Raw genomic sequence first — 211,753 nt, 5'->3', positions numbered from 1 at the left:
GTGTGCCAGAACCAGCCAAAATAGGTGCCAAAGACAGCCTGGCAGAGAGAGGAGACCATAACCCATTAACTTCCAAATGAACTCTTGTCTCTCTTACTCCAAAAGGTTCAAATGTAAATAGCTTCCATAATCACACCTAATAAAAGCAACATTCACAGCCAAATATTTGAACTCCAAGCCTCAGGATACTCCTCAGTAGCCATAGCAGTAGTATAACCAAACACCACCAACATACCCCCCAAATAAATTAAAAACACCATTAATCCTATATATGAACTACCATAAATTATCATTAACCCACACCCCACTCCACCACTTACGATTAACCCTAAACCAGCATAAAAAAAAAAAAATCAATGGAATAGAATTGTACATGGAATAGAATTATTAGTGTAAAATGGAACAAAATTATATAAACAGTATAAAAGAAACAGGATCACGACAAACACCTCATTTATTCCACTAAAAGATAAGAAATATTAAACTGGCTTTTAGCTGCAATTTATGACCTGTTAAAATACATTTCCAAGTATTTTCTATTTTTTCCCAAGTATTTTCTTTCCAAGCTTCTTTTTTTTTGGCATTGTCTTTCTCTAAAATTGATTTGTTCTAGGTGCCAGTGGCTCCCACCTGTAACCCTAGCTACTCAGGAAGCTAAGATCTGCGGATCGTGGTTCAAAGCCAGCCCAGTCTGTGAGACTCCTATCTCCAATTAACTTAGCTTGAAGTGGTAAGAGTGCTAGCCTTGAGCACAGTGCCCAGGCCCTGAGTTCAAGCCGGAGGGACAGCACATACACACAAACTCAGAATACATGACAAACTTTCAGAAGTGTCTTGAAAATCAGAGTGACAGCAAATGTTTCAAGAAGCTGACGTCTCTGCAGGACGGGCGGCTCTGAGGTAAGTAAGCCCCGTGCGCTGATGCCTATTTATCCAGACCCAACCAGCACGTGCTTCGTCCTGCCACCGGCTCGCGTCCGTTAGTTAAAAAAATAAGTCCGATTTCTTCTTCCAGCTTCATGAGCCCATTATGGCAAGCTCAAAAAGTCAATCTTTTGACCTCACCATCTGCCGGGATTGGCTCATCAAGCTGCAGACAATGCAACTCCCCCAGATGGCCTCAAAATGCAAGTCCTGTGCCAGGCCACGCACAGTGCAGGGGCTCTGGCCACAAAGCCCCTTAGAAGGGTATGCTAATAAAAGCCGAGAAGAAAGTAAAACTAATTACAGATAAACTTGCCAAATTAAGCAGCAGTATCACTTGAATCGGGTTTGTAGACTTTCCAATACTGCCAAGAAAAGATGCTACTGAAATTAAAATTTCAGTGAAGATAGCAGACATTACTAATTCTAAATGCATGCTCAGCATTCAAAGTTTGTAACACACACAAAACAAGAGCTGGGCATGTAGCTCGGTGGGGGAGCACTTCCCTCCAATGTGGGGACATGCGGAGGACAGAAAGTTCAGTCCCCAGCAGCCCCAGCAGCCCCCCCCCACCCACACACACAGCACGAAACAAATAAAAGCCATTCTGTGAGCACAGCTCAATGCCAGAGTGAGTGTTCACATGTATAAGGCCCCAGGGTGCCCCTAACACCAACGTCAAACTCCCCCAAAACAAAAAACAACCCAAGTATCAGCCAGTACACCCCAGCTGTCAGAGCTAAGCAAAAGAACAGTATTTTCTTTTTTTTGGGTCCGGTCATGGGGCCTGAACTCTGGGCCTGGGCGCTGTCCCTCAGCTCTTCAGCTCAAGGCTAGCGCTCTGCCACTTGAGCCACAGCGCCACTTCCGGCTTTTTTCTTTTTGCTTATGTGGTGCTGAGGAATCGAACCCAGGGCCTCAGGCATGCAAGGCAAGCGCTCTACCACTGAGCCACCTTCCCAGCTCGTCCCCGAGCTGTTTTGCTCAAGGCTAGTGCTCTACCACTTGAGCCATAGCTCTCCTTCCAGCTTTTTTGGTGGTTAGTTGAAGGTAAGCGTTTCACAGACTTTCTTGCCCCAGCTGGCTTCAAACCATGATCCTCAGAATCTCTGCCTCCTGACTAAGTAGGATTACAGCATGAATCACCAATGCCCGGTTCATCTGTACTTTTTCTGTAAGGTATTTTCATGTTCATATGGGATTGTAGTGGCAGGGCTGAGGTGCTGTTTCTCACCAGTGTATAGCTCAGTAGCCAAGTACTCACCCATGAGCTCAGGTCACTGGGCAGAGAGAAAGGTGGATGAAGTCCCTTTTAGAAGGTTCAGTTGTCAGTTTCTGAGCTGGTTTGCTTTGAAGCTAACCTCCTTGTATATCTGCAGCCATTGCCGGCTGTAGAGAGCTAATGCACCTTCGGCTCACTGCTGGTTCACTCTCATGGCACTAGCTCCCTTCTCACTTGTAACCACAGGGGCAGCCAGTGTCCATGCCTAGAGGATCCCTCAAATGCACTAGTGGGCAGGGCAAAGACAGCACTAAGTCCTGCACGGGCAGGGAGGACAGAGACGCCGAGGCACTCTCCCTGCCGCTCTTGGTGCTCTCAGTACCCGCCAAGCAGTGCACCTGCCTGTTAGGAAGTGGTGGCTATGGAAGCCAAGTGGTTCAGTGTGGAAATCACGCAGCTCAGCAGTTTCCTGAGCTTAAAGCCTCAGTCCCCCCTGGCAGCACAGTCTCTGGGATCTGGTTCCAAGGTGGGGGGCAGGGGTTCAATGCGTTCAGGCTCCATCCAGCAGTTCACCTTCCTTGAGAGGCTCTCAAGTACCAGATGAGCAAACATAAGGCTCTGAGTTCAAATCCCAGTAGCACCAAAAAAGGGCAGTATTCCCTTGTAGGAGACATGATCCTAAAAACTAGATAAATAGGCTATTTACCATCAATGTTATCAGTAAACTATTTCCAAAGTAAAAGTATCACGTGACTAAAATTAAAACTACCTAGCATGTCTGTGAAGCTTTTCCATTTAGTCATTTTATCTATGTAATTTTTTTCCCCTTTCCAAGCTATTTACTCTCAGCTGAAAAGGGGTGGAGGTGGGGAGCCTGGTGGAGGAGCAGCTGGGACAAGACAAGAGCTAACCACGGCAGCAGCATGTCCAAGGGGTTTCTGCTACTTCACCCAGGCAGCTGCAGGGACGGGAACACCTGCTGGTTATTTGTCAGGATGCCATTCATTCACTGTGCAGACAAACCATTTTGGCGCCAGAATTCTAAGACTTCAATGGCTGCTTTACTAGCGGCTCTGGAGCTAAGAGTAGACGAATTTCCCTGAACTCAACAGACAAAGCTACAAGCAGCCAGTGGGGGCTTAATGAAAGAGGCAGCTAAACACAGGGAGGGCAGTAGTATGATGAGACAGAACAGAAGGAGACATGTGTGTGCCAGCTTTAAGCCATGGATATGTAGCAGGGAGATTTGGGGGAGAATCACTCCAGTGAAAAAAGTCACAACTGTCAATGAGCAGCTGTTGGCAGTGAGTGACAAGAGGGTAAGGCTCATTTACTTAATCAACAAATATTTATTCAGTGCCTATCATTGCTTTACTAAACAAATATAACCCGGGTGCAGTGGCTCATGTCTACATTCGCAGCTACTCAGGAGACAGAGTAGGAGGACTGTGGTTTGATGCCACATGAAAGAAGTTGGGGAGATCCTATCTCAATCATTACGTTTAAAATGGTGGTCAGACCTGTAATTTCTGCTATCAAGAGGCAGAAGTGGGAGGATCATGGTCCTTGGCTGACCCTGAGCAAAAATCCAAGTATCTACCTGAAAAAATATGCAGCCTGGGGCCCCTGCCTAGAAATTATGAAGCCCGAGTTCAAGCTCTATTTTACTACAAAAGAAAAAAGAAAAAGTTTGCTAGCCTTTAATATAAAAGAAGACAAATAGATAGAGGATAACATGCTGTAATACTGCAATCCTGGGTAGAGATGCAAGGACACTATAGAAGCCCCAGTCAGAGGGCAGGAAACCAAGCTGCCCCTTGAGAAAAATTATTCTGTCTTTTTGAGATGGAGGTCACTGCTATTCTTTCTGCTCCACAGTGAGAGACAGGGGTTTACCTTCAGAAGACTTTCAGTGAGACGGGAGGCAGACAGGAGTTAGGACCATGTAGCTAACACACAGACATGAGATGAAAATTTATTAACGTACTCAACATCAAATCGGCACCCCGAACAGTGCGATCAGGCGAAATATGGGCAGAGCCCTCTCTAGGGAGCCAACAGACTAGAAAAAGATCTGCATGCATCACCCAGGACAAAGACACAGCTAACAGCTCCCTATGGACCTCTGCAGTCGGCTTTTTATTGCCTTGCTTTTTAACCTCCACAGATGGCCAGCATTTACTGAACAATTGAAGAAAAACGGTAACATGAAATTAAGAGGCCAAATTAACAAAACAACAGACACCAAAACTAATGAATACTGTACAAAACAACAGGGAGATACAGAGAAAGACAGAAGGGGAGAGGGATGGAGGAGGAAGAAGGGAGGAAAAGAGTGACAGAGGAATGAAGTCAAGGAAGGAAAACAGAACCACAGGACTGAGGGGGAAGCAAAAGAAGGTAAGACATCTTCCACAACATAGAAGAGAAAGTTAAACTAAAAGTTATTCTAACTAATTCTAGAAAGAAAAAAAGTAGCCAATGCCTATAATCCTAACTGCTAAGGAGGCTGAGATCTAAGGATCTAGATATGAGACTACTTATCTTCACTAAATTACAGGGAGGAAAAAAGTGGGAAGCTGTGTGTCTGCAATCCTGCCACTCAGGAGGCTGAGATCTTGAAGATCTTGGTTCAAAGCCAGCCTGGGCAGGAAAGTCTTTGAGACTCTTGTATCCAATTAACTGCCCCCCCAAATTCAGAAGTGCTGGTGGCTCACACTTGTAATCCTAGTCAGGAGGCTGAGATCTGAAGATTGTGGTTCAAAGTCAGCCCTAAGCAGAAAAGCCAGTGAGACTCTTATCTCCAATATACTAAAAAAAAAAAAAAAACAAAAAAAAAACTGAAGTGGTGCTGTGACTCAAACAGTAGAGTGCTAGCCTTGAGCACAAAGAAGCTCAGCTTGACCTTGAGTTCAAGCCCCAGGACTGGTTAAAAAAAAAATTAAAAAGCTAGAAGCAGAGTTAGGGCTCAAGTGGTAGAGCATTATAGCCTTGAGCAAAAGAAGCTCAGACAGTGCCCAGGCCCAGAGTTGAAGCCCTAGGAGTGGCCAAAAAAAAAAGCAAAAGCAGGGAGTAGAGCTGTGGCTCAAGTGGTAGAGTGTTAGCCTTGAGCAGAAAAAACCAGGGACAGTATCCAGGCCCTGAGTTCAAGCTCCCATGACTGGCAAAAAAGGAAAAAGAAAAAAGAAGAAATGAAAAAAAAAAAAAAAAAAAGAAAAAAAATGTGCACTGGTTCAAGCCTGTAATTCTGGCTAACTTGGAAGGTGGAGATCAAAGATTAAAGTTCCTGGATGGCCAAGGATGGATGTGCCTGCTACCAGGGAAGCATAATGGCTAGTTATATTGGCCTAAGCCTACCATCGCCAGGGACATGGGAAAGCACAAGTAGGAAGAAAGAAAAGTCAGACACCAGTGACTCATACCTGTAATCCTAGCCACTCGGAAGGCTGAGGTCTGAGGAGCCTAGTTCAAAGTCAGCCTGAGCAGGAAAATTCATGTTTCCTATTACCAATTCACCACCAAAATGCCACAAGTGGAGCTGTGGCTTAAGTGGTAGAGTACTAGCCTTAAGCAAAACAGCTAATGTTACAGTGGCCATCCCAGGTGGACAAATCTGAAACTCATCTCCGCTTAGTGGAACACTACTCTTGGGCCAAAAAAGCTAAGCAAGATTTCAAGGTTCTGAGTTCAAACCTCAGTACAGGCAACACACACACACACACACACACACACACACACACACACACACACACACACACACCAGTCACACATACACACACACACACCAGTATGTGAAATTAACCACACACACACACACACACACACACACACACACACACACACACACACACACACACACACACACACACACACACACACACACCAGTATGTGAAATTAACCAGTTACAAAAGACAAAAGACTGTATGATTCAACTTCCATATGGCAACAAGAGCAGTTTGAGGGACACAAAGTAGCAGGGTGGCCTCTAGGGCTGGGGAGGAGGAATGGGGAACAGTTGTGTAATGGGAACTAAGAGTTTAAGTCTTGCAAAATGAAAAGTGTTCTGGAGATGGATAGGGGCTGATGGTTGCACAATAGTGGGGATGCACTTCATAACACTAAACTTTGTACCTAAAGATAGTTAAAAGCAACTTTATGTTTCATGAATTTTATTATACTCAAAAAACTCTACAACATCTACAGAAGGCTGGGTATATATATAGCTCAGGGGTAGGGCACTTGCTGAACAGGCAGGAAGCACTGGGTTCCATCCCATGCACTTCAAAACAAAACTTGAGGGGCTGGGAAGGTTGCTCAGTGGTAGAGTGCTTGCCTTGCATGCATGAGGCCCTGGGTTCAATTCCTCAGCACCACATAAGCAAAAAGAAAAAAGCCGGAAGTGGCGCTGTGGCTCAAGTGGTAGAATGCTAACCTTGAGCTGAAGAGCTGAGGGACAGCGCCCAGGCCCAGAGTTCAAGCCCCATGACTGGACCCAAAAAAAAATAATAAAATAAAATAAAAAATAAAAATAAAATAAAAACAAACTTGAGGGGAGAGAAAAGCAGGCAGAAAGAACCGATTATCTGCAAAGGAATGACAATACCTTGCACAAGATTTCTCAGCACCAGTAAAAACAAAGTAAAGTCATAGCCTCAGGTGCTAAGGGAAACAGTACCAATGGAGAATACCAAACTGTCTTTCAAATATAAGGGTGAGGAAGTGGAGTGTGGCTCACAGGGGAGAGCGCTTGCTTGCGCGCTTGCTTACCAAGAACAGGCCTTGAGTCAAGAAGCCAAGCAAGAGCACAAGGTCTTGAGTTCAAGTGCCAGGATCAAGACCAAAACAACAACAACAACAACAAAATCTTGTCCTGGTGAACAAACCCAAATGGAGGGACTGTCTGAAAATAACTCATCAGTATTCGTCACAAGCAGCAAGGCCATGAACGACAGGTACAACTCAGGCTATTGGACCACAGAAAAGACGAAGAAGCAATGACTATCAAATACATGTGAGGTCTTCCCCACTGAGGGGAAAATCTGACAAAATCCAAACAAGACCTGCAGCTTATTTAACAATTCTGTACTGGCGTTCACAGAGCAGACTGATGCTGTCACTCCATGCCTGAGAGAATTCAATGGAAGGGAAGATCTGCTGGCTCCCACTGCAGAGGTGCTGGTCCATGCTTGGCAGCACACGGTGGTATAGCGGCTTGGGAGGATGGCTGCTCAGCTCGGGGCAGGCTGGCAGGAGCAGAGGGTGAGTGGGAGGCGCCTGCACTAGCTGCCTCTCTCCTTATTCCATCCAGGCCCCACCTAGGGGACGGTGTTGCCCACTGTCAGAGCTAGCCTCCTCCTTTGTGAGTCCTCTTTTGCACACATAGAACAGATATCCCAGACAGGAAGTCTGCTATTCTGGATGCTTCTCAATCCAACCAAGTGGACAATCAAGGTTAACCATCACCTCATTGTCATGTACAGGTGAGCTGCAGGAATGTCTCAGAAATTGGGGCAAGGGACTCTGTTGTTAAGCTAACATCACAGAAGGGACTTAACCCAAAAGCAAGGCTCAAGGATGCATGTGGAACAGCCTGCCACTCCTAGGGCCAGGATGAACAAAACTGAGATTAAATCAAACACTAGAGAAGTTGACTCAAGCCAGATGGTGGTAGCTCAAGCTTGTAATCCTAGCAACTCAGAAGGCTGAGATCTGAGGATTGAGGTTTGAAGCCAGCCAGGGCAGTAAGTCCAGGAGACTCTTTATCTTTAATTAATCATCAAAAAGGCCAGATGTGGGGCTGTAGCTCAAGTGATAGAGCACAATCCTTGAGCTCAAAAGCTCAGCGACAGCACCCATACCCTGAGTTCAAGCCCCAAGACCAGCAACACGCCCCCCCCCCAAAAAAAAGTCATGACCACACAGACCTGCTAAACATCACATAAATGAGGTTGCTGCCAACATCACAAGGTATGCTGTTTTTATAGTAGTTTATTTATTTATTTTGCTAATCCTGGGGCTTGAACTCAGGGCCTGGGCTTCTTTTGCTCAAGGCTAGTACTCTACCACTTGAGCCACAGCTCCACTTCTGGCTTTTTCTGTGTATGTGGTACTGAGGAATCGAACCCAGGGCTTCATGCATGCTAGGCAAACACTCTACTACTAAGCCACACTCACAGCCCTACAGTAATTTTGTTTTTTAAGTAAAAGAAATGCACGCTAAAATAATGATTGAAAGTGTAATACAGTAAATATGTAAACCAGTAACACAGTTGTTAATTATTACTATGGCATATTACACTATATACAGGACATATGTCTGTGTTATATTTGTAGATAACTAGCAGTACAGTAGTGTTTGCGTTAGTCTCACACACACACACACACACACACACACACACTACCACCACCACCACCACCACCACCCTGCAACAACAGAAACAATGCACTGGGACAGGAACTGTTCAGCTCCCTTACAATCTACAGAAGCACGGTCAGAGATGAACTGATGAACCAGGGTGCATCAGCTGTAACCCTCTATGTGCTCTGTGGAGGCACTATTGGTACTGGGGAAATGGAATAAGAGACAGTACCCAGCTCTTTATACTACTTTTGTAACATTCCTCCAAGTCTAAAAATTGCTCAAAATACACAGCAACTATGTTGAAAATGAACTGTACAACCTGTAGGTGGAGATAGGAGGGAAAAACTGGGAGGGGGGAAAGGGTTGACATTGTCTAAAAAGAAATATAAGCTGGCGGGCTGGGAAGGTGGCTCAGTGGTAGAGCGCTTGCCTTGCATGCCTGAGGCCCTGGGTTCGATTCCTCAGCACCATATAAGCAAAAAGAAAAAAGCCGGAAGTGGCGCTGTGGCTCAAGTGGTAGAGCGCTAGCTTTGAGTTCTGGCCCCACGACCGGACCCAAAAAAAAAAAAAAAAGAGATATAAGCTGGGAAGGTGGCTTAGTGGTAGAGTGACTACCTAGCATGCATGAAGCCCTGGATTCGATTCCTCAGTACCACATACACAGAAAAAAGCCTGAAGTGGTGCTGTGGCTGAAGTGGTAGAATGCCAGCTTTGAGCACAAACAGGCTGAAGGATAGAGCCCAGGCCTTAAGTTCAAGCCCCAGAACTGGATAAATACATACATACATACATGTACTCTTTATCTCACTTATATAACTGAAACTCCTCTGTACATCACCTTTTAATAACAATTAAAAATTTTTAGGGGCTGGGAAGTTGGCTTAGTGGTAGAGTACTTGCCTAGCATGTATGAAGCCCTGCGTTCAAATTCTCAGTACCACATCAACAGAACAAAAGCTGACATGGGAAATTCTCATATATGATTTGTGTCAATAAAAATCTGTACAGTTTTTCTAAGGGGGAAAAAAAAAGCCAAAAGTGGGGCTGTGGCTCAAGCGGTAGTGTGCTAGCCTTGAGCAAGGAAGCTCAGGGATGTGCCCAGGGCCTGAGTTCAAGCCCCAGGACTGACTGGCAAAAAGAAAAAAAATTTAAACAGCAATAAAGACCCTGGATTTGATCATTATAAAATTTTGAATTGTGCTGGTGCTGGTAGCTTAAGCCTATAATCCTACCTACTCAAGAGGCTGAGATCTGAGGATCATGGTTTAAAGCCAGCCCAGGCAGGAAAGTCTGTAAAACTCTTCAATTAAACTAATCAGAAAAAACCTGAAGTGGCACTGTGGCTCAAGTGGTAGAGCATTAGCCTTAAGCACAAAGAGGCTCAGGGATAGCGCCCAGGCCTACAGGTCAAGCCTCCGGACTGGCAAAAAAAATAAAATAAAATAAAACTGAGTTGTAACTAAAGAACTCCAAGTATAAGGCTAAAAATGGTTTTACCAGTCCATGCTCTCAGAAGTTGGTACAACAAGCCCAGGGTGCAGGGGTGGGATGGGGAACAGCTCAAGGCCAGGAATGGACAGGATCCTGGTACCGCTAGACAGGTACAATTCATCTGGAAATTTTCAGGTGCTGGAGGCATGGCTCAAGTGGTAGAGTGTTTGCTATCAAGCAAGAGGTTGTTTATCCTGGCTTGACAATTTGACATTGGTCAAATTGTATAATTGTTGCTAGAACTCAGAGCTTCCTACTCTGCCTTCCCTTGTCCACTCAGAGCTGTCTCTCTACCACCTGAGCCACACCTCCAGTTCCTTGTTTTTTGAAACAAGGTTTCACTGTGTAGCCAGGCTTCATGAACACAAATCTCCATAAAAAACAAACTTGATATTAAATTAAGCATCAGAGAAAAGGATGGGATTAACAGACCTGCTAAATATCAGGTTGTAAGAAGCTGAGAGCCAGCCTCAAAGGGTATATAGTTTTACAGTCTTTTTTTTTTTTTTTTTTGTCGGTCGTGGGGCTTGAACTCTGGGCCTGGGCGCTGTCCCTCAGCTCTTCAGCTCAAGGCGAGCGCTCTACCACTTGAGCTACAGTGCCACTTCCGGTTTTCTGATGGTTTATTGGAGATAGGAGTCTCACGGTCTCTCTTGCCCAGGCTGGCTTTGAACCGCGATCCTCAGATCTCAGCCTCCTGAGTAGCTAGGATTACAGGCGTGAGCCACCAGCGCCTGGCTCAGTCTCTTTTTTTTTTTTAACATATATATAAAAGGAATACATTCTAAATGATTCAAAGTACAGTAAATATATAAGCCAGAAACACAAAACAATGTAGATCTCTACACACATACATACCAAGATGGTGTAGAAGGCGTCATTCAGCAGCTAGTCAGATGCTTCTACAGAGACCTAGAGTTAAAAGCAGAGAGAAAAAGTCCTTTAGTGCTGTGCTTTCCACACTACTGCTCTTATTTCTGAATGCAGTAAATTCTGATTACTCAACATCGTGTCCCCTGCTCCCAGGGGCATCATTAGCCACAGTATTATTCCCTCAAGTGCAATGGTGTCTCTAGACAAGGAATCTGTGCTATGTGACAAACAACACACTCCACTATTATTGCTATTGTTTGTCGATGGATGGATGTACTGGAGCTTATCAAGGCCTGTCACTATCCCTTAGCTTTTTTGGTCAAGGCTGGTGTTCTACCACTTGAGCCACAGCTCCATTCCCAGTTTTTTTTCTGGTTAATTGGAGATAAGAATCTCACCCCACTTTCCTGCTTGGGCTGACTTCAAACCTCGATCCTATGATTTCATCCTGAGTAGCTGGGATTACAAGTGAGTCACTGCAGCCCAGTTATTATTATTTTTTTGGTCTTGAGGTTTGAACTCAGGGCCCGGGGTGCTGTCCCTAAGCTCTTCTGCTCAAGGCTCATGCATGGACTTTCTTGCCTGGGTGGCCTTTGAGCTTCTATCCTTAGATCTCAGCCTCCTGAGTAGCTAGGGTTACAGCCACCAGTGCCCAGCTTGCTACTGAATTTTTATTCTTCCTATTACTGAAACTGTTCTTTCTTCAGTTTTAAGAATTCATATCAGGGGCTGGGAAGGTGGCTCAGTGGTACAGCGCTTGCCTTGCATGCCTGAGGCCCTGGGTTCGATTCCTCAGCACCACATAAGCAAAAAGAAAAAAGCCGGAAGTGGCGCTGTGGCTCAAGTGGTAGAACGCCAGCCTGGAGCTGAAGAGCTGAGGGACAGCACCCAGGCCCAGAGTTCAGGCACCATAACCAGACCCAAAAAGAAAAAAAAAAAAAAGAGTTCATATCAAACTAGGAGAGAGCAAGGGAAGGGATGACACTGTTCAAAAGGAAATGTACTTATTACCTGACTTATATAACTACAACCCCTTTGTATATCACCTTTATAATAACAATTGAAATTAAAAAAGAATTCACATTACTTCATGATATTCATATCTCATTTTAGCCTTGATAAAATTTGAAAGTAGTAGCGGGGTGCTGGTGGCTCATGCCTGTAATCCTAGCTACTCAGGAGGCTGAGATCTGAGGCTTGAAGTTCAAAGCCAGCCCAAGCAGGAAAGTCCGTGAAACTCTTATTTCCAATAAACCACCAGGAAACTGAAAGTGGCGCTGTGGCCCAAGTGGTAGAGCGCTCACCTTAAGCTGAAGAGCTGAAGGACAGCACTCAGGCCCAGAGGTCAAGCCCCACGACCGACAAAAAATAAAAATAAAGTTGAAAAATAAATAAAAATAAAAAATACATGTCTGTAATCCTAGCTTCTCAGGAGGCTGAGATTTGAGGATGACAGTTCAAAGCCAGTCCAGGCAGGAAAGTCTGTGAGACTCTTATCTCCAATTAACCACCAGAAAGTGGCGCTGTGGCACAAGCAGGAGAATGCTCGCCTTGAGATGAAGAGCTGAGGGACAGTACCTAGGCCCAGAGTTCAAGTCCCATGACTACCACCAAGAGCAAAGTTATGTGTCAATGCTAGGTCTACCCAGGAAAAATGGTCCCTTCTCCAAGCCCCCACCCAGCATTCCCAACCCAGGTAACTAGTCCACCTGGGGACAGGGGAGAGTCCCTCAGGCTCAGAGGTCTTGGATGACCAGCTCCTCCCTTCCTCCCTCCAATATGCCAGCTTTTGCCTGGAGCAAAAGCCTTTCCTTGTACCTAGCCCCTTTCCCCCTTAACCTTCCTTTTCCCTCTCCTTGCAGCCCTTGCACCCCCAGCATGCCTCCATCTTGCCCAGGGAGGCAGTATGCTCTCCCCACAATAAATTCTTTTCTGCCTTTACTATATGGTGGTCTCCTTTCAGCTGAACCGCGCAATCAACATATACCACTATAAAGGAAGGAAGGTCAATAGGAAGCGATTATCGTGGTGCTATTAAAAAAAAAAAAAAAAAAGGCCAGCGGAGGCAGTATATACCTACAATTCCAGCAGGGGAGAGACAGAAGCAGGAAGATCAAGTGATCCTGGTCAGACAAGCGCTGGTAGCTCATCCCTGTAATCCTAGCTAGAACTAGGATTAAAACTGATCCTCAGTTACTAAACTGACAAGGTTAAAAAAAAAAGACTAGCCAGGCACTGGTGGCTCACGCTGTCATCCTAGCTACTCAGGAGGCTGAGATCTGAGAATCCCGGTTCAAAGCCAGCCCAGGCAGTAAAGTTGGTGAGACTCTTACCCCCAATAACCCACCAGAAAACTAGAAATGGTGCTGTGGTAGAGCGCTAGCCTTGAGCTGAAGAGCTCAGAGACAGCATCCAAGGCCAAGAGTTCAAGTCCCACAACTGGCCAAAAAACAACAACAACAAAACCACCTAGATTTTTAAAAAGTAAATTAAATAAATTATATATTCCTTGTGAACTTAGAAATATAAATAAAATTAAATTAGACAAATTTCTAATTGGCAAGCCAATTAGCATAATTTTATTTTTTTAAACCAGCTGAAAGATGCTTTCTAGCTCTGCCTACTCAGGGTAGAAAACAAATGGCCCAGAAAAAAAAAAACTAGGCTGTGGAAGTCACATGAAAAATCACAATCTGGGATGTGGGGGGTAGGGAAAGCATGAACTACTGACTTAGTAGAGGAAAGCAGGTAATAGACGAGAGGCCTGGGCCCTAAGACAGTACAGATTTTTCCAAGTATTCAGATCCAGATGCACAAGAGGCTGAGTTTTAAGATCCTGGTTTGAAGCCAGCCCAAGAAAGAAAATCCATGAGGCCCTCATCTCAAATTCACCGCCAAAAAGCCCGAAGTGGAACTGTGGCTCAAGCAGTGGAGCACCAGTATTGGGGGGGGGGGGGGGGGAAGCTAACCGGCAGTTTCCGGGCCCTGAGTTCAAGTCCCACCTAAAAGGAAATTGGAATGGTGAATATTGGCAGGAAGGGGCCAGTTAACTGACTCAACAGAAAAGTGGAAAAACATCCGGCCCCGTGGAGAGCCCATCCATAGTAGTCAGTAATCAAATGAGGAATTCCTGCAGGGCACTTAATGGGCGGGGAGCAATTACTCCCAGGTGCATTCCACAGACCTGGACTAACGCCCTTCCCAACCCCGAAGGTGGCGACCCCGTTCCAGAAGTCCAACTGAACCCGCACACCGCCTGGAGTCATCCCGGTTGATCTTCGGGCAGACTGCGGGCCAGATCCTAGCGAAACCCTCCTCCAGCTCGGGGCCGGTTCGTTATTAGCCCCTGGGTGCCAACTGCGGAACTTCCGAAGAAGGGCTCAGGAGAAGCGGTGGGCAGGCGTGGGGGCTCCCGCCTGGACCCTGGCTGCTCCTGAGGCACAGTTCGAAGCCAGCTTGAGTAGGAGAGTCCACGAGACTCTCGCCTCCCATTGGCCACCAAGAAGCCGGAAGTGGAGCCACGGTCAAGGCGGTGGAGCGCCAGCCTTGAGAAAAAACAAAAGCTAAAGAACTCGGAGCCCGAGCCCCAGCTCCAGACCAGCACCCAACAAATCCTAACAGGAAGGCGCGGGAAGCGTCCCTTTTGGGGTGCACTCAAGGTTATGAGGTTCCACCAGGGACTCGAACTCTAGGAAACACCTGGCGAGACAAACGTGGTCGCTCGCGGGTCGGAGAGGAGGAACCGGTCGGGGACTCAGGCCGCCACCTACAGCGGGCCTCGGGGGACCCCCGTCAGGACGCGGGGTGTCAGGGGTGACCCCCCCGTCAGGACGCGGGGACTCAGGGGTGTCCCCCCCTGTCAGGACGCGGGGACTCAGGGGTGTCCCCCCCCGTCAGGACGCGGGGTCTCAGGGGTGTCCCACCCTCTCCGTCAGGACGCGGGGTCTCAGGGATGACCCCCCCTCTCCGTCAGGACGCGGGGTGTCAGGGATGACCCCCCCCCCGTCAGGACGCGGGGTGTCAGGGGTGTCCCCCCCGGTCAGGACGCGGGGTCTCAGGGGTGTCCCCCCCCGGCAGGACGCGGGATCTCAGGGGTGTACCCCCCCCGTCAGGACGCGGGGTCTCAGGGGTGACCCCCCCCGTCAGGACGCGGGGTCTCAGGGGTGACCCCCCCTCCCCGTCAGGACGCGGGGACTCAAGGGTGACCACCCCGGTCAGGACGCGGGGTCTCAGGGGTGTCCCCCCCGGTCAGGACGCGGGGTGTCAGGGGTGACCCCCCCCCCCGTCAGGACGCGTGGTCTCAGGGGTGTCCCCCTCGGTCAGGACGCGGGGTCTCAGGGCGACCCCCCACCGGTCAGGACGCGGGGTCTCAGGGGTGACCCCCCCTCCCCGTCAGGACGCGGGGTCTCAGGGGTGACCCCCCACCGGTCAGGACGCGGGGTCTCAGGGGTGACCCCCTCCCCGTCAGGACGCGGGGTCTCAGGGGTGTCCCACCCTCTCCGTCAGGACGCGGGGTCTCAGGGATGACCCCCCCTCTCCGTCAGGACGCGGGGTGTCAGGGATGACCCCCCCCCCCGTCAGGACGCGGGGTGTCAGGGGTGTCCCCCCCGGTCAGGACGCGGGGTCTCAGGGGTGTCCCCCCCCGGCAGGACGCGGGGTCTCAGGGGTGTCCCCCCCCGGCAGGACGCGGGGTCTCAGGGGTGTCCCCCCCCGTCAGGACGCGGGGTCTCAGGGGTGTCCCCCCCGGTCAGGACGCGGGGTCTCAGGGGTGTCCCCCCCGGTCAGGACGCGGGGTCTCAGGGCGACCCCCGGACGCTCGGCCAGGAGCCCGCGGGTTTCTCGGGCCTGGGCCGACGCGCCTCGCGGCGCCGGGCCTGGCTCGCCCGGACGCCCGCCCCGGGTGCTCAGGCCCCGGCCCCGGCCCCGGCCCGCCGCGCGCCCCCTCCCGGACTTACCGCGCTCCGACCGGCGGCCTCGCGCCGCGGCCCGGCCGCTTCCCCGGCGCCCGCGCTCGGCCGCAGGCTGGGACGGTGACCCGCGGAGGGCTGTGTGGGAGACCCGGGAGTCCGGCCGGGCGCCCCCAGCCGCTCCTCAGACTCCCGGGCGCGACGCCGCACCGCCCGCACCGCCCACACCGCAGCCGGTTCGGTCCGCTTTCACCACACGCGCGGCCGCCCCGCTTCCCTCGCGCAAGCTTTGGCGGCGGGGCAGCACGGTGCGCACTGATTGGTCCTCGCTGTGCGTGACGCCGGGAGACGCTGCCCACCGATTGGTTGGGGCGGCGGTGCGTGCAGGAGTAAACAAACCCCGCCCCCAAGGCTCCCAATGAGGGGAGGGCGCCGCGGAAGGAAAGGCGGGACCTCAGGCCCTCGGCCCCGCCTCCTTGACCCCGCCCCCCAGCCCAGCCAGTGTCTTCCGGGCGGCGGGCGAGCCGGGCGGCAGCCCTGTCCGTCCTGCGCCTCGCCCTTCCCCCTCCGCCCTCCGCCCCTCGAGGCCCCTGGCTCCTGGGCGCAAAAATCGCGGTTCGAAGCCACGCCCGGCAGCAGCGTCTGTGAGACTCGGATCTCCAGTTATCCGGCCCGGAAAGTCTTAAGTGGAGCTGTGGCTCAAGCGGTCGAGCGCCAGCCTGGAGTAGACCACTTAGGGGGACAAGATCCAGGCTCCGAGTTCAAGTCCCAGGCTGGGGGTGAGCACCTGCCCAGGATGCACGGCCCTCCGTGCCCGTTGGGGGTGCGGGCTTCAGCCTTAGCCGGGGTGGCTAGATGGCTGGGGACCAGCCGGGGGTGACATCGGTGAGGAGCTGCTTCCTGTCCCCCAGGCATCTTGTCAGGGTATTACATTCCATTTATTAAAGCCTGCTTGCCGTGGAAAAAAAACCCACAACCACACCCCTCCTCAAGCCAGCCAGATGATTTTTAAATCCCCACAATAACCCCAACAGAAGTAGGTACGTGAAACCCTTTAAGTAAGTGTGGACAAAGTGGTGTAGAGGAGCTCCGACTAGCCCAGTGTCTTCTGTTGTTGTCAGGTGTCAGCACTGGGACTTGAACTCAGGACCTGGGCGCTGTCCCTAAGCCTTTTGGCTCAAGGCTAGCGCTCCCCCAACGTGAGCCACAGCTTTACTTCTTAGCTGTATGATGGCTAATTGGAGGAGCGAGAGCCTCATGGACTTTCTTGCCTGGGTTGGCTCTGAACCTCAGTCCTTGGATGTAAGCCTCCTGAGAAGCTAGGATGACAGACATGAGCCACCAACACCTGGCTCAGGTTCTCTTTATATAGAAAGATGATTTTGGAATAAAGTTAAGGCCATTAGAAATGCATGTATCTTGACACTGCTAGGATTTGAACTTGGGGTCCCTGTGCTTGCCCACAGCTTGACTTCCCTAATCTCTTAAGGTGAGAACTTGAAGAGAATATTAACTTGAACCACATGAAACTATTAGCAATGTTTGCATGACTTAGCTTAACTTGTAGGCGGTCACATGAGACTTTTGCTAGGCATATAGTAAATGTTCAATAAGTGATATCATTATTCTATAATACCACTTTGGAAAAAAAATAATCCTAGCTACTCAGGAGGCTGAGATCTGAGGATCACAGTCAGAAGCCAACCCCAGGCAGAAAAGTCTGTGAGACTCATCTCCAATAAACTCAGAAGAAAAACAACAAAAAACCAGAACTGGGTGCTGTGGCTTGAGCGGTAGTCTTGAGCACAAATTGGTGCAGGCACTGAGTTCAAGCCCCAGAACCAGAAAACAAAAACAAAACCAGAAACATAACTTAAAAGTACCTTGTAACACCTTCCAATCTCACAGAGGAAAATAGGCAGTCCAGCTTTCAAATTTTCCATATACTAGGTTGATCTAGCTGTGAATTTCCATGACCTAATCAGGCCAAACTGGCAACAAAACAGTAAACGCTAATTTCATGGCAGGCCAAGAAATCCAGAATAAGGAGAACAGCTTGATGTTGAAGCCAAAACCAGAAACGTCTCCAAAACAGAATAAACCCTTTCATTTTGCCACAAGGGAAGAGAATTTATGTGGATCAATTTTTCATTTTTCCCACTCAAAGCAATTCAGTTTGACAACTTGTACAAATAGTCGGATTTGTCTTCCTTCTCACTCCCCATGAAAAGAGTTATGTCCTTTGAGATGGAAAATAACCCTTCCATTCTCTTCCATGCTAGAGAATAGATGCCTGAAATGTGTTGCACACACATTGATTCAGCACTTATTTAGTGCTTACTGTGGGCCAAGAACTGGGTAAAACATTGCAAATGTAAACAGAAAAGAGCCCCAGAGCTCTGTTCAAGTGTTTGTTTTGTTATACTTGGAGCAATCCCCCCACTATTACCACAACTAACCTACTACTGTTCCTTCTCATCTAAGCTTAAACGGTCTCAGAAAAACTTCCCTTGGCCTTCCCAGCTCCATACCTTTTCCTGTTCACCTGCGACATTCATTAGCCCTGTGAATACTCCCTTGGTCTCTGCATCCTGGGAGACTGAGCCATGTCCTAAGGTGTACAGCCCTGCTGAAGATCATACCAGCACTGGGTGCTTGTGCCTCAATACCTGCTATCCAGGAAGCTGAGATATGAGGATCATGGTTCAAAGCTAGCCCAGACATTATCTCCAATTAGCCAGCAAAAAGCCAAAAAGTGCAGCTGTGGCTCAAGTGGTAGAACACCACCTTTGCAAAAAAAGGCTAAGGGAAGATAAGTGTCTGTGGCTCATGCCTGTCATCCTAGCAACTTAGGAGGCTGATATCTGAGGATCTCGGTTTGAAGCCAGCCAGGGCTGGAAAGTGTGTGAGACACTTATCTCCAATTAAGTAATAAAAAGCCAAAAATGGTGCTGCAGTTCAAGTGGTAGAGCACTCATCTTGAGCACAAATGCTCAGGGATAATGCCCAAACTGAGTTTAAGCCCCAGAAGCAGCGTGTACGTGCACACATATGCGCGCGTGTGCACGCACGCACACACACACACACACACACACACAAGTTGAGGGACAGTTTCCAAGCCCTGAGTTCAATGCCCAGGAATGGCACACTTGAAAAATAAAATTATTGCTATAGTCAAGCCAGCTGTTTCCACAATGCTAAATTGTGATTAGATTAATACTGAATTAAAAAAAAACCCACAGCAATAACAAAATCCCTTCCATCAACTATCTCAATGTTTATCATTTTTCAAATTTCCTATTACAAACATTTATACCATAGGCAACCAACAGAATCAGGTGTGGCACAGGGATCTGACCAGATTATCTGACTGGATCTCCACCGTTAAGTCACTGAATGTGCACAAACTCAAAGCAACAAATGAGACTCACAAAATTAAAATGGCTTTAATTGACCAACATACACAGACCATCATTCATTAATTCATTTGAGTTTCCCAAGTCATTTTAGATTGTAATTTTCAGAGGGACTTTGAAGAGTTTTTTAGGCTAATTTCATCATATTAGCATACCAAATTACCTCTGATTATTTATAATCTAAGTATTTTAAAGACAGTATAGTTCACAATGAGTTTTTCCCATCACAAAAAATACGCCCCACCCTTTTTTGTAATTTCCTTTGAGTAAGACTGTAGAATATAAAAACCCACATTTACCTTGTGGTACAGCTATAATTGACATATGCTTATTTCTCTGGGAGTGTGTGTGTGTGTGTGTGTGTGTGTGTGTGTGTGTGTGTGTGTGTGTGTGTGTGTGTGTGTGTGTGTGTGTGTGTGTGTGTGTGTGTGTGTGTACAGGGGCTGGAACTCAGTGCCTGGACACTGACTCTTATCTTTTTGTCTCAAGGCTGGTGCTCTACCACTTAAGTCACAGCTCTACTTCTGGCCTTTTGGTAATTAAATGGAGATAACAGTCTCATGGACCTTCCTGCCTAGGCCTGCTTTAATTGTGATCCTCAAATCTCAACCTCCTGAGTAGCTAAGATTACATGTGTGAGCCACTAGCACCAGGCTCTCTGGGACTTCCCCCCACCCCACCCCTTTTGTGAGATGATGGAGATGGAACTGGGGATTTCATACACGCTAGCTCTCTGCCACTGGCTGACCTTTCTAGTATACAGAAACCTAAGCAAGAAGTAGCACTGAATAAAAATGCCCAGGTAAGCCAGGTGAAGAGGACACACCTATTATAAACCCAATACAGGGAGGTTGAGGCAGGAGGACCTTGTTTTTTTTTTTTTTTTTTAAAAAAAAACTAGGTAAAATTTAAAAACAAATGTAAACATTAAACAGGCAAAGGGGGAAAATTCACGTGCATATTAAAATATTTCCTTTGCTGTATATCCACAGATTTTTTTAAAAAAGATATTGACCAGGTTTTCACTGACGACTAATGGCACTGAGGATCAGAGAGACGAGATTACTTCTGATATAGAATATCAGATGCGTACAAATTAGGATCTAAATTTAACACTTGCACAAATAGGAGAATATCTACTGTTCCAAGAAAATCGTTCTAAAACTTTACACATATGGGCTTATTTTACCCAAAGTAGCCTAGGAAGAGGATGACTATTCACAAGGTATCTGTACCCACATGATCTTCCATGAAACAGGACCTTTGAAATGTTTTGTTGTTAGTACCACACTATGGACCAGCCCAGGTACAAGAGAACTCTGCTCCGTACATTAGAAAATCCTGCTCACAACACTATATTTTGTCTCAAAGGATCTGACAATTCCTACCTAATGACTTTTTTTTTTTTTGCCAGTCCTGGGGCTTGAAGTTGGAGCCTGGGCACTGCTCCTGAGCGTTGGCTCAAGGCTAGCTAGCACTCTATCACTTGAGCCACTGCACAACTTCTGGCTTTTTCTGTTTATGTGGTACTGAGAAATCGAACCCAGGGCTTCGTGCCTGTTAGGCAAGCACTCTACTACTAAGCCACCTTCCCAGCCTGCTACCTAATGACTTCTCAAGTCTGAGCTGCATTTTGTGGGCATGTGAACTCAGGCCCTCAGTGTTCATCCCTTAGCCTTTCCCCTCAAGGCACCTCATACTCTACCACTTGAGCCATAGTTCCACTTCTGGCTTTTCAAATGGTTGGTTGGCATGTGTCACAGATTTTCCTGCCTGGGCTGGTTATGAACCATGATTTTTCAGATTTCAGCCTCCTAAGTAGCTAGGATTACAGGCCACGGGTGCCCGGGCTTCGCAGATTAAAAAAATAATAATAATATTTTAATGATGGCTCAGTTAGCAAACATTCCAACCAGCGGATGGACATGGACAGAAATGTCACTGAGGATGAGAGAGAGCAAAAGGCCTGTGTAAAGATAAGGCACGGTGTCACACATTAGGGCAATACAAACCAAAGGCTCTGACTAGACCCACTGAGAGCACACAGGCTAGTGGGGTTGGAGAGGAACCAGTTCCATCACAGTGCTGGGAGTATAAAATGGTGTGGCCACCCTGGAAAAGCGTTTGGGAGTGGTGTGTGTGTGTGTGTGTGTGTGTGTGTGTGTGTGTGTGTGTGTGTGTGTGTGTGTGTGTGTGTGTGTGTGTGTGCGTGCAACAGCAGCACTAAGGCGTGAACTCTCAGGCCTGAACTTTAACACACACTGGCACTCTACCACGTGCACCACAAGCTTCACGTAGAGCCTGTTTGCTGGTGAATTAGATAAGAATCGCACAAACTTTTCTACCCAGGCTGGTTGTGAATCAGGAGCCTCAAAAATCAGCCTCCTGAGTCGTTAGGATTATGGGTGCAAGCCACCAGGCACCCAGCCAGGCGGACACAAATACACTTGCAAATATAAACACTTTAAAAATCAAAGATGGGAGAATTCTAGCTCAAAACAATGTAGTCCTTCTCAAAAGGAAACAAAAATGGTTGTCCTTCCCAGAGATAAGGTGTTGCCTGTCAACAAATGCGGTTGAGCAGCTTCTACAAGTCCAGTGTGTGGCAGTGGATGGAGTTTCTGCTTTCAGTAGCTTCCACTCTTCTTTGCTCAAAGATAAGGGAACCAACAAAGCAGCTAAGCGAGGGAGGGGAATGGGGGGAGGACGAAGACATGATCCAAGGCGTACAGTACCACACTAGCCTGCAAAGGACCAGAGTTCAAAACCATGTGACCTCGAAAAATAAACAAAGCAGCAAATCACAGAAGATCTGCAGAATATGCTAGCTCTACACGGAAGCCAGGTATCCACTAATTAAGATTACATAGATTGCAGGGGTGGGGCTAGAGCAGGTGGATAAAAAAAAAAATCTGAGGCAATTAATGGCTTGTAGCTGTGTAGAGCACTTGCCCAGCAAGCTCAAAACTTTGGCTTTGATCCCCAGCATGGTCTGTCTGTATGTCTGTCTGTCTGTCTGTCTGTCTGTCTGTCTCTCTCTCTCTCTCTCTCTCTCTCACACACACACACACACACACTTGTGATTTTCTCTTCTTGTCTTCATTAACCGGCACAGTAGAAACCCTGTTTAAGCAACCAGACTCAGAATGCATGGCATGGTGAGTCACAAAAAGATTTGAAGAACGAAAAGCTGGGTGCCGGTGGCTCACACCTGTCATCCTAGCTACTCAGGAGGCTGAGATCTGAGGATCACCGTTCAAAGCCAGCGTGGGCAGAAAGTCCGTGAGACTCTTATCTCCAATAAACCACTAGAAAACTGGAAGTAGCATTGTGGCTCAAGTGGTAGAGTACTGGCCTTGAGCTGACGAGCACAGGGACAGCATCAAGGCCAGAGTTCAAGCCCCACAACTGACTAAAAAAAAAAAAAAAGATTTGAAGAATGAGTGAGAGACAATCGGTACCATTTTAAGATGGACTGTAAAGCACACTCTCCTCACTAAGATTTCTCCAGAAAACACACCGGGTAGACCTCTAATGGGAAAACAAAACTTGAAGAGAAGGATTAGCATGTTATCTAAATGTTGTAAATGCTGGCATGTGTCATAAACAACTACCAACTCTACTACAACCAGAAGAACAAATGTCATTCACTATATTTCTGATTCGGGTTAAAGCTGAGAAAAGATTTACTATATTATGCTGCTAAAAATGATCAGCTTCTAAATTCATAGAGAAAAAAAAGCCACTGGATTATTGTTTTGGAAGAGGGCAGCACTGGGGGTGGAACCCAGGACTGCCGGGATTGCAGGCTCTGGTCTTTAATGAGACTATAAGAATATTAAAATAGAGTAGCTTCTATGAGAACTTTGATAGAAAAGATTTAGTTGACTAGAGCTTGGTAGAATTTGAAAAGGAATGAAAAAATCCTGACTTATAGCAAACACAGCAAACACAACTACCTTTGTTTAACGAGGTATTTCCAAATCTTAAAGGAGTTAATGATACACTGCTACAAGGCCTCCCTAAATAACGTGTGTGTGTGTGTGTGTGTGTGTGTGTGTGTGTGTGTACACCCTGGGGCTTTCTGCAAAAGGTTAGTGCTCTATTACTTGACCCACAGCTCCATTTTTTTTTGGTAATTGGAGTCTCACAGACTTTCCTGATTGGCTGACTTTGAAGCATGATCCTCAGATCTCAGCCTCCCTGGTAGCTAGGAAGACAGGTGTGGGAAACCCATACCTGTCTCAAAAACATTTTTAACTACTGAAGAAGACCCTAAAATAGAATTTTTGACTAAGATAGAATTTGCAAAGATGTAACTTAACCTTCAGTCCTCTCCTGTGTGATTCTGGAGGACAGGGGTAGCAGTGCCGCAGACTTCAAATGTGCGTTTATTATATTTTAATCAGAACAGCCCTGTCTGATAATAGCTAGTTAGGACTTGCAGTAATTAATCTTTTTTTTTTTTTTGCCAGTCCTGGGGCTTGAACTCAGGGCCTGGGCACTGTCCCTGATCTTCTTTTGCTCTCGGCTATCACTCTACCACTTGAGCCACAGCACCACTTCCAGCCTTTTCTATTAACGTAGTTCTGAGGAATCAAACCAAGGGCTTCATGCATGCTAGGCGAGCATTCTACCACTGAGCCACATTTCCAGCTGCGGTGATCAATCTTGACCAATAGTGAAATGAATTCATTCATTCACCCATTCTTTCATTCATGAAACTGCAAACCCAGTGTAGGAAGACGAGAGCGAGACCTTGAGAACCGGGGCTGGAGCAAGGTGAGCAGCTTGAGGAAAGGTCGCAGCTGGCCAGGAAGCTGCTCTACTACCCACACCACACCTCTGGCTAAACAGAACACACATTTCAAAGACAGAGACTGGCAAACCTCCTACTCACACCCAAGAGAGACACACCTCCAACCATGGCAGCTCTTAAGTCAACTACTAAATCAGGCCACTTTCTTCCAATGAAGCTGTTATCAACTAGGCACTTGAAAAAAAAAGAGACATTCATGTAAGTATCTCCACAACTGAGCAAGATAAAGAACAGGGAAAGAAAGGCAGGATTTATATCCATGACCTGCATTTTGTAAAAAAGAAAGAAAGAAAAAGAATGCTGTACTTGAGATGGAGGTTTTTTGTTTCTTCTTTTTTTGCCAGTCTTGGGGTTTGAACTCAGGGCCTGGGCACTGTCCCTGAGCTTCTTTTTTTTTCACTCAAGGCTAGCGCTCTACCACATGAGCCACAGCAACACTTCCTGGCTTTTTCTGTATGTGGTACTGAGGAATTGAACCCAGGGTTTCATGCATGCTAGGCGAGCATTCTACCACAGAGCCACATTGCCAGCCCCCTGAACTAGAAGTTTTTTTTTTTTTGGTTACGGTCATGGGGCCTGAACTCTGGCCTGGGCGCTGTCCCTCAGCTCTTCAATGTTTTGGGTTGTTTTTTTTTTGATTCAGTAAGAATCTGTCACAAGGTTCAGCACTCTGGCTCATGGCAGAAATTCCAGCACTTGAGAGACTGAGGTGAGACAATGAAGAGTTCAAGGATAGCTTGAGCTCCAGAGCAAGAACCTTGTCACACACACACACACACACACACTAAAAACAAGGATAAACATCCTCTGTTACAGGCCCTCTGCGGCCCAGGTTGGCCTACAACTCTTAATCTTCCTGGAGTACTGCGATATTACAGGAGTGCGTGATCACAGCAACCCTTAACATCCTGTGTAGTAACAAAACTACAATGAACTACAATTAGGTTCTCAGTGTTTTTCAACATATAACAAATGCTTAGATTTGAGCTGCAAGAGTCAGAATTAAGGCAGTATCTTTATGCTCACGAAAAGCAAGCACTGGCTATCAAATAAGCTTATCTGGCATCTACTGGATCATTTTTGGATGGGACATAGAAACATGGCTTTACACATACTAATAATTTAAAATTATACATTTTTCTCACTTATCTTGTCTTTTTAGTTATATGGATTTCCAATAGCCCACTTAAAGAATTCAAGGAATACTTTTTGCATCATTTCAGAACAAAATGTAACCAGTGCTTGACCCAGAACACTTATGCTCTCAGAGGGATTAGCCTACACAAAACCAGAGGAGGACTCACACTGTGAAAATACAGTTGGAAATGGCTGATGGTCCTTTGGGGTAGGCTAGAAAACAGAAGACAAAATCTTGAGGTATTCTGCCTTATAATTTCATCAAGATTTGGGTTTAAAAAGAGATGGGTTTTTGTTGTTGGTAACTGTTTAAGAGTAGGCTGTGAAGCCCATTTTAAATGTGGTCCTCCATTGGTGGGGTGGGAATCCCTGAGCGGTGGTGGCTCATTGGCTTATCAGCCCGTCCATCATCCATCCTTATCCCTCCTGGGGCACTGAGCACTACATGTTGGTATACCAGTTCATGGAGCGCTTCACGGCCTTCACCCAGTTTTCCATGTGCAGTGCATACTCTTGACATTTCTTCTGTGGCCTGAAAACCATCTCACTTTTTCTCAGCTTTTGCAGTTCCTCCTTGTCATTCCAAAACCCTGAGTACAAAAAGATGAGTCTCAGGTCTTGAAGGCAAAGAGTCCGTAAAATTTATTCAAAAACCTCCATGAGCTGTGCCAAGAACAAATCCTGTTCTGAGACACAAACCGCAGAGATTGTGTTGCTTCTGAATTGTGCTGGGTTGGAATAAACACCAGGATTCTAAAATTTGGTTTCTAACTTTTAGTTTTTGTGGATTTATTTTATGTGTGTCAGTACCACAGCCTGAGCTCAGGGCTCTTCCCACTTGCTTGGCCCTTAATCATATGAGTCATGCCTCCAGCCTGGCTTTTTGTTGGTTATTTGGAAATGGGGTCTTGCAGAATTTTTTGCCTGACTTCAAATCAAACTTTTCCACATCTCAGCCTCCCAAGTAGCTAGGATTACAGGCGTGAGCCACCAGTCCCTGGAACCAGCTGTGCTTTCTGCTAGTCATTTGGAGATGGGTCTTACACGGTTTTCTGCTTGGGCTGGCTTGAAACTCCATCTTCCAGGTTTCAGCCTACTGAGTAGCTAGGATAATGACATGAGTCACTGGTGCCTGGCTTTACTTTTATACTAGAGGGAAATGGCGCCATCTTTTTTTTTTTTTGGTCAGTCATGGGAGTTGAACTCTGGGCCTGGGCACCAACCCTGAGCTCTTCAGCTCAAAGCTAGCACTCTACCGCTTGAGCCACAGTGCCACTTCTGGGTTTTTTTTGAGTGGTTAATGGAGATAAGAGTCTCACGGGGACTTTCCTGCCCAATCTGGCCTTGAACCTCGATCTTCAGATCTCAGCCTCCCGAGTAGCTAGGATTACAGGCGTGAGCCACTGGCACCTAGCTGGCACATCATAAAGCAATTACATCTGCCATTTAATTTCATGACTTGCTATTTAAGAAAATTCAGGAACCAGGAAGTAGCATTTTTTTTCTTATTTATCTTTGTGCCAGTATCAGGCTTGAAATCAGGGCCTAGATACTGTTCTATAGATTTTTACCTCAAGGAAGGCACTCTACCACTTGAGCCAGGGCTCCACTATTGACTTTTTGGTAGTTAACTGGAGATAAAGAGTCTCACACACCTTTCTTCCCAGGCTGGCTTTATACTAGTATCCTCTCAGTATCTTGAGTAGCGAGGATGCATTTTCGTATTTGTGGTACTGGGGATCTGCATGTATTAGGCAGGCATCCTACCACAGAGCCACATCCCCAGGTACATTTTCTTTTTTCTGGTTGGTCGTGGGGCTTGAACTCTGGGCCTTTGTACTGTCCCTCGGCTCTTCAGCTCAAGGCGAGTGCTCTACCATTTGAGCCACACCTGAGAGGCTCTAGGTTTTGCTGGTTAATTGGAGATGGCTGACTTCAAACTGCAATCCTCAGATCTCAGCCTCTGAGCAGCTAAAATCAGGGAACCAGTCAACCATGCCTAGCTTGAAAATTAATTTTTTTTAATCTTAACTCCTGGAATTTATTTATGATTCACCTTACTAAATGTGTATAGGAACCAGTTTCAAAGCAAATTTAGGAAATCCAGAAGAAATACACAGTGCCCTTTTCTCTCAGGTCTATTATCCCTTTCACTACTGGACAACTGCTGTCTCTCTTAAGAAACCTCTAGCATTTCTTCAGTACCACTGTATTCCCAGGTTTATCATGCAAATCTATCCTTTTACATGTCTAATCCCACTCAGGTGAGGAAAAACAGCTTTTAACTGTTCATTCCAGCAGTGACTGTCGCATAATAGCTGCTCAACAAATGTGGATAAACAAATGAGCGTTTTCCAAAGCCAACAATGAGCCTACTGACCATTTTCTCTTCTTTACCACACAGCTCCACTCCTCTGAGCGACTGATCCTTCCACCAGACGTTTCAACTTCAGCGCCTCCATGTCTGCTTCATTTCTACACCGCCTCATTTTAGCAAGAATTCCAACTCCCAAGTCCATGTAACCAGAAACCCCATTCCTCAATATCTGATTACCCATCAACCCTCAGGAGATACTGGAAGACAGGAGCTGCCTTCAGCAAAAATCCTGTTAGGTTGCTCCTGAGTTACTAGGATTGCAGGCATTTTCAACGTATTATTAAATAATTCCTTTCTTCCACAGTGTGTACCCAGCAATTGGACCAACCACACTGTTGCTAGAATGGAATGCTCTCAGGTCCAGCTTCTTGCTGAAGGCAGGAAGTAGAGCTGGGAAAGGTATCCCTAGCTCTACCGGCAGCAGAGGCCAGAGGGGACCTGGCAATCAACACACCGCCAAGTATGGACCTTGGTGGCTCTGACCCTCTCCGTAATTTTCTGAGTGGAGAGGACAGACGCAATCATGCAGTTTGCAAGAGTTCTCACTTATATGAAATCGCCCACACCTACCCACAGCGAGGCCAGCCAAAGAAGCTGCACCTAGGCAGGACATATCGAAGTCAGTGGGTCTGTCGATATTCTCATTGATCAGGTCTGATGTCATCTGCATGACAAATCCGTTCTTACAAACGCCTCCATCCGCCCTGTGGGGAGCAGGTGTGTGGGTAAGTGACTACCGCTGAAGTACCGCTTTCCCCTGCTGCTGCTTGGTCTTTGGTAGATTTAATTCCTTTCCATGCTGAGGACTGAGCCCAAGGCTTGCAGCGTGCCAAGCACAAGGGCCTACCCACTGGGCCATCCCTCCCCTCAATCCAACTGAATTTTTTGTTTTTGTACCAAACTGGGGGTTGAACTCAGAGCCTGGGCACAGTCCCTGAGCTTTTGGGCTCAAGGCTAGTGCTCTACCACTTGAGCCACTTCCAGATTTTTGGCGGTTAACTGGAGCTTAGAGTTGCATAAACTTTCCTGCCTGGGATGGCTTTGAACCATGACCCTCAGATCGCAACCTCATGAGTAGCTGGGGTTACAGGTGAGAGCCCAGCCCAGCCTTTTTAATCTCCCAAACCATATCCTTTAGCACTGACCTGGGGGCCAGGTGCTATTGGGTGATAACCAAACATGTTTTTCCCTTGTTTTGGCCATCACTTTTCCCAAATGATCTATCTTACTGGGGACTAGTTCATATTCTATTTGCGGTGGGGGTGGGGGGTTGCAGTAGGGCAAGTGTTTGCATGCGCGTGGTTGAGATGTACCCTCTGCAGTGAAGGGGGTACGTGAACACGCGTGATCACATGCACGCGTCTGGAGGGCACGAGTGCACGAGGCGGTATGCCTGTGAGGGAGGCATGCACACGTGGGGGGAGACGCGTGCACGTGGGGGAGGGGCATGCCCGCGCAGTGACAGGGGCACACATACAGTACCGGATGGTGGTGACCGGGATGTCGATCTCCTTCTGCATCAGCTCGTACAGCTGCTTGTTTCTGGTTAGGAACCGGGTAGGAGAGAGCGAGGCGGAGGTTGAGGTGCGGGATTATCATGAGCCAGTGAACCCCCCCTCCCCCAAGCAGAGAGCACACACTGAAGGTATAAAACCAGCATGCTGGGGGGGTGGGGGAGGCTGGGGCGCTGCAGGGGGGACCAGGGAGAATCTGTGACAGACCTTCACCTGCACGCATGGAAATACAAAACTAAAATCTGAACTGGGAAGGTGGCTCAGTGGTAGAGCGCTTGCCTGGCATGCATGAGGCCCTGGGTTTGATACTTCAGCACCACATAAGCAGAAAAAAAGCCGGAAGTGGCACTGTGGCTCAAGTGTAGAGCGCTAGCCTTGAGCTGAAGAGCTCCCAGGCCCAGAGTTCAAGTCCCACGATCAACCAAAAAAAAATTAAAAAATAAAATCTACATTGTTTTGTATGCGCCTTGAACTCAGGGCCTGGGTGATATCCCTGAGCTTTTCTGCTCAGCACTAGCATTCTACAGCTTGAGCCATAGAACCAATCCTGGCCTTCTCTGAGTGGCTTATTGGAAATAAGCATCTCATGGACTTTCCTGCCTGGGGTGACTTCCAACAGCGATCCTCAGATCTCAGCCTCCTCAACAGCTGAGATTACAGGTATGAGCCACCAGTGCCAGCCAGAGTTTGGTTTGCTCTCTGCAATCTGGGGACAGAAATGGAGTATCTCTAGTGTGCCAAGCACAAGCTCTCTCCTTGAACTATGGCCCTGAATATTTTCACAAATCACTCAATATTCAGACAACCAAATCTAAGTGACACAGTCCTGTGAAATAGGACAGCAATGCAAAATGCCTTAGCATGTGTGTGTGTACTGATGTGCTGTGTGTACTGAACTGAATGTATAAATAATTTAGTTGCTACTAAGACATTTTCGATGTGGAAGCAAGTGGACAGCAGCATGGGCAGGGGGTGTGTTCAGGCAGGAACTGCTTACCTGTATGCTATGGACTCCAGAATGGCACGGACAAGATGGTACTTGCTGGTAGAAGGCTTCAGGCCCATGAAGGCTGCACATGCACAGGGGTCGTTTAAGGGAGCCTAGAGGAGAGGCGAAAGCAGCTCATTAAAGCTCCGTGACAGCAGCAGAGGAGGACTGAAGAATACAACAATGGGCTCAGAAGCTGACCCATAGTAAAACAATCTTAAAACAAGATTGCAGACTACAGATTTTGCTAAGCAGGAGGTGGTGACTCTCGGTTGGCTCTCCAATCATAGATCCCAGGTTTTGCTCTGCAAACCACAGACGCTGCTGGAGCAAAGCACTGTTGTCACGGCAGGATGGCCTGGCCCAGGCCCAGCCTCCAGTGCTGCTCTCACTGGCCCTGGAGCTCGGCCAGTGTACTTTGTCAGTGGGTTTCCTTGAGAAGTTAAGGCTACTAGACTTCACGGTGCTACCCCACATTAGTATTACTCAAGGCTGTCACAGTACCTTGAAAGGCATTATTCAATACTGGGACCAGGGCCAGGAATGTGGCTCAGTGGTAGAGTGCTTGCCTAGCATGCATGAAGCCCTCGGTTCGATTCCTCAATACCACATAAACAGAAAAAGCCGGAAATGGGACTGTAGTTCAAGTGGTAGAGTGCTAGCCTTGAGCAAAAGAAGCTCAGGGACAGTGTTCAGGCCCTGAGTTCAGTCCCTAGGACTGGCAAAAAAAAGAAAAAAGAAAAACAAAACCTGGGACCATCAACTTTTTTTTCCCTTGGTTCTGGAGCTTGAATTCAGGGCCTAGGCACTGTCCCTAGGCTTCTTTTGCTCAAAGCTGTTGTACCACTTGAGCCCCAGATCCACTTCTGGCTTTTTTAATAGTGAAGATTAAGAATCACAGAGACTTTTCTGTTCCAGGCTGGCTTTGAACTGTGATCCTCAGCTCTCAGCTTCCTGAGCAGCTAGGATGACAGGCGTGAGCCACCAGCGCCCAGCCACCAACCAACCTTAAAAACAACAACAACAAAAAATACCTGTAATCCACTAAAGGAAGGGACAAAATAAACTCCTTCTGAATCTTCCAAACTTTTGGCCATTTTTTCCGTTTCAGCAGCATCTGTGAAAAGATCTGCAAAAACAAACACACAAACCACCACAAAACCCTAAAACAAAACCAAGGGTTGGGAGGGACAAAGGGAATGAACGTTACAGCTAGTATGTACTGCACGTGTGCCTTATGCACTGGCTGTCACCGCTCTAAGGGACCACACGGGGTCACTGGCCTGCTCGGAGATCTCACACTGGCAGGGACAGTGAAGGCCCGGTACATGCGCACCTCATGCAGCGGGCTTTCCTTGTGTGTTCAGTCAAGTCTGGACTACTTAAAGAATCAGTTCCAAGCCAGGTGCTGGTGGCTCACCCCTGTCATCCCAGCTACTCAGGAGGCTGAGATCTGAGGATAGAGGTTCAAAGCCAGCCCAGGCAGAAAAGTTCCCGTGAGACTCCTATCTCCAATGAAACCACTAAAAAAATTTAGAAGTGGAGTTGTGGCTCAAGTGGTAGAACACCAACCTTGAGCAAAAGAGTTCAGGGACAGTGCCCAGGCCCTGAGTTCAAGCCCCACAACTGACCAGGAAAAAAAAAAAAAAAAAGAATTGATTCTAGCTGGGTCCTGGTATTTCTATAATTGTTGCTACTCAGTCAGGAGGCTGAGATCTGAGGTTTGAGGTTCAAGGTCAGCAGGACAAGGAAAGCTTGTGAGACTCCTATCTCTGATTAGCTACCAAAAAGCTGCAAGGAGAGCTGTGGCTTAAGTGGTAGAGTGCCAGCTTTGAGTGGAAATGCTAAGGGACAGTGCTTGGGACCTGAGTTCAAGCTCTCCTACTGGCACCAAACTGACAAATAAACAAATCCTTTCCTCTGATAAGGGAACCTTTGTCTCTAGGGAGGGTACCTAGAGAAAACATCAACAGGAATTATGGGTAACTCCAAGTGTGTACTCACACACAAGTCTCTGAGGACTGGGTGGAGCTGGAGAGGTGACGTGTAGCAGTTAAAACTGGTGCTGCTGGGGCTGGGAAGTTGGCTCAGTGGTAGAGCGCTTGCCTTGCATGCCTGAGGCCCTGGGTTCGATTCCTCAGCACCACATAAGCAAAAAGAAAAAACCCGGAAGTGGCGCTGTGGCTCAAGTGGTAGAGCGCTAGCCTTGAGCTGAAGAGCTGTGGGACAGCGCCCAGGCCCAGAGTTCAGGCCCCACGACCGGACCCAAAAAAAAAAAAAAAACTGGTGCTGCTAAGGAGATGATGTGTGAGATTTGGCAGCTGGACGATAGCAGAGGTGAGATCCTTCCAAGTCCCTCAGCCAGGTCCTGCTGCTTCCTGTTCCGGCCTCTGCCCCTCTACCAGCTGCCTCCATCTCCCCCGAACCTTCTCTCTTGCCCCCCCACCCCACCTCTCTCCTTTCCTCAGGGTTCAGCTGACATGACACTCAAGACTAAACCTCATCCTTCCTTTGTAAGTCAGTTAGGAATTCTGCTGGTTACCTCCTCTACTTCCTCCTCCTCCTCCTCCTCCTCCTCCTCCTCCACTTCCTCCTCCTCCTCCTGTACTTCTCCTCCTCCTGTACTTCCTCCTCCTCTTCTTCGTCTCCCCCCATCAGTTGTAGGGCTTGGACTTGGGGCTGGGCGCTGTCCCTGAGCTCTTTCACTCAAGGCAAGAGCTCTATCACTTTGATCCACAGCACTACTCCCAGTTTCCTAGTTTACTGGAGACAAGAGAATCACAGACTTTCCTGCCTGGGCTGGCTTTGAACCGTGATCCTCAGATCTCAGCCTCCTGAGTAGCTAGGATGACAGGCACAAGCTATCAGGGCTGGCCTCCATTTCTTTTTCTAAGAGGAGGTATTGCTGTTTGCCAAGATGACAGTCAGTCGTGAGTGGCTCAAACCTTTTATACTTTGTTTTATTACATGCTTTTTAAAAAAAATTCTCATCTTTTATTTGAAGAATCCATTCAATGTATACTGATGTACAATAATGTGACATATGAGTTCTTTTTGTTTTGTTTTTGTTTGGTTTGGGTAGCACCTAGGTTTGAACTCAGGGTCTTGAGACCCATCCCTACAGATAACCCTGAACCAGTTACAAGACCCGCCCTATTGGGGGCCCCTGCTCCTAATGAGCAGCTCCGCCCTTACCGATGGGCCCGCCTCCAGCCCCTCCAGTTGAATGCTTAAGTGTGGCCTGTGAAAGTCACTTAAGGGAGGACTTACCTAACTTCTGAGCCCACAGTATGGCGGTGCCCGTGTCCCCCGCATTGCCTTCGGCTAAGCACACAACTTCTTGTCCAATCTTCCACCCAACCAATGGATAAAAGCCTTAGAATGCAAGCAAACAGTGTTCGTCAGAAATACATGTCTCACAATTGTGTATGACACAATTACTTGATCATATACAAAAAATAAATCGCAAAGTACCTATGAGATCAGAATACCGGAGTTCGAATCCTAGACCTCTTAACATTATAAGCAATGATCTTTTCTTTTTGGTAGCAATGGAATTTGAATTTAGTCTCTCCAATACTTAGTCCTTGTTGCTTTAGGTATTTGTGTTTATGTGCCAGTCCTGGGGCTTGAACTTGGGGACTGGGGGCTGTCCCTGAGCTTCTGTGCTCTAGGCTAGCACTCTACCACTTGAGCCACAGCTCTAATTTTGGCTATTTTTTTTTTGTCGGTCATGAGGCTTGAACTCTGGGCCTGGGCGCCATCCCTCAGCTCTTCAGCTCAAGGCTAGTGCTCTACCATTTGAGCCACAGCACCACTTCCCGTTTTCTGGGTGGTTTATTGGAGATCAAGTCTCACAGACTTTCCTACCGGGGCTGGCTTTGAACCACTATCCTCAGATCTCAGCCTCCAAAGTAGCTAGAATTATAGGTATGAGCCACCAGGACCGGCACCCGGCTAATTTCGGCTCTTTTAGGTATTTTTTGGATAAAGTACTGGGGGTTTTTGCTCAGGATTACAATTGGATTACCATGCTCCCAGGCAGTTGGGATTAGCAGCATGTAATATCATCTCAGGCTTATTGAGTGGGGCCTGGCTAGCTTTTTTCCTGGGCTGGCCTCCATCCTGATCCTCCCAAGTAGTTGAGATTACAGGTGAGAGCCATCATGCCCAGCCACCAGCTCTGACTCCTAAGCTCTTAGCTTCCATTTCCTCCTCTAGGAAACAGCCTACCAAGAGCAGCTGTGGGAACAGGCTGAGGCAGCACAGGAAGAGAACTCCGCACAGGGCCCAGCTTAAAAAGAAGCAATAAATATCACTTAGTGAGCTGCTCAGTGGTACGGAGGCTCAAGCCCAGGGCCTCCACACATTAGGCCAATGGTCTGCTACTGAGCTCCATCCCCGCCCTGAACATCAGTATAAGTAGGACGCATCAAGGTCTCTATAGACTCGTGGCAGCAGGTATTCTGAAGAACTGAGGTTACCCTGACATTGGCTCCCTAGAGAACTGTGTCATCTTGTTTATCTTGCTTCCAAACTCCTCAGCAGAAATGCCCATAAAACAGTGAGCAGTGTGTTCTAACTTCCATTTTCCCAACAACTGGAAGAAAGGAAAAAACAACAAAACAAAAAACTTAAAACCGGCTGGACACAGCGGCTTGTACCTAGCTACTAGGGAGGCAGGAGGCGGACGACGGGGAAGGTCACGGTTTGAGGCCAGTCTGGACAGAAAAGCCCCTAAGACTTCCTTCTCCGAGGAGGAAGCTGGGTGTGGTGGTGCATGCCTGTAATCCCAGGGAGCTTGGGAAGTGTAAAGTAGGTGGGTTGTGGCTTGAGCATCCACCCAGGTAGGAAGTTAGACGACATCTCAAATATAACCAGCGAAAAACAAGGTTGGAGGCTCAACAGTATCATGTCTGCCAAGCAAGGGCCCTGTCCTGAGGTCAAAACATCAGTCAGGCTGTAAAAACAAAAATAATAGAAAGAATTTAAAACACTAGGACCCATCATGTTCCCACGACTCAGTTCCACAAGGGGGTCTCCAATAGAGACAGTAAATCTTAGCAGTTGTCATTAAGACCCTAAAAACGATTCGGCTTACTAGTTGACTATCCTAGCTACTGGAGAGGTTGAGTGAGAGCTGAAGATTATGCTGCAAATTCAGCCTAGATAGACAACTCTAAGAGACTTATCTCCAATTAATGGGCAAAATACACAACGGGAGGTGTGTCTCAAGTGGTAGAGTGTCAGTCATGAGTAAGAAAGCCAGGCGAGAGCAAGAGGCTCTGAGTTCAGCCCTAGTACTAGCATAAAAAAACAAAGGGAAAAGAGAAAGAGAAAGGCGGAGGGGGGGGAGGGGACTTTACTTCCTAGTTTAAATTGCTCTGTGGCTACCTATGGCTACAGGTCATGTCTACTTTTTGTGTCTCAGTGCCAGATAGACGAAAGAAAAAGAAAAAATAAAGGAAATGAAAAGGGTTAGGAAAGGGGAAAAATTAAGGCTTGAACACGTCTCAGTGATAAAGTATTTGTCTATTATGTGCAAGGCCCTGGATTCCATCCCTAGCACTACAAAAACAAACAAAAAAACCCAACATGTTATACAGATAAATATCTGGGAAGCTAATAAAAATACCCTAATCCTTCTGATTTTTTTCTATCTTTGTTTCCTCTGTGTGTGTGTGTGTGTGTGTGTGTGTGTGTGTGTGTGTGTGTGTGTGTGTGTGTGCGTGGGCGCGCGCGCGCATGTGCCTGTGCATACCAGTTTTGGGGCTTGAACTCAGGGCTTGGGCGCTATCTCTGACCATTTCAGCTCAAAGCTAGCACTCTACCACTTGAGCCACAGTTCCACTTCAGCTTTTTTGGTGGTTCATTGGTGGCAACAGTCTCACAGACTTTCCTGCCTGGGCTGGCTGGCTTTGAACTGAGAGCCTCAGATCTCAGCCTTCTGAGTGGTTAGGATGACAGGAATGAGCCACTGGCACATGGCTTCCTTTCAGTGCTGTTAATCTGACCCTTTTAATGTAAAGGAAGAAAGTGGAAAACGTCTCTAAGAATAGGATGAGAACATGAAATGGGGACATGTCGTCAGGAAATGGCGCGCAGAGGCAGACAGGGAAGAGCGGCATTTTACGTAGCAACAAGTCACCGCCTCACCTCCCAGCGTGTGCTGCGGGCGGTTTCCAGTGTTGATGTCCAAGAACGTCCCCGTGCCCATGGTGAGCTTCACGTCCCCTCGGTGGAAACAGCACTCCCCGAACATGGCCGCCTGCTGGTCGCCCACCTGCAGAGTGCTCTCGTGAAGCCAGCACCCAGACAGTCCCTCCCTCCCTGCCCACCCGTTCCCTGGCCTGTGGCTTCCCTTTGTTTGGGGCTTTGGAGACTGGGTCTCAGGATGGAGTCTGGGTTGACCTCAAGAACATCATCCTCCTGCCTCAGTCTTCCAAGAGCTGGGATTACAGGCATTTGCTACCATGCCAAGCCTTGCATAGAGTGTGTGTGTGCGTGTGCGTGTATGTGTGTGCGTGTGTGTGTGTGTGTGTGTGTGTGTGTGTGTAGGTTGAAATGGTTCTGAAGAGTTGTGGTAGAAGATTGGCCAGATGGTATTTCTGGTTATGTCCAGGATCCCTAAATAAGGGAGGGAAAATGCTATGGGATTCAATTTCTTTCCTTTAACAAATGCCGGGGATTGTGCCCAGACCAGCGCCTACCATGTAGCTATACTCTTCAATTCTGGTCTGCCGAGTACTTCTTGCTCCTCTGAAAGCTAGTCCCTATTGTTCAGTGTTTGTGATGCCCAAGGAGACCCTCAAGCCTTCTACGTACCAAGGCAGTTATTGGGATGGGAACACCAAAGATCTCTTCATCCACGGATCCAAATTGGTAGCTTCAAGGAAGATGGACTGAAGAGTTAGTGTATAGCTCTGGAGGATTCAATCCAAACCTCAGCCCTCCCACTTTCTCAGATGAAGCACACGCAAGCACCCGCCCACCCTCACCCCACTGCTCGAGGAAGGGCGGGGCATGTTTTCTGGGCTGTGTAATATTCCTTTTTACCTGGTGTCCTTCACGGGGGGCAGGACAGAGAGCGGGATGGAGGTCATGAAGGTGATGAGCCCGCTCCAACACATCTGAGCAAGAAAACACAGCACGAGGCCGCTCAGGCCCACCACCCACACCTCGACGCGCCTCCACACGTCGCCGGGAGCAGCCGACGCCCGCGAGGCTGGGCAACTAGAAAACGACCAATGCCAAGCACAGAACCCGAGCTGAGCTATAGGAAAAAGCAATCTTTACCTTAAATGGGTCAAAACATCCCGTGGTGCTAGCATTGGAGACATCTGTGGCATAGACCGAACCTGAATTTACAGGGAAACGGTGCCTTTGTCATTATAAATACGCACTTATTATCATAACGCATTTGTTGTTATAAATTGATAGACCCTCAGTTTTTTTCTTTTGCTAGTACGTACCAGGTTTGAACGCATTCAGTATGTCCACTCCTGGTGGATGCTCTGCTCCCTGAGCCGTGCCTCTACCAGCCAGCCAAGCTTTTTGGTAGTTATTTTAATTTTTTAATTTTTTTTTTTTTGGGTCCGGTCGTGGGGCCTGAACTCTGGGCCTGGGCACAGTCCCTCAGCTCTTCAGCTCAAGGCTAGCGCTCTACCACTTGAGCCACAGCGCCACTTCCGGCTTTTTTCTTTTTTTGCTTATGTGGTACTGAGGAATCGAACCCAGGGCCTCGAGCATGCAAGACAAGCGCTCTACCACTGAGCCACCTTCCCAGCCCCGGTAGTTATTTTAATGATGGAGTCCAGCACACTTTACTGCTTGGGCTGACCTTGAACCTCAATCCTCCAGATCTCAGCCTCCTGAGTAGCTTAGGATCACAAGTATGAGCCACCAGAGACTAGCTTTATCCTCCAAATCATTCTGTACGCTATCTCTAGGGAAATTTCCCACTTAATCTTTTTTTTTTTTTTTTTTTGGTCTGTCATGGGGCTTGAACTCTGGGCCTGGGCACTGTCCCTCAGCTCTTCAGCTCAAGGCTAGCGCTCTACCACTTGAGCCACAGCACCACTTTCGGTTTTCTAATGGCTTATTGGAGATAAGAGTCTCACGACTTTCCTGCCCGGGCTGGTTTTGAACCGTGATCCTCAGATATCAGCCCTCTGAGTAGCTAGGATTACAGGTGTGAGCCACTGGCACCCGGCCCACTTAATCTTTATGAACGGTTATACTGTACAAAAAGCATTTTCAATACAGTAGGTATATATCACTAATCTTGGATCTGTTCCTGAATTCAAATAGCAAGAATTTCCCTTTGTTGGGGCTGGGAAGGTGGCTCAGTGGTAGAGCGCTTGCCTTGCATGCCTGAGGCCCTGGGTTCGATTCCTCAGCACCACATAAGCAAAAAGAAAAAAGCCGGAAGTGGTGCCGTGGCTCAAGTGGTAGAGCGCTAGCCTTGAGCTGAAGAACTGAGGGACAGCGCCCAGGCCCAGAGTTCAGGCCCCACAACCGGACCCAAAAAAAAAAAAGAATTTCCCTTTGTTTACAAAAAAAGAGATTTCAGAAGTGGTGCTGTAGCTCAAGTGGTAGAGCACTTGCCTTGAGCTGAAGAGCTGAGGGACAGCGCCCAGGCCCAGAGTTCAAGCCCCACGACCAACAAAAAATAAATAAATAAACAAAAAAAGAGATTTCAGTAGTTCATAAAGAACATTATATTCTCCTCCCCACCCCACCTGTCAAAAAAAAAAAAGCATCTTCATAGATGTGAGTTCGGAGCCCCAGTTTAAAATGAAGAAAGAGGCCATTGCTGAGTTAACTCCACGCACAGTGAGAACCAGTCTCTGTGCAGATGCTCTACCACTCAGATCACACACTAGCCCTTTCCGCTTTATTTTTGCAGTAAGGTCTTAGGCTTTTTACCCTGGACTGGCCTTGGACCACAATCCTCCTATTTACATTCTCATGTAGCCGGGAAAAGAGCTGAGCATCACCACACCTGGCTTGTTGGATGAGATGGGTTCTCCCCTAGCTTTTTTCCCAGGCTGGCCTTGAACACTGATCCATCCGCTCTCTGCCTCCCAGGCAGCTAGGATTACAACACTGTTGGCTGGTCTTAGATTTCTGAGCTTCCATCATAATTTTAAGACCATCCTCCGCTCAGCACAAACTGAAATCCTTCTCCCCTTACTGACGCATGCGGTTACTAGGTCCCAAAGGGCAGTGTGACCCGGGGAACAGGAAAGAAAAAGGGGCTGATCGGAAACCTCTTGAGTCGTCTCTTCCAGTCGTTTCATTAGAGATCCGTGGAGAAGACCACCGTGAAGGTCACCTCACCTTTTGTGAGCTTGTGCAACAACCAGGTGTCGATGGTCCCGAAGCAACAGTTGTCTTCCTCCACCGCCTTCTGCACCTTCAGAACAGGACAGCACGACGGGAGCTCGCGGCCACCTCAGAACTGAAGTGCCAGAGCCTGTGCCCGCCACAGCCTTGCTTGTAAGAGTACAGAGTATAGTCTAAAAGAGGTTAAGCATGGGGCTGGGAGGGTGGCTCAGTGGTAGAGCGCTTGCCTTGCATGCCTGAAGCCCTGGGTTCAATTCCTTAGTACCACATAAGCAGAAAAATCTAGAAGTAGTGCTGTGGCTTAAGTGGTAGAGCGCTACCCTTGAGTTGAAAAGCTGAGGGACAGCGCCCAGGCCCTGAGTTCAGGCCCCATAACAGGCAAAAAAAAACAGCATAAGAGATGAGATTTAGGGGTATGGCTTTGCCTCTGTGGTCCTTCTAAAAACCTTAATTTTACACTAAGCATGTTTAATTTTGGTTTTTGTTTTGTGCCGGTCTTGGGGCTTAAACTCAGGGCCTGGGTCCTGTCCTAAGCTTTTTTGCTCAAGGCTAGCGCTCTACCACTTAAGCCATAGATCCAATTCTGGCTTTTTTTTTTGGAGGGGGGGGAGTGGCTTAATTGGAAATAATCTCATGGACTTTCCTGGCTGGTGTGGCTTTGAACTGTGATCCTCGTATGTCAGCCTCCTGAGTGGCTAGGATTACAGGTGTGAGATACCAGCAGCGCCCAGCTATCTTACATGCATGTTTTACTATGTGATTAAAAAAAATAGGAGGCTGGAGTCCGCTGGTGGCTCACCTCCCTGTAATCCTAGCTACTAAGGAGGCTGACATCTGAGGATTGAGGTTCAAAGCCAGTCCAGGCAGGAAAAGTCCATGAGACTCTTATTTCTAATTAACCAACCAGAAAAGCAGAAGTGGTGCTGTGGCTCAAGTGGTAGAGCGCTCCCTTGAGCTGAAGAGCTGAAGGACAGAGCTCAGGTCAGTCCCACAATTGACAAAAAAAAAAAAAAGAAAGGTTTGTTATTTTGCTTTTTGTACTACTGTAAATAAATGTTTGAACACTGGCAAAAGCAAACTTTTTGGATGTTTTGAAAAAAAGTCTCACTATGTAACCCAGGCTGGACCTGAACTCTTGACCCTCCTCTTTGAGCCTTCAAAGACTTGGATTATAGACATGAGCTACCACACAAGTGCATTTATCAGACACTTATAGACAAGTGTACCCAACTGCAGGAGAGACAATTCTTCTCTATTACATGTGGCAGCCCCAGTGTGAGACCACAATGGAAACGATCAAAACCATACAACGTTTGTTCTCTGACTATAAAGAAATGAGACTGAAAGTAAGCAATAGCAAGGCACTAGCGCTCACACCTATAATCCCGGCTACTCAGGAGGCTGAGTTCTAAGGGTTGAAGTTCAAAGCCAGGCCGGGTAAGAAAGAAAGTCCACGGGACTCTTATCTCTTAATTAACCAGCAAAAAAAGTTGGAAATGAAGCTGCGGCTTAAGTGGCAGAGCGCCGGCCACAAACGAGAGCTTAATGAGTTTTCTTAGAGCTTCCTTTCTCTCTTCAAAGTAGGAGCACCAGGTCCTGAGTTCAAGTCCTGGTATCGGCACAAAAAGCAGAAAGGTTTAATTAAAAAGCATGCAAGCAAGGAAGATCCTGGACTTCCACTCCACCCATGCAGGGCACATCCCTTTCCTCACGAGTTGAGTTCTGAGTTTCTCTCCACCTCCAGCCCTGAGCTGCCTCTAACTCTACCACCCGCTGCTCACCTCTGGTACATTTTGCAAAACCCACATCAGTCGTGGACAGGCTTGCTGGGTGGTAAAGACAAAGCGGCTCATGGTTAACATTCGCTGACTTCTGCTGACCAAGTGAAGCAGTCGGCAGGAGTTTTGCAATAGCTGTGAGACACATGGACAGAGGGACACACATACAACCAATTGTAAGGAAAAGGCGTTTGCTGGTATTGGGTATCTCTTGACTTATTCCTCAAAGCGAAGCCAGTGAGGGACAGGTCATTTCGTGGTTTAGTGCTGTTGTCAACACGATCCCCACACTTCAGAACATCAAAAACAGCAGTGCCATTCCAGATAGACAGTCTATTCTAACAACAAACGTAACCCGTCAATTGTGAACTCCTTTGTGAGTACCCAAGGCTTAGTGCTATGAATTAAAAAAAAAAAAAAACTCTTTTTCAACTGGGTATGGTAACATATGTTTGTAGTACCAACTCCTCAGGAGGCTGAGGGAGGAAGATCATCTGAGCCCAAGAGTTCAGGCCAGCTTGGGCAACACAGCCTGTCTCAAATATAAAATAAGCAGGCCAGATATCGGTGGCTCACATCTGTCATCCTTGCTACTCAGGAGGCTGAGATCTGAGGATGGCAGTTCGATACCAGCCCAGACAGGAAAGTCCTTGAGACTCTTATCTCTAATTCACCAACAGAAAACCAGAAATGGTGTTGTGGCTCAAAAGTGGGAGAGTGCTAAGCCTTGAGCAAAAGAGCTAAGGGGAGGGACTAGGAAGGTGGCTCAGTGGTAGAGCTCTTGCCTTGCATGCATGAGGCCCTGGGTTCGATTCCTCAGCACCACATAAGCAAAAAGAAAAAAGCCGGAAGTGGCGCTGTGGCTCAAGTGGTAGAGCGCTAGCCTTGAGCTGAAGAGCTGAGGGACAGCGCCCAGCCCCAGAGTTCAGGCCCCATGACTGGTGGACCCAAAAGAAAAAGAGCTAAGGGACAGTACCCAGTTCAAGCCCCATGACTGATATCAAAGAAACAAATAAATAATAGAGCCACAGACATGGTAGAACATGCCTGCCAGGAGGTGATGTCAGGATGATCACAAATTCCATAAGAAAATAAATAAAAAGAGAACACTTAAAACTGTATTATTCTCTTCTACCTACTTTTCTTTGGTGAGTGCCAGAACTGGGGCTGGAACTCAGAGCCTGGGCACTGTCCCTGAGCCTCTCTGCTCAAAGCTAGCGCTCTACTGCTTCTGGTTTTTTGCTGGTTAATTGGTGATTATCGTCTCATGGACTTTCCTGCCCGGGCTGGTTTTGAATCACGATCTTCAGATCTCAGCCTCCTGAGTAGCTAGGATTATAGGCGTGAGCCACCGTCGTGGTGTGGATCTGGGAAACTGTCTCACTGGTGTGCAGTGACACCTCACTCAGAAGTGACACAGGGCTGCTGTCCCTGTGCTCCTATTATGCTCATCGTCTGATAGCCTACTATGAGCCGGGTGTAAGGTGATGTGCATGTGGCATGCCAGTGGCAGTGGTGGTGTCTTCCCCATAGAAGATGGGGCCCCTCTCCCTCCTCTAGGGAAGACAATGGTGGTCACCCACACCTCTTCCACACCTCCTGAGGTTCGGGGCTAAGTACTGAGCTGCCACACATATTTTTGAGTGGCTCGTACTATATTTCACCATTTGGAGATTTTGTGCTTGCGTGTTCTAGCCTTAAGTGTCCTAAAACTAGGGAATCATTCCATTAAGATAAAGTCGGGGTTACCTTCATTAGAAGAGAATTATTCAAAGATTTGACGGACTCAGATGCTCTGGTGTCTTGCCAACTGATGAAGTTGTGAAAGGGAACCCCCGTTTTCCTAGAGAAGATGACCCAGAAGCACATTAGGAGAGGTGGCGCACTGGGCACGTGCCCCGAGGAATACAAAGCTGGAACATCGCGCATGACCTCATCACGTGGGCCTTCCAGAAGGACCTGTCTTGTGGTTCGGTAAGCTGAACCCTCGTGACAACTACCTGATGTATTCTGGGAGGTTTCATGTCAGATTCTATCCAGGCGGCTATTCCACTCGAAACACGACAACCTGCACACTTTCAAAACCAAAACAAAATTACTGGAAAGGTGCCAGGCGTGGTGCTGCCTGCCTGGAATCCCGCACTCAGGAGGCTGAGGCAGGAGGATCACAAGTGCAAGGCCAGCTAGACCTTATCACCCAACAACAAAACAACACTTAAAAAGCCAGTGCTCCTATTGTTATATGCATCCTGCTTGACACAAATAGAATAGACCTGGGACCTCATCTGTCATCTTCATGCTGGCTTAGTCTAGAGAAACTTCTCTAGGAAAGATCTAAGCCAAAACCACAATAAATATAAAGAGTCAAGAAATGCAGGAAAAAAAAATATTTTTTTTTTTTTTGTCAGTCACAAGGCCTGAACTCGGCCTGGGCACTGTCTCTGAGCTCTTCAGCTCAAGGCAAGTACGCTACCACTTGAGCCACAGCACCACTTCTGGCTTTTTCTGCTTATGTGATGTTGAGGAATCGAACCCAGGGTCTCACTCTACCACTGAGCCACATTCCCAGCCCAAAAAATAAAATCTTTTTTTAACGTATCTTGCCCATTAACCAGTGGTATGCACTAATCCTTTTCTCCTCCCTCTCTCCTTGTCTGCAGTTTGGGGAAATGCTGGCAGCCTTCTGATCAGCCTTCAGATCTTATTGTTCTGACTCTAGAAGTAAGGGATGGTTCCAGAGTCAAAGAACAGTAGGAGGGTGGCTCTCGCCTATAATCCTGGCTACTCACAAGGCTAAGATCTGAGAAGAGGAGTTCAAAGCCAGCCTGCCCAGGAAAAGTCTGTGAGACTCTTTAATTAACCACCAAAAAGTGGGAAATGGAGCTGTACCTCAAAGGGTAGAATGCTAGGTTTGAGTAAAAAAGCTCAAGGAAACTGGGTGCCAGTGCTCACATCTGTAATCCTAGCCACTCAGGAGGCTGAGATCTGAAGATCGCAGCTCAAAAGCCAGCCCAGACAGGGAAGGCTATGAGACTCCCATCTCCAATAAACCACCAGAAAACCAGAAGTGACGCTATGGCTCAAGTGGTAGAGGGCTTGCTTCAAGCTGAAGAGCTGAGAGACAGTGCCCAGGCCCAGAGTTCAGGCCCCAGGACAAACGCAGACTTCACATCTATAAAGCTGGCCAAGGGTTTTCTATGAGGAAATGCCTTCCCACCAAGGACTCACTTATTCCACGTGATAAACGTGGCTCTCTGCGTGGATATGCCAAGACCAGCGATGTCACTCATCTGGGCTCCAGCAGCTATGAGAAGAAAGAGAAAGAACACTTCAAAGCTGAGCTAGTGAACAACGCATTACTCAGATGATTTCTGGCAGGTTTTCATTTTTGCTTTCAGTCATGGGGCTTGAACTCTGGGCCTGGGCTCTGTCCCTCAGCTCTACCAGCTCAAGGCCAGCGCTCTACCACTTGAGCCACAACAGTGCCACTTCCATTTTTTTCTACTTGTGTGGTGTCAAGGAATCGAACCCAGGGCTTCATGCATGCTAGGTAAGCGCTCTACCACTAAGCCACCTGCCCAGCCCTCTGCTTACCTTTGACAGCATCTTTAATCACAGCCACAAACTGAGCCCAGAGAACTTCAGGGTTAATCTCCACCCAGCCAGGCTTAGGATAAAGAGTCTCCACCTATTTAGCAAACAAGAATGAGTAAAAAGACCACAGCTCGGTCACATCTGCGGCTTAACACTACTGGTGAAAATCATCCACAGAGTGATTCTGCTCTCTGATTTTTACTGTTAACATTGAGAGGGCTGGAAAGCACATCAGCCCCTGGAGTCAACCCCAGACCCTTCCACACCAGGGGAAAAAAAAAAATTAGATATAGATCACAAAGGGCCGCACGTCAACCCCAACAGAGCAGGGCTTGGAACTTTTCTACCTTTATTTTTCAGGTTCTCTACAATGAAAATGTTTGTAGGGAGGAGAGAGACTTTGAGAAATTAAAACTAGACTAGGAAAGGGAGTCCCTTGCTTGCAAGTGTGAACTGCGGACAAAAGACAAGGGGGCAGGGCTGGGAAGGTGGCTCAGTGGTAGAGCGCACCTCGCATGCATGAGGGCCTGGGTTCGATTCCTCAGCACCACAGAAGCAGAAAAAGCTGGAAGTGGAGCTGTGGCTCAAGTGGTAGAGTGCTTGCCTTGAGCTGAAGAGCTGAGGGACAGCGCCCAGGCCCAGAGTTCAAGCCCCACAACTGACCAAAAAAAAAAAGGACAGTCTGTCTGGTGGACTCCTCAAAGTACATGGGTGCGGGGACACCGAGGAAGATGTCATCTCCAGTACACCACACCACGCATGCCTGCCTCACGCACCGCTCACATTCAGAACAGCAGTTCCAGTCTACCGGATTCTGACTTTGTTCCTCTTTGTTCCCGTGCCTTTAAGAGGGATTTCGTTTTTGGTTGTTATTTTTTCTTAAATGTGTTTCTTTTAATGATATCTTGGAATGTGTATCATTTAAGCCATTATAAAAGTAAGGGGCCACACATCATGGTGGTGCACAAGTAATCCCAGTTACCTGGGAGGCAGAGAGAGAAGGATATTGGTTGGAGGCCAGTCCAGAAAAAAATAGTGAGAGCTTATCTCAAAAAGCAAGTTTGCCTGTAATCCTAGCTTGTTGGGAGGCAGAGGTTGGTGGACTGTCACCTAAAGCCAAGTCCTGCACAAAAACATGAAATTACATCTGCAAAAGAAAAAAGCAAGCGGGGCTGGGAATGTGGCTCAGTGTGGAGTGCTTGCCTAGCACACACAAAGCCCTGGGTTCAATTCCTCAGTACCTCATAAACAGAAAAAGCTGGAAGTGGTGCTGTGGCTCAAGTGGTAGAGCGCTAGCTTTTGAGCACAGAGAGGCTCAAGGACAGAGCCCAGGCCCTAAGTTCAAGCCCCGGGACCAGCAAAAGAAAAAGAAAAAAAAAGAACTGACTCAAGTGGCAGAGCTTGTTTAACAAGCTTTGAGTTCAAAACCCCAATATTGCAAAGCAAACAAACACCCAAGAAACCAGACTCACCATAAAGTTAAAGGGAGCTCGGGTTTTGGTGTGTAGTTTCTGTGAGTTTTAGCACAAGTGTGGGAGTAACTCAAAACTTCCCTCGAGCCACGCTTGTAGTTGCACCTTCCACTAACCCAGCTCCCAGTAACCACGCATCTGTTCCCCAGGTGGTACTCTCTCTTCTCTTCCATATCACCTAAGAGCTGGGCGGGGCAGCACACCCCTGTAATCCCAGCACTGGGGAGGCTGAGACAGAACTGTCTAGCCCTCCTCAGCCATAGAGAGCCTGTCTCAAGAACACAAAAGCGGTTACGTCAGTGTGGTGATTCAGCCGACAGCCTGTGGACTGGTTCTACCTGTGCCAAGGTCCCATTCATCTCACTTCTGTGTGGGAGTCTACGGACACTGCACGGTACTGATTTAATGGGAAGGCAGTGCAAACACGGGGACAGTGAAGTCAGTGTTGATTTCACAAGAAGGGTATGGCCCAACTGTGTGTGTGTGCGCGCACACACACACACACACCAACACTGCAGCTTGAACTCTACATCCGGGTCTATCCTGTCACAAGCCAAATGACTTCAAGAGTCCCTATCCTGAGATTCTCTTTCCCACTTTTTTTTTTTCCCCCAAGTGATTTATTTGGCAATATAAATTGAATCCTATTCTGTGAACCTGGGATTTGTTTTCATTTTGAGACAAAACAAAACAAATCTTACTATATACATTAGGATGGCCTTGAACTCCATTCTTGCAGCAGCGGAGTTCTGGGATTACAGGAATACACCCCTGTGCTCAGCTAGGTTTGTCTTCCATCGTAGCTCGAGTCTATGACAGAACCTCTCAGGTGCTAAGCTAAATTCCTAACTCTTTTAATCAACTGCAAATCATTTATTTGTAATTTGCTAAAACCAAAGGAGACCAACCCGAGAAACTCAAGCCATCTTTATTGTTTTCCTGTTGGCACTGCCAGGGATGGAACCCAGGGCTTCACACACGGCTAGGCAAGTACTTGACCACTGAGCTACACAGCCAGCCCCAATGAGAAATCAGAGAAACAAAATTTTTTTAAAGTCTTTTTGTTTTGTTTTGTGTCATGGGCCTGAACTCTGGGCTTCAGTGCTGTCCCTCAGCTCTTCAGCTCAAGCCTAGCGCTCTACACAAGCCACAGCACCACTTCCGGCTTTTTCTGCTTAGGTGGTGCTTAGGAATTGAACCCAGGGCCTCATGCATGGGAGGTAAGAACTCTACCACTCAGCCACTTTCCCAGACAGCCCCAAAATTTTAAAAATCTATAATTAAAGTACATTTCGGGGAGAGGGGAATGATACAGAATAATAAAACGCTTTATTTTATGAGACAATATATTAAAATTACTCTAGGGAACTGCTACAAAAGTTTCTAAATATGTAGTTTTATTTATCTCCACCCAGCACTGCAGAGCCACATTCTGAAGCACTAGATCCTTATTCTATCAGACACTTCACCCTAGGAAAATGGAGTTTTTGTATTTTTCATTTATTCACATTATTTTCCAAATGTCTCCACATTTACTTTTTTAAAAATTTATTTTATTTTTTTGGTGCCAGTCCTGGGGTTTGAACTCAGGGCCTGTGTACTGTCCCTGAGTTTCTTTACTCAAGGCTAGTGCTCTACTACTTGAGCCACAGTTCCACTTCTGGCTTTTTGGTGGTTAAATGGAAATGAGTCTCACAAATTTTGCTGCCTGGGCTGGCAATCCTCAGATGTCAGCCTCCTGAGTAGCTAGGATGACATGTGCCAGCCACTGTGCCCAGCTACCTTAGAGGCATGTTACTTTTATGATTTAAAAAGAAAGCTTGGGGCTGGTAGCTCACACCCATAATCCTAGCTACTCAGCATGAGATTTGAGGATCATGGTTCTAAGTATCTACAATTAATCGCAGAAAAAACTGGAAGTGGGGCTCTGGCTCAAGTGGCAGAGTGCTAGCCTTGAACAAAAGAAGCTCAAGGATAGTGCCTGGCCCTGAGTTCAAGCCCCAGGACTGGTGAAAAATAAATAAAGGCATACAGCAGGGGTGGTGATGTTTAAAGGTCTTAGCAATCAATCACTTGTTCAACATAAGCCAGACACACACGCTTCTCCTTGGCTACCTGTACCCAGACCCTGTATGCTCCTTGAACGATGTTATTAATATTCACATGGCACCAACTAGAGCATGACTAGACCATCTTGGCTTCCTGCCCCGCACCACAATCTTGATTCACCTTTGAGATTTTTTTTTTTTTTCCAGCCCTGGTCATGGGGTTTGAACTCTGGGCCTGGGCACTGTCCCTGAGCTCTTCAGCTCAAAGCAAGTGCTCTACCATTTGAGCCACAGTGCCACTTCCATCTTTCTGGTAGTTCACTGGAGATAAGAGTCTCAAGGACTATCCTGCCTGGGCTGGCTTTGAACCATAATCCTCAGATCTCAGCCTCCTGAGTAGCTAGGCCTTTAAAAACAAAACAAAACACAAAATACTGGGGTTTGAATTTAGAGGTCTTTTTGCTCCCTAAATAGGTACTATACCAACTTGAGCCTCATCCCATCCATTCTGCCTTCTTAAAATTAGTATGTCAAAATAAAACAAAGCGTTTTCATTCTGACATTGACATACATCCATACTTTAAAGGTACTTTAATCATGGGCTGGGAAGGTGGCTCAGTGGTAGAGCGCTTGCCTTGCATGCCTGAGGCCCTGGGTTCGATTCCTCAGCACCACATAAGCAAAAAGAAAAAAGCTGGAAGTGGCACTGTGGCTCAAGTGGTAGAGTGCTAGCTTTGAGCTGAAGACCTGAGGGACAGTGCCCAGGCCCAGAGTTCAGGCCAGACGACCGGACCAAAAGAAAAAATAAATAAATAAAGGTACTTTAATCAAAAATCTTCCTTGAGAGTGTGGCTTTGTAATAGAGCTTGCATGAAGCCCTGGGTTTGATTTCTCAGTAGCACATACACAGAAAAAGTCAGTAGTGCTGTGGCTCAAGTGGTAGGGTGCTAGCCTTGGGCAAAAGAGGTTTAAGGACTGGGCAAAAAAAAACAAAAACAAAAAACAAAAAAACCTTTGTTCTGACTACTATCTTTGAGATAGGTCTGCTGTTTGTGCCTAAGCTGGCCTGGCTCAAGACTGGTATGACAGGTATGTGGCACTATGTCCAGCTTTTAGAGGTTGAGATGGTGCCTCATAAACTATTAAACTGTGATCCTCTGGATCTCAGTCTCCCAAGTAGCTAAAAGGCCAAACCACTGTGTAGCAGCACTTAACATTTCTAAAGAAACAAAAATATAACAACTAATGATTTGCCCCAAATGACACAGCAACTATACAAATGTATTTTCTAACCATTTCTTGTTTTGGCTCCAAATATCCGTTCTGGTTTTTTTTTTTTTTTTAAAGTGACTGCTTCAACAAAAGTGCTCTGTGTCTACAATCACAAAGGAGACTGGCAAAAGTACCCTGTGCTTGTAACAGACGAGGCAGAAGACAAGGGGTCACTGAGGACAGTATCTGTCTCTTTTCAGGTGGTCGTTAGCCGTGTTTCCCACACACCGCCACCAGGAAAGGAAGCCTGAGCCCCCGTGGGGGCTCACCCCGTATCCTCTCCTGAATCAAAGTCTGCCTTATCCTCAAAACAAAGGCTGGGCCAGCCCCTGGGCAATTACAGAGACAAACTCACGGAGTGGGAAGAAGGGTGGAAGAAGGGTGGATCTCCCGTGGCAGGTGGCCACTGTTGTAAGGAGCAGTGTAGACTTAGGGAACCAACGGTTCCTGTGCTTAACACAGACAGTACAGAAAGATGCCGGTGTCCGGGGCTGGGAGGTGGCTCAGTGTAGAGCGCTCGCCTAGCATGCATGAAGCCCTGGGTTCCATTCCTCAGTACCACAGACACAGAAAAAGGCAGAAGTGGCACTGTGGCTCAAGTGGTGGAGTGCTAGCCTTTGCAGCTCAGGGACAGTGCCCAGGCCCTGAGTTCAAGCCCCAGGACAGGCAAAAACAAAGAAAAGAAAAGAAATATGCCGGCGTTGCAACAGTAAATAAGGAGGTATAGCTGAGGAGCCAGGGTGCACAGGGATCTGGGTTTGAGGGCCACACCATAAAACCAAAACAAATATAAAAGAGGCAAACAAAGAAAAAGAGCTGGGCAAGATGACTCACACCTGTAACTCCAGCTACTCAGGAAACAGAGATTAGGACAACTGAAGTTCAAATTTAGCTCACCCCCCCCCCCCCCTAAATATTAGTGAGAGCCTATCTCAAAAAGAAGCTGACATGTAAAATCAAGCAAGAGGCTTAGGAAGAAGGCTGGAAGTATAAGGAAAGCACAAGAGTAAGGAACCCTATGAGAAAAATACCTAAGGCCAAAAGGACTCCGGTGTGGCTCAGGAGTAGAGCACCTGACTAGGCCCTGAGTCAATTCTTCCTCCAGTAAAAGTAGTCACTAAAGGCGTCACAGCTCATCAACATTCTTTCTTTCCTTCTTCCCACCCCCCCTCCACCCCCCGGCCAGTTCTAGACCTTGAATTCAAGGCCTGGGCACTCTCCCTGAGCTTCTTTTGTGCAGTTAGTGCTCTCCCACTTGAGTCACAGCACCACTTCTTGCTTTTGTGCTGGTTAATTGGAGATAAGAGTCTCATGGGTATTAGTAGCTCACAACTATAAGCCTAGCTTCCCAGGAGGCTAAGATCTGAGGATTGCAATTTGAAGCCAGACCAGGCAGGAAAGTCTGTGAGACTCTTACCTCCAATTAATCAAGAAAAAGCCAGGAGTGGTGCTGAGGCTCAAATGGCAGTGCTGGCCTTGAGCAAAAAGGAGTTCGAGGACAGTGCCCAGGTCCTGAGTTCAAGTCTCAGGACTGGCAATACACACATGCATATACACATACAGACGTACATATACTGTCTATGGACTTTCCTGCCTGGGCTGGCTCTGAACCTTGATCCTCAGGCCTCAGCTAGGATGACAGGTGTGAACCTGGCAAGCCCCTCACCCATACCATCAACAATTCAAGGCTTTGCTAACCACCACCACCCAATGACTTGGGAGGTTTCTCAAACCATGGAAGAATAATTTCATGAAATCTCAAAGACAGAAAGAAAAGAAACGAACTTTCCAAACTTATCTACCACCTCCCACAGCCAGGGCAACCAAGTGCTCACGCAGGGGCAGCGCTTGCGGGGGAAAGCGGAGACAGAGACCACAGATCTCTACTCTGCCCAGTTCTCAAAGAGGGAAGGGTCAGGGGTCGACCGAGGAGGGGCAGGAAAAAGGAAGCAAATCTCAAGGCTCGGACCCCTACAGCCCACCCAGGCCCCTGCACCCCCTGACCCCTGCAGCCCACCCGGGCCCCTGCACCCCCTGACCCCTGCACCCCCTGACCCCTGTACCGCACCCAGGCCCCTGCATCCCCTGACCCCTGCACCCCCTGACCTCTGCACCCCCTGACCCCTGCACCCCACCCAGGCCCCTGCACCCCCTGACCCCTGCAGCCCACCCGGGCCCCTGCACCCTCTGACCCCTGCACCCCACCAGGGCCCCTGCACCCCCTGACCCCTGCACCCCCTGACCCCTGCAGCCCACCCGGGCCCCTGCACCCCCTGACCCCTGCACCCCTCCCCGACCCCCGCGCCCGGGGCCCGCGTGCTGCAGGCGGCCGCGCGTCCGGGCCGGGCGGGGCCGATCCCCCCTCGCGCCCCGCGCCCGCCGCCGCTTCCCGGTCACCTTCCCCGCGCTGGAGCCGCGAACCCGCGCCGTCCGGTCGTAGACGTGGCAGCGGATCACGGTGCTGCCCACGTCCAGCCCCAGCACGAAGCGGGCGTCCGCCGGCTCCGCGCGCCGCTGCCCCGGGCCGCACGGCTGCGTCGACATCGTGACCCCGAACGCGCGCCAACAGCAGCAGCGCCGCCGCCGCCGCCGCCGCCGCCGCCGCCGCCTCAGCCTCTCCGCTACCGCCACGGCCGCCGCCGCCGCCGCCGCCGCCGCCCGAGCGCTAAAAACGCCGGCGCCGCCGCGCACCCCCGCCCACCCGGCCCCGCCCACCCCGTGACGCCAGCGCGCGCCCGCGTGAGGGGGCGTGGCGCGCCCGCGGGTCCGCGCCCGACGGCGCAGGCGCGCCCCCAATGACGCAGGCTGCGCCTGGAGGCCGCCGATTGGCCCTGCAGACGGGGAGGGGCCGGGGCTCGGCTTTGCCTTGGGGAAAGTTAGCCCGGCTCGGGGCCCCACGCAGCGAGTGGGCTGCCATCCGAGGATCTCGGTGCGAAGCCAACCGGGGCAGGAAAGTCTGTGAGATTTATCTGCACAAGTGGGGCTGTGTGTGGCTCAGTGGGCAGAGCGCCTCCACCCTCTGCACCTGGAGATGGCACGCCTCTGGGAGCTGCTACAGCCATAGGAGGCAGGCAGCAAGATCCCCTCAGAGTGACCTTTAAGTCTAGGCAGCTGCAAGACCCCCTTCTCTAATAATGCGTCTCGGGCAGCAGCCATACATCCTACCCAGCCATGAGGACCTGGCCCACACATTCACCCCTACGTCTCCTCTTGGGCAGCAGCCACAGATCCTACCCAGCCATGAGAACCTGGCCTACACATTCACCCGTAGGTCTCCGCCTCCTATCCCCTGTAAGTTATATAGGTCACCTCAGACAATAGCCATTACATCTCTCACGTGGGAAGGTCCCTTTGTAGGCAGTACACTTTTCCTTGTACTTTGTGTCGTCGTGTCTGCATGTCTGGGTAGTTTTTCTGCTATAGCCTAATAATAAAGTCTCAGAGAAACTTGAGAGGAGGCTTTCTCGAGTTTCTCAATGATAGTTCTAGCGAGTCTTTTGAAGCCTAGGTCTTGTTGTGTAGCTCAAGCTAGCCTCAAACTCACACTCCTCATGCCTCAGCCTCCGTAGTGCTGGGATTACTGGCCTGAGCCACAACACCAGTTTTCTGAGGGCTTGAAGCCAGGATCCTTCCTTCGTGAACCTTTTTGTTCACTCAACTTTATTATCTTAAGTATTATCAATCACCAGATGTGAAAACTGGCACCTCCAGAACCACTCACTCTAGTGTTCATAAACTATTTCCAGATCACACACACACACACAAAAGACAAATATTGTCATTCAAAGATTCCCTGCAAACCTCCCGCCGTCGCTTGTTCTGGGCCTTATACTCTCACCATGCTTTTTTGCTCCTTGCTGGCGGTCTATCATCTCAGTACCAACTCCAGTCTGGCTTTTTGCTGGTTAAATGGAGATAATGAAACCAGGTTTTTAGGACTCAGGCTACACTCCAGGAGTTCTAAGTTAGGTCTGGCCATTCAACCCCCCATATGCCAAATAAAGAGACATGGTAAGGACTGGGAGTGTGGCTTAGTGGTAGAGTGCTTGCCTAGCATGCATGAAGCCCTGGGTTCAAGTCCTCAGTACCACATATACAGAGGGAAAAAAAAGCCTGAAGTACAGATATTGGTTTTAAGTTAAGGAGGGAGAATTGGGTCAGAGAGTAAGAAAAGTATACAGAGTTCAAATGGTGCCTGGTTGACAGGAATTAGTGTTTGTCCATTATCAGTGTTTTGTCCTGGAGGAGTTCTAGAGAATTATCACTTAACCTCGCGACAAGTTGCTTTGTGGGTGATCTGACTTTCTTGCTGTTTCCTTTAAGATGACCAGAAAGAACACACTGCAGCCTTCCACATAGAATACTTAGGAGTAAATTTTCTCAAGGCAGATACAAATCATAGGGCCTGGCAAAAGCATCTTCCAGGTTGTATCTTAGGATAGAAATCTCAGGTCTCAGATTGTCTGCCAGGGCTGGCTTCAAACCTAATTCCTGAAATCTCAAGCTCTTGAGTAGCCAAGATTATAGGTATGAGCCACTGGTGCCCTACTAATTCCTCCTCCTTACATTTTCCTTTTATTCCTTTTTTTTTTTTTTTTTTTGGTTGTGGGGCTTGAACTCTGGGCCTGGGCGCTGTCCCTCAGTTCTTCAGCTTAATGTTAGCACTCTACCACTTGAGCCACAGCGCCACTTCCAGCCTTTTCTGTTTATGTGGTGCTAAGAAGTTGAACCCAGGGCCTCATGCATGCAAGGCAAGCACTCTACCACCTTCCCAGCCCTTCTTCTTTGTCTTTATCTTCCACTTCACTTCCTCCTCTTCCTTCTTTTTTGCTGGTACTGTTATAGTTTAAATTCAGGGCCTCTCACTTGCTTCTATAGCTCGTACTCTTAACTCATGATCCATGCCTCCAAGCCCTGCTTTTTCTGCTTCCAATTCTGTTGGAGATGGAGTCTCTTATGGACTTTTCTGCCTGGGTTGGCCTTGAACTGTGATCCTCTGAATTTCATTAGCTAGGGTTACAAGTGTGAGCTACTCTGCTCCTTATAAAGTCGAAATTTTTCCTGTAATTCAGGTGTTGGATGTGGGGTAAACACAAAGATCTAAGTAAACATCCTGACCTGATTTCTTGTAGATGGATAGATGATTGCCTAGAAGTGACCTAGAGAAACAGAGACATTGTTTTCAAACTAACTGTTCCCAGCTACACCTGTCCTACCCTTAGGAAAAGGAGGATGTGGGCCACAGGGCTCAGAGGCTGCCAAAGCCTTCGCTGATGGGGCAGCTCACATGATTCTTCCTGATTTTGAGGCCACTGTGCTTTTGTCACAGGATTAGGAAGAATACTAGGCAAGCTGATGGCTGAGAAAAATGGCTTGATGTTGCTTAAAAAAAAGAAAAAACCAGGTGCCGGTGGCTCACACCTGTAATCCTAGCTGCTCAGGAGGATGAGATCTGAGGATCATGAGTCAAAGCCAGCCTGGGCACGAAAATCCATGAGATTCTTATCTCCAATAAACCACTCAGAAAACCAGAAGTGGCGCTGTGGCTCAAGTGGTAGAGCGCTTGCCTTGAGCTGAAGAGCGCAGGGATGGTGCCCAGGCCCAGAATTCAAGCCCCACAACTGACAAAAAAAAAAAAAAAAGAGGGGCTGGGAAGGTGGCTCAGTGGTAGAGCGCTTGCCTTGCAAGCATGAGGCCCTGGGTTCGATTCCTCAGCACCACATAAACAAAAAAAGCCAGAAGTGGCGCTTTGGCTCCAGTGGTAGAGCACTAGCCTTGAGCTGAAGAGCTGAGGGACAGTGCCCAGATCCAGAGTTCAGGCCTCATGACCGGCAAAAAAAAAAAAAGAAAGAAAGAAAAAGGAAAACAAAAGTGGGCTGGGAAGGTGGCTCAGTGGTAGAGTGCTTGCCTAGCATGCATGAAGCTCTGGGTTCGGTTCCTCAGTACCACATAACCAGAAAAAGCCAGAAGTGGTGCTGTGGTTCAGGGACAGTGCTCAGGCCCTGAGTTCAAGCCCCAGGACTGGTTTAAAAAAAAAAAAAAAAAGGACTCCAGGTCTGGGGTCCCCCTCTCTGTGGAGAGTCTTTCCTTGACTCCCTTTTGATTTCAAATAAACATGTTCTGTCTGCCTTAAGAGTCAAACAAAAATAATAAAGACAAAGGAAAAGAAACAAAGTACATCCTGACTAGGATAATGTTAACTGAATGATCAGTGACTGACAGCAGGGGCGTGGCCAGTGGCAGCCCAGGAAGCCTGCAGAAAATGACAGAGCAGGTAGCGGGGAAGGAAACCTCCCTTCCCAGACTCGTGGGAAGTGGTCCTGGCATGTGACTCAGGATGACCACCTCCCCAGCCGACAACCCCCAATAGAAGCTTAAGACGTGAAGACTCAAGCCAGGGGTGGTGGCTCATGCCTGTAATCCTAGCTACTCAGGAGGCTAAGATCTGAGGATTGTGATATGAAAGCAGCCTGGACAGAAATGTCTGTGAGACTCTTAACTCCAATTAACCATCAAAAAACCAAAACTGGAGCTATGGCTAAAGTAGTAGAGCACTAGCCTTTTGGGGAAAAGCTCAGGATCAGTGCTCAGGTTCCTGAGTTCTGGTCACAGTACCAACATACCTATCAGCCTGCCTCTGTTGTTTGCTGTGTCCATCTTGGAATTCTGGTCCTATACGAACGTCCATCAGCTGGTGGCCCCAGCTAGATGGGATGTGGCTACTTCTCTTCAGATTGAGGCTTGGCTGTTCTCCCAGCTCCTTCTCCACCATCAGGATGATTTATGCTTGCTCCTCTGGATGTCAGACCTGAGGTGACGTCTCAGGGAACTACCTCCCTTTTGTTCTGGAAACTTGGATGCCACAGTTAGAGCTGGACGAGAAAGGAGACTGAGCCCTGAGATCAGGTGGCGGCTCCATCTTCTAGAGCCACTGGCTGCCCCTCTTTTTCCATGACCCAGGGGGTTCCTGGAACACAGGGGCCAATACCAAGAAAGAAGCAACTGGGACACCGGTCACTGTAATGGCTCAGAAGCTGCAACAACCACATGGACTTCCATACATGTCCAGGGGTCCACGCCAGCGTCTCGAGATGCTTGTGGCCTGTGGACTGTCATGTCTGAGTGCTGATTAAAGATTAATCTCACAGTACATGCAGGTGTGAAATGCCTGTGTGTATTGTGCTAGGTCCCGGGGCTTGAACTCTGGGCCTAGGCACTGTCCCTCAGCTCTTCAGCTCAAGGCAAATGCTCTACCAATTGAGCCACAGCGCTACTTCTGGTTTTCTGGTGGTTCATTGGAAATGAGTCCCACAGACTTTCCTGCCCGGGCTGGCTTTGAACTGTGATCCTCAGGTTTTAGCTTCCTGAGTAGTTAGGATGACAGATGTGAGCCACCAGTGCCCAGCTAGACATCCCTTCTTAACTACGAACTGAACTCCCTTTTCTAGACCACCCAAATAGGGCTCACTCTGAGTAGCAGTACCCCTCTCCTCACCATCCAAAACCCTTAAGTCTGACCCCAGCGGAGACCGCACCTGTCCTCTATGGACAGTTGTGACTCTTACTGTGTTCATACTAAGCCGGCCTTTCCAGCCCTCAGCACGCCCCACTGTCCCGGCCTGCCTCGCCTCCTCAGAAGAAATAACCACAACTTCACATCCACAGGCAGTGCATCCTTCATGATCTGCAAATGAGAGAGGACTTTGAGTCAGACCAACATTAAAGAGAGGCTGGAGAGTAAGTTGGAAGAACACCAGCAAGCCAGGCTAGAGAACATTACTTCCCTTAAGTCAAACAATTAAGTACTTTGTTCCCTGTTTCCAGCACACAAGCACGAAAGTGGTATGTGTGTGTGGGAGTTCACCTGCTCTGCATGGGGCAAAGAATGCAATGGCCTACTGCCCTCAGGGCCTACTGCCCTCAGGGCCTCAGTCATGGGTCATTCCCTTCTTTTGTGACCTCTATCTTGTAATTTTTTTTTTTTTTGGTCGGTTCTGGGATTTGAACTCTGGGCCTGGGCCTGTCCCTCAGCTCTTCAGTCCAAGGCCAACATTCTACTGCTTGAGCCCACAGCACCACTTCTGGTTTTCTGGTAGTTCATTGGAGATAAAGAGTCTCACAGAGGCCGGGCGCTGGTGGCTCACGCCTGTAATCCTAGCTACTCAGGAGGCTGAGATCTGAGGATCGCGGTTCAAACCCAGCCCGGGCAGGAGAGACCATGAGACTCCTATCTCCAATAAACCACCGGAAAACCAGAAGTGGCGCTGTAGCTCAAGTGGTAGAGTGCTCGCCTTGAGCTGAAGAGCTGAGGGACAGCGCCCAGGCCCAGAGTTCAAGCCCCACGACCGACAAAAAAAAAAAAAAAAGAGTCTCACAGACTTTCCTGCCCCGGCTGGCTTTGAATTGTGATCCTCAGATCTCAGCCTCCTAAGTAGCTAGGATGACAGGTATGAGCTGCCAGCACCCAGCCTCTCTTATGATCTTAACCTTAATCAGGCTTGGATGCTGCTCCTCACAGCCTGGGGTCTTGGCTGGACTTTCAGGCCGTGTACCCACAGGGCCATTCTTACACACCCTTGACAGCATGCCCAGGATTATAGCATGATTTTCTAACCTCCCACTCCCTAAGGACTCGGAGGCAGGAGCCAACAGGAGCTAGTGCCCGAGAAGAGAAGTCAAGAAGTCATGCTAGTGGAGCTGTCTCAATCACTGTCGTACTTGTGACACCTCTCTAGAACCCAGTACCGGATTGCTGTGCTGCCAAGTGGGGAATCTCTCTCCTATGTACTGTGTGTGTATGTGGAGGGGGGGAAGGGGGGAACCCTGTCCCTGAGCTTTTTTGCTTAAGGCTGAGCTACAGGAGAGCACATGACCCTGAGTTCAAATTCCAGTACAAGAATAAAAAATAAGGGGGGTGGGGGAAGGAGAAGGATTGGGATTGGGGGGGAGGGGGGAGGCTGGGAAGGGATGTGAAGGGCAAACAAAGGAGGAGGCTGCAATGCTTGGTAAGAAATGTACGCATTATCCTGCCCATGTAACTGTAACTCCTCTGTACAGTATGTTCACAAATTAAATTAAATTAAATTTAAAAAAAAAAAAAGAATAAAAAATAAAGTTGGAAAAAAAAAAGTTCTCAGCAAGCATTGGTGGCGTATGCCTGTCATCCTGGCTACTCAGGAGGCTGAGCCCTGAGCTTTTCTGCTCAACACTAGTGCTCTACAACTTGAGCCATAGCTTCACTTCAGGTTTTCTGGTGGTCAATTGGAAATAAAAGTCTCGGGGCTGGGAAGGTGGCTCAGTGGTAGAGTGCTTGCCTTGCATGCCTGAGGCCCTGGGTTCGATTCCTCAGCACCACATAAGAAAAAAGCCGGAAGTGGCGCTGTGGCTCAAGTGGTAGAGCGCTAGCCTTGAGCTGAAGAGCTGAGGGACAGCGCCCAGGCCCAGAGTTCAGGCCCCACAACTGGACCCAAAAAAAAAAAGTCTCATTGGGTGGGGGGGAGGGGGGAGGCTGGGAAGGGAGGTGAAGGGTAAACAAAGGAGGAGGCTGCAATGCTTGGTAAGAAATGTATGCATTATCCTGCCCATGTAATTGTAACCCCTCTGTACACTATGTTCTCAAATAAAATTAAATTAAATTAAAAAAAAAAAAAAAGTCTCACTGACTTTCTAGCCCAGGCTGGGTATGAACTGGGATCCTTAGATATCAGCCTCCTGAGTAGATAGGATGACAAGCATGAGCTACTGGCACCCAGTTATATTTCATCTTTATAATACATTTTTTTTAAATTAAAAAGTCAGCTGGGCCGGGCACTGGTGGCTCATGCCTGTCTCATCCTAGCTACTCAGGAGGCTGAGATCTGAGGATCGCGGTTCAAAGCCAGCCCAGGCATGAAAGTCCGTGAATCTCTTATCTCCAATAAACCACCAGGGAACCCAAAGTAGCATTGTGGCTCAAGTGGTAAAAAGTACGAGTGGTAGAGTGCTAGCTTTGAGCTGAAGAGCTGAGGGACAGTGCTCAGGTCCAGAGTTCAAACCCCACGACTGACCAAAAAAAAAAAAAAAGACAAAGGAAAAAAAAAGAAAAAAAAATCATCTGGATACCAGTGGCTCACACCTGTCATCCTAGCTACTCAGGAGGCTGAGATCTGAGGATCATGGCTCAAAACAAGTCTGGGCAGGCAAATCTCATGAGACTCTGATCTCCAATGAACCACCAAAAAACCAGAAGTGATGCTGTGGCTCAACAGGTAGGGCGCTTGCCTTGAGCTGAAAAGCTTGGGGACAGCGTCCAGGCCCAGAGTTCAAGCCCTACAACCAACAAAAATAAAATAAAACAATCAAGTAGACAACTATTTAAGAAAAAAAAAATCTATGAACATGTAGTTTCAAAAGCACAATCTGGAGCAGACCTCTCCTTCCTCCTTTTTTTTTCTTTCTTCCAGTAGATTTAACAATATACAAGCTGCACAGCAGACCCCAAATCCCAGGGTTCTTGTTCCTCAGTTCCCACACAGAGGGATTTCTGCTCAGGCCCAGGACAGTGCCAGCGCTTACCACCCTGTCTCCACCTACCTGTTGGGGAAGGTAAGTTACAGATGAATGAGGTCAGTTGAGGGGAAGGTACTCCCTTGTGCCCAGCTCCGTTCTCTGCCAAGCACACACCATCCGATGGTCCGTGTACCTGCTCATGGACGCTGTTCTGCTACAGGAGAGGCAAGGACAGGCAAGATGAGATACTACAGGAGAAGCCCCCCTACAGCATGTCGCCCCCAGTGTCAGGGACACTGCCCACTCCAGGGGCCATGGGAAAAAGGAACTTGGAAGACTGCGAGATGAACAAGTAAAGGTCAGCCTGTTTGCAGGAGCCAACTAGAGAAAGAGAAGGCAGCAGGGCAAAACCATTTAGGACTGGATTTTCTGTAGATCAATTTATAGGTCCCTAAGCCTTCTTGGAGAACAACAGGGCAACTACCAAGCAATCTAAAGTGTTTACCTGCAAGCATGGGGCCAGGGAGAGAGGAGATATTTCTAAACTCCCGGCCACAGCTGGGGGAACTGGATACACCCAAGCCAGAGAGGAAGAGTTCACCACATTGGTCTAGTCATCAACTTGTACTCAGACAAACAAGAAAGAACAAGCTGTATGGAGGGTGCTCTACAATGTTTTCTTTTCTTTCCTTTTGTTGGTCTGAGGCCTAAACTCTGGGTCTGGGCCTGGGCACTGTCCCTCTCTTTCGCTCAAGGCTAGCACTCTACCACTTGTACTTTTTCTGCTCATGTGGTGCTGAGGAATCGAACCCAGGGCCTCATGCATGCAAGTCAAGCGCTCTATCACTGAGCTACCTTCCCAGCCCCTCTACAATGTTTTCTAAAATGTCCACTTTCCAACAAAAATCACAGGCACCATGATGAAATCGGTGGGAAAAAAAGTCACAGAAAGTCTGAGGGCTGCCAAAGGTCAAGAAGTCAAAGTAGCCATCTTAGCCAGGTGCCAATGGCTTACGCCTATAATCCTAGCTATTCAGGAGGCTGAGATCTGAGGACAGCTATGAAAGCCAGGTCTGTGAGACTCTTATCTCTAATTAACTGCCAAAAAAGCTGCAAGTGAGCCATTAGAAATGACAAAATAATGGCATTTGCAGGGAAATGGATGGAGCTAGAAGGAATCATGTTGAGCGAGGTAAGCCAAGAACGAAGAGACAAACGGTACATGGTCTCCCTCATAAGTGGATGCTAAATCCAAAAGGTTAGTGATACGACAAAACTAACAGGACTTAAGAAACAAAGAACTCCCGCTCATCTGGTTGAACCACTACTAAATATCCTCATGCTGCTGATCACAAATATGGTATATAACATGTGAACACTGTTATATATTACAGACTGTGGTAGACAATTTGCTCCAGGGAAGTTAGAATGAACTTGTGACTTTGAAATTATGTAATCATTTAATCACAATCAAAAAAAAAAAAAAAAAAAAAAAAGAACCTCGGGGAAGGGAGGGAGGGAGGGGATGGTAGGGGGAAAACAATGGAGGGGGTAACAATGTTCAAGAGGAAGTGTACTCATAACCTCACTCATGTAACTGTGACCCTCTGTATAGTAGCTTTACAATAAAAAAATAAATAAATAAAAAAAAAAAAAAAAAAAAAAAGCTGCAAGTGGAGCTATGACTCATGGTAGAGCATTAGCTTTAAGCAACAAAGCTCAGGTGCTGTTCAAGCCTCAGGATCGGCAACAAATATACATCAATAAAGTAATTAAAATATATCCAGGGGCTGGGAAGTTGGCTCAGTGGTAGAGTGCTTGCCTTGCATGCCTGAGGCCCTGGGTTCGATTCCTCAGCACCACATAAGCAAAAAGAAAAAAGCCGGAAGTGGTGCTGTGGCTCAAGTGGTAGAGCGCTAGCTTTGAGATGAAGAGCTGAGGGACAGCGCTCAGGCCCAGAGTTCAGGCCCCACGACCAGACCCCCCCCCCCCAAAAAAAAATATATATCCATTAAAAATATGTTCAAAGCTAGGTGCTGCTGGCTTATGCCTGTAATCCTATTTACTCAGGAGGCTGAGATCTGAGGATCACAGTTCAAAAGCCAGTCCAGAAGAACAATCTGGAAATCCACCAAAAGCTGGAAGTAATGATGTGACTCAGCCTTGAGCAAAAAACCAAAGGGACCCTCCAGTTCTCTCTCTCTCTCTCTCTCTCTCTCCCCTTCCCTCCCTACCTCCCCCCCCTTTCTTTCTTTTTGCTGCTTCTAGGGCTTTACCTCAGGGCCTGGGCTTTACCACTTGAGCCACAGCACTGTTTCTGGATTTTTCTAGAAATAAGAGTCTTATGGACTTTCCTGCCTGGGCTGGCTTTAAACTTCGATCCTCAGATGTCAGCCTCCTGAGTAGCTAGGATTACAGGCGTGAGCCACCAGAGCCTGACTCTATTTTTTTTTTTTTAAATCGGTCGTGGGGCTTAAACTCTGGGCCTGGGCGCTGTCCCTCAGCTCTTCAGCTCAAGGCTAGCACTCTACCACTTGAGCCACAGCACCACTTCTGGTTTTTCTGGTGGCTAATTGGAGATGAGTCTCTTGGACTCTCTGCCTGGGCTGGCTTTCAACTGAGATTCTAAGATCTCAGCCTCCTGAGCAGCTAGGATTACTGGTGTGAGCCACTGGAGCCCAGCTCTGAGTTCTTTATAGATTTATTTTCTGAGTTCTTTAATAAAATAATAGATTTATTTTCAATGTCCCAATGGTTTCTTTGGCTATTTCTTTTGCACTACTCCTTTCTTAGATTTTAGTAAAATTTCCATTTCAATTGTTCTAACTTGAGAATTTCCAGGTAATTTTTTTGGGGGGGGGCCTGGGCGCTGTCCCTGAATTCTTCAGTTCAAGACTAGCGTTCTACTACTTGAGCCACAGCGCCACTTCTGGCTTTTTCTGCTTATGTGGTGCTGAGGAATCAAACATAGGGCCTCATGCATGTGAGGCAAGCACTCTACCACGGAGCCACCTTCCCAGCTCATATGGTTCTTTTTATAATTTCCTCTTCTGTGTGTGTGTGTGTGTGTGTGTGTGTGTGTGTGTGTGTGTGTGTGTGTGTGTGTATGGGCGTGCACACACAGTGGGACTGGAATTCAGGGTCTCCAATCTCAGGTTCCTGAAGAGCTAGGATTATTGGCTGAGAATCACAGATGTCATTCTGTCAAATCTGTGCTCCAGCTCCTCCAACATGTACTAGAAGACATTTTGTGCCCTGTAACAAGTAGCTCTTTCTACACCTTCCTGTATTTCTCTTCCTTCTCCTAGAGCTTCCTTTATCTATCATCTGTTTTTTTTGTGGATGGGATTTATGAATGCTTGACCTATGCCCTCAGTACTTTGGTTTGGCATTTTGTGTTGAGATAAGGTCTTAGACCCAAACTGTAAGATACTCCTGTTTACACCTTTGGAGAAGTTGGATTACAGGAAGGATCCAGCCAGTCTGGGGCTTGAACTTGGGAACTGGGTGCTGTCCCTGAGCATTCTGATCAAGGTTGGCATTCCACCTGAACCACTCGCAGCTTTAACTGCAGGTAAGAATCTCATGGACTGTTTTGTCCAGGCTGCCACTGGCTTTATCTATCCATTTTGAAGACTACAGTTTAAACTGAGTGGCTGATTCACGCCTGGTCACACTCGCAGTTCCCTTCTCTGCCAATGAGAAGATCTTCCTCCTGTCATTCTTCTATTTACTAATTCAATTGATTCCAGAGTGCAAATATATCCCTTCCAAACTGTTAGCACACGCTCCCACGAAGGAGAGCCCACTATCTAGAGTCAATATTTGCCTAGCCTGAGGAGAGACCAGAAAATGGTCATTTGAGTCTTTTTTTTCCTTCAGTGAATTGCTTTGTCCACTGGAAGTGGATCTTTCTAGACTTGTTGTCTTTCTTTTTTTAAAATTGTGTGTATGCCAGTACTGGGACTTGAACTCAGGGCCTAGGCACTGTCCCTGACATCTTTTTTTTGCTCAGGGCTAGTGCTGTACAGGGCTAGTGCTCTACCACTTGACCCACAGTTACACTTCTAGCTTTATGGTAGTCAATGGGAGATAAGAATCTCAAGGACTTTTCTTGCCTGGGTTGGCTTTGAGCCTCAATCCTCAGATCTCAGCCTCCTGAGTGGCTAGAATGACAGGTGTGAACCACGGACTCGACTATGTACTCTTTTTTTTTTTTTTTGGGTCCGGTCGTGGGGCCTGAACTCTGGACCTGGGCTCTGTCCCTCAGCTCTTCAGCTCAAGGCTAGCGCTCTACCACTTGAGCCACAGCGCCACTTCCAGCTTTTTTCTTTTTGCTTATGTGGTGCTGAGGAATCGAACCCAGGGTCTCAGGCTTGCAAGGCAAGCGCTCTACCACTGAGCCACCTTCCCAGCCTCATATGTACTCTTTCTCTTCAGGAAAATTCTGTGCTGGGGTTATGCAATGATCCATGCCGGGTTGTGGAGAGTTCCTGGGTGTTTCTCAGTCTAGGAGAGGGTTGTGAATTCAGATCTTGTGCTTGCTGGGTCACACCCGGCCTCTCAGTACAGCTGTCCCTAATCATCAGTGACAACGGTCAGTGCTTGTTCCATTCCCAGGGGATTGAGCTCCATCTCACTTTTCCTCTGTCCTCAAGGCCCAGGTATGGCTGTGTGTACACAGCGGTGTGTGTGTGTGTGTGTGTGTGTGTGTGTACACAGCGGGTACACAGCGGTGTGTGTGTGTGTGTGTGTGTGTGTACACAGCGGGTCCACGTCAGAACCACAAATGTCGAGTTTAGGAAACCTTGACTCTTCTAGGTTTTTATTTTTGGAGACAAGAGCTCCCTATGTTGCCCTAAACTTGTGGCCTCGAGTAATCCTCCAGCCTCAGCCTCCTGAGTGCTGGGACTCCAGGTATGCCGGGCAACCGCCCCCCCCCCCACCTCTTTTGTTTTTTTGTTGGTCGTGGTGCCTGAACTCTGGGCCTGGGTGCTGTCCCTCAGCTCTTCAGCTCAAGGCGAGCGCTCTACCACTTGAGCCACAGCACCACTTCCGGCTTTTTTCTTTTTGCTTACGTGGTGCTGAGGAATCGAACCCAGGGCCTCAAGCATGTGAAGCAAGCGCTCTACCACTGAGCCACCTTCCCAGGCCTCTCCCTACCCCCACGCCCACCCAACCTCATAAAGAAGCCATTGAGGAAAATCTTCGTTGTCTGCCTGTCACTCACATGGAAGCTCCATCTCCTCTTCTGAGGTAGTCTACTGTACAGTTAATGCCTCAAAAGAGGGCAGGATAAAAGGATGTTGCAAGGAACCGCACCAGGGAATGGTCCTTGGCTCCTGTCATGTAGGTTTTGTGGTAAGCTGAGTTGGGAAGACTGGAGTTCCAGACCAGCCTGGGCAGAAAAGTCCACAGCTCAATGGAAGAAGCTGGCTGTAGTAGGCTGTGCCTGTTATCCTGGTCATTATGAAAAGTCAAAAAAGAAGATGGATCGTGGAGCAGGCATATGCTTTGGCAGGAAGTGAGACTCTATCTCAAAAACAACCGGTGCAAATAAGTGATGGAGGTGTGTATCAGCAGTAGAGCACCTACTTGGTACATTCAAGGCCCTGAGCTCAAATCCTAATACCATCAAGGAGGTATCCCAGAGCTGGTGGCTCACGCCTATCCTCCTAGCTACTCAGGAGGCTGAGATCTGAGGTCCTTGGGCTGGGGGCTGAGTGTGACCTGAGAGGGCTGGGTGTGTCAGTGTGAAAGTCTCCAGGGTGGATGAGGAGGTGGCCAGTGAGGCAGCATGGAGGGCCTGGGTGGGGCAGGCTGCCGCCCTCGGCAGGGGAGAGCTCCCTCAAGCCTGTCCTCTCCAGCTCCCTGTCCTTACTTCCTCAGTCTTTTCTTTTTGGTGCTGGTTCTGGGGTGTGAACCCCGGTTGGGCCTGACTGTTGTCCCTGAACTTTTGTGCTCAAGGCTAGCTCTCTTATCACTTGAGCTATAGCTCCACTTCTGGCTTTTTGCTGGTTAACTGGGGATAAGAGTCCCATAGGTTTTCCCCATCCAGGCTGGCTTTGAACTGCAATCTTCGTATCACAGCCTCTCAAGTAGCTAGGATGACAGGCATGGGCTGCCAGTGTTCAACATGAGGACCTCCTTTAAAGTTAACTTTTTCAATGATATCCCAATTTAGCTTTTTCCTTGCTATAGTTGGACTGATTTCTGCCTACATTCAACGGATTATTTTGGAGGATTAATGCAGCCTAGCTGAAGTGGCCCACCAGTTTTCTATTGTATTTCACATCTTGAATGGTAAGAAGTGTGTTTTTGCCAAGGGTTCTGCTAACAGGATTTTAAGATTTACATTTTAGTTTAATGCCTTTGAATCAGGGTATCAAGTTCTCTCCTGAAAGCTAGAATAGCTCATCTGCAAAGCTGATCTGTTTACGTAAATGATGCAGTTTGGCTAACCATGCTTTAACAAAACCACATTTGGCAGGGCATGGTGATGTACACCTGTAATCTCAACAGGTAGGAGAGGAGGTAGGAGGACGGCAGGTTGAGGTCAGCTTATGCTATACAGTGAGACTCTATGTCAAACAAATAAGCAATCAACCGAATATACAAATCACATGTTTAAATCAGGAAATCCTAAATTTTCTCTTAAGTTAAAATTACAGTTGCTAGGGAAAACAGTCTTGCAGTTCTTTCATAAGTGTGGCTTTGGGGGCTGGGAAGGTGGCTCAGTGGCAGATGCTTGCCTCACATGCATGAGGACCTAGGTTCGATTCCTCAGTACCACATACACAGAAAAATAATAATAACATTATAGTAAAAAAATAAGTGTGGTTTTTGTCACCAACCAGTCCATCCCTAGACATATATGTGAAATAATGGAAAACAGATGCTTAAATAGTAACTTGTGCACAGATGCCTATAGGAGCACTAGTTACAGTAGTCCAAAGGTGGAAACACCTGTCCACTAAGCGGGTGATTAAACAAAATGTAGTATTTATGTAATGGAGTATTATTTAATCATTAAGACGGAGGAAACGCTGACACTTGATACAGTGTATAAGATGTGAACATAGATGTATTAAATAAAAGGAGATTAATACATAGACCACTATAGTACAAATGTTTCCCAGGCGATGTCTTGATCTAGTTTTCAGGTTATTGTGAAACCTCAATTCTCCTCTATCTCTCCTTGGGCAATCTGGGAAGTGTCTACTCCTCTAATTAGTTTTGGCAGGGCTCTAAATGCCTCCGAGATTAAGTTGTACTAAGAGAACTCTACTGTCTTTGGCTCCTTGTCTTGCCAAATAATCTTTCCCAAGCTGCCAGCTAAATAACCATTTTTATTTAAAACATTCAACCTTGGGCATTTCACTAAAACAGAAGAAAATGGAATCATAAACATATACTTTAAACCATCCTAATTTCCTTGAGTGCAAGGAAATGTAGTTCAATCAACATCTGTAAGTACACATGGCCTATCTTCCTAAAAAGAAACTATATTTTGTGAAATAGAAAAACAAGAACTTTGGCTGTATTAATGCACGTACACAGGAGGTGGGGTTCCCAAGTCTCAGCACTTTGTGGTGGGATGGCCGATGGGAACAAGCAGCTTTGGAAAAGAACTCGGTAGAGTCTCAGGCCGCATTAACACCTGCATCTCCTGCCATGGATAATCCTTAGATTTACTCAAGATGGTAGGGACAGAAGACTGTGTGCATACATTCACGGCGGTTTTGCTCATAGAGGCCCAGCTGCCTGCCTTCCCACAGGAAGGCAGACAAGGGAACTACCCACATACCCACGAACAGGAAAGCCAAAAGCCTTTATGTAGCCTAGGCACTGGACTGGTTCTATTGGCAAGAAGCTTTGGACCTGGGGAAAAGATTTATGGTGAGAAAGTTCCAGAACATTGATTGTCTGCACGGGCTTGGGGTAGATTGACTGGAAGAGATGAGGGGGCTGTGGGCGAGTGACAGTTGCGGCGTGGCCATGCTGGGTCTGTATCTCAAGGATGGTGGACTTCAGTAAGATCTGTGCACTTGAGTTTGTGTAAATTCTACCTCAAAAGGCACAGAAGTGATGCCAGAAGACATTGGTCTCTGCTGACAATGGACAGCAAGCTGCTGCCAACAACTGCGATGCTTGCAAGGAGTCGCAAGTCTGAGGCGCGGCTGCGGCTCAGTGGCAGAGTACCCACCAGACATGGAAGGCTGTGCCTCCAGGCTCAGGCCTCCACATAGCCAGACACTCAAGAAGGACTGTCCACATCTTACCACACTCCCTGTCCCTCCCAAGGCCCCTCATCTGCGCCAGAGCACCTGAGTGGGCGGCAAATGTGGGGCACTCACCCCTCAACACGGCAATCGTCTCAGCCCCACACCAGCTCCCGAGAAGCAGACAGCTCCTGTGTCTGCACTGTAGTCCTTCCGTACCACAGGCTTCTTCGCAGACCTTCGTTTACGGTGACCACATACAGCATCAGAATGTGACCCCCTCCTCTGTCTTGAGCAACATTTCAAGGTCTTGGGGCGGTGCTGGAAGCAGAGGGGACAGAGAGATATTCTTCCCTCCAGTTTCTTCCTATTCTCTTTACAGGTTTTGGTAAAGATAAAGCATCAGAGATACACAGTGAGGCTTGGTCCATATTTGCAATGAGTTTCTGCAGATTCCCCGGTACTGCGGCTTTGAAGGCAGGGTCTTATGCTTGCTAAGCTGGCCCTTTTACACTGGAGCCATGCACCCCCCCATATCTCCAGTTTTTTGCAGGCTATTTTGGAGATGGTAGTTTCCAGGATTCTCTGCTGCGGCTGACCTCAAACCATGATTCTCTGCATCTTACTCTCCCTTACCCTCCTGAAGTGTGAGTCACTGGTGCCTGGCTGAATTGCTCAACATTCCGAATAGATAGTAAAGTCTCTTGCTATATGGCTCTGTAAGTTTTCCTCTGCTTAAGAGAAAATGGGAGGGGATCATGCTTCAGAAAAACAGAAGTCTTCCAGAGGCCTGAGTGAGGCAGAGAGGTCCTTCTCCAAATGGTTCTGCAGTCACCGAAAGGTGACTCCAATGGCACAGAGGTATGTGGCCCCTGACAACCAGGTATTTGGGACAGTTAAGAGATCAAGTAGGGGCTGGGAAGGTGACTCAGTGGTAGAGTGCTTGCTTTGCATGCATGAGGCCCTCAGTTCGATCCTCAGCACCACAAAAGCAGAAAAAGCTGGAAGTGGCACTGAGGCTCAAGTAGTAGAGTGCTAGTCTGCAGCTGAAGAGCTGAGGGACAGTGCCCAGGCCTAGAGTTCAGGCCCCACGACCACCACCACCACCACCACCACCACCACCACCAACAAAGAGATCAAGAAGACAGGTGTTAAGTCCTTACTGCTACAAAGGCAAGTAGAGCACCTAGAACCTGTGCTTTTTTTTGTTGTTGTTGGTTGTGGGGCTTGAACTCTGGTCCTGGGCCCTGTCCCTCAGCTCTTCAACTCAAGGCTAGCACTCTATCACTTGAGCTAAAGTGCCACTTCCAGCTGGCTTTGAACTGCCATCCTCAGATCTCAGCCTCCTGAGTAGCTAGGATGACAGGTGTGAGCCACTGACGCCTGGCTTTTTTTTTTTTTGTCAGTCATGGGGCTTGAACTCTGGGCCTGGGAACTGTCTCTCAGCTCTTCAGCTCAAGGTAAGTGCTCTACCACTTGAGCCACAGCGCCACTTCTGGTTTTTCTGGTGGTTTATTGGAGATCAAAGTCTTACAGGGTCCTTCCTGCCTGGGCTGGCTTTGAACCTGGATCCTCAGATCTCAGCCTCCTGAGTAGCTAGGATGACAGGTGTGAGCCACCAGCGCCCAGCTAAGAACCCGTGCTTTCCACGACTAACATTGTTTTCTTCCTTTAGGAGGTGAAGAACAGAAGCTTCTTATATAACTTAACAATGGTGTTACGATGACAACTTATTAAGATAAAGAGCAAAATGCACGTTATCTACCTACTATCACATGAAGGTCCTTGGAGAACAATGCAACATCAAGATAAAGACCCAAAAGGGTAGGTGCACATCTGTAACTGCAGCATTCCGGAGGCCCAGGCCACAGGATCATGAGTCTGACTCCACTCTGGCAACCACCCTAACACAAAACAAAACAGCAACAAAAGGATTATGTGTGGGGTTTAAGTGGAAATGATGATATTTCTACTTTTGATATTAATGCAATGATGAGAGGACAATCAGCTTATAAAATCATCATTTGTCTTTAATTAAAGTCCATAGAGCACTGAACATATTTAAACTCTCACGGTGACTCTTTAGATTTTAAAATCCCTCTGCACAGCATTGTGGGCTAACTTCATGCTAGAAATTTACAAATGTACAACACAAAATTCCATTGGAGTCCATCCCAATACAAGTTTAAAACACTTAATTGGCAGACAATGTAAAGGTATTAAAAAAAAACTACAAAATAAGCACATAAAACGTCTTCCCTTTCAAATTTTTAATAAAATACCACCTATGTAAGATCTAATGAAAATTTCATTACTTATAAAACAGTTATGCAAGAAATGAATTGGTATATATGTATATGTGTATGAAATTAAAGTTAATTGTGTAAATGACTAGAACTAAGCCTTATGATGATGCAGCACGTATCTATTACTCAAGTATTAAAATAAATGGAAACATTCAACAAGGCAACTGGATGGAGGCAAAAGGAAATACAAAATATTTCAGGCCAAAGAAAGAAAAAAACAAGACCCCACAAACATAAAATCCCCTTAATTACACAGGATAAGAGAGCTTAACGTGCTAGGTGTGGTGGTCCAAGCATATAATACCAGTACTCCAGAGGGAAAAGCAATAGGATTGCAAGTTTGAGACTAGCTTGGGCCTTAAAAGAAGGTCTTGAATCATAAGACAAAACAAAATAACCAAAAGAGCTTAAAGCAAATTATGGGCCACATTCTCATTCTATTTTTTTTTGGGGGGGGGGGGGTCAGCTGTGGGACTTGAACTCAGGGCTTGGGTGCTATCCCAGAGCCTCTTTGTGGTCAAGGAGAGCACTCTATCAATTGAGCCATAGCTCCACTGTGGTTAATTCGAGATAAGGGTCTCATGGGGACTTTTCTCCCCAGGCTGGCTTTAAATTGCAATCCTCAGATCTCAGCCTCCTGAGTAGCTAAGATTACAGGTGTGAGCCACTAGTGAACAGCTTCATTCTATTCTTCCATGAGAAACAATATAAAATTTCCCTTCCATTTATTAAAGCAGCTGCATAAACTTACAGTTTAATAGTAGATACCAACTGCTAAAATCATCTTTAGCAATGGAAGAAAATTTTTACTACTATTTGGGAAAAAAGCACTAGTGCTTTTTTCACTAGGTAAAAGCACGATCTGCTCTAAAACTGTATTTGAGACGGTTTAGTTGTGCCTGGTGTTGGCAGCACATGCCACGGGTACCCACACACTGATACACTGATACATGCACACACACATACACACATACACACACACCCTATGGACTGACCATTCAAGCTATTTCAAATCCTTTCTGTAAGGATCTGATATCTGAAGCTAAGTTAGCACACCGCAGTGCCTGAAGCTAAGTTAGCACACCAGCAGCGCCTCGTGGGGCCTGTCTGCTTTGCCCAGGTGCTAGAGGTCAGGGACGCTAACAGCTCCAACTTTCTCTCACAGCTCCTTAGCACAGTCTGAGAAATGCTCATTTCTAGGATTTTAAGCTTTATTCTGACCAGCAAAGAAATGCCTGCAGAAGAGCCTGCTTCGCTGACCAAGCTTATAAAATATATCAGAAACATTGCCAATTTGGGCATTAGCACTTGCTCTAGAAAAATGATAATAAATCGTGAGTTATCAATGATAGAGAATGACTTTTTTCATAGTAATTTTGAACAGATTTTCTTCTAAGCAGGAAAACACATCTTAGGGGCAAGATGGAAATGCCCATATGGCAATTCTTAAGTGGGGAGACTATACCCAGATACTTTTAAAGATGTCTGACTGATAGAAGTAATGGAATGGAGAACTTACTTTCTATAGATCGCATATAGGGTACGAATCATATAACCAGTATGAGAATATGTGATGAATATATAATTTGTGAGTACAAATACTGCAAATGATTAGAAAGCCAGTAAATAAAAAAGACCCCATAGCTTATCCATTTCAGGTTACAATCTGAAAATAGGATCAAATGTTTTCCAACTATCTCCTTTCTCTGCATCCTCCACCCTAAAACTAGGAGTCTAGATTAGTGCAAAACCACAAGTGAACATGATCATAGAAAAGTCAGTAACTTCCTTTTCAAGTGGTCTCACTATTTAGTTCAGACTGGCCAGGACTCCCACCCCTGTGTCAGCTCTCCAGTTGCTGTGGTGTGTTACTACATTTGGCAAAGGAAAACCTTTTTTTTTTGTCCGTTGTGGGTCTTGAACTCTGGACTTGGGTGCTGTCCCTGAGCTCTTCAGCTCAAGGCAAGCACTCTACCACATGAGCTACAGTGCCACTTGTGGTTTTCTGGTGGTTAACTGGAGATAGAGTTTCACAGCAGTTCCCGCTTGGGCTGGCTTTGAACCGCGATTCTCAGAGCTCAGCCTCCTGAGTTGTTAGGATGACAGGTGTGAGCCACCAGCGCCCAGTTAAGGAAAATGTCAAATTGAAACTACAGCTCACTAGAGGTTAACTGTTTGTCATGAAATTGGATCTCAGATGTTTAAGACTTTAGTGTACATGATTAGTTTAAACTAATTCACACTTTGGTCAAAAACTGAGATGATGGTCAGGTAATGCAGAATATTGCAAAACGGAACATGGCCAGAGAAACAATCTTCAAAATTCGCTCACTTAATTTGCTAGAAGAGAAAGGGAAAACAAAAAAACAAAACTTGTTGAGCAAGAGTATTTACAGATGTTTCATGTGAGGAGACTCAAGTTCTCAAGGAAACATGAAGTAATTGTTCTGGCTGGGCCTGTGGCCCATCATTTCCACAGAAAGTTTTCAGACTCAATAGCTGAATGGGTACGTCATCTGAAACTGGGTGATGGTTATCAGTTTACCCTGGATACAAGGGGAGAACTGTTCCCAAGTCTAAGTGTTGTTCAGAGACACCCTAGACCCCACCCACAGGCATGGCTATAATGAGTATCTGGTCTCCTCAAGACTAGCCTGTGGTAAAAGCTGCAGTGGCCTCCCACAGCCTCTGTAGAGGCTGGCCACAGGCTTCAGTGAATAGATAATACCTGACTGCCAATTATTCAGCCAGTATGGTGTGTGCTCCCGTTTTAAACTCCGCCCCCCCCCCCCCCCCCCCAATTCTGACCTGTAGAATGATAGGAAAAGCATTCTTTTTGGCTCTCCGCACAGAACTCTGGCTCCCATCCTGAAGTAGCCTCCAGGGTCCCCTGGCACTGTGCTCACTGCAGCTCCTCCTGGAGTTGTTGGGGGATGGCACGTGCTCTGCCTTGCGCTCTAGAGCCCAAGTGGCAGTCCTGCCTGCCAGAGTGTGCACGTCTAAGTGAGGTGGATGGGGTCAGGGTGCTGTGACTGCCACAATCCCACTTCTTCCTTGCATCCTATAATACATGTTTCCTTTCAACGAGACTTAAGTGAGCCAACAAAGAGTGTGTGTGTGTGGGGGGGGGGACAGAGAGAGAGAGAGAGAGAGAGAGAGAGAGACTGACCTTTACTTGAGCCTCATTACTTAGTATCTCATTAAGGAAATGTCAAAAACTGACAAAAGTTTAAACCTAGACAATTAATAGAACATGTAATCACAGACACTCACATGATCATAGTAAGCAAAGATACAGACCATTCATCTCTTATACTAAAGGCACAACTATTATTCAGATATTCTGCTAACATTTAGAGAAATTCAGAAATCAACAGAGAGGAAATTCATATAGCTCAATACCAGCATTTTATAAAACATGACTTTAAGACTCATAGTAGTGTTCAATGAGCTCAATGGAATCAGATAGAGTAATAAGTAGCTCTACATATAGACTGCAGCTCCTACTTTAAAAAAGTATGGTAATTTTCTTCCTGAAAAATATAAGCATATCACAAAAGCATACACACGCACACACACACACATACAAACTTAAGCCCTGGTACCATAAGAAAAATTTTAAATTGTAACTCACTTCAATAGTTTGAACAACACATCCACATGCAAAGATTAAACAGCATTCCTGACTCGTCTAGCCTGAAGATAAAATACAGACTAGATCAAGACAGACAGGTATATTACTAAGTCATGACTATGGCTGGACTATAGCACAGCCTGGAATTCAAAGCAGAACATTGATACCAAGGAGGAGCTCTCATTTATGGCTAAGTAGGCAGATAAAAAGCCATACAAAAGATTAACAAAATTTATTTTAATTGGCATGATGAACATTTTATACTTTATCCAACTGAAGATTAATTTGTCATTACTGTACCCTGTAGATTTTTTGAAACCTGATTTTACTAAAGGTTACTAATGCTGGTTTTTGAATAATCCAAAAAATGGTACTGACTCAAGTCTAGATTACTCTTTCTAGTTCTAAGCAGCTAGATGACTACTCTGACTGGTACTCTAAAGTTGCTTTGGTAGGAGATTTAGAGTAAAGCAAGGGTACCACACCACCATCAGAGTGAGCCAGTCCGAAACCAGTGTGAGCCGGTCCCAGCAGGTCTGAGAGACGCTCAGCCACTGAGAGTACAGCACGAGAGCGAGGCTCATTCTCCTCATAATTCTGTTCCATTATTAAAAAGAAAAGTAAAATGCATTTTCAGTAGACTTGAGGCCTAGTTTTCATGCTCTCATTTTCCCTCAACGACAATGTAAAAACAGTTTTTTATTATTGCTAATAGGATGTCTGAGTCATAGTTCAAGAATGATGCTGCTGAGGCGGCCAATGGGTAATGGTACATTTTCAGACTGAGTCCACTGATACGTAAGGTTTAATTTAGTCTCTCTCTCTCTCTTTTACAGCTTTATTGAGGTATAAACGACGTACAACAAATTGCACATTCTTAAAGTGCACAATTTGATCTATAGTCTTTAAAATAGCATGAAAAGTGCCTGGCAACTGAAAAATAAAAACTATTCCATTTAAACATCATTTTAAAAGAGTACATTTATGAAACAGATATGGATTTATCAAAAGGTGGATGGAAAGGAATTAACTTGATTCCAAGGTACCAAATTTATTCAGAAGGTTTAGAAATGCCAAAATTGACAGCCAGTTTCCGTGACTTCCTTCGTGCAGAAGAGCTTGACTTTTGGTGAGCCATGCTGGGGCCTTGGGCGGCAGTTTCCACTTGAGAAGACACAGGCTGTGCAGCCTCAGAGGGCTTCAGAGAGGCGGGTGACCTTTCCTGCAGAGTCGCTTTGGTGACCTCCGAGGAGCCTGGCTTGCTAGGTGGAAGGGAGGCGGCTTGAGAAGAGCTCTGGGCCTCCTTATTCTCAAGGTTCTTTTTGTTTGCTACTCTTTTTTTAGTGACCTTTAAGAAATAAAAGCATTGTTAATTAGCTAGTTAGGTTAAAGAAAGCTAATGAGAAAAATGCCACAAATCACGCTGGACTATCTGCTGGCCATAGCTGATATGAAACTTCCACTTCCACTCTACAATTAAGACTTCAACATTCACAGAAACCTGGCAACACAATATTTAAGATTCTTTACAAATGAAATAGTAAAATGTTTTTTTTGTTGTTGTGGTTGTGGGGCCTGGGCGCTGCCCCCCAGCTCTTCAGCTCAAGGCTAGCGCTCTACCACTTGAGCGACAGCGCCACTTCCAGCCTTTTCTGCTTATGTGGTGCTTAGGAATCGAACCCAGGGCCTCATGCATGCAAGGTAAGCACTCTGCCACTGAGCTATCTTTCCAGCCCTAGTAAAATGCTTGCTTGCTTGCCTGCTTTTTCCCTTCCTTCCTTCCTTTCTTTTTTCTTTCTTTCTTATTGTCAGTCGTAGGGCTTGAACTCTGGGCTTGGGCGCTGTCCCTCAGCTCTTCAGGTCAAGACAAGGGCGCTACTGCTTGAGCCACAGCACCACTTCCAGTTTTCTAGTGGTTTACTGGAGATAAAAGTCTCATGGACTTTCCTGCCCGGGCTGGCTTTGGACTGTGATCCTCAGATCTCAGCCTCCTGAGTAGCTAGGATGACAGGCGTGTGCCACCTGCGCCCGGCAGTAAAATGTTTTATAATTTTGACTTTCAGATACTTTCTGTTCGTATAGTGTATTATTACTGGCTATAATTACTATTATTAGTGCACAAACAGCAGAGGCCAGACCAGATATGTCACCATGACATTCCACATTTTTAACTGCCATTGAAAGAGAAAACTGAGACTCATTTTAAAAAGTTTACAATGAAGAGTTTTGCTCAAGTTCCTCTCCAAATCTCACCTGCAGAGGTATGAACTGGTTGTGTATGCCGCCTGGTACTCCTCCAGCCCCGGGCACCGTCCCGGAGTGTGATGTGGGGTGGAAGGGCCTCCCAGGAACTGGCACTGGCGGTCTCCATGGAACTGAGCCAAGAAGATGAGAGGATGAGGGCATCATGTTACCTGCTAAGAGCCACACAATATTTCTTTCTTAGTAAAATCAAAGCCCAGAAATCAGACCTCTTCCTGCTAGCCTTTCTTGGCTTTTCCCACTTTAGCAAAAAGTCCACTCTTGTAATCACTCAGGCTTAGCATCCTTTCTTGGGCCTCTGAACTAGTCACAGAAATGCATTTATCATTATCCTCGCCTAAACAGAGCAAGATTATCAAATACTGATAGGAGACTGAAATATTTGCAATTACATTGAACAGAAATGAAAGGGTCTTAAAAACTATTCCTTGGGAGGGAAAAGCCTGGGCACATAGAGAGAAATCTTAGGGATCTCACCTGCCCCAAATGCTAAGTTGCTTCCATAGTGATCCCAGCCTACAAAAGAACCAAAGAAGCTCAAGTCCTGAGATCCGATCATGCTCACACGACATGTAGAACCTTTGTATTTGTCTATTCCAGTATTTGCAAGTTTAAGACATTTTTTTCAGTTATTAATAATTACTTTGTTTTCGATGGTACTGGGGTTTGAAGTCAGGGCCTCACACGTGCTAGCAGGCACTCTACTACCCGAAAGCTGAGCCCTTCAGGTTGCCCTTTGGCTGCTACCTTGTCTTCTTTTGGGACAGCTGATCACTCCTTTTTTTGTGTGTGGATACAGGGGCTTGAACTCAAGACCTGTAGCTCACACTGAGCTGTCGCCCACCAGCCCTCCCCGCCCCAGGTCTACTCAGCAGTATGATCTTTGCTACTCCACAGAGGCTGCGAGGGTGAAGGGTGTGTCTGTGTGGCTGTGCTGGCCCTCGCTCCAGGCTCACCACCATTTCTTCTTCTATTACTAGTTGTTTGAATATGTAATTTTGATTTTTGAAAAACTGCATCTTAAAAGAACTCAACAAAAATAACACATGAAAATTTTATGGCAAAAAAGGCGTAAAAGCAAAATGTCTTACCAGTAGGTTGGGGAAAAACTGGAGGAATGGTTCCTGGTGGAACAGCAGGAGGATAATTTGGAAATATTGGTGGAGGAAAAGGAAAATTCACTCCTAGGGAGCCCTATGGAAGTATTTAATAGTTATAAGATAATACAATAAAAAGTTCCCTTAAAGACTAGTCAAAATGTGAACAGAGAAGTCATGGAGAGGTCATACCAGCTGTTGTAAGGCAAAGAGTGCAGCTTTCTCCTTGGCTTCATTTTCAGAGTGGCACTGTGGCCCAAGGACCAGTAAGCCGTTAGATAATTTTACTTGGCAAACTGTCATTGTCTGAGAACAGAGAACATAGATCATCTATTAAGTTATCTGTTTAGCAACTCAACTTCCTCTCCCACATCGTGGCATATACCAATGGGATAATTTCATCTGAATCCAAACAAAAGACTATTTGGGTTTTTGAGGTTAAAAAAAAATCATCTCTTTCTCTTTCATCCTTACCTACCTGTAATTATAGAGTTGTGAAGTTGTGATGTGGCTTACAGTCTTGAAATGTTTTCTATCCTACCCTTTACAGAAATAATTTATTGGCTATTTAAAATGCTCTTCCCTTTCTCAACTCTGTATTTGATTTCATTTTTGTTTTTTTTTCCTTGAGTTTGAACCCAGAACCCCGCATTTCCTAGGCAGACCCTCTAGCACTTGAGTCATGCCAAGCCCAAGAAGAAAAAGACTTCAAAACATAGTACGATATCGTTTTTCTCAATTAAAAGAATACATTTATTTACTTTTAATTTATTTTGGTGCCAGTCCTGGAGGTTGAACTCAGAGACAGGGGACTGTCTCTGAGCTTTTGTGCTCAAGGCTAATGCGCTACCACTTTGTGCCATAGCACCTTTTCTAGCTTTTTAGTAGTTAATTGGAGAAGAGTGTATCATGGACCTTCCTGACTGGGCTGGACTGGAACTATGACCCTCACATCTCAGCCTTCTGAGCAGCAAGGATTTCAAGTTTGAGCCACCAGCGTCCAGCTTATTTTCTTGAAACCTTGGCATTGAACTCCAGAGTATTATGTATATTAGGTTAAAATATTTGTTCTACTATTTAGAATACCTGCAGCCCTAGAAAACTTAAGTTTTTAGTAAGCTCTTCCAAACTTCTTTTCTGACAGCCTCTTTGAGCTCTAGTTACATATAAATGAAATAGCCACAGTGAGAAGCATAAATCTATGCTTTTCATTAATTTTTTTTTTTTGGGTCCGATTGTGGGGCCTGAACTCTGGGCCTGGGCGCTGTCCCTCAGCTCTTCAGCTCAAGGCTAGCGTTCTACCACTTGAGCCACAGCGCCACTTCCGGCTTTTTTCTTTTTGCTTATGTGGTGCTGAGGAATCGAACCCAGGGCCTCAGGCATTCAAGGCAAGCGCTCTACCACTGAGCCACCTTCCCAGCCCAACTTTTCATTAAATTTAAAAAGTCCTATTGGGGCTGGGAAGGTGGCTCAGTGGTAGAGTGCTTGACTTGCATGCATGAGGCCCTGGGTAGCACCACATAAGCAGAAAAAAATCAGAAGTGGTGCTGTGGCTCACATGGTATGGCGCTAGCCTTGGGCTGAAGAGCTGAGGGACAGTGCCTAGGCTCAGAGTTCAGCCCCCATGATGAACCAAAAACAACAAAAAAAGCCTTATTGTATGTTTTCTAGGTAAAGACTTTCAGTTAATTTAAGCTCAGTTAAATAACTTTTTTTTTTTTTGTTGGTTATGGGGCTTGAACTCTGGGCTTGGATGCTGTCCCTCAGCTCTTCAGCTCAAGGCAAGCACTCTACCACTTGAGCCACAAAGCCACTTCTGGTTTTCTAGTGGTTTACTGGAGATAGGAGTCTCACAGTCTTTCCTGCCCGGGCTGGCTATGAACCTCGATCCTCAGATCTCAGCCTCCTGAGTAGCTAGGATTACAGGCATGAGCCACCGGTGCCCGGCAAGAGCTTATATAAATGGAACAGTTAGGACACTTTACCTGAGGTGTTCTCAGAAAGGAGAAATCTGGTTGTGGCATTCCCACAAGGGAACAAATTCGAGAAAGTTCAGTTACTGGTGTGGACACAGGAGGGATCTGGCCAGACCAACACATACTGTCCACAGATGGAACACTTTGGTACTCACTAGTGCTGTGAGGCTTGTTTGTGTAGGATGCTACCAGAAAAAAGAAAAGGATATGGATATATATGTGTTAATGAAATGATACTTCAAATTAGTTAATCATTGTAGGGCTTTATAATACAGCTAGCAGGAAGTTGCTAAAAAGCTTGAAAAATTAGGCTTCTAAAGCAAATAGCAGTACTTAGTATTAAATGATTTATTAAACTTTCAAATGTGGTTTTAGAAAATTATGGTTGATTAACAAATTAGTATATTAAAGATTTGAAATAAGTCCAGGCGCTTGCTACTCAGGAGGCTGAGATTCTGAGGTGCTCTGTTCAGAGCCATCCTCCAGCAAAAAGCAGGGATGATGTGTGACTCATATAGAGTGCCTGCTGAGTAAGCAAGCCACAGGAATCCAAAGCCCTTAGTTAAAACCCCAGAACCATCAAAAAAAAAAAAAAAAGTTTGCTAAAATTAAGCTTTTAGTGTTGTTTCTATAGATTAGAAAGTTCTGAATATTCACACTTTATGATCGACAAAATCACTAGTAAAACCAAAGCGTACCTCAGTGAAGAATTAATCCAAAGTTCTGTTAAGTAGCTTACTCAAAGTGACTCAGTTCTGCAACATGGGCTAAATTCTAAGTCAGCATCTATGTTTTTTAGATTTTCTTTGCTATACTGAAATTAAGTACAACTTACAGGATTATGTTTATTCCACTATCATTTTAAATAATTATTTTGTTCTATATTATGAGCATGTCTTTCACTATGAGAAGTAACTGGTTTCTTTTTTTTTTTTTGGTCCGGTCGTGGGGCCTGAACTCTGGGCCTGGGCACTGTCCCTCAGCTCCTCAGCTCAAGGCTAGCGCTCTACCATTTGAGCCACAGCGCCACTTCCGGCTTTTTTCTTATGTGGTGCTGATGAATCGAACCCAGGGCCTCAGGCATGCAAGGCAAGCACTCTACCACTGAGCTACCTTCCCAGCCCAAGAAGTAACTGGTTTCTAATTGGATTTTTTTATTTTGGTGTCAGTATTGGGGCTTAAGCTCTAGTCCAGGACATTCCTCTTTAGCTTTTTCTTTGAAAAAGTGGCACTCATCCACTTGAGCCAGACCTACAGCCTTTTTTTCTTAGTTATTTTAAGGTATTTTTTGCCTGACTGGCCTGGCCTGCAATCCTCCGATGCATGCTCTGCTGCACAGCTGGGTTGACAGGCATTCTGCTTGCGTGCCTAGCTCTGGCTGAGATGGAGGTCTCACTAACTTTATGTTTAGATTGCCTTCAACCATTATCATCCATCCCCATCTCGGTCTCTTGAGTAGTTTGAATGTGAGCCACTATGACCAGCTAAAACTATGAGTTTGAGAAGCACGATAAAAAGGACAAAATGAACCTAGATTTTTGAAATGTTATTATTAATAATAGTACTTACCCAATTTCTTATTTTGTTTAGCCTGAGAAGATAGTCCATATTCATCTTTTCTATTAGAGGAAATAGCAACCTCGTGACCAAACTGTTTTGGCTCATTTTTACGGTCCACACTGTCTGAGCCATCAATTTTCAAAATTTCTTTGAGCATCCGTGTTCCCTTCTGTTTTGGAAATGGTCCACATGGAGATGGAAGGTTTGGGAAAGAAAAGTTACCTTACGATTTACACAGCTTACTGAATTTTTTTTTTTTTTGGGTTGTTCGTGGGGCCTGAACTCTGGACCTGGACGCTGTCCCTGAGCTCTTCAGCACAAGGCTAGCTCTCTACCACTTGAGCCACAGTGCCACTTCTGGCTTTTTCTGCTTATGTGGTGCTGAGGAATCGAACCCAGGGTCTCATGCATGCGAGGCAAGCACTCTACCACTAAGCTACCCTCCCAGCTCTGATCTTCTTCTTCTTCTTTTTTTTTAAGGTGTTGAGATGGAACCCAGGACCCTGCATGTGGTAGGCAAACATTCTACCACTGTGCTTTTTTATTTGAAAGAGCTCCACTGTTAAAATTCAGATTTAACAACATTCATATAGAGAAAGGCAAATCAAGATCAAATTAAATACCGAGATCAGATTTTTTTTTTTTGCCAGTCCTGGGGCTTGAACTCAGGGCCTCGACATTGTCCCTGAGCTTCTTTTGCACAAGGCTAGTGCTCTACCACTTGAGTCACAGCGCCTCTTCCAGCCTTTTTTGCTTATGTGGTACTGAGGATCCATCCCAGGGCTTCATGCATGAGAGGCAAGCACTTTGCCACTAAGCCACATTCCCAGCCCCCCCAGATTTTTTTTTTTAAAAAGATCCACATTTCCAGATATAGAAAGAATACCTTTGTGTTTAACTTTTGGCCTGGTCACCTAGTAACAATACTTGAAAAGCAGGGGGTTATGGTGTAACAAGAGAAAAGATGGCTAAACTTCCTGTAGTCTGGCCTTCCTCACAGAATGGTGGCCAGCCTAGTACCCGCCAGCATCTCTGAACAGCTGCACAGGGTGCGCATGTATGAGCAACAGCCCCTATAGCATACACACCATAGCAAAGGACTGTGGTGATAAGTGCTCTTCGTTCGGAGGCTCTCCATGCTGAGATGACTGCACATCATTTTCTTTAGAGATACTCAAAGATGCTAAAAAGGTCTCCATTCCAGAGCTCGGCTAAAATAACAAATATTCACATATGAAGAGGAAAACAGGATACAAAAAAAAAGCTAAGAGTTTTATGCTAAAAAATCATCACCCAATTACCTTCTCAGGTATTAAAGCTTGGGAAGAGAAACTGAATGAAGATCTTTTACCTTATCAATAGTATTTCAGTTATCAGCCACCAACCTTTTGGGTTTCTGTGACTCCTGGACTTTCATTTCTCTTCAATAGCTTGATATTATTACATTTAGCAGGGCCTCCAAAAGTCTATAAAAAAGTAAGAATGAACTTTCCATGCAAATAATTTTTTTTTTTTTTTGGGTCTGGTCGTGGGGCCTGTACTCTGGGCCTGAGCACAGTCCCTCAGCTCTTCAGTTCAAGGCTAGCACTCTACCACTTGAGCCACAGTGCCACTTCTGGCTTTTTTCTTTTTGCTTATGTGGTGCTGAGGAATCGAACCTAGGGCCTCAGGCATGCAAGGCAAGCGCTCTACCACTGAGCCAACTTCCCAGCCCCCATGCAAATAAATTTATAGTTACTACTTAACAATACTTTACATTAATTGCCGCACAATTTTCTTATGCATTGTTTCTCTTCTACATCGTTAAGAAAAAGGGAAACTTCAAAAATAAATGAGATTAAATATCAATTTATTAAGTGTAAATGAGTGAGCATTTCTTTCAATTATGAACATAGGCACTAAACCACTATCACATGGACTGGATGTCTGTGCATCCCCTGAGATTCCTATGTTAGAACTCTAGCCGCAGTGGGAAGGGATTAGAAGACACAACCTTTAAAAGGTAATTAGATTTAGATAATCAGTAGAATGGAGCCCTCATAATGGTATTAGTGCTTTAAAAGAAGGGAGAGAGACTGATGCCTGGGCCTCATACCTGTAATCCTAGCTACTCAGTAGTCTGAGACCTAAAGGAAAAGTCTGAGAGATTTTTATTTCCAATTAATGAAAAAATGCCAGACTAGAAGTATGGCTCAAGTGGTAGAGTGATTAGTGAAAACGCTCAAGGAGTAAAGTGGAATGTCAGGGTTGTTTTTATTTGCATTTCCTAAATGGCCAGGGATGGTGAACATTTCCTCATGTGTTTCTTTGCCATTTTTACCTCTTCTTCTGAGAAGTCTCTCTTTAGCTCTCTTGCCCATTTAGTGATTCTTTTGTTAGATTTGGGAGGGGTTAGTTTCTTGAGTTCCTTGTATATAACGGATATTAGGCCCTTGTCCGATATATTGCTGGTAAATACTTTGTCCCATTAGTTGGGTGTCTTTCTAGTTTCTCTCTCTTTTTTTTTTTTAGGTTCGGTCATGGGCCTGAACTCTGGGCCTGGGCGCTGTCCCTCAGCTCTTCAGCTCAAGAGCCACAGGGCCACTTCCGGTTTTTTTTTCCTGTTTATGTGAACCAGAGCCTCATGCATGCAAGGCAAACGCTCTACCACTGAGCCACCTTCCCAGCCCTCTTTAGCTGTGTAGAAATTTTTAATTTTAAGGTAGACCCATTTGTCGAGTCTCTCTCCAATCTGTTGTGCCCTTGGGACTCTGTTCAGGAAGTTCCTGCCTGTGCCTATAAGTTTTAATGTCTTTCCCACTCTGTCCTGCAGTAGTTTCAGAGTTTCAGGTGTGATGTTAAGGTCTTTAATCCATTTTGAGTTGATGTTAGGGCATGGTGACAGGCTGGATGAATCCACTTTTAGTTTTCTGCATATGGCTGCCGAGTTTTCCCAGCACCAGTAGCTGAAGAGGCTATGTTTTTTTCCACTGTATGTCTCTGGCTCCTTTGTCGATTATCAGATGACTCTAAGTATGTGGTTTTATTTCTGGATCTTCTATTCTATTGGTATTGGGTCTATTTTTGTGCTGATGCCAAGCTATCTTTGTTATTATGATTCTATAGTAGAGCTTGAAATCTGGTATTGTAATACCTCTTGCATTGCTTCTTTTGCCTAGAATTACTTTGGCTACTCTAGGTCTTGTTCCATATAAACTTCTGGATTGTGTTCTCTATTTTATTTTATTTATTTATTTATTTTTGGGTCCGGTCATGGGGCCTGAACTCTGGGCCTGGGCGCTGTCCCTCAGCTCTTCAGCTCAAGACTAGCGCTCTACCACTTGAGCCACAGCGCCACTTCCGGCTTTTTTCTTTTTGCTTATGTGGTGCTGAGGAATTGAACCCAGGGCCTCATGCATGCAAGGCAAGCGCTCTGCCACTGAGCTACTTTCCCAGCTCCGTTTTCTCTATTTTAGTAAAGAACATCATTGGAATTTTGATGGGAATTACGTTGAATTTGCATACCATTTTTGGCAGTATGGCCGTTTTCACAATATTGATTCTACCTAACCTGAACATGGAACGTCTTTCCATTTCCTGGTGTCCTCTTTGATTTCTTTCTTTAGATTTTTATAGTTTTCACTATATAAGTCCTTTACATCTTTAGTTAGGTTATTCCTAGATATTTTAATCTTTCAGGGGTTATGGCAAAAGGGTTTGTTTTCCTGATTTCCTTTTCTGCTTGTATACTGTTGGTGTACAGAAAGGAAATTGATTCTAGTTCCACAGAATTTATACCTTAAGATACTAACATATACATATAAATTCATATGACTGAATATTACATACGTATATGTAGACTATATATGTATTGAGAGAAACTAAAAATAATCTTTTATGGTTTTTTTGTTTGGTTTATTTTTTGGCAATACTGGGGTTTGAACTCAGGGCTCTACTTTTGTCTCCATTTCAAAGATGAAGAAACAGGCTGTGAGAGGTAAAGAATTGCTCAGGGTTATCTACCTATTAAATGGCCAAATCAAGATTTCAGATGCCTTTGGTTTCAAATCCTCTGTTGCAGCTGTGTAACTTGCTCTCTGAATGACTCAGCCTGTACTTCACTGGCCTTCCTACCACACACCTTGCCAATTGTTGAAAAATTGGCAAAATTCAGTCTGATCTCACTGAGTGCACCAATTGCATAAAAAAAGTAGCTACTGGGGCTGGAAAGGTGGCTCAGTGGTAGAGTGCTTGGCTTGCATGCATTAGGCCCTGGGTTCGATTCCTCAGCACCACATGAGCAGAAAAAGTCAGAAGTGGCACTGTGGCTCAAGTGGTAGAGTGCTAGCCTTGAGTTGAAGAGCTCAGGGACAGCGCCCAGGCCCAGAGTTCAGATCCCACGACCAACAACAACAACAACAAAAAAGTAGCTACTAAAATTTGCTTTTAAGAAAGCTTACCTGTTTACTGGACATTTTTTGTGACCGACATTCAGCTTTAGGACTCTTACACTCTTCTTTAACTAGAGATAAGAAAAATTGACGTTTTGGTAAATGAATAACTTCTTACTGCAACAACAATTAAATAGACAAAAAACTTAGCATAGCAAAGTACTGTGTTAAAAAACTCAGCTCTAAGACTGGCACTAGAGACTATGCCTATAATCTTAGCTACTCAGGAGGCTGAGATCTGAGGATTGCAGTTTGAAGCCAGCCAGGGCAGGAAAGTCCCTGAGGCACTTGTCTCTAACTGCCAAAAAGAGGTGGTAGTGGAGCTGTGGCTCAAGCAGTAGAGTACTAGCCTTGAGCACAAAAGCTCAGGGACAACACCCAGTTTCTGAGTTCAAGCTCCAGGTCTAGCACAAAAACCAAACCAAAACAAAATCTTCAGCTCTAGCCCCACATTCTACTCCCCAGCATCATGTAGCAACCATTTGTGGAGAGAACCAGTAACCGCACAACACCTCTTTCAAAGCAGTAGTCAAAGAATTGCAACTTGATCTTTGTGTTAGTTCCTGGTATACCCATGGGCAAAGTGTCTGAATTTGGTTGGTTTTAACCAATGTTGGAAAAGCATTTCTCAATGAAGCTGTATTTGAAAATATTGAAAGGCAGTTAACTTGGCTACTATGTAAGGGGTGGAGATATTTGGGCAAAAAGTAACTAAAAAGATTAGAAAGCTGGAGAATGAGATATCCAGAGGAGCATGGAAAAGATCAATTAAGGATCTAGAAACAATGAGCCTGCCCAAGGCTGTGGAAATAGTTCCACTGGGTGGGGTGCCAGAGGCTCACCACTGTAATCCTAGCTACTCAAGAGGCTGAGATTTGAGGACTGTGGTTCAAAGCCAGCCCAGGCAGGAAAGTCTGTGAGACTCTTATCTCCAGTAAACAACCAGAAAACGCCTAAGTGGCGCTGTGGCTCAAGTGGTAGAGTGCTTACTTGCCTTGAGCTGAAGAGCTGAGGGACAGTGCCCAGGCCCAGAGTTCAGCCCCAAGACCAACAAAAAATAAATAAATAAAAAAGGAATACCTACTGATACATGCAGTAACTTGAGACCAGATACCATGATACATGCTTAATATCATCATGATACATGATTAAAGACATCATATCTACTGAAAGAAGCACTAACACAACATTACACATTTTCTGATTCTATTTACGAAATTTCCAGAATAGGTAACTTGCTAATGGGGATGGTACTTCTTTTTGGGTGATAACAATCATTCCTAATTTAGTGTTGATTATGCAATTTTATGAAAATACAAAAAAAAAAGACCCACCAAAACCAATAAACTGTATATTTGAAAAGGATGAATGGGGCTAGGAATATGGCTTAGTGGTAAAGTGCTTGTGTAGCATGCATAAAGCCCTGGGTTTGATTCCTCAGTACCATATAAACAGAAAAGGCCAGAAGTGGTGCTGTGGCTCAAGTGTTAAGTGTGTTAACCTTGAGCAAATGAAGCTCAGGGACAGTGCCCAGGCCCTGAGTTCAAGCTGCAAGACTGGCAAAAAAAAAAAGAAAAAAAAAAAAAGATGTGTTTATGATAGTGAATAGTGAATTGTATTTCAATAAGGCTGTCTGTTTATTTTTGTAACGAAAGAAATAGCATACAAATGTACTAACTTAAAACTTACGTTTGCGGTGAGGGTCATGTTTTCTCTGCTGATATTTGACACTGTTGTCATTAAAGCTAGATTTATGCTGTGGAGTTACTTGACTTATTTCGTGAGGTAGAACTGTACCCTAAAGGTTAAAAGTTTTACAAATTAGTTGAGCATAATCTTCTCATTATAATTACTTTTTATTCTCAACTTTTAATCAAGTTATGATTATTATTTTTTTTCCCGTCGTGGGGCCTGAACTCTGGGCCTGGGCGCTGTCCCTCAGCTCTTCAGCTCAAGGCTAGCGCTCTACCACTTGAGCCACCTTCCCAGCCCTCAAGTTATTATTTTTGAAAAAATTATGTAGGCCTGGCGCAGGTGGCTCACGCCCGTCATCCTAGCTACTCAGGAGGCTGAGGTCTGAGGATCGTGGTTCAAAGCCAGCCCAGGCCAGAAAGTCTGTGAGACTCTTTATCTCCAATAAACCACCAGAAAACCAGAAGTGGTGCTGTGGCTCAAGTGATAGATCTCAGGCCTTGAACTGAAGAGCTGAGGGACAGTGCCCAGGCCCAGAATTCAAGCTCCACAACTGATGGGGGGAAAAAATTATGTAGGGTCATTAGAAAAAAAACTTCAGAGAAAAAAATAAACAGAATTAAAAAAACTACCCCAAATCCACCAACATAAATAATAACCAATCATGTAATGACAATCACACATGTATTATTTGTTTGTTTTATGGTGCCAGTTCCAGTGCTTGAACTCAGGGCCTGGGCACTGTACCTGGGCTTCTTTTGCTCAAAGCTAGTGCTCTACTACTTGGAGCCACAGCGCCACTTCTGGCTTTTTTGATAGTTTAGTGAAGAGCTTCAGAGACTTTCCTATCTGAGCTGGCTTTGAACTGCGATCCTCAGATCTTAGCCTGAGTATCTAAGACTACAGGTGTAAGGTACTGATGACTGCCCTAGGTTCGCTTTTGCTCTGAGTCTGTACTCTTAGAGAAGTTCTTTCTTCTTGGTTTGCTTTTGCAGTGATGGGAAGTCTAGGGAAGCACTGTCATAAGCTATAGCCCAGTCCTCTGTGCACTTCTTAATAGCTAGAGTTGTATGTAAATTTGCTCATTCATATTTAAGAAAACCAAGTGCTAATATACGATGTATTCCAGTGGAAAAAGATTAAGTTAATGAGCATCCCTAAGACATGTGTTCAACTTAAAATATGATTAAAGTGACTGTAAAAATCTAAACTATCCAAAGCTAATTTAAAAGAAAAATATATTTTCATTCATTGGCCCAAAGTTTTATATACGTCTGAAGAGAACTGTGAAAAACTAGTGATCAAAATTGGTGTTTTCTATTTTCATGAGATTTCAGGGGATAAATACTCATTGAAGAAATAAAGAAACTGGGCGTTGGGATCTCATGCCTGTAATCTAAGCTACTTAGTTGGCTGAGATCTGAGGATCATGGTTTGAAGCCAGCCTGGGTAACAAAGTTCATGAAACTATTATTTCCAGTTAAACACTAGAAAACCAGATGTGGAGCTATAGCTTAAAGTTGTTAGAGTGTTAGACTTGGGGGGGAAAAAAAAAGTTCAGGGACAGTACCCATGCCCTGAGTTTAAGCCCACAACTGTCAAAGAAAAAAAATGTCTTTAATTGTCCATCAAAAAGTACTAACCTTCTCTTGAAGAGCTGGCTGGAAGTGCTGAATTTTTCCCGATCCTTGTAAGGACTGCCAAATGTTAGAAAATTCATCATCATCTTTAGCAGGTACCTAATAGACCACAAATAATTTCTTAATGGAACATGACAAAATAGTTACATTAAAAATAAGAAAAAAAAAAAAAAGGGCTGAGAATGTGGCTTAGTGGAAGAGTATTTGCCTAGCATGCATGAAGCCCTGGGTTCGATTCCTTAGCACCACATAAACAGAAAAAGGTGGAAATGGTGCTGTGGCTCAAGTGGTAGAGAGCTAGCCTTGAGCTAAAGAAGCTCAAGGACAGTGGCCAGGAAGCCAAATTAGGTTTCCACTTAGAAAGTCCTCAATGATTTATGATTTGTAAAGACAGTAAGGAGAAAGTAAGACTGAGAGACTTACTTGAGTAGGAACAAAAAGTGATTGAGGAGAATGGTTGAGGCCCCCCAAATGCCCCGATGAAACTGATGAATTTGAGCTGCACTGAGTCACAGCTGGCTGTGGTTTCACGATAGCAGTCAACTTCTGGTTTCCAGTTTCAGAGCGATTCCCATGAGAAAGGTTCACCAAGGCACTTGTTGGCAGCCGGTAACCTCTACCAGGTGAGCACCTAAAAATTAGAGTCAGAAGGAAATAATACTAAATGTGCTAGAAGGTAAGTAATTCTGGGATGGAACACCATCATCAGAACTAATAAATACTTGAGCCTCAATCTCAAAAAACCCCCAACCAACCACCACCACCAACACATATGGAAATTAAAGCGTAAAAGTTACTGCTAATCAAACATTCTGATGAAAAATAAAAGCAGGGAAGGTCTGGATTCTTTGGTTGCATTTGAAGTGCACAGGCAGAAGGACTTTGGGTAATGTATTCCAGGCACAGAACAGTCATAGCACCCTGAGGACCACGTGGTATAATGACTGAAAGCAGTGATTTCAAGCAAGGAGGCTAAAATGTATGTATGTATGTATGTCATGGGGCTTGAAGTTAGGGCCTGGGTGCTATTTTTGAGCTATTTTACTTCAAGGCTGGAGCACTCTACCACTTCCAGCCACAGTATCACTTCTGGTTTTCTGGTGGTTAATTAGAGATAGGAGTCTCATGGACTTTCCTGCCCACGCTGGCTTTGAACTGTGGTCTTCAGATCTCATCCTCCTGGGTTGCTAGGATTATAGACATGAGCCACCAGAACCTGGCTATTTTTTGCTTTTGTTTTTGCCAGTCCTGGGGCTTGAACCCAGGGCCTGGGCATTATCCCTGAGCTTTTCTTGGTCAAGGCTAGCACTCTACCACTTGAGCCACATTGCCACTTCCACCTTTCTCTGCTTATGTGGTACTAAGGAATCAAACTCATGGCTTCATGCATGCTGGACAAGCACTCTACCACTAAGCCACATCCCCAGCCCCTAAAAGAATAATTTTTACTTGTAATTGCCTAGCAACAAAAAGAGAGGAGAAAAAGAAACCGAGTAAGTTTACTTCAGGTTTCCAGATAACTTTTAGAAGGGAGGATGGAAACAGGAAAAGATTTTATTTTCTCTTGACAAAAATTTAGGGAAAGCTGGACGCTGGTGGCTCATGCCTGTCATCCTAGCTACTCAGGAGGGTGAGATCTGAGGATTGCGGTTCAAAGCCAGACTGGGCAGGAAAGTCTGTGAGATTCTCCTTAATCTGCGATAAAGAATGGTTGCTCCCCTACGGTATAACCCCTGTTTTCACTGTATTTGATGTTAGTATAATTTGTGGAGGGGAAGGGAAAAAACAAATTGTTTAAGTAGGGATACAGGCGGACCCATTGTAACAATGAGAGGTACAAGATGTTATGTTGAAAAATGAACTTTACAACTTTGGCGCAAGGAGGGGGAGGAGGAATGGGGGCAGGGATGGGAAGGGGAAACATAGGAGGAGGTAACAATGCTTGGTAAGAAATGTACTCATTGCCTTGCCCATGTAATTGTAACCCCTCTATACAGTATTTTCACAATTAAAAAAAAAAAAGAATGGTTGTTATCTGGAAATACAAACCTTACCTTATTGTTAGGCCTCCATGAAATTCTTCATCAAATAATACTTCAAACAGTATATCAGCTTCTCTACTGGCTGTGAGAGAGATAGAGATGGGGAGAGGGAGGGAGTGGGAGAGACAGAGAGACTGATCAAAAATCAGTAGTAAGGTATTGGAGTACATATTAGGGTACTTATTTCTCTTAAAAATCCATTAAAAAAGGGGCTGGGAATGTGGCTTAGTGGTAGTGCTTGTGTAGCATGCATGAAGCCCTGAGTTCGATTCTTCAATACCACATAAACAGAAAAAGCCAGAAGTAGCACTGTGACTCAAGTGGTATAGCACCAGCCTTAAGCATAGAAAAGTTCAAGGACAGTGCCAGGCCCTGACTTCAAGCTCCAGGACCAGCAAAAACAAACTAACAAACAAAAAACATAAATATTCTGGATATTACCCAGTGTGTAGTGAATGCCTATAATCCCAGGACTTGGGAAACTAAAGAAGGAGGATCAGTAATTCAAGTCAATCTGCGATAAAGCAAGACCCTGTTTCAAACCCTCATCACCAAAAACTTGGTGGACATGAAGAATGACAATAAACCAATCAGTATCGTGTAAGTTAAGAAACAGAAATGCCTTAGGAGATAAACTCCCCAGGAAAGATAATCACAACCTTCCATTTAATTTGGCAGTTATGATTTCTTACTTACTACAGCTTGAACTGCGATCTTCCCATTCTCATATATAGACTTGCAATATAAACGTGGCTGAAGACAGTAAGTATTGAGATATTACCCCCTTTGATTCCTATGATAGTCCCACGAAGGCCAACTGGCACTGAAAAATTCTCTCTCACGTTTACAACACGGTCAAAGAGACGGAATTCTGCATCTCGATCAGGAATGACTCCATGTTGCTGTTCTAAAGGCTGAAAAGGAGAGATTAACTGCAATGAAAACGTTTCCTGTACCTTGAAAATGTTTTTTTTGTTTTGCAACAGTGTCTTGCTAAATAGCTTAGCTAGGCCTTGCTCTCACTAGGCTGCCCGTGCTGGCTTGGAACTCTTGATTTTCATGCCTCAGACTTCCTAGTGCTGTAATTATAGGTATGCAGTACCATGGCCAGCTTAAATTTTTTTTTCTTTTGGTCATGGGACTTGAACTCTGGGCCTGGGTGCTGTCCTTCAGCTCTTCAGCTCAAGGCTAGCACTCTACCACTTGAACCAAAGCACCACTTCCGGCCTTTTCTGCTTATATGGTGCTGAGGAATCAAACCCAGGGCCTCATGCATGCAAGGCAAGCACTCTACTACAGAGCCACCTTCCTAGCCTTATTTTTGTTCTTTTTATCCTTTCCATGTCACAGCAACTACTTTGAATCCTCCCACAGGAACTTACTCTGTACAGCAAGTGGGGCTTCACTGTCACCCGCACCTTCTTATTACTCTTTCTTTGCTGAGGAAAGAAGAAAAAATTCAAAACATTAAAATTATAGCCAGGCGCCGGTGGCTCATGCCTGTAATCTTAGCTACTAAGGAGGCTGAGATCTAAGGATCAGCGTTCAAAATCAGCCTACGCAGGAACATCCATTCGACTCATCTCCAATTAACCACGAGAAGATTGGAAGTGGCGCTGTGGCGCTAGCCTTGAGCTAAGAGCTCAGGAACAGTGCCGAGGGCCAGAATTCAAGCCCCATGACCAACAAAAAGAAAACAAAAGTTATAAAACTCAAATATTAATTTAAAAAACACTTGAGAGTTTGCAGTTGCAGTAAGGAGGAATAAACACTTATAAAATGCCTGTAGCTGAAATTATTACAAAGGAAATTTCTGATGTACTAAGACATAGAAAATTGCTATGTTTTAATACAGATTATGGTTTTCTTTTTGTTGGTTGTAGGGCTTGAACTCAGCACCACTTCTGGTTTTCTGGTGGATAACTGGAACAAACAGTCTCACAGAGTTTTCTACATGGGCAGGCTTTGAACCATGACCCTCAGATCTCACCCTCCTGAGTAGGGAGGGTTACAGGTGGGAGCCACCACCACCCAGCACAGATTAATCTTTATACCATGTCTAAGAAAAGGTCCCCGAGTGTGATAGGGATCCAAGTGAGAGTGCTTGTGCATGTCCACCAAGCATTCTACACTCACCTACTCCGCAGCTCCTCTGCCAGTGTGTTTATGTATACCAATGTAGAACATAGCACCAAAAACAATGTGAAACACCCTTCCCCTGAAAGGCCAGCCTCTAACACAAGGGACAACACAAGTCTGTTCTAAAGTCTGTATTAACGCTGTTCTGTTAGAATGAGATACTGTTTTCTCTCCGAAGGATTTTACAAAATGGTCAACAAAAGGTTATATTAAAGAGAAAGAAGTATGAAGGAATGATATTAGAGGTTTTGTGACTACCGGCAAAAATTTAGCTGGCCTTCATCTTTGCCTTTTTTTGTTTTTTTTTTTTTGGTCGGTCGTGGGGCTTGAACTCTGGGCCTGGGCGCTGTCCCTCAGCTCTTCAGCTCAAGGCTCTACCACTGAAGCGCTCTACCACTTGAGCTACAGTGCCACTTCCGATCTTTGCCTTTTTTTGATGTTCAAATGTATTGGCTCTCTAAGAAATGCTGCGAGAGCACTCTCCTGTTTTCCCTATTTGTTAGTTCTATGAATTCTTCCTTTAAGCAGTAGCTTCCTTCCATCTGTGATATAAGAATTCCATTCTATTTAATATGAACATGCAAATAATTTACATGCGCTTCAATCTATCAAATATGTTTTTTATTGTTTTTTTTTGTCGGTCGTGGGGCTTGAACTCTGGGCTTGGGTGCTATCCCTCAGCTCTTCAGCTCAAGGCTAGCACTCTACCACTTGAGTCACAGCGCCACTTCAGGTTTTCTAGTGGTTTATTGGAGATAAGAGTCTCATGGGCTTTCCTGCCAAAGCTGGCTTTGAACCATTATCCTCAGATCTCAGCCTCCTGAGTAGCTAGGATTACAGGTGTGAGCCACCGGCACCCGGCTGTTTTTAAGTGAATTCTTACCTAATAGAAAAAAGGTAAAAATTTAACCATGCAGCAACTATTTTTCTTTGGAACACAGCTGTTAAACCTGGGCAGTGGTTCATGCCTGCAATGCTATCTACTCAGCAGGCGAAATTAGAAAAATCAGACTGGGCAATAAGTTTGCAGGACTCTCAACCAATAAAAAGCCATGCATGGTGGTAGGCACCTTGTCATTCTAGCTATGTGGGGGAGGTCCTGGATCACAATCCAGGCTGGCCAGGACATAAATGCAAGATTTTAATTAAAAAAAAAATTAAAGCCGGGCGCTGGTGGCTCACGCCTGTAATCCTAGCTACTCAGGAGGCTGAGATCTGAGGATCGCGGTTCAAAGCCAGCCCGGGCAGAAGAGACCGTGAGACTCCTATCTCCAATAAACCACCAGAAAACCGGAAGTGGCGCTGTAGCTCAAGTGGTAGAGCGCTCGCCTTGAGCTGAAGAGCTGAGGGACAGCGCCCAGGCCCAGAGTTCAAGCCCCACGACCAACAAAAAAAAAAAAAAAAAAAAAATTAAAGCAAAAAGGGTTGGGGTTGTAGTTCAAGTGGTAGAGGTCAAAGCCCAGTTGCCAACAAACCCTTTAAAATATAGCTTTTGGAAATAAGGACAAAGGACAATACAATAATTTTGAATAAAGAGTCCATCAACTATATATATATTTTTGCTTATTCACTATAAAATGTTCAAGTCTAAACATAAATGAGGCCAGACCATTCACTTATTCTTTCAACAGATAATGGCTGTTACACCTATGGTACTATGTACTGCTGGATATATACTGATAAATTGTTCCATTAGTCTAGTTGAGGGAGACAAATGGTCACAAAGTAGGGGCTTAGTGTAGCTTAGTGGTAGAGTGCATGCTTATCATGTATTAGAAGCTGGGTTTAATCACCACCACGAAACACTCCAAAAAAAAAAAAAAAAATCAAGGGGCTGGGAAGGTGGCTCAGTGGTAGAGTGCTTGTCTTGCATGCATGAGGCCCTGGGTTCGATTTCTCAGCACCACATAAGCAAAAAAAAAAAAAGCTGGAAGTGGTGCTGTGGCTCAAGTGGTAGAGCACTAGCCTTGAGCTGAAGAGCTAAGGGACAGCGCCCAGGCCCAGAGTTCAGGCCCCACGACTGTACCCCCCCAAAAAAAAAAGGGGGTGGGGGTCTGGGAAGGTGGTTCAGCGGTAGAGCCAAAAAAAAAAAAAAAAATCAAATTAAGAAAGTCTACATGTGATTGAATATGAAAACATTAAAAAAGGAAATTAGAACAAGGAGGAGGGCTGGGCACGGGGAGATACTTTAGTTTTTGTAGAGTGAAGGTGAATGTTTACATCCCAGTCCACACTGGACTAGATTAATAGAAGACACTGTATCCACTCATGATAGCAAGAGGTTAGAATGAAAACTGATTGAAAGGAACTTTTAAAAACAGACTTAAGCCGGGTACTGGTGGCTCACACCTGTAATCCTAGCTACTCAGGAGGATGAGACCTGAGGATGTAGGCTTGAAGCCATCTCTGTCAGTGAAGTCCGTGAGACACTTATTTCCAACTAATCACAGAAAAAGCTGCAAGTGGTACTGTGGCTCAAGTGGTAGAGTATTAGCATTGAGCACAAAAGTTCAGCGATGGAGCCCAGGCCCAGAGTCCCAGGCCTGGTACAAAGAAAAAGAAAAAAGCAGACACAAGGCTGTGTCAAGTGTACTGCACACACAAAATCAGGCATTATCACACTACAGCATGGTTAAGAGGACATGGCCATCGAATCTGACTTATTAGGTAAATGAGTCAACTGGGTAATCTGTACAACAGGCCCCAACCCAGAGCTAATGAACGAGGAATTTGAGGATTGGATACTCAGTCTATTGACTACTCAGTGACCTGGCTGCTCAAGTTAAAACCAAGACAATGTTTACTGCATTAAAACTTCAGAATATTAAAAAAAAAAACAACAGGAAAAATTAAGTGGGATATTAAAATAATTGTAACAACTGACTTTATGAATGATAAAGGTATGTTTTAGAAGTAATTGTATAAGCCAATATAAATAAACAAACACTGCGTCTTTTTTTTTTTTTTTGGGTCCAGTCATGGGGCCTGAACTCTGGGCCTGGGCGCTGTCCCTCAGCTCTTCAGCTCAGGATTAGCGCTCTATCACTTGAGTCACAGCGCCACTTCCGGCTTTTCCGGCTTTTTTCTTTTTTCTTATGTGGTGCTGAGGAATCGAATCCAGGGCCTCAGGCATGCAAGGCAAGCGCTCTACCACTGAGCCACCTTCCCAGCCCCTAAACATTAATTCTTAAAATAGGACATGCTACAAAGAAATAAAATAAGTGTTGTAGCTTTTATATGATAAAATGTATTTATAGATATTCAGATATACTTATTAATGGCCACTGAAAAGAATTAGAATGTTTTTCAAAATTATAGATTTAATTAGAATCATTTAGTAAAAAACGTTAGAGGGTTGAAATATAAGTGGATTATCTGTAAATAATAAAAGTCCATTTAATGTCAGAGCTCATCAATAATCTTGGTTACTGAAAGTGAGAGTTAATACCTTGCACTTTTCAATTTCCTCCTCAATTTTCTCAACAATAGCGGCATCCAGAATTTGTAAATCACAAGAAGAACGAGACAAAGTACTGACAGGATGTCCTTTTAGCCAAGTAATAATTTCTTGAACTTTCTCAGCACTATAGCAAAAACAATAATAATTGTTAAAATTTTTAAATCAAAACTGTCTGAGTGCTTAAAATCCTAATACAAACTTTCTGAGAACTATGAATTATAATTCATAAAGCAAAAACAAGAAAAGGAACAACAAAATAAAACAAAGAAGATTACATGAGAAATTCTTGATGAATTAGCTCCATCTTCAATTGACCCCTCAGTTGAACTTACCCATTCTCTTCTTCTCCAGGCCAAATATCATCCTCATAGAATACGTCTTCTTGGCTATTTTTGGCTATATAACTAAATAGTTCTGGAGCTCTAGACAAATAAAAATATTGCTTTATACATATATAGCTAACTTACAAAAAATTCTTATAAATTTGAAACTTACGGGGATATTAATGCATTTTGACAATGTTACTATAGTATTATTGAGGGATGTGACTAATAAGGAATAGAGATTGTAAACCATACTATTCTTGTACCCTCAAAAACCTCCCACTAGCCGGGTGCCGTGGCTCATGTCTGTAATCCTAGCTACTCAGGAGGCTGAGATATAAGGATCAGGGTTCAAAGCCAGCCCAGGTAGGAAAGTCTCTGAGACTTTTATCTCCAATAAACAACTCAGAAAACCGGAAGTGGCACTGTGGCTTAAGTGGTAAAGCACTAGTCTTGAGCTTAAGAGCTGAGGGATAGCACCCAGACTCAGAGTTCAAGTCCCACGACCAATAAAACAAAACAAACAAACAAAAAATATCCCACTAGATAAGGGGAGAATAGTTTCATTCATATATTTATAAAAATCTTTTACCATGATACATGATAATAAATGGACAAATACATACAAATTCATTTTCTAATTTAAAAACTAAGAGAAGAAAGAAAATAACTTCCAATCTAGGATTCTACATTCAAGCAAGCTACAATCAAGTACAGAAGAACAAAGCTAGTTCCACTGCAACTGAAGCAGGAAGACAGAGGCTTTGGGAAGAAGTCTCCAAGAAGAAACAGAATGAAGAGGTCCCCTGATAGGTTTGGCAGAACTGAGTTTTAAAGCTACAGGAGGGAGTTGAGATCTAGACTAGTCATATGAACATAAATAAATAAATGGTTAGGAATGTGTAAGAAAGGAAATGTAATCATAATACTTCTACGAAGTCTAGGTATAAACACTCTACCATAATGAAGTAGCCAACAAACACGCGATACAACTTTAGTGAGGAATGTGTATGTGCCTGTGGCAATTTTTATTTATTCTTTGTAATGCTAGTCATCTAGTCTAGGGTATCACACATGCTAGACCAGTGCTCTGTCACTGAGCTACCTCCTTAACCCAAGGAAAAAACAACAGTTTAAATGTGGCATGTTAAAGAAATATGGAGATGAGTAAGAGAGGAAATCCAAACTTGCAGATAATAAGTATGGATTTCTTCTTCCAATCTTGCTAAAAAAATGTAAGGATGTGACCTTATTCCAAATGAGGCTGTTTACGGGGGTAATCAACTCCAAGTAGAATTCATCAGGATGAACTCTAATTTGGTGGGTAGGCACCCTTCTCAACAGAAGGAGGGACGTGAAACTGTGAATCAGAAGTGAACATTGTTCCTGTAAGAAACTCCGAAATATTTCCCTGTAAAACTTTTAGCAAGCCAAGCCAACCCACTCCTAGTGACCTCTGTGAGGCCCTCGCCTCTCTAAGTGCTCACAGAATGCCTCCCCCCCTTAAGCTCTTTGCAGAGCCCCTCCCCCATTGCTCTTAAGTTGTGGGCAGACCTCCCGCCCCCCCATTCTGAGTGGAGACCATCCCTTACCTCTCTAAGTACTCCGCAAGAAGCTGCTCGGCTGCAGATGAATACATCCACTCACTCCCAACTTTCTTGGTATAGCCAGGCACCTCTTCATTTTTTTTGTTGAATTTGAGATTTAAACCCACATTTGCTTTATGGTCTCCATGAGGGCTAAAGTGAAACCACACAGACACACACACACACACACACACACACACACACACACGTTTTAAAATCTGGGGTAGGCTAGAAAAAGTTTTGCTTTCAAAAATTCTTAGAAAAGCTTGCTTTTGACTGTTCTACATTTTTGTTTATGGTTATTTCCAATTAGCAGTAAATAAGAAAATAGAGGAAAAGCTTTAAAACCCAAGTTTAAAAAGCATATAAATTGTGTAATTCTGAAAAACAAAGGGTATCAAAATGCAAGGAAATACATTATTGAGGCTCACACACACTCTGATACCTTTTTTCAAGGTTCAATTTGTTAGCTGCTAAAAAAAGTCTTTCCAAGGATCTACAACATATGCCATTCAGATAAAAGGTTACCACCAGAGGAATTTATGCACAATTTTAAAAGAAAATTCACAGCAGTTATAAAGAGAAAAATACTTAAAGACTATGTGTTCAAACTTTTTTTTTCTTTTGTCACTTTAAGTAAATTTCTCTAACATAAACTTACTTTCTCCTAGATCCTCTTCCAATAAAAATACTTCCTGTAAACCTTGAAACAAGGTATCCACTCACTCCAAGGCGACTGGCCAACACATATCCTGGGTTGTACTTTATAGAATATTTCTTTAAATATAAAAAACAAAAAGGGTCAATTATGGAAACGTAAGTTTACATTAAAAATTTGGAGATATTTAAGACAACACTAACCATTGGATTGTGGTAATGTAAGGGTTCTCATTCGGATGCTGTGAACTTAAACATGGTTTCCCAATATTCTCCAGGCTGAACATATCCAGTTTTAACTGAATTAAGTAACCTACACAGAAAGGCCATTTGCCCCTTGTAACTAAAAATGGAGACTCTGAATTAGTATGCAAAGCTTTATACAGTATTGTATCATACCTGTAGGAACAGGGTATGATAATCAAAGTGCCTCTTATAACTTTGAAAACAATAATTCAAAACAAACACTATGGATTAATAATAGCATTTCAGTGAATGCATTTTCCCCTCTAAAGATTTTCATCCCCCCCCCCCCCCTTTGGTTTTTGTAGTGCTGGGACTGAATCCATACACTTACCTATGCTAGGGTAGATTTACATAAAATTTTTAAAATTTTATTACTAAGTAACTGTACAAAGAGTATATAATTCCATAAGTCAGGTTATAAGAACAAGAAATATTGGTCAATGACACCCTCTCCCATCATTCCCCCCCTTTTTACCCCTTGTCACTATCCTCAAGTTACATAGTTGAATTTTATTTTTTTTTTTGTCGGTCATGGGGCTTGGGCGCTGTCTCTCAGCTCTTCAGCTCAAGGAGAGAGCACTCTACCACTTGAACCACAGCACCACTTCTGGTTTTCTAGTGGTTTAATGGAGAGAAGAGTCTCACAGACTTTCCTGCCGGGGCTGGCTTTGAACCATGATCCTCAGATCTCAGCCTCCTGAATAGCTAGGATTACAAGCGTGAGGCACCTGCGCCCGGCTACATAGCTGAATTTTTACACAATGTACATTGAAAATAATGACTTCCTCCTTCCATTCCTGTGCCCCTATTCATTGCTCATCCCCCCAAACAGGTGTCCATTTCCTGGTATTCAGTTTGATAAACAGTTCATTTCTCCTCCTCCTCATCTGTTAGTTTCTGTGTAAATGAATAGAGCCCTGTATATGTTATCATGTATGTTTGTATTTTAGATCTAGCTTCCACATATGAGAGGAAGCATGTAACTTGTCTCACAGAACCTGGCTCACCTCACTTAACATGATTTTTTTCTAGGTCATCTATTTTCCTGCAAATGACATATATTATTCTAACAGATGAGTAAAACTGTATATATGTACCACATTTTCTTGATTCACTCAGGCATCTGGGCTGTTTCTATAACTTAGCTATCGTGTATAGTGTGGCAATGAACATGGATGTGATTTATATAAATTTCTGAGAGCAAGGATTCTAGGATTTTCTTCACAGAAAACATTTGAAATAGGCTTTAAGGATGAGGCAAAAATATGCTAACGTCTTAGACGTTTATTGACTGCAAATGAAACAGTTCAGGCTGTGGTACTCACATGCTGGTTCTGTATTAGAGCATCAAGATTGGGCTCACACGGGATGCTGAAGACCACTCGAATTCTACCTTCGGAAATCACATCACCTGAGTCCTGGACCTTGGAATAGAATAAGCAAAGTCACAGTACGTTTTACCCTCTTTACAAGCATTTTGTTTTTTTTATTTATTTCAATGGTTTCATTTCTAAAATAGAGCACAACAATAAAATCAGGTAGTCAAAATTCTCTTGGATTTTTTTTTGTGTGTGTGTCAGTTGTAGGGCTTGAACTCTGGGCCTGAGAGCTGTCCCTCAGCTATTCAGCTAAAAGCGAGCGCTCTACCACTTGAGCCAGAGCACCACTTCTGGTTTTCTAGTGGTTTATTGGAAATAAGAGTCTCACAAACTTTCCTGCCCGGGCTGGCTTTGAACCGCGATCCTCAGATCTCAGCCTCCTAAGTAACTAGGATTATGGTTCTCTTGGAATTTTTAATTAGATCTAATAATATAAAATGTAAGTCATTCTTTTAAAAAACTAACATGGCTAATAATTTTCAAATTTCCAAAAGGTTATAAAAATAGTGCAAAGGAGACTGGAAACCATTTACCTAGATTTACCTACTGTTAACATTAGAAAATTGGCTTTGATATTTTTGTTCTGTGTGTTTATTTTGTACCATCTTCATATACAATTGTGAACATCTTTTGGAGAAAAGTCCTGAAAAACGATACTGTGAACTTAGTAGTTCCCAACATTTTCTAAAGTTAAGACTGTCCATTTTGTCCAATACAGACCTGAGGGTAAGATTTTTAGGGACATTTCTGCCTTCCATAAAGTTTCCTCATAGGTGTGCTGATATTTAACTGAATTAAGATAACCTATACAGAAAGACCATTTAAAATGCTATTATTTTTCTGAACCATTGGAGGATATATAACATACACTATGTACCTTCTAAATATTTCAGTATTAATAAATGGTAATTTAATTAGTATTAAGTTTCCTAAGAATACTTTATAATAAAAGTTTAGTATAGTCACTATGTATATAAATTTAGACTGATAAAATATTTTTATCTAAGCTACTATCCGTATTCCAATTTTGTCAGTTAGTCTAATGTCTTACATGAGATTCTTTTCTTCCTCTCCAGGCTAGCACCGCAGATTATATTTAGTTGTCTCTTTTTTGTTTGTTTTCTTGTTTTTGAGACAGTGTCTCACTAGGTAGCCCAGGCTGGCCTCGAACTCATGATCCTCCTGCCTCAGACTCTCAAGTGCTGGGATTACAAGTGTATGCTGCCAAACCAGGCAAAAAAATCAGCAATTTTTTTGTCCTCCGTGTTGGGCATTGAACCTAGGACCTTGTATGTACTAGACAAGTGCTCTACCGTGAGCATATCCCTAGCCCTATTTTTACTTTTGATATGTTGCTATAAACCAAAGCCTTCTCTTCCCTTTGATTTTAATCATCTCCATGGAATCATTAATTCCTATTTTCCCTCAGTATTTATTCAATAATGATTCCAGTACTCAGACCATCTCAGATATGACCAGTCAGTGGGAGACCTCAACCTCTTCCTGTGTTATCTGACATTCTCCCGTCATACTGCTGAGCACTGATTTCTAGGATAACACAAATAGCCAGGCTCTCCTTGTCCCAGGCCTATGAGCAGCCAATTGAGATAACTTTTTTTTTTTTAGTGAGGTATGGTATTAGCAGTCAAAAGCTGGGCGTTACAGATGTTCACTGCTACTGGGGTGGTGGTGTCTTTGCTTCTTTTATTTTTTTCAGTAAATGGATCTGGAAAAATATGCACGTACAGCTATACACACATACACACTACACATATGTATGTAAATCTACAAACGTATTTTAGAAATAACAAATTCACACCAATACCTCCAAGTCTGTTCCCACAGAAATTTTCTTTTTTCTCCCATTCCATAGTTGCACACACCTTTTATTTGATAGAACTGGAATTCTTCAAAGCATCTACAAATTTTAAATTCATTTGACTCTAAGATATCTGAAATAGTTTTAAAATTGCTTTATCCTTAAAACCATAATAAACACATTTATTAGAATAGAGGTCAGGATTTGAATTCTGTTGCCTATCTCCTGACCTAACCTGCTCACAAGTGATTACACAGTGTTCAAATAAATACAAATAAATATTGTGTCTATAAGTTACATGAGTGAATTTTCTGATGTTTCCCTTTTGAGGTTCTATTTCATTTTCACCTAAATCAAGATAGGCTAAATAAATTTATTAACATGGAAACAGAAAGGAATTTAATTAGTAACAGAGCCAAAACTCACTTCCCCAGTGCAGCCATAGTAGGGAGTTCCTAGCATAAAGACTGTACTTCTCATAGGAAACAAATCATCCAAGGTTTTGATACTAGAGAAACGAGAGTCGAAAGCTCGAATATCCTATATAAAACAAAACATAAGCATTAATCTCCATGGCCACAGTTCTATAGATTGTATATCATGTCTATGCCACCTGAAATGAGCAAACCTCAACAATTTGAACATTATAGGAACAGAATAAAAGATTATCTACTTCTTATATGCCAGGCACTCTTCAACATGCTTCGCTCATTTATTTCACTGAATTCTCAAGATATCCCATATAGCAGAGACTCTTTTATTACTAACTGCACTGTTTAGAGGAAGAAAGGATAGCACAGAGGGGGATACGTTTCATCCATGGCCACACAGCAAAGCAGCCAACCCAGAAAAATCTATGCTTTATACTAGACTACCCTCTCAATAAAGTTATAGCATTCATGGGAAGAAGTAAATTCCAAGGGCACCCCATCCTGGGGATGTCTGAAACTACAGATAAACCCTAGAGATACTTTGGTTTTTTTCCTCCCAATAAGTACATGCATACCATGGAGTTTAATTTGCAAATCAGGCATAGTGACAGATTATCAATAACTAATAAAAGACAAACATTTTTACAATATAAATTATGTGACTATGATCTTTCTCTGTCACTCAGATACACCTTGTTTTGTTCTGGTATGCTGAATGATAGGCACTCACTGTAAACCATGCCATAACTTCAGCAGTATGAAGTGCAATACTGACATTTTAGCAGCATCGTCATGCTATTATATATATATTTTTTGTGTGTGAGCCACAATATATATATTATATATATATTTTTTGTGTTGAGCACTGTCCCTGAGCTTCTTTTTGCTCAAGTGGTACAGCACTAGCCTTGCTGTGCTCTACCACTTGAGCCACAGCGGCATTTCCAGCTTTTTCTATTTATATGGTACTGAGGAATGGAACCCAGGGCTTCATGCATGCAAGGTAAGCACTCTACCACTGAGCCGCCTTCCCAGCCCCTCTAGCTTTTTCTATTTATATGGTACTGAGGAATGGAACCCAGGGCTTCATGCATGCTAGGCCAGCACTCTACCAATAAGCTACATTCCCAGCCCTCCAGGTTTTTTATACTGGTTGTTTTGAGATACAGTCTTATATTTTGCCTAGACTGGTGTGTGGACAATGATCCTACTACTTTTCTTTCTTTTTTCTTGGTTGCTCATGGGGCATGGGCCTGGGTTCTTTTTGCTGAAGGCGAGCACTCTACCACTTTGAGCCACAGTGCCACTTCCGGTTTTCTGGTGGTTCATTGGAGATAAGTCTCATGGACTTTCCTGGTTTTGAACAGCATTTCTCAGATTTCAGTCTCCTGAGTTGCTAGGATTACAGGCGTGAACTACCAATACCCAGTGATCCTCCTATTTCATGTTTACTTCTATATTTGGGGTGACAAGTACATACCATCAAATCTAGCTTCTTAAGTTCTGTGAACTGATTTTCTCTGGGCTTACTTCAAACCCCAAATTCAGCTTCCAAGTAGATAGGATTACAAGATTGAGCAACCAAGCTCTTCTAGAAAATTTTGTTGTAGATTAGGTCCTTAAAGCTCAACTGTACGCACAGTATTGCCCGACCCACCACCAAACATGCCTCACAGTGATTAGTGTATCTCACAAATTAAGTAACTGCTCACACACTGCTGCAATGTGTTCTACTCATAAATAGAAATGCGACAGTCTCTCATAAAATGCATACTCAGACAGAGCCAAGACTCACCTTAACAAGAGTTTGGTAAACAAAAGGAAGAACTTGCTTTGACCACTGTTTTTCCAGACGAACTTCACCATTTTGATTTACTTGATATTTACGACCTGTAAGTAACTGAGCATACACAAGGGCAGATGTTTCATTTATTATTATTCCTTTTCTTCTTAGGTATCTAAGAGAAACAATGAAGTGAAAAAATTTATGTATGAGTGCATATATAGGCTAGAATACTAGTCATTATCCAAACTGCCAACACCTAATTAAACACTTGAGTAAATTTTAAATAAATATACAAGCAGTTCTGTATCTCTAATTAAGACTTTTAGGGCTGGGAAGGTGGCTCAATGGTAGAGCGCTTGCCTTGCATGCTTGAGGCCCTGGGTTCGATTACTCAGCACCACATAAGCAGGAAAAAAAAAAAAAGCCAGAAGTGGCGCTGTGGCTCAAGTGGTAGAGTGCTAGTCTTGAGCTAAAGAGCTGAGGGACAGCGACCAGGCCCAGAGTTCAGGCCCCACGACCGGACCCCCTCCCCACCCCCCCCCAAAAAAGACTTTTATACTATTTATTTTAGTCTGCAGATACTTCTACTGTCTATGTGGTTAAATGAAAAATCACAGCTATAAAAACTCCTGTGGGGCTGGAGGTGTTGCTCAAATAGTAGAGCATTTGCTCAAGAAGTTTCAAGTTCAAATCCCAGTACCATCATCAACATTCCAACAAAACTCCTATGTCTCCCATCCCCCAGAACGGCTGTAATCATGACAGGGAAAACAAGTATTGGTGGCGATGTGGAGAAATGCTAACAACTGTGTACTTATGAAGGACATACAGAATGGTAGACTGTTGTGGGAAAAGCTCTGGCAGTTCCCCAAACAAAATGACCCTCAGCAATTCCCTCAGCAAAATGACCCAGCAATTCTATGCCTAACTATATACTCCTCAAACAAATACTGACAAATCAATGTTCATCACAGCACTATTCCTAATAATCAAAAAGTAGAACCCACTTAAATGTAACAAAATGTGGTGCATCTATACAGGGGAATGTAAGTCTAGCCTTAAGAAGGAATAGAGTCTGATGCATGTTATATTGTGCATTAACTTCAAAAACATGCTGAGTGAGAGAAACGAGACAAAGAAGGTCAGACTCATGCAATCATATTTATATGAAGCATCCAGAATAGGTCCTTCCACAGACAGAAAACAGACTACATCCATTCAACTTGGCCTTTTCAGTCTAAACAGGTGTCTGCCAACCATAGCCACTGGTCAAATCCAGGCTGACTCTTGTTCTTTTAAACAAGTTTTCTTGGAACATACTCATTACTTACTGTCCATGTTTTTATGTTACCATGGTAGAACTGAGTACTAGTATCAGACACTGGAAAGTATATAGAGCCTAACAATTTATAATCTGGTCTTTATAGGATTGTGCTGATGAGGCGTTTCAGTAACAACCTGAACAAGGCTAATACTGCTCTTCTCCAAGTGTCACATTTATTGTTTTTGCTAGTCCTGGGGCTTGAACACAGGGTCTGGACACTGTCCCTGAGCTTCTTTTACTCAAGGCTAGCACTCTACCATTTGAGCCACAGTGCCACTTCAGGCTTTTTCTGTGTACGTGGTGCTGAGGAATCAAACCCAAGGCTTCATGCATGCTAGGCAAGCACTCTTACCACTAAGCCACCTTCCCAGCCCTGCAAGTTATTATTTTAAACTAGAACACAATACCTTAGAACCATGATGAAGATGCAATCAGTATTCAGAGTTAACTACTGTGTCCAGTGGAAAGTAAGTTAGAGAACGAGGACATTAATGAATGCTAGTGCTGGGATATTTATTTTTGTGTTCTTGTTTTTTGCTATGTAGTGCAGATATTACAGTATGTATTGCTACACCAGGCTCAGTTCTTTATATAACACTCACTGGTCTGAAATGCCTTGTACTTCTTTAGTCCAGTTAGACTGTTCTTTATCTCCAAGATGAACAACTTTAGATGGTGGAGGAGTTCTTCCCAAATAAACTTTCTGTGTTCCTGGAGGTTCTTCCAAGTAAAACCTTAATTAAAATATCAATTATATAATCCTATTTTTTGCTTTAATTAGAGTTCTTCAAAGTTAAAAAAATTATCAGAAACAAATACATTCGCTAAACATTAAATTTGGATGTAGAATTTCCAAGCTATTAAGCAAATAAAAATTGAAAGAATATATGCATCTAAACTATCCTGAGGAGCATACATTAAACTGACAATAGTGGTTTAACCTCAAGTACTGTGATTACGGAACTTTCATTTTATATGAAGTACAAATATTCAAAGAGTTCAAATATTCTTTCTCCCTGCTTCTCCCTCCCACCCCCCTTAGGTCACGGTGCTTGAACTTGGGGCCTGGCTGCTGTCTCTGGGCTCTTTTGCTTAAGGCTAGCACTCTACTACTTTGAGCCACAGCACCACTTCTAGTTTTCTGGTGGTTAACTGGAAATCAGAGTCTCATGAGCATTCTTGCCTGGGCTGGCTTCTGAGATCCTTAGATCTCAGCCTCTTGAATAGCTAAGATTACAGTCAAGAGCCATCAGAGCCCAGCTACAAATATTCCTACAACAATTTCATTAGTTAAAAAAAAAAATTAATCAAGCTGGATGCCGGAGGCTCATGCCTATAATCCTAGCTACTCAGGACACTAAGATCTGAGATCGTGGTTCAAAGCCAGCCTGGGCAGATAAGTGCACAGACTCTTGTCTCCAATGAACCACCAGAAAACTGGAAGTGGTACTGTGGCTCAAGTGGTAGAGTGCTTGCCCTGAGCTTAAAGAGCTCAGGGACAGCAGCGAGGCCCCGAGTTCAAGCCACACAACAGACCAAAAAACAAAACAAAAAAAAAGATTCAGTAAGTCATCAAATAGCAAAGCAAATTTAGAGAAGTTAGAAATCGAAAGTCTTACTTAGTTTCACCATCTGATACAGCCACAACTCTAGCTTCTTCGAGGTGAGGCCAATTAACAAAGACAGACTTTCCAAGCACTGACGAAGCTACATTTTCTATACTCTTAAAAGTAAAAGCAGAGAAGTCATTCATGTTTTAAGTCCAGGCAAAATTTCCCAATCTGTACTTAAGTTCCTAAATTTATAAACTGGATGAGTTGAATTAATTATATTACAAAACTCAACTTACATGCAACATCTGAGACAGTCCTAGTTAAGAGTGACATTATCTTGCTTATTTTTCTTCAGATAAGTAAGGAAAGTGATAAGATCAGAGGAGATGTATAGAAAAGGATTTTGTTTCATATAATTAGAACCTAAGAGAAAGGATGTATTTCTTTTTTTTTTTTTGGGTCCGGTCCTGGAGCCTGAACTCTGGGCCTGGGTGCGGACTCTCAGCTCTTCAGCTCAAGGCTAGCGCTCTACTACTTGAGCTACAGCACCACTTCTGACTTTTTTCTTTTTCTTATGTGGTGCTGAGGAATCGAACCCAGGGCCTCAGGCATGCAAGGCAAGCACTCTACCACTGAGCCACCTTCCCAGCCCCGAGAAAGGATGTATTTCACTCTGTGGCAAGTATAAAAAAAAACATTTATCTAATGAGGGGACACAGGTCCAAGTTTGTGCTTGCTTTGTAGCCATGGAATGTGGAAAATAAAATCACTCAGTTCCTCAAAGACTGTTTCTTTTACAAGTAAATGTCTCCCTTGTAATGTTCAGGATAAAAAAATTACATACATGAAAGCTTTGCAAACTGTCAACTGCTGGTTAAGAAAAGAGTATCTTCAATAAAAAATTCAAATTTTAAAAAGAAGCTATTGCTTAATTCAATTTGTACATATAGTTAGGGAACAACCTGGAGGTAGAAAATCAAGTATACATTTTCATTCACCTTTTTCTTTTACTTCATTATTATTATTATTATTATTATTTTGGGTCCGGTTGTGGGGCCTGAACTCTGGGCCTGGGCATTGTCCCTCAGCTCTTCAGCTCAAGGCTAGCACTCTACCACTTGAGCCACAGCGCCACTTCCGGCTTTTTTCTTTTTGCTTATGTGGTGCTGGGGAATCGAACCCAGGGCCTCAGGCATGCAAGGCAAGCGCTCTACCACTGAGCCACCTTCCCAGCCACTTTTACTTCATTATTAACAAACATTTCTTCGGTAGAGATAACTATTCTTAGGTTTTTCCGAAGTAATTTTTAAATACTGGTATTTATACATTTCTATTTTTATATTGATATTTAGATTTTTTTCTCAGTTATTCTCAGGATGGTACATACTAGTATCTTATTGTTTTTTGTGTTTTTTTTGGGTCGGTTCGTGGGGCCTGAACTCTGGGCCGGGGTACTGTCCCTCAGCTCTTCAGCTCAAGGCTAGCACTCTACCACTTGAGCCACAATGCCACTTCTGGCTTTTTTTTTTTTTTTTTTGCTTATGTGGTGCTGAGGAATCAAACCCAGGGCCTCATGCATGCAAGGCAAGTGCTCTACCACCGAGCCACCTTCCCAGCCCTACTATCTTATTCTTTTTTTTTTTGTCTGAGACTGGGACTTGAACTTGGTACCTGACACTTTCACACACTGGCTGGTGCTTTACCATCTGAGCCATGCCTTTAATTCCTAAAACTAGTGCTAGGTACATAGAAGTTCAATGATTATATAAACAAATGACTCAGAGCACAAGGTTTGTACCTCTGTGGAACACAATGCTAGCAGGGAGGTCCTAATTAAATACCCAGCCCCAGCCCCAGCTTAAGAGTCCATCACTATTTATCATCATTCCTCCTAAACCAGCAACTCTCCTATTTTAACTTTTCTGGCCCAGTAAACTCCAACTGTTTTTTTTTTCCAGTCGTGGGGCCTGAACTCTGGGCCTGGGCTCTTCAACTCAAGGCTAGTGCTCTACCACTTGAACCACAGCACCACTTCTGGCTTTTTCTGCATATGTGGTGCTGAGGAATTGAACCCAGGGCCTCATGCATGCAAGGCAAGCACTCTGCCACTAAGCCACATTCCCAGCTGTGCAATTGTTTTTAAGTTGGCTTAGATAGCACAGAACAACATTTCCTAGTTTCTTCTTTTTAATCTCTACTTTGGAATCAGTAATAAAACGTCAATTTTATTCCATCTTTCTTTTAAATCTGTGGCCACTCACATAGTTTGTACCCTTATCACCTAAGGGCGCAAGCTCTGAGCCTGCATTTCTCTTTTGTGTAGTTTTCTCTGTAATTCTTCCACCAAACTAATCTTCTTGAAAAATACTGATTTCAATAACAGTCATAGCCTGGTACTCAAAGTCCTCCATAATCAGAGCTCAATTTGTTTTTTTCAGTATTATTTTCCAATACAAGTCCCCTGCTTCAATCAGGGCTACCTTCTCCAATACATCACAGTTATTCTAAAATATGAAAAAAAATATTTCAGACACATAAAAGTTTAACCAGAATAGACCACATCCTGCATCTTTTTTTTTTTTTGTCGATCATGGGGCTTAAGCTCTGGGCCTGGGCGCTGTCCCTCAGCATTTCAGCTCAAGGCTGGCATTCTACCACTGAAGCTACAGCAACACTGCTGATTATTTGGCAGTTTATTGGAGGTAAGAATCTCACAGACTTTCCCTGCCTGGGCTAGCTTTGAACTGCGATCCTCAGATGTCAGTGTTCTGGGTAGCTAGGATTACAGGTGTGAGCCAGTGGTGCCTGGCTCCTGTATCTTTTTGACTCAAGTTTTCAATACCACCATAAGCCCAGCTCTTGGCTTCAAGTCTCTATTTAACCTTTGCCCTGAAAGGTTCATCTCTTTTTCAAAAAGTTATGCTTATTGTGCTTCAGTTACAAAGGTTCTTAAATTGTTATCTAATTTGTGTAAATTTTTCTCCGCTCTGAATCCTTAGGCTGTGAATTCAAGTTAAAGCAGTTATACATTCATACATTCGTTAAACACATTTGTAGACACAAACTATTTTACACACACTAAACACAATAAATGAAGAACAAAATACTCACAGGTTCATCTGATTCTGCATTCACTAAGATTTCCAACATCATGTTTTCTCCACGACTGCTTTGCTGGAATACCTGAACACCACTTTTCTTCAAGAAAAACTTCAGAAAGAATTGAAAGAATTTAATTTTAATTATTTCTCCATAATCACAGTTAATAAAGTGAAAAAATTCTGATTTAAATAGCCACTGACTTTATGTTTGATGTGTTTCAGAGTAGGGAATCCACAGAAATATAACGCCTTCTGGTCAACATTGGTTAATTTGCTCTTGTTTATGTCTATATGCCAAGCATCTAAAGATATGATTTCATACCTGGAAAATAAATCAAAATGTTTAATTCAATATTTCAGACTATTTTTTGGTCTGGTGTGGGGCTTGAACTTAGGGCGTGGGTGCTTCCCTGAGCTTTATCACTCAAGACTAGCACTCTATCACTTTGAGCCACAGTGCCACTTCTGGAGGTGAGAGTCTCACGGACTTTCCTGCCAAGGCTGGCTTTGAACTGTGATACTGAGATCTTAGCTTCCCAAGTAGCTAGGATTACAGGTGTAATCCACCAGCACCTGGCCAAAATTTCAGACTTTTTAGCAATTAGTCTTTCAATTTTCCCTAAAAATTATCCCTGTTTTTGTTCCTTTTTTTGGTGCTGTCCTGTGACTTGAACTCAGGACCTGAGCACTGTCCTTGAGTTTTTGTGTTCAAGATTGGCAAGGCCAGCACTTTACCACTTAAGCTACAGATTTAGATCAAAAATTCAAAGTGACCCTGGACTACATAGAGAGTTCTAGGCCAGCCAGAGAAGCATTTGTCTTTTTTTGGTCAGTTGTGACAGCCTGAGCGCTGTCCCTGAGCTCTTCAGCTCAAGGCTAGCTACTCTACCACCACTTAAGCCACTTCTGGCTTTTTTCTGCTTATGTGGTGCTGAGGATTCGAACCCAAGGCCTCATGCATGCAAGGCAAGCACTGTACCAGTGAGCCACCTTCCCAGCCCCGAAGCATTTGTCTTAAACAAGCAAAATCCCTAAACAGCCAGGTACCAGTGGCTCACGTCTGTAATCCTAGCTACTCAGGAGGCTGCCATTTGAGAATCCCAGTTTGAAGCCAGCTTTGGCAGGAAAGTCCGTGAGGCTTTTATCTACAATAACCTATTCAGAAAAAGCCAGAGATAGTGCTGTGGTTCAAGTGGTAGAATGCTAGCCTTGAGCACAAAGAGGCTCAGGGACAAGCCCCAGGATTGGAGAGGGAGGGGAAGAGAAAGAAAAGAATGAGCAATCCACCTTTGTTATCCCTCCAGAAACAATCATGCCTGTGCATTAATAGGACTTTTTCACTATTAATTTAAAATAAAGATAGATATAACTAAAAGAAAATAGACCTTATAGTGGCTCACACTTATTAACCGTAGCTACTTAAGAGGTAGGGATTGGGAGGGCTGTGCTTTGATGCCAGCCCAGTAGAAGAAAAGCAAGTGAAACTCAATCTCAACAAAAATAATGTTGGGCACAGTGGTGAGAGCCAGTTACACTAGCTGTACAGGAAACACAAATTGGGTCGTGAATTAGGCTTTAGGAAAAAATATGAGATCCTATCACAAAATTAACCAATGGAAAAAAGGGATGAATGAGTGGCGCTAAGTGGTAGCGTTCCTGCCTAAATTCAAACTGCAAAAAATAAAAAATAAAAAAAGGCCGGGACGGGGTGCCGGTGGCTCATGCCTGTAATCGTAGCTACTCAGGAGGCTGAGATCTGAGTATCACGGTTCAAAGTCAGCCCAGGCAGGAAAGACTGTGAGACTCCTATCTCCAATAAACCACTAGAAAACCAGAAGTAGCACTGTAGCTCAAGTGGTAGAGCGCTCGCCTTGAGCTGAAGAGCTGAGGGACAGCGCCCAGGCCCAGAGTTCAAGCCCCATGACAAAAAAAAAAAAGGCTGGGCACTGTTGTCTCACGCCTGTAATTCTAGCTACTCAGGAGGCTGAGATCTGAGAGTCACGGTTCAAAGCTAGCCATGGCAGGAAAGTCCATGAGACTCTTATCTCCAATAAACCACCAGAAAACCGGAAGTGGCACTGTGGCTCATGTGGTAGAGCGCTCGCCTTGAGCTGAAGAGTGCAAGGACAGTGTCCAAGTCCAGAGTTCAAGCTTCTCGACCGACAAAAAATAAATAAATAAAAATAAATTAAAAGAGCCGGGCGCTGGCGGCTCACGCCTGTCATCCTAGCTACTCAGGAGGCTGAGATCGCGGTTCAAAGCCAGCCCGGGCAGGAGAGACCGTGAGACTCCTATCTCCAATAAACCACCAGAAAACCGGAAGTGGCGCTGCAGCTCAAGTGGTAGAGCGCTCGCTTTGAGCTGAAGAGCTGAGGGACAGCGCCCAGGCCCAGAGTTCAAGCCCCACGACCGACAAAAAAAAAAAAAAAAAAAATTAAAAGAGGAAATAAAGAAGAAAAACTACAGAACAGAAATCTGTTCATGTTCTAAACCCCAAGATGATAAATAACATTTACAGTCTATTTTGCCTTTCTCTTTGCTTTATTTATTTTTTTTGCCAGTCATGGGGCCTGAACTCGGGGCCTGAGCGCTGTCCCCCAGCTCTTCAGCTGTAGACCAGCGCTCTACCACTTGAGCCTCAGCCCCACTTCCAGCTTTTTCTGCTTATGTGGTGCTGGGGAATCGAACCCAGGGCCTCATGCATGCAAGGCAAGCACTCTACCACTGAGCCACCTTCCCAGCCCTCTCTTTGCTTTAATAAAAGGAAATATCAAGACTGAAAGATGTTAATGCAACTATCACCTGGACAGAGTGCTTGCAGAGAAGACGAGAGAAGAGAAAACACAAGGAACACAGCCTACTGGGGAGAAAGAAAAGCTAGATGTGAAGGGAAACTCAGAGGGGCTCTTTTATTTTTTTGTCTTTCCAGGTGGGTAGCTGTAGTATAAGCGTCGGATTTACAGCATTTCAACTTAATGCTGAGGGCTGGGAAGGTGGCTCAGTGGTAGAGCGCTTGCCTTGCATACATGAGGCCTTGGGTTTGATTCCTCAGCACCACATAAGCAGAAGAAGTCAGAAGGGGCGCTGTGGCTCAAGTGGAAGAGCGCTAGCCTTAAGCTGAAGAGCTGAGGGACAGTGCCCAGGCCCAGATTTCAGGCCCCACAACTGACAAAACAAATTAATGCTCAGAATACAGACATTAGCAATGAACATAAATATTACAAACAAACCCTGTTTAGCATGACAGAAAAGTATAGATATATACATTACTGAGAAGAAGGAAAAAGAACACTATAACTCAGGAAAGAGGATTACAAGAACCAATACAGGCCCAATAGTAAGATGCTATGATCTTAGCAAACTATACATTATCAACTTTATTTATTTTTATTTGTGCCACTACTTGGGCTTGGACTCCAGACCTGGGCTCTATCTCTTAGTTTTTCTGCTCGAGGCTGGCACTCAATCACTTGAGCCACAGCTTCCAGTTTCTTGGTGGTAAACAGGAGGTAAATCTCATGGACTTTTCTGCCTGGGTTGCCTTCAAATCATGATCCTCAGATCTTGGCCTCCTCAGTAACTAGGATTACAGAAGTGAGCTACTGGTGCCCAGCTTCAATTTTTTTTTTCTTTTTTTTTTTGAGGCCAGTCTGAGCTATATTGCCCAGACTGGTCTTGAACAAATGGGTTCAGGTGATCTTACCCCCTCAGGCTCTTGTACAGCTAGGTAAAAGCTCAAGTCACCTCATCTAGCTCATTATGTCCATTGATTCCACCATAAACTATGTGAATCCTCCTAAGAGATATGAAAAACTTGAGGAGGTTCTTTTGTTGTTGAAAATTACCTCGTACAACATCGTTCTATGTCAGGGAACTTTTCTGGCCATGGAGAGAAATAGGTGAATTCTGTGTCTTTATCATACCAACACATTAGACATTCACTATGTTGGTTTCTTTTTCTCTCTTCCTTCTTGAGGGAGTGGTTACATGCTTCCATAGCTTCCAATAACCGCTTCTGAATATGAATGAAGAATTAAAAGTACAAAAATTCTGTAATCTCAACATATAGAATAACTACATTCCTTTCACATACACATTCTCTACTTCTGTAGAGATTCTTAAGAAATCTTAACTACTAAACCTCTTTCATTTGATCCCATGAAAAAGTGGTATGTTCTTTTCTGTTTCTAAAGTTCTTGGAGTACTGCTGCCTGTGCACATTCGTCTGAAGCAATTATTCCAGCAGCAGCCACGACTGTGCAGATACACAGCAGAGATAAAACTTTAAAAGGAAGCCAAACCCTGGCGGCTCACGCCTGTCATCCTAGCTAGTCAGGAGGCTAAGATCTGAGAGGATCATGGCTCAAAGCCATGAGCAGGAAAAGTACGTGACACTCATCTCCAATTAATGACAAAAAGCCAGATGTGGAGCTGTGGTTCAGTGATAGAGCCCTAGCCTTGAGCACTAAAGTTCAGGGACAGCACCCAGTCCCAGAGTTCAAGCTCTGGGACTGGCAAAAACAAAAACAAAAACAAATTTATAACAAATCCATCATAATTATAATTAGCATTAATCACTTATAAATTCTGCAGTAGTAGAGCAATGTCTATCTTTTCAAATCTACTTATACATTTAACATAATTACAATCAGAATCTCAATTATATATGTATACATAATTTATTAAAAAATATTTTTGCCAGTCATGGAGCCTGAACTCTAGGCCTGGGCACTATCCCTCAGCTCTTCAGCTCAAGGTTAGTGCTCTACCACTTGAACCACAGCATCACTTCTGGCTTTTTCTGCTTATGTGGTGCTGAGGAATCGAACCCAGGGCCTCATGCATGCTAGGCAAGCACTCTACCACTGAGCTATCTTCCCAGCCCTTTATAAGATATATTAAGTGTTAAATACATTAAATACATATATACATTTAAAGAGAACAAAATAATGTCAGTGTTCATATGGAATAATGTGTGGAGTAAAATGGAAATTTGGGACTATCAAATTTGATAGTCTATACTACTATAGTCTATCCTATTGTTTTTTTTTTCCCCCTGTAGAGACACCAGGGCTTGATTCTTGCACTGAGACTCTCCCTTTTTTTTTTTTTCTGCTCAAGGCTGGCACTCTACCACTTGAGCCAGAGCTCTACTTCTGGCTTTTTGGTGGTTAGAGAAAAGAGCCTCAGGAGGCTGAGATTTGGAAGTTTGCAATTTGATGCCAATATAGGTAAAAAGTTTATAAAAACTCCTCTTTAACCATTCCACGTATGTGGGATGCTGAGATCAGAAGGAACATGGTTTCAGGTTAGCCAGGGCAAAGTAGTTCATAAGATTCCATTTCAAATGAAGAAGATGGGTACTGTAGCACATGCCTATCATCTCAGCTATATCAGGAAGCAATAAAATGGAGGATTGAGGTCTAGATGCAGGTCCAGGCCAAAAAGAGACTCTTACCTCAAAATAACCAATGCAGAAAGGGCTAGAAGTGGTGTTCAGTGGTAGTGCACTAGCAAGCATAGGCCTCAAGTTCAAATTCCAGAACCAAGCTAGCAAGCAAGCAAGCAAATAAGCAAGCACTGACCTCATCAATAAAAGGTATTAAAACCACAGCTTCCCATTCCTGTTGTTTTCCATTTAGATCAGTTTTAAAATCAGGTGGGTAATATTCTATAATTGGTGAGTCTTCGCTGGTCATCAAGTGCTGTGAAAACAAACAGAATTGAAATATAAGAATATTAACATAGTATTTTTATTAATTTGTAATTATGTTTTTCTCATTTAAAATTCTAAGAAAACTAAATTTTTCTATGTTAGATATATTGTAATATACTTGTTACAGTTAGATTTCCAACTAAAAGAATATTTTTTCCCTTTGTTTTCTTGAGACAGGGTCCTTTCTATGTAGCTCAGGTTAACCTCAAACTCAAGATTTTCAATCTTTAAATGTGTAGACAGAGATGGCTTCTGACTTGACCTATTTAGCTGACTTTCTTCCACGTACAGACAGGTTAAAGATATGCTTACAACTAGGTGCTGGTGGCTTACACTTGTAATCCTAGCTACTCAGGAGGCTGAGATGAGGATCCTGGTTCAAAGTCAGCCCGGGCAGGAAGGTCTGTGAGACTTTTATCTCTAATAAACCACCAGAAAACAGGAAGTGGTGCTGTGGCTCATGCGGAAGAGTGCCAGCCTTGAGCTAAAGAGCTCAGAGAAAGAACCCAGGCCCAGAGTTCTAGCCCCATGACTGACCAGAAACAAAAGCATATGCTTAAAGGTGCTAAAAAATGAACATGAGAGGCTCTCAATGGTTTATGGAGTTTATTTGCCAACTAAAAAAAAAAACCAAAAAACCAAAAAAACAGGAAACTACTTTTCAAGGGACTTGTTAAAGAAGTCCCGAATCTGGGTACTACTGTTTGTAGGTTTGGACAGGAACTCTTCATATCAAAAGGAGCATGAAAATTCAATTGTAAAACCCACCTGGTAGCATGTAGGAAGTAGACTTTTGCTGGCTGCTGGAAGTACAGCAAGCAGCTGCTCAAATGGCTTGAATGGTTTTCCCAGTTCAAAGTGGATTTTGAGAGCACTGATGTTGCGGATATCGGATAGAAAAGGTGCGTAATGGTATGGATAAAACCTATAAAACAAAAGGAGCACTAAACAACTAGAGACCCCATTCTCGAACAATACATAAAATTAATTTTAAAGAAAAATCAATTATTTCCCATAATTGTACCTTTTGAATGTAAGGTATTAGAAGTGCAGGAAGATTTAGGTACTGTGATGGCAACTAGTACTCCTCAATTGTTTTTGGTGGGCTTGTAGTAGGTTAGATGGGATCTTGCTGGCTATGGCCACAGCCCAGACCAGCCTCCAAATCATGACCCTCCAGCCTCTGGCTCTGGCTCTGGCGCAAGAGGCTGGAGGCGTACACCAACATGTCTGGGTAGGCGTGCACCAACATGTCTGGCTTTGTAATGGTTCTTTAAATTCCCAAAATGTTGGGATTTAAGAGACTTAGCTGAAGTGGTAGGATACTTGCCTAATACTCGCAAAGCCCAGAGTTCAAAATTTCATTACCCCCCCCAAAACAAACAAACATCCCCAAATGTTGACTGTGGCTCTTCCAATCAATGGAGTGGATAGTGATGAGCAGTCAGGAGAGCTTCTACCTGTCCTCTGGACCAGAAGCTCTAAGAAGGGGCTGGGAGCAGCTGAGTCTTGTGGTATAAGCTCTAATTAGCTCACAAGGACAGCTTTGAAGAAAGAACCCCAGCACCAGGCACCCATTACCAGTCTGCTTTTACTTAAGACCCTTTACCATTGACTTACTGTGCATGTTATTATAGTTACATTAAATGTTAGATCATGCTAAATTTTCTTTAGTATACTATCATCTTTATAGGCATTAATATTTTTTTACAAACATTTGAATCCACAATTCATATACTTTAATAGGGCTCTAGGTATCTGAACAGAGGATACCAAAAAATTAAACCAAACAAACAAAAACCCTGATTTATATTATGTAACTATGGCATTCGTCTCAAGTTGTATTTAGAGTGCTAGCCATGAGCTAAAGCAGCTTAGGGACAGGGATAGCACCTAGGCCCTGAGTTCAGGCCCCAGGACCAGCACAGAAAAAAGAAAAAAAAAATTACAAGAAGCAATTACTTGGATTTCTGGTATCACTTGGATGAGAGGGAACAAAAGGAAGAGACACCTAAATGAGCTTCTAGCAGAGGATATCACTATAAACAGAGCTGCCCTTACCAGCTCCATGACTGAACTCCGTGGTAGTAGTAGTGCAAAATCCACTGGATTGCCTGAACATAACATGCAGCTTGGGCAGCCAGAAAGTCACTAAAAAGAAAGAAAGGAGCATTTGATTAGGCCAATGTCTTCAGAACATCTGCCGACACCACATTTTACCTTTATATACGTTTAGTTAACCAATGAAAAAGCCACTTAAAATTATGACACTTAAAAATCCTAACAAAACAATTACTAAATGGGCAAGGGAACTAAAGAGGGACTTCTCAAATGAAGAAATAAAAATGGCAAAGAAACACATGAGGAAATGTTCATCATCCCTGGTGGTGAAGGAAATGCAAATAAAGACAACCCTGAGATACCACCTTACCCCAGTCAGAATGTCCCACATCCACAAATCAGCCAACGACAAATGCTGGAGGGGATGTGGAGAAAGAGGAACCCTATTACACTGCTGGTGGGAATGTACACTTATACAACCACTTTGGAAAGCAGTCTGGAGGGTCCTTAGAAACCTAAAGATTGACCTCCCTTACGACCCAGTCATACCACTTCTAGGCATCTACCCTGAACAACAGGAACCAATATACAAGGACACGTGCACCTCCATGTTTATTGCAGCACTGTTCGCAATAGCTAGGATATGGAAACAACCTAGGTGCCCCACCACAGATGAATGGATCCAAAAATTGTGGTATCTATACACAATGGAATATTATGCAGCCATTAGAAATGACAAAATAATGGCATTTGCAGGGAAATGGATGGAGCTAGAAGGAATCATGTTGAGCGAGGTAAGCCAAGAACGAAGAGACAAACGGTACATGGTCTCCCTCATAAGTGGATGCTAAATCCAAAAGGTTAGGTGATACGACAAAACTAACAGGACTTAAGAAACAAAGACCTCCCGCTCATCTGGTTGAACCACTACTAAATATCCTCATGCTGCTGATCACAAATATGGTATATAACATGTGAACACTGTTATATATTACAGACTGTGGTAGACAATTTGCTCCAGGGAAGTTAGAATGAACTTGTGACTTTGAAATTATGTAATCATTTAATCACAATCAAAAAAAAAAAAAAAAAAAAGAACCTCGGGGAAGGGAGGGAGGGAGGGGATGGTAGGGGGAAAACAATGGAGGGGGTAACAATGTTCAAGAGGAAGTGTACTCATAACCTCACTCATGTAACTGTAACCCTCTGTATAGTAGCTTTACAATAAAAAAAAAAAAAAATCCTAACAAAAAAATTCCAAAATATTGAAAAATTATGTATCATCAAATGACAGGTTGGCATTCGAATTTTTCTAAGAGTCAAATCTAGGCTTAGGATGGTGGCTAGTGTCCTGCAATTCCAGCTACTTGGGAGGCAGAGCTTAGGAGAGCCACAGCACAAAGGAAGCCCTAGTACAAAGCTATGGAGACCTCAGCTCAAGTAACAAGCCAGTATGGTGTCACATGCAGATAACTCCACCTCTGTGAGAGGAACAGGTACAAGGACTATGCTTCAAAAGAACAGTCCCAGGCAAAAATGTAACACGCTACCTAAAATGACTAAAATCCAAAAGGGATGGGTTGGCTCAAGAGTAAGTGCTTGTCTTATAAGTGCAAGGCCTTGAGTTCAAACTCCAATACCAAACAAACTCTAGAAACCAGACCAAACCAACTTACAACCCACTATGTATATTTAACCAATGTATTATACTTTTTAAATTAAAGATATAGCTCAGGGCTGGGAAGGTGGCTCCGTGGTAGAGCGCTTGCCTTGCATGCCTGAGGCCCTGGGTTCGATTCCTCAGCACCACATAAACAAAAAGAAAAAAGCCAGAAGTGGCGCTGTGGCTCAAGTGGTAGCTCAAGCGCTAGCCTTGAGCTGAGGGACAGCACCCAGGCCCAGAGTTCAGGCCCCACGACCGGACCCCAAAAAAAAATAAAGTAAAGATATAGCTCAATGAAATTTTCTATAAAATGGACTGCTTGCTTGATTAAACAGTGAAGATGGGTCCAGTCAGGGTAGTTCAAACTCTTAATCCTAGCTACGTAGGAAGTGATCAAGAATCTTGGTTCAAGCCCAGTCAGGGCATGAAAGTTCTTGAAACTCCATCTTGACCAATGGCTGGTAGGATGACATGCGCCTTGTAACCCCAGCTGTGTGAGAGGCCGGGGTAGGAGGATTGCTTTAGCCCAAAAGTCAATAAGAGCCTGGGCAAAACAAGACCTCATCACAAAAAAAAAAAAAAAAAAGGCACCAGTGGCTCACCAGTGGTTGCCGGCACAGCTTAAGTGTTAAAGAGTGCCAGCTGTGAGCAAGTAAGCAGATCAAGTGAAGCTCCTGTAAAACTAACTGATGGTAATAAAAATATGGGGGAAAGAAATTATGAAACAAAAAACTTTTTCTCTTATTGCTTCCTCAAAATTATGTTTTCTTTTCTGAAGAACTGCAATAATCTAATTTTTTTTCCTATTTTAAAGTAAAAGGACGGCAAATACATACTCAGATACTACATCAACTCCCATCTTTGTCATGTAATATGTTCTTTTATATTGTCTAAATTCAGTTTCAAATAGATCATCATCTTCAGTTTCATCTTCTAAATTATCTGTGAAAAAAGCCAGAAACAGTGACTGACAATTATGAATCTTATTTTTCATCAAATGCTCTGAAATACGTGCCTATCAAAGTAGATGCTTATAAGCTATTAGAGAAATCTGTCCAATCAATGCTATTGAATTAGTATAATAAAGAGAAGGTAAAACAATTCTGTCAACATAATAACATATTAAAATACATAGTTTGCACTCACCCTTAGAAGCTACCACTTCACCTTCATTTTTGTCTAAAGCAGCCCAACACAGAGAATTTTCCTGGCCCTATAAGAATTATCATCACAAAATGAATAGTAATAGAGAAAAGAATCTTAGGGGTTTCCTGCTCAGGCTGGCTTTCAACTGCAATCCTCAGAACTCAACCTCCTGAGTAACTAGGATTACTCCTGTGAGCAACTGGTGCGGCTCTTGAGAGCTTCTTAAGAAATGTTCTGCAGAGCACTAATAACTTCTAATCAACCTATCATTAAGCAAATAATATTTACTAAATATTACTGTGTATAATTTTATATATAAATTATCTCTAGAGAAAAAGAATACTGGAGTAATGTCTCAAAATATTAAAAGATATAACTATCTGAATTTAAAAAACCCTTTAATGTATTGGTTTTCAAAATTACGTATTTGAAAATAACTGACTTCTTCAGGGGCTGTAATTCTAGCTACTCAGGAATCTGATATCTGAGGAATAGGGTTCAAAGCCAGCCAAGGCAGACTCTCATTTCCAATTAACCAGCTAGAGTCAGAAATGGAGGGATGGCGTAAGTGGTAGAGCACCAGTGTTGAGCAAGAGTAGGAGGTCCTGAGCTCAAGCCCAAGTATTGGCATGTGTGCATACACTAAGGAATAAAATGAAGCAATTTCAAAAACCATAAAAGATAATTGAAACAAGGAATATCATTGCACCTTAAGAGCTAAAAAATTGAAAGGACATCTAAAAAAAAATAGATACCTTTAATTTTTTCTTTTCCTTGTAGTTTTTGGCTTCTTCTGCTGCAATGCCTGCTGCTTCATTGAGGTACTTGTTACCAACTTTGCTTTCGAACCACTTCAGGTCCACAAAAACTTCACTGAAGTGTTCTCGATCAAACTGTAGAAAAATATTTAAAGTCATTTTAAAACGATTCGTGTATGTATAGAGGACTCTAAGCCAAGCTCTTAACACTGGTTATTTTATGAGGCACAGGAAACTGAACAATGTTACTTTTTTATAGACATGGTAATTTCATGTTTTACTCTGAAAATTTATGCTGAAAGCAAATAAAAAGGAAATCAATTTAGAGGAACTGATTGATACACAATGGGCAATTGGAATACAGTTAAAAAACACTTTTCTTCTGGTATTATATAATTGTTTACTAACCATTTGTAGCTGTTCTGGGACAGGAAAACAACTTACAGTTACTTACGTCTGATAGTTTCACTAAGTATTTCTCAAACCGAGGTAAGTTGAGATGCCCATTTTCATTAATGTAACCTAAAAGAAATGAAATCTACATTTGTACACAAACTGACGTTAGTTTTTTGTTAAGTAATTCCACAAGATTCTTTCCATAAATAGTGGAACATTAACATTCTACTAATGAAGACCCACTTGGGGCTGGGCTATAATTCTACAGCCCAGCTATAGAGCTTTATGTTTCTGTACTAAATGATAAACAAGGACTGAAGAAGAATATAGAAAACCCAACATTCACATCATAATCCCACCACATTTCCAACATTTGGTAACAATTACTAAGTAGGGCCTGGCATCCATCCAGATTACTCCATTTCATTTGTTAACTTAAGGAAAGGAGGAGTTGGGTGTGGGTGTGCAGCTCTTGATGGCAGAGGTAAGATGAGTAAGAACTCCAGGCAAGTCAGGGCTACACAGGCAAATCCCATTTCAAACAAAACAAAACGGTAAAGTCTTGCTACTTCAGTTGTCTGTGTTACTCAGTGCCACTATTGCTGTCAATTTTCCATTTTAACTGAGAACATTTTTCTTCCTAATAAATGCTCTGATGTATATTCGTTCAGAACAACTGAATTTCTACTATTAAATATGAAGGGAGTGCAGTGAAACCAGGAGTTCTGCTGGCCTACTTAGGGAATTAAAGACAGATTAAGGGTCAGTTAGTAAGGTTGCTTAACTGCAGTCACTGTCTTTCTTGGGTCAGCACTGAATAACAACTTCTGTGCTTAGCACCTTAGACTAAAAGAAACCCCAGTGTTCTAGCAGTGTAGGCAAAAATCTAATGAAGGGACATTTCTAGGGTAAGTTGGTATTAAACTAAAGGAGGCTCAAGTGTATATAAAATTTTCTTACCTCCAAGTTCTGGCAGAATGGTGATGTATGTTCCATAAAGAAGAGGGAGTGCATCATGATTAATATGTAAATGAGGTAGATGAGGGATAAAATCATTGCCAACCAGAAATCCCATCAAAATCCAATCATCTATAATTCTTTCAATATCATATTTAAATGTGATCTTTTCCTGTGGGCAAATGAAGAGTGAAATAAAATTCAGTGGAAATTTGTGCACACAAAGCTTTGGCCCATGGCTATGTTAATACTTACTTTTAATACTGAAAACTCATAGTCAATATATTCTCTCATCAAAGACAAGTGTAGGAGGTGAAATGTGGTTTCTTCTGGTGCACATACCCTGTAATGAGTAAGATGATCAAAAAGCAGACAGTATTTGGAAAGCCCACTTTTTAAAATGTAGTAGAGCTTAAATTAAAATGATCATTATTAGATACTTAAATCTTACAATTGAATTATGTAATTTATGAGTTGCAGGATAATACAAGGATAAAACGCAATCACAGCAGATGAAATACAGTGAAAGTTGAAAACAACTGGTTTCCATTATGCCATTTTGTGGAAGGACTGTCAGAATTCAGAAGTCTTCAATAACAAAAAATACATGTAAGGCAGTGTGAGTCAGGGCTCACTTAAGGCAACTCAGAATGCACACAGAATGGAAATACATTTATTTTGGTTGGTTGGTTGGTTACTCAGGGCCTGGGCACTGTACTTTACCTTTTGTGCTTATTAAGACTAGTACTCTACCACTTTTGATTCACAGCATCCCTTCCAGTTTTCTGGTAGCTAATTGAATTTAAGAGTTTTATAGACTTTCCTGCCTGGGCTGGCTTTGAACTGCAATCCTCAGATTTCAGCCTCCTGAGTAGTTAGGATTATAGGCAAGAGCCATCAGCACACAGCTGGGATTATATATTTTTATTTCTATAGCAATACAGTCCAGGGCCATAACATGAGGCAATTATACTTTTCTCTTAACTGGGTTGGTATATGCGATTGGCCTATCCTCCAAGGTTAATTATAACAAGTAATATCAAGGGAGAAAGGTGGAGGAAAATTTCCACGTACCAATTTGCAGAAAAAGTATTTGATTATATTCATACTCTCATGATATACATCCATCAAATAAGAATAGAAGGTAATTTCCTTAGTATGTTAACAGGCATTTTGAAAACCCTTACTTAATACCGTGAATTGAAAGTCAGGGCTTCAGTTCAGTTCTTTCTTTCCACCTGTGTGCTGTAATATTTACCTTTGTGTTTTCTTGCCACCAAATCGAACCTCTTCTCGTAAGAGAGAGAAGTGTGCTTCATGACTTGTTAATCCAAGCATGATCTGTTGAAAAAGGATTAGAAAATATTTTTGTTCTGCTGTTTTTGTTTTGTTGTTTTTGTCAGTCGTGGGGCTTCAACTCTGGGCCTGGGCGCTGTCCCTCAGCTCTTCAGCTCAGGGCAAGCACTCTACCACTTGAGCTACAGCACCACTTCCAGTTTTCTGGTGGTTTATTGGAGATAAGAGTCTCATGGACTTTCCTGCCCAGGCTGGCTTTGAACCCTGATCCTCAGATCTCAGCCTCCAGAGTAGCTAGGATTATAGGCATGAGCCACTGGTGCCCGGCCTACTGGTTTTTTTTTAAGAGTATTAGTCCACCAAAGCAATTTACTAAAAAATATTCCTACATAAGGGGGAAAACAATGGAGGGGGTAACAATGTTCAAGAGGAAGTGTACTCATAACCTCACTCATGTAACTGTAACCCTCTGTATAGTAGCTTTACAATAAAAAAAAAAATATTCCTACATAGAGAATAAAGACAAAAATAGATATATAAAATTAAATATACAAATACCAAACTATAAACATTTTTAGAGTATGAATGGAATAAATACTTTTCCAGGAAAAATGTTTATTTTAGAATCCTATGACATTTATAACTGACACTATGTACTTTCCTACTATATGCTGTAAACTCCCAAAACTTTTCTCTTGATTTTCACGAAGTTCTACTTGCCATAAAGGCATAAGCAAGGAGGTAGAGGCAGCGGCTTTTCTAGGGTAAGAGAAAATAGCCTAATAACAGAAGACAGCATGATAAAAAAAAGACAGGGTCCTGCTGCAGGCTAGGACACTTCTAGAGTATCAACTTGGAAAACGCTGCTTTCAGTTGTTCTTCTAATATTCTAATTCTCCAAGTAGGTAAAAAAAATTTAATAAAACATATTAGCCAAACACAATGCATATTCTTTATTTCAATCCTGACCCAATTCAAACAACAAAACAAAATGAAATTTCACGAAGCAGTTAGGGAATACCAAGCCCTTATTTATATAGTAAGCACTGGCATTATAGTTAATTATTAGAAAAAAACTTCCTTAGAGAAACATTATGAAACCTTGTGCACATTAAATGACTTAAAGTCTGGAATTTCCTTCAATAACCCAGCATGGCATGAGAATGAGGGACAATTGAGTCGTAGGGCTTGAACTCGGGCTGGGCGCTGTCCCTCAGCTCTTCAGCTCAAGGCTAGTGGTCTACCACTTGAGCTACAGCGCCACTTCTGGTTTTCTGGTGGTTTATTGGAGATAAGAGTTTCATGGACTTTCCTTCCCGGGCTGGCTTTGAACCAAGATTCTCAGATCTCAGCCTCCTGAGTAGCTAGGATTATAGGCATGAGCCACTGGCGCCTATAACAGATGAAGGTAGAGGACGGGGACATTATACTACCATACCTGTTTTTATTTAGCTTAAAAACTTCCACAAGAGAAGTCAAAGGAATTTGGGGCATAGAGTTGTCAGATCAGAGAGCTTTAAAATTCAGGGGCCTTAGGATAAAGAAAGGCCTCTTCCAAGGACCTTGGCAAGTAACTCCTCCCCCTCCACACACAGTGTAGACACAGCACTAGGACAGTCAGGACTGTACACTAAGTAGAGACCAGTTCATCATAAACGGTGACCAAAAGAAAGTTAAATCTCCCCAATTGTTCCAGAACTTTAGTAACAGCGAGTGGCTCCACGTGATCTCCAGGGGTCTGCGGCTGATCGGCTGGAGGGCCTCAGGTGAGGGCGGGTGGGCAGCAGGTTAAGCTGTTGCTCAAGCGGAGCAGATAGTCTTCCCATTGTGCAGACCATGGGCGCTCAACTGAGCGGAGGCCAGGGCACCACCAGGCAGGCGGGGCCCCCGCCCTCTCCCCCAGCCTGAGCCTGGCCGGTGGGGTCTGCTAGAGGACATGCGCTTCCTCATGGGCTGCACCTCCTCGCCCTGGAGGACGTGAGCTGCCTGCCTACCCACCCTCGCAATCCTCCAGCCTGGCAGGGTCCTGGTCTCCTCCCTGTCAATGCTGGCGCCGCCGGGAGACAGACAATTCGGAGAGGTCTTGGGGACTGGAAGTTGCCACAGAGCTGCCTCAGGTTTACCATCTCCATCCAAACTGGACCAACCCTGAACTTCACTGCTACAGGCAGCTCTCTGCACATCCTATACAGAGCCAGATCCAGGCCAGGCTTTCTGGGAAGACCCTCACTGCTAGAACTGAGCTCCTGCCTGCCGCCCAGGTCCTGATGCCACGGGCACTGACTTAGAGACGTCTTTACTTAACTCAGCAGATGATGCATCTGGGGCAACTCCAAGGTACCCCGAAGTCCCCTCTTCCCGCGGAATTAAACCTACGCTTAGAACCCGTTCTGGGAAACGACACACTGTGTACTTTTGTTTTATTTAGAAATAATTTTAAAAATTTATACAAAGGTTGATCAGTTTAAAATGTGACCAACACAGAAATGTGCTGTTCCCCAGGCCGAGGGGGCCTGGCTCTAGAGCCCTCCAGTGCTCTGCCCCTCTCTGACTGCTCTGACCTGGGGCGATGGACAAATGGATGACGACAGGTAGGAGAGTCCATGATTGGAAGCCGCTAGGCTGAGCCCGCTCTGGGCCTGCCCCTGCATCCCTCACATCTGCAGCTTGGGCTACCTGCCTCATCTCCTGCTTTTTCTCAGCTGGCCTTGTACCGGGAAGCCAATGGGGGAGCCTGGGGAGCCTAGAGCTTTCAAAAAGTACCAACTTGAGGAGTGGAGAGGGACCAGGAAGGGGCAGGGAGAGAGATCAGGAAGAGATGGATAGAGGAGACACTGATCTAGAGAGGCCACAGATGGGACGTAAGACCTAGCCAGCCCACTGGATGGTTCAAGCAGGTAATAACCTCTCTGTGGTTCATCTCAGAGCATGATAAAAGTTACCCTTGGCTTCCAAGGGGCTACATGACTTCCATGTGAGTGGACAGGTGTGAGCTAATAAAGTGCTTTGCAAAGAAAAAAAACAAAGAAAGAACTTTAGTAACAGCAAAAAAAAAAGTAGCAATCAATATTTCTTTGTTAGTATAGCCAGTTAGCTTACTGCATAAAAACTAGGTCTCTCAGATATTTACTTACAATGGTACAACTATAATAACTATAAAAATTACACTTACCAAGTCAGCATCTAAACCATAAAGACAGTGTCTGGTGTTTGGATCATGATCTGGTTTTGCTTTCTCGGATCTGATAAATTCCATGATTTTATGCTCTCCTTCTCCTGGAGTCTAAATTCAATGTTTAAAAATGTTGTAATATGCTATGCTTCAGGATATTAAATAAAGTTTTTAACATTTTTTTAAGAAAAAAAAGATAATAACCTCATGGCCTGAGAAATAGATGGTAACTCCTTGCCATGACTTGTCTGTGGAAATTTTCATATTTACAAAATACTTCAGATGTTCATGCAACCTGGCCATGAATTCAGTCCCTATAAATAAAGTTTCAAAGGTTAATCTGATAAAAACATAAAAACAGTTCCTAGAGACAACACAGGAAATAACTAGATATAGTATCTTCTAAGACGGTCAAAAGCTCTTGTTTATCCTTGAAAGCAAGTTTTTTACGCAGTATGATGTCCTAGCAAATATAACTATTTTAGATGTCAGTAGTCATCTTAAATGAAGTTCGATGACAAAGGGAGTTTTACCACAATCTAAGGACTGAGTTTCAAGTACTTTTCTTTTTGGTGGACATGGGGCTTGAACTGGGAACCTGGGCGTTATTCTCTGAGCTCTTCTGCTCGAGTAGCACTCTACCACTTGAGCCAGAGTGCTACTTCCCTCAAGTAGTTTTATAGAAGGGCAGAGTTTGAAATTTAATAACCTCAACTTTCTACTTCTTTTGCTGGACCTGGGAGTATTTTTGTAAGGCATGGAGTTTTAAGTAGATCACCAATAATAGCTATTATTATTGATCTGTAATTGGTATTGACCTGGAAACTTAACCTACAATGATGTTTAGAAAAACCCAGATGAAGCTGGGTGCCAGTGGCAAACGCCTATAATCATAGCTACTCAGGAGGCTGAGATCTGAGGATCATATTTCAAAGATAGCCCGGGCAAGAATGAGACTCTTATCTGCAATGAATCACCAGAAAACTGGAAGTGGTGTTGTGGCTCCAGTGGTAAAGTGCTCGCCTAGAGCTGAAGAGCTGAGGGATAACACCCAGGTCCACACAAGTGACAAAAAACAAACCAAAACCCAAAACCCAAAACCAAACCAAAAAACCCAGATGAATATTAGTCAGACAATAATATAATATTATACTTTAATCAGAATAAAAGTAGTTATTCAATTGAGCAATATGTTGAGTATAAGATACTCAAAGAAGAAAATCACTAACCCTAGTAAAGAGGAAGTTAGATTTTTTTTTCCCCAAAGTAAAGAACTATAGTCATCTTTCAGAAGCTCAAAAGAGTATAGAACATATTCCTGTATATGAAACTACGGGCTGGGAAGGTGGCTCAGTGGTAGAGTGCTTGCCTTGCATGCATGAGGCCCTGGGTTCGATTCCTCAGCACCACATAAGCAGAAAAAGCTGGAAGTGGCGCTGTGGCTCAAATGGTAGAGCGCTAGCCTTGAGCTGAAGAGCTGAGGGACAGTGCCCAGGCCCAGAGTTCAGGCCCCACAACCGGACCCAAAAAAAAAAAAAGAAACTAAGTTAAACATATTATTGATAAACCTTTACATTCACAGAAATCTTAGCTGCCTTTGAGTACCAAGGTCTGTGGAGAGTGGGTTTCTTTGTTTTTTTTTTTTTGTTGGTCATTGGACTGAACTCAGGGATTGGGAGCTGTCCCTGAGCTCCTTTTGCTGAAGGCTAGCACTCTACCAGTTTTCTGATGGTTAGTTGGAGATAAGACTTTTACTGCTTTTCCTGCCCAGGCTGGCTTGGAACTGAGATCCTCAGATCTCAGCCTCCAGAGCTAGGATTATAGGCATGAACCACTGGTGCATGGCTTTGGTTTGTAATCTTGAAGCCATGGGCGGCTACATGAACTTGGTAATTCACAAACTAAGGCTGCTTTATTTCAATAGCTGGAGGTACTGGAAGTGGAAGCCCTGTTGACTCCTTCTAGGCCCAGGATTCCGTGTACCTGGGAGAGTCCTAGCTACATGTGGGCATCCTGCAGGACCACTTCCGACCAATGTGACCACAACATTTCATGAGCAGACAGAGTAGGGAAAATAACAAATGAGACCCTACACTTTTTGAAAAAAGAGAAGTTTTAACGGGTATTTTAATGGCTAGAATTTCCCCCCAGTCAATTTACCTGGTGTAATGCAGTTGGAATCAAACCTGGCCTCCGTAGGAAGAGTTTCTCCCTTTTCGATGGCCTTTTTTATTTTGTCTTCTGCCTCCTTGGCTGACCTTAAAAGAGAAAAAAATTCTTAAACCTTCTGAAAAAAAAAAAGGAATAATTTTTACTTAAACTAGTTAATAACCAGCATCTACACAGATGCTTTTGTAACTAATAATTCATCAACTTTAAAACTATAGACGTATGAAGTAATTAGAATTGATAAAGACTGAATTTAAGAATTCTTTGCTTTTATCTAAATAATTGAGTTTTTCCTACAAGGACTATAGAAGTTAGACATTAAAAAGTAAAAACCACACAGAACATTATAAACATTTCTGAAATACCTATTATCACACATGCTCAGCAATTTTTCTAGAAACAAGGTAAAACACACTGTATAGTTTTATATGCTCATTACATATGCTATATTTAACAAAATTTATTAATCTTAAATAGTAGTTTTATCATCTTCAATGTCAGTGGTCTATCTATAAGATTATATATACTAATAATTGTAAAATTGTTACAATTTCTCTGCTTCTTTTTTTCTGCCAGTCCTGGGGCTTGAACTCAGGGCCTGGGCACTGTCTCTGAGCTTCTTTTGCTCAAGGCTAGCACTCTATCACTTGAGCCACAGTGCCACTTCGGCTTTTTCTGCTTATGTGGTACTGAGGAATGGAACCCAGGGCTTCATGCATGCTAGGCATGTACTCTACTACTAAGCCACATTCCCATCCCTGTGTGCTTCTTCTTAAAAACATTTAAATGAAAGTCTAGGTATTGGTGGCTCATGAGTAGAGTTCTAGCTACTCAGGAAGCTGAGATCTAAGGATCATGGTTCAAAGCCATCCTGGGCAGGAAAGTCCATGAGACACTTAACTCTAATTAACTGCCAGAAAACTGGAAGTGGCGCTGTGGATAGAAGTGTTAGAACACTAGTGTTGAATGAAAAAGCTAAGAGATAGTACCCAGTTACTGAGTTCAAGCCCCATGACTGAAAGAAAAAAAAAAGCTTAATAATATAAATAACAACCGTTGCCAAAACAATCGTATTTTTAAGGCACAGGATTTACTAGATAGAACATGGGTTTCGGAGTCTCAGAGGATGGACAGAAATGCAATTTGTGCCTGACTCCTGAAACCACATCAGAATGTCAGGTCAAGAAGCTCAACTTTGCGGTTTCTACTGTCTTGCTACTAGCTTATTCTACTAGGCCTGAATCTATTTTTGCAATGAACAAACTCTTCTTTGTGTTTAACCTCTTGAAATCTCTGCAATCAATACCACAGACTTGGATGATATCAACTCACTGGGAATCTCCATTATTATGTATTCATCCATCTTTTTTTCCCCTTGACTGAACAACTATATGACAAAGTTTGGGAATATAACCATGCAAATTATCAAAGAGAAGTTTGAAAAAGCTGAACAGAGTAACTTTATACAAAATCTAATGTAAGCTTTGGGAAATGATACCTCATTTGAATTTCTAACTAGTTAAAAGATAGATTGGGCTGGCAATGTGGCTTAGTAGTAGAGTGCTTGCCTAGGATGCATGAAACCTTGGGCTTGATTCCTCAATACCACATAAACAGAAAATGCTCAAAGTGGCACTGTGGCTCAAGTGGTAGAGTGCTAGCCTTGACAGTGCCCAGGCCCTGGGTTCAAGTCTTAGGACTAGCCAAAAAAAAAAAAAAAAAAGATATATTGTATTATGCCAATTTCTTTTAAATGTTTTACCTGAAACGCCTCCCACGCTGCTGATTCATTTTTGCTCGTGGAGCCACACCATCAACAGCCATAAAAAATATTTTTCTAGGTTTAATAATTCGAAACAACACTTCCAAGTAGTGGAAAATATCAGTAAAGATTTTATCATCTGAAATCCTGAAGTGAACATCATCATCATTAGGATGGGAGCACTGATGTATAATTCCGTTCATATCCAGGTACAAGTTGTCAAATTCTGGAATCTTTAAAAACAAAGAAACACACTCAGATCACATACTATAAGACCATAGCATTTGGGAAAGTGATTGTTAAAAGACAAGAATATGGGGTGTATGGATTCTTATTATACAAAAACTTGAGTAACTACAGTTGAGTAAAGAGTGTAGAGAGAAAGCCAGGCGCCAGTGATTCACACCTGTAATCCTAGCTACTCAGGAAGCTGAGATCGGAGGATCATGTTTGAAGCCAGCCCAGGCAGGAAAGTCAGTGAGACTCTCATCTACAATAAACTACTCAGAAAAAGCTAACAGAGTGGCTCAAGTGCCCTGAGTTTAAGCCCCACGACTATCTAAAACAAAACAAAAAAAAAGATTGTAGATAAAAACAAATAGGAGGAACTAGTACATGTGGAGACCTATTATAAAGTGCATCAATGGGTATGTTTTGGTCCATATCCAATTATCTGCCCCATTCTTTCAGGGTCAATTTTCCTCAATGATTTAAGAGAAATGGAAGAACAAATAGTTTGTTTGTTTTTTTTTTGGGTCCGGTCGTGGGGCCTGAACTCTGGGCCTGGGCGCTGTCCCTCAGCTCTTCAGCTCAAGGCTAGCACTCTACCACTTGAGCCACACCGCCACTTCTGGCTTTTTTCTTTTTTGGTTATGTGGTGCTGAGGAATTGAACCCAGGGCCTCAGGCATGCAAGGCAAGCGCTCTACCACTTAGCCATCTTCCCAGCCCCGAACAAATAGTTTTATATAGTCAAATACGTATGGAAATTAAGTACAGAAGACAATCAGTGAAAGAAGAGGATGAAGTACCTACTTATCAGAAAACAAAATTGCAAGGGGCTGGCTGGCCATGGTGGTGCATACGGCCAAGGTATGTGGGAAGCTGAGGTAGGAGGACTGGCTTGAGTCCAGGAGCTCGAGGGCAGCTCAGGCAATACAGAGAGGCCCTGTCTTGAAACAAAACAAATAGGAAGGGCTGGGAAGGGGACTTAGTGGTAGAGTGCTTGCCTAGCATGTATGAAGCATATATAAAAAGCCAGAAGTGGTACTGTGGCTCAAGTGGTAGAGTGCTAGCCTTGAACACAGAGAGGCTGAGGGACAGTGCTCAGGCCCTGAATTCAAGCTCCAGGATTGGCAAAAAGAAAAGAAAAGAAAAATAATCTCCAACTAACCATCAAAAAGCTGGAACTGAAGGTATAACTCAAATGGTAGAGGGAAAATCACTTCCAGCTGTAAGTGGAAAAGCAGAATTAGAGTACAAGGCCCTAAATTTGAGCCCCCAGTACTGGAAAAAAGAAAAGTATCATAGATAATTGAATTGAAAATTCACTGGACTAAATATTTATGTTTATTCTTTCAATTATAATAGCCTTAGAGATAAATATTTAGCACTCCAATTTTAAAGAAGAGAGTCACAGATCTAGAAAAGATTGATACTCAGTAGTTTGAGATGAGAATATAGCTATAATTAACCTGAATATATCGATATTTGAAACATGTATGTTCTTGACTCAGGAACATGTATGTTCTCAGGAATTAATCCTGAGAAACCACCAGAAACAATATGAATGAATAAAGATTAGTATAATAATATCCATGCCAGTCCCGTACAGGACAAAAAAACAGTAATAATCCAAATGCCTAGTAACAGAAAACTGATAGTGCTATTCTTTTTTTTTTGTTGGTCGTGGGGCTTGAACTCTGGGCTTGGGCGCTGTCCCTGAGCTAACTTCAGCTCAACGTGAGCGCTCTACCATTTGAGCCACAATGCCACTTCCGGTTTTCTAGTGATTTATTGGAGAAGAATCTCACGGACTTTCTTGCCTGGGCTGGCTTTGAACCGCAATCCTCAGATCCCAGCCTTCTGAGTAGCTAGGATTATAGGCATGAGCCACTGGCTTGCTAGTGCTATTCTTATACAGTGTAATACGATTCAGCAGTTAGAAATTATAATGTAGGTTCACAATTGGTATGAAAATGTGAATACATATGATCAGTGACAAAAGCAGGGTACAAAACAGCAAGTTTATGATCCTATTTTCAAAGGTACTTATTAATATGTCTATTTATACAGAAAATATCTTATGTATACAGAAGCAAGGTATTATTAGTAGTCAACTCTGGATGATTAAATTTCAGATTTTACTTTTCTCTAGACTATATAATTGCATTTATAATCTGAAAAATCCCATTATAATTTTGTTTTAGAAAAGACCAAGCCAGACTTGGGTCCCTCATGCTTATAGTTCCAGCTACTTGGTGGTGGAGACTAAGGGAATTACAGTTTGATGCTGGCCTAGGAAAAATAATGATTGACTCTTCACAACAAATTAAGTCAGGTATAGTGGTATATACTATGCTCTAGAAAAATAACCTAAAGCAAAGAAAAAGCCTGGAAACATGGTTCAAGTGGCAGTAGCAAGCACTAAGCTTTGAGTTCAATCTGCAATTCAAGCAAATATAAAATTAAAAACAGCTCTCCTAGCTAGGGGTTGGAGACTATACTGATAAAAACAACACAGATGCTGGATGCTGGTGGCTCATGCCTATAATCCTAGCTACTCAGGAGGTTGAGATCTGAGGATCATGGCTCAAAGCAAGACCATGAGACTCTTACCTCCAATAAAATACTCAGAAAAAAGCTGGAAGAGGCTCAAGTGGTAGAGCACTAGCCTTAAGCAAAAAAAAACTCAGAGACAGTGCCCAGGTCCTGAGTTCAAGCCCCAGGACTGGCAACAGCAACAACAACAACAATAAACGTGATGCAGGTAAAGCATGGCTCAAGTGTTAAAGCACTAGCCTTGATGGAAAAATGAAGGGAGCACCCTTCATTTGAGCTCCCCACAAAACACCAAATACTTTAAAATGGACATTTGAACCTGTATTCCCTGAATTTTGAAAATTCTGGTGTGCCTTATCTAAGATGCATTTTAAAGCAAACATGGTTAAGATAGCAAATCCGCTATGTCATTTTATCCTAACTTCTTTAAAAGTCCAACAGTACAATATTGCCCCATAAGGCCAAAACTGCTATCTATAGAACAGTGTCATAGCATAAGAACAGATACATAGTCCACCTAGGATGTTGATATTAGCATTCCATGCAGCGCGGCTATGACTAGGAAAAACTCCAAGGAAGAGCTTCTTACAGCATCCTGGGCGATGAAGGAAAAGAACAGATAGTCCACACTTAACAACTGTAGGTAACAATCTTTTTGTGACCATTTTTTCAGCTACAAAATCAAAATGCTATGACTACTAATTTTATTCTGACCCTACAGTAAGTATCATAGAAATACTATGTCACGTTTTTCCCTTGGTCGGTGCGGGGCTTGAACTTGGCCTGGGCGCTGTCCCTCAGCTCTTCAGCCCAAGGTGAGCGCTCTACCCCTTGAGCCATGGCACCACTTCCGGTTTCAGTGGTTAATTGGAGATAAGAGTCTCACAAACTTTTCTGCCCAGGCTGGCTTTGAACCGTGATCCTGAGATCTCAGCCTCCTGAGTAGCGATTATAGGCTAGCGACAGGGCTATTTTTCTTATAACTGTTTTTGGATTCTAATTTCCTTGGAGGATTAAGAAACTGAATAAGTGTGGTGGTGCCACCATTACCATCACTGTCTCCAAACCCATTCCTTTCCCCCTAGGGAATACCTTGTAAACCACTCAGACTGATTTAGGTACTGCCATCTTTACTGCCTCAGAGATTTGCTGTGGCCCTTTGTTTCATTTTCATCAAACACTTGTGGAAGACATTACTTTGATAAAACAAGCTTTTTAAAAAAAACTTTTATTACCCTACAGCAATAGTACAAGGGGGTTTCATTCTGATAATTCATTAGATGCATATGAAATACACCAAATTTTAAGGCTTATAGTGGAGGGCTTTTTTTGTTTGTTTGTTTTTTGCTTTGTTTTGTTGGTCATAGGGCCTGAACTCTGGGTCTGGGCACTGTCCCTCAGCTCTTCAGCTCACAGATAGCACCCTACCACTTGAGCCACATTGCCACTCAAGATTAGTCCTCTACACTTTGCGCCACAGTCCCACTTCGTCTCGTTCTGGTAGTCAAGGGAGATAAGAATCTCACGGATTTTTCCTGCCTGGGCTGACTTTGAACCTCCATCCTCAGATCTCAGCCTCCTAAATAGCTAGGATTACAGGTGTGAGATTACGTGTTACCAAGTCATTACAAACAGCGATCACGTTTTGTTTCACTCTATAAAGATTGATATTCAAGTATTTGTTGATTGAAAGACCCAGACAAAGTCAAAATTAGTTGTGCTTATTTCTGCAATGTGTATCTTTTTCTTTAATCCTCTGTAGGATTAAGTGCCCCTTACATCTAGCTCAGCCTATATTTCAAGTGATAAAAGTTGAGTTCGTATTCTGCACTTTCCTTCTGACTGGCATGGGGCTTGAACTCGGGGTCTGGGCTCTGTCCAGGGCCGGCGGAATGGGGCGGGGAGGTGGCTGTGGTCGGTCGGTATTCTGGGCCCCGCGTGGGGGGCTTGGGGTGCGGGGCCCGCGGAGGGGAGGTGGCCGGGCCCCGCGCCCGCGCCCCGCAGCCCCGCCGGGGGAAGCCACTTGTGGCGCCCAGCGAAGCGGGGGAAGGAGAGACGTGAGGAGCCCGGGCGGCGGCCGCGGAGGAGGCCCCGAGGCCCGGAGGGGGGCGCTGGCCGTGGGCCCGGGCCCCCGACCCCGGGAGCCGCCGCCCGCCCCGCCCCGCGCCCCACGTCGGGCCGGCGTCGCGTCGCGCAGGCCCGGGGCCCCCAGAGGCCGCGGGGCCGAGCCCGCCCGCCCGCCTTCGCTCACGCACCTGGTGCTCTTTCACCACCTCGCTGAGGCAAGGGTACCGCTCCGAGATCCAGCGGTAGAACTTGGGGACCCCCATGTCCACCGTCAGCCCCAATTCCAGTCAGGACTAAACCGAAACTGAACGCCCGGGCCGTCGCCCCGCCGATGACAACACGCCGCCCGGCGGACCATAGAGAGCGGGCGTCCCGCGCGCCTAGAGCGGCCGCGCTGGAGGCGTGTCCGGGGCGGGGCGTACGCGCGCCCCGCCCCCGCAGAGCCCCGCCCCCGCCCCGCCGGGCCTATGGGAGCCTCCCCTCGGCTGGGAAGTGAAGGTGGCCGGGACACCGACGCCTGGGGTTGCTAACCCGTTTGCCAAGGCGATTTGCGAAAAGCTCTGGTGCTGTTTGAGAGGCCTCTCAGAATGACGTGAACGTACGGTTTTTTTCCCCCCAGTGTTCTTTTCCTTTGTGTCTCTGATCATATAGAATAATAATGATCGGAATGACACTTCAGGAAATGTTTTTTCCCCTTTGCTTGTTTTCGTTTTGTCTTGGAGGGCCAGGGGTCACACAGGCAGCAGGGGCACGCACTACACACCATGTTGAAAAATGAGCTGTGAAACCTGTGGGCCAAGGCGGGAGGGAAGGGGTGCCACTGTCCATAAAGAAATGTACTCTTGAGCTGGGGATGTGGCTCAGGTGGTGGAGCGCTAGCCTTGAGCAAAAGAGCTCAGGGAAGCGCCCAGGCCTGAGTTCAAGCTTTATATATATACATATAAATGAAGTCAGGCTGGCTTCCTTTTCACATTTTTTTTTTTTTAAATCTCAAGAACACACCATGTTCCATTTCTTCAGGTAGAACATACGGTTGAACCTGGAGTCTGTGGCTCACACCTGTAATTCTGGCAACTCAGGAAGCTGAGCCCTGCAGAATCATGGTTCAAAGCCAGCTTTGAGACTCCCATTTGCAATTAACCAGTAGAAAGCTAGACTGGAGGTGTGGCTCAAGTGGTAGAATGCCAGCCAGGAACAAGCTAAGCAAGCTCAAGGCCTGGAGTTCAAACTCTAGCACCAAGAAGAAAAATACACAGTACATGCTAAGAAAAAAGTTTTAATGACTGAACACACACCATCATTATAAATATAGTAAGCAGACAAATAAAACCAATTCTTCTGAGAACAAAAACCTATGTTGTGCTTTAGAACTGAATAGATATAACTTATTGGTGCATTTAATTTTAGATTATTAAAATATTCTTTGAAAGAATTTCATTTCACATATATGGGGTCCAACCAAGGTACATTTGGCAGAGTAAATTTTTATCAGTAGCTTCTTGAATGAGGTAATGCACATGTCCTTCGATAGACAGAGGCAGGCCTGTCACTCTGTTTCGGTTCTTGATGATACCTTGTAGTCGCTGCTCAATGTCAAGAACATGGGTCTTGGCCTGAAAATTAATACAGTATTTTAGGGCTATGGAGCCAATAAAATGCGGTATTCATAATTTAGAATCTTTTCTTGATATTTGTGTTAACGTCATTTTACTGACCAGTACCCTTTTACAGGAACAAAAATAAAGAAAATGAAACAAATCTAGTACCTTGATATAGTACCTCAGGTATTGTGAGACTGCCAGCCTCAATCTTTTCACTCAGGTTTGCTTTGTCATTTGAGGTCTTTTGTGCTTCTATACGAATTCTAAGACTGGTCTTTCTATTTCTGGGAAGAATGCATTTGGAACTTGGATGTGCATTATTCTGAATCTGGAGGTTACTTTTGGTAATATAGCCATTTTTGCAAGGTTAATTCTGCCTATCTATGAACACAGAGGCCTTCCTATTTTGTAGTGTCTTCTGTATCTTTCTTCAGTGTTTGCTAGTTTACATTTTCTGATGGAAAATGACCTAAACTGAAAGCACTCACCTTCCCTTGTGATAGCATGTTAGAACGATTCCTGCTGCCTACCCTGCTGACTCCCCTTGCCCCTGAACAAACACACCCAGAGGTTTTGGCAAGAGCCTGACACAAAGGCCACATCTGGCACTGACGGCCCAGCACTGTTGGGACCTTGAAATTCCTCAAAGAAAACAACATTGCTCTCCTATCTGACCGCCTCACCCCTCCCACTTCCATCCGCCCTGCCTGACCTCACTTTTTCAGCCTAATAAAAAGAAACCTTAGATGTAAGGGAAGCGTGCCATGTTTTCTTCAGCCAGGTTGAAGTAGACTTGGTCCTTCTCAGGTTTTGGCTTATTGGCTCTTTATTCATACTCCCAGACTTGAAAGAGTTCCTTAACTTTCACCTCTCTGGATTTATTTCTAGGTATTTTATTTTTTGAGGCTATTTTGAATGGGATAGTTTTCTTGTTTTTGTTTTTTTTTTTGGATCTGGTCGTGGGGCCTCTGGGCCTGGGCACTGTCCCTCAGCTCTTCAGCTCAAGGATAGCGCTCTACCACTTGAGCCACAGTGCCACTTCCGGCTTTCTTCTTTTTGCTTATGTGGTGCTGAGGAATCGAACCCAGGACCTCATGCATGCAAGGCAAGCACTCTACCACTGAGCCACCTTCCCAGCCCCAGTTTTCTTGATTTTTTATATAAGCTTTTATTTAGGTGGGAGGCCCACCGGTGACTGCATCACTGAGGCAGAAGGGTAACCTGGGATTCACAGTGAGTTTCAGGTCAGCCTGGACTTACATAGTGAGACCTTCTGCCCAATCACACACACATACACAAAACCCACAGTAATTCTGTATGTTGATAATGTATTCTGCTACTTTCCTGAAAGTGTTTATTGGATCTAGGAGTTTTCTAGTGGAATCTAGGCTCTTGTAAGTGTGGAATCTAATCATTTTCATATAGGGCTAATTTTGACTTCTCCCTTCCTATTTGTATCCCCACCTCCCTTTTTGTTCCTCTTGCCTTTTAAGAATTCATGTACTTCACAAGAACAAATAGAATTGAACCCTGATACTAATGTTGTATGCTGTGAATTCCTCCTCCTCAGCTTTCATCTTATTCATTTGGGTCTTTTCTTTCTTTTGGCTTAGCTAAGAAATTTTCTATCTCTTATCTTTTGGAAGAACCAACTCTGTTTCATTTTTCTGTTGTAGTATGCTCTTGGTTTCCATCTTAGTAATTTTTGCGTTTTCATTTTATTGTAGAAACTTTTTTTTTCTTTGTCAGTCCTGGGGCTTGAACTCAGGGGCTAACCAGGGCATTCTAACACTTGAGCCACAGCACCACTCTGGCTTTTTCTGTTTATGTGATACTGAGGAATCGAACTCAGGGCTTCAGGTATGCTAGGTAAGCAATCTACCACTAAGCCACATTCCCAGCCCTATTACAGAAACTTCTGAATCCCCCCCTGACCCAATGATAATTTGAAAGTATACTGTTCAATCTCCACACATTTGTACAGGTCTGTTGCTACTAATTTCTAACATTATTTCATGATGATCTGATAAGATACAAGATTTTTTTTTGGGGGGGGGGGTATATGTTAAGGATTTGCTTCATAGCCCAAACTGTTATTTATTCTGGAAAAAGTTCATAGGCTGCTGAGAAGAGTTATATATGGGCATGGGCTGGGAGGGTGGCTCAGTGGTCAAGTGCTTGCCAGCATGCATGAAGTCCTGGGTTCGATTCCTCAGTACTACATAAAGAGAAAAAAACAGAAGTGGTGCTGAGGTTCAAATGGTAGAGTGAAAGAGCAAAAGGAACTCAGGGACAGTGCCCAGACCCCGAGTTCAAGCCTCAGGACTGGCAAAAAAAAAAAAAAAAAAAGATTTATATATGCCACAGCCATTGGATAGATCATCATGTCTCCAAGTATAATTTGTACTAATTATTTGCCTGCAGGAGGAGAACCCTGAGAATCTTGCGTCCTGTCTGCCAGTCTCAGAGCTTTCTGACCCTGTCCTTCAGTAAGTTACATTTCAGGAGGGAGCAGAATGGGAAAACTGAGACATCAGCCAGATGGTGCTTGCTGCTCTCAGTCCAGCCCAGCAGCAAAGCATGTGTCTAGCGGAGGCAGCTCCAAAGGTCTTGCAATCGCTGGCTAGAGGACCAGAGCTCTCAATGTCTGCATGGCAGGCAGCGGGGTTCATGCCTCACCAGCAGACAGAGCCACCAGCCACTGTCCCCTTCACAGCTGAACTCTGACCTCATGGTGGAGCATTCTAGGGCACATGGAACAAGGTCATCCATGTCCTCCTCGATCGTGTTCTTCTTCATCCTCGCCTGACATGCACACTCCATCCCTCACTTGAATTTAAACTTGCAGGAACCGCCCACCAGCTGACCCTGCGGCGGGGGTGGCCGGCTGCCTGCGCTCACCCTGGAAGGCTCAGCTAATTTTGATAAGGAATTAATACATTAATCAAGACAGATGGTGACCCACTTGTTTCACTACATTAAGGTTCAGACATGGAGTTCTCTAAGGGCAGACAATCTGTGCTCAAATTTTCTCCACTATTATCTCATAAGTACACCTTCTGTCTAAGGCTAAAGAAGTGTGTCTTAAACTGTTTTACTTGATGAGTGCTAATAATGCTAACATTTGTAATGACAAGAAGATGTAGAATTTACAACAATCAATAGTCAAGGGCAGAATTTAAAATCATTTGTCATTTTAGAAAATGCAGTACTGGATTAGAGCAAACGCGCCTTTCACTAACCTTTTCATTCACTAACCTTTCCACTTACTAACCTTTTCATTGACCACTTCCCCGGTCTCATTCAAGGATCCTTTCGAAAGTCCCTTTGGTGGTTTACTCCACTCCACTAGAGGGTCATGTATAAAAGTCTTTAAGACACTACAGTGGAAACAAATGTGATGAACGTAAGACAATGTTATTTTTGCAAAAAAAAAAAATCCTGCTAAAAATAACAAGTGTACATGAAAGAAAGATAATGGTAATGCTCTCAATCTCTTTTGGGGACTTTTTTTTTTTTTTGTGAAAGAAGGGTAGGGATCAGGGAAAGGTGGAGAAGAAAGAGGCAAGATAGAACAAGATAGAAGAGAGTGAGCGAGAAAAAGTGCTGCAAGCCATCTCTCCATAAAGAAAAGCGAGCAAGAGACCATTGCACTCACAGGCACTGCTAAGGTACGTAGAAATTACAGACCATTACCTCATTAAAGGCTCCCTCTGATCTCGTATCAGCCGCAGTGTAACTTCACAGGCTCTTCGAAAAAGACCCTCTGTGCCCATAGGACCCATTGCATAAACCATATTATGAGTGAGGCGAAATGGTACAGTCTCTGGAAATTCAAAGGTTTCTCCCTTAAAAAAAAACAAAACAATCAATTTTATAGCAAAGTAATGGTATCAAAAATTTTAAAGTTTACTCTTCAGCAAAGAACAAAAATATCCTCTATGTTTGTAATCACATTAGAGGTTTATCAAAGAAGAGTCACGTGGCTGCTTTTGCTTTTGTGGACCTGATCCCACAACCTGATCTTGAGTAAGATCTAGAAGATGAGTGATTTCACCATTCACTGATTTAATGTATTTAATTTTATGCATTCAATATTAAGTCCAGAAGTTAGATGCTCACCGGAAATGAAACATGTCATACATGTCCAGCTGTCATTCTGTAACTTGTCTTTCCTAGGATTCTTTTATCCTTGCAATCTGTTATCCTACATTTCCCTTTTGTTTGACTTGATCTATGCCAGTTGTTTATCTAACTTGTCCACATTGAGCCTGACTTTTCAGATTCCTGTGCCAGCACAAGGCAACCCATCGAAGACCCGCATGGAGAAAATGGTGGACTGAACCCCTTTGCTTTCCAGGACTGTTATGCTAGAGAGCCAGAGAGGACCTTAGAGTTGAGTCTGATTCCTTCATTTATTTCTAAGATTCCACATTGGACCTACAGAATCCAAATCTCTTGGGATCTCTAGGTATCCAGTTTTATAATTATTACTATTCTTGGTGGGATTGAATCAAAGGCTTCATGCATGCTAGGCAAGTAATCTACCACTGAGCTACATCCCCACCCCTGAATACTGCCAGATTTGGAAACCACCATATTAAATCACTCTATCTGTCTAAAACTAAGTCTCAATAAAACGAACTGATTCTCCCAGGTTCACATAACTACTGAGTTACCGTCCTAGATGCATTTGAACTTCAAGTTCAGTACTACTGAATTTCCTCTATCACTCCACTAAAATTTCTCCATCTTAAATTGCTTTACTATGGGATCTACAGAGGAAAACCAGGCAGGAAATTCCCATTGTGATTCAGTTCTAAGAGTTGCCAATAGATATCTCAAGGAGGAACAGTTGTTGAAGGAAGGAAGCTAGGACATACCTTATTAAAAAGACAGTTGAAATCCACATGTACACATTCCCCAGTCAAAGAATCAAAAAGAATGTTTTCACCATGCCTGTCTCCAAGCCCCAGGAGATAACCAACAATAGACATCACAGCGGTTGAACGGCAGTATGCGGATCTGCTACTATACCTAAACAAATGATTGCATCTATCAGATGAGACAATAAAAAACGTCAAATCTACAGATCAACATTCCATCCTAATGAGGTATACAGTCTTCATAATTTACCATGATGTAGGATCTGGAAATGTTCTCAGAAACCACTCATGAAAAATAGGAAAGTGCTTGGGCAGGAGAAATTCTTGGTATATTTTCAGTTTCTCACACAATGATGCTGACTTGGGTAGCATACACTGGCGAAGTTCCTTTCCGGTCATATACACACCTGCAAAGCAGAGTGATTTCCATTCATCACACCCACGTGAAAAAAAAGACAAACAATATTCCTATTAAAATATATCAAGATATGTCTGCTGTCACTCAAATTGTTAAGAACAAAATTATGTGTATCCCACTATTAAAAAGAGCTGGCCATGTGTACAATTACTTATTTATATCACTCCTGTTAGTGTATATCTCTTTATTTTGTCATTGATTATAATCACTGACTATTAGTATTAAGCCTGATTTTCTTTTTTTTTTTTGGTTGGTCGTGGGGCTTGAACTTTGGGCGCTGTCCCTACGCTCTTCAGCTGAAGGTGAGCGCTCTACTGCTTGAGCCACAGCGCGACTTCCAGTTTTCTAGTGGTTTATTGGAGATAAGAGTCTCACGGACTTTCCTGCCCGAGCTGGCTTTGAACTGCGATCCTCAGATCTCAGCCTCCTGAGTAGCTAGAATTACAGATGTGAGCCACCTGCGCCCAGCACAAGCCTGATATTCTAACATAACCATTTCTGTTTCTTCTGAGAGTCGCTCTCATTATTCACAATGTATTTACTTCTTCCCCCGGCTCCTCCCCCCCCCCCCCCCCCAATTGGGAGTCTTTATTACAAAGCCAGTGCTGCAAGTGGACTCAGGTCCCAATAGAACTCGCAGCCTACTTAGTTATTTTCAAAAGGCTGATAAAAAAGGAAGACGTTTGTTTCACAATAGCCCTGCAATATCTTGGAAGAACAAGTTCTAAAGTTCCTTAACATTTTTACAATGAGAGCAAGTTTCAAAACCCAAGGGAGACAGGAAAGGAAGATGGGAATCTTACAGAATCGTCACTTAATGGAGATTTTACCTTGGCTTGTATTAAACATATATACTGACATCCATATTTGATATGTTCTTAGCACTGTATGATACATTTATTAGAACTAACTGAATACCCTTTTCCTTATAGAGTTTGGTCAGAATAGGCCTCAAGCCGGCAGTGTTGTTCACCCATTCAATAATGCCACTCTCGTCATTCAGTGGAATAACCGCATAGGTTCGGATATGAAGTTCTCTTCGGCGAGACTCTGCATCTTTTCTTAAGCTCTGTTTAAGAAATGCACAAAAATTTAAAAAGAGAATGAACAATTCTAAATCCGACATCAAGTGTATCTAAATATTGTTCATTTCATAGGAAGAGAATATCAATGAAGGCTCACAATGTACTGTGGGTAACTCCTCTGTAAGGTAAAAACTACTGCATAGCGTCCTCCATCTGTTTCTAAGCCTTAAGAATCCCCCAAAAAGGGGTTGGGAAGATGGCTCAGTGGCAGAGCGCTTGCCTTGCATGCATGAGGCCCTGGGTTCGATTCCTCAGCACCACGTAAGCAAAAAGCAAAAAAAAAGCCGGAAGTGGCACTGTGGCTCAACTGGTAGAGCACTAGCCTTGAGCTGAAGAGCTGAGGGACAGTGCCCAGGCCCAGAGTTCAGGCCCCACGACTGGACCTCCCCCCCCCCAAAAAAAAAAGAATGCCCAAAAAAGTCTGATAAGGGATATGTATATGTGTATATGTATATATATGTATATATCCTTTAACTATCATAGCTATCTGTATATAACCTGATACTAACTAGAAAAATATCTGTAAGACCTGATACTAAAAATATTTCCCATCATATCTTTCATTTTGCTCTATAAACATCTTATTTGTTAAAAATTGAGTAAAACAGGCAACATTATTATGTAAGATTGAAAACAGAAAATTGGTGATCAAAAAAGGGACTATAATATCTTTCTGCTCATGTTCAGAGCATGATCAGTCACCAAAATATGTGAGCAAGTGAAGGGTTCGTCAGTGGATAAATGCATAAAATAAATGTCACATTTTCTTTCTCATTTTGTCAGTCCTGGGGCTTGAACTCAGGGCCTGAGCTTCTTTTGCTCAAGGATAACACTCTACCACTTGAACCATAGTGCCACATCCAGTATTTTCTGTGTATGTGGTACTGAGGAATCGAACCCAGGGCTTCCCACATGCTAGGCAAGAGCTCTACCACTAAGCCACATTCCCAGCCACACGTCTTTTTTTTTTCTTCATATTTAAAAATTTTTTTTTATGGTGTCCACATCTTCTTTATTTGGAATATTATTCAATTTCAAAAGGAAGGAAGTGCTAAGCCTTTAAGACTAATGCCAACTAAAGAAAACCAGTCACAGAAGGGCAAATACTACATATGATTCCATTTCTATGAGGTACCCAAGATGGGTGAAATAACAGAGACAGCAAGTAGAACTGTGGTTGCTGGGGACTGGAAAAAGAAATGGGGCACATTACTGTGTAATACATGGTTTCAATCTGGGAATATCACAAAAGTTCTGGAAGGGCCAATGGTGATAGCTGCACAATACCGTGAATACACTTAATACACAGAAACACATTTAGAAATGGTAAATTTTATGGGTTTTATTTTTTGTTTGTTTTTTGTTAGTCGTGGGGCTTGAACTCTGGGCCTGGACACAGTCCTTGCATTCTTCAGCTCAAGGTAAGCACTCTACTGCTTGAGCCACAGCGCCACTTCCAGTTTTCTAGTGGTTTATTGGAGATAAGAGTCTCACGGACTTTCCTGCCCAGGCTGGCTTTGAACTGCGATCCTCAGATCTCAGCCTCCTGAGTAGCTAGGATTACAGGTGTGAGCCACCAGCACCTGGCTAATTTTATGTTATATATAAATTTTACTACAAGAAAAAAAAATTGTGAAAAAAAGGCCAGTATACTTCTTTCCTTTCTGAGAAAGTAGTATGACTGCATACTGAGAAGACTGATCATATGATGGTAATTCTGCTAGTTCCCACATAGAAGCAAACCATCTCCAAACCTTGTTAATCAAAGAGTTGAATTCCATTAGTCTACAGTCCTTTCTCAGGTCATCTTTTGGCTTGCACATCATGATGTACAACTTTCCATCTGAACCTTTTATAGAGATTTTCTTTGGTTTCTGAAGAGAAGGAAGAATTTCCACCTAAAAGATGACATCATATTAGTTAAAACCAAAACTGCTTAAATATCTGCACACTGAGTTATGTAAAATAAAAATGAAGATAATAGTAAATTTCAAAGGCATTGCTCTCATCATATAAGTGAAGTTTACCGTATCATCGAAGCCTGTGATATAGACCCAATGCCCGGGAAATGCATCATGGTTGGCATGGGCACCCAGAATGGAAGGAAGTGTAGGTATCATGACTGACTGCAAAGGAATGAGGATCTCACTGAATGTCATATCTTCCACCAACTTCTTCAGCATTTTAAAGTGAGTATTCATGCTAAATGTGGAAACACTCATATCAAACTGGAAAACAAAAGTAATACATTCTTACTTCTATGTTTATCTTTGAATTATACAATGCTTAATTAACTTCCACCACAATAAACATTTCATTTTTATGCTACGTTAATTACAAGAGTTTAGCAGTGTGCAGTTTCCTAAGTAGTTATAGTCATCTTGCTTTAACCTAGTAGCATTAATGAAACTAACACCACAGGATTGTTTAATGATGAGAGCTGTGGTCAGACATTAGAAAATCCAAAAAGATTTGTAAAGTCAATTCATTTGGCAGCAAAATGATACTCAAACATGTATTTTTAAATACATGATTTTATGGTTTAATTTTATATATCTTCTACTTAATATTCCTTCTAAGAAACTTAGGTAATAGCCAGGCGCCAATGGCTCACACATGTAATCCTAGCTATTCAGGAGTCTGAGATCTGAAGATTGTGGTTCAAAGCTAGCCAGGGAAGGAAAGTCTGTGAAACTTTATTTTTTCTTTTATTTATTTATTTTGTCGGTCATGGGGCCTGAACTCTGGGCCTGGCTGTCCTTCAGCTCTTCAGCTCAAGGTGAGTGCTCTACCACTTGAGCCACAGCACCACTTCCGGCTTTTTCTGCTTATGTGGTGCTGAGGAATCAAACCCAGGGCGCCTCATGCATGCAAGGCAAGCACTCTACCACTGAGCCACCTTCCCAGACTGTGAGACTCTTATCTCCAATAAACCACCAGAATACTGGAAATGGTACTGTGGTTCAAGTGGTAGAGCGCTAGCCTTGAGCTGAAGAGCTGAGGGATGGTACCCAAGACCAGAGTTCAAGCCCCACAACTGAAAAAAAAAAAAAGTTTAGGAATAAAATATAGTTTTCTATTATTCAAAATTCACACTAACAATTTTCAGAAAATTTTATGTTATAAATTTTATTTTATTATTTTCTTTTTGGCAGTCCTGGGGCTTGAATTCAGGGCCTAGGCACTGTCCCTGAGCTTATTTTGCTCAAGGCTAGCACTCTACCACTTGAGCCACAGTGCCACTTCCAGCCTTTCTGCTTAAATGGTACTGAGGAATCAAACCCAGGACTTCATGCATGCTAGGCAAGCACTCTACCACTAAGCCACTTCCCAGCACTGTTATAAATTTTAAAAACAGCTTTGTTAACAGTGGATGGAGAGTATGTTCACTGGTAGAGCACTTGCCTAGCTTTCTCAAGTCTGGTTCAATTTCAATACTACCAAAACAAAAAGATAAATCCACACATATTCAAAGTACAAATTTGTGCTGGGTATGCTAGTAGTTCATACCTGTAATCCTAACCAGCTCAGTAGGCAGAGATGTGAGGATCCTGCCTGGGCAGGATCTAATTAACCATAAAAAGCTGGAAGTTGTGGCTCAAAGGGTAGAGCACTAGCCTTCAGCAAAAAAACTCAGGGACAATGCCCAGGTTCCAAGTTCAAGCCCCAATACTGGAACAACAACGACAACAACAAAAGTACACACTTGATACATTTTTTGTTTGTTTTTTTTGGGTCCGGTCGTGGGGCCTGAACTCTGGGCCTGGGCGCTGTCCTTCAGCTCTTCAGCTCAAGGCTAGTGCTCTACCACTTGAGCCACAGTGCCACTTCCAGCTTTTTTCTTTTTGCTTACGTGGTGCTGAGGAATTGAACCCAGGGCCTCAGGCATGCAAGGCAAGGGCTCTACACTGAGCCACCTTCCCAGCCCCACACTTGATACATTTTTGACATGTATATATGATTGAGTATGTGTGCGTGTGCACGTATGCTAGTACTAGTGTTTGAACTCAGGGCCTAGGCACTGTCTTTAGCTTTTTCACTCAAAGCTACTCGAGTCACATTTGAGCCACACCTCCATCTCTGGATTTTTGCTACTTAATTGGAGATAAGAGTCTCAGGGACTTTCCTGACCTCCATCCTCAGATCTCAGCCTTCTGAGTAGTAAGGATGATAAGCGTGAGCCATCAGTGCCCAGCTCACATATCTGTATATGTTAGAAACTTATTTAGTCAAGTGGAAGAAGATCAGCTCAAATCACATTTGTATTCTATATAAATGATTGAACAGCTATCTGTAAATAATAAGATAGGAGAAAGTACCGGTCTGTTGCACAATTCCAGAAGCTTGTCTGTCAGGCGAGTTGAATCTCCAACAAACTTTTCTAATGACTTTTTCATATTGATAGCTTTGTTTAAAATTTCCTTGCATCTGTTCACACGCATGGGATAAGAAGACTGCCATAAAAAAAGAGTTAAATAAAATCATATATTAGATTTTAAATAGGTAAGAAAACTTGTGACTGACAAAAAACAACTTAAAAAATACTAGTGGTTCACGCCTATAATCCTAGGTGGCTGAGATCTGAGGACTGCAGTTCAAAGCCAGCCCAGGCAGGAAAGTCTATGAGACCCATCTCCAACTCATTTCCAAAAGCCAGAAGTTGAGCTATGACTCAAGTGGTAGAATGCTGGCTTTGAGGCAGTGCCCAGGCCCTGAGTTCAAGCCCTAGGACCAGCACACACACACACACACACACACAAAAAGCTCATGATGTGAATTTATACTGATAGAAATACAATGTGGCAATGCCATCAAAAGCCATAAAAATGTTTTTTACCTCATAACCCGGTAAAAGCTCTTCTTGGGAACTATATGAAAAGAAAGCAAGTATAGAAATATCTAGAAGTAATCCAACAACAAAGAAAAGAAATAATTTTTTTTTTTTTTGTTCTTGGCTGTAGGGCTTGAACTCAGGGACAGACCCTATCCCTGAGCTTTTCTGCTCATTTTTCTTATCATTTCATTTTTCTTATTATTTTTGAGCCAGAGTTCTACTTCTGGTTTTCTAGTGGTTAATTAGAGATAAGAGTCTCACAAGACTTCCCTGCCTAGGTAGCTTTGAACTCAACCCTCAGATCTGAGCTTCCTGAGTAGCTAGGATTATAGGTATAAGCCACCAGCACCTGGCTAAAATCATCTTAATGATAAGCTATTTATCTAAAGTATAGAAAGCCATTTAAAACTTCTATTCAGTTACAGAAATATGTTTTAGGGGCTGGGAAGGTGGCTCAGTGGTAGAGCGCTTGCCTTGCAATGCATGAGGCCCTGGGTTCGATTCCCCAGCACCACATAAACAAAAAGAAAAAAGCCGGAAGTGGCACTATGGCTCAAGTGGTAGAGTGCTAGCCTTGAGCTGAAGAGCTGAGGGACAGCACTCTGGCCCAGAGTTCAGGCCCCACAACCGGACCCAAAAAAAAAAAAAAAGAAATATGTTTTAAAAGAATATGTAAAGATACCAATATATTCAATTCTTAACTATTTATTTAAGTGAAAAATAAGAAATTATGCCATGTAAGTTCTAATGTTAAAATATGCTTAGAAATATACATACAAAATTACAACAAAATATTAATCAATGGCATCATTCATTTTCATTTTTACCTCTATGCAAATTCTAAATCCTCTAAACTATTTTTTTATTAAAATTTTCATCACCTTAAACATGCCCATTTAAAATACCTCAATGAAGTATTGTTTTTAGTATATAGTCCAAGCACTTTGGATTAAAGTACTTGAATAAAAAAGGGTTACCATTATAGTTTATTAGACTTCATAAAGAAAATATACTGAATTCTTTGATTTTAAGCATGTAGTTTCATATGGTAAATATCTCCAAATGTCTTAGTGAAGCAGATTATGCATAGGCTAATTACAGTATGCCATAACTTCTCTTTTTAGGCAGTATTTAAAACAACAAACCTAATATTCAGTCCAGAACCCTATTAGCCACAGAAAATAGAAGACACTGAGGTGACTGAGATTACCTTTGACACAGCTGTTATCAGCCACATTGCTTGCTGAGGATAGGACAAGAAAACTTTGGCTATTATTTCCATCAAGACAACAAAGACTTCATTTGAAGAATGACAGATTCGAGAGATCAATTGTGAAAACGCAGTCAAAAATTGATAGGGAGGTAGCTGATTCTTGTGTTCTGTGATAACCTTATTCATTTTAGTCAAGTCATTTTTCATTTGTATGCGATCAGCTCGGCCACCTAGGAAAAAAATTCAGTTGAAAAGACCAGAAAGAAAAAGAAGTGTTATCCGTTTACTTCACATTAAAAAATTATTTCAAAAACCCTTTAAAAACACATTTTATTTCCAACCTGTGAAATGGTTAACTCTGACTGAGTAGGAAAAACATGTAGGGCCAAGAGCTATTAGTTTTTACTACTCATGGTAATTTCTGAGTAAATTATTCATTTGAAATGTGATGTATTTTCTTATGTGTTGAGTTTATCAAGAAATGGTTAGAATTTCATAGGTAAGCCATAAATTGCAGCTAGTTTAAAAGTCTATAATGTATCTTTCCCTTCCTTCTCCCAATTATTGCACTTTAACAATACTTAAATGATCACATTAGTTCTTAACTTTTCGTAAATTAGATGGTCAAGGCAAATGTAACTTTGTACGAAAGTTATAATTTTTTTTTAAGTTATAATTCTTTATACCAAAGTTAAAATTCTGGTTCCTTGGGAAGTAATACCTTTTTCATACTCGTATGCTTTAGCACCAAAATCAAGCCATAGTGATAACATTCGGGGCATTGACTGATAAATGAATTGATTTCCATACTGTAAAGATCTGAAATTATATAGATAAGGAAGATTATTAACACAGGGCTCTTTTTTAGGTTATGTGAACTAAAAGGACTTAAAGTACCACTCACATTACATACAGCCTTCTGACAAATTGGGCTTTCTTCCTAATAGAGGTTATTTTTGACTCCTGCCTCCTTTTTTTCTTACTAATTCACCACTTAGCTTTGTACTGTGTGAGTCAAAAATGATACAAGTTCTGAGTTAATGGGGCTTCTGCCAATACTTCTTTTAACTTGTCCTTACAATCTGTACCTTTGTTTGCATTCTACAGCCTATAAGTCTTGGTCAGGCCCAATCATTCCATTTTCTGGAAAATCACAACCCCACACTTCTTCCCTTCAATAAATTCTGGACTGATTCCAGAAATTCTGGTTTTATCATGCTCTGCTTAATTAAAAAATATGAATTAATAGCCTATAGATTAAGAATATATGACTGGGTGCTGGTGGCTCATGCCTGTAATCCTAGCTACTCAAGTGGCTGTGATTTGAAGATCATGGTTTGAAGCCAGCCCAAGCAGGGAAATTCTCATCTTCAATTAACCACCAAAAAAGTCATTAGTGAAGGTGTGGCTCAAGTGGTATAGTGCCAGCCTTAAGGGAAAAAAGCTAAGGGACAATGCCTAGGCTCTGAGTTCAATCCTCAATATGGTATCACCCATCCTCAACTTGGCCCCCCCCACAAAAAAAAATCCCACAAGATTATATGAATGGTGAATGACAGTTCTTGGGATTCAAATATTCATAATCCCTTATCTCTGGAATTTTCCAGCCTTATTATATTCGTCAGTTTAGGTTGTTCATCAGGTCTAGTTTCTAACCATCCTATGAACAAACCCCTCAATGCTGGTTACTGGCAAACCTGCAAAAACAATAAAGTTGTCTCCTTACTGAAAAAGAAAGGTTTTGAAGTATGGTGATCACCTTATTTAAGAAAAAAATTTTGGGTCTGGGAAGGTGGCTCAGTGGTAGAGTGCTTGCCTTGCATGCATGAGGCCCTGAGTTCAATTCCTCAGCACCACATAAGCAGAAAAGAAAAAAAAAGCTGTAAGTGGCACTGTGGTTCAAGTGGTAGAGCGCTAGCCTTGAGCTGAAGAGCTGTGGGACAACGCCCAGGCCCACCCAGAGTTCAGGCCCCACAACCAGACCACCCCCCCCCCCAATTTTTTTTTTGGTGCCAATCTTAAGGCTTGAACTTAGGGACTGGGCACTATTCTTGAGCTTTTTTGCTCAAGACTAGTGCTCTACCGCTTGAGCCACAGCTCTACGTCTGGCTTTTTGATGGTTAGAGATCAGTCTTACAGACTTTCCTGCCCAGGGACTGACTTTGAACCACTATCTCCAGATCATAGCCCTCTGAGTAGTTAGGATTAGAAGGATAAGCCACCAGTGCCCAGATTTTATTCAAAATTTTTATTGTGGTAAAATATATAACATAAAATATCCCCCCTTACCACGTTTAAGCAGAAACCTGGCTGTATATTCACACTGCTATCCATGCACACCACCATGCCAGCATCACCACCATCCATCCACCTTCGGAATTCTACACCATCCCATCTAGAAGCTCAACATCCACCGACTCTCCATCCCCATACCATGCCCCTCTGCGCTAACGATTATTATTCCACCTCAGATCTGTCCAAAGCTCATAACTTCTGGATTTGTCTGTTTCACTTCTGCTGCCTTGATTATATCAGGAAGATCTTTCTGATATTTATATGTGCTTTCACATTCTGTTATAAACTATTATTGAAATGTTTTATGTATATACAGATGCTGTATAGCTCCTTGAGGGAAAACACTGATACTTAATCAGTAATAATATAGTTAGTCAAGATAACTTCAGTCATTTAAATACATGTTAAAAGCTAATATCTACTTCTTTAAGCATGCAAACATTTTACTATAACTACTATAGATAGAAATAGATTCTGACGAGGCTGAGTATGGTGTTGTATATTTGTAATGCCAGCACTTACAAGGTTAAGGCAGAAGGACTGAGGCCAGCCTGGCTAACATAGCAAGACTCTGACTCAAAAGAAAGAAAAAGGAAAAAGAAAATACTTAAAAAAAAAAAAAAAAGAAGAAATAGGTTCCAAAATGGCCTTACTCCCTTGAAGAGGATTCAAAAAATTTTTCCTACAACTAAGAGTTTTAATGCATATAAGGACTTTAGTTACTTTAAGTAGTTTAAATAGGGTTTTAAATAAGAAGAAACATTAAATACATTCCATATCAAGGCATAGGATACATACTAAGACTAAAGAGCAAATGACAAGGGCTGGGAAGGTGGCTCAGTGGTAGAGTGCTTGCCTTGCATGCAGGAGGCCCTGGGTTTGATTCTTCAGCACCACATAAGCAAACAGAATAAAGCCAGAAGTGGCGCTGTGGCTCAAGTGGTAGAGTGCTAGCCTTGAGCTGAAGAGCTGAGGGACAGCGCCCAGGCTCAGAGTTCAAGCAGTACAACCGGACCCCCCCCCCCCCCCAAAAAAAAAGAGCAAATGACAAGATCAGCTGTTGGGTGTGTACTCTGAAAGCATGTAGTGTTACAGTGTTGTGTCTAGCATGTGTGATCTACAACACCACAGAAAAACAAAAACAAAAACAACCCACAGCCCCAGAAACCATCTTGTCTATGTGAATAAAGCGGCACCAATGCACTGTTATACTCACTTTCCAAAGTGAATGACTATGTAACGGATGAGGTCGCCTTGCTTCTCCATTTTGTTGTCTGTTACCATGGGCATCAGTTTGTCGTAGTACTTGGCAAGGTAGAAATGCCCAACTTCCCACTCTGGGAGGAACAAGGTCACATCCTATGGGAGAGAACACTGGTCATTCATTCACGAGGAGAACCTCACACTAAAAACTAACATTGAATTTTCATTTCCTTCCAATATGTGCATGTGAAAATGTCAACTCCCTTTGGAACGACCTCAGCTATACCCACAGGTTTTGATATGACATAATTACCATTTGGCTCAAAGTATTTTAAAATTTCCACTGTAGTTTTTCATTGATCCAGGAGTCAGGGGCTTATTTTATTTATTTCGTGGTGCTGGCATTGGCACTTCAACACAGGGTCTAAGTACTGTTCCTGAGCTTTTGTGCTCAAAACTAGCACTCTCCCACTTGACCTACAACTCCACTGCCAGCATTTTGTGGTTAACTGGAGATTAAAAACTTAACCAACTTCCCTGGCTTTGAACCATGATCCTGAGATCTCAGCCTCCTGATTATTTAGAATTACAGGTGTGACCCTCTGGTACCTGGCTGTCCATAGGTTTATTTTTATTTTTTTGGTTGTGGGGCTTGCACTCGGGGCCTGGGTGCCGACCCTCAGCTTTTGTGCTCAAGGATAGAGCTACCACCTTGAGCCATGGTTCCACTTCTGGTTTTCTGGTAAGGGTTAACTGGAGGTAAGAGTCTCATAAGGCTTTGCTGCCCAGGTTGGCTAACCTTGATTCCAGTTATCAGCTTCCTGAGTAACTAGCATTATAGGTGTGAGACACTAGCAACTGGCTTGAGAGGTTTATTTTTTTATTTTTATTTTTGTTGGTTGTGGGACTCGAACTCTGGGCCTGGGCACTGTCCCTCAGCTCTTCAGCTCAAGGCAAGTGCTATACCAATTGAGCCGCAGCACCACTTCCAGTTTTCTGGTGGTTTATTGGAGATAAGAGTCTCACAGACTTTCCTGCCCAGGCTAGCTTTGAACCGCAATCCTCAGATCTCAGCCTCCTGAATAGCTAGGATGACAGGCGTGAGCCACTGGCGCCCAGTTCTTCATTATTTTTGAACTACATTATAGCTGTCTTGGCACCCTGTGCCCTCTCCCAACTACACTCCCCCTTGACAAAGTCCCAGCATGAGAGGTTTACTTTTTATGACACCATCTTATAAAATTACATATCTACTAAGGAAGTTACATAAGTTTAACTTTGGAGTAGGTGGGGAGGAGCAGGGGCTGCACCCTATTTCAGGATGGTAAGTGGTCTCACTACAGTTTACCTTGTGGTGATTCCTTATAGTTAGAGTCTAATCTCACTGAAGAGCCAGTTTCCTATTATACATGTACTTTTTTTTAATATACTTGCCTTGTATTTTTTCATAACTGCATTGCTCTCAAAGTTAGCTGTTTCTTCCATAAATCGGCCCACAAGTAGGGTAGCTCGACCAAGAATCAACATGTCCTTACTCTCGGTTTGGGATTTATCTTCAGGAAAACATAAATCAACACCTTTTTGAAGAACAATAAGTGCCTGATGAACATCACCCTAAGAGAAAAAAGACAGCAAGCCTTTTAAGTGAAGAATATATTTGTTTTCTGAAAAACAAAATTATTCAAAGTTCATTAAATGTTTAAGTACAAATCCACCAGTAATTTCATATTTATTTCTCATTTCCCTCCTAATAAAAAAAATTCTAAAAGGGAAGTACTAATTTGTTTCAGGTAGAAATCTTTTATTTACTCATTCATTCATTTACTCATCTGAAGTTTTATGTAGATGGCATGGAGTCACAATCACAGGTAAACTGAAATCTCTAGCGTGAAACACTCATAACCAGCTGGGTGTGGTTGGTATACGCCCCAGGAGTTGGAGATAGAAGGATTGAAAGTTCCAAGACAGCCTGGACTACACAGTGAGAGTGTCAAGAAGAAAGAGAAAGAGAGAAAGGAAGGAAGGAAGGAAGAAAGAGAGGGAAAGAGAGGGAGAGAGAGGGAAGGAAGGAGAGAAAAGAAATGGAAAAAATAAAGGAAGAAAGAAAAGGAAAAAAGAGGAAGAAAGATGGAGAATAGAAAGGAAAAAGGAAAAGAAAAAGAAAGAAAAAAAAAGGAAAAAGAAAAGAGGGCTGGGAAGGTGGCTCAGTGGTAGAGTGCTTGCCTAGCATGAATGAACCCCTGGGTTCAAATTCTCAGTACCACAAACACAAAAAAAGTCAGAAATGGAGTTGTTGCTCAAGGGTAGAGTGCCAGCCAGCCTTGAGCAAAAGAAGCAAAAAAAAAAAAAAAAAAGTGCCCAGGTCCTGAGTTCAAGCCCAGGACTGCCAAAAAAAAGAAAGAAAGAAAGAGAGAGAGAGAGAAAGAAAGAAACAAACAAAGATAGAGAAGAAAGAAAGAAAGAAAGAGAGAAAGAAGGAAAGGAAGGAAGAGAGAGAGAAAGAAAGAGAAAAGGGAGAGAAAGAAAGAAAGAGGAAAGGAAGGAGGGAGGAAGAAAAAGAAAGAAAGAAAAGAAAGAAAGAGAGAGAGAGGGAGGGAGGGAGGGAGGGAGGGAGGGAGGGAGGGAGGGAGGGAGGGAGGGAGGAAGGAAGAAAGGAAGAAAGAAAGAAAGAAAGAAAAAAAGAAAGAAAGAAAGAAAGAAAGAAAGAAAGTGGGCTGGGAAGGTGGCTCAGTGGTAGAGCGCTTGACTTGCATGCATGAGGCCCTGGGTTCGATTCCTCAGCACCACATAAGCAAAAAGAAAAAAGCCGGAAGTGGTGCTGTGGCTCAAGTGGTAGAGCACTAGCCTTGAGTTGAAGAGCTGAGGGACAGCGCCCAGGCCCAGAGTTCAGGCCCCATGACTGGCAAAAAAAAAGGAAGAAAGAGAAAGAAAGGAAGGTTTACAGTCAAGCAAGGAGACACTAGTTAATCAGTCTGTGATGAGTACTATTCCAGAGGACTACATGTAGGCATTAGGGAATCCTGGACAGCTATCTATTATTAGAGGCTTAAAATAATAAAGATATGGGTTTAAATAGTAGGAACTAGAGAAGATTCAAGAAGTATTTCCAAAGTTAAGGAACTACTAACTAGGCACTGGTGGCTCACACCTGTATTCCTAGCTACTCAGGAGGCTGAGATCTGAGTATTGTGGTTCAAAGCCAGCCTGGGCAGGAAAGTCCGTGAGACTCTTATCTCCAATGAAACACCAGAAATCTGGAAGTGGTGCTGTGGCTCAAGTGGTAGAGCCCTAGCCTTAAGCTGAGGAGCTAAGGGACAGCACCCAGGTCCAGAGTTCAAGCCCCATGAGTGACAAAATAAATAAATAAAAAGGTTCTGAATTTGGACCGGGTGTTTTCCCTCAGCTGGCCCTTTTCAGGAAGCACAGAGTCTACAACAGAATATAGAGAGGATAGTATTTCTGTAGCTATTACCTTGGACCAGAGCCACTTAGCCTTTTCCATGTAGAGTTCAGCGAGTCTGGACTCCCCGGCATTGAGGAGAGCGTTGTAGGCTGTCTGGTGGTGACCAGCCTTTCGAGCCACTCTGGCACTCTGTAGCCAGCATTCTCCAATCATCTCATTGTAATCTGGTCTAACGGCATGTGGCAGGACATGAAGAAAAAGAGCATTTGTAAGTGTGCTCAGGAACCCAACTAAAATACCTCTTTCCAAAAAAAGTTAAGGGGAGATGGGAAGGGATGGGAAGGGGAAACAAAGGAGGAGACAACAATGCTTGATAAGAAATGTACTCATTATCTTGTCCATGTAATTATAACCCCTCTGTACAGTATTTTCACAATTAAAAAAAAAAAGAGTTAAGCTTCTTAATGTACTATTTAAAAAGAATCAACAAATACTTGGTTAAAAAAGAAAAAAAAAAACACAAAAAACCCTGATTTCAATTTTCTTACAATGTTCCATTTTTATCTGTTATAAATTAGGGAGATTAGCTGGGTGCCTGTGACTCATGCCTGTAATCCTAGCTACTCAGGACGCTGAGATCTGAGGATCGGGGTTCAAAGTCAGCCCAGGCAGGAAAGTCCGTGACACTTTCATCTCCAATAAACCACTAAGAAATGGGAAGTGGCACTGTGGCTCAAATGGTAGAGCACTCGGCTTGAGCTGAAGAGCACAGGGACAGTGCCCAGGCCCAGAGTTCAAGCCCCACAACCCACAAAGAAAAATAATAATAAAAAAAAATTAGGAGCCAGGCACCGGTGGCTCAAACCTGTAATCCTAGCTACTCAGGAGGCTGAGATCTGAGGATCACCATTGAAAGCCAGCCCAGTCAGGAAAGTCTGTGAGACTCTTATCTCCTATAAACCACTAGAAGACCGGAAGTGGCACTGTGGCTCAAGTGGTAGAGTGCTTGCTTTGAGCTGAAGAGTGCAGGGACATCACCCAGGCCCAGAGTTCAAGTCTCATGACGGACAAAATCAATCAATCAATTAGGGAGATTTTATTTTATTTTGTGGTTCCATCAAATTCATGGCAAAGAACATGCTAGTCAAAGCTAGGAGCTGGTGGCTCAGGACTGTCATCTTAGCTACTCAGGAGGCTGAAAACTGAGGATCACGGTTCAAAGCCAGCCTGGGCATGAAAGTTCGTGGGTTTCTTCTCTAATGAACCACCAGACAACTAAAAGTGGTGCTGTGGCTCAAAGTGGTAGAGTGCTATCCTTGAGCAAAAGAGCTCAGGGACTGTGCTCAGGTCCCAAGTTCAAGCCCCATGACAGGAAGAAAAACAAAACAAAACAAAAAACAAGCTAGTCAAATGTTCTACCACTGAGTTTTATCCCCAGTCCAGGACTTTGTATTGACTTATACTGGCTTATTACCTTTCAAAGAAGGGTGGGGGGGGGGGGGGGGGCTAGGAATGTGGCTTAGTGGTAGAGCGCTATCTTTGAGCAAAAGAAGCTCAAGGACAGTGCCCAGGCCCTGAGGTTCAAGGCCCAAGACTGGCAAAAAAAAAAAAAAAAAGGTAAATGGCATATAAAATTGATTCTCATGTAGGCCTATTTCAATTATACAATGTATTCTTGAGAATAACAGAAAAATGCAAATGAGGAAATAAAATACTCCCTAGCACCATCCAAACATCATACTAAATTCAAGATTAACTGGCATTAAGAAAAAAAAAAGTAATGTTGAAACCTTTTGTTGAGACTCAGCAAAGCCCTCCGGAGGGCCAGGATGGGCTCCTTGGCTCTGTAGGAATTCTGGGTCATCTCTAGACGAGCCACCCAGTTGAGAGAGTCCTCGTGACACCCGTCACCTGGAAACTGGTGAAACAGAGGTCTGACGCCATGCTCTAACTCACACAACATGTGCAACCTGCCAACAGACACAGCACGTGAATCACCCTCTGAGCCTCTGAGTAGGTCATGCATAAAGCATGGGCATTCCATCAGCATGGAGAATCAATGATGAGTAGTTTTTCTTTAGTAGAATCTGAATATATATATTCTTATTATGTAATCAGCAACAGTTATATGTTTGATTTCAAATTGAGCATAAGCAACGATTTATGCTAGTTACAATACTGAATGTTTTGCTGTGATTCCCCCAATTTCTTATGAACTAAATGGAAATACTTAACAACCAAACTTTTCCACCTGCATTAAAATAAAATACGGATTCACTATAAATCAACATGACTCTGTATATTACTGGTGCTACTATAAGAAGGCCTGTGCAATGAATGGAAGTTTGATTTTCTTTTCTAAGAGGGTACAAATATAGCCCAAGGGTATTCTGAGTAGCTACAGAATGGAAATTATGGCAAGTGCCAATGTGCCAGACTCAGGAGATGTCTCAGTTACTAAGGTTAGTTATACAGGAAGTCAGCTATGACATTACAAGAGAAAAAGAACTACTTATGGTTTTTTAAAAATTAGTTTCCCAAGCCAGGCGCTGGTGGCTCATGCCTGTAATCCTAGCTACTTAGGAGGCTGAGATCTGAGGATCGCGGTTCAAAGCCATCCCAGGCAAGAAAGTCCGTGAAACTCTTATCTCCAATAAACACTCAGAAAAACAGAAGTGGCGCTGTAGCTCAAGTGGTAGAGTGCTCGCCTTGAGCTGAAGAGCTGAGGGACAGTGCTCAGGCCCACAGTTCAAGCCCCATAACAGACAAAAAAAAATTAGTTTTCCAATAAAAAGGATGGATGTTAGAAGATTTAAAAAACAAAAATCTATAGGGTGACTGTAAGGTAAAAGAATGAAAGAACCATTTTCAGTAGCTAGGCAATCAGCCAAACACACAATCAAAATTATTTAGTGATGAAAAATTCCAATCCTGAGCCAGGTACTGTTGGCTTATGCTTGTAATGCTACTGCCCAGGAGGCTATGATCTGAGGACTATAGTTCAAAGCCAGCCTGGGCAGGAACGTATGTGAAAGTCTTACTTACAATTGGCCAGGAAAAATTTGGAAAAAGAAAGGTTCAGGTGTTCTAGCACCAGTCTTGAGTAAAAAAGCTAAGGGACAGCAGCCAGGCCCTGAGTTCAAGACTCCGGATCAGCACCATAAAAAATGTATAAAACTGCATAAAAAGGTGGAGTCCCAAGATACCTCACAATGTACTCATATCCTCGCTGGTAGGAGCCGCTTTCAAAGCTTGCAGCCGACAGTGGCACAATCTGCTCTGCCCTCACCAGTTTCAATGTGTCATAAAAAGCTGTGGCATCATTTTTCTTGGCTGATAGTAGTAGCTGCCCTAGTCTGACACTCCATGTTGTAGACTTTCTATCTGAAAGACAAATGCAGAGTTAAGGAATGCCAAGGCAGATGGGCTCAAAGGCCAGTTTGGTTTCATCTGATGAAATGGTCAGCAGAAATAACATAGTTTTCTTTTGTTTTATTTTGTGCTGGTCCTGGGGCTTGGACTTAGAGCCTGGGCACTGTTCTTGAAGTCTTTTTGCTCAAGGCTAGTGCTCTACCACTTAAGCCACAGCTCCACTTCCAGCTTTTTGTTAGTTAATTGGAGACGAGAGTTTCATGGACTTTCCTGCCTGAGCTGGCTTCAAACGGTAATTCTCAGCTTTCAGTCTCCTGAGTTGCTAAGATTACAGGCGCCAGCCACCAGTGCCCAGGTAATTGTTTTTACATCAAAAGCCCCAACAGGAGTTCATAAAATAGAATCAATATTAATAGCAAATTAAAACTGCTTCTACTTCAGCAATCTGTTTACCTGCCGCAAGATAGTTCTCCACCAAGTCCCACTGTGACAGCTTCCACGCTGCTTCCACCCTGTACGTGTTTAATTCCTCAATCCATTCAGACCTAGTACAACAAACTCAATTCAATTCTAGTTTACTTAAAGAAGCACTTAGAAATATTTCATAGGTTTAGAGATTCTATTTGCTGTAGTTACTTATTACATTGGTATTATGCTGAATTTTGTATTCATTTATAAAATAATTATCTCTATCCAGCAACACCCAGAAAAATGGAATCTTTTCATTCCATTGTTATGATGATGAAAGTTTTCATTATTTGGGCTTTTTTGAGGGAGAGTCTCATGATTTATCACATTAACTATATCTGATAGAGCCATTTAAGAATGAGATTCCTTGACAAATTAAACTGTGCCACATATTGAAAGAGAACTTATTCTATCACAGACTGTTATAAAATGATCTGCTTCACTTTAAGAACCTGAAGAAACAGCCAGGGCTGGGAAGGTGGCTCAGTGGTAGAGCACTTGCCTTGCATGCAGGAGGCCCTGGGTTCGATTCCTCAGCACCACATAAGCAAAAAGAAAAAAGCCGGAAGTGGCGCTGTGGCTCAAGTGGTAGAGTGCTAGCCTTGAGCTGAAGAGCTGAGGGACAGCACCCAGGCCCAGAGTTCAGGCCCCATGACCGGACCCCCCAAAAAACAAAAAATCAAAAAAAAAAGAAAAAAAAGAAAAAAAAAAAAGCAACAGAGCCAGTGAACACACAAATTGAGAGAAAAGTAATGCTAATAATTTCGGAATTGGGTATATGTGTCAAAGGCAGCTGTGAGCTGCCTTTAAGATATAAAGAAAGAAAAAAGTGCAAGAAAAAAAGATGCTTCTTCAGCAGTCATTTTGATTTCCTTTCTTCTTTTTTTTTTTTGGTCAGTCCTGGGGCTTGAACTCAGGGCCTGGGCACTGTCCCTCAGCTCTTCTGCTCAAGGCTAGCACTCTACCACTTGAGCCACTGCACCACTTCTGGCTTTTTCTGCTTATGTGGTGCTGAGGAGTCAAACCCAGGGCCTCATGCATGCAAGGCAAGCGCTCTACCACTGAACCACCTTCCCAGTCCCCATAGAAAATCTTGATTTTCTATGGCACAGTTCTCTTTCATTGAACACAGCAAACACTGGGATGTGTGTGTCCCAGACCCAAAGGGAAGACAGGGAGAGCCTATTTGTTCAGTGTTATCATAAGGAAACATGACAACCCCACGTTGAGCGTGACAAAATCCCTGTCCTTCCACCTGCCTCACACCTGAGGGTGGGTATTTTTTTTTTTTTTTTTGCCTAATGAATTATTCTTTTCTTAAAAACAAAAACAAACAAGAACCCCTAACAATCACAACAACTACTACCTCCGAGTGGCCTGTGTGTTCTAAGATCCCATTCTTGGTTGACCAAAGCTCCCTGTCCACTGCAGCCGGTTGGGGGCTGGCGTACATTAAAGAATAAGGTTTCTGGTTACAAGAGGAAAACAGTTGCAAGGGCAGATACACTTCCTTCTGAGACTGCCTATCAATATTTTGTTCTTATGCTCATCGCCATGAAAATACATAAGACATTTAATTACTTGAGTAAATATTAAGCTCCCTAAGTCACAAATCAGAAGGTTCCCGTTTCGACAGAATAGTGGGAAGAAATCACTCTCTTATGAACCATACCTGCTGGCGTGTACTCCATTTACTTGAGTGATTACAGAAGAAAGCTGACCAAGACCCAGCATGGACTTCACCACCCCATGGTAGTGAATGATCTGCAAAGGTAAAAAGAGGTAAGATCTTGCGTCTCACTTCACACTTACTTAGGGATCCCAGAACAGTTCAAATGACATTTATTAAAAACACTATTTGCCTCAGTGCCTACTTTCCTTAGTTTAGTAACTGACTTGCTTGGCTGATAACAAAACCCACTATCCTGTGTACATTTCAAAGTAACAGAAAAAAAAATCCAGATAACCTAAAAAAAAACCTGATTGAACTTATGGAATGCAAAAGTACCCAACACCTTTAACATTTGTTTGTTCTATTTCTCATGTAGGAGTTAAAATTGAAAGGTTATGTATATGTCTATTAATATAGATTTGGGGATTTATAACTAAAAAGTTACATACGAATACATAATAGTCTTTAAAACTGAAGATTGTGAAAAATAAGGACCTTGTGTATTGAACTTCTGAGAAAATAACATGTCAAATATGACAAAAGCAAAACCTCAAGGTGAGAAAAAATTAAAGTCTAAGTTATAAATCCATGATTTTGAACCCCTTTCCTGTCCCAGTAAACAGGTGATCCAATGAGCTCAAATTCCAATGGACTATTTCTGAGGTCTGCAGTGGACAAGAACTGTGTGTGTGTGTGTATGCGTGCTGTTTAGCTGTTTATACATATATTTATGTATTCATTTATTTTTTATAACTATAATAATTGTTTTAACAGTACTGAGGCTGGGGCCCAGGATTGAGTACTATCTCTTATCTTCACTCAAAGCTAGCACTCCATCACTTTGAGCCACAGCTCCAATTTACTGGTGGTAAACTGGAGATAAGAGTCTCATGAACCTTCCTGCGTTGGCTAGCTTTGTGTGATCCTCAGATCTCAGCCTCCTGGATAGCTAGGATGACAGGCGTGAGCCACCAGTACCTGGCTTACATGTATATTTTAATGTACATATATTCCATAATAATTTTTGCAGTGATCTGAGGGATTTCTAAGGACATAGAAATGATTTTTGAGATTGGCTAGAACAAGTCTCTAATAGTATCTATTAGTCAGGAAATCAAACTTTTGCAAGCACACGCCAACCCTGGTAGAAGCAGCACCAAAGCCCAGGTTTGCTGAATTCCTATGTGTGCTCTGTTAACTTATCTTACCTGATCTGGTTCTAGCTGAATAGCTCGGTCATAGCAAGCCGTGGCATCCCTCAGCAAGCCGGTGCTTTCATGTTCAAGGATCTGTTCTTTCAAAGATGGCTCTGCCTTTCGAATCGCACTCACGCCGGCCACTCCATCTGCTTCATGCATAGCAGCGTACAATTTCTTTTTCAACCATTGTAAAAGAACCAAAAGAGAGGAAACCAATAAGGCTATGACCACCAGACTGCATACAAAGAGTATATGAGAAACTTTTTCAAAGTACTACTAAGAATTTATTTCAAGGCAGATGCACAATAGTTTTTAGCTATTTCTGGAAATTCTACTATTTCAACACTATTATTCCACAAATCTATATTAGTAACTACTATTAATCATGAGGGTTGCAAAGAACTCCAAGGCTCTGAAACTTCCTTTGAATTCAACTGATAACAAATTCTGTTGAATAGAATCCACACTTTTTTTTTTTTTTGGTTGTAGGGCTTAAACTCAGGGCCTAGACACTGTCGTTGAGTTCTTTTTGCTCAAGGTGAGTGCTCTACCACTTTGAGCCACAGTGCTACTTCCAGTTTTCTGGTGGTTCATTGGAGATAAGAGTCTCACGAACTTTCCTGCTTGGGCTGGCTTTATACCATGACCTTCTGATCTCAGCCTCCTCCACAGCTAATACTACAAGTATGAGCCACTTGTGCCCAGCCAAATTTTGAATTTTTCAATAAGTTTTCATTTTATTTTCTAATTTTCTGACAGTAGCAAAAATATAGTTTATTGAGCCTCGCAAAGTTTATTAGTATAGAAAGATACTTTCACCAGGGAAAAGTGGGTCATCTCAGAAAGAGACATCAGAATGACATATATAAACATTTTAATATATTGGTATTGAGATACTTTCAGCAAATCTAAGACATCAACAGTTAGGTCAGCTATGGTGGCCCATGGTTGTAAAATCAACTACACAGAAGACATTGTTAAGAGGATCACAGTCCAAGGCCAGCTCCGTCAAATAAGTACAAGACTCTATCTAAAAAATACTAATGAAGAAAGCAGGGGAGGCATAGCTCAAGTGATAAAGTACCTGCCTAATAAGCATGAGGCACTGAGTTCAAATCCCTGTAGTGCAAAAGAAAAAGAAAAAGAAAAAAAGAAAAAGAGAAAGAAAGTTGGAAAGGAGGAAGGAACAAATGAATGGAGGGGAAGGAATGGATGAATGATACTGCTATCAGTTTCTTTTGACGTACTGGGGTTTGAACTCAGGGATTCATACTTGCTAAGCAAGTGCTCTATTGCTTCAGCCCAGTCCAACTAGCACTCATTTTTAGGACATTATCTCCAAGAAGCTATTCTTTTTTTTTTTTTTGTCAGTCGTGGGGCTTGAACTCTGGGCTTAGGTACTATCTGTGTGCTCTTCAGCTCAAGGCGAGTGCTCTACCGCTTGAGCCACAGTACCACTTCTGGTTTTCTAGTTGTTTATTAGATATAAGAGTCTCACGAAGTTTCTTGCCCAGGCTGGCTTTGAACTGCAATCCTCAGATCTCAGCCTCCTGAGTAGCTAGGATTACAGGCATAAGCCACAGGCACCCGGCTTCAAAGAAGCTATTCTTGAACCTTAATTTCCCTACTCCTCTCTCCTGACTCTAGAGGAAGAGGTGTGTGCTTCTCTACAGAAAATCTATATCACTTTACCTAAGACATTATACCAAACCACCACAGGCATCTAATGCATCCATACACGCCACAAAATGAACATCACTGTTAAGACTGCCAGTGTGAATTCTCATCACTAAATTCAGTGTAATTTCAAACCTGTAAAAATCCAAGATGCTCCCGAATATTTTGCTTTTTTTCTGTAATGAATGATTCAAAGTGCATTACAGCTCGTGTGTATGCTTTGGAGCGAAAGGAAGCTACTGCCAGAGTATCCTGAGGAATGAGGTCCAGAAAACGAGTCACGCTCTGATAGCCACCCTCTTGTGGGCTTGATACTGCATTGTAAAAGCAAAACAAGACAGTAATCAGACTGCAGAAAATTTGAAAGCATCAGTTTAAGTATGTAACTCCAATTCATTTAGTTAAATAAATGAATCCAGATTAGGGCATAATATTTAAGATGTTTACTACCAACAGGAATTGAGGGCAAACAATGGACGTGATGGCCTTGATCAACGTACTGCTAAACCGCCATGCTGAACTGAAACTCCTTTGTACAACTATTGAGAGATAATTAAAAACAAAAACAAAACAACTACCAGGAGGAATGACTGCTCAGAGGTTTTGCTCCAATTGTACCACTAGTACTTACTTTACTTTGCATGGTTACTTGATCTCTGGAGTCTTTCCTTCTCATTTATAAAAGAAACATGTCAGTCCCTGTCAGACCTCCCTTACCTATGTTTGAAAAGGATAGTTTCAGATGTAAACTATTCTTAAATGTTAAAAAGACAAAAAAAGGATACGAAAGATACAAAACTAGTTATTATTTATGACTGTAAAATACTGAAAGAATGCCACTTGAAGTACAAAATTAATGAAGTAGCCTTCTTTTCTATTTTACAGAGTTTACACTTCTTTTGTTTCTGTGTAGTACTAGGACTTGAACTAAGGACTTGGCACATGCTAGGAACATGGTATACTTCTTCCTCACAAATGTTATTCTTTTTTTTTTTTTTTGCCAGTCCTGGAGCTTGAACTCAAGGTCTAGGCACTACCCTGACCTTCTTTTACTCAAGGCTATCACTCTACCACTTGAGCCACAGCACCACTTCCAGCTTTTTCTGTGTATGTGGTACTGAGGAATCAAACCCAGGGCTTCATAAATGGTAGGCAAGCACTCTACCACTGAGCCACATTCTCAGTCCCCAAGCATTATTCTTTCTTTTTTTTTTTTTTTTTTTGGTTGGTTGTGAGGCTTGAACTCTGGGCCTGGGCGCTGTCCCTCAGCTCTTCAGCTCAGGGCAAATGCTGTACCACTTAAGCCACGGTGCCACTTCCAGTCTTCTGGTAGTTAATTGTAGATAAGAGTCTTATGGACTTTTCTGCCTGGGCTGGTTTTGAACCGTAATCCTCAGATCTCAGCCTCCTGAGTAGCTAGGATTACAGGTGTGAGCCACTGGCACCGGCCCAAGTATTTTTTTTTCATATATGTATTTTTTATTGTAAAAATACTGTACAGAGGGGTTACAGTTATATGAGTAAGGTAATGAGTACGTTTCCTCTTGAGCATTGTTACCTCCTCCTTCGTTTTCCCCTACCATCCGTTCCCTCCCTACCTCCTCAACTCCTCCCTCCCCACCTGAAATTGTACTACGTATTATTCTTAAAAGATAGAAATTTATTTGCAATATTAGCAAAAATGGTGATAAGAGTTAGTACTTCATTTTCTAGTACCATTGTCACATTCAGAAATAGGAACTAATATTAACGGAAAATACAGTAACAGCCACATTCCAGGGAGAAGCAGTTTTCCCCAATACAAAATTATTTGCAAGTACACAAAATTTTAGAAAAATAAAAAATTACTGTGTTTAACAGGTATATGATAAGAATTTTTCAGGTAAAACCTCTTTCCTGATTATTAATTAGTATAAATTCTTAGGGTCATGAAATAAATGAAATGAAAATCTCCTTTCAAGCTTAAAACTGAAATGTGAAAAAGATATACACATATGTAAACAGTATGTATGAAAAGGAGTAAATTACTTAATGGTGAAGGCTAGACTAATAAAAATATCAGTATTCTTTATAATTACATAAATGTAAATGCATGTATTATACATTAAACCTCATCTAGCCCTAACAATCTACTAAGAGAGACAATCTTAGAAAAATTAGATGTTTCTTGTCCAAGGAATTGAGAAGCAGAAGTTACGGAGGTCCTTTCCCCCACCCCAAGCAGCACTGTAGATCAAAGCCTGGGCTTTGTGAATGCTAGGCAAGTGCTCTACCACTGAGCTGAACTTCACTCCCAGTCCTAAGAAGCAGTCTTAGCATTAGAAGAAGCATTCACTACTTCTTCTCAATGAAAACAACACCTTCTTACCCATTTGAGAAATGCACAAAAACAAGTCTTTTTAAAAGCTGATGCTTAAACTGCAGAACTGGCTAGAAAGAGCCAATGGGAGTAACTGAAAGAAGAAAATCACAGTCTGAACTCACCCACTGGTTTGGCCTTCTCTTTGCTCGATTTGCTCTGTGGAGCATCCTCAGCGTTCATTTCCTGAAACCTGTGCCTGGCCCACTGGGCGAGGTGGTCCAGCATGGAGAACACGGTCTGTATGCTCAGCTGACATAGGTCGGATGCATGGTCTTGGGCACTGGCACTCTGCTGATCATCATGCTTCAAAACTGCCATGATTTCTGCATAGACCTAAGAGAATTTGTTTTATGCTTAGTGATGGCCATGTAATATTTTATTATTATTATAAAGAATAACCATGTATGGCGATGATTTTCACAGAACAAAAGATGACCGATTAATAATCTTTCCTATCTAATTAAACCAACTGAATGAGAAAAACTAAACTGAATGAAGGTAAAAATATTAAAACTTTTTCTATTATTCAAACTATGACAGGAAGTCTATTAGTAGTTAAAAAAAAAACAACAAACCTTAGAATAATTTTCCCACACCAACTATAAAATTAATTTCAGAGTAATTAAAGGACTACTGTCTGGGAGACAGTGAGGGAAAAAAGAACACTGTCCAAAAATGTACTTGTTACCCTGTTGTAACTGTACCTCAGTATATCGCCTTTATAATAATAGTAAATTTTTTTTAAAGATAATTTTACAGATAATGATAATTTAATGTGTATTTAAAAAATAAAATATCGGGCTGGGAAGGTGGCTCAGTGGTAGAGTGTGTATGAGGCCGTGGGTTCGATTCCTCAGCACCACATAAGCAAAAAAGAAAAAACCAGAAGTGGCGCTGTGGCTCAAGTGGTAGAGCGCTAGCCTTGAGCTGAAGAGCTGAGGGACAGTGCCCAGGCCCAGAGTTCAGGCCCCATGACTGAACAAAAAACAACAACAACAAAACAAAAAATAAAATCTGGAATTAAAGGTTTTTAATGCCGGGCGCTGGTGGCTCATGCCTGTAATCCTAGCTACTCAGGAGACTGAGATCTGAGGATCTTGGTTCAAAGCCAGCCTAGGCAGCAAAGTGCATGAGACTCTTATTTCCAATAAACCACCAGGAAATCAGAAGTGGTGCTGTGGCTCAAGCGGTAGAGCACTTGCCCTGAGCTGAAGAGCTGAGGGACAGTGCCCAGGCCCAGAGTTTAAACCCCACGACCAACAGCAACATAAAGAAATGACAAATGAGAGCTGGAAAGGTGGCTCAGTGGTAGAGTGCTTGCCTTGCACGCAGAAGGCCGTGGGTTCCATTCCTTAGTGCCACATAAACAGAAAAAACCAGAAGTGGTGCTGTGGCTCAAGTGGTAGAGTGCTAGTCTTGAGATGAAGAGCTGAGGGACAGTGCCTAGGCCCAGAGTTCAGGCCTCACAACCAGAAAAAAAAAAAAAAAGACAAATGCTTAACATCTGTGACAGTACAGAATGTATACATGTCACTATATTGAGTAAAAGGCATCACATAAAAGGCTTATATTTCAAAATGTATAAATGATGCATACAATTGGCATGTACACTTAAAAGTTCTGCACAGTAAAATACAAAAACAAGTTTTAAAAAAAACCCTAGTAATTGGGTGAGGTTTTTCAAAATACGACAGGCAGCAAAACTGTTATCCAAAATATACAGAGACTTTCTACCAATAAGCTAAAAGGACACATAGGAATGCATCTATAATGCTACTATGACAACAAAAGGATTATGTTATGCAGTATTTTTTAAAAGGATGGCTCTCTATATATTGGTAACTTAAAAAAATAAAATAAGCAAGTTGTGGAACAGTACTTTCAAAAGCATCCTATGAAATGAGAAAAATAAAAACATAAACAAAACCCCAACAATCAAAGGTGATCAAGACACACAGACGGGGTGAATTTGATCTAAGTGGTGGCCAGGATATAAGAGCAGAAATTTAAGCAAAAGGTCTAGTTTGACTTACTTGTATAATTTGTGTTTTTAATTAAAGTATACTACAATCTGTTCCTAGGTCATTAAGGAGAGTGGCTGGGTGCTGGTGTGTCACACCTGTAATCGCAGGATGCTGAAATCTGGGGGTGCTGGTTCAAAGCCAGCCCAGGGAGGAACTGTGGCTCAAAGTGACAGAGAGCTAGTCTTGAGCTGAAGAGCTCAGACACAGATAGTGCCCAGGCCCCAAGTTTAAGCCCCACAACTGAAAAAAAAAAAAAAAAGAAAAAAAGGACAGTGTAAAATGGGCTCTGGTGGCTCATGATACTCAGGAGGCTGAGATCTGTGGATCATGGTTCAAAGTCAGGCCAGGCAGAAAAGTCCATGAGACTCTTATTTCCAATTAACTACCGAAAGAAAAGTTGGAAGTGGAGCTTTGACTCAAGTGGCAGAGCACTAGCCTTGAGCAAAATAGCTCAGGCTCTGTGTTAAGTCCAGTGTAAGTACAAAAAAAATTAACTGTGTTAAATGTATGTAGTTTAAAAATCCAACTCTAATAACATTATAAATGACAAGTAGAATATTTCCCTTTTCCTATATTAAACCAAAATAATAGTCAAGTTAATTGACAAGTTTAAAGCCAAGTGCCAGGTGTTCAGAAACCAAACCAACTGTGAACTCGCACCTCTTGTTGGTCTTCTTGATCACAGCCCAATAGGACATACACGAGGATGTGAGGCAGAAGGTAGATGGTCACTTTGAAGTCGTGCTTCATCATTATGCTACAGCACGTGAAGATTTTACTGGCAAGTTCATGCCGAACCTGTAAACGCAAATGGTTTAGGAAGAATAAATGGTTTCACACACTTATTTGATTGATTGAATATTAGCACATTGCTATCTCCAAATTCTTGAACTGCTGAGGCTCTTACAGGCAACCCCTAGAGCTGCCTAAGCTACCTACCACCAGTGCAAATGGTCTCACTTGCTTTACACTCCGTCTACAATGCATCAATGAAGTAGACGAACTTTCCTAATTCTAACATATTTTACTTATGCAACATTAAATTCAGTTTTTAGTTTTGAAGTGACTAAAAACTGTGCTCTGGGATAGTATACAAAGTATGAGATCTGCATTTTAAATAATAAATACTTCAAAAATGTTGTATACCTTAAATACACATATAATTTGTATCACTTTAAAGTTAAATTTTATTGTTTGACCTATCTAACTTTCAGTTCAACACTACTCAATTCTTAAAAAAAAATTAAAGGTTTTTTTTTTTTCCTTCCAATATAAAACATTAACTTAAAACAAAAAAACATTAAATGAGTTTGTTAAGTTTATAAAACTAAGTTTTTGTTAAGCTGGTATTAAATAATATTCTACATTGTTATAATAATTCTGTGTGTTCATTTTTAGTGTGTTGATTTAAAAAAGACAGAAAATACCTTCAAAGTGCCATTTATACTTCATATAATGGTATTGCACAACACTAATGAACAGAATTTGACACAAAAGTTGTGCTGGGTGCTGGTGGCTCACACCTGTAATCCCAGTTACTCAGGAGGCTGAGATCTGAGGATCATGATTCAAAGCCAGCCTGGGCAGAAAAGTCTATGAGACTCTTGTCTCCAGTTAACCACCAGAAAACTGGAAGTGGCACTGTGGCTCAAAGTGGTAGAGCACTAGCTTTGAGCAAAAGGGCTCAGGGATAGTACCCAAGCCCTGAGAGTTCAAGCCCCATGACCAATTTAAAAACAAAAACAAAAAAAAACCCAGAAAAAACATTGTGAATGTGCCTGAAACATTTTCTGAGAACACAGACAAGTACGCTTAATTTTGCTTTAGAAAAACATCACAAGGGAAAAAACAAATCGTTTAAATAGGAATACAGGTGGACCCATTACAACAATGAGACGTACAAGTCGTTATATTGAAAACGAACTTTACAACTTTGGTGGGGGGGTAGGGGGGAGGAGGATTGGGTGGGGGGTAGGGGGGAGGATGGGAAGGGATGGGAAGGGGAAACAAAGGAGGAGGTTACAATGCTTGCCCATGTAATTGTAACCTCTCCGTACACTATTTTTAAAAAAGAAGAAAAACATCAGAAATATACCTTTATTTTACCATGAAATTCTCTTTCAAAAGTATGGTTAAAGGACATCCTCTATTATTGCCTAATAACTTTATATTAAGAAATAGTCTCTGACATAGCATCCACATACTTTTAAACAGTATTATTTCCAATGTAAATGTACAGACATACTGTACTAGACCTTTTACAATTAATTAATTCTATGATAATTTACATGATAAATAATTCTCTTTCCACCTAGAAGTTTACTATCATTAGTAACAACAAACTATTTTTCTCCACTGGTAAACATTTACTTCCAATCTCTGCCATTACCAGCTGAATTTTTGTGTGTGTGTGTGCCTGTACTCAGGCTTGAAGTCAGGACCTGGCTGATGTCCTTTAGCTTATCCCTCAAGCCTAGTACTCAACCACTTGAGCCAAAGCTCCACTTCTGAAAAGCTTTTTGGTGGTTAATTGGAGATGAGAGTCTCACACTTTCCCACCTGGGTTGGCTTCAAACCATGATACTCAAATCTCAGCCTCCTGAGTAGCTAGCATTACAGGAGTGAGCCACCAGCATCTGGTTAATTGGTAGAAATATTTTAATTCCTATGCATTCAGATAGATGCTCTTGTTTCCTTTCAAGTTTCTGTTCGGTTAACACATTCTGAAGAGGTGTCTCTTACCTTTGTGATAAGATAACCTGCCCAAGACGCCGACCAGTCTGCAAAGTTATTACCTAATTTACTTAAGTAAATTGGCTTCTTTACTTCAGACCAATCTGTTGACTTCTGAGAACTCTTATACCTGTAATTTTGAAAATTTGTTTATTAAGTAGTACATATATATGGTTCCATTTAAAAATCTGTAAAGAAAGCAGAAGAAATTGTATTAATTTCTTCATTGTACCCTAGTATTGCATTTATTGCAACCTAATTCTAGACAACATTTTTCCATGTTCTCTTTTTCCCTTAATGCTGGTAGTGGGGCTTGAACTTAGGACCTAGCTTTTCCCCCAAGGCTAGTTCTCTTCCACTTGGGTCACAGCTCTACTTCTGGCTTTTTGGTGGTTAATTAGAGGTTAGAGTCTCATGGGCTTTCCTGTCCAGGCTGGCTTGGATCATAGCCTTCTGAATAGTTAGAATTATGTTATGAGCCATTGGCAACTTTAAAAAAAAGAAAATCATCGGGTGCTGGTGGCTCACGCCTGTCATCCTAGCTACTCAGGAGGCTGAGATCTGAGGATCTCGGTTCAAAGCCAGCTGGAGCAGGAAAGTCCATGAAACTCTTATCTCCAATAAACCACCAGAAAACTGGAAGTGGTTCTGTAGCTCAAGTAGTAGAGCGCTATCCTTGAGCTGAAGAGCTAAGGGACAGCGCCCAGGCCCAGAGTTCAAGCCCCATGACCGACCAAAAAAAAAAAAAAAAGAAAGCTAAAGACCCTTTTGTGAACAGTTGAAAATGAGATCCATACCGGGTATTGAGATGAGGTTCTAGTATTTCCCGAACATGCTCAGGAAACATCTTCCATAATTGGTTGCCTCGGCTGTGGTTCTGCATCTCTCTGCAGTCATAAATAGAAAGTAGTTCCTACAAACACACATTTTACATTTGTTAGTGAGGCTGATAACATTTTACATCAATCAACACTCTATGTATTATAGTTATGAAAATACACAGAAAAAGAAACAATTTAAAAACTTCAAAAGGCTTTGAGCTTCTTTAGGACCTTGTTTCAATGCCTTAAATCTTTAGACTAACTTACTTGGGGCTTACAAAGTATTTGAATGTGACATCAGCTTATACATAATATATATTCAAATATAAGATTATGAATAATTCGGTGCTGGGTGCCAGTGGCCAGTAATCCTAGCTAGTTAGGAGGCTACGATCTGAGGTTAGCAATTCTAGGACAGCCCAGGAAGGAGTCTTTGAGACTCTTCAGTTAACCCTCAAAAAGCCAAAGTACCAGCCAACAGTGAAAAAAACGAATGATGGTATCTAGGTCACGGTACTGGCACACCAAACAAAAGATCATTTTAAAGTAATTATAATAATATAATAATGCCAGGTGCCAGTGGCTCATGCCTGTAATCTTAGCTATTCAGGAGGCTGAGAGCTAAGGATCACGGGCCAAAGTCAGCCTGAATAGGAAAGTCTATGAGAGTTACCTCCAATGAACTAGAAAAGCAGAAGTGGAGCTGTGGCTCAAAGTGGTAGAGTACTACTAGCCTTGAACACAAAAGCTCAGGGACAGTGCCCAGGGTCTAAGTTCAAGCCCCATGACTGACCAAAATACCAAAAACAAAATAATAATATGTACTCCTTAAAATTTTTAACATGAATTTGAATAACTTTGAAGTATTTCACAAGTACAGAACTTACCACTTTCTTCCAGAGTTCTACTACATCTAAGCACCCTTACCTGAATAGCATAAGCTGCTGAATCTTGAACTCGGCTGTTATCTGCATATGCAAGGTAAGCTCTTGTCAGTTCCATCAATAATCCATAGGCAAAGTTTAAATCTTCTACTCCAGTCTTAATGAAAATAAGAAAAAAGTTCAATGATAATTGGCATATATATTTTGTTGTTGTTGGTGGTAGTGGTGGTGGTGGTGGTGTGTGCGTGTGCGTGTACATGCGCATGCCAGTTCTGGAGCTTGAGTTCAGGGCCTTCAAACTATCCCTGAGCTTTTTTGCTCAAGGCTAGGTAAGAGTCTTTCAGACTTTCTTGCCTGGGCTCACTTTGAACCATGATCCTCAGATCTCAGCCTCCGAGCAGCAAGGATGAATCACCAGTGTGAATCACCAGCACCTGGCAAAGTTTTTAAGGGACACTATGTTTGCATAGTGAATTGAACCCAGAAAAAGGAAAGGAAAGGGGTGAGGCTGAAACTAAGTGGATAATGGTTAAAAGATAACCCACTGCCTAGCAGCCAAAATCAAAATCTTCAAAGGCTCTTTTTAAAGTATAGTAAAGCTGCTCAACCTTTTGAGTAGTGAGGACAATAGGCACTGTTTGCTTTGTAACTGTAAAAGAACAAGTTGTATACATGCATGCATTTTCTGGAGACCAAGAGTCACATGAGAGATGAATGATTCCAACATACCCTCCACTTGGAGACTGAAAATGTATACTGACTAAAGTTCTACTGGAAGGGGTAAGGAAGTAGCAAGGTGGTACAGCACTTGCTTAGCATGGGTAAGAAAGGTCCTGCATTTCAGGGCCTTGGTTTGATCATAGCAGAAAAAAAAAAAAAAAGAAAAAAGAAAAATCTTATTTAATTTCACTTTACATGGAATTCTCAAAGTTACTTGACCATAAAACCTTTTTAATACTCATAATACCCTGAAAATCCAGTTTCCCATGGAAACATTAGCAGTAGTTTTTCAACAGTTTTGTTTAGATTATTAATTAGGCTTTGGATATTATCTTATTAGATTATGCCAGGTGCCAGTGGCTCATGCCTAAAATACTGGCTGTGAGCTGAGAATTGTGGTGCAAAGCCAGCCTGGAAAGACAAATCCTTGAGACTCTTACCTATAATTTATCAGCAAAAAGCTAAAAGTGGTGGTTCATGTAGTAGAGTGCCAGCCTTTAGTGGAAAGACAAAGTTGAGCAAGAGCACAAAGCCCAGAGCTCATGTTTCAATACTAGCATCCCCTCCCACTCCCACCCCCCAAAAAAGATTAGAAAGCTTATTTGCAATGATACAGTACCCTAGATTGGGCTCAACCTTTACTGCTTTTGGCTAAAGGAGTCCATAAGAGTACGAAAAAATAAACTGAGAAGTTACCTAAACTTTCTGACTTAGATCAAGTAGTCACTAAAAATAAGTTGAATAATAATTATTTTTCATCCTAGTACTAGAGACTGAACTCGTAACTGTTAGTCAAGCATTTTCCCACTGGAGCCAGTCTACTTGAACTTAACTTGTTTTTCAGCTGGGACCAGGACAGCATGCCTCCTATTTCCACCTCTGAACTGGCTAGGACTATTGGCATGCACCACCACCTCCAGCTCTTGAATAGTTCTTTATAAGTGGAATATATAAATCTCTGTGGACTGAGAAACCTTCTTGTCATCCCAAATGACCATACTTACCACAAATGTAAAATCTTTTCCTTGGGTTTCAGTTGTTGAAAAATCTAATCGACCTGGATCTATTGCCCCCAATTCCCCTAGACATTCACCACAGAGCAAGCGAGCTTGAGAGTTTGCATCCTGACAACCTTTCAAAAGCACAGTCACCAGCTGGGAGATAACAGGCTCGACTGTTTCACTATTAGTCGCATATTTGATCAGTTTTTCCTAAAATATAAATAGGAAGAAAATTAATATGTAACCAGTACAAACGAATACATTTTTCTAAAGAAGAAAGCTTAAAAATATTAAGGAATAGTGACCGAATTTCCTCTATCTGCAATCTTTTCCATTAGCTTTTGATTCATTTACACAAGATAGCTTACAGTAAGTTCTGCTAAACAGTTAATATTACATCAGTATATAAAAATGAGTCTGAGTTTCGTGAGTTTAGGCAGCGGGATAGCACACGTATAAACAAATAATTAAAATAACATATGATAAGTATAATAACATGCATTGACATAGCAAAGAAGCAATAAAGATGAGAAAGAACTAACTAGATTTATGGTGATTGAATATTTTAATTATTTTTAATTTATTTTTTTGTTGGTCGTAGGGCTTAAACTCTGTGTATGGATGCTGTCCCTGAGCTCTTCAGCTCAAAGTAAGTGGTCTACCACTTGAGCCACAGTGCCACTTCCAATTCTCTGGTGGTTAATTAGAGATAAGAGTCTCACAAACTTTCCTGCCCAGACTGGCTTTGAACCTTGATCCTCAGATCTCAGCCTCCTGAGAAGGTAGGATGACAGGTGTGAGCCACCAGCACCTAGCTGTGATAGAATATTTTAAATACATGCCCATGTAATTGTAACCCCTCTGTACAGTATTTTCACAATAAAAATTAAAAAAAGAATATTTTAAATACAAATTTTCACACCAGAAAGATAAGGATTATCTATATTGCCAAGAAGAATTATAAATTTCACTGGTCCTTTGAGAGAATAATTTAAAAATTCAACTCCAAGCCAGGCATCGGTTGGTCGCACCTGTAATCCTAGCTACTCAGCAGGCTGGAATCTGAGGATCATGGTCCAAAGCCAGTCTGGGCAGAAAAGTCCCTCTAAAACTCTTATCTCCAATTAACCACTCAAAAACTAGAAATAGCACTGTGGCTCAGGGACAGTATCCAGGCCCTAAGTTCAAGCCCCAAAACAGACCAAAAAAAAAAAAAAAAAAAAGATTCAATTCCATTAAAACTAAAAGTTTGTTCTACATGAGAAATGGCAAAATTGTTGATGTTTTATATGAGAGAGATAAACTGCTGATATACAAACATATAAATCTCTATTTAGGAAAATGCAGTGACCTGAAAAATAACCACAAAATCATAACCTTTCAAAACAACAAAAATCATGCAAATCTCTGGGGTTCAGGCTAAAAGGCAATTCATAGATTACTAATTTTTGGTCAGATCTGATAATCTAGGTAAAACAAAGATTACTCCTTTTATTGAATATGTTGAGTCTCAAACAAAAATGCCTGTCACTTTTCTTGAACCCTTCACCCTTCCTTTGCTTTTAGTTATGTTATCATAGCATTCCTGATTTTTTTCCCCAGTCCTGGGGCTTGAATTCAGGGCCTGGGCACTGTCCCTGACCTTCTTTTGCGCAAGGCTAACACTTTACAATTTGAGCCACAGTGCCACTTCTGGCTTTTTTGTTTATGCAGTATTGAGGAATGGAACCCAGGGCTTCATGCATGCTAGGCAAGCACTCTACCACTGAGCCACATTCCCTGCCCAGCATACCTGATTCTTATACAAGGTTTCTTTCAAGCTTGTAAGAGCGTGAATGCGAACATCTACATTTTCGTGTTGAACTGCTTTCATGGACAGCTGGAGTGATGTTTGAAGATCAGTACTCTCAGAGGTCTCCTGCAGAATAAGCACAGAAAGACATGCCTTATCCATTTTCCTACTCACATCTCAAGGCCTAAGTAGTGAGCACTTTCTCCTTTAATAAAATTACATTAAAAAAAAAGTAACAGTTCCATCTCTTCCAAAGTATATGCCATTATAATTTTCAGGGAAAACAATTCTGTTCTAGAATATTTCTACTTCAAGAAAGATTTTAAATTGGGTACTAGTGGCCCATGCTTATAATCCTAGCTGCTCAGGAGACAGATCTGAGGATCACAATTCAAAGCCAGCCTGGGCATGAAAGCATATGAGATTCTTATTCTCTAATTAATTACCAAAAAGCCAGAAGTGGAGCTGTGGCTTGAGTGTAAACACCAGCCTTGTGCTAAAAAAGCTAAGGGATAGTGTCCAGTGCCTGAGTTCAAGCCCCAGTACCTGCACACACACATACACACACACACACACACACACACACACACAAAGATTTTATTCCAACTAAATAAAAATTTACTTATATAAAACAAATGCTTCCTCATAAGAAATAGAAGCTTCTCCTTAACAGAGGACTTGAACCAGATCTATGAACTATGTAAATAATTACAGTCTTTTCTTTTACTCCTTAATATATCTCATTTGATGCCCAGAAACCACCATTGGTATTTTCCTAATTTCATAGCACTCACTAGATTTCAAGATGTCTGAGCTATGTATTATTTTCCTTCTAAAACTCAGAAACATTTAGAGCAGACATGTATGACCCCATGATTTGTGGCACAAAACTAGAATCTTTCTTCTTTCAGGGCATATAGCTTGAGTAGTTTCTACTTCGGAGAACTCTTAAGTACAATTTGCTGAGGTGGGTAGTAAAAGCTCTAATGCTAATATATATTTCATCAGATAATCAAGTTTTCCTCTCAAGACATGGATTCTTATAGCATTATCTAGTCACCAGAAACTTGCCATAAGAAGGATTATGTGAATCCTGGATATAATTCTAAAGGATCTTTATTCAATGTATTAGGAATCAGAAAATTCTAGACCTAAGATCTTCTAAACCTTAAATAAAAAATGTAATACCTTTCTGTATTCCTGGAGAACTGCTTTTATCTTCTGTAATTCAGGATGATCAGGTAAAAAGTATATTTCATGAAGAAAATCTTGCACAGCATCCCTAATAAATAGTTGAAAGGGAATGTAGTCAAGAAGACAATTATATATTTTAAAAAAAAGGTAGGGGTTGGGAAGGTGGCTCAGTGGTAGAGTGCTTGCATCTCATGCATGAGGCCCTGGGTTCGATTCCTCAGCACCACATAAGCAAGAAAAAAAAAGCCGGAAGTGGCACTGTGGCTTAAGTAGAGGGCGCTCGCCTTGAGCTGAAGAGCTGAGGGACAGTGCCCAGGCCCAGAGTTCAGCCCCCACGACCAACAACAACAACAACAACAACAAAAAAGGTTGAAACTAAGCTCAATTTAAACACAACTCAAAGTGCTAAGTAATACTTTTATCAATATGCAAAGTATTCTTCCTCACCACAACTAAGATCTTCAGTGAACTAATACTTGCAAATAACTAGCTACAGCCGGGCGCTGGTGGCTTATGCCTGTAAGCCTAGCTACTCAGGAGGTTGAGATCTGAGGATCTCAGTTCAAAGCAATTTCCAAGTAGAAAAGTCTGTGAGACTTATTTTGAATAAACTTCTCAGAAAAAAGCCAGAAGTGGCACTGTGGCTCAAGTTATAGAGTGCTATCCTTGAGCAGAAAGAAGCTCATAGACAGTACCCAGGGCCTCAGTGGAAGCACCAGGACTGGCACACACACAAAAAAGGTCTACCAGCTTTCACTTTTGTACTCTGGAGAGCATGGAGTCACTATGCCAGAAGTCTGGCCACTAATAAGCTCAGGACACATAGAGAGAGAGAGGCTCTGGCACTAAATGGACAAAGGAAGAAGCCCACCAGAGCATACCTGTCAGCAGAATGTGGCTAGACCAGTGACCTTTTTTTGTTGTTGTTGGTCGTGGGGCTTGAACTCTAGCCCTGGGCACTGTCACCTGAAGTCTTCAGCTCAAGGGGAGTGCCACAGTGACACTTCCAGTTTTCTGGTGGTTCACTGTACGTGAGAATCTCACAGACTTTCCTGCCTGGGCTGGCTGTGAACTGCGATCCTCGGATCTCAGCCTCCTGAGTAGCTAGGCCTGAGCCACTGGCACTCAGCAATAAGTGACTTTTGAGACAACCAACAGATGAAAGGATCAGCTGAGCTCAGATCACACGGGCAAATTCTGAGCAAATAAAAATAGTCACTATTTTGGAGTGATTTATAATACAGCAACAGATGACCGAAGTCAACTCCCAAACAGAAATTTTTGTCTAACAACACAACAAAAGTTCATAGAGCAAATAAGCCTCGTTGAGGCTACAATATATAAGTTGCTTACAATAATATTATAAATAGTCTTTCTGGCCAAAATGTAAGAATTTAGAATTCTAGATTTCATTAACACATGCAACAGTCTCATACACTTTCCTTCCTGGACTGAATTCAAATTGTGATCCTCAAATCTCAGCCTTCTGAGTAGCCAGTAAAAGCATGAACTACCAGTGCCCAGCTAGGAGATGATTTTATTTTTTTTTATTATTATTATTTTTTGGGTCTGTGGTAGGGCCTGAATTCTGGGCCTGGGCACTGTCCTTCAGCTCTTCAGCTCAAGGCTAGCGCTCTACCACTTGAGCCACAGCGCCACTTCCGGCTTTTTTCTTTTTGCTTATGTGGTGCTGAGGAATCAAACCCAGGGTCTCGGGCATGCAAGGCAAGCACTCTACCACTGAGCCACCTTCCCAGCCCAGGAGATGATTTTAAAAGGCCATTCTAGCAAGAAAATGAAGCCTATAGAAGCTCACAATTGGTGACTAGTTTGAAGGTAAACACAATGACGAAGCAAAGGTTTCCCAGTAAGGTATGGCAGAAAAGCAAGTGAATATCTCATGCTGATCTCCCATCTGTCTTTTATTTTGAGAAGAAAGGTAAATTTAGCTTCAACTTTTAAAATTGGCAAACTATAATTTTTCACTGCCCTTCTACTAGTTAATGATTTTAAACCAATGGAAGCAATACTACAAAAGAAGAGCATCCACTCAACATGTAATTGTGTGCCAGTCACTTCAGCTTATGGATAGATGATAAAGCTGAAAAAAAAAGTGAATGGTTCCACATGACAAACAATTACAGTACTTTGTGACATAAAATGATAGTAGAAAAAGATGCTGTTTTTATTGCTATTACAATACCTGTTGTCAATGATAAGATAGTGAAAGATAGCTGCAGTTTCCTTAGGCTGGATGTGGATGAGAGGTAACAGAGCTACTATCACATGACTGAGAAGGGAGCCCAGGTAGGCGTGGTCTAGGCACCGAACAAAGCAGTCCCACGCTCTGTGTGGAAAATGAAAATAAAGTCCATTATTTGTAAAGGTGCAACAATCAGTTATTAGTCGAAGAAATGATGATATATACATACAACAGATTACAAATTGAAAATATGAACTAAAGATCAAAAGTGTATATACTCAAAATGATATGTAAATTATAGAGTCAAAAAAGCAAAGTAGGTAGCAATCTTTTGCAGCAGGATAAAACAAAACGCGTGAGTGACTGTGTAAGCATTTGCTTATACAGATGATGTTTGATTAATGGGTTCAATTTAAAAAATATTTAATTTTCTGAAGGTACAAATGTGATAAATATTCATTACGAATTGCATTCTGAATCTTGATCTTTCCCCGGTCTAAGTAAATATTACCACTCTTTCTTGTGACCCTGGGTAGTGGCAGGAGGCCAGTTTTCAGTCAGTCATACAATCATGAAGATAAACTGACATGATACTTAATAGTCATCCACTGGATTGAGTAAGACACCCTGTCATGCTAGAAAACAGAATCTGTAAAAGATTAATTGGGTCATATCAAAAGTTGCAGTACTAGCCGGGTGCTGGTAGCTCACACCTGTAATCCTAGCTTCTCTGGAAGTTGAGATCTGAGGATTGTGGTTCAAAGTCAACCCAGGCAGGAAAGTCCCTGACACTCTTATCTCCAATGAACCACCAGAAAACCGGAAGTGGTGCTGTGGCTTAAGCGGTAGAACACTTGCCCGACCACTGACAAAAAAAAAAAAAGTTTCAGGGCTGGGAAGGTGGCTCAGTGGTAGAGTGCTTGCCTTGCATGCATGAGGCCCTGGGTTCGATTCCTCAGCACCACATAAGTAGAAAAAGCTGGAAGTGGCACTGTGGCTCAAGTGGTAGAGTGCTCGCCTTGAGCTGAAGAGCTGAAGGACAGCGCCCAGGCCCAGAGTCCAAGCCCCACGACCAACAAAAAAAAAAAAAATTTTAGTGCCAAATTAAAGGGACCCCTACTGGCTAGAGGAACAATAATATTGATAATAGTGATTAAAATTAATCAAATTTGTAAAACTTTGTGACTGAAATACTACCAAAAAAAGAAAATTTTAACTAGACATTACTACAGTAAAACTGCTATTTTCTGAAAATTGTTAAGTATAGTCACATATTTATCTTACCCATCTGGTATGAATAATGTTTCAGAATAACTCAAGTTTTTGTTTTGTTTGTTTTAAGAAGAATCCTACCTAACCAGGTGTTAGGACATACTTTCGTAATCCTAACACCAGAGAGGCTGAGGCAGGATGATGGAAAGTTCCAGGCCAGCTTAGGCTACATAGCAAGATCCTGTCTCAAAAAACTAAAAAGATAAAAGAAGAATCCCACCTAATAAACATAAAAGAAATAATGAAAATTAGAAATCACTATTTTATCACGTATAATGAGATTATAAATTCAGGCAATAACGTTATCAAAATATTAATTGTAAGCTAATATTTTAAATATTTAAACATTAATAAATAATGTTAAAACATTGAAATGAGTCTGGGAAGGTGGCTCAGTGGTAGAGCGCTTGCCTCGCATGCATGAGGCCCTGGGTTCGATTCCTCAGCACCACATAAGCAAAAAGAAAAAAGCCGGAAGTGGCGCTGTGGTTCAAGTGGTAGAGTGCTAGCCTTGAGCTGAAGAGCTGAGGGACAGTGCCCAGGCCCAGAGTTCAGGCCCCATGACTGGACCACCCCCCCCCCCAAAAAAAAAAAAGAAAAAAAAACATTGAAATGAAAGATTAGTAACATCATTGTAATAAAGGGATTCAGGCTACTAATTAGTCTTAGCATTACTAAATGTGGGCAATCAGTTATTATCTGTCTTTAATGCTTTGAAACAACAGAAACATCAAATCACAACTGTAAAAAAAATTTAATTTTTTTTTTTTTTGCCGGTCCTGGGGCCTGAACTCTGGGCCTGGGCGCTGTCCCTCAGCTCTTCAGCTCAAGGCTAGAGCTCTACCACTGGAGCCACAGCACCATTTCCGGCTTTTTCTGTTTATGTGGTGCTGAGGAATCAAACCCAGGGCCTCATGCTTGCAAGGCATGAACTCTACCGCTGAGCCACCTTCCCAGCCCCAACTGTAAAAAATTTTGTCATTAAAAATAAAAACACATGGGCTGAGCAATGCTTGGTAAGAAATGTACGCATTATCCTGCCCATGTAACTGTAACTCCTCTGTACAGTATGTTCACAAATAAAATTAAATTAAATTTAAAAAACAAACAAACACATGGGCTGGGAAGGTGGCTCAGTGGTAGAGCACTTGCCTTGCATTCATGAGGTCCTGGGTTCTATTCCTCAGTACCCCATAAGCAGAAAAAGCCGGAACTGGCACTGTGGCTCAAGTGGTAGAGCACTAGCCTTGGGCAGAAGAGCTGAGGGACAGTGCCCAGGCCAAGTTCAGGCTGCCCAACCGCCAAAAAAAAAAAAAGGCCAGGTGTTGGTGGCTCTCACCTCTAATCCTAGCTACTCAGGAGGCTAAGATCTGAGGATCGAGGTTCAAAGCCAGCCCAGGGCAGGAAAGTCCATGAGACCCTTATCTCCAGTGTGGCACCATTTTCCCTCCTATGGCTAGGAACTCAAGGTTGTACTACTAGAAAATACATAAAAACAAACTTGATCAGTCACTTACCTGCAACACAGTTCAGGAAAATTGTCCTTGAATCGAAGGCCAGTTCTCAGTGTGGTCATCATTTTCACCCTTACAGAACTGACATGTTTGGGTCCCATCAACTTCATCAGAGACATCAAACTGCTCAGGGCCTACAAAGTAACAGTGCTTTCAGGTAAAGCTTATAAACCAGCTGCCTAGTGAGACAGCTCCACGGACAAGTGCTTCCCATCCAAACCTAAGGGTATAAGCTATCTACTAGCAGTATACAAAGTCTAGCTAAAATGTCCAGCTTATGAAGAACTTAAGTCTTGAATCATGATCCTCCTAATGTTGGCCTCCCAAGTACAGTTCCTATTTTTAAGACTCCTAAAAAGCTTATGCAAATTGGCCTCAGCAATATATAGGCATTATATTGGATTACTTATCTTCTGTGGATGCAGCTAGAAGCTACATTCTTGTAGCAGTCTCCTGCAGGTGCTGTATGAATTCTCTTCTAGTGCTCTCCAACTCAAGTCTTGCTTACTTACCATTTTCTTATCTTCAATGCCAACACTAGAGCTCAGTAACTGCATATTAAAAAACGCCAAAATGCCTAGCAGCTTTGGTTGTAAATAATCAGCCTATGGGAAAACAAAACATAACCATAAAGTTTTATACACATAATTTTTTTTGTTTTTTTTTTGGTGGTGGTGGGGCCTGGGTGCTTTCCCTGAGCTTTTACATTCAAGGCTAGTGCTCTATCATTTTGAGTGTTTCACTTCCTGCCTGGGGTGGCTTTGAACAGCAAGCCCCAGATCTCAGCCTCTTCAGTAGCTACGATTATAGGTGTAAGCCACTGGCACTGGGCCAAATTTGTTTGCTTTCCATTACTACAGATTTAACCCAGGTCCTTACTTGCTAGACATGCGCTCTTACAATAAGCTTGGATTTCAGCCCATGATTTTTTTTTTGTTTTTGTTTTTGCTGGTCTTGGGCCTTGAACTCAAGGCCTGGGCACTGTCCCTGAGCGTCTTTTGCTCAAGGCTATAGCAGTCTACAACGAGCCACAGTGCCACTTCTGTTTTTTTTCTGTTCACGTGGTACTGAGGAATCGAACCCAGGGCTTCATACATGCTAGGCCAGCACTCTATCACTAAGCCGCATTCCCAGGCTAAGTCCATTTCTTTTTTTTTTTTTTTTGTCGGTCGTGGGGCTTGAACTCTTGGCCTGGGCGCTGTCCCCCAGCTCTTCAGCTCAAGGCAAGCACTCTACCACTTGAGCTACAATGCCATTTCTGGTTTTCTAGTAGTTTTTATTGGAGATAAGAGTCTCACAGACTTTCATGCCCAGGCTGGCTTTGAACCGTGATCCTCAGATCTCAGCCTCCTGAGTAACTAGGATTACAGGTGTGAGCCACCAGTGCCTGGCTAGTCCATGATTTCTTAAATTCACAATTATTTAATTGACATCATCTGTATTTCTACCTAAATTACATTAGACTATTAGAACTGTACACATGATAAACTGTTTCTCCAAAAGTCTTAAGTTTTCATAGTGACTACTTTAAGAAATTAATCCCTCATCACCACAAAACAGAGGTAAACAAGCACTGCAATGAGTACAATGAGAAAACCCTAAGCTTTCAGCCCATGGAATGAGTTAGTAGGGCCCTGAGGATCTGATTCTCACCAGAATCCAGAGTAGAGACAAGAGGACTAGAGAGACAAGCTACTGTCCTCTAGAGCATCCAGCGCTACAGAGCACCTCATTAAGGAAAGGTGCTACCACAGCAGTGCTCTGCTATTAAGGCCAATATCCAAGGTAGCGATGGTGAAAGGGCCAAGGATTGCAGGCATCATCAGTTACAGGCTAGACCTCCCTGGCCATGCAACTGTGTTCTCCTTACAGGAACACTGCTCACTTTCTTCTAGTTGAAGAGGGAATGGGCTTTGGGTCAGTCAGACCCGGTTTGAGTCTCAGTTTTTTGGGTTTTTGGTGGTAGTGGTCAAGGACCTTGAACTCAGGGCCTGGATGCTGTCCCTGAGCTCTTTGGCTCTACCACTTTGAGCCACAACTCTACTTCTGGTTTTCTGGTGGTTCAGCGGATATAAAACTCTCACAGACTTTCCTGCCTGGGCTGGCTTTGAACTATGATCTTCAGATCTTCAGTAGCTAGGATGACATGTGTGAGCCACCAGTGCCCAGCTTGTGTCTCCATTTTGATACCTTAGTTTGCTTTGTCAAGGACAGTGTACTTGGAAGAGGGCACAGGGTGTCAAGACACCTATAATGTAGTTCAAAAATAATGAGATGCCGGGTGCCAGTGGCTCACGCCTGTAATCCTAGCTACTCAGGAGGCTGAGATCTGAGGATCGCGGTTCAAAGCCAGCCCAGGCTGGAAAGTCTGTGAGACTCTTATCTCCAATAAACCACTCAGAAAACCAGAAATGTTACTGTGGTAAAGTGGCAGAGTGCTAGCCTTGAGCTGAAGAGCTCAGGGACAGCACCCAGGCCCAGAGTTCAAGTCCCACGACTGACCCCCCCCCCAAAAAAAAATGAGGAAAAACTTGGAGGAGAACAATGGAGGGGTGACATTGATCAAGATGCACTATACCCATAAACTGACATGCTGAACTGAAATCATTTGGTACAACCACATAGGGGTACTAAAAAAGAAAACCTTCACTTTTCATTTGGTAAAGTCTCCAAAATCACTTGGAAATCCACATTTTTTCAAAGCTACTATGATAGCAGTGTCTTCTGCGATCATGCAAGTCAAATCAACCTTTTTTTCCAAAGTAAAGATCCCAACTCTAACAGACAATCCAGGGAGTGGGAGTGAAGGATCACTTCCAAAAGGAAGTGTACTCTTTACCTGACTTACTAAGTGTAACCCGCTCCCCTCATACATCACCTCTGTAATAATAATCACTTTTTTCTTGAAAAAAGGACAGTCTATCCACTGGGAAATAAAGAAAGTTTCTTCAACGTCTAATGAGATTCTAATAAAGGAATAAAGCACACAACAATGCCACCACCCACTAGTGTTCTCACCATGAGTTCCGGTGACATGGTGCCTCGTGGGCCCTGGTACGGGTCATCGCTGGAGGCAAAGGAGGCAAGGATGGACAGACCGTTGAACACCTGCTGATAATGTTCTCCAATGCGCAGCAGTAACTCATTGTGCAGGCCTTGGAAATCCTGTCTCAGCAGACTTCCCAGCTCAATTTCCGTTTCATTCTAACCCCAAAAGAGTAAAACAAAGTTTTTTTTTCATGTTGACACCCCAAAAATCAGTATATTGATTTCAACATGGGATTAGTAAATAGGAGCTCTAAGCAGGTCATGTGATTTACTGAGGGAACTGAAGAGAAGACCACTGGAAAATAATTCCAATCCTCTCCCTTCCACATAGTTCCACCATGGGTTATAGCAATGAAGAAAAGCGATCAGACTTCACTCTGAAATAGAACTTTGAAGAGCTCCAGTTTTATCTAAGGTCTCACTATATCATCAAACCCTGGCAGCAAATACAATGCAGAGTCCTCAAGCAGTTCTTCTGGATAGAACATTGGGGTTTAAATTCTAGCTCTGCCACTTATCATGTGTGCTGTGATCTGGAAAAGTCACCAATGTAACCTCTCTCTGCCTGAATTCCCTTTTCTGTAAACAAAAGCTAATGTAGCGTCAAGAATCCCTAACTAAAAATACTCCCATATCTGAAACCTGTCTGTGCACTGATAGGAGGGGGATGCCATGAGGCAAAATGGTGGTTCATGTCTTTAATCCCAGCTACTCAGGAGGTGGAGTGAAGAAGATCGTGAGTACTACATCAGCTTGGGGAAAGTTACCAAGACTTTGTCTGAAAGCAAAATTCTAAGGACAAGGATGGCTTGTGGCTCACCTGCAGTTTGCCTACCACCACAAAGCCACAAGTTCAATCCCTACTACCACACACAAAAAAAGAAAAGTTCATAAACACTGCATAAATTCTCTTCAGGCTCTGTGTTTAATAAGGGTATATAAAGAACATAAATAAATCCCATGTTTAGACTTTGGTCCTACTCTAAGATATCTCATTATGAATATGCAAATTTCCCAAAATTTTAAAACAATTTGAAATCTGGTCCCAAGCATTTTGGTGGGGGACAATCTGCAGTACCTACCTTTCTCTTATTGAGCACCCTTGAGGATTAAGTGAATTGATCCGTATAGCAATGTGGATTGAGCAGTTCCTAACATGTAATGTGCATTCCACAAATACTTATTATTATCATTCTACCTCTACATCACACAGATTTACTTTTTCAAGAGGAATAAATATTAGCAATATTCAATAATTCTCATGTGGAAAAATATCTGCAGCTGTCCTATTATGAAAAACGAAATATCAGAGAAAACAAGTCATATGTATATTTCTGCCAGTCTCATATTCCTCAAAGATACTTGTAATATGACACAAAAAAAAAAAACAAACACAAGCTATAACGTTAAATTAAAAAATGACTAAGAGAGCAGGCACAGGGCCTCATGAATAAATACCAGCTACTCAGGAGGCGAGGTCAGGAGGGTCAAGGTCCAAGGCCAGTGTGGGCAAAAGATGGTGAGACCTCCATCTCAACAAAAAAGCTTGGCATGAGGCTGCACAGGAAACGTAAGTAGGAGGATTGAAACCCTGAGCAAAAATCCAAGACACTAAAATAACCAAAGCAAAAAGGATTGGGATGTGGCTCACAGGATAGAGTACTTGCCTAGCAGGAACTTAAAACCCCAGTACTGTCAAACAAACCTTTTAAGCAAAAACAAACACCCAAATATATACTACCAAGAAACTGGGTAAAACTATAAGCAGAGATCAAGTAACTACACTAAGTATATATATATATATATATATATATATATATATATATATATATATATATATATATATTATAGTTGGAAGATGTTTGTCTCTTCCTGTAAGATGTAATTACTTGTATATCATCAGCCAACTTATCTTTGATGGACCAAAAATACTAAAATAAAAGCAGATTATTCTATCCCAGGATGGTGAAATGAACAAGAAAAAAAGGAAAAGAATAATCCCATTCAATATTGTCCTAGGGCAAAGATTATGTCACATAACATCATTTAAGTTTATTCCAGCATAGGCTGTAAATTATTTGGGCTCCTTGTCCATTAGAAAGTTAGGTTTCTGGGGCTGGGAAGGTGGCTCAGTGGTAGAGCGCTTGCCTTGCATGCATGAGGCCCTGGGTTCGATTCCTCAGCACTACATAAGCAAAAAGAAAAAAGCCGGAAGTGGCGCTGTGGCTCAAGTGGTAGAGCGTAGCCTTGAGCTGAAGAGCTGAGGGACAGTGCCCAGGCCCAGAGTTCAGGCCCCACGACCGGACCCAAAAAAAAAAAAAGAAAGTTAGGTTTCTTATGATGCTAACTTCAACAGCAGAATAAAACGTACACAAATACTCTGGTACCTTCAGATAATGAAGGGCACGTTCTAATTCATCTTTGGAACAGGAACAAACCAAGTGAGAAAAGATATATTTGAAGTTATTGATTAAAATCTCTCTGCGATTGACATTTAACTGGTTTCCTAAAGTTCGAATGAGGGCAGACGCTGCTGGGCTGGCTTTGGCGGCAAGGTCGGGGAGCAGAACCTGCAACGTCCGCTGAAAAAGAACACAGTGGTCACTTGCATTCTCAGATCAACTACACAAAGAGGTAGTCTTAGATGCCGCATAAATTACAGGAGTCCATACATGACTTCCCCTGCAGTCAGACTTACCATTTATTCACTTGACTGATACCTATGAGTATCTACTATAATTCAGGCACTACCAATACAGCAAAGAACACACTAGGTAAGTGCTGGTGATATGGTAAGTTCACATTGTAAACATGGAGAGAGAGACATAGGAAGGAAGCAAACGTAAACGTAAAGGGGATAATTTCTTATGTGTGTGTTAAAGTAAGTACACACTCTAAGGAAGAAGTTCCTAGTCGGATATATTCTTTAACTTATCTTGTATTTACAGAATAACCATAAACGTACCTGGCAAACTTTTATAAAGGATTCAGTGGTGCAATATTAAAGAAAACCTTTAAATGAACCTAATATCCCAATACTGCAACAAACCTACTTTCATTATGGTTCATTGCCTTTTAAGTTCTCATTCATAACACACACAAAATCCAAACACAGAATGTTTTGGCCTTGGCTGGAGGTGTGGCTCACCTGGTAGAATAGCACCAGCCCAGCAAACGTGAGGCCCTGAGAACTTCCAAACACAAATAAATCAAGACATTTGATTTCTTCTCAGGGTTTTATTTTTGTCTGGTTTTGCTGCTTGGATAATGTGGACATAAACACCTGTGTGGTGGTTCACGTCTGAAATCCTAGCTAATCGGGAGGCTGAGAGTTGAGATCTGAGCTCGTGATTCAAAGCCAGCTGGGGCAGGAGATTCCATGAGACTCTTATCTCCAATAAACCACCAGAAAATTGGACGTGATGCTATGTGGCTCAATTGGTAGAGCACTCACCTTGAGCAGAAGAGCTGAGGAACAGCACCCAGGCCTAGAATTCAGGCCCCACCAAGGGAAAAGAAGAACAAAACAAAACAAAACAAAAAACAAAGCAACCTATGCCCTTTGGAGGAATGAATGAATAAAAAGGTATCTTCTGAGATACCATACCCTGTCATATATCTTTTTGGAATGTAACAAACTTACAAGCAGTTTAAATTTGTTAAATATAGTACCACTGCATGAAAGCATTCTTTACAGACTGCTATTGTTAACTTATTAAGAGTAGGAATAAACTCTGCTTTGGAGAAAAGAAGACAGTCTAGTCCATTATGGTTTTTTTTTAAATATAATTTTTTTTTTTTTTTTTGGTGTCAGTCATGGGGCCTGAACTCTGGGCCTGGGTACTGTCCCTCAGCTCTTCAGCACAAGGCTAGCGCTCTACCACTTGAGTCAGAGTGCTACTTCTGGATTTTTCTGCTTATGTGATGCTGAGGAATCGAACCCAGGGCCTCATGCATGCAAGGCAAGCACTCTACCACTGAGCCACCTTCCAAGCCCTAGTCCATTATGTTTTACATCTCAATCCCAATGAATTGCCCAATAGTTAGGGCATTTGAACTCACTTTTTCACAACTCCTTAGAGATGGGAATGACATCAGTCTTTGAATTGCCTGTTTTAAATTACCAATCATAATATTTAAGACAAATAGGCTCAAAGAACTAACCAAACCAATTGCATAGCTAACTGTCTAGAATAAGTATAAGTCAACATAAATAGTCTGATCATTTCATATCAAAGTAAAGACACAAAAATTAAAGATCTAGGATCCACATGATCTCACTACACTTGCCAGATTTTTCCTTAGAAAGAACGAAAGCAAGTAAGCAAGCAAGGAAGGAAAGAGGAAAGGAGGGAAAGAAGGAAGGAAGGAAGGAAGGAAGAAGGGAAGGAGGGAAGAAGAAGGAAGGCAGGGAAGGAAAAGCCAGGCTATGTAAATGCATAAAATATTGATTGAAAACCTTGATGGGTCACAGGCCAGTGAAACTTACATTAAGAAAACGATTCAGGTCAGGAAAGTCAAAAACATTGGCGATTTCAGACAAGGTATTTAAGGCCATTTCTCTGTGGTGAGCGTCATCTCGCAGTCGCATCTCGGCAGTCTGATACAGGGTGCTACTACCGGAGAGTGCCGCCATCTGACTCGAGTGGAGAGTCTCCACCAAGAACTACAACAAAACAACTTGATTTGTTTCCACCCAAGGAAGAAATTTCAACGAGTACTTTTTAAGCTGCTGGAAAGAACATTATCAACCGTGTATTGTCCAAATTGGCTTCTTTAGTTCTTATACCAACCTTAATAAAGTGGATGTGTTATAATCTCCCTTTAGTGATGGCAACCAGGCTAAGTAAAACAATGTCACTAATATGCTCAGGATTATAGCACAAATACAGGATAAAACTACTATTTTACCATAGTCTAACCTTTCAGCCATTAACTGAATATTCCTTTCTGAAAACAAAATGCCATAGCCAAAATATCAAGAGTTTATCATTAAAGAGGCTAAAAAGAAAGGCATTTCACTGGGCACCGGTGACTCACGCCTATAATCCTAGCTACTCAGGAGGCTTAGATCTGAGGACGGTGGTTCAAAGCCAGCCCGGGCAGGAAACTCCTTGAGACTCATCTCCAATAAACCACTACAAAACCAGAAGCAGTGTGGCTCAAGCGGTAAAGTGCTCGCCTTGAGCTGAAGAACCGAGGGACAGCACCCAGGCCCAGAGTTCAAGCCCCATATCTGACAAAAAAAAAAAAAAGAGAAAGAAAGAAAGAAAGAAAGAAAGAAAGAAAAGGCATCTCACTGAACATGGAAGATAGTGTAGTGATTCAAGGTACTCTTACAAGAATTTCCAACTCTTATTTTTGTACTACATCTTCAGGCCAATATGCTAAAATATAAAACTTCAGCTCCTTTAAAATAGATATATAACTTGAAAAATAGTCAAAATAAAATATGCATATATGGCTTTTTTGGTTTTGCCTGTCTCTTTTTACACAGCATTGCCTGGCATGGTCTCAAACCCAACTAGTTGGGATGAGGAGTAAGACACTGCCTAGCTTTTTTTCTTTCTCTTTGTAAAACTCATGTGAAGACTGCTATTGCCTGTAACAAAGATGAATGCTGACTCTCACCTGACAGATGGGCTTCTTATACTGATTGAAAAAATTTTGTAGCTTAACACTTTTAGCTGCAACAAGAGCTCGAATTTCTGTGTATGCTGCTCCAGAGACCGATGCTGACTTAGATAACAAACAGTGCAACAAGTGTAAGAGTGCAAAAGGTACTAGATCTCCTTTCGCTGCTCTAAAAAAAGAAAAAGAAAATGACATATTAAACATACCACTGTTTCAGACGAATGCAAATCTACAAATGTACACACGCTAGATCTCATGTTTTCTCTAAAATGTCTATTTTGCTTTCTTTTTTTCTTGTTTTTTCTTGGAGTACAGAGTGCAGGGCCTCTAGCTAGGCAGGCGTCCGCCAGTGAGCTGTACACCAGCCCTCATCATTTCTAGTACTAGGCAAAGGAAAGAAGACAGAGACAAAATCTAGGTAAGAGAGATTGCGAATGTTGCTAATATACCTTCCGATGTCGCCTGTTGTAAGGATCAAGGTATCCTTCAGTTCGTTATTGCGTGAGATTTGGGCGTGTGTATATGCGTCCTTCATTCTTAAGACAAAAAGCTAAACAAGAAAATTAAGTGGTTAAAGAAAATCGAGAGCCAGGTTTATGAACACTATTCAAAATAAACATGACCAGGACTCCTGTATAAAAATGATCAGGGCTCTTGTATAAAAATGATCAGGATTCCTGTATAAAAATGACCAGGCCCCTCTACAGATGGGGAACCTCATGGCTTTCCCTTCACTTTCAAAACAATTTGAAACATTAAGAAATTAAATAATCAACCTCTTTTATAAATCCATCTTCAGAGTTCAGGGATTCCAGTATGTGCTTAATGTTTCCACTAAACGCCACTCGAACATTCTTGTCTGGATCCTCCATTAAGTTTAAAAAGGCCCCGAGAACCACTTTTACATCTGTTTCATCTTCCTGAAAATCAAGGTGCTTACAAAGATGATGCAAATTGTCTATGAAAGCTAGAGGGCAAGAAGATACATTATTTAATTTCACCTATTACACAACAAGGTTGTGCAATAAAAATATTGTCAGTAATGTGCTACAAATAATCCCAAGTTATCTTGTCAACACTTAATACTTAAGTATATACAGCACAGAGTTGCAGGAGATTAAAATAGAACTAATACGGGGAGGTAGGGAGGGAAGGGATGGTAGGGGAAAAACAAAGGAGGAAGTAACAATGCTTGATAGGAAAAGTACTAATTGCCTTACTCATGTAACTGGTAACCCCTCAGTATGGTATTTTTATAATAAAAAAAACATAAAAAAAAGAAAACAGAATTCAAATTTCTTTAATTTTTTTCTATGATATTAAAAAAAATGTGCTTGAAAAGGTTTTAAAATATTCGTTAGAGCCAGGTACTACTGGTGGCTCACCAGCCACTCAGGAGGCTGAAATCTGAATATCATGGTCTGAAGCCAGCCTGGGCAGGAAAGTCCATGAGACTCTTGTTTTCAATTGAACAAGAGAAAGTGGAGCTGTGGCTCAAGTGGACAGCACCAGCCTTGAGTGAAATAAGCTAAATGCGAGTGGAAGACCCTGAGTTCAAGCCCCAGAACTGACAAAAGATAATAAAATTCCACAAAATAAAATGAAATATGAAGGCAGTCACAATGGCTCACCAAGTTTTACAGGACTAGGTGTTTGCTTTTTCAAGAGGAATAGGACTGGCTTGCAAATGGAAGCCTTCAGCTGGAAAGAAGAACACTTCATCTGAGACATAGCTTTCACATTCTTGCAGAAGAGGCCCACAGGGCCGTGCCCAATGTCAGGTTCCACTAAAGAATTGCTCAGATCGAACATGCCATGGAGAGTACAGACAAGCTGACCAAGTATGGAAGCAAATTCTTTCTTCACCATGTCAGAATCGTCCTTGACTTTATCTCTGGGAGATAAAAGACAATGTATTTCACTTCTTAATATATGGAATAGATTTACTTAAAATACAAAAAGACACCTGGGTGCCAGTGGCTCAAGCCTGTAATCCCAGCTACTCTGGAGGCTGAGATCTGAAGATCATGGTTGGAATCCAGCTCAGGCAGGAAAGTCTATGAGACTCTTATCTCCAATTAACCATCAGAAAACTGGAAGCGCTACTGTGGCTAAAGTGGTAGATAGCTAGCCTTAAACTGAAGAGCTGAGGGACTGCATCCAGGCCCAGAGTTCAAGCAAGACCCACAACCGACCCACTGCTCCCCACCAAAAAAGAAGACAAAAATATAGGAAAGATAAAGGTTAGTAGGAAAACAAATTCCAACATGAGGAAAAACAATCTTTGCTTTGTATTTTCAGCAATAGATGTAATTTGCATAGACGGTTAAAGAATTACTATGTTCTAGAACAGAGTGATATATTCACATGAAAATATTCATACATACAAAAGCATCTGGGGAACTGTGTCACAGGAACTTGGCTGTTGCAACAAGATAAAAAATCCATTCACACAACTGGCGCGGATGGCTTCCTGGGAGCTCTGCAGGGCCCAGCTGTAAACCGCTGTTCTCCAATCCAGGAATATTCTTCTTGGAAACAGAGTCAAAAGAAACACACATCGTGACAGTGCTGGAAGTGCTTCAAAACAAAAAAAGAGAGATAAAGAAGTGAATTAAACTAGATTTCTAACAGTGTTAAAATTGACTTATAGAAATACACATGCACGTGTGTTACATAACATATTCTGTGCTACATAACACAGAATATCTAAGTTAAATCTTATCAGAAAACAAATCAGGAACCTTGACAGACAGAAAATAACAGCACAGTTCTCTCTATAAAGTTTTCTTCTTTGGTGTATTCGGCAGTCCTGTGTTGTGAACTCAAGCCCTGGGCTTGCCACTTTACCACCTAAGCCCCATCCTCTGCCATGTTTTGCTCTAGTTACTTCTGAGAGGGTCTTAGATATGTCTTATTACAGCAATCCACCTGCCTCTACCCTCCACATGGCTAGGGCTGCAGATATGCAACTGCCATGCTCAGCTTGTCGGTTGAGATAGTCTCATTACCTTTTTGCCCAAACTTACCTTCAGCTTCAACCTTCCTGCTCCCTGCACATCTGGAGTTTAGACAGGCTCCATTCTGGCCCAGCCTAAATAGTAAATACTTTCAATACTAACAGTGTCATGTATAGGTGAGGAGGTGGAACGGGCGCAGTCTCCTATTCTCTAGACGGGTGTGTGAATGGGCACACCTTTGGAGGATAATACAGCCTAACACAATGAATGTGTAAACCTTGTAACTCAGGACCCTACTTCTGGTAGTGACCTTAATGACCTCAAACTTCAATGAGCATAGGAATCTCCGGATCCTGTTAAAATGCAGATTCTCACTACTTTGTTTTGTGTGTGTTCTTCAAATATTTCACAAGTTTCTTAAAAACAAAGATACTCAAGGGTATATCTCAACCTTGAGGGTATTGTTTTATTACTTTCCATACAACTCTTTCTTGAATTATTGAAAATACCTTTCCTCCTTGTTACTGAAAAAAAGTATAAGTAAGCATTAGAAATTCCACATAGGGCTGGGAAGGTGGCTCAGTGGTAGAGCGCTTGCCTTGCATGCATGAGGCCCTGGGTTTGATTCCTCAGCACCACATATACAGGAAAAAAAAGCCGGAAGTGGCGCTGTGGCTCAAGTGGTGGAGTGCTAGCCTTGAACTGAAGAGCTGAGGGACAGTGCCCAGGCCCAGAGGTCAGGCCCACGACTGGACCCCCCCCCCAAAAAAAAACAAAAACAAAAAAAGAAATTCCACATAACAGAAATGCATTAAAACAACAATTTTGGGATCTCTTACAGTAGCTGCCTGAAACCCTCTGGCTTAGTCTCAGAAGAGGAGAGGCAAATGCAGGAAGTTTCGAAGGGTCATCATCAGAGAGGGAAGAAAGCCACGGGAGTGAGAGCATTCCACACAAATCTTCCAGAATCTCATCTTCAAATGAACGTTTTACTGCAGAAACACACAACAGGACATCTGTTACATCTATTGCTTAATCATATGAATGGCATTTTAATGGACATCAAGTACAGGTGGCTGTGTGGCTCCAAGAGAGAGAGACAGAGAGAGAGAGAGAGAGAGAGAGAGAGAGAGAGAGAGAGAGAGAGAGAGAGTGTGTGTGTGTACTGGAGATTATATTTAGGGCCTCAAGATTTTGTCTTTTCACCTGAGGCCAACACATTCCCACTTGAGCCACACGTCCACTTCTGGCTATTTGGTGGTTAATTAGAAATAATCTCACGGACTTTCTGACTGGCTGGCTTTGAACTAAGCTCCTCAGATCTCAGTCTTCTGAGTATCTAGGATTACTGCCTGAGCTACCAGTGCCTGGTATGGGGGTTGTTAATTTAAGGGGTCATAAATAATGTTGTTGTATGCAGTTCTGGAGATTGAACCCAGGGCTTTGCTCAAGTGAAGCAAGCACTCTGCCACTGAGCTACAATTCTGGTCTCATGAGCCAAAGAAACTAAATGTGACTTAAAAATACGCAGCTATGCACTTGTTAGGAAAAAGACTGCGGCACTCTTCAGCTTCTCAAATCAAAACACTTCAAAGTTATGCGGAAATTATTACTGACTGAAGAATAATGACTTATAGCAATGTGAAACTCAGAAATTGCTGACTAGCCAGGTACTACTAGTGGCTCACACCTGTAATCCTAGCTACTCAGGAGGCTGAGATCTGAGGATCATGTTTCAAAGTCAACCTAGGGAAGCAAAGAACCAGAGACTCTTTCTTATCTCCAGTTAACCATCAGAAAATCAGAAGTGAAACTGTGGCTCAAAGTGATAGAGTACTAGCCTTGAGCAAAAGAAGCTCAGGGACAGTATCTAGGCCCTGAGTTCAAGCTCCACATTAACAACAAAAAATAAATCACTGACAAGCTCAATCAACATCAAGGAAAAACTACTCATTACTAACATTTCTGTACTTAGTATATTAAAAAAAAATTTTTTTTGCCAGTCCTGGGCTTGAACTCAAGGCCTAGGCACTGTCCCTGAGCATCTCTGTGCTCAAGGCTAGCACTCTACGACTTGAGCCACAGAACCACTTCCGGCCTCGTGTGTGTGTGTGTGTGTGTGTGTGTGTGTGTGTGTGTGTGTGTGTGTGTGTGTGTGTGTGTGTGTGTGTGTGTGTGTGTGTGTGTGTGTGTGTGTGTTACTGAGGGCTTCATCATACTAGGTAAGCACTTAACCACTAATCCACATTCCCAGCCCCAAACAGCATATTTCTACGCTGCCATAAATTATTCTGTCTTACAGCTTACTCACTTTGTATATAAATCAAAGCATCATAAATTTTCACCACTTTATCAATGACCACCTCCAATTCAGACTTCTGAACAGATTCTAACAAACTCCTAGAGCTCTTTAGCACTTTCGAGTAAAAATCCAAAGGCATCCAAGTCATGGCCATTGGAGAATTCTTCTTGCTTCCGTCTTGGCAGTTGAAGTCATGGCTGCAGTGAATACATTTTTTAAGACATTAGGATGAAAATGAGTCTTGTTTAAGTTAAACGCAATTATTACAATAAAGCCAATTTAATGAAAATATGCAAATCAACTGTCATTATTTTCTCTTTATGTTGGCTTCCATCACTCTTCTGATTTGAGAATGGATTTGGCTGTAAAGATTAGTAAGCTTACTACTTAGCTCAGTGGCCAGCATTTAATAGACACTCAGCAAGAGATGAAACTGATCTACTTCATTCAAAGTATGTGTTCTAAGTCACAGAAATTGAGCAAATAATCAAGACTCCTGAAAGCCCACCAAGAAAACACAAGAAGGTGTTTACCACTCCATGTATTCTGATGAACGGTGCACAGTGCACAGAGCAGCCAGCTGTAAGACAACAGTGAGTCCTTCTAAAGTCTCGGTTATGTGATTCTTTGCAAGATTACATTCAAGGGAAGCCTGAAGAGCCTCAGCTTTGTGTTTCAGTGTACTCCAGAGCAGGCTTTTTTCACTCATATCCATGTGATCCAGGCTAGAATTAATTATAACCAAGTAGAATGATATTACTATTCAATATAAATTTGGATATATTCAATTAAATATACAATTCAATATAAATTATTTCAATATAATTTAAAGCTCAGTAGTAGAGTACTTTTTTATTTTAAATTTTTATTTTTTGTTCTAGTCTTGGCGCTTAGACTCAGGGCCTGGATGCTGTCCCTGAGCCAGCTCAAGGCTAGTGCTCTACCACTTGAGTCAGAGCTCTGCTTCCAGCTTTTTTTGGTAATTGGAGATAAGAGTCTCCTGGGGGCTAGGAAGGTGGCTCAGTGGTAGAGTGCTTGCCTTGCATGCATGAGGCCCTGGGTTCGATTCCTCAGCACCACATAAGCAAAAAGAAAAAAGCCGGAAGTGGCGTTGTGGCTCAAGTGGTAGAGTGCTTGCCTTGAGCTGAAGAGCTGAGGGACAGCACCCAGGCCCAGAGTTCAGGCCTCACGACCGGACCCAAAAAAAAAAAAAAAAAGAGTCTCCTGTACTTTCTTGCCCAAATTGGATTCAAACCATGATTCTCAGATCTCAGCCTCCTGAGTAGCTGGCGCCTGGCTAGTGTATGTTTAGTACATGTAAGATCCTGCTATCAAAAAAAAAAGTGGGTATATGTACATACACACATATACAAATATTCATAAATATACTATATACATATACTTAAAACAAGAACTATAATGAAATATAAACTTCTATCTATACTAAGATAGATTTAAGCAACAATTAAAACAGTGTTCAGCCTGGCTCAAATATGACAATTCTTTGGCTACATTATAGAATCATTGATTTGTTAACATTTGAAAAACTCCTCCTTGACGGCTAAATATAGTTACTGTGAATTTTTCACATATTTAATTTAGTTTTTAATATACTTGAAATATCACTGAAACTATATTTAGCCATGAAATGTTTTGAACTAGAATAAACCAAAAGAATCATTAAAAATATTTTAAGCATTCCGCTGTCCGCTTAGAAAAAAATTCCTTGTTATTTAAATTGGTTTCTGAAAGGACTGAATGGAGCATAAACCCGGGGTAGGCACAGTGGCTCATGCCAGTAACCCTAGCTGCTCACAAGGCTGAGATTTGAGGATCGAGGTTCAAAGCCCCCCAAAAACTGTAAGTGGAGCTGTAGTTCAAGTGGTGGAGCACCAGCTTTGAACAAAAAAGCAAAGGGAAAGCTAGCAGGCCAAGTTTGTGTGCACACGTATGCACGCGCACACACACACACATACACACACAGACACACGTGAACGAAGTCCTACTCTTTGGATTGCTCTGATTCTCTTTGGGACGAGATGGAGGAACTGTGCCTGCGCCTTTTGGGAGAGATCTCATCACTGGTGCTGCTGCCATCTTCCTGTTTAGTCCAGCATGGACTCGCCTCCACACTCTCCATTTTCAGGGCAGCATAAAGTGGACCCAACAAGTACTGAGAAAACAAAATGATTGCACAATCTTTATGAATGCCTCAGGTACTAGTGACATGTTCTCTATAACATAGAGCCATAGGCAAACCAGCCTCCAACTTCATCTGTACTGTGTCAATACAGTCTTACAAGGAGGAAGACAAATCCTCTCAACTGTTTTTCCCTCTCTCAAAATACTACAAAGAAAAAAACTCTGAAAGGGAATTAGTAACTTCTTTCACATCTCAAGTGCAGCAACACAGTTAAACTAAGATTTTTTTTTTTCAGTTGTGGGGCTTGAATTCTGGACTTGGGCGCTGTCCCTCAGCTCTTCAGCTCAAGGCAAGCACTCTACCACTAGAGCCACAGTGCCACTTCCGGTTTTCTAGTGGTTTATTGGAGATAAGAGTCTCACGGACTTTCCTGCCTGGGCTGCTTTGAACCAAGATCCTCAGATCTCAGCCTCCTGAGTAGCTAGGATTATAGGAGTGATACACTGCTGCCTGGCAGTTAAACTAAGATGTTTAAACCTCCATGTTTCAGTTACTATCAGCCAGAATATTTCAGTTTACATCCGTAGCTACCATGTCCAATGAGAAAGGGCATGGTATGGTATGAGGAATTACAGGTTTTCTTAACGTGATTGATTCTAATCAGAGTAATCAAAATTTCTGAATTTAAGCTCCTTTTTAATGAACAATGCAACTAACACATTTAGGCCTCACAAATTCTATTTGAAAGCATTCTAGTCTACTAACAATCCATCAACAATGGAACAAACAAGCCTTCTGAATGAATTCTTCTGAAGTCAAAGTACAAGTCTATACCAGGGGTCATGACTAGGTAATAAAAACCATAGACGTATTATTAAAGATGTATTGTTTTTCTCATTGCTACAACTTGAACATAAACAGAAAATTTACCTGTGCAAAACGTATCCTTAGCCAGTAACTTGGCAACCACTCACCTCTTCATCTACTTGAGCCCCGAGAATGTCCACAAGAGCTCTGCAGATGTTCCTCACATAGGCCTTCCTGACTTGGAGAGCCGATTCATACCCAGCAGGCACAAAGGTCAGGAAATACTGCAGTAAATGACACAGGGCCCCCTTTAGCAGATCAGACTTGAGCCGCATAAGCACGCCACTCTCAAACATGATGCAGAGTTTCTCCAGCAGCATATTTAAATAGACTGGCTCAATATTTCCATACGCGTCTGCTTCAAAGGGGAATAGTGTTTTGATCAGCTTTGACAGCGGCTCTTCGTACAGTTGCAATTGGTCAGTGGCCATTTCTGCAAGGTCTTTTAATAATTCCAAAAGTGACTTAAAAAACATGCTGGCTGGCTGGATAGGTAGTCCTCCGAGCTCAAAGAGTTCAGTTAAAAGGGTGATTGCTAAGGACTTCACTTTTGGACTACCGTACTCCAGGAGAACACACCCTATGCGCCAAAGTAAGAGTTCTTGCCGTCTAAAAAACACATTTGCAACAATGCGAATGAGAACCATTAATAAAGTGACTTCAATAAATTCTAAATTTTGCATGCTCATGAGCTGCAACGGAGCTGCTTGTAAATAACCCATGTGTTCATCTAACTGGCTAAAAAATCTATAGATGACCACTGGCCACTCTTTTATATCTCCAGCCGCATTTCTTTGGTGGAGGTGAATAAAATCTTCGAAAACAAGTAATAATTCCTTTGTGAGGACCCCGAAAATTGTAGGATTCTTGCTTTTAAAAAGAAATAAGAGCGAGCAGATAACTTCACTAATTTTCTTGTGTAAGACGTGACAGGATGGAGCTGCTGTAATCCGTAAAAGTCTTGTGATGATCCAGTTACTGAATTCTTTAAAACAAGCAAACAAACAAACAAAAAACACAGTAAATAAACAAGTTTCTCAGAAGCGTTCATTCTAAATGCATGATGACTCTGTGTGGGTACACACACACACACACACACACACACACACACACACACACACACACACACACACACACACACACACACACACACACACACACACACACACACACACACACACCCTCAGGGTCTGGGTGCTGTTTCTTAACATTTTCACTTGAGGCTAGCACTCTGCTACTTGAGCCACAGCTCAACTTCTGTGTTATTTGATGGTTAATTAGAAATAAGAGTCTCAAAGACTTTCCTGCCCTGGCTGGCTTCAAACTATGCTCCTCAAATCTCAAACCTCCTGAGTAGTTAGGATTACAATCATGAGCCACTGGTGCCCAACTAGATGACAGACTGATATGAACGTCATTAACAATATATTGTAATTTTTGACAAAATGGAAATACATTATAGTAGTTGAGCATCTCGGGAAAGGTCCAAGCCTTCCATCCACTACTTGGATGAGCTCTGCATTTCTCTGTGCTTCTGTAAGTTCGCCTAGGAAAGGAGCGTGACCGTTTCCATGTGACAAGCTAAGAAGGGCAGGGCGGGCAGGCAGGTTCCCATGCAGCCTGCATATGAACGCACGAATGGCGCGCCTCTTACCAACACAGCTGCCTTTGGCCTCGCTTTGGTCCTGGCCTCCATCCACATTGACAAACATAAGCGGGGAGGACTTCATGATATGCTGGATGAAATCAAGCAGCATCACAGAGGTGGGCTGAGAGTCTGTCTTCTTTATGAGTTCTAGGGCAACTAAAAGAAGAAAATAAAAGATTTGTTGTAAAGACGTCTCACAAATTACACAGTAGGCATTTTATTAGAAAAGTAGACTGGAATAATCAGATTACATTCAAGTTGGGTGCCAGTGACTCACACCTATCACCCTAGCTACTCAAGAGGCTGAGATATGAGGATCGTGGTTCAAAACCAGCCCAGGCAAGAAAGTCCGTGACACTCTTATCTCCAATTAACTATCAAAAAGCTGGAAATGGAGCTGTGGCTCAAAGTGGTAGAGTGCTGGCCATGAGCACAAATGCTCAGGAACACTGCCCAGGCCCTGTGTTCAAGTCCCAGGACTAGCACAAAAAAAAAAAAAAGAAAAAGAAGAATTATTACATCTAGCACAATGCTCATGGTAACATGGTAGGGTTAAATACAGTAAGTTAAATTAACTCATTTATCATTCATCCTGCTCAGCAAACATGAACTATAGGCCTATAATATGTTACATACTATGCTGAAATCTGAAGACTTAAAAATTCTCTTAATTATCAGGTAGGTGGCTCATGCCTGTAATTCTAGCTATTCAGGAGCCTGAGATCTGAGGATCATGGTTGGAAACCAGCTCAGGCAGGGAAGTCCGTAAGACTCTTATCTCAACAACCTGCTCAGAAAAAGCCAGAAGTGGCACTGTGGTTCAAGTGGTACAGGTCAGCCTTGAGCACAAAGAAGCTGAGGGACAGTGCCCAGCCCCTGAGTTCAAGCCACAGAACTGGCAAAAAAAAAAAAAAAACAAACCCTCATAATCTTGTGAAGGTGACAAACTAATAATGCTAACACAGTACAGGTACTGTACTTATCTAGAATAAGCATAAGGAGATGCTATGAAGGAATTCTTAGATGAAGAAGATTTAGCTAAGCAGAGGGGAAGGCAGGTAATGTAACAAGAGTACCATATGAAAACACATCAACATGCATAGTTCTTTGGTGTAACTTAGCAATTTCAACTTTACTCTTTAAAAAAAGAAGGGCTAGCTGGGGGCCGGGGGCTCATGCCTATAATCCTAGCTATTCAGGAGACTGAGCTCTAAGGATTCCTGTTTGAATCCTGCCAGGACAGAAAGGCCCATGAGACTATAATCTCTAAGGAAGCATCAAATAAAACAGAAATGGAACTGTGGCTCAAGTGGTAGGTAGAGCGCTAACTTTGAGCAAAAAAATCTTAGGGTCAGAACCTTGGCCTTGAGTTCAAGCTCCAGGACTGGCACCAAGAAAAATAAAGGCTAAGTGGTTATAAATCATGTGTTTTAGGACCAAATTTGGAATGAAAATGATAAATCCTGAGTCAAATGTCACTCTATACTAGCAACGTAGATGACAGATGGGATACCTTCTTGCCATGATGATGATGCTTATCTTTCAGATGATCACAAATAGGCAAAGAGTTGATAACCCACAGCTCTGTCTGCTTAAAAAGGCAGCAACCCTCAAGAGCTTGGGGTGGCATCTGTTGTGCGTGGTTCACTTGCACAACATAAGGCCACATGATCAGACTTAGTCAAATTTGCTTTCTGTGCAATACACAAGATGAAAGAATTCATAGCAAGCAATTATGCAAATCCATGCTACTAATTAGGCTAACAGAATAATTTTAAAAGTCTAAACCACAGCAATAAGCAATACTCAACAACTTGTAATTACCCCATGTATCAACTCTATAACAAAATGTTTGGGGAAAGAAACATTAGTATAATGTTGCACATACGGAAAAGGAAACCATCTAATTTGTTGAGTTCATATAGACACTGGTTTCTTACCAACATTTACATCTGTAAGTATTCGGTCGATGAATTGACAAAGGATTTGTCTTGGCTTCTGCACCACTGTATTATACTCCTCTGGAGTGGCACTGAAACACAAATAAAAAGGTTTTGGTTGTTGTTGTTTTTTTGCCAGTCCTGGGGCTTGAACTCAGGGCCTGGGCACTGTCCCTGAGCTTCTTCTTGCTCAAGGCTAGCGCTCTACCACTTGAGCCACAGCACCACTTCTGGCTTTTTCTGTTCATATGGTACTGAGGAATCCAACCCAGGGCTTCATGCATACTAGGCCAGCACTCTACAACTAAACCACATTCCCCGCCCATAAATAGTTTTTAATCCTTAAAAGAACTTGTACCATCATTTGGGGGAAAAAAAAGCAAAAATAAATAAATCTTTACAATGAACTAAGACCTACACAGCGATCAGAACCATCCTTGCTTGAAAAGCAGGAACTGTGATTTCTCCCTCCAAGGGGCGATTTCACGAAAGTCAGTCCCTGAACAGAGTGACCCTAAAGAATAGACTGTCTCCTACATAAGGAATGAGGGTGTGTGTGTGTGTTATTTTTGTTTTATAGTGCCAGTCCTGGGGCTTGAACTCACGGCCCGGAAGCTGTCTCTGAGCTTTTGTGCCCAAGCCTGGCGCTCTACCAATTGAGACATAGGAATGAGTCTTACAGACCTTCCTGCCCTGGCTGGGTTTGAACCTGTGATCCTCAGAGCTCAGCCTCCTGAGTAGCTGGGATTACAAGGCGTGAACTACGGGTCCATGGCTTTAGAAAGAGGTTTTGGGGAAGCAGAAAAGTGACCAGAAAGGGGTGGGCGAGGGAGGGAGAGAGGGAAGGAGGGTGAGGGAGAGGGAAAGAAGAGAGTTAGGAAAGGGAAGAGAGGAGAGCGGGGAGAGGGGGACAGGAGGGAAGGGAGGGAGGAAGAAATGGGGGGGCCCCTCCGGGGCCGGAAGGTAAAGTGCGGCCTGGAAGCCCCGCCCCCAGGCGGAAGCCCCGCCCCGATGACGTCACGCCCCGCCCCCTCCCCGCCCCCCCCCTCCCCGCAATGGTTCCCACCAACGGTCCCACAACGGTCCACCAACCGCCGAGGCCCCGTGCCGCCGCCGCCCGACCGGGACGCTCCCAGCCCGGACCCGGAGCCGAGTCTCCCCCGGGCCGCCGGCTAGGTGAGCGGGGCCCGCAGCGTCAGCCGGGCCCGGGGAGGGAGGACCGCGGCCCTACCTGCCCAGCTCCCGCAGGGCGGGAATCATGGACGCCAGCTCCAGGCCATGCTCGCCCATGTTGAGGCCGCGCGGCTCTCGGCCACCACACCGCCGCAGGTTCCCGGTCTCCGCTGAGGGGAGGCGAGGGCAAAAAAGCCCGGCAGCCTACGGCGACCCGCAGGGCCCAAAGCTCCTCCCGGATGTGGCTGCTGGTGCGGCGGGTCGCGCGCTCATACTTTCCGGCTTAGGACCCTGGGGAAAGCCTGGAGCGCGCGGGGGGCTGGGGGGCGGGGCCGGCGTGTGACAGGGCGTGGCCAGGGCGGATCGGGGGCGGTGAATGGACGTGGCCTGTGGGGGTGGGCGTGGCTTTTCCCAAGGGGCGGGGTCCAGGCGGGACCGGGAAAGGGGCGTGCGCGCCTGGGCCACGTTTTCCCAGGGCTGTTCCCCCAGCACAACCGTGGGAACCGACACAGCCTGGCCTGTGAAATCTAAAGACTGGAAGCCTGTCTGTCATCCCACCTACTCAGGGGTTGAGATCTGAGGATCCAGGTTCTAAGCCAGCCCGGGCAGACACATCTGCGAGACTCTTTATCCACCAGAAGTGGAGCCGTGGCTCAAATGATAAAAGCCTTAGCCTTGGGTGAAAAAGAGCAGGGACAGCGTCCAGGCTCTGAGTTCAAGCTCCAGGACTGGCACCCATATATACAACAATAACTATCAGAAACCCACTGCAAGATTTTAAGTAAAAGAGAAGCAAAAGCAAAGCTCCATTTGAATTTGGTGGAGGATGTGGACAGAATATATACACAGGATAATTCTAATTTTTTTCATCTCCCATTCAGTCCTAAGTCTATATATTCAATATTCTCTGTGCTGTCCACCTCCACCCCACCCCCAGTGTGCCTTAATATGTGTCATTTTTTTAATTAACCATATATTGAGTAGTATGTCCTAATGTACTATATGTCAAGTGGCTCCTAGATTTCCTGTTAGGCCCCTTTTCCCCTTTATTGTGTGGGGAGATGGGGTCCCAAGGGGAGGGTGGCCCTGGAAGTCGAGAGGTTGGTGTAAATATGTGTTCCCCTGTCCCTGGTATTTGCTAAGCTCTGTGTCCCAGACCAAGTTGACAAAGGGGCACCAGCCACATTTTGGAAATTGTGTTGGATCCTCTATTATCAAATGATCTCCTTTCCCAATTAAAGCCCTCTAGGTGGCACTACAACCCAGTTGATGCAGAGATGGGCTTGCTTGGGGGTTAGGCCTATTCTAGGCCTGACATATGGACATACCATTGGACCCAGTTCTTGGTTGATGTGGGAAGGCTTGTGAACTCTTTGTCCAAGCTGCCCTCAGACTGCCATCCCTTGATCTCTGCCTCCTAAATAGCCGGGAATACAGGTATTAGTTACTAGCTCCAGGCTCCTCTGCCTTTTTTTTTTTTTTGGTCGGTCGTGGGGCTTGAACTCTGGGCCTGGGCGCTGTCCCTCAGCTCTTCAGCTCAAGGCTAGCGCTTTACCACTTGAGCCACAGCGCCACTTCCGGTTTTGTGGTGGTTTATTGGAGATAGGAGTTTCACGGTCTCTCCTGGCCGGGCTGGCTTTGAACCTCGATCCTCAGATCTCTGCCTCCTGAGTAGCTAGGATTACAGGCGTGAGCCACCAGCGCCTGGCCTTTTTTTTTTTTTTTTTTTTTTTTTTTAATTTCACAAATCCCAGGGCTCCTAGAAATACAGTTCCAAAATCTTATTGGTGGTGATACAATCAGTTGAATAGATTAAAAATCTTTTTTGTAATTAAGAATGTTTCTAATGATGTCCTTTAATAGCTATTGCAGATCTCAAACCTATTTTTGGAAAGTTTTATTACTGGTACAATTCTTATCTTTAGATAGGTTGATTTTTTTCAGATGGAGGCTCTAGACATGTAGCACTTTGGATTTATAGCTTCTGCAGATCCTTGTTTTTGTGTCTGCCCTGGCTGGCTTTGAATTGTGATCCTCAGATCTCAGCCTCCTGAGTAGTTAGAATTGCAAGTGTGAGCCACTAGGTCCTGGCCAATTTATAAGCCTGACTTTTTTTTGCCTTCCATCCAAATCAGGTTGTATCATATTTAAACTCTTCATCCATGTACAGGGAGATTGTAGTTACTTAAGTCAGGTAAAGAATGCATTTCTTCGTGTACAGTGTCACCTGCACCCTGATTCTCTGGTACAATGATTTTGAGGCCTGTATTTAAAATTGCTGGGTAGCATCCCACTTATTTTTTTGTTTTGTTTTGTTTTGTTTTTTTGGGTCCGGTCATGGGGCCTGAACTCTGGGCCTGAGCGTTGTCCCTCAGCTCTTCAGCTCAAGGCTAGCGCTCTACCACTTGAGCCACAGCGCCATTTCGGGCTTTTTTCTTTTTGCTTATGTGGTGCTGAGGAATCGAATCCAGGGCCTCATGCCTGCAAGGCAAGCGCTCTACCACTGAGCTACTTCCCAGCCCTATTTTTTTTTTTTTGTCGGTCGTGGGACCTGAACTCTGGGTCTGGGCGCTGTCCCTCAGCTCTTCAGCTCAGGGCTAGCACTCTACCACTTGAGCCACAGCACCACTTCCGGCCTTTTCTGTTTATGTGGTGCTGAGGAATCGAACCCAGAGCCTCATGCATGCAAGGCAAACACTCTACCACTGAGCCACCTTCCCAGGCCCCCCCCCCTTTTTTTTAATGATTTGAGCTGTTGATAATTGGATTTCTTCCCAATTGGAGCTATTGTATAATAATAAAAAAAAACAATGTCATAAGCACTCCTATGGGTCTTTGTGTATTGTATACTTCAGTTCCTGGGTAACACCTATCGATGGCATGGCTGAGTCACAGAGCAGGCGTATATCCAAGTTCTTGGGAAATACTGTATTTTGTGAGCACTTACTCGACTCCTGCAGTGTATCTGGGATCAGATCAAGATACGGAGTTTATTCTTTTCTCCAGATGGGATGCAGAGGAAAATCTTCATGCCCTATGACGGGCCTGCTTCCATAGTCAACTGCTCGTCCAGTGCTTTGAACTCTTAAAATAATGGTAGCCTTCTTCCTCCAGCCTTGTCACTAGGATTGTGTGTGCATGTGTCTGTGTGTGTCTTTGCACATGTGTCTCTTTATGCGTCTGTCTGTGCATGTCTGTGTACGCGTATGTATGTGTGTCTGTGTGTGTGTGTGTGTGTGTGTGCCCGTGTCTGTGTGTCTGTGACTGTGTGTCTGTGGTTGTGTGCCCGTGTCTGTGTGCCCGTGTCTGTGTGCCTGTGTCTGGGTGTGTGTCTCTGTGGCTGTGTGCCCATGTCTGGGTGTGTGTCTCTGTGTCTGTGCCCGTGTCTGGGTGTGTGTCTCTATGGTTGTGTGCCTGTGTCTGGGTGTGTGTCTGTGTCTGTGTGCCCGTGTCTGGGTGTGTGTCTCTATGGTTGTGTGCCCGTGTCTGGGTGTGTGTCTGTGTCTGTGTGCCCGTGTCTGGGTGTGTGTCTGTGTCTGTGTGCCTGTGTCTGGGTGTGTGTCTGTGTCTGTGTGCCCGTGTCTGGGTGTGTGTCTCTGTGTCTGTGTGCCCGTGTCTGGGTGTGTGTCTCTGTGGCTGTGTGCCCGTGTCTGGGTGTGTGTCTTTGGCTGTGTGCCCGTGTCTGGGTGTGTGTCTCCGTGTCTGTGTGCCCGTGTCTGGGTGTGTGTCTCTGTGTCTGTGTGCCCGTGTCTGGTGTGTGTCTGTGTCTGTGTGCCCGTGTCTGGGTGGTGTGTCTCTGTGTCTGTGTGCCCGTGTCTGGGTGTGTGTCTGTGTCTGTGTGCCCGTGTCTGGGTGTGTGTCTGTGTCTGTGTGCCCGTGTCTGGGTGTGTGTCTGTGTCTGTGTGCCCGTGTCTGGTGTGTGTCTCCGTGTCTGTATGCCCGTGTCTGGGTGTGTGTCTGTGTCTGTGTGCCCGTGTCTGGTGTGTGTCTGTGTCTGTGTGCCCGTGTCTGGGTGTGTGTCTCTGTGGCTGTGTGCCCGTGTCTGGGTGTGTGTCTCCGTGTCTGTGTGCCCGTGTCTGGGTGGTGTGTCTCTGTGTCTGTGTGCCCGTGTCTGGGTGTGTGTCTCTGTGTCTGTGTCTGTGTGCCCGTGTCTGGGTGTGTGTCTGTGTCTGTGTGCCCGTGTCTGGGTGTGTGTCTGTGTCTGTGTGCCCGTGTCTGGGTGTGTGTCTCCGTGTCTGTGTGCCCGTGTCTGGGTGTGTGTCTCCGTGTCTGTGTGCCCGTGTCTGGGTGTGTGTCTCTGTGTCTGTGTGCCCGTGTCTGGGTGTGTGTCTCTGTGTCTGTGTGCCCGTGTCTGGGTGTGTGTCCGTGTCTGTGTGCCCGTGTCTGGGTGTGTGTCTGTGTCTGTGTGCCCGTGTCTGGGTGTGTGTCTGTGTCTGTGTGCCCGTGTCTGGGTGTGTGTCTGTGTCTGTGTGCCCGTGTCTGGGTGTGTCTCTGTGTCTGTGTGCCCGTGTCTGGGTGTGTGTCTGTGTCTGTGTGCCCGTGTCTGGGTGTGTGTCTCTGTGGCTGTGTGCCCGTGTCTGGGTGTGTGTCTGTGTCTGTGTGCCCGTGTCTGGGTGTGTGTCTCTGTGGCTGTGTGCCCGTGTCTGGGTGTGTGTCTGTGTCTGTGTGCCCGTGTCTGGGTGTGTGTCTGTGTCTGTGTGCCCGTGTCTGGGTGTGTGTGTCTGTGTCTGTGTGCCCGTGTCTGGGTGTGTATCTGTGTCTGTGTGCCCGTGTCTGGGTGTGTGTGTCTCCGTGTCTGTGTGCCCGTGTCTGGGTGTGTGTGTCTGTGTCTGTGTGCCCGTGTCTGGGTGTGTGTCTGTGTCTGTGTGCCCGTGTCTGGGTGTGTGTCTGTGTCTGTGTGCCCGTGTCTGGGTGTGTGTCTGTGGCTGTGTGCCCGTGTCTGGGTGTGTGTCTCTGTGTCTGTGTGCCCGTGTCTGGGTGTGTGTCTCCGTGTCTGTGTGCCCGTGTCTGGGTGTGTGTCTCCCTGTCTGTGTGCCCGTGTCTGGGTGTGTGTCTCTGTGTCTGTGTGCCCGTGTCTGGGTGTGTGTCTTTGGCTGTGTGCCCGTGTCTGGGTGTGTGTCTGTGTCTGTGTGCCCGTGTCTGGGTGTGTGTCTGTGTCTGTGTGCCCGTGTCTGGGTGTGTGTCTCTGTGTCTGTGTGCCCGTGTCTGGGTGTGTGTCTGTGTCTGTGTGCCCGTGTCTGGGTGTGTGTCTGTGTCTGTGTGCCCGTGTCTGGGTGTGTGTCTTTGGCTGTGTGCCCGTGTCTGGGTGTGTGTCTGTGTCTGTGTGCCCGTGTCTGGGTGTGTGTCTGTGTCTGTGTGCCCGTGTCTGGGTGTGTGTCTCTGTGTCTGTGTGCCCGTGTCTGGGTGTGTGTCTGTGTCTGTGTGCCCGTGTCTGGGTGTGTGTCTTTGGCTGTGTGCCCGTGTCTGGGTGTGTGTCTCTGTGTCTGTGTGCCCGTGTCTGGGTGTGTGTCTGTGTCTGTGTGCCCGTGTCTGGGTGTGTGTCTTTGGCTGTGT

The 211,753-nt window shown here is 43.4% G+C and overlaps 3 protein-coding genes across 8 annotated transcripts; all 3 read right to left on the bottom strand.

Moving 5' to 3' along the window:
- Positions 1 to 24,928: 24,928 nt before the first annotated feature.
- On the bottom strand, positions 24,929 to 52,151 carry Gk5 (glycerol kinase 5). Of its 2 annotated transcripts, XM_042665711.1 has the most exons (16): positions 51,941 to 52,150; positions 44,752 to 44,845; positions 44,386 to 44,461; positions 42,907 to 43,000; positions 41,161 to 41,292; positions 39,374 to 39,449; positions 37,328 to 37,389; positions 37,088 to 37,161; positions 36,857 to 36,917; positions 36,188 to 36,314; positions 33,302 to 33,406; positions 31,066 to 31,160; positions 30,041 to 30,144; positions 29,012 to 29,071; positions 28,100 to 28,233; positions 24,929 to 25,742 (listed from the first exon to the last, which is right to left on the bottom strand). In XM_042665711.1, the coding sequence occupies exons 1-16, from the start codon at positions 52,085 to 52,087 to the stop codon at positions 25,594 to 25,596; spliced, it is 1,590 nt and encodes a 529-aa protein (XP_042521645.1). In that variant the 5' UTR covers positions 52,088 to 52,150; the 3' UTR covers positions 24,929 to 25,593. The 2 variants fall into 2 exon arrangements, with proteins under 2 accessions (XP_042521645.1, XP_042521646.1); XM_042665712.1 differs by lacking the exon at positions 33,302 to 33,406 and having other exon boundaries at positions 51,941 to 52,151.
- A 22,259-nt stretch (positions 52,152 to 74,410) lies between these two features.
- Xrn1 (5'-3' exoribonuclease 1) lies at positions 74,411 to 136,964 on the bottom strand. 5 transcript variants are annotated; one of them, XM_042665705.1, is made up of 43 exons: positions 136,828 to 136,964; positions 131,793 to 132,025; positions 130,022 to 130,119; positions 128,066 to 128,175; positions 127,862 to 127,972; positions 124,652 to 124,734; positions 123,649 to 123,736; positions 123,397 to 123,565; positions 122,495 to 122,562; positions 122,038 to 122,175; positions 121,283 to 121,349; positions 120,973 to 121,078; positions 118,474 to 118,563; positions 117,181 to 117,337; positions 116,282 to 116,401; positions 114,542 to 114,711; positions 110,898 to 111,018; positions 110,707 to 110,805; positions 107,662 to 107,765; positions 106,645 to 106,776; positions 104,728 to 104,890; positions 102,928 to 103,041; positions 100,629 to 100,727; positions 99,062 to 99,177; positions 98,407 to 98,553; positions 96,824 to 96,913; positions 96,480 to 96,615; positions 92,275 to 92,331; positions 91,674 to 91,806; positions 90,905 to 90,974; positions 89,274 to 89,481; positions 88,854 to 88,949; positions 87,208 to 87,316; positions 85,528 to 85,589; positions 82,474 to 82,554; positions 82,177 to 82,299; positions 81,098 to 81,257; positions 79,538 to 79,713; positions 77,745 to 77,858; positions 77,547 to 77,649; positions 76,933 to 76,971; positions 76,447 to 76,610; positions 74,411 to 75,541 (listed from the first exon to the last, which is right to left on the bottom strand). In XM_042665705.1, the coding sequence occupies exons 1-43, from the start codon at positions 136,900 to 136,902 to the stop codon at positions 75,245 to 75,247; spliced, it is 5,196 nt and encodes a 1,731-aa protein (XP_042521639.1). In that variant the 5' UTR covers positions 136,903 to 136,964; the 3' UTR covers positions 74,411 to 75,244. The 5 variants fall into 5 exon arrangements, with proteins under 5 accessions (XP_042521639.1, XP_042521640.1, XP_042521641.1 ...); XM_042665706.1 differs by having other exon boundaries at positions 76,447 to 76,607; XM_042665707.1 differs by lacking the exon at positions 76,933 to 76,971.
- Positions 136,965 to 137,902: 938 nt separating this feature from the next.
- On the bottom strand, positions 137,903 to 206,375 carry Atr (ATR serine/threonine kinase). The gene is made up of 47 exons (XM_042665710.1): positions 206,259 to 206,375; positions 205,028 to 205,119; positions 203,094 to 203,243; positions 201,547 to 202,424; positions 200,436 to 200,602; positions 198,963 to 199,154; positions 198,439 to 198,626; positions 196,967 to 197,119; positions 195,555 to 195,747; positions 194,799 to 195,061; positions 193,944 to 194,134; positions 193,617 to 193,717; positions 193,165 to 193,336; positions 192,023 to 192,199; positions 189,921 to 190,115; positions 187,504 to 187,689; positions 184,998 to 185,090; positions 184,489 to 184,619; positions 181,700 to 181,843; positions 179,491 to 179,584; positions 178,303 to 178,428; positions 176,514 to 176,720; positions 174,833 to 174,946; positions 173,882 to 173,997; positions 173,094 to 173,214; positions 171,012 to 171,149; positions 168,450 to 168,660; positions 166,101 to 166,279; positions 164,298 to 164,462; positions 163,090 to 163,181; positions 161,403 to 161,494; positions 160,784 to 160,961; positions 159,368 to 159,547; positions 157,647 to 157,806; positions 155,609 to 155,788; positions 154,188 to 154,330; positions 151,398 to 151,495; positions 150,674 to 150,906; positions 148,949 to 149,083; positions 146,657 to 146,857; positions 146,384 to 146,527; positions 144,463 to 144,613; positions 143,377 to 143,533; positions 143,124 to 143,277; positions 141,937 to 142,088; positions 141,515 to 141,620; positions 137,903 to 138,252 (listed from the first exon to the last, which is right to left on the bottom strand). The coding sequence occupies exons 1-47, from the start codon at positions 206,315 to 206,317 to the stop codon at positions 138,079 to 138,081; spliced, it is 7,926 nt and encodes a 2,641-aa protein (XP_042521644.1). The 5' UTR covers positions 206,318 to 206,375; the 3' UTR covers positions 137,903 to 138,078.
- Positions 206,376 to 211,753: the final 5,378 nt, after the last annotated feature.

This window comes from Dipodomys spectabilis, unplaced genomic scaffold, assembly GCF_019054845.1.
Source record: "Dipodomys spectabilis isolate Male_0828 unplaced genomic scaffold, ASM1905484v1 ptg000342l, whole genome shotgun sequence".
Classification (NCBI taxonomy): Eukaryota; Metazoa; Chordata; class Mammalia; order Rodentia; family Heteromyidae; genus Dipodomys; species Dipodomys spectabilis.
Note: the sequence above shows the minus strand (reverse complement) of the source record. Positions and strands in the feature narration are given on the sequence as shown.

Excerpts from the sequence above, each read along its gene's own strand:
- Xrn1 (XM_042665705.1), bottom strand. The coding sequence starts at position 136,902 with ATGGGGGTCCCCAAGTTCTACCGCTGGATCTCGGAGCGGTACCCTTGC. Across the intron at positions 79,714-81,097 it reads TAAACAAAATAAGAAATTGG|CATCCTACACAAACAAGCCT; the intron begins GTAAGTACTATT and ends TTTTTCTGGTAG. Across the intron at positions 75,542-76,446 it reads ACCAGTTCATACCTCTGCAG|GTCACTAAAAAAAGAGTAGC; the intron begins GTGAGATTTGGA and ends TATTTCTTAAAG.
- Atr (XM_042665710.1), bottom strand. The coding sequence starts at position 206,317 with ATGGGCGAGCATGGCCTGGAGCTGGCGTCCATGATTCCCGCCCTGCGG. Across the intron at positions 199,155-200,435 it reads GAATCAGAGCAATCCAAAGA|CCTGGATCACATGGATATGA; the intron begins GTAGGACTTCGT and ends AATTAATTCTAG. Across the intron at positions 151,496-154,187 it reads ATAGTCATTCACTTTGGAAA|ATCTTTACAGTATGGAAATC; the intron begins GTGAGTATAACA and ends ATATAATTTCAG.
- Gk5 (XM_042665711.1), bottom strand. The coding sequence starts at position 52,087 with ATGTCGACGCAGCCGTGCGGCCCGGGGCAGCGGCGCGCGGAGCCGGCG. Across the intron at positions 39,450-41,160 it reads TTTTGCAAAATGTACCAGAG|GTGCAGAAGGCGGTGGAGGA; the intron begins GTGAGCAGCGGG and ends CCTGTTCTGAAG. Across the intron at positions 31,161-33,301 it reads ACTGTGGGCTCAGAAGTTAG|ATCTTTTCACAGATGCTGCT; the intron begins GTAAGTCCTCCC and ends TTGTTTTTGCAG.